General features: G+C 44.6%; 3 protein-coding genes and 1 long non-coding RNA gene across 15 annotated transcripts; 2 read left to right on the top strand and 2 right to left on the bottom strand.

Annotated features, from left to right (window-relative positions):
• Positions 1-6,423: 6,423 nt before the first annotated feature.
• Positions 6,424-27,060, bottom strand: LYVE1 (lymphatic vessel endothelial hyaluronan receptor 1). Its single transcript, XM_006113853.4, has 6 exons — positions 26,775-27,060; positions 19,808-19,970; positions 19,559-19,698; positions 9,720-10,001; positions 7,825-7,903; positions 6,424-6,954 (listed from the first exon to the last, which is right to left on the bottom strand). Exons 1-6 carry the CDS (start codon positions 26,857-26,859, stop codon positions 6,771-6,773), a joined length of 933 nt encoding a protein of 310 aa, XP_006113915.1. The 5' UTR covers positions 26,860-27,060; the 3' UTR covers positions 6,424-6,770.
• A 15,896-nt stretch (positions 27,061-42,956) lies between these two features.
• Positions 42,957-47,325, top strand: LOC142829317 (uncharacterized). Its single transcript, XM_075928788.1, has 3 exons — positions 42,957-43,003; positions 43,105-44,666; positions 47,207-47,325. The coding sequence occupies exons 2-3, from the start codon at positions 43,490-43,492 to the stop codon at positions 47,323-47,325; spliced, it is 1,296 nt and encodes a 431-aa protein (XP_075784903.1). The 5' UTR covers positions 42,957-43,003; positions 43,105-43,489.
• A 1,542-nt stretch (positions 47,326-48,867) lies between these two features.
• Positions 48,868-239,019, bottom strand: IRAG1 (inositol 1,4,5-triphosphate receptor associated 1). 11 transcript variants are annotated; one of them, XM_075927920.1, is made up of 23 exons: positions 238,820-238,854; positions 232,874-232,964; positions 194,599-194,749; positions 159,505-159,606; positions 150,745-150,931; positions 131,170-131,261; positions 126,664-126,734; positions 111,924-112,097; positions 110,487-110,564; positions 109,738-109,787; positions 105,836-106,438; positions 101,490-101,568; positions 95,837-95,957; positions 90,990-91,020; positions 88,529-88,669; positions 84,799-84,930; positions 84,096-84,237; positions 76,612-76,661; positions 73,225-73,332; positions 70,693-70,757; positions 61,746-61,862; positions 58,193-58,318; positions 48,870-52,192 (listed from the first exon to the last, which is right to left on the bottom strand). In XM_075927920.1, the coding sequence occupies exons 5-23, from the start codon at positions 150,811-150,813 to the stop codon at positions 51,952-51,954; spliced, it is 2,490 nt and encodes an 829-aa protein (XP_075784035.1). In that variant the 5' UTR covers positions 150,814-150,931; positions 159,505-159,606; positions 194,599-194,749; positions 232,874-232,964; positions 238,820-238,854; the 3' UTR covers positions 48,870-51,951. The 11 variants fall into 11 exon arrangements, with proteins under 11 accessions (XP_075784040.1, XP_075784039.1, XP_075784035.1 ...); XM_075927922.1 differs by lacking the exon at positions 232,874-232,964 and having other exon boundaries at positions 48,873-49,724; positions 51,928-52,192; positions 238,820-238,955; XM_075927924.1 differs by lacking the exon at positions 232,874-232,964 and having other exon boundaries at positions 48,869-52,192; positions 111,924-112,088; positions 238,820-238,955.
• Positions 233,066-257,906, top strand: LOC142829201 (uncharacterized). 2 transcript variants are annotated; one of them, XR_012903614.1, is made up of 5 exons: positions 233,066-233,386; positions 233,722-233,807; positions 243,915-253,991; positions 254,579-254,726; positions 256,295-257,906. It is a non-coding gene; the product is annotated as an uncharacterized LOC142829201 (long non-coding RNA). The 2 variants fall into 2 exon arrangements; XR_012903615.1 differs by lacking the exons at positions 233,066-233,386; positions 233,722-233,807 and adding an exon at positions 238,924-239,046 and having other exon boundaries at positions 253,849-253,991.
• Positions 257,907-285,796: the final 27,890 nt, after the last annotated feature.

The following is a 285,796-nucleotide window of genomic DNA, read 5'->3' as shown; positions in this document are numbered from 1 at the left end:
CATCCCTTTTCCGGAATTTGGGGCCAGTGTAGACTTAGCCATAGTGTGTGACATTAACTCAGGGGCAGAGAGGCTGGGGGTATGTCTACACTACCCCGCTAGTTCGAACTAGCGGGGTAATGTATGCATACCGCACTTCCTAATGAAGCCCAGGATTTGAATTTCCCGGGCTTCATTAGCATAAGCGGGGAGCCGCCATTTTTAAATCCCCGCTGCTTCAAACCCCGTGCAGCGCGGCTACACGGGGCTCTAACTAGGTAGTTCGGACTAGGTTCCTATTCCGAACTACCGTTACTCCTCGTGAAACGAGGTGTACCGGTAGTTCGGAATAGGAATCCTAGTCCGAACTACCTAGTTCGAGCCCCGTGTAGCCGCGCTGCATGGGGTTCGAAGCAGCGGGGATTTAAAAATGGCGGCTCCCCGCTTATGCTAATGAAGCCCGGGAAATTCAAATCCCAGGCTTCATTAGCAAGTGCGGTATGCATACATTACCCCGCTAGTTCGAACTAGCGGGGTAATGTAGACATACCCTGGGGGAAGTGTTCCCTCTAAGGCTATGTCTACACTCGTGGCTTCTTGTGCAGGTACAGCCGTTCTTGCGCAAGAACCCACAAAGCATCCACACTGCCCGCCTGCTCTTGTACAAGGAAATTTACAGTACGGCATGGTAAGAGGGCATCTTGTGCATGAGCTATGTTCTTTTCTAACAGGTGTAAGCTCTCTTGCGCAAGAGGGCAGTGTGGATGCTCATCAGGGATTTCTTGCGCAAGAAACCCCTATGGCCATTAGAGCTTTTTTGGGCAAGAGAGCTTCCACATTACCATAGATGCTCTTGTGGAAAAGCACAGCTCGCACGTGGCAGTGTTGATGTGTTCTTGCACGAGACTTTTTGCACAAAAACTCTTGTGCAAGAAAATGCCAGTGTAGACAAAGGCTAAGAGTTTCCACCCATGAGCAAAATGAATTTTGTGTTGTGCATCAGTACTGAGTTCATGTGGCTTGTTTGGATGTGCCACTGTGGCACCCAAGTTATTAATAAATATTTTTAAACCTTTACCTTTGCTCTCTGCTGCCATTTCTCCTTCCCTTGTTCCATCCGCTCCCCTGGTGCCTGCTGCCTCCCCAACTCCTCACCCTCCTCTGCTGTCCTGATTCCTGCCCTTCTCAGGGCGCCCTCAGCCCTCCTGTGACCTGCCCCCGTCCACCAGCCCTTCTCTCCCCCTTGTGCCCACTCCTCCAGTAGCCCCACTCTGATCATATGAGCTACTCCTCCTCATCCCCTCTTCTAACACCTCCCTCTACACACCTGCCCTGCCTCTCTCCTCTGGTGGGGGTCCCTCCCCTGCAAGTGTCTGCCCTTCTGCTTCACCTCCAGAATCCCCTGGCATCTGCACCTTCTCTTACTCCTTTACTCTCCTGGTGCCTCCCCCTTCCCTCACTGCCCCTGCCCTCTTTGCCCTCTTTTTCCCTGATGCCCGCCCCTTCACCATCTTCTGCCTCCATTTCCCTCATGCCCCTGTGCCCTCACACGACTTGCGCCATCCCTGCCTTCCTCATGCCCACCCCTTCTTTCAAGCCTTCTCCCAGCACCTCCTCCTCCAGCCCCCAAAGCCCTTACCCTTTCCCCTCACAGCATCATCCTGTCCCCCTCCCCTCCTGCCTTTTTCCTCATTGTCTGCACTTGCCCCCCTGGCATTTGTCTCTCCTTTATCCTGTCCCCTTGGTGCCTTCCCCTTTTCCCCCCCCTCTCCCCTCCTCCTCCGCGCAAGTCCCTTCCTCTCCCAGCTCTCACCTTCCCCTACCTTCCGCCTTCCAGTTTGTGGGGCTGGAGTCTGTGCTCTGTCCCCGGACTCCGAACCCTCAATTCAGCTGCATGGTGCAATGCAGCGCCCAGCAGTTTTAAAATCCTGGGCCATGACATTATGTCATGCCCGGGTGTCTCCCCGCCCACCAGTTTGAGCATGCTGTGCATGGCAACAGCAACCGGCCAGGGGGAGCTCAATGGAAGTTGTGCACAGCAGGGACGGGATGGGGCCAAGGCCGGGGGAGAGATGCTCTGGGGCTGGGGTGGGAGGACGTGTATGGGGGGGCAGGTTCCGCTCCAGCTCCAAATATTGGTGGAGCCTGGGCACCACGAGCCCATACAGCTCGCTGCCCATGCTGGCACCTATGTGTGGGAGATTTTCCCTTTGGGGGGTACGTCTACACTAGCCCCCTAGATCGATCTAGGGAGGCTAATGAGGGTGACCGAAATTATAAATCAAGACTGGGATTTAAATATCCCACGCTTGATTTGCATGTTCCCAGCTGGTCGCCATTTTAGAAATTGACTAGCCCAAAGTAACTGCCCGCGTCTACACGCGTAAGTGAAATGGGATTCCGATTTAAAGCCTTAACTCGAATTAGCTGGTATTCCTCCTGCAATGAGGTTTATCAGCTAATTCAATTTAGGGCTTTAAATTAGAATCCCATTTCACTGCCGCGTATAGACATGGCAGTTACTTCAGGCTAGTCAATTTCTAAAATGGTGACCGGCCAGGAACATGCAAATCAAGCCCGGGATATTTAAATCCCAGGCTTGATTTGCAATTTTGGTTGCCCTCATTAGCCTCCCTAGATCAATCTGGGGGCTAGTGTAGATGTACCCGGAGTGAATAATGATAGAATTGCTCTAAAAGCTTATATAACTCTCTAGATGTTGATCAAGCATGCTTAGCTACAAAGTGTGAGAGCTCAGGATGGTGGTGAGCCAGACTAGAATCTCTCATGACATGTGCCTGTACTTACTGAACACTGAGGGTGCATCTAGACTGACAAGATTTTGCCAGCTGTCTACACTGGCTGCTTGAATTTGCGCAAGAGCACTGACTTTGTGTAAGAAGTACTGATTTTGTACATTACAAATATTTTCACACTCCCGCTCAGGGATAAGTCCTCTTGCACAAGAATACTTGAGCAAGAGGGCCAGTGTAGACAGGCACCTTAAATTTTTGCGCAAGAAAGCCCCATGGCTAAAACGGTCATCGGAGCTTTCTTGCACAAAAGTGCATCTAGATTAGCACGGATGCTTTTGCGCAAAAGCACTTTTTGCGCAAAAGCATCGTTGCCAATCTAGATGCTCTTTTGTGGAAATACTTTTAACTGAAAAACTTTTCCATTAAAAATATTTCCACAAATTCATGCCAATCTGGACGCAGCCTGAATGACTTTGACTCTCCAATGGCAGTTGTGGCCACTCAGCACCTCAGAGGATAAGGCCTCATGTGAGGGAATTAAGAAGCTATTCTGCATGACAGCAGTGGTTTTAGGAAACACCACTCTTACCGAACTAAGATAGAAATATAGCCATGTTGCCTGGTGTAGCTGAAACAAAAAACAGGACTATGTAGCACTTTAAAGACTAACAAGATGGTTTATTAGGTGATGAGCTTTCGTGGACCAGACCCACTTCCTCAGATCAAATAGTGGAAGAAAATTGTCACAACTATATACACCAAAGGATACAATTAAAAAAATGAACACATATGAAAAAGACAAATCAAATTTCAGAACAGAAGGGAGATGGGGGGGGGGGTAAATGCCTGTGAGCTAATGATATTGGAGGTGATAATTGGGGAAGCTATCTTTGTAATGGGTAAGATAATTAGAGTCTTTATTCAAACTTAGGCGTAAAGTGTCGAATTTAAGGATGAATGACAGTTCAGAGGATTCTCTTTCAAGTGTAGTCATTCAACCCACTGACTCATACAGTTACCTACATGCTTCCAGCTCCCATTCAGAACACACCATATGATCCATCATCTATAGCCAAGCCCTTCGATACAACTGCATCTGCTCTAATCCCACTGACAGAGACCAGAAACTTCAGGATCTCTACCAAGCATTTATATTAAATTTGCTTTTTTATTTCTCCGGGTGGGTAGTTGAGGTTTTCAACTACCCACCCGGAGAAATAAAAAAGCAAATTGAAAGAGCCAGATGAATACCTAGAAACCATCTACTTCAAGACAGACCCAAGAAAACCAACAATAGAACACCACTTGTCATCACCTACATCCCCCAACTTAAACCTGTCCAACACATTATCAATAAACTACAGCCTATACTAGAACAGGATACTAAACTCTAAGAGGCTCTGGAAGACAGACCCATAGTCTCCTAAAAACAACCACCTAACTTCAAGATGACTCTTACCAACAACCACAGGACATACCACACTAATACCAACCCTGGTACCTTCCCTTGCAACAAGCCCCGTTGCCAGCTTTGTCCACATATTCACTCTGCTGATACCATTATTGGACCTAACCAAGTGAGTTATAAGATCAAGAACACATATTCCTGCGCATCCAGAAATATAATTTATGCTATCATGTGCCAAAAGTGTCAATCTGCTATGTACATCGGACAAACATCTCCGACACTTCGCCATAGGATCAATGCCCACAAAACAGATATTAGACAGGATCACAAAGAAAAAACAGTTCTTGCCATTTCAACCAGAAAGGACATTGTCTCAATGACTTGATTACCTGCATCCTGCTTCAAAGGCCTTTTAAGACTACACTTGAAAGAGAAACCTCTGAACTGTCATTCATGCTTAAATTCAACACTTTATGCCTAAGTTTGAATAAAGACTCCAATTCTTACCCATTACAAAGATAGCTTCCCCAATTATCACCTCTAATATCATTAGCTCACAGACATTTAACCCCCCCCCCCCCATCCCTCTTCTGTTCTGAAATTTGATTTGTCCTTTTCATGTGTGTTCATTTTTTTAATTGTATCCTTTGGTATATATGGTTGTGACAATTTTCTTCCACTATTTGATCTGAGGAAGTGGGTCTGGCCCACGAAAGCTCATCACCTAATAAACCATCTTGTTAGTCTTTAAAGTGCTACATTGTCCTATTTTTTGTTACCGAACTAAGTAAGCTTTCAAATACACGTATTCTCATGTATTTTATTTCAAGAGTTCTCATCTTGACCAGCCCACTGCGGATTGAACTGGGGGACATAAAAAAGCTGAAAGCATGCATTACAACAGGTGGGGCAGCGCGACTGGCCGGGAGAGATGGGGAGGTCAGGAACAGCATGGCTGACTGGAGGGGATGGGGGAGATTGGGGCGCCCCATGACTTTCAGGGGGCAGGGGCAGCTGGGCTGTTGGCATCCTGCCGCATGGTGCTGCTCCCCCCTCCTTCTTCTCTCACCGCCTTTGTCTCTGCACTGCCCAGCGCCTTCCCTTCCGTGCTCTGCTCTGCTGGCTCCACCGCCCGCACAATTGCCTTGGGCAGCCACAGGCAGATCGAATAACACAGAATGTCGGATAAAGGAAAGTCGGATAATCGAGACTCTACTGTATGTCTTTTTGCAGCGTGGGCACAGAGGGGAGAAACTAAACACTCACTAGCGGGTTATATTAGCTCATACTTCAAGTTTTGCTGTTTTTAATGTCATATCCTATCTTTCATTCTGTTAACAACCTACAACACCAGGAGGACTGATTTTTATTTTCAGACAATATGGCACTTATTTGTGTTCTGATTATAGCAATACTATGCTAAAATAGCTACCATAGCAGAAAATATTTTGTGACTTGTCTTTCAAACTAATTTGCCTACCGAAGGACTTTTTAGAGATGTAAAGCAAATGTTATCCAAGTAGAGATGATACATATGCTGTTGTTACTGCAAATTTATGTTTAGATTATGCAACTGGTATGAAATTAACATAACACCAGCTATATGTTTCTGACTTTTTTTCAAGTATAAAATTGAGACAATGGGTATTTGTTTTTTTGGTTTTTTTTTTCTGGGAGGTATTTTAAACAGTTGTAAGAAATATATCTACTTTATTTTATTTTCTTACTAAATGCTGTAAACTTTTCATGCCACTGAGTATCCTTTTGTTTTGAAAACACAGTGAAATGACATCAGAGACCTGTATGATACAGATTGTGATAGTTTTAATTGTGGTCTGTCAGTTATCTGAAGAAGGATGCAGTCTTGATTTTAAAAAATAAAATTGTAAATTAAGAAACAGTGATATTCTCAAAATACTTCATTATTGATTACATTACACTCAGTATAAATACCTTATGTCGCTTTATAGGAAATCTAAAAGTACCCTTTTTTGGGACCTTACAGTTTGTAACCCTTACCTGAGTGATCTCCACTCATGCCTACAGCCCTTTTACACTCAGCAGGACTACTTGCTTAAATACAAATTGTTCACACGAGTATGGGTTGCAGGACCAGATATGAATTGTGGAGGCTGTTACATTAATGGACAATCTCCAGGATAGAAAGAATCATGCATTTTATTTTTGATGTGTTGATCTGAATTTGATGCAAATAATTGTTCACTGTATCTCAATCAACAAGATAGTCTTAGACTTAATTACTTCTTAAGATCGAAAATATTGAATTGTGAAATGGAAGATCTTTTAATATTGATATGAATAAGCTACCACATTTTGGCAAAACAAAATTTTATATCCAAGAAGAAGTATAATGAATAGTCATAGAATTATGATTGTACAAACATTTGAACTAAAATATATCGATTCACCTTGACAGTATTTACAGTATTATAATAATACCTAGCTCTTATATAGTGTTTTCATCGGTAGATCATAAAGCACTTTACGAAGAGAGTTAGGTATCATTAGCCCCCTTTTAAGGTGGGGAAACTAAAACCATTTTTAAATGTTTTCCCAATTCTGCATTTTTCATCTTAAATCCATCAAACTTGCTGTTGTATTTAGCTTCAGACTTCTGCTTCCATACATTTTACTGTGGCCTCAGGCTTGGCTTGAGGCTCTTCTGCTTTTTTCCCATTATTCCTTGGTTCTTTCTCAGGAGCTTTGTCACATGATTTAGCTTCTTTGATGACTTTGGGCTCAGTCATTTCTCTTTGCTGCTTGTTTGAGAGTGGGAAGGTTTTCTTGTACCTTTACATAGACATATTAAAGCAAATTAGAACAGGTACACTACCAGATAGCGCATTAATCACAGAATAGATGCAGTTCAGAGCATCAAGAATTATCAACAGATCCTTCAGGTTATACTCAAGCAAAACTCTCAGTAAAGCCAAGGCAGTGCTGAATTAGCCACCCTCAAGTGGTCATTTGCGGTTTTTTAGACTTGCGTCTTAAATATTTTTACATCAAACAATATATATATATATATCAGAAATAGCAGTACATAATGATGAAACTAGATGGAATGCAATTTCTGACATGCTGCTTGTAGATCTAATTGGTTTGCATGTTTGCCTACATCGCTATATAAGCTATATCTTTCTGAAAAAAATTAAAAAATAGTCAATAGTCTAGCAGCACTTTAGAGACAACAAAACATGTAGATGGTATCATGAGCTTTCAGGGGTTACTCACGAAAGCTCATGATACCATCTACACATTTTGTTAGTCTTTAAGGTGCTGCTAGACTATTTGTTGTTTTGTAAGTTTTTCTACTTACAGACTAACTCAGCTACCCTTCTGAATCTTTCTGAAGACAACCATAATTCAAGAATAAGAACTCCTCTATCAGCACTGGAGTGGCAGAAATGTACAAGAAGAAAAACATACCAACACTACATGAAATACTTAAATGTATACAAATGATCTGACATGCAGAAATCATGCACCTGGCAAGTGACTGGTTAAGTTCCTTCTGATGACTGGCCATCAGTTACAACAGCAACAACATTTGTCTGCAGAGCTACAGATACTCACCTTTCACTCTTTTTGTCATATGTTTTAATTAAATCTATAGTATTTACAAATATTAATATTCATGAGACATAAGAAATAACTTACTTTTTGATATAGCAGACTGCAAGAACAGCAGATGCTATAAAGAAGATGAGTGCCAGTACAAGGAGAGCAATCGGTATTTCTAAAGATAAAAGAGTATTTATGTGTTTACCATGTTTTTAAAAAATATATATTTTCTTAATTCAGCCATTCTGAAAATTAATGTGCCAAAAGTCAGATTCTGCTAATGGCAGCCTTGAATAAGTGTGACCAGCCCCCATGGAAATCTCCAGTTCAAAGATCTCAACAGTGGCATCAATGACACTCACTTTCCACTGTCACCCATTCCCAGCCTCTAATATTGGTTAAGGACACCATTTCTACCCCTCCTGTCTAATAAGCATTGATGGACCTAACCTCCATGAATGTATCTAGTTCTTTGACTACCTAATTTTTTTAATGCAACCACATGCAATATACATAAATTGTCTTCCTAAAGAACAAGACAGTGTGTCATATATCTGAACAAAATCATTATAGTGGTTGTACTTCTCTAAATTCCTCTGCTTCAATAGGCAGTCAAGATTATTTTGAAATTATAATTGAAATTCAACAGTGACAAATATAATGAACAGGTCTGAAGTTGTTCCCGTTGAACTCAAAATGGGAAAACTAACTGACTTTAATGGAAAAAGTATTGGGTGTAAATGGCAAAGAGGTGTAAATTGCACTAATTTGCACTAATTTACACCTCTTTGCCAAAATAATCTTTGCAAGGCAGATCAGGAGCATTCCAATGATTTGCTCCTTTTTGTTTGTTCCCCAAACAGAGCAGCTCACTCAGCTGTCAGATACTTCCCAGAGCTTTAAAAGAGGAGGGGTGCATGCCTGCAGGGCAGCAGAGAGCATAAAGCACTGAGCACAGCCATTAGGAGAGGTATTATGGGATGTTGGTGGAAGCCAGTTCTCTTGACAAGACAAACAGCATAGTCCACACTGCCTCTTTGTCAACACATTTTTCTTTGTTGAGGAAAAAAGACAAACGTCTCTCATAGGGGTGAAAGTTTTTTGTCTGCAAAACTGGGCTTTTTTTCTTACAAAAGTCCTATTGCACTGTAAACACTCTCACAGTTCTGTCACCAAAAGGCAGTATTTGGTTACAAAACATGCCAGTGTAGACAACTTCTAAATAACATACTTGTATACATTATTCTACATAATATTTTCCAAACAGTACAGTAAAAGTTGAGAATCAGAAAGGTATAGTGGTTATTGGCATGTAAGAAAATGCCACAGTTTTGCTTTCCTTGTTTAATACTAGATATTGTGTGGCTGTTTGATTGCTCTATCCTTGCAAGTGTGAGAACCAATTAGGTTTTTCATTTGCACAAAACAGGTAGCATATGTTGGTGCAATTCCCATTAACTTCCTCTGAAGAAGGAACAGAATTTATGAGGAACAGAATTCCACTGATTCTGATTACAAAGCTAAGTGAGGTTATACTTAATACTCACAGATATACCAATAATTAATTGGTAAGGAAAGGAGTTTTTTTATGTTACTAGATTTGGCTTTGCAAATCCTTACATTTTTATTCTGCCCTCATAAATGCATTTGTGTCCTTGTTTATGGTTAGAACTGTGCACACTAACCCACTATAAAACATTATTTAATAACTACGGGTATGCCTAGTTCAAACTAGGGTGGCTAATGTAGTCATTCAAACTTGCAAATGAATGAGGAGTAACGGTAGTCCGAATTAGGGGCTTTAGTTCGAACTACCTAGCCACGGGCAGGGAGTCTGAACTACCGGGCATTTAAAAATGGCGGCGTCCGGGAACATGCAAATAAAGTTCATTTGCAAGTTTGAATTACTACATTAGCCACCCTAGTTCGAACTAGGGTGGCTAGTGTAGACATACCCTGAGGTACAGATAACAAAGACTTATAGTCTTCACCTCCAAATTCAACACTATCATTTCTAAAGGCAGCTTGGTTTCCATTAAGCAGTGTCAGCTCCTCTTGACTTTCCACAGTAGTCTGTATGGTTGGTAAAATGGTTTCTGTTACACATTTCAAGCGGAAGTTCTTCAGCGGTATTTTGGTTTTTGGTGACTCAGTAGCATTAGGTATCTCAGTGCTGCCCTGAGATGAAGCTGTTGTAGATGCATTTATTTCTGAAGGTGTTGAAGGTAACAAGGTTGTATTTGTTTCTGGTATGCATGAATTAATCCAAATATCTGCAAAGAGGAAAAGGAAAAGTAATGAGTTGCACTGGATGCTGTTGCAAAAATTAGCATATACGTGAAGCAAATTACATGTAGATCTATTGTAGTGAGTATTTTCAAAAGTTTTTCTGAAGGCATTTAGTGTGGAAATCACGTGACTTCTACTAATACCTGACACTAGAGACAGACAAGGTGGATGAGGTAATATTTTTTATTGAGCCAATTTCTGTAGGGGTACATCTAGACTCCTGAATTTTTCTGGGATACCTCTGGTATCCCAGAAAATCTCTGCCATGTCCAAGGAACGCGTCTGCTTTTCTGAAAAAAAATTCAGAAAAGCAGATGCATTTTTTTGGCATCCCTGTAAACCAGTGGTCCCCAATGCAGTGCCTGCAGGTGCCATGGTGCCCGCCAGGGCATTTATGTGCGCCCATGGAATGATCTGGGCTGGCCCTGCCCCCGGGTGTGCGGCACATGTGCAGTGCTGGCACTGGGAGCGTGGCACGTGGGAGGCCCTGGCCCCGGGCGGCCCCACCCCCCGGCGCACAGGCAGCCCCACCCCCAGGTGAGCACCACATGAGCAGTCCTGCCGTGGGTACGCGGAGTGTGGGAGGCCCTGGCCCCAGACGGCCCTGCCCCCGGCATGTGGGTGGCCCTGCTCCCGGACGCCCAGTAGCCCCGAAAGGTTGTGGACCACTGCTGTAAACCTTGTTCTACAAGGAAGAATGGATGTTCTGAAAGAGGCTTTTTTTTCTGATATTTGGCCCAGTGTAGATGGGCCAAATGTTAGAAAAGCCTCTTTGGGAAGAAAAACAGAAAAAGATACGCAAATTGCAGTACGCAATTCGTGTATCTTTTTCCAACTTTTCTTTGTAGTCTACACACAGCCTTGGTGAGGGAGAGGAACTCTCAGCCTTACACAGAGTTCTTCTTCAGGTCTCTCTGTAAGCTTCAAAGTTTTCTCTTATCAATAGAAGTTTGTCCTATAAAATACATTTTCTTGTCTCTCTAATATTGAATACTGAATACAAATATTAATATTGTTTATTATTATGTATTTATTCACAAAGGATTAGATTTACATGTCTAATTTTAAGCATAAGATTAGTTCCAGATTACTCACCTGCTTAAAATTAGGCACATGCTTAAGTACCTTGCAGAACTGGGAACACGACTATGAATAAATTCTTTTTTATAATGACATACAAAAAACAAGGTCCTTGTAACAAAAAGCTTACAATGTCCTGCATGCACATGACAAGGAAACAAAAGAAATTGCAGGGAACAGCTGAATAAGAATCATCATAGAATCCTGGGGTTGGAAGAGACGTCACGAAGTCATCGAGTCCAGCCCTCTGCCCAAAGCAGAACCAAGCCCAACTAAATTATCACACAGGGCTTTGTCAAGTCTGGACTTAACCTGTAGGGATGGAGATTCTACCACCTCCCTAGGTAACCCATTCCAGTACTTCGTCACCCTCCTAGGGAAATAGTTTTTCCTAATATCCAACCTAGACACCCCCCACTGTAACTTGAGACCATTGCTCCTTGTTCTGTCATCCATCACTACTGTGAACAGCCTTTCTCTAGCCTCTTTGGAATCTCCCTTCAGGAAGTTGAAGGCTGCTATCAAATCCCCCCTCATTCTTCTCTTCTGCAGACTAAACAAACCCAAATCCCTCACCCTCTTCTCATAGGTCATGTGCTCCAGCCCCCTAATCATTTTGGTTGCCTTCCGCTGGAACCTCTCCAATGTGTCCACAACCTTTCTGTAGTGGCAGCCCCAGAACTGGACACAATACTCCAGATGTCGCCTCATCAGTGCCAAATAAAAGGGAATAATCACTTCTCTACATCTGCTGGAAATGTTTCTCCTAATGAACCCTAATATGCCATTCGTCTTCTTGGTTACAAGGGTGCACTGTTGACTCATATCCAGCTTCTCATCCACTGTAATCCCCAGGTCCTTTTCTGGTGAACTGCTGCTTAGCCAGTTGGTCCCCAGCCTGTAACAATGCTTGGGATTCTCCCATCCCAAGTGCAGGACTGTGCACTTGTCCTTGTTGAACCTCATCAGATTTCTTTTCACCCAATCCTTCAATTTGTCTAGGTCACTCTGGACCCTATCCCTGCCCTCCAACGTATCTACCTCTTTCCCTAGCTTAAACAATGAGAAGTCCTGTGGCACGTTATAGACTAACAGATTTATTGGAGCATAAGCTTTCATGGGCAAAGACTCACTTTGTCAGATGCATCCTGTATGCGATGGCTTTAGTAATAGAATAGTGGGATAGGAAAGGGTTAATGTATCTTCTAGAAATTATTTGTACCTAATATTTCTTTTTAGAAAATATGAAAGACCCTGTGGCAAAATCATCAGTTGGGTCAGTACACAGATGGATATGTGTGACCGAGTTCCTTGTGAGCTTGTGATATCTAAATAAGGCCAGAATCTACCAGACCCAGCAAACCATCCTTTTGAATTAAAGAAGCAGGCCTTGTTGCACTTAACCACAAAACTCCCACTTTCTCCATGTCCAGGACCAAATCCAAGGTGGTAGCAGGTGGTTTTGTTCATGCATACTCAAAAGATGTCCCAATTAAGTATGTGTACCCACAAAATCTTAGGGTGTGGAACTCCAACTTTGGTGGGGGCAATAATGATGCCAAGAGAGGGAAAAAAGCTGCGGGAATAAGTAAGCTTGGGGCTCCAGACATTTCTATTTTCTACTTCAAGCCTTTCTTCCTGTAAGCTCTTAGTATTACTTTACTGATTCTTTCTAAGTTTCCTATTCCAACCTGGTGCCACAGTACCACAGGTGGAGGGAGGCTGGTCCTGCCACGTTTGTCCTTCAGGAGAAGGCGGTGTGAGTATAGGTTTTTATGTGAGGTAACTCCCTCTCTATACTTAGATAAGCATAATCTATGGACCCTGATTTGTATTAATGTTACCCACAGAAGTGGTTCAATCAATCTGTGTAATCATTGTTGAGTTCTTTGCCATTTTAATACCTGTCATAATAAAACTTGTAATTTGGTACTATCCTCATTGTAAGCTTGGGCACTATTGTGGACACCCAGACCTACTTCCAGAAGAATAACCATATGTGACCTGGGCTACGGAGGGTGAAACCTAGAACCTTCTAGTCAGATTGGCAAGCCTTACTCACAAAAATGTTATTATATCCCTTTCCCAGGCTACACTGCTGGTATTCTCACATAATTTGAAAACTATAAAGTTATCACTGTGGTAACCAGCTGAATATGTTTAAAAAATAATGGGGGGAAATGACTTATGTACAGTTCTTAATATGAGTCCCTTGTGGGAACTCTGACGCATTTTCATTCACAAAGTGAGGGGATAGATGACAGAGAGTTATATTTTTTTCCTGTGCTCTTTAAATGACTCTATACAGTGCAGCTGGAAGGAAAAAATGCAGCAAAATGAACTTTTGCCAAATACTTTTGTTGTCAGAGCACTAGCAAGTGACAATTTGGCCATTACAATAAATGATGATTCTTCATTCTCTATGTTAAATAAAAATTGCTCCCTAATACCATTTAACAGGCTTAACTTGTTCTACTAAATATGCTCTATTAATACAATGACAACAATAGTGACAATAGTGTACAATAGTGACAATTCTTTGTAGTTAAGCATGCAGAAGTAAAGAACACAGAATTAAGATGGCCACTTTGTCTTTACACAATTATCTTATTATTCATAGGTAGGGCCTTATCAAATTCACAGTCTATTTTGGTCAGTTTCACAGACAGAGGATTTGAAAACCCATTAGTTTCATGATTTCAGTTATTTAAATGTGAAATTTCACAGTACTGTAATTTTGATCTGACCCAAAAAAGGAGGGGGGGTCACAAGGTCATTGCAGGGGGAGTCTGAGGTATTGCTAGCCTTACTTCTGTGCTGCTGCTGCTGTTGGGGTGCTTTGCTTTCAGACCAGGATGCCTGACCAACAGCTGCAGCTGCCCAGCTTTGAAGGCAGCACACAAGTAGGAGTGGCAATACTGCAACATCCCTAAAATAACTTTGTGACGCTCTGCAATTCCTTTAAGAGCCAGGATGCCCAATTTGAGAAACACCGGTCTCCCTCATTAAATCTAATTTGTATAGGATAAAAGCACACAGAAGACCAGATTTCACAATCCATGTCATGTTTTTTGTAGTGAATTTGAATTTACCAGGGCTCTTTTCAATGTTTCCTCTAATTTTTTTCTTCCATGTGCAGAATAAACTTTATTATGTGCACTGAGGCATATGTGGATGTACACCACTAGCAGCACCACATGCTGCTGGCTGAGGGCACTGTGGGTGTTCTGTTAAGCAGCTAGGCGGCATTTGAATCTCTCCTGCATGGCTGCCCGAATGCTCAGCTTACACAGAACACTGGCCTTATTCATAGGTACAGTACAATGAATCCAAAACACTACCCAGATTTTTAAAAAGCTACATTGTAAAAGAACAGTTCAAGCATTCACAGATGTGGTATAGCATCTACAAAATCAGTGGCATTAGAAAAAAGGTAAAGAACACACAGTTTTAACTAACCTCTCACTTAGGTTCATAAACCCAACATGAAAGTTCTGAGCTGCAAAGAAGGATCAAGATTATCCTAATCATGTATTTTTTAACTGGACTGTTTAAATGGCTAATCCATTTCTGACACTCCTGTTCCTATGGATATGTCTGAGAGCTACCTCCATCCTGGATTTTTCTCACATCTCCAACAAGGCTACTTATGAAGGTGATTAATAAATTCCTTCTGGCCATGTCTAATAGCCTCTTCTCTAATGGCCTTATCCTCAGTGTTTCTGCCACCTCTCTCACATGAATGATCTCTGTCTGTTGTAATAGCCTCTCTTTCCAAGGGTGCTCTCCTCGCTTTTCAGCCACCGGCAGCTGTGCAGCAGGGGTGCAGAGTGGTGGTGGTCTGGGCTCCTGCTGGAGGGGCTGAATCTTGGTCAGAAAGAGCCAGGGAGGGGTGGGAGCTAGCCTCTCTGACCCTGAGTTTAACCCGACACCAAGGCCCAGAAGTGACTGGCAGTGATAGGGGATGTCAGACAGTGATCATTTAGTGACTGTAAGCATTGTGATAAAATATAAAGGTTGATAACTGTTAAAACACATTGTCAATATCTCATGTCAAAAAATACCAAGTCAATAGTCTTAAGACAAACTCTAATTAGTTCTCAAGCAGTGTTTTTCTTACTTTGCCAATCTGTTAATTTAGATGATTATTAATGGAAATATGTTTTCATTGGTTTGTGAGTCTACAAAGAAATGGATATTTATGGACATTTGCCAATAAAAATCAAATATTTCCAACCCCCTACTTATATCTAAGAGAGTCTTCAAATTATCACATGCAGTTCTTCCCTTCTTAAGACATTCCTTGAAATCTATTTGACACACAATCCAGTTCTAAGATCTGCACTACACACAGGTTTTGTGTCAGTATAACCCCTGGTGCGGACACAGTTATATTACTATGTAGGTGCTTTATACCAAGATAGCTCATTATTCTTCCCTTAAGATATATCAGTATAACTGTCCACACTCAGTGGTTGCACTGCTTCCTTATGAAGTTTTACTTTTTGTAGAGAAGCCCTAAGCTAAGAACCCTTGAGTAGGCTATTGTACATATTGCCAAGGGCTGGGTTGGGCCACGTTTGGCTCCAGAATCAGAGCTGAAAGGTGGCTTAGAATAACTTTTCTCTGTCTCACCTTGGGGTGCTCTGCTGAGTGCAATTCAGTCCAATTTAATGGTCTGACCCATTGTGCTAGGTTTCAGTGCTAATCAAATCTGAGCATTCATTGATATTTTCTATCAAATAACTTTGAATAGGGTTGGTAAGTAATTTTGCACAAGGCTTTTTCATCTGAAAACACTATTTAGTTAAATCCAATACATTTCATGGGACATGGGCAGTTTGAAGAATTTTTAGAATTAAAAAATGTTTGGAAAAAAATTAGAGTTTTCTGGTTTAAAACAATTTTTCATTTAAGCTAACTGTATTAAAATTTTAAAAGGATAAAATAAAATGATATTCTATGCTTGACAGGAACAGAATTTTATTTTCAGTTTGTGAAAAAAAAAATCAAGATTTCGACTTTTCATCCCAAATTGGGATGACAAAAATTTGTCCAAGTCTCAAAAATTTTCACAGAAGATAAAAGCTGTTTCCCCACCCATCTCTAACTTTGACTTAAAACAATGAGTGTGTTCTGTCATAATTTGTGACAAAGAGAGGGCTAAATTAACTGGATAAACCATTCATTGCATGTAGTTTTTTCCAGCTCTGTTTTCATAAATCCATGACTCTTAAGGCTAGAAGGGAACAACAGGGTTCATCTAATCTGTCCTCCTGCATAACATAGGCTGGAGAAGATCATCAGTAATTTCTGTATCAAATCCAATAACTTGTGGATGATCTGGAGCAGGGGTGACCGATCCGTTAGAGATGAAGAGCCAAAATAGCGGTGGACAGAGTGTGAAAAGCCATGTACCAGGGGGCAAAGTTGTTGAGCAACACACACTAAAAAAGCAGCCGCACTGGGGGAAAATAGGTGCCGATATGTGTGCTGTCCTAGGAAGGGGGCTCCAGGCTGGACAGTGTTGGGATCAGGTGGATGGTTGGGGTGCTGAGCAAGCTGCAGGCTTGTGGCTGTGAGGGTGCAGGAGTTTGGGCTGGGGTGCATGGGGGGCTCAGGGCAGGGAGGCTGGGAGTATGATGGGCTCAGGACACAGATTTATAGTGTGTGGATGGTGAAGGAGTGTTCTGGCAGAAGACTGGAGATGTGGGGTTGCAGAAGTTTGGGGATATGAGAGGCTCAGGTCAGGGGCTTCCAGTGTATGATAGGCTCAGGTTTGGGTTCTGAGAGGGTGCAGGAGTGTTATGATGCTGTGGCCAGATGGGGAATTGGCCCCAATTGGAGATTTGTTGGGCAGGCTTCATTTTTAAATACAATATTATGTCAAACACAAGATGTTTCAGTGTTGTCTTTCTTTATGAGAGGGCCGGGGAACCCATTTTGAGTCAGGGGTCACTGACCCACAGAAAAGTTAGTCTGAGCCACACAAGTGAGATGCAAAAAACAACCCTGCCAAAAAAAAACAAGCCTCACTAATGTGACCCCCAACTGTGCTGGTGGGGGCAGAGGACAGAGTGCTGGGGCAAGGTTCTGGTGGTTGCTGGGGCAGGTGACAGGGTGCTGGGGCAGGGGACAGGGTGCTGATGGGGCGGGGAGGGTTGGCCAAGGGGAGGTGACAGGGAGAGCTCGGCCAGTACCTGAGGTTCCCGGGTCTCAGGAAGCACACAGGCTGCTCTTCCCCTCCCCTCTGCTCCCCTAAGCAGCTAGCACACTTTCTGAAACACCGGTTCTGTTGCTTGGCCAGTGACTTCCTTCGCCCTGCTGCCTGCCTGTGCAGGGTGTGTGTGTGTGTGTGTGTGTGTGTGTGTGTAGGAGTCCCAGGAGTGTATGCCAGCTCCAACTTCTCAGAACATGCGTGCTCTTCCTCTGCTCCCCACGACAGCCGCATGCTTCCTGAGAAGTTGGAGCTGGCATGCACTCCTGGGACTCCTACACACACACACACACACACACACACACACACACACACACACACACACACACACACTGGCATGCAGTACTGGGATTCTTACTCCCTCCCCCCTGCCACTCTAACCCAATCCCCATCCCCTTCCCTCCCCCAGAGCCAGCCTCCTCCTGCTCTAACCCAATCCCCTTGTCCCCCAACCTTATGCCCAGGTCCCGGAGCCTGAGCCGATGCCACTGCGGCTACTGCCATGCACGTCTCTCTCCAAGTCTTGGGGTGTGTGCGCTGAGCGGTTGGCTTTGAACATATGCTATGTGCACCCTCCAACCCAATCTCCCTCCTCTCTCCTTCCCCTTTCTCTTCCCCTTCCCCAGAGCCAGACACCTACCCTTCCCGCTCTAACTCAGTCCTCCTTCCCCCCAACCTTATGCCCGGGTTCCAGAGCCAGAGCTGCTACCGCAGCTACTACCACACGCATCTCCCTACAGGTGCTGGATGTGTGCACTGAGCAGCCAGCTTTGAGCATGTGCTGTCTGGGACACCATGCACACCCCCCCTTCCCCAACATGATCCCCTTCTCCTCTTTTTCCCTCTCCTTCTCCCGAACAAGACATCTTCCCTTCCCCCACTCTAACCTTAGGCCCAGGTCCTGGAGCTGCCACGCTGCTGCCTGTGCTCAGCGGCCGGCTGCTAACACATGCGGGCTGGGACGCTGAGTGCAAACCCAGCCTGCATGTGCAGGATATGACGCAGTGCACTGGAGGCCGTGAGCAGAATGGCGTGGGCCGTGAGTACACATGTAGCTCAGAGCAGCCCGGCTGTGAGAGCGGCTGACCTGAGCAGTTCTGTGTTCTGTCCCAGTTCCATCAGGAGCTGCAATTTCTTTCCGTCAGGAGCTACGGTCTGGCCACTGCTGATCTAGAGCATATAATTCAGGATGACATAGACTCACAGAAATGTAGAGCAGGAATGGACCTCTAGAAATCATCAAGTCCAGCCCCTCTGATTGGGCAAGATCAAGTAAACATTGACCATCTCTGCGGCTGTGTCCAGACTGCAGGGTTTTTTCAAAAAAAGTAGCCTTTTTTCGAAAAAACTTCACCTGCATCTAGACTACAGACGTGTTCTTTTGAAATTAAATCGAAAGAACGTGGCTTTTCTTTCGACGGTGGTACTCCTCATTTCACGAGGAAGAATGCCTTTTTTCAAAAGTGCTCTTTCGAAAAAAGGCGTTCTTGAATGCAAACAAGGCTTTTTTGAAAGAGAATATCCAGACTGCCTAGGTGCTCTCTTTCAAAAAAGCGGCGTGCTTTTTCGAAAGTACTGCTTGCAGTCTTGTTGCTCTTTTTCGAAAGAGGCTTGCAGTCTAAGGCTGTGTCCAGACTGCATCCCTTTTCCGTAAAAGGGATGCAAATTAGACACATCGCAATTGCAAATGAAGCGGGGATTTAAATCCCCCCCGCTTCATTTGCATAAACATGGCTGCCGCTTTTTTCCGGCTTGGAGCTTTGCCGGAAAAAAGCGCCAGTCTAGACGGGGATCTTTCAGAAAATAAAGCCTTTTCCAAAAGATCCCTTATTCCTCTTAATAGCCTAAGAGGAGTTTATCCTGCCTATTGTTGAAGACATCCAGGGATGGGGAATCCACAGCCTCTGCTGGAAGCCTATTCCAGTGCTTAATTATCTTTACAATTAGGAAGATTTTGTCTAACATAAATTTCTCTTGCTGCAAATTAAACCCAGTAAGTTCCATGTAATGAAGAAAGTACTGTTCAAAACTTTAATTACAGCATCATTTTATTAAGGTAGGTAAATTGAATGGACCTTCTGTCTGTCTAGCATCTTGCATTTAGGAGCAACTTTTTTCCCCTCTAGAGGGAAAAAATATAATACAACATCTAAGATCAGAAAAAAAAGCACTAACAACAATTTTTAGCAAAGATTTGACATCATAGAACTAAATGTAACGACTCTAGGTAGTATGTCTACTTACCTGAAGAATTGAAGCAGTAACCATTATTCTTGTTGCTGAGATTGACTTTCCAATCTACCACTCCAGTTTTGTTCTTACCACATTTTGGATTTGGGTTTACACGAGGAATGACAAACCACTTATCAGCCACCCATCCAAAGCTAGAATAAAAAGTATCAATCTTTTAATGTTGGGTATGTTCACATGTATATCGTTGTATGTAAGGAAACAGCTGCTAAAAGCTGCCAGTTACTTACAGATTTCACATACCTGCATGTTTCAAAGCCATTGGTCCAGGCCTTCTCAACCTGGGATTTGCTTGCCAGCTGTAACCCCAGCTGTCTACATGCACTTTCTGCTTCTGAGAAATTCAGTTTTTTTGGATGAGATATTAGGGTTATGCCTGCAAATCTGCATTCCTGAATGGTCAGGTCTGTAAATTAAAAAGCAATAATCACAGTTATTACTTTAGAATAATTAAGTGCCTGTGTGGCTCACGATGCATATTATTATATATTTTTTAAGTTTTATGTGGTTAGGGCATTAGAAAAGTTGCACTGGTAGAGTTAATTTGCCTTTTGTAGCAATATAATCTATTTGCTCAACCCAATAGTCCAATAGTTCAGAGGATAAGAGGGGCTCCTCACCATGACTAGACTATAAAATATATTTGTTAACAGTGGAATTATGAATGGAAACTTTGAGACTGTGTATGAGAGGAACCATCTTGCTAACAAGAATGCCATTTGTGATACATGTGCCTGAGATGCTCATGGATGGGCTGGAGACCAGTTTTCCCACCTGATTAATACTGTCTTAAAATAATACAACCAGTGCTTATGATAAAACTCTCATGCCTTCAGCATAGTGAACCCTGGTTTACACTAGGACTTTATTCCAAAATAACCCCTCAAGTTCAAATTTATAAGTGGTGTGTTCACACTACCAAGCCTGTTATTTCAAAATAATGAGCTGTGGAATTTGAACTCTGTACTCCCTGCTTTTCACAAGGAGTACCGGTCATCTGAAGAAGTGGGCTGTGCCCACGGGAGCTCATGATCCCATCTACATGTTTTGTTAGTCTATAAAGTGCTATCAGACTATTTGTTGTTTTTTTAGTTTATTCTGTACAGACAAACTCAGCTACCCCCAGAAATTCCAAAATAGTTATTTCAAAATAACATTAGTGTGGATCGTCCAGTGCCGCTAATTCAAACTGATAGGCCTCCAGGAGGCCTCCTGCATCTCCACAGAGTGCTTCCTGGGGCCCTAAGTCCGAGGTGGCTTGCCCGCATTAATGGAGCCTGCGTCAGGCTCATTACCAGGCGTCCCTGTCATGAGGGCACACTAGTTTGAATTTGTTAAATCGAATTTAGTAATTTTGAAATAGTTTCCTACTGTAGACATGGCCTGACAGAAGTGGGTTACAGAGCCTGCTGTGGATGTCAAGCATGGATGTCAGACATGAGTTTACCTGTCAAAGGGATTTTGTCATTATTAATTATGTCACTTCCACTGTGCTGAGCTGTCACTTTTTAGATCATTACACAGATACCTCTGATATAATTTTTAAAAAATGAAACAAGGTTCAAGCATGGGCTAAATTCAGTTAGTTACTTCAATCAGTTATCTTTTAGACACCTGGGGCTAGCACCGCAGCTGTGCAGAGGCAATGCTTGGTTCAACGGAGGGGGATGGGCAACACTGCTAGCTGCTTTAAATTGCATCATGTGGACAGCCCCCGGTGGGCAGCCAACAGTTGCTGGAGCACAGTGACATTTTGGCCACACCCACTACTTCAAGAGATGGAAAGGGGGGCTTATATGAGCTCTTCACTACATGCTGATTCTCATGTGCTGGCTCCACTCCTTTCCTCCTTTCCTACCATTTACCTGTGATCCTTTCCCACCCTTCCTATGGGCTGACACAGCCTCTCCTTTTTTTCCCTAGGCTAGTCAATGGATTTGCTTGGCAGCTGTTAAAGTTTGGCTGAAGGGACCCTTTTTAAGTGTAATAGTGATGATGAAAGCTTCTTAATGACCAGTCATATTAATGACCAGCCTTAATTTTCCAATCCTCAAAAAGACATTGAGCAATACAATGCAGCATAATATACTCAACAAAAGAAATATTTTCATAAGAGAACAGCAGTCAACTAGATATTCACCCAGTGAATTGGAAGAAGGAAGATTCGGTATAAGAAAAGTGATAGAAATGTAGCTGTGTTAGTCTGGTGTAGCTGAAGCAAAATACAGGACTATTTTGCTTCGGTATAAGAAAGTGAGGGCTCAGTTGGTAGAAAGGAAAAGAAAATAGAGTAAACTGTATCTAGAGAGCAATTTTGTTACCTGAAAAACAAAACAAGAGAAAATGCAATGTGTACCTGAAATTAGAAGTAAAAAGCAAGTTCTTGGGCTATTATCAGTTTTATTGTAGACTACAACTAGTTTTACAACATAAGAAAAAGAATAGAATCTCCTAATCATCCTACCCTTTTCATGACTTTCTAAATCATTTCTCTGAATCCTGTGATGAAGCAAACTGAATTTGTGCAGGAGGCAGAATATTCCTTTAGAAACATGTTATCCTTTGGCTACACAAAATGCTTCTAGCTAGTCTGAGCTCTTCCATACTTGGTTGATCTAAAAGGAAAGTATATCTTCATCTCATACCGTATGCTGAACATTTGCATGAGAAACCTACTTCATCAGAAGAACAGTGGAAGTGATTGATTAGGAGAAAATATCTATGAATAAGACTAAGTTGGTGGATGCAGAATAGGATAAAGAGATTTTAACTATTATAAAGTGGGGGAGACAAATGTGCTTTAAAATTATTAATTCTTTGCTTAATCAAGAAACTGCTGCTTCCCCTCCGTGTTTTCCCCCAGCTCCTCAGTTCATATGACAGTGCTCTATACATGAGTTGCTGGGTGGGCTCGTATGGCTCAAATCTAATTTTCTCTGTATGGTACATTCACTAGTGGTTTCTCCTACCTTTCCTAGCCCTTACTTATGGGTTAAGAATTTTGTTGATCAAAAAGACTTTGGTGCTTTGTGAAAAATGCAGCCTGAGGGTATGTCTACACTAGCTCGTTAATTTGAGCTAGGTAGGCAAATGAGGTGACAGGAGTTGTAAATGATATTTAAATCCCGGGCTTTATTTGCTTTATTTGCATGTTCCCATCCAGTCGCCATTTTGAAATTTCACTAGCCCGAACTCATTGCCGTGCGGAGTAACAGTTAATTCAAACTAAGGACTTAGTTTGAATTAACGTTTTGTGGGAGAAAAAAGTCAAATAACTCCAATTGTGTCTAAGGGGGGACTGTGCAGGAAATCAAAACTCTCTAAAAGAAAACTGCTGTAAGGGTTAAAAGTTTTCCAGACCTCTCTCCCTGTATCAGAGTGAAATCAAATTAACTCTAATCAAGACCCTTACAATGCCTATCTCAAGTTCATGGATACTCCTAGTCTGTCACAAATTGTCATGTAAACTCTTATCTTTGTCACAGTTTGTCTTGTAAGACTACTCACGCCACATTCTCATGTGCCTTTGTTCTGTAAAACTTACTTCTAGCACTCCTGGTGTGAACAGAAACGTCTCAGAGTACTTCTGCTGAGACTTTGATATGTTAAAGAAAACAAACAACAACTAAACTGTCTGAACATACTGTATAAAGAATCCCTGAAACTGTCTCTCAAGGCTGCTGCTGCTCACTCTGGTAGCTGTCAGCCTGCATGCATGCATAATAAAGTTTTCCTTCTAGGTTTCTCTCCTGCCTCACTGCTTTGACCTCCAGCCTCGGACACTTCTGGGGGCTCTGTACCCCAGGGGAGCGAGATTTCCTCGACAGTTTCACTGCAGCGTGTAGCCACGTGGCAGTGAGTTCGGGCTAGTGAAATTTCAAAATGGCGACCAGATGGGAACATGCAAATAAAGCCCGGGATATTTAAATCCCAGGCTTCATTTGCAACTCTGGTCACCTCATTTGCCTACCTAGCTCGAATTAACGAGCTAGTGTAGACATACCCTAAGTGACTTAGAAACCTGAACCCAGTTTTCAAACCTGACACAGGCACTTAGTATATTTCATTGACAATCAAGTTTGAAAATGGAACATAGACACTTTTGAAAATTGTATCCTTTACTTTCTCCTTCCTTCTCAAGGAGTATGTCTACACTGCATTCCTTTTTCAAGAAAGGAATGCAAATGCAGCTGAGCGAAATTGCAAATTAAGCACAGATTTGAATTTCCTGCACTTCATTTGAATAATCGCGTCCAGGAACTATTTTGAAATACCCTATTTCGAAAAAAGAAATGCTGTCTAGATGCGGTTATTTCGAAAGAAAACCCATCTTTCAAAATTACCCTTACTCCTTATAAAATGAGGTTTAATGGTAATTTCGAATGAAGGGTTTTCTTTCAAAATAACTGCGTCTAGACAGCATTTCTTTTTCAAAACAGGGTATTTCGAAATGGCGCCTGGATGCAATTATGCAAATGAAGTGCAGGAAATTCAAATCTGCGCTTCATTTGTGATTTTGCTCAGTTGCATTTTCATTCCTCTCTCGAAAGAGGACTTCAGTGTAGACATACCCAAAGATATAGCTCATTTCTAACTGATTCTGCTCCTCTCCAATTTATGGATTGCACAGAGAAATAGTCTTGCACTCTTTCTTGGAATTAACAAGTTTACATGTAAACACAACAAGGAGTACAGTAACACTTCAAAGACTAACAAATTTGTCAGGGTATTTGGTGCTTCTCTTTTATTTGATACTGCAATGTTTCATAGCTTCCTCATAGTTTCTGTGTTGTCCTCAGGAGCTTTTATCCTCCACAGCGCTCTTTCTGACAGTTGCCATGTGAGTTGACTCTTATTCCACAAATTTTCTAGGTGTATCTAGGTGTGCCAGAGCCAAACAGGAAGTGAAAATATTGAACAGTAGTGTTCTGAACCAGCAATTCTGTTTTTCTCTGGTGGAAATCTGGGCTTCTTCCTCTTATTTACAGACTGAAAAAAGCCTGTAATTGATTTCTCATGACATCTGTACTGTGACTTTCAGCAGTAAGTGTAGAGATAGCAGTAATTCAAAAATTTCTCCCCCAATCTCTGTCTAAATATAAGAGAGTTGAGTGTTGAGAATATGTATAGTCATTTGTCTGTACGCAATATTTCTATAATAGAATCATAGACTACTAGAACCAGAATGGACTTTGCGAGGCCATCAGGTCCAGTCCTCTGCCCTAATGGCAGGACCAAGCACCATCTAGATCATCCCTGATAGAAGTCTAACCAGCTTGCTCTTAAATATCTCCAGAGATGAGGATTCCACAGCCTCCCTGGGCAATTTATTCCAGCGTTTAACTACCCTGACAGTTAGGAAGTTTTTCCTAATGTCCAACCTAAACCTCCCTTATTGCAATATAAGCCCATTACTTCTTGTCCTGTCATCAGAGGGCTAGCAGAACAATTTTTCTCCCTTCTCCTTGTAACACCTTCTTAGGGTATGTCTACACTGCCACCCTAGTTCGAACTAGGGTGGCTAATGTAGGCATTTGAACTTGCAAATGAAGCCCGGGATTTAAATATCCTGGGCTTCATTTGCATGTTCCCGGGCGGGTGCCATTTTTAAATGCCCATAGTTCGAACTACCTGCCCGCGGCTACACACAGCATGTTCTAGGTAGTTCGAATTAAAGCTCCTAATTCAAACTACCGTTATTCCTCCTGCAAGGATTTAAATCCCGGCTTCATTGACTATGTCGGGTAGTCTAATTTACATACCTCTGGCGACAAAGACATGTAGTCTAGACCCTGAGGGTACATCTACACTGCATGCTTGTTTCAAAATAAGCTATTCTGGAAGAAATACTCTGAAATAGCTTATTTCAAAATAGGGCATGGAAGCCTCAAAATTAGTCCAAGGCAGCCTTCCCTAATGTGAACACCCTCGATTTAGAGCCCCAGGAAGCACTGGGGAGTAGTTACTTTGAATGGCCCTGGGGAAGAGCTACTTCAAAGTAGCAGCAGTGGAACATCCACACTACAGCTATTCCAAAACAGCTGTTTCAGAATAGGTGTTATTCCTCATGGAATGAGGTTTACAGAAGTCCGAATAAGCTGTCCGTTATTTTGAATTTATTTTGAAATAACAGAATTGCTGTGTAGATGCTTGCATTCTTATTTCAGAATAACGGCAGTTATTCCAAAATAACGCTGCTGTATAGATGTGCCCTGAGAGGTTATTCGCTTGCTCCTTGGATTGACTGAACTGCGTTCTCACCTCTAATGGCAATCCCTGCCAGGGCAGGGCAGGTCATATTGGTGGAGCGGATATGCCTTTCTATTCATTGTGTTTACTTGTTTGATAGCTAAAGCTCAGCCTCCAACCTTCCTGGGTTGCAAACCATATCCCCAAGCATTTTTAGAAGAAGCATTAACAAAATATTTAATAAAATAAACAAAAATACTTAATAAAAATGATATGACAATTTGTAAATGAAGTTGTGATGCAACCATTGCATTTGAGAGCTATTTAAGATGAATGCTTCATTACTAATTTATTTGAACTACACTGTATTCCAAAAGTGGGAACTTTCTGGTGTTTGGGTAATTTTTTTTCTTCCAATAGTAACCAGAGGCAAACTTAATTACCTGTAAATTGCACTTCAAGAATCATTCCTGTGTCCCTGAGAACTTTGAGAGAGACTCAGATCCATAGTAACTATAGCTCAAAATCAAACCAAACAATTCACATTTAAAATAACATTCTTCTAAGGCCCTCAATGACAAATTTCATGCATATTCTGCTAATAGAAAACTTGCTCAAAAGCTTTTGTTGTGGCATTTTCCAAACATTTGATGTCTAGAAAAATTTTCACTAACTTACTAAAATATGTCAAAGTCTTGGGACATATTTGGACATTATTAAAAATTAATAAAATAATTAAATTGGCCGTAAATATTCAGTGAAAGATATTCAAAGCCAGTATTGTCACCAAAAATTATCTTTTGCATGTTTTTAAATACCTATAAATTATACATTTAAAATATACACGCATACAGAATTATATATAGTCACAGATATAATTATACACCTGCATATTTTATTTGCAAATGTACTGATTTAGCAGATATCTTTTCTGGCAAAAAAGGAGAGACAAATCAAATTACAACTATTTTTGGACATTGGGAAAAAGGTGCACATACTCAAATATTGTAAGAAAACATACCTTTCACATCGAAAGAGCCTTGCACTATGAATTTCATTATCCAGATTGACAACAAAACCAGGGTAAAACCAGAATAAGTTCCCATTATCAATAACACAAATAACAAATGAAAAAACCGAGGCTGGGTTGTTTCCTAGATTAAAGATAGTTGTGTATTGACAGTCCCTGTTGTGGGCTTTGTGATGACTTTCTTGACAGCTACTTAGATGCCACTGTACTGATTCACTGAAAGAATGTCAGCAAATATTTGTTGCTCAACTAAAAAGAAATCTACTCATCAAGGGCACAAACTGGAAATACATGACGTCCTCAGGACATTTCACGGATGGCTGTTTGGAAAATTCAGCTAATGCTGACTCAGAAAACATACAGCTGAGGAAGGGAGATAATGCTGTATTAGTCTCTCAGTCTTATAAACAGTTTGCAAAATGTTTTTCTCTTGCTGCTCCTTTTGTAACGCTTCCTGTTTAACTGCATATCAGTTCATCACTCATGTAGTATAGTCATTAGTTCATTAGTATATCTAATCATTAGTACAGAACATTGGCAATCTGCGTTCTTGGGTGTCGAGTAGTTCAACTTACTTTAGATCCAAGGGAAACCAGTATACTTCAGGGCTACTTAACGACTTTCTTATTTATTGCAAGCTTTAAGCAGTTAATACAGTTACAAGCCTTAAGAACAATTACTATATATTTTAAACCTTAAATACTATAAATTCTAAAGCAATTAATACAGTGCAAAGCAATGCAAAAGCAGTTACTAAAAAATCTACTATATACAATAATAAACCCTAATTCACTTACAGTTCACCCTTATGCTACCTACAGTGCCAGGCAGGAGGTTGTGGCTCTGTCTTTTCCCACCCATAGGAACGCCACTACTGATGTAGCCGGTGTGAAGGGCCTAATCACTTCTAGTTACCTGGAGCAGGATGTGTGGGTCAATCCTGCCCATGCCTCCACTAATTGTTCTTACTAAACCCAATTCATAGCAAAGAGACACTTGGTCATTCTAATATTTACCAGTTGATTATGAATTGTGTAGGATACATAAAATGCCCAATGCCCCTATTTGGGATACATCCTGCTACTCAGGATGTTGCTGCTATGTACGCAGTTAACAGTTTTATGGCTACATCTGTATTTTTTGCTCATCAGAAAAAGAAGTATCAGTACAAGGCTGCTTGTCCTGTGTTCTTGACATGGTCTCACGTACCAGGCTTAATCTGCATTGTTATGCAAAACAATTCCTGACTCTTGGGCCTTGCCTGCATATTTTGTTACACCAGACTTGAGCAGGCCAGAAATCCACACTTTGGACAAGGCAGACATCACCAGGTATTGCCAAGGCAGAGTAATGCAGGCTTCTGCACATTGGGTTATAGTCCCAGCGGTGCTACTGACCTGATATACTGACCTGGTGTACAATACTGCAGAAGTTGATTGAGACTTAGTGAAGTAAAGGACAGAGCTTGAGATGACCAACTTTGGGAGGGGAATAAGAGTGCTATGAGCATTTCTCTTGGACTGTTCCATCAAAGATGGAGGGGAATATTGAATGAGAAGTTTGGCTTCCATATAAAATCCCTCAAATGGGTTATGGAATGAAGAGGTCCTGCTGCCAAACTGCGGCAATCTTGACAAAGTCACAGCAGACAAAGGCTTTCTTGCAGGGCCTTCCTGTGTTGAATCTATATCTCTGGCAGGACCGTGACATTCCTACACTGTTTTGTGCTTCGGCCACTACTCCAGAGCACAGGCTTCCATGCTGATAACACTTCTTAACAAAATGCATTAATTAAATTTGTGATCAAACTGTTTGGGGAGGAGGGAATTGTGCATCTCCTGCTCTGAGGTTTGCTGCCATTTATTTCATGTTACGGGAGTCTGGCTGATGACTCAGCACATTATTTGTTTTAAGAACACTTTCACTGCAGATTTGACAAAACCCAAAGGCAGCAGCAATGTGAAATTGTGATAGATAGCTACAACTCTCGAGCCAAGGTTTAAATGATGAATCTTCCAAAATCTGAGCAGGCCATGGTTTGGAATGTGCTGGCAGAAATCTTAGAAGAGCAACACTCTGATGCAGAAACTACATGGGCAGTTGGTGAGGCTTCCACTTGGGGAGGCAGTAACTTCCCATCCCCAGGCCCTACCCTCTTCCCACCCCCTTTCCACTGTCTCCCTTCTCTCTCCCCTGTGCATTCTGTGTGCCGACTCTCGTGTGCTTGTCCTCTTCCAGTCAAATCCCTGACGCCAAGCAAATTATTTTTTCAAAAAACCCGTCACTTAGAATCATAGAGCTAGAAGAGACCTCAGAAGATCATCGAGTTCAGCCCCCTGCCCAAAGCAGGACCAATCCCAACTAAATCATCCCAGCCAGGGCTTTGTCAAGTGGAGACTTAAAAACCTCTAGGGATGGAGATTTCACCATCTCCCTAGGTAACCCATTCCAGTGCTTTACCACCCTCCTAGGGAAATAGACCTAGACCTCCCCCACTGTAACTTGAGACCATTGCTCCTTGTTCTGCCATCTGTCACTACTGAGAACAACCTGGCTCCATCCCCTTTGGAGCCTCCCTTCAGGAAGTTGAAGGCTGCTATCAAATCCCCCCTCACTCTTCTCTTCTGCAGACTAAATGAGCCCAAATCCCTCAGTGTCTCCTCAAAGGTCATGTGCTCCAACCCCCTAATCATTTTAGTTTGCCCTCTGCTCACAGCCTGGGGAAGGCCCCACACATGTCTGATCCCAGAGAGGGCCATTCTCCCTTTGCCAGGCACTACCCAAAGCAGGCTGGGCACAAGGGCGCACGCACAACCCCACACAGACTATGAGTGTTGCACATAGCACGTGAGAGGCACCACCTGCTGCTGCAGACAGTGCTGCCATGTGCAGGCACATGGGTGGAGGGGAAGGGGAGCAGGGAGAGCCAGGCCACTTCAGGCCCCTCTCCCACACTTGGGAACCCACTGTGGCCGGACACATCCCTGGGCTGCTTGGCCATGAGGTGGGCGTGGTCAGGATGGTCCTCTCGGCCCCTGTGAGGCCGGGGCTGCTGGCCAAGCCACACGTGGGCTTGCTGTTGGAACATCAGTGTTCCCTGTTCCAAGGACAGTTACTCGCTGCTCACAGAGGAGGGCACGCCCTCAGGGACAGTGTGCACACACGATTGGCCACCTGTCCTCCACAGCAGCACCATCCATCCCTGAGGGGTGAGCCACACCAGCCCAGCCGCCCACCCAGGTCCATGGAAGCCGCAGGTACTGGCACGTGTACCAGGACCTCATGCGCCAGCACATTGGGGTGTTACAAGAAGTGAAGGACACCATCGCTGAGAGGCCATGCGTGGAGGCCATGTGGCATAAGTGTCTGTTGGGTGAGCTAGTCCAGCAGCACACAGCATTGTGTGCCACAGTCTGGGAAGTCCCAGGTTCAGTCCCCATTGCCGTTCCTTCTGCTCACCCTGCTCCTGCCCGCACTGCCCTCCCTTATCCCCTTCCCCTTCTTCCTCCCTGCCATCCCAGACCCAGTTGAAGCTCCCCCTTCCTGCCCAGCCCTCTACTGTCCCAGGCTCCACCCAACCCCAAGTCTGTCAAGGTTCCTTGACCTGAGGTGGCAGGCAACACACTCAGCCCTGAATCCCCTCTCCCTCCGCCTCCCCACTCCTGGTTCTGAGCCCCCGTCCACCCCAGTTACATTTCTTGCAAGTGAATACACAGTTTATTTTTCAATCACAACCTGTTGTTTTTATTGAATGTCTGGGAAATGGGGGCAGGGATGGGTTATGGGGGGAAAATTATTTGGGGTCAAGGGCCAAGTCCTCTTTGGGGAGGCCCTGGTGAGAGTCATTGGGCTCTGTGATGGGGTGGATATACACCACACTAGAGAGAGGGGGGTGAAAGGCCTATGGGCAGAGGAAGCACCGCCCCTTTCAGCCATCTGGGAATGCTTCTGGTGTGGGGACTGTGTAAAAGTCGGGGGCCACTGCAAGCAGGGAGGGAGCTCAGGCTGGAACTCCTGAGACAGCCCGGTTGGCACAGCCGCCCTCTGAGCAGCAACCCCAGCAGCTGTCACTGCAGACTCTCCCCTGGAGCTGCAGTCTCAGCAGCAACCGCTGGGGAATTGTAGTCTGTGGGACTAGATTGCAGCACACAGGGTCTTCCCAGAAAATAAGCAGAGGCACCTTTAGTAAGGGGACTACATTATTAATGGACATTGCTACTGCAATGGTGTCAGCCGACGGTCAGGGCAGTGTGTCCGTGTGTGTTATACACCCGAGACTTCAACTGCTGAGACCAGGGTCCCTTGCAGCAGGCAACCTGGAGGAGGTTGACGGGCACCCCAATGAGTTTACAGGGAGAGCTTATAACACCTCAGATTTTAGCTGCTAGGATACAGAAATCCCTTTGCAGCGGGCAGCCTGGGGAGGCTGAGAAGTGCCCCAACGGATCTGTCCCCAGGAAGCGACACAATCCAAAACACCCAAGCTCTCCCTATATCTGTCCCTTATGACCGGCTGAAGTTCTTTTAAAATTGTGCTTGGTTCTGTTACAGCAACTGAAGGAGTCAGGTTAAAGCTTAAACAGTTACTATTTTATTGTTACAGGGTAAACTTAGTTGTTAAATGCTACTACTGTGTTACAGATAACACAGACACTACAAAGGACAGGACGGAAATTACACTAATAAGTCACTTATAGGTACCATGAAACCCTTTTGGTTCTCTGAGCTCTTATTAAATGCATGCAAAATAGACACCTAGCAGGTATAATTCTCACCCCTGCATTCCAGACTTGGCGTGGCCAGCGTCTTTCTCTCAATCCCTCGGGAAGAAGTAGGGCGAGGTTGGGCGTCCCACAGACCTCGGGAGACAATCAATACCTGCCAGCAGGTATAGATGATTGGAGCTCAAATGGGGTGGGTTACTAAACCCCTCTTTATACCCCTTGGGTCATGTAGGCTTCTTCCTGGTCTCAAGTGGCCAATTAGGAAAAATGGCTTTGAATGCCAAGTTTCCCACGAAGGGTGCAAAGCATAATTCACACCTGGGAAAATGCAGACAATGGGCACCTCTGGTATGTGATGGGCGAAGATTCCTCTCCTGGGACAGTGCAGGCGTGTCAATTACTGATACTAGACATCAGGGCGACGGGAGGCCCCGGGTCGTCAGCTAGCCCATTTACTGTCTGGTTTCTGTTTATGGTAGAGTCAGGGACAGGCAGCACACCTGCGTTCCCAGGGCATCAAAGGCTGACTGCCTTTCTCTTGCTCTCTGGGGGGGGGGGAAACAAATTTGGGTTCGTGTCTGGCTACAAATGGATGGTGGAACAACAACAACAGGCGGCCCAATATCAACAACAGCAGGCGCAATTGTTACAACAGCTGACCCAGCAACATCAAGCAGTAGGAGCAAAACCAGCAGCTAATACAGGAGCTGACAACCCAACATAGGTAGCAACAAGAAGGCCTGCTGCAACAGGTAACCACGATGTTGCAATCTGGGGGTGCAACCGGCACCAGGACTAGTGGGACTGGCCCAGGGGCTGCTGGGGTAGGGTTACCCATTCACCTGATGAAGATGGGACCGGATGATGACCCCGAGGCTTTCATGATCACGTTCGAGAGGGTGGCCCTGGCTGCTGGCTGGCCACAGGAACATTGGGCCACACTACTGGCACTGTATTTGATGGGAGTGGCTCAAATAGTGTACCGTAACCTAGACCCTTGGGATGCATTGGAATATATGAGGGTAAAGGCAGCCTTTCTGGACAGTGCCAGTGTTAGCCCAGAAGTGTATCAGCAAAGACTCAGGAAAGAAGGGTCTCTCAGGGGCACGACTGCGAGCTGTGGCTCAGAGAATCCAGGATTATTACTGGAGGTGACTAAACCCAGAAGGCCTGAGTGGATTGCAGGTTGCAGAATTGGTCACTCTGGAGCAGTTTATACAAATACTACCTGTCGGGGCCAAAGAGTGGGTGCAACAGCACCAACCCACTAGCCTGATGGTGGCAGTGAGCTTTGCTGAGGACTATCTGGCTACAGAAGAGACTGATACCACCATTAGATGACAGGGGAACCTCTCCCCGCAAGAAGGAACAAACCAGAAACCACCCTTTAAGGACTTGGGGAGGGGGACCCTCTGCGGACCCATCACCCCACAAGGGGAGACAAGTCAGACGGGCCGCCAGGCAATGGGGAAGCAAAGTCACCTGGGGGCAACCCAAAGAGGACTGGCATGGCCAGAGGAGATACCCAAGGAGGAGGGGCATGTTGGGATTGTGGCCAGAAGGGACACTTTCGAAAGGACTGCCCGTATATGGATTGTAATTTTGGGCAAGTCTGACTTGTGGGGTGGCAACCCTGAGAAGCCCAATGAGGAGGTTGATAATCCCGGTAACCTTAGAAGGTGTGGGGGCCACTGCTCTGGTGGACTCCGGTTGCAGCCAGACCATTATATGCAAGGGTATGGTATGAGGGCTCTAGCTGACCAGGGAGACACTTAACCTCCAGTGCATTCATGGAAACATCCGGCCTTACCTGACCACCTGGGTAGACTTTGAAGTGTGCAGCTTTAAGAAATGCTTACTGGCGGGGGTTGCACTCCAGCTAATATATCCCATGGTGTTGGGGTAGGATTGGCCCCACTTTCAAGAAGTTGTGAGGGACTGAAAATACCAACCCGACAGAAGACGACAGCCCCGGACGATAGGGTTCCCTGTGGCAGTGGATCCCCCAGAAGATGCTACAAGTCATTCAGGCCTTGCAAGAGCCCAGAACCCTGATGGAGAGGACCCCTAGCAGGGGTGGATGAGAGTGCCGTGGGGCCCAGGGCAGTGCCGCGGGGCTCTCTCTTTGTCACAGCGCTTGCGCTGTGGCGCCACGGAGCATGTGCAGGGCCTCGGGAAGTGCAGGGCCCGGGGCAGCCACCCCGCTCACCCTGCCTTAAATCCACCGCTGACCCCTGGGAAGAGATGCAGGTACAGCTAGAAAAAGACATAGACTTCTTGAGGGAGCAGAGGAAAGACCAGACCCTGAGCTAGGCATGGGAGTATGCTACAGCCCAAGATCCGGGAACAGGGGAAGGAGCCAGATGTCCACAGAGGTCCTCCTTTGGAATATGGAGAGATGGATTGTACCAAGTGGTAGTGGATCCCCTGACTCAGGACCAAGTACACCAGTTATTAGTTCCTCAGAGGCTACGACGAAGCATCCTCCACTTAGCGCACACCAACCCCTGGGCCAGGCACATAGGCCATGAGAAGACCTTCCAAAGGGTGGTCCAGCGGTTCTTTTGGCCGGGCATACACCAAGAAGTAAGAGAGTATTGTGCTTCTTGCCCAGAATGCCAGCGAATGGGGACTTAAGGGGGTACCTAAAGCCCCCCCTTGTACTCATGCTAGTCGTCAGGGTGCCTTTTGATACGATAGGGATGGACATGGTAGGCCTCCTAGAAAAAAGCAAACTGTGGAACCCGTTTATACTGATAATAGTGGATTATGCGACTAGGTACCCTGAAGCAGTGCCCGTGCGGGTTGCCACTGCGAAGAACATAGCAAAAGAGCTGGTGAAGGTATTTGCAAGGGTAGGCATCCCTAAGGAGATTCTGACTAACCAGGGTACAAATGTGTCGTCTAAGTTAATTGCCAAACTGTGTCACCTCATGCACATCAGAACCCTGTGAACGTATGTTTACCACACCCAGATGGATGGACTCATAGAACGTTTTAATGGTATCCTCAAATCAATGCTGCGAAAGTTTGTAGAAGAAGACCGGCAACGTTGGGACACCCTTCTGCTAGTCTTACTTTTCACCATATGGGAAATACCACAAGTTTCAACGGGTTTTCCCCCATCGAGCTCCTCTATGGCAGACACCCCAGAGGGATTCTGGACCTGTTAAAAGAGGAATGGGAGGCAAAAGAGACTTGGGGTGCTGGGCACCACGCATTATATTTTAAAACTCGACTTTTGGAGGGTCAACGCAGTATCCCGGTTCAATACCTATCCAATGCCCCAGATAGACGAGCTGTTGGAGCAGCTAGGAGGGGCTAGATACCTGTCTACTGTTGATTTAACAAAGAGGTACTGGCAGATACCCCTTACTCCCGACTCGAGGCCCAAGACAGCGTTCCCTACACCATTTGGGTTATACTAGTTTATTACCATGCTGTTTGGACTACATGAGGCAGCAGCCACTTTCTAGACGCTGATAAACAAGCTGCTGCTACCACACGACCAATATGCAGTGGCATTTATAGATTATATTGTTATTTATAGTGGCACCTGGGAAGACCAGCTACACCACCTGAAGGAAGTATTTCAAGCCCTACAAATGGCCGGGCTTACAGTGAATCCAGCAAAGTGCCACTAGGTTACGAAGTAGGAGGTGGAAAGTTATGCCCCATGGTTAGCAAAATAGAAACCCTGACGGAAACACCAACCTCCAAGACAAAAAGAAAAGTACGACAGTATTTAGGCCTTGCGGGTTATTATAGGCGATTCATCCTCAAATTTGAGACTGTCATGGCCTTGCTTACAGACATAACAAAAAACTCACAACCCCGGCAAGTGAAATGGATGGAATAATGTGAAAAGGCTTCCAAGAGCTTAAAGAGCGACTAAGATGAGAACCTGTCCTAGTGCATCCTGATTTCTCAAAAGAATTTATTCTCCAAAACAATGCCTCAGAAGTGGGCCTTTGGGCAGTATTATTGCAAAAGTGGACGGGGAGGAACATCCAGGGCTATTCCTCAGTAGGAAGCTTTTTTCCTAGAGAAACAAAGTACCCCACATTAGAGAAGGAGGCTTTTGCTGTAAAATTGGGCCATTGATGCACTCTGTTATTATTTGCTAGGCATGACCTTTAAATTGGTAACTGACCATGCACCCCTGCAGTGGCTTAGCAACATGAAAGAGATGAACCCCAGGATTATGCTCTGGTACCTCTCCTTGCAGCCTTATGATTTCCAAGTATTCCATCAGCTGGATAAGACCCACTCCAATGTGGATATTTTTTCTAGGGTGGGGATAAGAAAAGGAGAGAAGGGAGCCCAGACAGGTTCCCTCTTAAGCGTGGTTGTGTGTGATGGGGTAGATATACCCCACACTAGAGAGAGGGGGGGTGAAAGGCCTATGGGTAGAGGAAGCACCGCCCCTTTCAGCCATCTGGGCATGCTCCCAGTGTGGGGACTGTGTAAAAGGCCTGGGTACAGCTCAGTTGCGGGGAACTGCAAGCGGGGAGGGAGCTCAGGTTAGAGCTCCTGAGCCAGCCTGGTTGGCGCAGCCACCCTCAGAGCAGCAACCCCAGCAGCTGTCACCGCAGCTCCCGCCCCACCCCCGGAGCCGCAGCCACAGCAGCAACCGCCGCTGTCCAAGGAACAAACCCTGCCATCACTGCCCCAGCCACAGCCAGACTTGGAGCAGCCATCCTAGCCGCAGTGTTACCAGATTTGCCCAATACTCTGGGGTATGCTCATTTATCAGGGTTACCCTTATGGGACTGGGGGAAGGTTAACAGTTCTATCAGTGTGCTGTTGGTGCTTACTTGGGCTCTCATATGGAGCTGAATTCTCCCTGCTGCCAATTCCCCCTCCCACTGGAGCTCTCCTGCAGGAACTAGGTTCCTCAGGATGGGGTTCTTCCCACCTTAGCAACACACACAGACACTCACACCCACTAACAGAGCACGTCTGAGAGGACTGGGTACTCAGCACTCACAAGCTGACCCCCTCATATGTCCCTGGACTCAGCTGGCTGGGTTTCACAGCAATGCCACGCTGCACCCTCATGTGCCTTTGGAATCCGTGGGCTGGATTAAACAGCACTTTAAGCTGCTATCCTCATAAGCCCCCAGGTTCAGCACCCCCTATCCCCACTTTCACACCACAGTCATTCACAGGTAAACCACACGATGAGCAAACCCCACAGGATTTTGGGCACTACAGGTATCTTTAGCTTGGGTACAAGAAGCGTTGTTGCAGAGCGAATGGGGAAGCCAAAACAACACCCCTTAAGGAAGAGTGAGCAAAAGAGAAAGAAAGAGAGAAAAGCAACCAGCTTAACAATGAAAGTGATTTATTTCTGAGTAGCGAATAGATATCAAACAGTTACAATATTAAATCTAACAATTACATTATTAAATCTAAATTGAAGCTGATTACAAATGTTAGGTAACCATATAACAGTTTACACAGGGCAGGGTCAGGAGGCTATGCTTAGAGAGATAGTTGAGAGAGAGAAAGAGAGAGAGAAAGAGAGAGAGAGACCTCACCACTCCATGGAGCTTGCACTGATCGGGGTTCCCAGATGATGATGGTAGCCGGGGGTCCAGAGGGCAGGAGAGAAGCAGGACAGAGCCCCCAGCATGATCAGACAGGAGATGAAGAAGTCTCAATGGAACTGATGCAGTTTAACTCCAGGTATCAGAGCAGTTTTTCTTGGGGCAAGGATAGGAGTTTTTATAGGGATAGTTCAAAGAGAAAGAGGAGAGACAATAAAGACTGATCACCCCTGGTTATGGGTGATGTTCCTTGAACGAGCTCACAATGCAACTAGGCAGTTTCAGTATTTTAGATGTCAATAGGATCCATTACTAGAATTGGGCTGATAATGACCAATTTGGGTGTGAGCAGGCTTAGGTTCATTAGCATCTGGAGTAGAGATTTCCCATCAGGCAGTGCTTCTCTGCTTTCGGTGTCCCATAGTTCACTGCGGTTCCTGCCTTGGAAGAGCTGCTCTCCATTCTGTATGCTAATGAGATGTCCCTCTGTTCCATCTTTAATGTAAATGAGGCTGGGGTGTTTCCTTAATTGTATCACCCTTGTCTGAAGCAGTTTAGGTGTGTCTTCCCTGGCCTTTTCTTTGCTTTGTCTTTGATTCTAGCAGAGGCCTGAGGGAGGGGGATGGTTTTCCATGAATGTCACTCCCTGACTCCCCAAGAGCACAAGGCTGACAGGCGACCATTTTCTGGTTCCCCAAGAATCACAGAGCTGGTGGGTAACAGCAGCCACCACTGCCATGACCCCAAAGACTACCCTGTGACAGACCTGAAATGTTGGCATCACCTCCTACAGCAGCAGGGTCTGCAACCTTTTCAAACCACAGAGCCAAACTCCATCAACATTTCGTACAAGTGGTCAGCAAAGAGAAATATAAGAATGCCCATTTGCATGACTGACAATGTGCAACATAATATTACTGATAACTGGCATGATGATGAATAGCAGCATAAATGAAACGTTGGACTCTCACACTTTATTTAATGGGCCTTCAGCTGCTGCATCTTTCCGCACATTTCTTTGAAGTTTACAGCCCTGACCCCAGAGCCACCTGACCCCAGTGCCCCAGCCCCAGTCCCTAGAGCCACTGCAAATAGCTGGCTTCAGCTGTGCCACTGCCAGAGCTGAAGCCGGCTGTTGTGCAGTGGCTCAGAGGACCCCCCCCTAACTGCTGCACAGCAGCTGGCTTCAGTCCCAGAGCCACTGTGGACTGCCGGCTTCAGCTGGCCACATGCCCAGGGTAGAGCCCAGCCCCATGGGCATGGCCTGGCAATGAGCTGCGGCCCAGTAGCCAGCACTTCACAGCCTGGCACCAGTCCATGAACCAGTGGCTGGGAACCAGTCTTACATAACTCATGAGCTATGAGGAACTGGAAGCAGGATGTGAGGGGGAGTTTTGTACCTATGACGTCAGCTGACCACAGACCAGGAACTGCGGCCAGCTTCTGGAAGGTTCTGGATGGAACATCCAATTGTAAATGTGCCATGGCAAGGATCTGACATATATAATAATGGTGTGAAATCATAGATATACTAACCTATAGGAAAAGGACACCTTAGCATTGATAAGGGGAGGAAATACAAATACAGCCAGTCCCCGAGTTGCGAACGGTCGACTTATGACCGTTCGTAGTTATGCCCCAAAGTGTCGTAAATGGCAGACCCCGAGTTATGAATGTGATCCGCGCTTACAAGCAGCGCGGTCGCGTGTAACTCAATGGGGTCCGACTTACGAACAAACCAAGTTACGACCAATTGTTTGGTCCGTAACCGGTTCGTAAGTCAGAGACAGGCTATAAGGAATAAGGAAAAACCCCTATTGAATATGCATGAGACATGGTAACGTCAGCGTAACATATAAAAGTAGCACCCCAGGGCAGCAAAGGTAGAGTTGTAGACCTTAGGCGGGGCCATGGGTGAAGACAAAGAAGGTGACAGTAATGAAGCAGATAATGGCTAACATCAGATTGTTTTGCAAGGGATGGTGTAAGTATAGATGTATTTTTTGTATTATCTTTATTTACCTTGCTGAGTTACTGGGTATAACGTTAATAAATGTGTAAATAAAATATTTGTTTGTAAATATAAAAGAGTTCCCATAGTGTGAGTGTTGTACCTCTACACAATGGGATTTCTGACCAGAAAATAATTGTAACAATTCAAGTGGGCCTGATCTTGGGACAATCCTCAGAGTAATATATGGGAATCTTTGGATCAGGTTACAACGAACTTCAGGACCTTGTTTTGGAGTGCACCACCTGAAGGAGAGATTGGTGTTTCTACAGTAACAAAAGACAAAATAAAATAAGTCCAAACCCTTTACTCAACGGCTGTGTCTAGACTGGCAAGTTTTTCCGCAAAAGCAGCTGCTTTTGCGGAAAAGCTTGCCAGCTGTCTACACTGGCCACTTGAATTTCCGCAAGAACACTGACGATCTCATGTAAGAAATCAGTGCTTCTTGCGGAAATACTATGCTGCTCCCGTTCGGGCAAAAGCTCAGATTTGTTTTGCGCAAAAGCGCGTCTAGATTGGCAGACGCTTTTCCGCAAAAAATACTTTTGTGGAAAAGCGTCCGTGCCAATCTAGACGCTCTCTTCCACAAATGCTTTTAACACAAAACTTTTCTGTTAAAAGCATTTGCGGAAAATCATGCCAGTCTATACGTAACCAACTTCTCTCTCTCTGCATCACAGCTCTCCTGTGGCTTCACCCCTCAAAGGAAGTATAACAGCCCCTCACCCAGTCTTGCTTTCTCTGGGAGTCCAACTTCAATTCTCACCTAAAAATAGGCAATAGGTCTAACCCACAACTCTCTCGCCTTCCCTGCTACTTCATATAACTTTTCACTGGCTTCTTCAAAATGCCCCAAATACCCAGGTTTTCTTAGGCCCTTGGACTAGAGACCCAGACCTCTGTTTGTAAAGACACATACAATAGGTCTTGCTTCTTCCCTTGTATCACTTTCACAGAGGAAAAGGGAGCACTTTATAGCCATGCTCCTTTCATAACATACTTCGGTGCAAGGCATACATCTCTCTGCAGCCTTGGGAACTAGTCCTCCTAGAATGCCACTCAGTATGACCTGATACAGAAGAAGCAAGCAGTGGAATTTTTCAGGATTAGCTAGCCCAGTGCCAGACTTCTTTTTCAATGGGAAAAGAGTTTTTAAACTTTCTTGTGAAAAGTCTTGGGTGTTGCTGCCATTCCTGAAAATCAGGGCATGTTGAGCCTTTGAGGCAGGGCACAGGCCTGATACTACCTATTGTCATGTTCCAGACAGAATGGCTACATCTAGATTGCATCCCTTTTTCGTAAAAGGGATGCAAATTAGACGTATCGCAATTGCTAATGAAGCGGGGATTTAAATCTCCCCCGCTTCATTAGCATAAAAATGGCTGCCGCTTTTTTTCGGCACAGAGCTTTTCCGGAAAAAAGCGCCAGTCCAGATGCGGATCTTTCAGAAAATAAAGGCTTTTCTGAAAGATCCCTTATCCCTCTTAAAATAAGGGATAAGGGATCTTTCGGAAAAGGCTTTGTTTTCCGAAAGATCCGCATCTAGACTGGCACTTTTTTCCGGCAAAGCTCTGTGCCGAAAAAAGCGGCAGCCATTTTTATGCTAATGAAGCGGGGGAGATTTAAATCCCCGCTTCATTAGCAATTGCGATACGTCTAATTTGCATCCCTTTTACGAAAAAGGGATGCAATCTAGACGTAGCCATTCTGTCTGGAACATGACAATAGGTAGTATCAGGCCTGTGCCCTGCCTCAAAGGCTCAACATGCCCTGATTTTCAGGAATGGCAGCAACACCCAAGACTTTTCACAAGAAAGTTTAAAAACTCTTTTCCCATTGAAAAAGAAGTCTGGCACTGGGCTAGCTAATCCTGAAAAATTCCACTGCTTGCTTCTTCTGTATCAGGTCATACTAGAACTTGATAGTAATAAACAGAATTCAAAAGCTAGAAATTGCAGTAAACTGATACGTGAAGCAAAAGAACACAAGGCCAACTCTGTGGCTACTAGAGTTAAGGACATTGAGGTGCTTAAAATTCATTAGGAACAAAGTCCTAAAATTCTAAAAATGGCATTGGTCTATTATTGGTTGGAAACTCTTAATGGTAATTCCAAAAAGGCAGAAATATTCAATAAATGTTTCTGTATTGTATCTGATACAAACAGTTGATGAAGTTATAGTGTTGGATGATGATGTAACGGTTTCTATTCCAATCATAACTCCTCAGAAGGAGGTTAAACATCAGCAAGTCTGCATAAATTTTATCCAAGAATTATAAAAGAACTTATCAAAGAAATTGCTGTACCACTAATGTCAATTTATAATAACTCTTGGAACAATGGAGTAGTTCTAAAGGACTGCAGGAAAACTAATTATTTTAAAAAGGGCAAATGGGATGACCTGGGTATGCAGCAGAACAAATATAAACTATCAAAGAGGTGCCCGAGTATTTTTAAAAAGACTACTTTCCTCTTATTGGAGGACAAATAATAGGTTTCCTTGAGAATTCCCAACGCTCCAGAAGGACATAGATTGCTGTTATATCACTGGAATGAGATCGAGAGGGACACCAACAACTTACAGTTCTACAGTATTCAAATTACCCAGTAAGCCAAGTGGAACTAAGTGTGGAATGGAAACCTTAATTACAAGTTTACTAGGGGGCTGGCTCCCCGCTCACCTCGCTTGCCAACCTCCTCTGTCTGCCACAGACGGATCGTGGCCTCTCCTCCAACCCGAGCCAAAGCAGAGCCTTTCTGCAGCCAGATGGGGGCTGGACCGCAGGGCCTGCCGCAGGATCAGGGACAGGATGCTGCAGCCGGATGGGGGCTAAGCCTCGACTGGGGCCTTGTTGTCCAGGCTCCATTTTAAAGAAAGTAAAATATTGTGTCAAACACAAAAAGTTTCAATCTTGTCTTTATTTATGGCAGGGTGGGGAACCTTTTTGGTGTTGGGGGGGCCACTGACTCACAGAAAATCAGGTGGGGACCACACAAGTAAGAAGGAAAAAAAATTCTCCAAACCCCCCCAACCCTCCCTGATGTGGCCCCCAACTGAAACACCTCATTCTCCTGGGTAATCCAGCCCCATGGGAGGGGCAGGACTGAAGTTCAAGGCCTCAGGTCAGATTAATTCTTCTGGGCTTCTGTGGGCCCAAAAATGAGGGCTTCAGTGTGTGGGACAAGCTGTCAGTGAGTGGGCTAGGGCTGGGGGTGCATGATCTGAGCAGGAGGTGTGATGCAGGAAGGTGCGAGAGCTGGCCGGGAGAGAGGGTGCAGGATCAAGGGAGGGCAGAGGAAGAGGCTGGGGGTAGGTGTCTGGGCAGGGGAAAGAGAGCCCAGGAGCAGGCTTGGGGGCAAGGAATCTGGGAGCGAGGAAGGGGGCAGGAATGGGCTGAGTGTGCAGGGTCTCAGTAAGGGGGATATGTGAGGAGGTTGGGAGTGCAGTGCCAGGCAAAGGTGGCCTGAGCCACTCAGGTCAGAGCTGCCGGGTGCCTCCTCACCTGCCTTACAGAAGTGCCTACTGCAGTCCTGCACATGGCTAGGTGGAAGGGAGCCAATCTGGACTTGGGAGAGGGACTGAGCTTGGGTCTTCCCGGGGTGGCTCAGTGCTGGGCACAGGACGTGGCCACTTGGGGTGTGGCTGAGGAAGGGGTGGTGGACAGCTGGGGACATGGGGGCCTCGCCCTGCACCTGGCACTTCCTCTGAGCCTGCTGACCCAGCGGCCTGTGAACAACAGTGACATTGTCCTGAAGCAAGTCATAGCACCCAGGGTAGCGAGAGCCTGCCTCTGTTCCCAGCATGAGTGGGCCTCGGACCAGCCAAAGCAGCCCGTGGGCCAGGGACCAGGCCGCCTGAAAGGCCACGACCAGAGCTGAATGGGCAGGACTACCCCATGCTACTCATCCACGTGGGCACAAATGATACTGCCAGGTGTGACACTGAGCGGATCAAGTGTGACTACAGGGCTTTGGGAGTACGGGTGAAGGAGTTTGGAGCGCAGGTGGTATTCTCTTCTATCCTTCCTGTCAAAGGTAGGGGCCCGGGCAGAGAGAGGTGCATTCTGGAGGTGAATGCCTGGCTGCGACGATGGTGTCACCAGGAGGGATTCGGCTTCCTTGATCACGGGGTGCTCTTCCAGGAAGGACTGGTTGGCGGAGATGGAGTTCACCTTTCCAGGAGCGGGAAGGCCTTGTTTGGACACAGACTGGCTAACCTTGTGAGGAGGGCTTTAAACTAGGTTTGTCGGGGGCAGGTGAGCAAAGCCCACAGGTAAGTGCTGAATGTGCGGGACTGGGAGATGGGTTGGAAATAGGGGGGACTACGGCCTATAATGGCAAGGAGAAAGGAGGGTCAGGGCACAACAGGGAGGCAAGATCAAATCAGTATCTTAGATGCCTATATACAAATGCGAGAAGTATGGGTAATAAGCAGGAAGAACTGGAATTGCTAACCAATAAATACAACTATGATATCATTGGTATTACAGAAACCTGGTGGGATGGGACGCATGATTGGAATGTTGGTATGGAAGGGTACGGCTTGCTCAGGAAGGACAGACAGGGAAAAAAGGGAGGAGGGGTTGCCTTGTATATTAAAAATGTACACACTTGGACTGAAGTGGAGATGAATGTAGGAGATAGCTGTGTAGAGAGTCTCTGGGTTAAGCTAAAAGGGGTAAAAAACGAGGGTGATATCATGCTAGGAGTCTACTACAGGCCACCTAGCCAGGTGGAAGAGGTGGATGAGGCCTTTTTTAAACAATTAACAAAACTATCCAAAGCCCAAGATTTGGTGGTGATGGGGGACTTCAACTATCCAGACATATGTTGGGAAACTAACACAGCGAGGCACAGGCTATCCAATAAGTTTCTGGACTGCATTGGAGACAACTTTCTGTTTCAGAAGGTTGAAAAAGCTACCAGAGGTGAAGCTGTTCTGGATTTGGTTTTAACAAATAGGGAGGAACTAGTTGAGAACTTGAAAGTGGAAGACAGTATAGGGGACAGTGATCACGAAATAATAGAGTTCATGATCTTAAGGAAAGGTAGAAGGGAGACCAGCACAATTGAGGTAATGGATTTCAGGAAGGCAGATTTTGATAAGCTCAGAGAACTTGTAGGTAAGGTCCCATGGGAAGCAAGACTGAAGGGAAAAACAACTGAGGAGAGTTGGAAGTATTTCAAAGGGACGTTGTTAAGGGCCCAAAAGCAAACAATTCCGCTGTGTAGGAAAGATAGAAAATATGGCAAAAGACCAGCTTGGCTTAACAAGGAGATCTTGCATGATCTCAAAATAAAAAAGGAGTCTCATAAAAAATGGAAATTAGGACAAATAACAAAGGATGAATATAGGCAAGCAACACGGGAATGCAGGGGCAAGATTAGAAAGGCAAAGGCACAAAATGAGATCAAATTAGCTACAGGCATAAAGGGAAACAAGAAGACCTTTTATAAATACATTAAAAGCAAGAGGAAGACCAAGGACAGGGTAGGCCCACTGCTTAGTGAGGAGGGAGAAGCAGTAACAGGAAACTTGGAAATGGCGGAGATGCTCAATGACTTCTTTGTTTCGGTCTTCACCGAGAAGTCTGGAGGTGTGCCTAACGTAGTGAATACAAGCAGAGAGAGGGTAAGTTTAGAAGATAGGATACACAAAGAACAAGTTAAAAATCACTTAGGAAAGTTAGATGTCAGCAAGTCACCAGGTCCTGATGAAATGCATCCCAGGATACTCAAGGAGCTGATAGAGGAGGTATCTGAGCCTTTAGCTATGATCTTTGAAAAATCATGGCAGACAGGGGAGATTCCAGAAGACTGGAAAAGGGCAAATATTGTGCCCATCTATAAAAAGGGGAATAAGAACAACCCAGGAAACTATAGACCGGTCAGTTTAACGTCTGTCCCAGGGAAGATAATGGAGCAGGTAATTAAGGAAATCATATGCAAACACTTGGAAGGTAATAAAGTGATAGGGAATAGCCAGCATGGGTTTGTGAAGAACAAGTCATGCCAAACTAATCTGATAGCTTTCTTTGATAAGATAACGAGCCTTGTGGATAAGGGAGAAGCGGTGGATGTCATATACCTAGACTTTAGTAAGGCATTTGATACGGTCTCGCATGATATTCTTATTGATAAACTAGGCAAATATAACTTAGATAGGGCCACGATAAGGTGGGTGCATAATTGGCTGGATAACCGTAGTCAGAGAGTGGTTGTTAACGGTTCTAAATCCTGCTGGAAAGGGATAACAAGTGGAGTTCCTCAAGGGTCTGTTTTGGGACCCATACTGTTCAATATCTTCATCAATGATGTAGATATTGGGATAGAGAGTACGCTTATTAAGTTTGCAGATGATACCAAACTGGGTGGGGTTGCGACTTCTTTGGAGGATAGGGACATAATTCAGAATGACCTTAGCAAGTTAGAGAAATGGTCGGAGGTAAACAGGATGAGGTTTAATAGAGAGAAATGCAAAGTGCTCCACTTAGGAAGGAACAATCAGTTCCATACATACAAGATGGGAAGCGACTGTCTAGGAAGGAGCATGGCAGAAAGGGATCTAGGGGTCACAGTGGACCACAAGTTGAATATGAGTCAACAGTGTGATGCTGTTGCAAAAAAAGCAAATATGATTCTAGGTTGTATTAACAGGTGTGTTGTAAGCAAAACTCGTGAAGTCATTCTGCCGCTCTACTCTGCACTAGTTAGGCCTCAGCTGGAGTACTGTGTCCAGTTCTGGGCGCCACATTTCAAGAAAGATGTGGAGAAATTGGAAAGGGTACAGAGAAGAGCGACAAGAATGATTAAAGGTTTAGAGAACATGACCTATGAAGCCAGGCTTCATGAACTGGGCTTGTTTAGTTTGGAAAAAAGAAGATTAAGGGGGGACATGATAGCGGCTTTCAAATATCTAAAAGGGTGTCACAAGGAGGAAGGAGAAAATTTATTCCTCTTGGTTTCTGAGGACAGGACAAGGAGTAATGGGCTTAAAGTGCAGCAGGGGAGGTTTAGATTGGACATTAGGAAAAAATTCCTAACTGTCAGGGTGGTCAAATATTGGAATAAATTGCCAAGGGAGGTGGTGGAATCTCCCTCTCTGGAGATATTTAAGAACAGGTTAGATAGACATCTGTCAGGGATGGTGTAGACGGAGCTTGATCCTGCCTTGAGGGCAGGGGGCTGGACTCGATGACCTCTCGAGGTCCCTTCCAGTCCTATGATTCTATGATTCTATGATTCTATGACCCTTGGGAGATGGAATCTGCCCAGGCTGGGCTGCCAGGCAGCTTTGCCTTCCCCAAACAGAGTCTGGGCAGGGAGCCCATGAATGCAGAATGACATGTTGAGGTCACTGTCATCCCACAGGAATTTTTGTTTAAATATATAGAGATCATTAAATTGTTGCTATGGTTCCTACCAAGAACTTGGATCTGAGCAGGATTGAGCTTAACTAGTTCAGTCTTATATATGTGTGTGTCTTAAGTCTTGCGCTAGAAATGGCAAGGACTTTGAAACCATATTTTTATTTCAAAACTCAAGTATGTGATACTATACAGTACAATACTAGCACACTTGTGCAAAGTCTTACAATGTTACAAATTTAAATAATATGATACACAAACATAGTGCCCCTTTTCAATTCTTTCTACTAAAAACATCAGTGCTGTGCATGAGAAACAATAAATGTGTCTTGCTGAAGCAGAAAAATAAATATTGCACCCCCAAAAAAACTCTTTCAGTGTTAATAGTATAAATAACTGACCTACTGTTTGTAGCCTGACATGCCTTCTGACCACAGAGAAAAGAAATTTTAATTTTAGATAAAGTAAATTAAAATCAGACTGACAAAATTTGATTTTAGAATTTTTTGAGCACAACCCTAATTTTCACAAAACACAGAGTTTAATTAGATGTATTTAAAAAGCAGTTAGCCTCTGTGATGCTATTTTAAGTAGGCAGCTTAATTACAGTAGGTATAAAAATAATTCTACAATTATTTTTTTCTTTATTTTGTTTTAGTATTTTAATACCCTTTAAAATATCTTGCCCTTTCCCATCATTTCCCCCAGCCACTGCCCACCAATAACTGAAGACCCTGGAGGCTAAATTCTGCATATCTGTTCCATGTGAGAAATTCTACTCAAACCAATGGAACTCATGGGTGAAATTCACCACGAAGCAGTGAATTCCCAAAAGGCTAATACACTAACTAAGCCCATATGGGGTATCCGAACCTTTTGCAAGCAGTAGCAAATTTCACTCTGTGCTCTAGATCCACCAAAGCACTTACACACATATCTAACTTTAAACATGTGAGTGATCTTATTGAGGTCATTGGGATTCCTCATGTGCTCAAAATTAGGCCCATGTGTAAGTATTTTGTTGGATCAGGGCCTATGTGAGTAATAGCTGAGGGTACGTCTACACTACAGCGCTATTTCGAACTAACGCATCTAGAACTAAAAACTAGTTCGAATTAGCGTTTTGCTAATTCGAACTAGCAAGTCCACATTGAGTGGACCCTGAACAGGGCTTAAGGATGGCCGGAAGCAGTGCTGGCAGGGCATCAGAGGAGGACTTAGAGCATGGAGATGCTGTCTCAGGCTAGCCGAGGGCTGCGCTTAAAGGGTCCCGGCCCCCACCCCGGACAGACAGTTCTAAGGGGTGCCCCGCTTGCAAAGCAGTCCTGGCTTGGATTGCCCGGAGTACCCACACTGGGCACATCACACCACTCGGCCATCAGTCCGGCTGCACTTGCCGCAGGCTGCCATCTGGGGAGAGGGGGCAATCGGGGGGCTGCAGGAGAGCTTCCACCCCCAGAAGCCCGCAGAGCCAGCCCAGTCCTCCCCATCGGGGGCTCGTACCCCATTCCTCCCTCACCTCCTTCCACTTACCCTTCCCTAGCCCCCCTTCTTATTGATGTACAAAATAAAGATAACGTTTCTTCCAACATTGACTCTGTCTTTATTGAACAAAACTGGGGGAGACTGGGAAAAGGAGGTGGGAGAGGGGAAGAGAAAGGCTGGGAGAGGGGAGGGCAACTAACATGATCAGGGGTTGGGAACAGGTCCCAGATGAAGAGAGGCTACAGAGACTGGGACTGTTCAGCTTAGAAAAGAGGAGATGGAGCGGGGACAGGATAGAGGTCTCTAAAAGCAGGGGTTGGGTGGAGAGGATGCATTCAGAAAAGTTCTTCATGAGTTCCCATAAAGAAGGACTAGAGGACACCAAAGGAAAGGAATGGGTAGCAGGCTTGAAACTAGTAAGAGAAAGTTGTTCTTCAGAAAGCAAATAGTTAACCTGTGGTACTCCTTGCTGCAGGAGGCTGTGAAGGCTACAACTAGAACAGAGTTGAAAGGGAAGTGAGATCAAGTCATGGAGGTTGGGTCCATGGAGTAGTCTTAGCCAGGGGATAGGAGTGGTGTCCCTGCCCAAAGTTTGTGGAAGGCTGGAGAGGGATGGCACGAGACAAATGGCTTGGTCACTGTCTTCGGTCCATCCCCTCCAGGGTCCCTAGGCTTGGCCGCTGTCGGCAGACAGGCTACTGGGCTAGATGGACCTTTGGTCTGACCCAGGACGGCCATTGTAAGCTCAGGGCTCAGGGTCGGGGGTCTCAGTGGACCCCCTTGATTTTCATGCACACCTGCTCCTGGGTGGCCAGGCTGGCAGCTCTCCTGCCCTAGACGGCCACTTTCCTGTGCCTAGTGCGGAGATCGTGGACGAGGTCCACAATGTCCGCACTAGCCCAGGAAGGTGCCCGCCTCTTGCAGTCCAGGGCAAGCTCCCGGGAGCCGCCAGCCTGGTCCCGGGAAGAGGGGGTGGGCTGGGGGACATTGGGTGGGTGGCTCTGTGCCGTGCCAGGTGCAGGGTCTGCTGGCTGGGTGCTGGCAGGCTTGCACCTGGCACGGGCACCGTAGCCAGCCCGTGCCCCTTTAAGGGGTCCGGGGCCGGGAGGGGGGCATAGAGTTTCCCTGGTGTTGGCCAGAGTGGCCACCAGGGAAACCTGGGGAGGGCTATCCTCCCACTAGTTCGAATTAAGGGGCTACACACCCCTTAATTCGAACTAGCTAGTTCAAATTAGGCTTAATCCTCGTAAAATGAGATTTTCCTAGTTCGAACTAAGCGCTCCGCTAGTTCGATTCAAATTCGAACTAGCGGAGCGCTAGTGTAGCGCCTATGAATGTTAGTTCAAACTAACGTCTGTTAGTTCCAACTAACATTGTAGTGTAGACATACCCAGAGGTACTTGGCCCAGAGTGATTCCCAGGAATTACTAGTACCAATACTTTGTTTGTAAAGAGCACTTAATCACACCAATGCTCAAGTCCCCTAACATACTAATTTCATCATTTGAGTAAAGTCTGTCATTTGGAATGGAGGAATATGAATCTGTTTGGCTGCAGTGAGAAGGCCTGATAGAAAATTATTAAAAACACAATTATTTATTTTCTGATTCTTTGCTGCTTATAGTTAAAGAACAAATGGTACATTCCCTTTAGCCATATGGACCTTCCTTATTCATTTTGATGCTTTTACTCCTCCAGAGCTATTTTTCTTCTTTTTTCTAAAGATACCCAAATGATTAAATCAAGCACAATTTGTTTAGGAACAGTTGTGGCCATCTGATGTTTTCCTGTAGCAATCTCTTTCTGAAAAATGCGGTAAAAAATTGAGTTAGTTAACATAAAGAGACACATCTCTCCAGAGTTTTAGTGTTATTTTTGATGGGAAAAAATGGAGTTAAAACACTTTTGAGTCTGTTAAAAACCTTCATTCTCCCAGTTAGTTTAATTTGCTGAGAGTTTGGGGACTGTATTGAAAGAAAACAAGCTGCTACTGGCTGCAGATAAGCCAGAATTCTGTACTGCACATGGCTTCCTTATCTTTCCCAAGGGTAAACTGTCATTAGTCACTCTGAAAACTAGATTCATAGGCCTACAAAACACCGACACTTTGGGTACCCAACAATGTACCCCAGTGTCACGCCCACTTCGAACATTCAGCTGCTTCCAAGTGCATAGCAACTGAAAGACTAACTGGGAATCCCAACTCAAGTTCTGCAGGTACGTACGATATACTCTTTAAGTGCCAGACATTTTTAGTTAATCCTTCTGGGAGCTTCTAAAATTTAAAATCCTTTTTAAAAAGGATTAATCTGTAATGGCCTAATAACTTGTTGGAGATTTGAAAATCTACGAGAATAGTTAACACATTTGATTCTAAAATGAGCTGCTGACTGTGGTAATGATCTTTTTACATCAGGTCAGTAAATCAGTAAGCATTTTAAACACTCCCCGAGCTCAGTTCTCCTAGACCTATGATGGTGTGCAAAGGGAGGAGGGGGACATAGTGCAAGAAGCAGGACAGAGTCCATTCATAGTCCACCTGCTGGCCTTCACATCTGGCCTTAGTCTGCTATGGTCTGAGCCGTAGCAGTTATGTCTAATCTGCCCAGCAGCAATTATTTTGCTAGTGAGGATTGCTAGTGGGGACTGCATTGCAGTCTTGTTCAGAAGAGCAGCAAAATGAACCACACAGCGGCTGTGTCTAGACTGGCAAGTTTTTCCACAAAATCATTTGCTTTTGCGGAAAAACTTGCCAGCTGTCTACACTGGCCGCTTGAATTTCCGGAAAAGCACTGACAATCTCATGTAAGATTGTCAGTGCTTTTCCGGAAATACTATGCTGCTCCCATTCAGGCAAAAGTCTTTTTCCGAAAGACTTTTGCGCAAAAGGGCCAGTGTAAACGCACAGTACTGTTTTCCACAAAAAAGCCCCGATCGCGAAAATGGCGAAAAGCATCCTGCCAATCTAGACGTGCTTTTCCAAAAATGCTTTTAACGGAAAAGTTTTCCGTTAAAAGCATTTTCAGAAAATCATGCCAGTGTAGATGTAGCCAGCATGTTCCTTGGAGAAAGAGTTTTAGCCAGGATGGGTAGTAATGGTGTTCCTAACCTCTGTTTCTTTGGAGGTGGGTGACAGGGAAGGGATCACATGAGGATTACCTGTTGTGATCCCTCCATCTGGGGCATCTGATATTGGCCACTGTCGGCAGACAGGATAGTGGGCTGGATGAACTGTTGGTTTGACTCAGTCTGGTCACTCTTATGTTCTAAGAGGGTCTGAGATATACTGAACACTTTGTCTGTTGTGCACCCAGACCCGGATTTAGCCCTTCACAAAAGCCCTATTAAAACAATGGACCAGTTTCCCTCTTGCAATACATTCTGAAAAACAATACAAAACACACATTTAGTCAGCATTCCATTTTGCATTGTTGCATGATTATTGGGCCAACCTCTCCTCTGGTGTAACTCATGTTATGGCAACACACCAAGGATAAATTTAGCCTAGTATAATATTTTTGTCTTCAACAGGAGGTCTTCCTTCCCCTGCCTCCCCTCCCCCTGTTCTAGACATGGACACTATATGTTAAAAAATCGTATATATCTCTTCTGTGAAAATTATGACATCAAACAATAAAAGCCAGAAATGCAAAGTTAAATCAAGTGCTCTATAGCTGGTAGCGTTTATGGCCTTCCTCAAAAGTGTATGAATTAAGGTCTCAATCTTCCCTTTGAATATCCTGGCTATTGCTGGTGACTGTCACAATCTTTGCATGATTTAAATGTGACTTTATCCATAGGATGTCATATCAGTCAGATACACTTATCATGATAAAAGGAGCATTTATCTGATGATCAGTTTCACTAGGTAAAGCACAATCCATTCCCAAGCCTGATGGTGTAGAACAACTAGTGTGGCTTACTGATCACATTTGGCAACCAGAAAATGTCAAAATGCAACCTTGCTTTAACAACTATGTTTTAAAGTATGTGCTCATTGGTGTACCATAAGTAGTGTATCATTTGCTTATTATTCTGTTCCTTGCTCATGCTGAAGTCCTGAGTTCCACCAGGAGTATTGCTGGACAGCAGAACAGGTGGCTTTCCCCTTCGGTCCTTCTGATAATTCAACACAGGAGTTGTATGAATGGTAGATCCCCAACAGCGCCGCAAAAACGATTACCACAGCTGCTACAATCCAGACCGCGTTCCAGTGTTTACCCAGTTTTGGGTACAGTATATGTAAATAATGAATAACAACTTCAAGTTTGCTGTAAAATGAAAAAGAGATATAAGTGTTCTTCTATAATTATCATACACAAGTCAATTACCTTAATACTTGACTACTAATAACTTTGCAATTAGATACTATATCATTTTTGTTCAAGGACTAATACACTCTCTGCTTGATAAGAACCATATTATAATGTCCTTTTTACAAATATATACTGAAACATAGATTGACATTAAGTGAGTTACTTTTCCAGAGTCCTGCACAGGGACAGACTTGGATTCTCCTGCTTCTCTCTCTTTCAAAAGTGTAGTCCCATTACTAGAATCTGACAATAATTCAGGTGCTGTTTATATCATAATTTGCTTAATTAAATTAAATAATTTTAGAAAAGTGCCTTTCCAACTTAAGTCTCGGTTACCTGCCAATAGGAAGGCTGACCTTTGAATCAGGTATCAGCCACGTATTTTCAGAGATTTAGAAGAAGGGTGAATTACAGGACAAAATATGGTGAACCCTAGAATGAAGAGGTTTCAGATCTTTGGGTTCCTCTTAGATGTGCCTCAGCTTATGGCCAGATGTCCTACCTGCTTTAATCTCTGTTCTGTGCTTCTGTAATGTGCAAATGTCTGTTTTTAAAAATATAAGAATGTGCAATACAATCAAATAGAATGGGTACATCCTCCCAAGAACTCAGCTTACCCCCAAGAGGAGAGGGCAATAAGTCACACCAAGCTTTTTAAATTATGCATCAAAGGCTTCAGGTTAGGTGTCCATTCCTGGACTCTAAAGTCCCATTAAAGAATATTAATAATGATGTGATTTGATACTGAATGTCTTGGGTCAGTTCAACAAACCAAAATAGAACTTTTTGATTTGGAAAAATAACAATGCTCAAAAATGTCAAAAGTGTTTAGTTATTTCCCAATTGAAATTTTTGGAATATTTTGTTTTTTCAACATTGTGTCCCAATTAGGGATAAAAGCAGATGTTGATATATTAAATTTTCTCATGGCACTAAAATTCTGATTTTGGCTTAGCTGTATTAAACACACCGTAGAGCAGTGATCTCCAACCTTTTTACACCCAAGATCACTTTTTAAATGACAGACCAAGCCAAGATCTACCACCCCACTCCTTCCTTGAAGCTCCTTCCCTGAAGCTCAGCGAGGGTGCACCACACTCCACATGGGCTGGACCAGAGAAGCAGCTGCCCGGCCAGCTGGCCATGGTGCGCAGCCAGGGTGCACCAACTCCATGTAGGCAGGCGCAGAGGAGAAGCCGCCAATCAGCTGGAGCACAGGGCAGCCTCTTTCAGCTGAAAGCCACAGTCAGCTGGCTGGGGTGTTTCAGCCCTCCCGACATCCCAGCTCCCACCATTCCTCGCAGCTACTCACCTGTGTTGTTGCTCGGTGAGTAGCTGCTCCTCAAATGAGGAAATCTAATGTAAATGTACTGCGCAGGAGCGCAGTTCAGAGAGGGCTCAAGAGCTCAAGAGCTACTCTTAGAGCCCCTGAGATCTACTGGTAGATCGCGATCTACTGGTTGGTGACCACGGCCATAGAGGTTTATTTAACAGGGCTTTTCAGCCATTTTGTAGACTTGGAAGCCAAAAGGAGCTAGATTTATTTTTATTTAATTGATCTTTAAATATGTAAATAATGCAGAAGTACACATTAAAATAGATTTCTTAACTGCACATTATCTCATAGACTCATAGACATTAAGGTCAGAAGGGACCATTATGATCATCTAGTCTGACCCCCTGCACAGTGCAGGCCACAAAATCTCACCCACCTCTCCTAGAATAATCATCTGACCTATATCTCAGATATTGAAGCCTTCAAATACTACTGCTCACATCTCAATCAGTATTATCTTTTGCAGGTGTTTATATGATGCACATCTGTGAAATGTTGCTTTTATTTAAGCAAGAAACCCTTTGCTCTGTATGTAGAGCTTTCTTGGGTGGTTCTCTTAGGCTGTGTCTAGACTGGCAAGTTTTTGCGGAGAAACTTGCCAGATGTCTACACTGGCCGCTTGAATTTCCGGAAAAGCACTGACGATCTCATGTAAGATCGTCAGTGATTTTCCGGAAATACTATACTGCTCCCGTTTGGGCAAAAGTCTTTTTCCGAAAGACTTTTGCGCAAAAGGGCCAGTGTAGACAGCATAGTACTGTTTTCCACAAAAAAGCCCCGATCGCGAAAAAGGCAATCGGGGATTTTTTGCAGAAAACCGCGTCTAGATTGGCCGCGGATGCTTTTCCGCAAAAAGTGCTTTTGCGGAAAAGCATCCTGCCAATCTAGATGTGGTTTTCCGAAAATGCTTTTAATGGAAAACTTTTCCGTTAAAAGCATTTTCAGAAATTCATGCCAGTGTAGACGTAGCCTTAATGTATACATTGAGAAATACATTTTTTGTGATAGAGTCCTGCCTGCCTATGTTGGCAGGAGTATGCTTTTGTGAAGGTATTTGCATATCCCTGAAAATACTAAGGGACACATTTCTAAAGACTGTTGCCTGTAACTCTCAAGGCTGAACTATGCTTGGTTATTCAAATTCCCATGGGAGACTATAGGAACACCTAAGCAGTCAAGTAGGGGTGCAAACGAGGCAAGTCCATGCTCCCTGCCCTGCACTGTTCTGAATATAGCAGTAGGGAAATATTATCGATCACCTGACCAGGACAGTGATGGTGATGTTGAAATGCTGAGGGAGATTAGAAAGGCTATCAAAATAAAAAACTCAATTATAATGGGGGATTTCAATTATCCCCATATTGACCGGATACTTGTCACCTCAGGACAAGATGCAGAGATAAAATTTCTCGATGCCTTAAATGACTGCTTCTTGGAGCAGCTGGTACAGGAACCCACAAGGGGAGAGGCAATTCTCGATTTAGTACTGAGTGGAGCGCAGGATCTGGTCCAGAAGGTAACTATTACAGGACCGCTTGGGAATAGTGACCATAATATAATAACATTTAACATTCCTGTGGTGGGAAGAACACCTCAGCAGTCCAACATTCTGGCATTTAATTTCAAAAAGGGGAATTATGCAAAAATGAGGAGGTTAGTTAAACAGAAATTAAAAGGCACAGGGACTAGGGTAAAATCCCTGCAAGCTGCATGGAAACTTCTTAAAGCCACCATAATAGAGGCCCAACTTAAATGTATATCACAAATTAAAAAACATAGTAAGAGACCTAAAAAAAGAGCCACCATAGCTTAACCACCATGTAAAAGAAGCAGTGAGAGATAAAAAGGTATCTTTCAAAAAGCAGAAGTCTAATCCTAGTGAGGTAAATAGAAAGGAACATAAACACTGCCAAATTAAGTGTAAAAATGTAATAAGAAAAGCCAAAAAAGACTGCTAGCCAAAAACTCAAAAGGCAATAGCAAAATGTTTTTTAAGTATATTAGAAGCAGGAAACCTGCTAAAAAACCAGTGGGGCCCCTGGACGATCGCGATACAAAAGGAGCAATCAAGGATGATAAAGCCATTGTGGAGAGACTAAATGATTTCTTTGCTTCAGCCTTCATGGCTGAGGATGTAAGGAGATTCCCAAACCTGACCCATACTTTGTAACAAGTCTGAGGACTTGTCACAGATTGAAGTATCATTAGAGGAGGTTTTGGAAGTAGTTGATAAACTTAACAGTAACAAGTCACCGGGACCAGATGGCATTCACCCAAGAGTTCTGAAAGAACTCAAATGTGAAATTGCAAAACTATTAACTATGGTTTGTAACCTATCCTTTAAATCAGCTTCTGTACCCAAGGACTGGAAGACAGATAACATAACGCCAATATTTAAAAAGGGCTCTACAGGCGACCCTGGCAAACATCAGTACCAGGTAAATTAGTTGAAACAATAGTAAAGAATAAAATTGTCAGACACATAGAGAACATAATTTGTTGGGCAAAAGTCAACATGGTTTCTGTAAAGGGAAATCATGTCTTACTAAGCTATTAGAGTATGTCTACACTAGCTCGTTAGTTCAAGCTAGGTAGGCAAATGAGGGCCACCGGAGTTGCAAATGAAGCCCGGGATTTAAATATCCCGGGCTTCATTTGCATGTTCCCGGGCACCGCCATTTTTAAATCCCCCTTAGTCCAAACTCCGTGCCCGTTCCGTGAGGAGTAATGGTAGTTCGAATTAGGATCTCTAATTCAAACTACCTACTCCGTGCCACATGTAGCCGCGGGCACAGAGTTCGGACTACAGGGGATTTAAAAATGGCGGCGCCCGGGAACATTCAAATGAAGCCCGGGATATTTAAATCACGGGCTTCATATGCAACTCTGGTTGCCCTCATTTTCCTACCAGCTTGAACTAACGAGCTAGTGTAGACATACCCTTAGAGTTCTTTGAAGGAGTTAACAAACATGTGGACAAGGGAAATCCAGTAGCTATAGTCCCTTTACAAAGGCTCTTGTGTAAATTAGGCTGTCATGGGACAAGAGGGAAGATCCTTTCATGGATTGAGAACTGGTTAAAAGATATGAAACAAAGGGTAGGAATAAATGGTAAATTTTCAGAATGGAGAGGTGTAACTAATGGTGTTCCCCAAGGGTCAGTCCTAGGAGCAATCCTATTCAACTTAGTCATAAACGATATAGAGAAAGGGGTAAGCAGTGAGGTGGCAAAGTTTGCGGATGATACTAAACTGTTCAAGATAGTCAAAACCAAAGCAGACTGTGAAGAACTTCAAAAAGATCTCACCAAACTGAGTGATTGGGCAACAAAATAGCAAATGAAATTTAATGTGGATAAGTGTAAAGTAATGCACATTGGAAAAAATAACCCCAACTATACATACAATATGATGGGGGCTAATTTAGCTACAACTAATCAGGAAAGAGATCTTGGAGTTATCATGGCTAGTTCTCTGAAAACGTCCACACATTGTGCAGCAGCAGTCAAAAAAAGCAAATAGGATGCTAGGAATTATTAAAAAAGGGATAGAAAATAAGACAAAAAATATCTTACTGCCCCTATATAAAACTATAGTTCGCCCACATCTTGAATACTGCATACAGATGTTGTCTCCTCACCTCAAAAAAGATATTTTGGCATTAGAAAAGGTTCAGAAAAGAGCAACTAAAATGATTAGGGGTTTGGAATGGGTCCCATATGAGGAGAGGGTAAAGAGACTGGGACTTTTCAGTTTAGAAAAGAGGAGACTGAGGAGGGATATGATAGAGATAGATAAAATCATGAATGGTGTGGAGAGGGTGAATAAAAAAAAGTTATTTACTTATTCCCATAGTATAAGAACTAGAGCATACCAAATGAAATTAATGGGTAGTAGGTTTAAAACTAATAAAAGAAAGTTCTTCACACAGCGCACAGTCAACCTGTGGAACTCCTTGCCAGAGGAGGCTGTGAAGGCTAGGACTATAACAGAGTTTAAAAAAGAGCTAGATAAATTCATGGAGGTTAGGTCCATAAAAGGCTATTAGCCAGGGGGTAAGGAATGGTGCCCCTGGCCTCTGTTTGTCAAAGGCTGGAGAAGGATGGCAGGAGACAAATTGCTTGATCATTGTATTCGGTCCACTCCCTTTGGGGCAGCTGGCACTGGCCACTGTCAGCAGACAGGATACTGGGCTGGATGGACCTTTGGTCTGACCCAGTATGGTCATTCTTATGTTCTTATGACAGTTAAGTGTGAGCTGCACTTGGATGGGGTGCGTGTGAAAGAAGGGTTTGCACTGATACATCCCCCAGAGGCAGAATGTAGGGCTTTCTCTGCACACTTGCACCCATTTCCGTCTGCAAATTCTCATCTACTGGAGCAACTGGTACCTGCACCAACTGAACGCCTGATCTTGAGAGGAGAGGAGCATCTAAATCTTCCCAAGGCCATGGATTATCTTTCAGGACCTGCCTTTTGAGACTATTATTTAGCTGCAACCTTCAAAAAGTATTCATGGAGGGAAGCCAACAAATACTGTGAGATGTGGCTGTGAAGTATTCAGCTGTGTCTTTCAAATTAAACTGGCCTCTTGGTAGATGCACCACACTGGATTCTTACCTGTTTTTCATGTTATTTATCTCTTCATTTTCACTTTCTTCATGCCCATCAGAGGTTTCATTTATTTTCTCATCTTCCTCTTTCAGCTCATGAAGTTCTTTGGTTATCTTTAAGCCTTCCTGATAACTTTAAACACACAACATATTTGTAATCTAGACATGCCAGGTAAATGCCTCTGTCTTGTTCAGTGAAGAACTGACCATTCAGTCAACATATTGAATAAAATACAAATACTTGTGTTGTGGTGCCTGAGCAATAGGAAAATATTGGCCGAGGCCACTATCTACACTGCAGGGCAAAAGTCAAAATAAGATACGTAACTTCAGCTATGCCAATTGTGTAGCTGAAGTCAAAATAGCTTAACTTGGCTTCTGGTGCTGCCTACACAGCAGCAACTTGAAGGAAGAACACTCTTTCTTTGACTTCCCTTACTCCTCATGAAATGCAGGTTACAGGAGTCCGAGTAAGAAGTCCTCCAACTTGACATTATTTTAAAATAGCAGCTTGCTGTGTAACAAACTATGTTGTTTCGAAATAATGTCAATTATTCCGAAATAACACTGTTGTATGGATACTACCTGTTCCCACTGTCCTTTTCTCCAACATAGATTAACTTTAGTTAGAAAAAGCTTCCAGATCCCTGAGTCCATCCCCTTGCAAATATGGGTTTCAACTCACTTAGGCTACGTCTAGACTGCAGGCTTCTTTTGGAAGAAGCTTTTCCAGAAGATATCTTCCAGAAAAACTTCTTTTGAAAAAGAGCATCCACAGAGCAAAAATGCAACAAAAAAGCGATCTGCTTTTTCAGAAGACAGCATCCAAACTGATTTGGACGCTATCTCACAGTTCAGTTGTGATTACTGTGGACGGAGTGGCCACCAGGGCACCTGTGCTTTTTCCTCTTCTTTCAAAAAAACACTCTCTTCTGCATCCACACTCGCCTTTTTCAGAAAAAGGCTTTTTCTTCATAGAAAGAGGTTTACTGCTATCAGAAAAAACCCTTTCATTCTTTTGACTTTCTCTGGAAAGAATGCAATAGCAGTGTGGACATAAGTGTAGTTTTTCTGGAAAAACTCTACAGTGTAGACATACCCTTAGACACACTCTGGACTTTATTTTTGAAGTAGGACTGGAAGCAATTGCTAGATATACTATTATCATTTGCTTCTTTAGGATGAATTCAGTGCCTTTCCTGGTCCTTTACAGGGTGGTGGCGCTTTGTCTGTAGTCTGCACTTGAACACAGCTAGGACCACTGTCCATTTATTACTCTGAGCTCTTGTGAACACAGGAGCAGGTGCACAACGGGTATGAGACTTATGACTGTTTTGTGCAAAATGTGATGACAAGTCCTCAGTTTTACTCCGGCCCATATACATTCTCTGCTCAGCCTTGTGCTGGCACATAAACTCTGCTGTGCCCTTTGCAGGATCAAGGCCTGAGGGAGATGTTTTGGACTCTTCTATCATTACAACACTGATGATATTCAGCTTCACATCTCCTTTTCCCTGAGCCCAGAGTCTACAGTTGTACTACTATCCCAATTAATGTCTGAGCAAGCTTGGCATGGGAGTTAAGGGGGACTAAGTGTGGCTCAATTCAGATAAAATGGAACTGATCTGCAGGAAAACTGTCCTGTGTTCACCAACTGGGTTCATGTCCTCGGAGTTGCTATTGTAGATCTCCTGATCTTGGAAAGTTGTAAGGTCCCATAAAGTCTTTCCTCAAATAGAGACGTATAGGAGGCCGCAAACGTTTCTATATATTGCTGACTTTGCATGTTATCCAGGATCAAGTTACTTCCAGTTTGGACTAATGCAAAACATTTCATGTAGTGCTACCCTCAGAGTTCACTCAGAAACTCCAGTGCATGCTCAATACAGCCTAGGATGAGTTGCTGTGACCATGTTCACTTTAGAGATGTAAAAAGGGTTAGAAATACTAATTGTGTAACCAATTACAATTTAATTGATATTTTTTAACCCGCCAGTAGCCCTGCAAGACACTAATCCTGCCAGCAGCTGGCCCTGCTGCCCTATGGGATGCCAGATGCGGGCTCCCAGTACTGCAGGGTCTTACTGGCTGCCAGCTCCTCCAGCCCTGCAGGTTCACAGGGGCTCCCAGCCCCCTGGGCTGTCGGCCATGCAGGGTCCTAGCCCTGTGGGTTGCTGGTACTGTGGGCTCCCAGCACCCTGGGCTGGCAGTAGAAGTTTAACCTGTAACCAGAACTGATAAGCATTAGCTTATAAGTTAAACAGTTAAACTCTTACATTCCTAGTTCACCTATGGATTCCTGTTTGCTTCTGGGTGCAGATTTAAATGTTGATGATAATCTCTGCAGCTGGTTGGCCTGGGATACAGTAATTAGAGATAAAACCTTTTGCCCAGTATTCTATTGCAACAGTTAAGAAGAGTCATCCTGTGAGGTTTATTGGTTCCTAGTGAAAAATTCTTCAGGGCTGGAAGTAAGGGTTTTCTCAGTTGAGAAATCCTGCCTTGGAAATTGCTCCTTTTGAGAGTTTGTTGAAACCACAGATTAGACCAGGAGTTTCCTAACCTTTTTGAACTGTGACCCAGTGTTCCTTTTTCCTATCTGTGTGTGGAATAGATTTTGTTATGTGAACTGAGGTAAATGGGAATGTGTACCAGCAGTAGAAACACATGCTGCTGACTCTGGGCACTCTGCTAATCAGCTGGGCAGCACCTGAGTCTTGCCTGGGTAGTCACCTAACTGCTTAGCTTACAGGGAACACTGCTGTGACCCCCTTCTGACAACAAAAATTACTATACAATCCCGAGATGGGGGAGTGAAGCCTGAGCCTGATTGAGTCCCTCCATCCTGGGTGGGGAGCCAAGGCCCAAGTCTCAGGTGGGGGGGGGGGCAGTAGTCTGAGCCCCACCAGCAGGGCTGAAGCCTTGGGCTTCTGCTTCAGCCTTAGGGGGTGAAGTTCAGGTGTCAGCCCTGGGCCACAGCAAGTCTAAGTCAGCCCTGGTAACCCCATTAAAATGGGGTTGTGACCCACTCTGTGGTCCCAACCCGCTGTCTCAGAACCACTAGCTTACACTAATGAGTTTCAAGGTATGATCAATGGTAGAGCATAGCTACTTGGGTTAGCTACTGTTTTAATTGTCAATTTTTATTTAGCTTTTTTTGTTTTTATAGCTGTAATAAAATTGTGTTCCTTAGTTTCTTAAGAAAGTGCTACCTCACATGGTGCTGGGCAAGTTAGTATATAGGACAGTAAAATAAACACTAAGTATATTGGTACATTGTAGAGACATTAAAATGATTGCACATTATAAGAATTACTTTATTGTTTTTATCCTAAATTATTTATTTACACATCACACATCAACATATTGTTGATAGTAGGCTTTGTCCTTTTAGGAGAATTCAGTAAGTGTTGTTTCTATGAACCACTCATATTGAAGTATTTGACCATCAACTTCATGGAGAAGTGCATATACACTTACAGTTGCTTTATATTATTAAAGGACACACTCTAAACTGGTAAACACCTTGAGGGGAATTCAGTTAACATAAACACTCTCACCCTTTGTTATAAGCTTCCTCTTCTATCTTGGCTTTTGTCTCATGGTTGATCTCTGAACAACTCTGTGTCAAGAGCAAAGCAGACGATTCACAGTCGTGCTCCCCATTTGACTTTCCACTGATAAGATGAAAGAAAAAGAAAAAGAAAATATAGCATTGGAAAATATTGTGTTTAGAATGAGCTATTGAAGAATGCTACAGTTTCTTTCATACTAAATCTGACCCTGCTATGATAAACTCAAATCTATATTTGGGAGGATATCTGAACTCTTTCTTTTCAAATATCTTGGGGAAAAGCCTTGCAAAAGAGAAAAAAATAATGGTACCGGCAAGCTTTTAATTTCAAATATAATTATGTAAAGAGCAGTAACTGACTGGTCTCTAAGGCTATGTCTCTACTACAGCTCCAGAGCGATGCACTGGGGCCAAGGAATGTCAATTTAATGGGTCTAGTAAAGATACACCAAATTCACTGCAGATCACTCTTCAGTCAACCACAGTGCTCTACCCCAAATGAAAAGCATAAAGTCACTCAGTGAGGGTATGTCTTCACTACCACCCTAGTTTCACGAGGAGTAATGGTAGTTCGGACTAGGAAGCCTAGTCCGAGCTACCTAGTCCGTGCTGCGTGTAGCCGCGTGGCACGGAGTCCGCACTAGCGGACATTTAAAAATGGCGGTGCCCGGCTATATGCAAATGAAGCCCGGGAAATTCAAATCCCGGGCTTCATTTGCAACTCCGGTTGCCTACATTACCACCCTAGTTCGAACTAGGGTGGTAGTGTAGACATACCCTGAGAGAGTACCTCCTGTAGTGAAGACATGACAGTAAGTCGACCAAAGGTACACGGACTCCAGCAATTTTAGGTCAACTTTCTTGGTAGTGTAGACATAAAAAACTCTAAAATTTAAATGTGTTAGATTATGTCTACACTACCACAGTAACTCAACCTAAGGTACATTGACTCTAGCTTCTTGAGTCACCCTAGAATGTCTACACTACTGTAGTAAGTTGACTTGAGGAGCTGGAGTCGATGTACCTTAAGTTGACTTAGTGTGGTAGCACAGCCTTACCTTACTCTTTATACTAACTTCAAACAACTAAAACTCTTTTTATATGCCTGATCTTACTGCCATTGAAGCAAGTAGCAAATTTTCCTTTGACATCAATGGTGCAGGATCAGACCCCATTAGAGGAGAAAAGATTTGTAGTGGGCTATTGATTCACTTAAGTGAACATTTGTAGCAGCCTGCCTTCCTCCCAGTGGGTGCCAACTGGCCAATGTCCTGTGAGCTATCACCAGGGGAGGTTTCCTTATTTGCTTCCGGAAATCCAGCACTTCATTAGCCAGATATAGCAGAGGGCAAATACACATAACTCTAGTGAAGTTAACAGAGCTGAACGAGCCTACATTAGGGAGCCAGCTGGCCTCATGTCTTCTACATACTGGAATTTTCAAGAAATGCTTCTGTTACAGGATAATATTAACTTTTTCATATAATGTATTGCTGAGGAAAGGTAGATTATATTTCCAAACATTTTGTGGGATCTATTGTTGAAAAATATGGGTAAAATTTAGGCAAAACTCTATTTGGCAAGAATAGGAATTTTGCTCAACTAAAGACAGAATGAATGAACAACTGTACGGTGAAATTTTCAAGGCTTTTGTGTCATTTATGTATACTGTTTTCTCAGCTTTAGAATATTAGAGCTTTCAGTAAACCATAATGGGGATAAGACAAATCACATCTTAAGATTAAAAGCAAACTAAAAAGACAAAAGTTAACATTCTTTAACGGAATGATTACTGCATATTTTTAAAATTTTCAATTCTTCACAATGTCTAAAGCATTTTAACAAATTTTGATCTAGATTAACACCATATAATGCAAATAATTTCAACTTATTTTTAACACCGTCCAAACTAAGATTGTTAAAAATACACTATATTCTAAGCAGACTTTGTGTGTTATCTCATGTCCTTCCATAAGTTACTTGTCTTTTAATTCTGAAATGTCAGCAAGCAACTTCCTTAGAATGTGCAATGTTTCCTGAAAGAGATAAGTGTTTTGCCACGGACAGGAGCCTGTCAATATGCTGTATGCTTTCATAAACTCACGTGCACACAGTTTTTTAAGTGCAGCATATCCTGTGTACACAATTGAAAACCTTTGTCAAAATAGGCCAGAACAGTTTGGGTGTATCTTCTGTTCTCATCTTAAAGTATCACGTGTGTTTATTCCTCAGTCTGTTTCCATATCATAGCCACCTTTATCATCAAATTATTACAGATGCTTTACATTTGTCACTATGGCTACGTCTACACTACAAAGTGTTTGCGCAAGAACAACTGTTTGCCTATCGGCAAAAACATGGGTGCTCTGATGGCCATTCTGTGAGCCACAATCAGAACTTTCTTGCACAAGAACATCCATGCAATGTGGACACTCTCTTGCGCAAAAGCACATCGTTTTTGTGATGCGCTTTGAGCTCTGGACGTGCTTTTGCGCAAGAAGTTTTTGTGGAACAACTCTTCTGCAAAAGGCTTCTTGTGCAAAAACCCTGCAGTGTAGCTGAAGCCTATTTGAACAGGGAAGTTATCCAATGTAAACCACAAATGTACACAATCTTAAAAAGTGAAGGGTACAATACTGGCGGTCATAACTTCAAATTAGATGCACTAAAACTCAATGAGGTATGTAATTTAGACTACTGTGACGGGGCGGCGGGGATCACGAGCCCCAACCCCGCACCCCGCACTGGGGCACCACGGGGGACAGGTGCCGAGACACCTGAGCGGTTCTGCCGTGCCTGTTCGGCGGCGGCTGCCGGCGTAGGCGGGGGCAGGGCGGCGGGGAGTTCAAGCCCCAACCCTGAGCCCCGCGCCAGGGGTGCCGCAGGAAACTGCCGCTGGGACGCCCGAGTGGCTCTAATGCACCGGCCCAGGGACGGCTGCCGGCGCAGGCACAGGAGCTCCCCCTGATGGGCTGCCCATGCACTCGCCCAGCCCCTCCCACAGGGGGCATGCGCCGGTGTCCCTGAGCAGGGGCGCCAGGTTTAAAAGCTGGATGGCCAGGGTGCAAAGGGGAAAACGAGGGAGCTCCGGCGGGACGGAGAATGGACAACCACCACGGACGGCGGCGGGGCGGCAGGACCGACGGTGGACCCAGGACAGGCAATCGAGTGTCCCACGGCCCGAGAGGGTGAGTCACCCCTGGCATCCCGCTGAACCAGACTGAGACATACGGACCCGAAAGGGTCGGAGGAAGCAGCCCAGGACGGGGTCGGAAACCCCGGGGACCGGTGCGTTGTGGCCATAGCCCCCCCAGTCGGGCAGCGTGCCTCAGACGCACTCCCTTAGGGTCCTGGGCTGGGACCAGGAGAGGGGGCGGGCCCAGGCCCCCCTCCGCCCTGGTCGGATACCAGGGGATTATTCAAGAAGCGAGACAGTGAAAGATAATGACCCCTCTCCCCAAGATAGGGGCTGGGACCGTTACAAATGGTGGAGAATATAGGCACTAAGCCCCTAGACTAGAGGGGGTGCCCCCCCAAAAACTCAACCCCAACCAAGGCTCAAGACGGCAGAGAATCCCACAAGGGGTAGAGGGCGCCTCCCGCGGGATAAGTGGAGGAGAGCCGCCACCATGGACCCGGCACAAATTTTTGAGTGTCTCAAGGAGCAGCAGGCGCTACAGCAACAGCACCAGGTACAGTTGCTACAGCAGCTGGCCACCCAAGGCAAAGAACAGCAGCGCCAGCTAGTGAGGAAAATGACTCAACAGCAGGAGAGGTGGCTGCAGCAAGGGGTAGGCCAGGGAATCGCGGCCGGACTGGTCGGAGATAGAGATGAGGGACTCGGGGGAGCGGCCCAACTGCCGATCAGGCTGACCAAGATGGGACCGCTGGATGACCCCGAAGCGTACTTGGTAACTTTCAAAAGGGTGGCCTTAGCAGCCCGCTGGCCCGAAGACCATTGGGCCACGCTTTTGGCCCCCTACCTTACGGGACCAGCGCAATTGGCCTACAGGAGTTTAAGCCCCCAGGACGCCTTGAAATATTACAAGGTCAAAGAGGCCATATTAAACCAGATAGGGGTGACACCAGAAACCTACCAACAGAGGTTTAGGGCGGAGCGATACCCCCAGGGGGCCTGGCCGCAAGCCGTGGCGCAGAAGTTAAAAGAACTGGGCTGGCGATGGTTGGAGCCGGAGAGGCAAGATAGCACCCAGCTAGCGGACGCAGTAGCATTAGAACAGTTCTTGCAGATTCTTCCCCCAGGGGCCCAGCAGTGGGTACGCAGGCACTGTCCACCAGTCCTGACAGATGCGGTCGCCCTAATGGAGAATTACATGGCGGCCGAGACGCGCGGAGGCCCCGGAAGAGGGGACAGAGAGGGCCGGGCGGACCGACCGCTGAGGGGCCGAGCACGTCCCGAAAGGGGACAGGCACGCTGGGACCTAGGCCGAGGGGTGGCCAGGCGAGGGCCGGAGGTAGGAAAAGAGGGACCCCCAGAAAATATAGGCGTAGGGGTACATCGACCAGAGGGAGTTGGGGGAGGGGCGGTAGAAGCGACAACTCCCCGTCCCCGATGTTATGAGTGCAGACAGGAAGGGCATTTCAAGCACGAATGCCCCTTCATGGATTGCTCTTTCGGGCAAGAGGTCTCTATGGGAGTGCCCCCTTGCCCTGACCATGGAGCTAAAGTAACCACCCAAGTACTGGTGGAAGGGGTGCCGAGACAGGCTTTAGTGGACTTGGGGTGCAGACAGACGATGGTCCACCCGGAGTTAGTCCCAAGCCCCGAGCCTCCTGGCTCCACAATTTGGGTGCGGTGCATCCACGGGGATGTCCGACCCTACCCCACGGCCTGGGTGAGGCTACAGTGCCAGGGAGAGGAAGGCATTTGTCAAGTGGCCCTGGCCCCGCAGCTAGCCTACCCGGTAGTCCTAGGGCGGGACTGGCCTGGCTTCTGGAAAATTTTGCAGGCAAGGAACCTGTCGGACGCTGGCCAACAAGTCGACACAATGGAGGGGACCGAAGTCGAACCCGACTGGGTCACCGCTCATGACTTCCTTGATGAACAACAGAACGACCCATGCCTGGTACGGACCTGGGAACAGGCAAGGGGGGGCGAAGAGGATGATGAGACTAACCAACAGGAAACCCACTTCGAGGTACGGAGGGACTGTTTGTATCGGGTAATCCGGGAGGCCGAGGACCCGGGGTGGGTCCGACAGCTACTGGTACCCGGCCGCTACCGCAATAGGGTGCTAGAACTCGCTCACGCGAATTGCTGGGCTGGACACCTAGGCCAGGAAAAAACCTTGCACTGACTTACGCAACGGTTCTTTTGGCCCGGTATATACAAGGCTGTAAAGGACTTCTACGAGTCCTGCCCCACCTGCCAACACACCCACTTACGACTATGCCTGAAGGCCCCATTGGTGCCCCTCCCGGTGGTAGACGTCCCCTTCGAGCGAGTGGGGTTGGACCTGGTGGGCCCCATGGAAAAGTCCGCCTCGGGCTACCAATACCTCATGGTCTTAGTCGATTACCGAACCTGATACCCGGAGGCGGTCCCTTTAAGAAACACCACCGCGGCTACGATCGCGGGAGAGCTGGTTAAGATATTCGCCCGGGTGGGGATCCCGAAGGAAATTTTGACTGACCAAGGGACCAACCTAACATCCCGCCTAATACAAGAAGGCTACGTCTACACTGGCCCCATAAAACGGAATAGTCATGCAAAGGAGGTAAGTCAGAACAGGGAAATCTGCGGGGGATTTAAATATCCCCCGCGGATTTCAATAAACATGTCCGCCGCTTTTTTTCCGGCTTGGGGAAAAGCCGGAAAAAAGCGTCTAGACTGGCGCGATCCTCCGGAATAAAGCCCTTTTCCGGAGGATCTCTTATTCCTACTTGAAAGAACTCTTTCAGAAAAGGTGTTCTTCCTCGTAGAATGAGGTTTACCAATGTCGGAAAAACCCAAGTTCATTAAAAATTTTTTTTGAAAGAACGCGATTGCAGTGTGGATGTAGGTGACTTTTTTTTGAAAAACAGCCATTTTTCTGAAAAAACCCTGTAGTCTAGATGTACCCTTAGTAAATGTGGTACTAACTAAGGGTATGTCTACACTACCACCCTAGTTCGAACTAGGGTGGTAATGTAGGCAACCAGAGTTGCAAATGAAGCTTGGGATTTGAATTTCCCGGGTTTCATTTGCATCTTGCCGGGCGGCGCCATTTTTAAATGTCCGCTAGTGCTGACTCCGTGCCGCGCGTTACACGGGGCACGGACTAGGTAGTTCGGATTAGGCTTCCTATTCCGAACTACCGTTACTACTCAAAACGAGGAGTAATGGTAGTTCGGAATAGGAAGCCTAGTCCGAACTACCTAGTCCATGCCCCGTGTTGCCGCGCGGCACGGAGTCCGCACTAGCGGACATTTAAAAATGGCGCCGCCCGGCAAGATGCAAATGAAGCCCGGGAAATTAAAATCCCGGGCTTCATTTGCAACTCCGGTTGCCTACATTACCACCCTAGTTCGAACTAGGGTGGTAGTTTAGACATACCCTAAGGGTATGTCTACACTACAAAGTTAATTCGAACTAACAGCCATTAGTTCGAATTAACTTTGATAGGTGCTACACATACAAACCACTAGTTCGAACCAGGGGAGCGCTTAATTCGAACTAGGTAAACCTCATTCTACGAGGACTAACACCTAGTTCGAATTAAGTAGTTCAAATTAAGGGCTGTGTAGCCACTTAATTCGAACTAGTGGGAGGCTAGCCCTCCACAGCTTTCCCTGGTGGCCACTCTGGGCACCACCAGGGAAACTCATCTGCCCCCCTCCCAGCCCCGAAGCACTTAAAGGGGCACGGTCTGGCTACGGTGCCTGTGCCAGGTGCAAGCCTGCCAGCACCCAGCCAGCAGACCCTGCACCTGGCACAGCACGAGCCAGCCACCCGCTGACACCCAGCCCTCTGCCTCTTCCCAGGACCAGGTTGGTGGCTCCCAGGAGCTTGCCCGGGGCCGCAAGAGGCGGGCGCCCGCCTGGTCTAGTGTGGACATCGTGGACCTCATCCACGACCTCCGCACTAGGCACAGGAAAGTGGCCGTCTAGGGCAGGAGAGCTGCCAGCCTGGCCACCCAGGAGCAGGTCTGCATGAAAATCAAGGTGGTCCAGTGAGACCCCCGACCCTGAGCCCTGAGCTTAGAACAGCCATACTGGGTCAGACTAAATGTCCATCTAGCCCAGTAGCCTGTCTGCCAACAGCGGCCAACACCAGCTACCCCGGAGGGGATGGACCGAAGACAATGACCAAGCCATTTGTCTCGTGCCATCCATCTCCAGCCTTCCAAAACAGAGGCCAGGGACACCATTTCTATCCCCTGGCTAATAGCACTCCATGGACCTAACCTCCATGAATTTATCTAACTTCTCTTTAAACTCTTTTCTAGTTCTAGCCTTCACAGCCTCCTGCAGCAAGGAGTTCCACAGGTTGACTATTTGCTTTGTGAAGAAGAACTTTCTGTTATTAGTTTGAAGCCTGCTACCCATTCATTGCATTTGGTGTCCTCTAGTCCTTCTATTATTGGAACTAATGAAGAACTTCTCTTTATGCACCCTCTCCACACCACTCGTGCTTTTATAGAACTCTATCATATCCCCCCTCCGTCTCCTCTTTTCTAAGTTGAAAAGTCCCAGTCTCTTTAGCCTCTCTTCATATGGGACCTGTTCCAAACCCCTGATCATTTTAGTTGCCCTCCCCTCTCCCACCCTCTCTCTTCCCCTCTCCCACCTCCTTTTCCCAGTCTCCCTGAGTTTTGTTCAGTAAAGAGTGTTTCTATTTTTGAACACACATGTCCTTTATTTTGTACATCAGGAAGGGGGGCTAGGGAAGGGTAAGTGGAAGGAGGTGAGGGAGGAATGGGGTACGAGCCCCTGATGGGGAGGACTGGGGTGGCTCTGCGGGCTCCTCGGGGTGGAAGCTCTCCTGCAGCCCCCCGACTGGCTCCCCCTCCCCCCCCGGATGGCAGCCTGCAGCAAGTGCAGCCAGGCTGATGGCCGAGTGCTGTGATGTGCCGAGTGTGGGCATTCAGGGCACTCCAAGCCAGGACTGCTTTGCTGTCCCTCATCGAGTTAGACAAGTGAGCGAGGAACCCCTGAGAACTGTCTGTCCAGGGTGGGGGTCGGGTCCCTTTAAGCACAGCCCTCGGCTAGCCTGAGACAGCAGCTCCACGCTCTAAGTCCTAACCTGATGCCCTGCCGGCACTGCTTCTGGCCATCCTTAACCTTGGTTCAGGGTCCACTCAATGTGGACATGCTAGTTCGAATTAGCAAAACGCTAATTCGAACTAGTTTTTAGGTCTAGATGCACTAGTTCGAATTAGCTTAGTTCGAATTAACTAATTTGAATTGTTAGTTCGAATTAATGTTGTAGTGTAGACATACCCTAAATGATTTCTGAAATCTCACAACATACAACCATTCTATACTAATGAGTATTCTAGATGCACTGCAAAGATGAGATAAAGCCAGCAGGATTTTGAGAGTTTTGTAAACCCTCTGGAACTTTGTAAAAATGATGGGTTTCTGAAGCTTTGTAGAGTTTCATGAAACAGTTTTTTTGTGCTTTGAACCATTTATTTTTCCAGGTAAAATCCATTTTAAAAAGCAATTCCTGTAGGCCTGGATGAAACAAATGGGTGACTGCCTTCATTAAGTTACAACTTCATGCATGAAACTGTAAATGCAAATAAAACTATTCAGTATTAGAATAATAAGGTCAAATCCTCCATTGGTGTAAATCAGCATAGCTTCATTGACATCAAAGATCATAATCCTATCATTTTAGTTTCTCCACAGAAATTGTGGCAATTGTATATTGAATGCCTTCGCTATCCAGTAAATCCTAATATGAAAAATAACCTAAGAAAACTCACTCCTCCAGAAGTGCTGTCAGGAGAGGAGTAGATGTCAGACCACTTTTTCCATTAGGTGATTCAGACTGTGAATTGAAAACACGATAAATAAAATGTTAGATTCCATGCAACATTAGGTTTAATGAATTGATTTTTAATGCAACTTCAGTATGATGATAAAGTTAATGATTTATTACCTGAAGTTTTTCTTTTCACATAAAATCTCCTGAAAACTGAGCTTTCAAATTAATTTTGTAAACAGTGGAATATGAATAGCTGTTTTTGCCCCTTTTGTGTGTGTATCTCTTTGCCTTACTTCCTTCATGTATGTGTCCTGTAGTCCAGCGGTTCCCAATCGCTGGTCCACGGACCAGTGGCAAGCCGCAAACCCCTGTCTGCCACACCCACTGGGGTTCCTGATAAGGGAATTCCCTTCTGCCCACTTCATCCTGCAGCAGCAGGCTGAGTGGGGTGATGGGCAGGGCTGGAGATGGAGCCAGGGCCATGTTAAGGCTTTCCCTACTGGGGCAGCCTCACTGTGGCCCTGGTTCCAGCTCCTACAGCCTACATAGCCTGGCTAGTGGGCCATGTGGTGCTGGGGGGGGGGGGGAGGAGGAGGAGGCCACGGTTGCATGATGAGCAGCTGGGGCCTGTTCCAGTAGCTGGGGCCTGCTCTGCAGCCATGTGAGGGGAGGCTGGATCCTGCCCTAGTGGGGGTCTGGAGTCTGCCATGGCTGTGTGGTGGATGGATGAGGCCTGCTCAGGAAAGGGGAGGAGGTCTGGGGCCTGCCGCTTGACAGGGAAACTGGGACCTGCTGCATCTGCACGGTGTGGGAAGCCAAGGTCTGCTGGGGAGGGGGCTGGGTCCTGCTGTGGGGAGAAGGGCGATGGAAGATGTTGCACAGTGGAGGGCTGGGATCTGCTCCATCCGATGGGTGGCTGCTCTTGCCGCCGGGGATGAATAAAATAATATGGCAGGGGGAGGGAGAGGGTGCAGGGGTCAGGGTTACAGTCTATGAAGGGGCTGGGGTACATATTTTGGAAACAAGAAATGTTTTATTTGCATATTTGTTATTTGCACAATGAATAACAAATATGCAAATGTTGCCAGTCCACCACGTGTTTGCAAATGGATTTACCAGTTCCCAGTTTAAAATAGGTTGGGAACCACTGCTTTAGTCCCTTCCTTTATTTGTGCACTGACAACTGTATAGTATCAGAGGGGCAGCTGTGTTGGTCTAAATCTGCATAAACAACAAGAAGTCCTGTGGCACCTTATAGACTAACTGATTTATTGGAGCATAAGCTTTCGTGAGCAACTGTATAGTATGTTGTTTTCCCAACTCTTTCTTTTCTGTAAATTGTGCTTCTTCTGTTGGGTTTTCAATGAGAAATTTAACAATGATTTTTTTCACATACATTCATGTCTTTAAGCAATTCTTGTGGACACATGGTCATGCAATCATGGATTTTACATTTAATTCAATTTAAAGATAAAATTAAATTTAACTCCCCCCAGCTAAAAATATTGCCCCTTTGAAGACATTTCTATCTTACGTACTGCTCTTCAGCTGCTTGTTTGCAATAATTCCCATTATACTTTGGCCTTCCAGTAGAGAGCTTTGACTATGTAACTTTAACAGTTTTAGATTGGTCATCGTGGAGCTGTTAGTTTGTCTTTGAAATTAGGAGCATGTGGTACATTTTGCACAGGAGTAATAAGTTATGTAGCTGTTAGGTTCAAGTTTCATTTGATTCTTCTTTATTGTGCAAACACATAAGTACTACCAAATTACGCTGTTATAAACAAACAATGCAACACAGGAGTGAATAGGCTACTTAGCACAGACCTTAGTGGGAAATACAGATTTTTGTTGCCTGGGTTTTTCAGTTTGGATTTATACTGATGATTAGCTGCAGATTTTCCTTTTTTGGAAGACACTTGTGACAGCTGATTAGAATAATTTCACAGTAAATGATTGAAATCATCATCCCCTCGGTGTTCTATTGTTGAGGTTATGTTTACTTTTTATGCATAGTGCATTACCACTTACTAAACAGAAACTAGAACTCAGAATCTGATTACACTTGAGCTGCCTAGAGGCCCCAGTCAGATGACATGCTGTGTCACCAGATTCCTAACATAAGTAGCCAAGGAAGCGGATCCAGGGGGAGTAATTCCTTTATACTGCACAGCTTACATAGCCACTTTTGACTATTCTGGTCACAAAGGTTGGGTCACAGATTCTACTCAGGCTCATGTCACTGAGAAATCCCCTGGTTGTCTAAATGAAGTTCTAAACAACTAGGTAGGACTTGAGGGTCTGGGGCTTCTTAGAAGTATTTCCTCAGTCTTGGAGTCTCAGGTATTTTTGTGCTGGGAAAGGCTAAGAAGAGACTAACAGATATTTCCAATTTAAACCATATACTTCAATCACTCAAATTTTCAAAGTCAATTGGGTTCAGGTTTATCAGAAATGTTTGCTTAGTTTATATGGCATAGATTTAAGAAACAGGATAATTCTTTTAAATTATGGACTTATTTTTACTTACCAGGGATGGCATTGAAGGCATGGGTGACGTGGTAGGTGACTGGCCAGGAATGTGTAACGAGTTAAATTTAGGAACAACAGCCACACTGACTCTCCTCCGAGGCATATTCTATCAATAAACAACAAACACTATAGAAGAAGCACAACTGAAGGATAATTCCCTGTGGTTGGTAGGTATCGTAAAGAAGCAGATTCAAACAATCCACACAATGGAAATGTTCTAAATTGTACTAGCAGCAACAAGCACAATTATCTATTTTGGATAAGCCATACATAAAACAATATTAAGACAACGTTAAGATTGCTAACGTCAGGAAATGGTGGCATGTATAGCCTTAACTCTGTCTCCTTTGGGTGTATCCATCATGATGCAATCTATACATGTATGATCACATATTGCTTCTTAAATGATACAATATAGGGGTTTTTTTTCTACAAAATTAGATATCTAGTATTCTGTACTACTGTATATCACTCTGTGTATACCAGACAAAGACCAAGATTACCTTTTATAAGAAAAGTGCATAATAAATATATAACTAATTAAATTTAAAAACAACGAATAGCACCGAGTAGCACCTTAAAGACTAACAAAACATGTAGATGGTATCATGAGCTTTTGTGGGCACAACCCACTTCTTCAGATGACTGGAGTATTAGAAGTCCAGATCCAAGAATAAATAAGGAGAGAAAAGGAGAAGAAAAAAAAAGAGAAAAAAAAAAGAGACCGTGAGTAGATTGTTCAAGTAGTTACAAGAGACTGATAAGAACAATTAGCACCTCCATTATGTGGTTGGTCATTAGGATGAGGAAGGTAATGTGCTCGCTAGCCAACGTCTCTGTTCATTCTATTTGCATAAGAAATAAACTTGTAAATGAAGTTACGTTCCAACTCTTCCTTGTGCATTTGGCTTGTGCAATTGGCCTGAAACAACAGAGTTACTTTGAGATCCATTAATGAGTGTCAAGGTATATTAAAATGTTTTCCAGCAGGTTTCTGTGTATTGCCTTTATGGAGATCTGATTTGTGTCCATTAATTCTTTCCCATAGAGACTGTCTAGTTTGGCCAATATACATGGCAGTGGGGTACTGCTGGCATAGATCGCATTAGTGGATGTGGAAGTTAAATGAGCCCCTATGTAGTGACTGATGTGGTTGGGTCTAGTGATGAAATCGCTTGTGTAGATGTGTGGACAGAGTTGGCACCGGGATTGATTGCAGGGATGGGTTCCTGGATGATTTTGATGGAGGTGTGCTGTGTGGTTACTGGAAATAATTTGTTTGAGGTTAGGGGGTTGTCTGTAGGTGGGGAATGGCCTGTTCCTCAAGGCCTCTGAGAGTGAGGGGTCATTTTCAGGATAGGCTGTAGATTGTGGATAATGTGTTGGAGGGGTTTTTTAAGTTGTGGACTGTAGGTGAAGACAAGTGGAATTCTGTTGTTTCTCTTTGGCCCTGTTTTGAAGTAGTTCATATCTGGGTACTCTTTTGGCTCTGGGTCAATCTGTTTTTTCACTTTACCAGTTGAGTATTTCAGTTTTAAGAATGCTCTACATAAATCCTGTAGGTGTAGACAATCTCTGTCTGTGGGACTGGAGCAAATCCGGTTGTATCTTAGGGCTTGGTTGTATATAATAGATTGAGAAATGTGTCAGGGATGGAAGCTAGAGGCATGAAGGTAAGTGTAGTGGTCAGTTGTGTTAGTTTTTAAGGTGCTACTAGACTATTTGTTGTTTTTAAAGTTTTTCCTGTTATAGACTAATTCGGTTCCCCCTCTGAAGCAATTAAATTAAAAGAGTAATAGTGAATTTTTGCTGGTCAGGTAAATTGATAGATACATTATTTTAGTAGTTGCACCCCAGGAAAGCTGGTACTTCCTATTGGCTGAACAGTTCTGACACATGGCTGCTGACTAAGGTCCTGATTCAGAAAAAAAAATATTCAGAAAAACACTGAGTGCTTGCTTAACTCTGAAGTAAATGGGCTTTAACAGTTTTCCTGAATTTGGGGTCTAAAGTATTAAAGCATACTTCAGGAAACACTTTTAATTTTCATTGTAGTCTAATTAAATAACTTTATAGTTGATGTGGAGAGCACTCCATCTGTAGGTACAGCCAATCAGCTGTAGTTTGACTTCCTCACCCAAAAGACCCTTCCTAATTCAGATTGCTTGCACCACGCCTAAAACAAAGATCTGAGTATAATTGTGAACCCAATGCTATGAGAAAATACCTTGCAAAACATTAAAACTCTACAACTGCCCAATGATTCAGGTAACTGTAGCTACATATTTTATTTTGCTCACTCTGGACCCCCCATAGAAGAGTGCACGGACCATGCCAAAGAACACTGCTGTTGGAGAAGTGGATCTCTGAGAGCCATACTAGCTCATCTGTTTTGAGGCTGTCCCAGCATACACTCCTCATTTTTTCAGGAAGAACAGCTCTTGTGCAAGAAGGGATTTTTGTGCAAAAAGGAGCCGTCTACACAGCTCTTTATTGCGCAAAAGCCTCTTGTGCAAAAGGGATGCAAAGAGGAAATGCAAATGCGAGCGTGACATATACAAATGAGTGCTCCATTTGCATTTCCTCTTGCGGAAAAGCCTTGCAGTACAGATGTAGCCTTTCTCTTCCCACTGAGTATCTGCATCGGATTGGGAACATGCTGGACCTTAACTGTTACAAATGAAGGAATATAAATATGAAATAAAGCAGGCAGAAGTTGAATAACACCTAAAAGATCAAATTTCCTATCAGCTGAATGGATTCTCAGTTGTATTTATAAATTAGGGAATTTAGGGAGTTGCCTTCTAGCTAGGTCAAAACCTAGGGTTCTGCACATATTTAAAGCTAGCTTTGCTAAAACTATTAACAAGTCAGGCTACAATATCTAGCATGGAGAATCTCTCATTTATGAATGCCGTAACAAAACAAGAAAAAGACGATTTTCTGTGCTGACTGAATCAGTGAGTATTACAGAAATGACCTGGTTGCTAAAAATGATAATTGGACTGAGACACAGATTCTGCGACCCTTCCTTCTGCAGTCATTCTTAGTCTAATGCTCAGCTTGTATAAGTGGAATAGCACAACTGAAATCACAGCTTACTGACTGCAAAGCAGGATTGCTCTCTAAAACACTGTTATTCTGAAACAGATTAATGGGGCCCTTTATAATTTTTCAATTAATTCTAAATATTACTAATATTTATTCTTGTATATAGCTATTCGCAATTTCACCAAATTCCAAAATTTTTGAATTGGCCATCACACAAACTGCACTGCAAGACTGTAGTAGGCAATACAATTCTATATGTTTAGATAGTGACTGAACTTTTGTTATGTAAAATCTTCTCTTAATAGTTTAATTTCTGTTAATATTGTAAGAATACCTTTCCAACAGTAAGAGACATAGATCTAGCTGAACGAGGCACTCCATCTTCTGTATGGAAAACAGTAGATAAAGAACAGAGTTAGACTATATGGATAAATCCCTATAAAGAAGACTGATATATGAACTGATCTCAGTTATACCAGTGGAAATTTGTAATGACTCCACTTATTTCAACCGACTTCAGTTGCCACTGGAGATCAGAATCTGGCATCTTGGCTATAAGAATCTGGCATATTCCTATGTGTTGATTTTTCAGAAGAAAGTTTTAACACTTAAAATTCCAGTAGGCTACATAAACAATAGCAGTGAAACAAAGAAGTACTAACTTCTTCTTTTAAAATTTTGCCTCCTGAAATAAATCCCTTTTCATCGCAATTTATTTCTGAGGAAGTCCAATAGAAAACAGGAACATTTAAGCATACATATAAGTAAGCAATTAAATATAAAAATATGGCCCTACGATACTTGAATAATTTACATTTATTCTAAATGATTGTTAATCTAACAATTATAATTAAAAATATAGGATAGGAACTGCACAAAAGCCTTCATAATCTACTCTAAGGAGAACATAGTGGCTACGTCTACACTGGCATGATTTTCCAGAAATGCTTTTCGGAAAAGCGCATCTAGATTGGCAGGACTTGGCAGCACTTTTTCCAGAAAAGCGTCCGTGGCCAATCTAGACGTGCTTTTCCGCAAAAAAGCCCCGATCGTCATTTTCGCGATCGGGGCTTTTTTGCGGAAAACACTACTGTGCTGTCTACACTGGCCCTTTTCCAGAACAGTTTTCCGGAAAAAGACTTTTGCTCGAATGGGAGCAACATAGTTTTTCTGGAAAAGCACTGATGATTTTACATTAGATCATCAGTTCTTTTCCAGAAATACAAGCGGCCAGTGTAGACGGCTGGCAAGTTTTTCCAGAAAAGCGGCTAATTTTCCGGAATAACTTGCCAGTGCAGACACAGCCCACGGCTTTTCAAAGCTAATGTCTGCTGAAAGTGAACTCTAAACACATGCAAGAGGATGTGCAAATGACTATTTAAAAAACAGTCAAAATTATGATCCCAGGGACAACCATAAACATCTCTCGGTAACTCCAAGTAAATACACACAAGATATTATAAAGATGTTAAATATCCAGTGTTTTGTTTTTAAAAAGTGACTGAAGTCTTTTGGAAACTATGAAAAATGTTCCATTTAGAAATAATATTGCTTCTCTCATAGACTTTCTGTATTTCTTTTCTCGTGCTTTTTATAATGAAAATCATTTACATGAGCTATCATAAGAAAAAAAGATCCTGTTTTCATACAAATGTTCTTAGTAGTAAAGAATGCTCAAATAAAATATATAGGATAGACTGCAGAAACAAAATTGTTTCCAAACAGAATGTTTTTAAAAGTTTCACACACACATCATCAGTTGTTCTTCAAGTATTTACATTTATTTTAATGTAGTTCGTGCCTATTTATTTCTTAAACTAATTCACTTCTCATATTACATCCATTGAACCATTGTTGAAGCTAGTGTTCAGGAAGTCAATGCTAGCGAGTGAGTACTCTAGAGACAGTTTAATGGTTGTTGGTATAGAATCCTCCCACCATGTTAGCATCAATTTTCTGGACAGTATAATCAACTTCAACAATCCTAAAGACAACCATGTACAAGAAACTCACAAATCACCACAACTTTATAGATCTAGTAACTACTCCAAACACACCAAGAAACCTGTAATCCACAGGTAGATACTCAGATGCCATGGCATATACTCTTAGCACAAAGTCCTGGAAGAATATACACATTTAAACACACCTTCAAAACCTCCTTCATCAAACAATGAGACTCCACCAGAGAAGTACCGTCTTTTAGTGAATATAACCCACGAGTTATATTCATTTTTACAAACCCCGCCCCCGCCCTCAGAGGGCTATACTTGTGTGCGGGGTATATAGGGTTTTTTTTACTCAATGGAAGAGGATCCCACCCCCTTCACTACCTTTGCCGGGCTGGGGTTAGTTTCCTGCGCGATCCAGCCGGGCGCCCTTCCCTGCCTGCAGCCACCACATGCTGGACCCGCTGCACGCTCGCTTGTTGCTCCTAGGCCGGTGCCTGCCCCACCACCCCGAACCATGCCCCAGCCCAGGAGCAACAAGCGGGGCATGGTTCGGGGTGGTGGGGCAGGCGCCGGCCCGTGAGCAACAAGCGAGCGCACAGTGGGTCCGGCGTGCAGCGACAGCAGCTGCAGGCAGGGAAGGGCTCCTGGCTGGATCGTGCAGGAGCAAGGAGCAATAAGCACCATGTCCCAGCCTTGCTCCTGAGAGCCATTGCCACCTGTAGATTCCTGCCGCTGCTGCTGGCCGCCGAGCAACTTGCTCCGGGCTCCTTCCCTTTGTCAGCTTGGGCTGGGAGCCTCCCGCCTTGCACCTCTGCCCCGGCTCCGGAGCGTTCCCAGCTGATGCGCCCCTTGTAAATTTCCCTGCGTTGTTTGGTTGTGGGCTGGGAGCCTAACCCTCTGCACTGTAAATATACCCCCGCACCCTAAATATACCCCCAGCACAATCTTGTATATCCCGCAGGTTATACCCGTGCACGGGGTATACAAGATTTTTTTTACTGAAACAGCAAAAACCACGTGATATATTCGGGTGCGGGTTATATTTGGATACGGGGTATATTCACTAAAATACGGTAGATAGCATCCTGGAATGGGTCACCGAAATACCCTGAGAGAACCTGCTTCAATACAGAAATAAAACCTCCTGCAGCCACATACCCTCTAGCTGTTACCTACCATCCCACCTTGGAACCCACACTGTATCATCAAACCAATACAATCCATAATCAATGGGAACCCTGTTCTGAAAGAAATCTTTCCTGAATCCCCACCCCATTTCTGGCCTTCAAACAGCTCCCTCCATTTCCAAGCTCATCATCGGAAGCAAGCTTCCCCACAATAACTCAAAGTGGCACCAGACCCTGCCAGAACAACAGATGCAAAGCCTGAGGCCATAGCTACAATTAGCACTCCTCCCCAACACAACTCCAAAACACAGCCTTCAAGATCCATGGTCTTACACAAGTCTCACAACATGCAATACACTAACTGCTCTTTTAACAATTATGTGGTTGAAACAAGACAATTCCTGCACTCTTGAATGAACCCACATAGAAAAATGATAAATGCCAAACTCACCCTCTCACCTGTGGGAGAACACTTCCCAGAGTGATCAGTATGTCTGGGTATGTCTACACTACCCCGCTAGTTCGAACTAGGAGGGTAATGTAGGCATACCGCACTTGCAAATGAAGCCCGGGATTTGAATTTCCTGGGCTTCATTTGCATAAGCGGGGAGCCGCCATTTTTAAAACCCTGCTGGTTCGAACCCCGTGCAGCGCGGCTACACGGGGCACGAACTAGGTAGTTCGAACTAGGCTTCCTATTCCGAACTACCGGTACACCTCGTTCGGACTAGGAAGCCTAGTCCGAACTACCTAGTTCGAGCCCCGTGTAGCCGCGCTGCACGGGGTTTGAACCAGTGGGGTTTTAAAAATGGCGGCTCCCCGCTTATGCAAATGAAGCCCGGGAAATTCAAATCCCGGGCTTCATTTGCAAGTGCGGTATGCCTACATTACCCTGCTAGTTCGAACTAGGAGGGTAGTGTAGACATACCCTCTGAGGCATCGATCCTCATCCCCAAAGGAAACCTGCACACTTTCCAAAGACAAGCCGGGGAGCTTAAAATCATTACTTTACCTCCTCTGGGAGGTATCCACTGGCTCCATCAACAGCATTGAGGAGCAGCGGGCGCTGTCTGGGGTTCTCTGCTCGGTGTCCCCGTCCGGCTCCCTTGTTTTAAACCTGTGACCCGCACTCCTGACTGTGTTTTTCATTATTTGTCCCCCAGAATCAGTTGATCCCTAGATCCAGTCATCCCTCCCGCAAGGCTGGGGGAGGGGCTTTTAGGGGCTGACACTGGCCCAGCCCTGGAGTTTCAAATAGTCACCACTACAGAGGAGGGTGTGGCTACTGCTGCTCCTGATTCTCTCCCCCTTGTTCCTGCTGCTGCTGTGACTCTCACCAACTGGAGCTCTCCCTGCCCTGTCCTCCCCTGCGGCCACCTGCTTGTCTGCCTGTGGAGGCCCCTGATGGACCTGTACCCCTGAGGACTGCTGCTGCTTACCATCACCACTGCTGCCATCTGGGGTGGGCCTGCCAGCCTGCCCCCCCTCCAGAGGGAGGGTGCAGGAGACACACACCCCCGGTTGCCACTCACCCGCTGCTGCTATGTCACCATCACCAGCCCCTCGAGGAGGAAGAAGAAGAGCAGCCACTGCCTGGACTTGTGGAGGGGGGTTGCTTGGACTGAGCTTTGGACAGCTGTGCTCCTGAGGTGGTGGTGAACTGAGTTGCTGCAAGGGGGATCAGGGGAGAGGTGTGGAGCCCTCCCCCTAGTCTAGCCACCCCCCACTTCCTACTGTCACCACCCCCACCACCAACCTGTTAAACCTGGACTTTTACTTCGCCCCTCGGCGGAGCTGCTGCCTCGCCCAAAACTCTACCCAGGACTGTTTCTCTGCAGCAGCAGGCAAGGACTGAGCCCCCACAAATGCTCGTGGATGCACTCCCCTCCCCAACTCCCTTTGACTTGGCCCCCCTCCTTCAGCAACATTTGGCTGGGGGACCCCCCTTTACCTCTGCTCACCCACCCTTGCCCCCCCCACTACAGTAGCTTGCCTCCTTCCCTGCTGTCTGCCCCACTCTGCTAGCCCAGCTTGTTTCTCCTTCCCTCCCTGAGAGTTAGTTTGCTCACTTGCCCCACTCAGCCCCAGAAAGTTTGATTGTTTGTTTGCCTGCACTGCCCAACCTCCACACAGCTCCTTTGCCTGCCTCGTCCCTACCCTAGTCAGCCTTCTGAGGTGTTTGCTATGCCCTTCCAGTAACTGTTTTCCCTTGCCTTGTCCTCTGCTCTATCTCAGCATCTTTCTATCCGCCACACTTCCTTCTGCACCGTTACGGAGAACATCTGGGAGGGGCCAGGCTCAGGGTGTTGAGCTGGTGCCAAGGCATGGACAGGACCAGTTGGTTCGGCACCAGCAGTCCTGTCCATCTCTGCAGCCGTTCACCCATCCTGGCCTCCAAACCCTGCCAGTTCTCTGGCAGAGAATGAGAAAAAGGGCCGGAGGGCTTGCAGTGAGGGGGCGTAGGGTATCCCCTCTAGCAGGGCTTGCATGGGGCTCTCCACACCCAAGCCCCCCTGCATGTACTCCAGGAGATGAAGGCAGCTTTGTTGCAACCCGCTCTTGATTCTCTGGGTCTGAACACAAGGAGGGGATAGGCCAACCAGCCCCCGGGAACACAGACCATTGGAGCAAACCTCATCGGGCAGCATGGATGGACTGAGGAACCCAGCTGCTCCTACCTGGCTGAACCATTTGGATCTTGGACCCAGCTTTTCCTGCAGCCATTTGGGGCACCTACAGTGAGACTGTCCTGATATGGACTGTAACTTGGGGGGGATGTGCACCGCGGAGTCTCGGACCTGCTGACCGGGGTCACCTAAGCTGACAGAGCCTATGAAAATGGGGCCATGAGAGGTGGTTTCTCTTTTAGACTCCGTCTGTGAACAAACCTTTATCCACAAGGACATCTTATTAGTCTTTAAAGTGTCACATAGTTTTCCCTTTTGTTTTATCTTTCCCTCAGTAGTGGCTGATGAGTTACAGCTCCAGTGCATTCCCAGGGATGTCAAAGTCTATCCATGGACCTGAGTGGCTCTGACCATAAATGGAGTTATTGAGGAAATGGATAACCCCATCATTCTTGATCAAGACTGCCAAGGTTTACTGACTTAATCCGTGGAATAGGTCACTGGTCCCCAGCCGCACAGAACACCCCTGCAAACAGTCGGGCTGGCCACAGACCATTGGCTGTCTAGGGCGTGGGGCTCACCGCAGAAGGGGAAAAGGAAGCAGAGGGAATGGAAGGACATGAGGGTTTGAGCCAACCTAGTTGTTCCTCTGGGGAGAACTTGAGGCCTTCTCGCTTGGTGGACTTTCCACAGAACCAGCGAGAGGACCCGTCATTACAGTTTGCCTACAACTGTGTGGCCTGCATCAACAGGGCTGTCACCGATTCACAGACAGCCAAGCAGTGGCCCCATTTTGAGATGGTGTCTGACAGTGTATCATATGGACTGGGACCCACAGACCCGAGAAGTCCAGTCCCAATTAGTCATCCCTCACTGCCACCGGAGAGCTGTTCTGAGACTTGCACATGACATTCCCACCACCAGACACCTGGGCCAAGACAAAACTCTGGCATGGGTCCTGTCCTGGTTTTTCTGGCCAGGTGTTTACCATTATGTAAAAGACTACTGCCAGTAATGTCCTGAATGCCAGTTAGCTGCTAACCGCCGGGTTCCACGGACCCCCGGTACCTATGCCAGTAGTCGGTATCCCATTTGAACGCATGGCAATGGACCCGGTAGGCCCGCTCCAGAGGAGCGAAGCGTGGTTCAAATACATCTGGGTCTTGGTAGACTATGCAACCCGCTTCCCGGAGGCTATCCTGCTGCGGAGTACCATGGCCCATTCTATTGCCTCCGAACTGGCGAAGGTCTTTGCCAGGGTAGGCCTTCCCCAGGAGTTGCTCATGGATCAAGGGACTAATTTTACTGCCTGGTTGCTTCAGCAGGTCTGTGCACTCCTGGGCATCCACAAGCTCCAGACTTCAGTATACCACCCGCAGACGGCATAATATAGTGTTTTAATCAAACTCTAAAGGGGATGTTGCGGAAATTTCCCCCAGCCGAACTGCAGCAGTGGGACCAATTGCTTTCTCCTTTGTTATTAGACATCTGGGAGGTGCCACAGTCGTCAATTCAGTTCCCCCCTTTGAACTTCTCTATGGTTGCGAACCTCGGGGGGTGCTGAACTTAATGAGCGAGACCTGGAAAGTACCCCATCACTTTCTCAGGGGCTCCTCCAATATGTTTTCCAATTACAGGAGCAACTTGACAGGGTAAGGATTTTAGCCCGTATGAACCTCCAGGTGGCTCAAGCAAACCAAGGGTGATATTATAACCAGGAAGCCCAAGAGAGGACTTTTGATCCAGGGGACTGAGTACCTATTCCCCTCCCCTCTGAGGAATCTAAACTTCTTGCTTGGTGGCAGGGTCCCTATGAGATCACACAGCAAGTAGGCCCAGTGATGGATGAAGTACACCAGCCAGACCAGAAAAAGAAAAAGCAGTCAGAGTTACATCAGATCCTATTCCTAGCTGGATATTATTGGTGCTTTGTTCCCCGATTTGCAGCCATTGCCTGAAACCTCTTCAAGAGACTATATGGAAGTCTGTGTTGGGAGATACCTTGTAAAATCTGTTTCTGCACCTGAGCAGGTTGACAATACCTGATTTTATATGATACAGAGCACTATAAACCCATGTGACTAAAGGCAAGCCTTTAAGCACTGTTATTACCAGATGCACCATAACTTCTGCTAGAATTCTGATTGGCCAATTTCTTAAACTCCATTAGCTCAGCATGATCCTTTTCATATGTTCTCTTCAAATTCTCCACATACTGCATCATTACTTCTGTGGCCTTTGACATACGTTTCTCCTAAAATGAGAAACAGACAAAGGTAAATTCTGGATTAATGAAACAAATAATTCATCTCTATGTGTATGTCTACACTACCACCCTAGTTCGAACTAGGTTGGTTAATGTAGTCATACAGAGTTGCAAATGAAGCCCGGGATTTGAATTTCCTGGGCTTCATTTGCATAAAGCGGGGCGCCGCCATTTTTAAATGTCTGCTAGTGCGGACTCCGTGCTGCGCGGCTACATGCGGCACGGACTAGGTAGTTCGGACTAGGCTTCCTAGTCCGAACTACTGTTAAACGAGGTTTACTACCGTGAAACGAGGAGTAACGGTACGGAGTTCGCACTAGCGGACATTTAAAAATGGCGGCGCCCGGCTTTATGCAAATGAAGCCCGGGAAATTCAAATCCCAGGCTTCATTTGCAACTCCTTATGACTACATTAACCACCCTAGTTCGAACTAGGGTAGTAGTGTAGACATACCCCATGTGAGATGTTAACTTTTTCTGTAAAGATCTAAAATGTGACTGTTAACGTATCAAAATCAAGGGCCACACTGGAATTGTTAATAGTCTTACCTGACGAACCGCTCCAACCATTTCAGCACGACTGGAGAGTCTCGCAGCCAAGCGATGCAGTACAGCAATATCCTCCAGCAGCTTCTGGCAAGTTTCTCTATGTTCATAGTGATGCCATAAGGCAGCTGAAGACTGAATTGAAAACAATGCACCAAAACATCAAAGCACAGACTAAGCGCTTTAGAGGCAAATATTCAGAGGATGCACATTTGAAGTGCCATTCCCATTGAAGTCAACGGAAGTCTCACTGGTAAAGACAAATCTGTTTCCAAAACTCAAAGAATACTTAAACTTGCCAGTCTAGTAGCTGTTCAAGTCTCTTCAGCTTTTCTAATTTCCATGATAGATTCACATTTTGATAAGCTATCAACCCTAAACTTTTCAAGAACTCCGAAAGAGCAATACCAAGCAGCATGACTTTCTCTAGTATTGCCTGCAAAAGCCAGAAAACAATCCTAAGGATTGGTGAGAAATGAATCAGAAATATTTGTATATACTAACTCAAAACACTTTGGTAATTTATGCTCCAATTCAGGAATGCACATAAGTACATGACTTCAATGGGATTACTCACATAGTTAAATGTTAAGCATGTATTCATGTGCTTTGCTGAATCAGGGCCTTAGTAAAAAAACTCTTTTTCTTAATAGTGATTGTTGTTCTCTGTAATATAACAGAATAGCCCAAATCCTTCACACTTTGGGGTAGTTCAAATATTGGATTTATTTCCATGTTTTATAGCACGTTTCAATATCAAAGGTCTGCCGTAATTTCAGAAGGGACTTCTAAATCAGAAATAAACCTGGATATCTGTGATTCAGATTTTATTCATAGTTTTTGTTTGCTTGTATATTTATACCTGAAAGAAAAACCTACAGATGTTATTAATATTACATCTACACTATTGCTAACCCCAAACATAAAAAAACAATGGTCCTGTAGCACTTTAAAGACTAACAAAAATATATAAATAACATCATGAATTTTTGTGGGCACAATCCACTTCAAATGACACATAAGAAGTGGGTTGTACCCACAAAAACTCATGATACTATTTATATATTTTTGTTAGTCTCTAAGGGTATGTCTACACTACAATGTTAGTTCGAACTAACGGACGTTAGTTCGAACTAACATTCATAGCCGCTACACTAGCGCTCCGCTAGTTCGAATTTGAATCGAACTAGCGGAGCGCTTAGTTCGAACTAGGAAAACCTCATTTTACGAGGATTAAGCCTAGTTCGAACTTACTAGTTCGAATTAAGGGGTGTGTAGCCCCTTAATTCGAACTAGTGGGAGGCTAGCCCTCCCCAGGTTTCCCTGGTGGCCACTCTGGCCAACACCAGGGAAACTCTATTGCCCCCCTCCCAGCCCTGGACCCCTTAAAGGGGCACGGGCTGGCTACGGTGCCCGTGCCAGGTGCAAGCCTGCCAGCACCCAGCCAGCAGACCCTGCACCTGGCACGGCATAGAGCCACCCACCCGATGTCCCCCAGCCCACCCCCTCTTCCCGGGACCAGGCTGGGGGCTCCCAGGAGCTTGCCCTGGACCGCAAGAGGCGGGCACCTTCCTGGGCTAGTGCGGACATCGTGGACCTCGTCCACGATCTCCGCACTAGGCACAGGAAAGTGGCCGTCTAGGGCAGGAGAGCTGCCAGCCTGGCCACCCAGGAGCAGGTGTGCATGAAAATCAAGGGGGTCCACTGAGACCCCCGACCCTGAGCCCTGAGCTTACAAAACGCTAATTCGAACTAGTTTTTAGTTCTAGACGTGTTAGTTCGAATTAGCTTAGTTCGAATTAACTAATTCGAACTAAGTTAGTTCGAATTAACGTTGTAGTGTAGACGTACCCTAAGGTGCTACAGGACCATTGTTGGTTTTTAAGTATTTTTAGCTACCCCACTGAGAACCTAAAAATATCAGGAAGACAGCTCCAAAAAACATTACATCTATTTTTTAAGTTTCATGCTTTTAAACCCAAGTGTGAGGGAGTTTTTATGGTCTTTGAAATTTTAGGGTACATTCAGGTTACATTTTCAAGCTCTTTCCTGCAACCACGTGGACTAAAACCTAATTTTAAAATGAAAGTTGAGATTCTGTTATCAATTGTCTTTGAGAGTTGGGGGGCTTTAAGTAAAACATCAAATAGCCACTGCTTAGTAAAAATACAACACATCATCATAGATTATATAAAGTAGCCAGTTAGCTCCAAAATGCCATGTGAACTACAATGAGGATAGGGAAGTTAGCTGCTTTGCTCCTGTGTTGTTAACATTATTCTTACTGTATCTCTCTAGTAAATTATTCTCAACTGAAATATTTGTATTACTACAAATGACTAATAGGCTGCATTTCAAAGAGCCATTGTGTACTAGCTATAAAATATGTATATACATAAAGGATTATTATCAATAAAGACATGAAACTTAATCGATCCTCTCTGCTTACTTCAAGTTCTCTAAACAGCCAAGAATAGGGGAATAGCAGCAATACAGCCCCCCACATTTTTAGGTACAGATAATCCTAAAATGCAGCTTTCAAATTCCCAATGAAAAAATGTAAACATCACAATCCTTATTTAATTGTATCTTCCTTCAGTTTCATAACCTTTTGTGCCATACTTGTCAAATATAACGGGTGAACCTTGACTTATGCTCTTTTGATTATTTATTAACTCCAGAACAGTACATTAATTCAGTCTACCTAATGCTGTACCAACACCATGGTAACTGGATCTCTGCCACTTTAGCTGCACAAGGAAATTTGCAGTGTATTGTAACTAGGTATGTTTCAAATGTATTTGGCATTTCAATTACAAAATCCACAGAGAGCTGGAAATTTGGACACAAGAAAGGTAACTATTGATAGCTGACATTTTTTATTAGAAGCAGAAAGTAGCCAGCATGCAAGACATGGGAATAACACATGGGAAAGAATCCAGGAACTAGATATATTTTTTATCAAGGGGGCTTCATGGATCCCTGAAGGGGTTCTGTGGAAGCTCACAATTCCCTTTCCCATACCTCTTTTTAATACATCCAGTAAGGCTTTATGTCAAGTGCTTCAAGGCTTGTGAACTTCAACCTTCAACATCTATTAATATAACACTTAAACTGTCCATTAACGTTTGTTACCAAATGACAAGATTCCCTGCCTGCTCTCCAGGGATAAGTGCTCTCCAGAGAAAAGTCCCAGAAATGCTTCATTCCTACAGTGACCCCATCCACGTCAGGATTTATATTGTGCTCTGCCCCCTTCTCTCACAACAGGGTTGAGCAAAATTACAGGTCTTTTACTCCCCAAAGAGAGAGAGAGAGAGAGAGAGAGAGAGAGAGAGAGAGAGAGAGAAAGTGGGTGGGTGGGTGGAGAGGAAGAGACGAGACAGTGTAATGTTCTCCACTCTGCTGGCTCATTATGCTACACCCTCTTAAAGGGTGGCACAAAAAAAAGCTGCACTTCCTCTGCACACTGGGGAGATCCAGGAGGCATTACATTGATAAAAGCCACAGACTTGCCCCAAATCTGGTAATAATCAAGCCTAGGGATCTTTCTCCGCTACCTGCTTAAAAAACTTTGACTACTTGCCTTGTAGTGATGAAAGTAAGGAAATAAAAGTAGCAGAAAATGAAGTTTGTGAATCAAATTCATAGCTAGCATTAGCACGTGTATGTGTATGGATTTTAGTGGAGTCTTACAGGTTTAAATGAAAGAGAATTATCCCCGTTTTCTTACCATAATGGCTGTTTTAAAGTTGTCCAGTTCCTTCTCAGTGTTCTCCTCAGTGAGATTTCTATCCCTCTCAGCCTGGTTAATTCTAGATTCCAGGGTGTAACTATCATTTCTGAAGGCCAAGGAAAGTTGCACAAACACATTCTGTGGGGGACGAAGTGGAGGAAACGAAGGGCGTTTATAATAATAGTGGTTGTATACTAGAACTTGCTATTCTGGTAAAGAAATCACCAGTAAGATAGGTTTGCATAACTTCACTGGCAGTTTTGCCGAAGTAAGGACCACAGGACTAGGCTCTATGCATACAATAAAATTAGATATTACATTGTCTTTTGGAAATTATATTATTATATTTGAATTTCCTCTTTGAGGCTAGGTATACACTGCAGCTTTTTTTCAGAAAAAGCTACGCAAAATGTGCTCCTCATTTTGTGTAGCTTTTTCCCTTTTTTTTTTTTTGGAAGAGGCTTTTCTGAAATTTGGCCCATCTACACTGGGCCAAATTTCAGAAAATCACCCTCTTTCAGAAGATCCCTTCTTCCTCACGGAATGAGGAAGACAAGCCTTCTGAAAGAGCGTGTTTGCACTTTCACAAAAAAAAAACAGAAAAGCAAACGCATTCCCTGGTATCCCTGAAACCCTCTGCAGTGTAGACGTACCAGTTATTATATGTAAATGTGCTGCAAAGTCTCTTTTCCTCAGTGTGTTCTGAAATACAAGCATAGTGTGACATACATAATGAAGGAAGGACCCACCTAACAGTGTTATGTTATCAGAATCACAAGTGCCTGTTATTTATTTGGACTTTCCCCAAGTTTTTTTAAACAAGCAGTCAGTGAAAAGGAAAACCAGGGATGAACTCATAATTTACTAGAAAAGTTTCATCTAGGAGATATACACCTACTATAGAGGGCAGCAAAAATTATCAGCTGATATTTTCTTGAACATGCTTTTGAAAGCATTTCCTTCATTACAAATACATCATTGCTTACCACAAATGTAAAGCTTTTATGAAATATTTTTAAAAGAAGCCTCAAATTTTTGGATGTTTAAATTTTAGACCTGTTACAACTGATTTTGTGAAGTGCTGAGAATTCTCGCTTCCAGCTGATTGGAGTTGCAAGTGATCTCTAAGGCAGGCTAAGAGGAACTCGGAGCAGATGTTGGAACTTTTCTCTGGGATAAAAATTGTGTGGTTAGCCATCCTGCAGCGGAGGGTGCAGCAAAGAGCTGTAAAGCCCCCTTAGGTTGACAAGGCTAGGAGATATGTAAATAAGGTGGAATAATAAGGTCCCAGCAGTGGCTACACCGGGGAACAAAATGGGAAAGGGGGAGGGCTCATGGAAGCTCTCTCTTACTAGGCGTATGTTGAAATGATAATGGAATTCCCTGCACTGTACTCTTATTTGCCAGGTACTCCCAGACTGTTAATAATGAAAGTTGAGGTCTAACAAAACTATATACAGAGTCTCCTGTCCTTTCTGCATAGCAAGACAGCATCTGATCAGAGTTGTAAGGGATCTGCACCCTCTCTAAGTTACAACATTCAAAGTTAGATACTGTAAAATTGATGCATTATAAAATCAGTGGCCTCACTTGATTTGGACCTTTATATTTCATTTAGATGTGATAAGAAGCTGTTACAATGGTGGGTATTCATGTTCGTGACCATTCAAACTCATGCCCATTAAACTGAGTACAGAAATTGCTAAATTATTCTGCAACAGTCCAGCTACCCTTTTACTGCGCAAAACTGACAGCATATTACAAAAGATGCAAACCAAAGCAGAATAGAAAGCACAGTAGTTCCATGATAACTGAATTTTAAATATATAAAAAACAGAATTAAGGGCATAATCTGAATTATAAGGTACTTAAAGCATCCTCTCTTCCTCCCCCCCAGCAAGATTGATTAAACACTGGAGCAATGTATTAAATGATGTGATGAATTCTCCATCACCAGAAATGTTTTAAATTGAGATTGAATAGCTTTCTATAATGAATGTTCTTGTACAGCTAGAAATTATGGTCTGTGTTATGCAGAGGTAAGATGAGAGCAGGGGTGGGGAACTCTTTTTTGGTTGGGGGCTGCTGACCCAGAGAAAAATCTGGCGGGGGCCACATAAAAGTGAGAAGCAGAAAAAAACCTCAAACCCAACCCCCCCAAACCCTCACTGACATGGCCCCCAACTGAGGAGAAAGGCACTCCTCACATTCCTTTTGCACACCAGAGCATAGGGGGGCCCAGGCTAGAAAATTTTGTGTGCTGCAGCCCCACGGCATTGGGTGGGGGGCCAGTGGAGGGGCTAGAGAGCCAGCAAGGGCTCCCTAATGCTGGAGGGAGAGCCTTGAGGCCTAGATCCAGGCATGCCAGGGGCCGCATCCCCACCCCGGACTAGAGAATCAAGGTGGTTGCTTCTGGCCTTGACAAATCTATTAATCTTGAGTTTACTAAAACACTTACCTCAACTTCTTTTTCTGTAAGTGGAGGAGAACTGAAATAATAATAATAAAAAAGCATTTATTGCATTTGTCATAATCAAGAGTGCTGACCAGCACCCGGTGACTAAAGGGTTAACTAATGTCTCCTGTATCTAGCCAAGTATCAGGTGGTCAGACAATAACAAAGCAGGTAGGAGTTTCAAACTGGAAGAAAGGGGTTTATCTCTCCCTTCTTTGAGAGGCAGAGCAGTTTCTTCCAAGATGGAGGGAGATGGGAGACACTTCTCTCTGCAAGAATGGACTTCTTAAAATGTGTAAGTAGGGAAAAGTTTAGCTAGTCCATCAGGATTTGTTGTTTTCCTTGTTTGGGGATTTGGAAATAATGTCTGAGCTGTTAATTGTGGGTTTTTTAAATTTGTAACTAAGTTTTAGCCCAGGGGGTTTTCCTGAGTATATCAATGGGTGTCTCTTCCATCTAGCCACTTTACTATGCTTGCAACTGTAGCTTTGTTTTGATAATAAAAGTTGTTTCTTTTTTTTAATTAACCGGTATTGGTTGATTGTTGTGTCCTTAGAACTCAGCGCCTAGTTACCAGGGCAGAGTCCACTGTTGTCTATGAATTCCCTCTATTTTTCCCAACTCCAAGTAAAACGGAAGTTTGGAGAAGGGGGGAGTTTTACCTTCGGAGGAGATTTCTCAAGTGATCTCTTCCTTGGTTTTCTTGGAATTACTTGGGTCATGGCAGCGGATTCCCCAAAATCTGGGTATTAGGATTTTGGGGGGAAGTTTTTGTACCAAAAACCTGTAGAGGTAAGGTTTTGGAGTACTCTTGCAGGCCCCCACTTCTGCATTCGTCATGCTAGAGTGGGGAAAAGACTTGACAGCATTTTTTAAAAATGACTCATTTTTGGTAAAATTAAATTGTGGCTGCTTTAAATTTCAGCACAGTAGGGCTGTGTCCAGACTCAGGGGTTTTTTCGGGAAAAGTAGCCTTTTTCCGAAAAAACTTCCCCTGCGTCCAGACTCAAGCCGCGTTCTTTCGAAATTAAATCGAAAGAACGCGGCCTTTCTTTCGATGGCGGTAAACCTCATTTCACGAGGAAGAACGCCTTCTTTCGAAAGTTCCTCTTTCGAAAGAAGGCGTTCTTCAATGTAAATAGGGCTTCTTCGAAAGAGAGCATCCAGACTCACTGGATGCTTTCTTTCGAAAAAGCAAGCCGCTTTTTCGAAAGTTCAACGTGCAATCTAGACGCTCTCTTTCGAAAGAGGGTCTTTCGAAAGTATCTTTCGAAAGAGCCTCTTTTGAAAGAGGCTTGCAGTCTAGACATAGCCTAGTACTTGTGAAAGGACACAATGTATTGTAAATGAGCTGTGCTGGTGGTACAGCAACACTAAATTGCATCACCTTGTGCATGGAAGGAAAAATCAGGGAAGATGGGGACAATCAATGGTTGAATGTATTATGTCTGGTATCACTATCACCATTAATCCTCCTTCTTTTAAGTGTTCAGGCAGCACAGTAATGAACACAGAATAAAAGCTTAGACACATCAACAGGCAGATGTAGTTTCGAAGCAGAAATTGTACTGTGATCACTGGCTGACATGAGAATATATGTATGTTACAGAGTCTTTTGGAACAATGACCGTTTTTACTGTATTTCATCTGCATCCAGATTGGAACAAGAAAATGAACCAGTGCTGGGTTTGGGATATAACTTGGTAACATAAGAATGTAACAGCTGCCATACTGGGTCAGACCATGGTCCATCTTTGACAGTGGCCTGTACCATGGATTCAGGCAGCATGTACAGAACAGCAGAATTATGGAGGTTATGGAAGCCCTTTCGCTGGAGGTTTTCAAAAGATGGCTGGACAGTCATTTGTTTTAGCATACAAAACAAGGGCTTATGCTAGATAACCCTATGGCAGGGGTTAAGCTAGATAATGCTTCTAGTCCCTAGGATTGGTGCCTCATCATAACCACGAAGAGAAAGTGGAGGCATATGATCATTGTGAAACCAGCGGAAACAGGCAGGAAGAATAATGGTGCAAATATGAACATTTTGTGCAGTAAGATATCATCATAACCAGGAGAGCTGACCAGCACCTGGTGATTAAGGGGTTAACTATGTCTCCTGTACCTTGCCAGGTATTGGGTGGTCAGCCAATGACAATGCAGGTAGGCATTTCAAACTGGAAGAGAGGGGTTTTTTTCCTCTCTTCTGGGTTGAGATTTAGAATGGTTTCTTCCAAGATTGAAGGAGATGGGAGGCCCATCTCGCTCCAAGAACAGACTTCTTACAATGTGTAAGTAGGGAAAAGTTTAGATAGTAAGTCAGGATTTTGTTATTTTTCCAGGTTTGGGAATTTGGAATTAATGTCTGAGCTGGTAATGGTGTTTTCTCTCTTTTGTAACTAAAGGGGTTCCCCCTGAGTATCTAGATCAATTGGTGGCCCTTTCCATCTAGCCACTTTACTATGCTTGCAACTGTAGTTTTGTTTTGATAATAAAAGTTTTTCTTTTTCTAATTAACTGGTATTGGTTGATTTTTGTGTCCTGGAAAGTCTGTCTGTGTGTATCTGCATGCCTGACTGAGAGGTCAGAGTGGGGAACAGCCTTGACAGTTGTGAAGATACAATATGTTGTAACTGGCTAGGAGGTAAGTGCAGCACAAAGATGATGAATATCAGCATGAGAAGTAGGACATGATACCATATTTGATTCCACAAAATGCTACAGAGGAGCTGATTTAGGTAAATCTGTTAGGTGGGCATGACTAGAGGCCATGTCCACATTACCAGTGAGATACAGAATCTGTATCCTCTGCAATTGCTTTGACACTTCTGGATGCTATCCAGAGGGTTTATATAAGTGAACAAAGGAAATATCTGAAAGGAGTGGCAATACTTCTTTCACCTACAGGTTGGGATGCTAATGATGGAAGAAATGATTGGCATGCATAGTAAGTACTCTGAGGGCAATAGATTTCTCAGCACATTGGAACATTATTCTCATTTTGGACTGAGAGCTAATTTTAAAGAGAAAAGTTAATCTGTTTGGCATTTATGAACAAGAGATTTTCTCAGTGGAATGGAGCAGCATTAATATCTGCAACTGGTAGCTATTCCCAACAGGGGAAAACAGCATGTCTATCATAAGGGAAAATACATTTGCTGCTGGAGGGCATAGTGTTTATGTAAAAGGGTCTGTTATTTGAGACAGATGTCTTCTTCTTGGCAAGTTCAATTGTATTACACTCTTTGATTTGATGTAATACATACACATATAGTTCATTTATTGTTTTATCACTGTACTTTGTAAATAAGCAGAGACAGTTTCATTTTCTTTTCTGGTGTGGAGTTAATACATTTTGGAAAGAAGGAGAAAAAAGTATGAACATCTGCCAATGTTAGAGAACTGTTACAATGACCAGGAAATATCACTTCCTTAATTTGACCAGAGAGGCCCCAGCAAACATGCAGTACGGGTTCACGATCATTTATAAATTAATTCAATGGATTGGCTGTAGTTAGTGGTTAAAATATATTTTGTGAGACATATTCCTGATACTCCAAGTCAGTACAATTCTAAATAATTTTGTTCTTTGCTATTCAATTTCCTTTGCCTTTACTATGAGCTCTTGCAGTTGTATCACTTGCTACTATAGTTTCTGAGAAATACCATATGATGTTATAATTAATGACTAGTATTGGTACCTAAGCAAAGGAGATCACAATTAAGGTATTTATTTTTGCATTTGCATGCCTAAGTATTCAACTTTAAATTTTTCTTAACCTAGGACCAGGTGCCCAATAATATCAGCACACCTTTCCCCCCAACCATTGAGGAAAACATTTGGAGTTTCTCCTGCTCTTGTCCCAGAACCCATAGAGAGTTCTATGGACTTTGTGGGCAGCTCTTCTATGTAAATCTGCAGAGTGGCAAACCCCAAGCTGCTAAAGCAGGGCTACTCAACTTTGGAAGCCCTGGAAGCAATGATACAGCACATGCCACAACTTAAATGTGGTTGTGAATACATGCAAATATATATGAAAATATATGTAAATAGCTTCTTTCACACAATGCCCCAGCGATCTCAGAACCTCCTTCCTCGGGGCTAGAAATGCCGACACCCTGTATCCACCTGTTCCTGCCAGCCTGTCTGCTTGTGTCTTTCAATACTCACCCTGCTGGGGAGACACCTCGCCGTTGTGGAGCGTGTTCCTAGTGGAGGCCATGTTCAAAGGATCCCACCCGCAAACTGTGTGTTGAGCCCCACATAAACCCAAACTGTACCATGGGCTGCAATCAAATGGGCTTTGCGGCCCAATGGCCGCGTGTTGAGTAGCCCTGTGCTAAGGCAATGATTAAGGCGAAACTGGCAGAGGGGATTCCTTGCAGTTTTCCTACCCCAGGTTTTACCAGGGCAAGAAGCAATCTGGCCCTATAGTTTTGTTTGTTCATTTGTTTTTTAATGGAAGAAACACAAATATTTCTAATACCTAAGTGTGCGGCGGCATTTTGGAAAATCAGGAGTGTTCAGACTATGAACAAACTGGGAAGGAATATTTGTAGCTTGCAACTCATGCTTATAAGATATTTACAGAACTATGAATTTCAAATTATTTTTAAAATGGGTTCTCTTTTTTGTCATTTTGAGCATTTGAGAAATGCATGTATTTTATAAAGACTGCAGAGTATATTTTAAGATACAGCTTCAATCCTGCTGCCAAAAATCCTGATTCAGAAATCTCTTTACATATGGAACTTATGCGTGAGCAGAATTACATAATGCTAATCCAGCCAAATCAACTATTTCTTTGACAGAAGACTACTAGTAGATGCTGGACCTAGTTAGTTTTTACCTTCCTGGCAGAGATTTATGCACATGGAGTTTTCGTAGCAGTACATCAGGAATATTAGGCATGACATCAGAGCTATTCTTTGACTCCTCTTCTTCAACAGAACAAGGTACAGGTGAAGGCCCTGAGGACAATTTCATAAGGCATAATCAGGCCACTGTGAGAAGACATGTGTTAATACAGAAATCAACCTCCCTTAGACATTTGTGGTGGATTTTAAAAAAAATATTGGAAGTCAATAGAATTCTGCTGTTATTGAAGTCAGTGGGACTTTTACCATTGTCTTCAAGGACAGGAGAAGCAAGTGAAAAGCTGGGTCTTACTCTTTGTCTCTACAGTCTGAAATGTGTATCTTATTTATCCCAAACACCAAATTAACCCATAGGGTCATTATTATAATATTCCTTAATACAAGGAAAGAGATTGGCAATGGCAATGTTTTCTGTGGAAGGAAGAAGAGAATGAGGGAAGGAGATATTCTGGCAGGGCACATTGCCTCTGAATGTAATAGAAGAGAACAAATATCTTGTTGTGAAATGTGAGCATTTTTTTAGTTGAACCAGAATAGGTTGCTGGAACATATAGTCCAGTTCCTTTGAGCTTTGTTAGCTGATCATATCATTTGCAACGTTGCACTAGATATTTTATAAAATATAAAATAAAAAAATCTGTGATTTACAAATAATTTAAGTACTATCTGGCCAAGATTATTGCTGGTCTAGAAAGAACACTATACTACATGGGTTCACTGTTCCTCCAACTTGGGATAGATATATGATATCTAACTGCTTTGTAATACCTGCTCATTTGCTACAACTGTGACAGAAGAGTGATACAGAATTGTAATCTTATACTTCTATCGTCATCACTAGGACCAAGGTATGGATCTCAGTATATTTCAGTCACTTTTTCTCATACAAGGCTCTCGCCTTTTTCCATAGCAGAAGCCCTCTGCTATAGCATTCCCATCTAGTGTTTAGCAATATGTAAAGGACAAGGCAAATCACAATGTCCTGACAGCTTTCTGTGACCATAAGACTCATTTCTAGAGCCCAGCTGTACACTTACAAATGTAGCTAGAAAGCCTATGAAGATTCATGTCTCCTTATAGATTAATCCTCTCTATTTAACAAACTCTTGGACTTGGGAAAAATATAAGTGGTGATAAGAAAAGTCTCTGGCCATTTAAAATTGTGCATGACGGTAGTCAAAGTTGAAGAAGCTTAGTGGAGGCAGATTATTTTAATTATACAACTATATTTCCTGTTTTCTGTATTTTTTCAATACTTAAAAATTGTCCGGCCATCCACCTCAGCACTTTTGTGTTTATGCCCTTAAAAACAATAAGCTTGCATAATAACAGTGTTTCCAGTGTTCTGGGTCTGCTAATTTATTTAAAGGTCTGTAGTTTTAAAGTAGTGTTTATCCTAAGATGACCAAGACAGACAACTTGACACTGATGATAAGATAAGATGGAGCCAACTAAGTGATTCATAACAAAAGGAAACTGTTAGCACTTTGGTTATTACTATATGTTTTAGTGAAATATTACACCATTTGGAAACATTAGGTTAATTTCATTACTATGTAAGGAAGTATGAAACTCTTAAATAAGTAAACTAAGGATTCTGCTCCTTGCTGATCTTCCTGGTGAAGTAAAGGAGTTGATTTTTAAGGCCCTAGCTAGAGATTCTGATGTGTGGTTGGCTTCTAAATGTCAGTGCGGTTCCTTATACTTTGGACAACATATTGGACTTGCAGTCCTTTGTAAAACAATATGTAGAATTTCAGAATGTTTTCTTCTCAAAAGTCTAAGTCTACCAAATCTACATGAGAGCTTTGAAAGGTAGCAATTATTCTAGCCCTGCAAACTTAGGCTTGCTGAAAATGACTATTTAAAGGTCTATTAACAAAACTGAGAGACTATATGCACTAACAATATCACTACAACCAAGATCCCATTAAAATAATTATAGGGTAAGGCACGTATGTGTAGGAGGCATGTGGTATCTTTTATTCAGGATATAGTCCTATGCTGTGTTTTGCTACAATGCTACATTTCTTTAAAATGTCATAATAAAGAAATCTCTCAACTGTTTCCTGTGAAACTGAACCTTCAGGTTTTGACAGGGTCTTATTTAAGGAGTGCAAAGCAACAAAATGCATTTCACCTCTGCTGCACTGTGTCTCCTTTGCCTGTCTCTACTCTTTGTATAAGCCTATTAATACAGTCTTAGGTCTGCATGGAGAAAGGAGTAGACAGGGCAAGTCTACTTGTATTGGCCGTGGATGCATCATTCTCCTCTCCAGCATTATGGAACTTAGTGAAAAAGATAAAGCTCATGCAGGCTATATTATCTTCTCTGCAGGGCATACCCAGCCTGGGGATCCAAGGACATGGTAGTGCAACTCTGTTGGAACCATGCTGCTGGAGATCCCAATGGGTCGGGCATGGGTGGAGTGAAGTCTCTGCTCACCCAGCAGACCTCACTTCCAGCAGACCTCCGTCATACAATCTATTTGGTATATTATGCAGCATTTCTGGCAGGACAATGTAAGTGGAGCCGTGTCTGCCAGGGAATCCTTGCAGAAGTTTCCCTCCCTTGAGCCTCTTTTCCTGTTGGAAGGGATGATCTTGGCCAAAGTTTGTTTTTCTACTTGTAATGATATTTTATACTGAGTGCAGAAGTAGGGTATTTAGACACATTTCCTAACGAGGGGACTGAAGTAAGTAATTTCAGTCTTCTTTTAAAGATACTATCAGGCCCACCAGTGGCAGGAGTAACAGGGGCAAAAGGGCCTGTGGCTCCCCGCTGCCACTGCCAATACCACAACAGTGATGGCAGCTGAAACCTGGGCCCTTTTAATTGTCCCTGTAGCACGGCATGGCAAGCTGTGGGCAGCTCTGAAGGCTACCTGGGGTGGGGGCACGGTGCAGTGTGCTGAAGGCAATGCTGAGGGCTGGCTACCCCCGGCTCAGCCCTTTCTGCTATTGGTACCCTTCTGAGAGTGCAGAGACTGCCTCCCACCTTGCCCAGGGGCAGGCCACTCTCTCCCCCCCCAGCCAGGATGTAAAAAGTGGCCTGTTTTCCACAGGTGTTCAGCACCCAAAACTCCCATTCAAGTTAATGGAAATTGTGAATGCTCAGCCCCTCCGGAAACAAACAAAACAGGCCACTTTATGTGGGGGTTCAAGCATAAATTTAGGTGACTCAGGTGTGAAAGCATAGTCCTCTTCCTATCTAGTCCTGCCACAATATCAGCTTTACCCACTGGAATACGTTACAGAACATTTGTTCATTTGAATGGCAGCCCGCACAAGGCAGTCCGTCTGATCACACCAAAAATAATAATACAGGAGGTTAGCATAGGTACACTGGTTCATCTGTGCTACAAAATCCTGGTTTAGAGACAGCTTGGAAGTGGATGTCAGTAGAGATCCTGGCTCATGTCAATGGGAGACTTGCTATGGGCTCCATTTGGGCCAGAATATTATACCTCAAAAAGGATGTTGAAAAATTGGAAAGGATTCAGAAAATATCCAGAAGAATGAATTATGGTCTGGAAAATCTGTGAGAGATAAAAAACTCAATATAGTTTACCCAAGAAAATGTTAAGGCTGACTTGACAGTCTATAAATGTCTACATAGGGAACTGAAATTTGGTAATAGACATCTTAGACGTCTAGACGTCATAGACATAATAGACGTCAAGCATAACATGATCCAGGATACCTCTACACTGGCAGCTTCTTGCGCAAGAACTACACTGCCATGTGCTTTTGCGCAAGAGCATCCATGGCAGTGTGGATGCTCTCTTGAGCAAGAAAGCTCTGATGGCCATTTTAACCATAGGGGCTTCTTCTGCAAGAAATTCATTTTGCCTGTCCAGACTGCCCTCTTGTGGAAGAGCTCTTGAGCAAGAGGGCTTATTCCTTGTGGGGAGAGGAATAACTTGAGATTAGATTTGAGATTAGACGAAGGTTTCTAACCATTAGAGGAGTGAAGTTCTGGAACGGCCTTCCAAGGGAAGTAGTGGGGGCAAAAGATCTATCTGGTTTCAAGATTAAACTAGATGGGTTTATGAAGGGGGTGGTTTGATGAGATAACAGGATCTTGGTAACTAATTGACCCTTCATTATCAGTGGGAAATAGGTCAATGGAGGGATGACAGGAGTTACTATAGAGAACTTTCTGGGTGTCTGGCTGATGAGTCTTGCCCACATGCTCAGGGTTTAGCTGATCGCCATATTTGGGGTCGGGAAGGAATTTTCCTCCAGGGTAGATTGGCAGAGGCCCTGGAGGTTTTTCGCCTTCCTCTGTAGCATGGGGTACAGATCACAGCTAGAGGATTCTCTGCATCTTGGGGTCTTCAAAGTATTTGAAGGCTTCAATATCTGAGATATAGGTGAGAGGATTATTCTAGGAGGGGTAGGTGAGATTCTGTGGCCTGTACTATGCAGGGGGTCAGACTAGATGATCATAATGGTCATTTTGGCCTAAAAATCTATGGATTAATGATACCAGTAAGGATCTATTTATTTGAATGGTCTTTGGTCAGACCCCAAATAATCACGAATTAAGCTTCTCTCACCTTCACTCACATATAGATTCATCAATTATAAGATCAGAAGGAACAATTATCATTCTGGATAACAAAGGTCCTAGAGTTTCTTTACATTATTTCCTGTTGAAACTACAGCAGATCTTTAGAAAAACATCTTTTTTTTTTAAATTGCCAATGATTAGAAGCCACTACTACCCTGAGTAAATTGCTCCAGTGGTTAATTACCCTCACTGTTAAATATCTGCATCTTTTTTCTTGTCTGATTTTCTGTAGTGTCAACTTCGAGTCATTGGATCTTGTTATATCTTCCTCTGCGAGGCTGAAAAGCCGTCTTTTATCAAATTTCAGTTCCCTATGTATATGTGCTTATAGATTGTGACCAAGTCACTCCTTAATCTTCTCTTGATAAACAGATTGAGCTCGTTGGCTTCTGCCACTAAAAGGCACGTTGTCCAATCTTTTAGTCATTCTCATTGGCTCATCTTTGAATCCTTTCAAATTTTAAACCAGTGCTAAATACAGAGACAATATAACTTCCCTACTGCTACTCTCTACATCCCTGTTTATACACCCATTGATTGCACTATTGTCACAGAACCTCAGTGGAAGTTCATGTTAAACAAGTTATACATCATGATCTCAAAATCCTTTTGAGAGTCACTGCTTGCCCGAAGAGAGTCTCCCATCCCGTAAGCACAGCCTGCACTCTTTGTTCCTAGATATATGAACTGGCCATATTGAAATGCATATTGTATGCTTGTGCTCAGCTTACCAAGCATTTCAGATCACTTTGTATCAATAACCTGTCCTCTTAATTGCAGTATATTTGTGTCATCTGCAAACTTTTATCAGCAATTATATTGTATTTTCCTCAGGCCATTGATAAAAATATTAAATAGCATAGAGCCATGAACTGATCCCAGTGTGAGACCCCATCAGAAATATTCCATATTTGGTGTGTGTGATTCCATTACTGTTAGGTTTTGAGAATGTACTGACTTAGAACTGAAGACCAGTTCCTTTTACATTATTTGGATAAAAAGGTTGTGACACATAAACTAGCATTTCTTCCAGCTTAATGATATTGCACCTCTTTCCTGTTCAGCTGCTTCACTGAGGTCAGGCAGTTTAACTCCAACTAAGTTTTGATTTCGCATCAAAATATGCTCCTGTTAAAAAAAATGGAAATATTCTAAACAGAACAATTTGATGTCTCAATGTAAATATCAGAGCACTATAAGAACAAAGGTTAACATTGCATTTATGTAGGTACATATTACGTATGTGAAAGGAATTAATCATACTCATTGATTATATGATCATCAATAACTACAGTATAAAACACGTCAGGTTTCAAACCTATTTTACTTAGTAAAGACTCCAAACTAACTAATCTTCCATTTAGATTTCTGGCTACCACTGTAGTTGCTCATTGCATACGCATATTTGCAAGAGGCATTTATTACTTTCATTCATTGCAAGTCAATTTATCTGTATGTAAGTGGAGGAAAAATAATAAGTTCTAGATGTTGCTAATGCTAAAATAATTTAGCATATAACAGATCGCAGGGAGGAGAGAGGGGAAAAAGAAAAGAAAGACATTCAAGTGACCGTCACTTAGCCCACTTGTTGACTAAGAATTTTTCAAAGAAATTCTATTTTATTACTGAAATATAATATTTCTCACTGTTATTGCCGTCTCTGGTGCCACTATGCCTCCCAAACAGAGAGGGGATTACATTTTGCAAAAAATGAACTTAAATAACATTTTCCTCTTAAGTGCATTTATAATTAACACTATCATTTGCTAAAAAAGGATCCCTGTTAAGCCTAAAAAATAATCTGTTGTAACTTGAATTTTGCCACATATTGTAAGTGTTAATTTCCTGATTTCAGATACTGATTCTGTTGCATATAAATTTAATTTTAAGGAATCTCTATGGCATCCATTGTCATATAATTTGTGTACTTATTGAAAAAAACAGGTTTTCCAGTACATAATTCAACATCTTAGAGTATATAAACATGAAAAAGATCACTGTCTTATCATTTCTCAGTAGTACCGTAGAGTGAAATAACCTATTTAAAAAGTTAATGTTCTCTTTTATATCAGCACTGTGTTGATCTTGCATATAAATGACTGGAGGCTTGTAAGAAGTTATTTTATTTATGTTATTGTAATTAAGAACCAGTAAATGGTTTCTTTTGAAAGATTTATAGCTTTTTCATTCAAGGTGTATATATATATATATATATATATATATATAATTACAATGGAACTACACAGAGCATGAATTTGCCGACATTAGCAAACTGATATATATATCAGTTTGCTAATGTCGGCAAATTCATGCTCTGTGTAGTTCCATTGTAATTATATATATATATATATATATATATATATACCTTTACTGGTGTATATATATATACACATTTACATATATACACATTTACTGGTTCTTATATATATCAGTTTGCTAATGTCGGCAAATTCATGCTCTGTGTAGTTCCATTGTAATCAGAATTACACCACTAAAGAATCTGACCCAACAGATTCCCTTGTATATATTTTGTCTGGGAGACTTTTGAACTCGTAAGCTCTCAAATTGTCTGATGCATATGAGAAAGTATATTTTTTTAAAAAATAAAAGGCAAATAAACAAAAAACCCACAAATCCAAACTTTCAATATATCTTATAAGCCAAGGTTTAGCTCAAAGGCCAAACCCCTTTAAAAATGACATTTTTCTTTACAAAAACAGGACTCAAAGTGTTCAACAGAACTAAGCAAAAGTGAATGTTTTTTTAAAGGTACGTCTATAATAAAGGTAAGATACAAATAAGATATCACTGATTCCAGTGAGAGATATGTAGGTGTATTCCAGGGCAAAATCAGCCTTTAATGAAGTACAGCAATAGTGTCTAAATTTCAGTTGAACCATTAGGTTCATATAAAGTTCTCAGTTCACAAACAAGAAATTCTATTAACATGTAAAGTCAAAGAGTGTCTTGTTCTGAAGGAGAAATTCTGTAAGGTGCAGAAAAACATAGCACTGAGAAGAAAAGGAAGTGATAGCAGAAGTAACACTCCCAAATAACTTTTCTCTTCATAAGGTTTGTTGATATATCCTGAAAAAGGACAGCTTTTCAGATATAATATCTCTTTGGAGACTAAAGTAGATTATTTCACTCCCAAGTATTACTTAGAAATGACAAGGCGGTTAATCAACTTCTTCCTGTTTACATGGAATGTACTAGATCTGAAATTGGAATATCACTGTACTATACATTATGTTCACCTTTATATTATGGAGGAAAACTGCTAATGTTTCTTTTATGGCACTGTGATAATTTTTCTTCAGCCCAATTTTCTAGGAACCAAGAAATGTGTACATAAAAGCAACATGTGTGTTTGTGAAAAGAATTCTGTTTCTATGAAACTGAGAACAAGAATATACCAGAGGAAAGGAATTCCATTTCAATAAATAGAAATGGAAAAATAAAAACATAGTACTATGTTAATTTTGCTGTAATTCATCCATCATTTCAGCATGAAGCTTTCTTGTAATCATAAAAATAGTAATAAAATAAGAAAATGTCACTGTTCAATGAAGAGTACACCAACCCTAAAAGTAACAAAATGCTGCTTTTTGTAGTTTAAATTTTCTGTCCAAATGATAAACATTGTGTGCAGTGGTATGAAGACACTTTTTAGTATAACTATTTAGGAATACCATTAACAGCATTCTCAGTAAGGGTGTGTCTAGACTACATGACTCCGTCGACGGAGCCATGTAGATGGGTTTACTAGACATGATTTAAATCGCCGCTTCATTTACATCAAAATGGCCACTGCGCTGTGCCGATCAGCTGATTGTCGGCACAACGCAGTAGTCTAGACGGGGATCAGCCAACCCTTTGTCGTCAGATCCCTTTGTCGTCAGATCCTTCATGCCTCGTGCAACAAGGCTTACAGGATCTGACAACAAAGGGTGCTGGGGTCGGCTGACCCCCATCTAGACTACCGTGCTGTGCCGACAATCAGCTGATCAGCACACCGCAGCGGCCATTTTGATGTAAATGAAGCGGCAATTATTTAAATCGCCGCTTCATTTTGCTATGTCTAGTAAACTCATCTACATGGCTCCGTCGATGGAGCCATGTAGTCTAGACACACCCTAAGAGTCTGATCCAAAGACCACTGAAGTAAAGGAGATATTTAATTGACTTGCAGATAGGACTCAGTGGGCATGTCTATACTTGTTATTTCAAAAGAACAAGAAGAGCAGCCATACTATATAGGCTATGTCTACACAGCAGTGTTATTTCAGAATAACGTTAGTTATTCTGAAATAACATAATATCGAAATAATGTTGAGTTGGAGGGCTGCTTACTCTGACCCCCTGTAACCCTAACTGTACGAGGAGTAATGGAAGTCAGGGGAAGAGAGCTCTATCTTGAAATAACTGCTGTATAGACAGCGCCAAAAGTCGAAATAAGCTTGGAATAGCTTATGCATAAGCATTGCATAACTTATGTTGCATAGCTTATTTCATGTTTAGCCCTTCTGCATAGACGTGCCCTACCAAGCCTGTTATTTCAAAATAATGGGCTTGTTATTTCAAAATAATAACTTCTGCTTGTGAAGTTATAAGCTTATATCAAAATAGTTATTTTGGGAGTTATTATTTTGAAATAACCTGGTAATGTAGACACAGACCATTTTTTGAACATAATGGTTTAAGTTTTAGGTAGGCATGTTCCATTAATACTGAACTATGTTTTACATCCACCACTTTTTGTATTCAGTCAAGAACATAAATCACAGGATGCGACTAAAATGAGTTATTTCGAAATAACAATATGAATAACGAATAACAGGTGGCTTATTCAGAAATCTGCAAATCTCATTCTAGGAGGAATAATGTTTATTCCAAAATAGCTATTTTGAAATAAGGCATATGTAGATGTTCCACGGCTGCTATTTCGAAACAGCCCCACACCAGGGCCATTCTAAGTTATTCCTCTCCAGTGCCTCATGGGGCTCTGAATCAAAATAGCACATTAAGGAAGCCTGCCTGGGACTAATTTTGAGGCTTCCCTGAATTGCAGAAGTGCTATATCAAAATAAGCTATTTCGGAATAACTATTCCAGAATAGTTTATTTTGAAATAAGCATGCAGTGTAAATGTACTCACAGAGTGCTAAGAGCTCAGAATAGTAACTGCATATGCTTTTCATAAGTTTTTACTGTGAAAGACCTAGAACACTATCCAATCTCCTTAATTCCGTAATTCCAATTCTAAAAGGTACAAAATTATTTTTTGCCTAATCTACTACAAATATAGTACTTTAACAAGTACTAATTATATAGTTCTGTGATGTATGAGCACAGTGGGTTTAACTACATAAAGCTATTTATGTCCAGAAACTCACCTCTCTGAGCTTTGTCAATTTCTGCATTCGAACTGGTTGAACTTGTATTTGGAGGTCTTTGAACGCTAATGTTTTAGTCAATTGACCGTTGGATTTATTACTAATATCAAAGCTTTTCTCTTCTTCAGATAGTAATTTAAAAGATGCCTTTTCATCATGTCCAGGTTCTATGCTATCCCATGATATAGCTTGTAATAGAGGAGGGCGTGTTCCAGATAATTTAAGTTCTGTTGGACAGGTAACTTTAGGGTCCATCAGTTCTGGTACAGAACTTTTTATCTTTGAGTCCACAGTACTTAGGTCTTGGCCTTGTCGATACATTCTTAAAGGAAAGTCATTTTGTTTTGATTTCTTAAGGAATGATTTTCCATGTTCATTTTCACAACTGTTATTGCTTGTGTTAGGAGACATTTTGGCAGTCTCACTGCCTAAAGGGGAGGATTTGGGTAAATTATCCATGTGTGCAAGTGGATCAAAGTTTTCTTTTTGTGCAGAGAGTTTCTCTTTGGAGTTTTCAAAACTAGTTGAATGAGGAACCAACCTTCCGTGAGAAACCTTCCTCTGATCATTCTGCTTTCGATCGCTTAAACCTTTTGTGACATTCTGAAAGAAAAGGATATACATAAAAAAGACGTGTTAGGGGAAGCTGGATTTTACTGAATGAGACCATTTCTGCTTTCACAGCCATTTTCTTGTAAATGCTTCATGGTAGGAGGGAGGAGGGTGGATTTTCAAAGACACAGAAAGCAGGTAGGTGCTTAAAGGCACATTGATGATCACTGTGTGATGGGTGCTCCTCATTTGTGCTTTAGAAAATATCACCTCCCAGGTGCTATTTGCTGGAGATCTTTGCAAAGAGAACCTAAACAAGTTTAACCAGTTAGACCATGTCTGGAGAATTCAAGGCTTTTGGTGTATTTGTGTTGCTTTTTTATTGTAAACAATGCATGTCCCCTTGCTCCCAGACAGGCAAGACCTCTTGGAATCAGAACAATGAGTAGGGCCTTCCCAAATTCAAGACTGTGAAAAACCTGTGATAGCTGGGCTTAGCTATCCTGAATTTCACTAGATATGCTTTTAGTGCTCCTACGGTATGTTCCATAGATAACGTAATTTAATATTTGTGATCCTTAGAGAAAATTAAAGATAGCAATATTGGAGCTAAACCTCCAGTTTAAGTGATTTATTAAATAATAATTTAGTTCAGTGGTAGACTTTTAAGAGCAGACTTCTTTATATGTTTGGAAAGTGCCTACTATGCACATAAAATATAAGGAAACAAAGTTAAGAAAACAATGTGAGCAGGGTGAGGGATTAAATTGTGAAGGACTACTTTTCTTTAATTGAGTGAATGATTCCTATTATTCCCCCACCATCAAAATATGAACCTTCATACTTCCCAAGTTAAATCACATTATCTCATTTTCTCCCCATGTTTCTAATTTATCTTCTGATTTCCCTTTCTATTATTTCTTTTTTTTTACTGATAACTGTCATTCCTTCTAATACAATATCATTGGAAAATTTCATGAACACGGTGTTTACTCGCTCCTGAATGCAAAAGGCTAGACTGGGCCTTTTCTCAATACACACTAGCTGATGCATGAGAAGGAACTATTCCAGAGTCTTCCTTCCTTATTTACAGGGAAAAATGATTTACACTGCCTCTTTAATGGGTGCATATTACTTTTCCACTCTTCCCAGCACCTCTCAGCTGTGCAGCCAATACGTTGGGGTCTATCTATTCCTTATCTACATGGCTGTAGGAAAGAAAGGGTGGAAGAAATATGGGGCATGCATCCTATTCTTTCCTCACTGGGGTAAGGAACACTAATGCTGAGGTGCAGGGAACACGAATGCAGCTGTACAGGGACATGGCTCAGATAAGGACACTGTTATGTGACTTTGAAACTGAGTGAAAGTTTGTAAACCAAGTGAAATAATAAACAGCACTGGGAATCTTACTCCCTTTTATTCCCTTGCTTGGCTACATGAGGTTTAGTTACAATATGTCTCTAAATGTTAACTATGACCCTGATTCTGCAACACTTGTGTCTCATACATTCTAAATTTTCCTTGCACAAGTAGCTCAGTTAAAATCAATGGGATTATTCATGTGAGTAAACAGGAATATAAATATTTACATGATTAGACCCTAAGACTGGAAATAAAAAACAGGACTATGTAGCACTTTAAAGACTAACAAGATGGTTTATTAGGTGATGAGCTTTTGTGGGCCAGACCCACTTCCTCAGATCAAATAGTGGAAGAAAATTGTCACAACCATACATACCAAAGGATACAATTAAAAAAAATGAACACATATGAAAAGGACAAATCAAATATTTGATCTGAGGAAGTGGGTCTGGCCCACGAAAGCTCATCACCTAATAAACCATCTTGTTAGTCTTTAAAGTGCTACATAGTCCTGGTTTTTGTTTCAGCTACATCAGACTAACATGGCTACATTTCTATCACTAAGATTGGAAATGACTTTCTCCCTCCACGAACTTAAAAAATAACAAATAAATTGTCTGGTAGCACTTTAAAGACAAACAACAGGGCTGCTGTCTACACTGGCTGCTTGAATTTCCGCAAGAACACTGACTACCTACTGTCTGAAATCAGTGCTTCTTGCGGAAATGCTATGCTGCTCCCGTTCGGGCAAAAGCCCTCTTGCGCAAATGCTTTTGCGCAGGAGGGCCACTGTAGACAACGCAGTATTGTTTTGCACAAAAAAGCCCTGATCGTGAAAATGGCGATCGGGGCTTTCTTGCACAAAAACGCGTCTAGATTGGCACGGATGCTTTTCCGCAAAAAGTGCTTTTGCGGAAATGCGTCTGTGCCAATCTAGACGCTCTTTTCCACAAATGCTTTTAACGGAAAACTTTTCTATAAAGCATTTGCGGAAAATCATGCCAGTCTAGACGTAGCCCACATGTAGATGGGATCATGAGCTTTCGTGGGTATAGCCCACTTCTTCAATGCCCACAAAAGCTCATGATCCCATCTACATGTTTTGTTAGTTTTTAAGGTGTTATCAGACTACTTGTTGTTTTTTAAGTTTATCCTGTACAGACTAACTTGGCTTTTCCCTCCAGTACTGCAGTAGACCCCTATCTGGCCTCTCAGGGCAGTGCTGATTATCATTTCACTTGGATTATAAACTTTCACTCAGTTTCAAAGCCACATAATAGTATTCTTATCTGAGCCAACACAAGTTTAGTTTCAAAAGTAAGATTTTTGAGAGACGCTGTATCACATACTTACTTCTGCTTGCCATTCATCCTCTTGTATAATTTTGCTAATCTAACTAAAATGAAATATAGTAATTTGTTTTGCATTTTTTCCAGACACATGCCCCTTTAATTCTGCAGTCCTGTAGATGCTCAGGGATGATATTTAAATCTCTTAATACTGTTGCATTACTTCCCTTGAATTAGAAATTACATTTATAGACTGGTAACTGCCAAGTTACTCTTTTTTTTCTCAATCAGGAAGACATTAGATCTTTTCTAATCTTCCAGTGGCTCTCCACTTCTACATGGATGTTTCAGAAACTGTCATTATGTTGTGTTTAACTGGCCTTAGGCTTACCAGAACCTAAATAAAAGAGGGTATGTCTACACTACCCTCCTAGTTCGAACTAGGAGGGTAATGTAGGCATACCGCTCTTGCAAATGAAGTCCGGGATTTGAATTTCCCGGGCTTCATTTGCATAAGCGGGGAGCTGCCATTTTTAAAACCCCGCTGGTTCGAACCCCGTGCAGCTACACGGGGCTACACGGGGCTCGAACTAGGTAGTTCGAACTAGGATTCTTATTCTGAACGAGGTGTACCGGTAGTATAAAATGATATTATTTTAAATACCAACATACCATAGCCAGCACCTGCAGTCTTACCTGCAGTGGAGTCACTGATCCAGCACCTGTGACGGCACATACATCAGGCCCTGGAATAATGATACAACAAGAGCATATTCTGATTTGTATTTGTTGTTTATTATATTTCAACAACATCCACACCCACTTACGTGCACACAAGATAATAGAGGGGGAGCGCTTCAAAGGCACAACACTGAAAATTTATGACTTAATATCAGAATTCATAAAGTTGGATTTTAAAGATGAAACAAAAAGAAACAACAAATTCTATTCTATTCCATTCTATTGCAAGCACAGTAAAAATAGAACATTACATATTATAGCAAAGCTTCACAATTGAGGGCAATAAAATACAAGGCATATAACCTAGGAATACAATATACATAAAATAATCTTAATATATCTGTTCCATTTTATATTTAGCTGTGGCACTTTGAGTGAGTTTCTCAGACGTAAAGAAGAGCTTTGTGTAGGGTCAAAAGCTTGTCTTGCCAATAAAAGTTGGTCCAATAGAAGATATTGGAGCAACTAGAGTGACAAGGACACCGACCTTTTCTCTCTCGTATCTTGGGATTGACATGGCTACAACAGCACTGCATACATACTAATGTATTGTGGGAATTTACAAACTTCATCATTTTCTATGAGAGAGACTTGTGAATTTATGAAGCCTGGCTACTTTTCAATAGATGGAAATGTAGCCTAATGGGCATTCCCCCCCAGCTTTGTAAAATGGTTTAAATTTTAACATCTATAGATAAGTTTACCTGTTGGGACTGGAAGAGTGAGAAAGTTGCTCTGAGATGGTATAGGAGAAACTCTGGGACTAAGTGTAGGAGAAACAGCTTAATTAAAAAGAAAAAAAGAAAGCATTAGATAACTTTTTGGATTGTGATTTCTAAGCTTCCTGCTCAAATTTTAAAAAAGCCCCACAGACAGTGATAGCATATGATAATATTCATGGCCAAAGCATTTCCAAGTTTCCCCAAATGATTTCAAATTGCTAAAAACATTTTGGGAAAAATGGAAACCACTTTCTAAAAAACAACAACGATAGGGCTCATGATCCCATCTACATGTTTTGTTAGTCTTTAAAGAGCTCCCAGATTATTTGTTGTTTTTTAAATTTATCCTGAATGGGCTAAATATGCTCCCTAGATGTTGCATTTCTACTGCATTTGTGGGCCATATGCATGGGCTGTCTCATACTGCAACACAGGGAAGTGGATGTGCTGGAGTGAGGGCTTGGGAATTTCTATGCAGTCTGAATTGAAAAGGGTTAGACTACAACTGAAAGTGAGCAGTCAGCTGCCTCTGCAACTCTTATAAGGGTACATCTAGAGTGTGGTGCTATTTCAGGATACCAGAAGTATCCCAAAATAGCAACGCCACGTTTTTAAACGCACCAGGGCTGTGTCTACATTGGCACCCTTTTCCGGAAAAGGGATGCTTATGAGACAAGACAGAATTGCAAATGCCGCGGGGGATTTAAATATCCCCCGCGGAATTTGCATGAACATGGCTGCCACTTTTTTCCGGCTCGGGGCTTTGCCGAAGAAAAGCGCCAGTCTAGACAGGATCTTTCAGAAAATAAAGCCTTTTCCGGAAGATCCCTTATTCCTGATTTTAACTAGGAGGGTAATGTAGGCATACCGCACTTGCAAATGAAGCCCGGGATTTGAATTTCCCGGGCTTCATTTGCATAAGTGGGGAGCCGCCATTTTTAAATCCCCGCTTGTTCAAACCCCATGTAGCGCGGCTACACGGGGCTCAAACTAGGTAGTTTGGACTAGGATTCCTATTCCACGAGGTGTACCTGTTCCACGAGGTGTACCGGTAGTTCGGAATAGGAACCTAGTCCGAACTACCTAGTTCGAGCCCCGTGTAGCCGCGCTACACGGGGTTTGAACAAGCGGGGATTTAAAAATGGCGGCTCCCCACTTATGCAAATGAAGCCCGGGAAATTCAAATCCCGGGCTTCATTTGCAAGTGCGGTATGCCTACATTACCCTCCTAGTTCGAACTAGCGGGGTAGTGTAGACATACCCTTAGTGAGAAATATTTTCAGCGAGGTTAAAAACAACAAACTATGTGCACGCAACCACTAATTATGAATGGACTATATTGAGCACGTGCCTTGTAAAGTTGTACATCAGCAAACCTCAATTTATATATCATATGTTATTTTCACATCTTGCACTTACCTGTGGGAGATTCTGGAAGGCTGCTTCTTGATTTTCTCCCTCTGCGCATTAGGAACCTCTCACTCACTCTCTTTGCTTCTTCTAATAACTCAAGATTCTTCTTTTTATCTTCATCTGAGATTTTGACGTCTGGCAGTTGGTCATTTATCAAATCAATCACCTGACCTGTATGGTCTCAGTAGCCAAGCGTATGAGTTAGAGTTGTATAATATAACTATGTGTTTAGCTTATTTGTTGCATAATTTAAAAAAATCATATGTACCTACCATATGGTTTAAAATATACCTATAATTGTGCTATCAACTCATATTCACTAGTCATTCATATTTAACATCACTTTCCAGTAGTGCTCTTTTCCCCCCAGCACTGATGATGTCCTGTGAAATGAAGGTATCATCAGCCCCTTGAATAAATGCATTAACATAAAACTTGGTTTTCCATATCCCACCCACTCTTATTTATGTCTAAGGTTTTATTTGTGAAAATGGGTGCGGCACTAACCATATGCCAGCTGGTACTTTCAGCATTTCTGTTATAAACTATTTTTTTGTGAAAGTTTCTGCCTGTATAACTTTTCAAGCACAAAGTCCCACAAACATTCTTGGTAAAGGCAGAGCATACTTAACACTAAGCACGTGAATAGCTCTGTTGACGAATTTACAGACTGGGGTCCAGAATTTTGTGTAAAGATTAGAGACCAGTGGTAACTGGGACTATAATTTGAAACTGATAAAAAATGTGATCTATAATGTCTGCCATTTGTTTTTATTTCCTATTTAAAAACTGACTTTTCATATAGCTTCATACTAGAAGTAAAATGTTCAAAAACACCTAGTAATTTATCAACCCAAGTGCCATTTTCAAGATATCTTGGAGTTCACTTTTGGAACTCGGTGGTAACTCAACTTAGGTGTTATTGTGTATTGGGTTGTAGATATAGATCTTGTTGTTATAGTGGAAATTTCCAGAGGCAGGAATAAATATGCAGGCCAGGATCAGGCTGGAGATGATGAGGTGATCCAATCAAGGAGGATGAGGCCCACTTCTAGCAGCTGATCTGGAGGTGTGAATTCCAAGGGAACAGAAGCTGCTTTTGTAGTTAGCAAGCCATTCACAGTCTTTGTTTAATCCAGAGTTGATTGTGTCAAACTTAAAGATGAACTGTAGCTCAGCAGTTTCTCTTTGAAGTCTGGTCCTGAAGTTTTTTTGCTGCAGGATGGCTACTTTTAGATCTGCAATTGTGTGTCCAGGAAGATTGAAGTGTTCCCCTACAGGTTTTTGTATGTTGCCATTCCTAATATCAGATTTGTGTCCATTGATTCTTTTACGTAGGGACTGTCCTGTTTGGCCGATGTATATAGCAGTGGGGCATTGTTGGCACATGATGGCATATATTACGTTGGTGGATGTGCAGGAGAATGTACCAGTGACAGTATGGCTGATCTGGTTAGGTCCTGTGATGGTGTTGCTGGTGTAAATATGTGGGCAGAGTTGGCACCGAGGTTTGTTGCAAGGATTGGTTCCTGAGTTCGAGTTATTATGGTGCGGTGTGTAGTTGCTGGTGAGAATATGCTTCAGGTTGGCGGGTTGTCTGTGGGCAAGGACCGGCCTACCTCCCAAGGCCTGTGAAAGCGAGGGATTATTGTCCAGGATGGGTTGAAGATCACTAATGATGCGTTGGAGAGGTTTTAGCTGGGGACTGTAGGTGATGGCCAGTGGTGTTCTGTTGGTTTCTTTCTTGGGCTTGTCCCGTAGCAGGAGGCTTCTGGGTACACGTCTGGCTCTCTCAATCTGTCTCCTCACTTCCTCGTGTGGGTATCGCAGTTTACAGAATAGAAGTGGGCCTCATCCTCCTTGATTGGATCACCTCATCATCTCCAGCCTGATCCTGGCCTGCATATTTATTCCTGCCTCTGGAAATTTCCACTACATGCATCTGACGAAGTGGGTCTTTGCCCACGAAAGCTTATGCTCCTACACTTCAGTTAGTCTATAAGGTGCCACAGGACTCCTCGTCGCTTTTGCAGATTCAGACTAACACGGCTACCCCTCTGATACTTGTTGTTATAGTAACTGAGTTAGGTCACTGGGGTCAGCCCAGCTAGTTTGGGCTTGTTCTAGTCAGTTCTGTGCTGTCCGAGACAGAACATCAGAAATGGCTGCCCGTCGCAGGGAGCCATAGCCTGTAATACCTCTGAGGCTGGTATAGGGGGCTCTGTCTGTGAGGTGGAGTGTTTTCCATATAAGGGCATGTAAATTAATAATCTTCCCCTGCTCGCTCCACCCATTGCAGTAACAGATCAGCCAGTGGGCTGACTGGTGCTCAGGCCTGCTACTCCACCCACTGCAGCAAAAACCAACCTATGGGGTGATAAGTTCACAGGCAATAAAACAGGCAGGCAGCCCCTCTCTCACTGGGGATTCGCATTGAGTGAACGCCTGGCCTGATCACCCAGACGCCTTGCACCCCCCGCTCTTGAGTCTTACTGAGCGTACTCCGAGTTGGTCGACCCGAGTGGAGATAGTTTATGAGCATGTGACCGGTAGTTGTGTTCCTGCTGTCTCCAGAACTGGTATAACCACCCCTCCCCCCGCCATCATCCCTATCCTAATTGATTTTTTAGTTGTCCTTATTGCTTGCCAAGTGACAGTGGCTAAAAAGTTACTAAGTTAGTTTATAAATAGTTGTGGTTTAGGTTTTTTACTGTTTCCTTGTATAAAGTTGTGTAAATAGTCAGCCCTATGGATAATACCAGTGTTAATTCAACTGTTCCTAACCCCTGGGCAGTTATTAGGAATTATTGTGATTTAGAAAAGCCTCAGGGAATTGTTTTGTGTTGTCTGGCAATCTGTTTAATTTTTGTTCTGATGATTGTCTGGCGCCATCAAAATAAAATCAGTTTGTGCTTTTTGAAACCCCCAGTTGTGGTCTCATCCTTTCCGGCATCCCTTCGAACCTCGTGTATTACGGGGACTGACATGTGCTATGCAATAAAATGGACTCTTGCAACTACTCAAGCTCTCTGTATTTCCACTGATTTCTTCCTATACTGTAAAACTCCCCACAACATAACAGGTGTTTCTGAACATTTTACTCTAAGAATACATCTATGCAGCTGGGCTATTTCAGGATACCAGAAGTACCCTGAAATAGCTACCCCGAGTCTTTTGAATGCACCCGCTATTTCAAGATCGGTCTCAAAATAGTGGATGTGCTATTTTGGCATCCCTGTAACTCTTGTTCCACGAGGGTTAAGGGATGTCTCAAAATAGCGCGTTATTTCTGTGTAGATATGCCAAATTTTAACATATGCTATTTCAAAATTCAATAAAAATCAGATACGCAATTTGCATAGTGCAAATTGCGTATCTTATTTTGAGTTTAGGGTGCTGTGTAGACACACCTTAAGGGACTTGTCAAAACCCCCACCTCTATGGGCCTCATCCAAAGTTCATTATGTTAAGTGAAAAGACTCACATTGACTTCAAGTGCTTCGGATCAGGCCCTTAGTTATCTTTTAAGAAGAGCCAATGGAATAGACTTCTCCACAAACAATTCTCATTTTCTTAGTTCAGCTCTCATTTTCTCACCAAACAATGGCATGTTAGGATGTATGCATGACTTGGGTGCTGCTGCTGATCTAGCTGCTGCTAGATAAATTGTGCAGGGTTTTCCAATCCTCTTAGATCTCCAGGCATGATTAAGCTTAAATTCAGTAGTGCCATAGATTGTGTGCTCTCTCCTATCTTGGATTATTCTGCCTTTGAATGTCTTGAGCCAGCATGTACCATAGTCTGTGCTATTTTTAAAAACAGCTCAAAATATAGTTTTAGAAGAACAAATCAGCCTAAATAAATTGCTGGGATTTTTATTCATGAAATCGTACATTCATAATATAAATCTACAATACAAACTGAAAACATTAAACCAGAATCTTGACTATTAAAGTACAATAAGAATGAAATATTTCTAATGTGTTTCAATATACAATTTACATTTTACATGAACTATTTTCTGTGTTGTGTAATTGGATCTGGATTTCTGAGGTTTGTTTTTCTTTCTTTTCTTCTCTAGGTAGTGGCTCATATCTGTTTATTCTTTTATCATTTCATACTTTAGAGTAATCATTCCTATAATTCCATACAATTTATAATGACAGGTAAGGATGCTGTAGATAGAAATGGGTCTGCAGCAACAATCCAGATACATACTCACATGGGGAGAAATCCTGGTCCTATTTAAGTCAAAAGCTTCAGAGGGGCAGACAAGTTAGTCTGTAACTGGAAAAACTTAAACAACAACAAGTAGTCTGGTCGCACTTTAGAGACTAACAAAACAAATAGATGGGATCATGAGCTTTCATGGGCACAACCCACTGCTTCCCGTCATCTGGTTTTTGCCTATGAAAGCTCACGATCCCATCTACATGTTTTGTTTGTCTTTAAAGTGCTACCAGACTATTTGTTGTTTTTTAAGTTTTGCCTATTTAAGTCGGTGGGAGTTTTGACACAGACTTCAACAGGGCCAGCACTTCATCCCCGAACTGGAAAGTTTGCCAATATATGTATAGTAATGGTGAGATTCTCAGCTGGAGTAGTGAGTCAAGTTCTGGGCACCACATTTCAGGAAAGATGCGGAGAAATTGGAGAGTCCAGAGAAGAGCAACAAAAATGATGAAAGCTTATGAGGGAAGGCTGAAAGAACAGGGCTTGTTTAGTTTGGAAAAGAGAAGACTGAGAAGTGGACATGATAGCAGCTTTCAAGTACCTAACAGGGTGTTTACAAGGAGGAGGAAGAAATATTATGCTCCTTAATGTCTAATGATAAGACAAGAAGCATTGGTCTTAAATTGTAATAAGGGACGTTTAGGTTGGACATTAAGAAAAACTTCCTAACTATCAGGGTGGTTAAACACTGGAATAAATTGCCTAGTCATGTTGTGGAATCACCATCACTAGAGACATTTAACAACACATTAGACAGACATCTGTTAGGGTATGTCTACACATCACAGTTATTTTGAAATAACAGCTTTTATTTCAAAATAACTTTCCTAGCATCTACACAAGCCAACCGCTATTTCGAAATTAAATCAAAATACTGGAGGGCTTATTTCAAAATTGGTAAACTTAATTCCATGAGGAATAATGCCAATTTCAAAACTGCTATTTCGAAATAAATGCTGTGTAAACACTTATATCGAAATTGGGGGCCTCCAGCCTTTCCAGGGTGCCTTGGTGGCCACTCTGGCCTCAACCAAGAACACTCCTCTCCCTCCCCACCTCCCTAGAGCCCTTAAAGGGGAAGACTCTGGCCACAGTGCCTGTGCGAGCTCCAAGCCTGCCAGCCCAGAGTCAGCAGTCACTGCCCCTGACCCAGTGACCCCAAAACATGAGCCAGCAAGCCACCGGCAGCCAGCCCTTCACCGCTCTTAAGGAGCAGTCTGCCAGCTCCCAGGAGCCTGCTAGGGCCCAAAGAAGGCCGGCACCTTCCTGGTCCAGGGTGGAGCTCATGGACCTTATTCAGGTTTGGGGGGATGCCCCCAACATCCATGATCTCTGCACTAGACGGGGGAATGCAGCCGTCTATGGCAGGATAGCTGCCAACCTGGCCACCAAAGGCCACATGCTAACCCAGGAGCAGGTTCGCATGAAAATCAAGTTGGTCCAGTGAGATCCCCAACCCTGGGCCCTTAACTTCCCCTCCTCCTTCTTCCCCTTGCTTCCCCCTTCCAGCTCTCTCCTCCCAGGTTTCCCCTTCCCCTCTCCCACCTCCTTTCCCCAGTCTCACCAGAGTTTCATTCCCGCCCACCCAGTTTTGTTAAATAAAGAGAGTTCATGAAAAAACATGTATTTTATTTTACATCGGGAAGGGGGGTTAAGGAGGTGTATGTGGAAGGACGTGAGAGACCGTGGGGCAGACCAGGGAGGTTCTTAGTGCTCCTCGAGGTGGAAGCTCTCCCACAGGGCCTCCTGGATACTGACAGCCGCCGATGGACCTCCTGGATGGCAGCCTGTAGAAAGTGCAGCCAGGCTCGCAGCAACGCATCCAAGAGAAGCACCAGAGTGCCCAGGGGCAGCTCTGGCTCCATGTTGCAGAGTGCTGTGGTGTCCAGAGTGAGAGCAACCAGAGCATGCAGAGACAAAATGCTTTGCTGTCCCTCATCAAGGTAGGCAAGCAAGCAGGGAAACCTGAGAACCAGCTGCCCAGGGGGGTCCCTTGAAGCACAGGCCTCAGATAGCCTCAGGCAGTAGCCACACTAAGTAACTCCTGACCTGATGCCCTGCCGGACCTGGTTCTGGCCCGCCTTAAATGCGATTCAGCGTCCACTCAGTGTGGATGTGCTATTTCGAAATAGCCAAATGCTATTTTGAAATGCATTTTGTGTGTAGACACGTTATTTTGAAATATCTTATTTAGAAATAACTATTTCGAAATTAGATATTTTGAAATAATGCTGTAGTGTAGACATACCCTTAGGGAAGATCTAGATCGGGGCAGGAAAATTTGGCCCACCAAGCCAATGGAGCCTATCTGCAGGAGCCTCTGCCTGTCCTGCCCCCACATACTACTCAGAGCAGCTCTCTGAATGCTGCAAGCCTCAGGGGAGGGGAAGAAAGGCTTCATGCACTGTCCCTTTCCCCAATCTTGCAGCTCCCATTGGCCAATTTCCAGCTGATGGCAGCTGCCTGTTTGCAGGTCAGGCAGCGCACAAAGTACTACTCCCCCTCTGGGCTTGCACACTTCAGAGCTATACATGGTCCTTGCAGTCACAGCAGGGGTATGGAAGGCAAGGAACTCTAGCACCTTGGACCCTCCCTTCTTCCAACCCATTGTCTAACCCCTCCCCCCGCACTCCTACCTTTTCACAGATCCTGCGCCCCAATCCTCTGCACTCGCTCCCATGCCCCAGCTCTAGGATGCAACCTCCTCCCTGACCTTGCACCCCAACCCTCTATTCCAGTTACAACCAAGATTCCTGTACCCCCTCCTGCAATTTCACTCCAGGTCACAACCCCCTCCCAGACCCTGCACTCCTTTTGCACCCCTCCTTCAGCTCAGAAGCCTCTTTTCCACTCATGTCTCCTCCTGGACTCTGCATCCTGTTCTGCACCCCAGTCTCCTGCCTCAGGCCACAACCCTCTCCTTCATCCAAATTCCCTCCCAGATCCCACACTCTCTCCTGCACCACAATCCCTTACCAGAAGCTACACTCAGCCTCCATCCCAGACCCCACATCTCCTCCATTAATATCATGGAAGAATCATAGAATAGAATCATAGAATCATAGAACTGGAAGAGACCTCAGAAGGTCATCAAGTCCAGGCCCCTGCTCTAGGCAGGACCAATTCCAACTAAATCAACCCGGCCAGGGCTTTCTCAAGCCGAGACTTAAACACCTCTAGGGATGGAGACTCTACTACTTCCCTAGGTAACCTATTCCAGTACTTCACCACCCTCCTAGTGAAATAGTTTTTCCTAATATCCAACCTGGACCTCTCCCATCACAACTTGAGACCATTGCTCCTTGTTCTGCCATCTGACACTACTGAGAACAGCCTCTCTCCATCCTCTTTGGAACCTCCCTTCAGGAAGTTGAAGGCTGCTATCAAATCCCCCCTCACTCTTCGCTTCTGCAGACTAAACAGACCCAAGTACCTCAGCCTCTCCTCATAAGTCATATGCTCCAGCCCCCTAATCATTTTGGTTGCCCTCCGCTGGACCCTCTCCAATGCGTCCACAGCCTTTTTGTAGTGGGGGGCCCAGAACTGGACACAATACTCCAGATGCGGCCTCACCAAAGCCGAATAAAGGGGAATAATGACATCTCTGGATCTGCTGGCAATGCTCCTCTTAATGCAACCTAATATGCCATTAGCCGTGTTGGCTACAAGGGCACACTGTTGACTCATATCTAGCTTCTCATCCACTGTAACCCCCAGGTCCTTTTCTGCAGAACTACTACTTAACCGGTTGGTCCCCAGCTTGTAACTATGCTTGGGATTCTTCCGTCCCAAGTGCAGGACTCTACACTTGTCCTTGTTGAATCTCATCAGGTTTCTTGTGACCCAATCCTCCAATTTGTCTAAGTCATTCTGTACCCTATCTCTGCCCTTAAGCGTATCTACCTCTCCCCCCAGCTTAGTGTCATCCGCAAACTTGCTGAGGGTGCAATCCATCCTCTCATCCAGATCATTAATGAAGATATTGAACAAAACCGGTCCTACAACCGTACCTTGGGGCACTCCCCTAGAAACCAACCGCCATCCTGACATCGAGCCATTGATCACTACCTGCTGGGCCCAGCCTTCTAGCCATCTTTCTACCCATCTTCCCATCCATTTATCCAATCCACAATCCCTTAACTTGCTGGCAAGAATATTGTGGGAGACCGTATCAAAAGCCTTGCTAAAGTCAAGGTATATAACATCCACTGACTTCCCCATGTCCACCGAGCCAGTTACCTCATCATAGAAGCTAATCAGATTGGTCAGGTACGACTTGCCCTTTGTAAATCCATGCTGACTATTCCTGATCACTTTCCTCTCATCCAAGTGCCTCAATATGGATTCCTTAAGTATCCCTTCCATGATTTTTCCAGGAACTGAGGTAAGACTGACAGGCCTATAGTTCCCTGGATCATCCCTCTTCCCTTTTTTGAAGATGGGCACTACATTTGCCTTTTTCCAGTCATCCGGGATTTTTCCCGATCTCCACGACTTTTCAAAGATAATAGCCAAAGGCTCCACAATGACATTTGCCAACTCCCTCAGTACCCTCGGATGCACTAAGTCCAGACCCATGGATTTATGTACGTTTAGCTTTTCTAAATAGTTCCTAACCTGTTCTTTACCCACCACGGGCTGTCCATCTTCATCCCATCTTGTGTCACTTGGTGCAGAAGTCCAGGAGCCGACCTTGTCCGTGAATACAGAGGCAAAGAAAGCATTGAGTACTTCAGCTTTCCCCACATCATCTGTCACTAGGTTACCTCCTTCATCCATTAGGGGCCGCACACCCTTTCTGATCACCTTCTTCTTGTTAACATGCCGGCAGAAACCTTTCTTGTTATCCTTCACATCCTTAGCCAGTCACAATTCCATTTGCGCTTTCGCCTTCCTGATAACCTCCCGGTATTCTCGAGCTATACCTTTAAACTCCTCCCTGGTCATTTGTCCAAGTTTCCACTCTTTGTAAGCTTCCTTTTTGTGCTTAAGTTCACCAAGGATTTCCCCTGTAAGTCCGGTCTCCTACCATGTTTGCCTCTCTTGCTACACATCGGGATGGTTTCTTTCTGTGCCTTCAATAAGGCTTCTTTAAAATACTGCCAGCTCTCCTGGACTCCTTTCCCCTTCATGTTAACACCCCAGGGGATTCTGCCCATCAGATCTCGGAGGGAGTCAAAATCTGCTTTTTTGAAGTCCAAGGTGTGTATTTTACTACTCTCTTTTCTTCCTTTGGTCAGGATCCTGAAATCTACCATCTCATGATCACTGCTTCCCAGGTTGTCACCCACCTCCACTTCCCCTATTAGTTCCTCCCTGTTTGTGAGCAGAAGGTCAAGCTGCGCACAGCCCCTGGTCGGATCCTTCAGCACCTGTGTCAAGAAATTATCCCCAACATTCTCCAAAAACTTCCTGGATTGCCTGTGTACTGCCGTATTGGTTTCCCAGCAGATGTCAAGGTGATTCAAGTCGCCCACGAGAACCAGGGCCTGTGATCTGGAAGCTTCGCTCAGTTGTCCGAAGAAAGCCTCATCTACCTCATCCACCTGATTCGGTGGCCTGTAGCAAACACCAACCTCAACATCAATGCTGTTGTTTGCTCCCTTAAACTTAACCCATAGACTCTCAACAGGTTTTTCTCCTTCTTTATACTGGAGTTCAGAGCAATCGTAGTGCTCTCTTACATATAGTGCAACTCCTCCTCCTTTTCTCCCCTGCCTGTTATTCCTGAACAGTCTATAACCTTCCATGACAGCGCTCCAGTCATGCGAGTCATCCCACCAAGTCTCTGTTATCCCAATTAAATCATATTTCTTGGTCTGGGCCAGAGCCTCCAGTTCTTCCTGTTTCTTGCCCAGGCTTGTCGCATTAGTGTACAAACACTTCAGGTAACCAGTTGATTGTCCTATCTTCTCCATTCGAAACATGGGAGCTCCTTTCTTGCCCCTTCCTCTCTGCATTTCTTCCCGGTATCCGCGTTTCTCACTCCCCTCAGGGTTTTGGTCACCATCCCCCGATGAACCTAGTTTAAAGCCTTCCTCACTAGGTTTGCAAGCCTGCCCGCTAAGATGCTCCTTCCTCTCTTCGTTAGGTGGATCCCATCTCTTCCTAACAATCCTTGCGCCCGGAACAGAGCCCCATGGTCGAAGAAACCAAAGCCCTCTCTGTGACACCATCTGCGCAACCACGCATTTACGTCCTCAATTCGACAATCCCTGCCCAGTCCTTTCCCTTCAACAGGGAGGATGGAGGAGAATACCACTTGCGCTCCAAATTCTTGGATCCTTCTTCCTAGCACTACATAATCTGCAGTAACACGCTCAAGATTATTCTTGGCCGTATCATTAGTTCCCACATGGAGAAGCAGGAAGGGGTAGCGATCCGAAGGTTTGATCAGCTTGGTAAGTGTCAGGGGTTCTGTCAGGGGTCCGCACCCCAGTGTGCCTCAGTGCCCCCTGACTGTCCTCATCTAGCCCCTCGCAGGGCAAGTTACAGTCTGTATGGGATGCTCATCATAGGCATTTCGGATTATCTCCGAGGCCCTGCTTACCTAAGCCAGGCTGTGATCTGCCTCCAAGCCTGGGCCTTGCCTCCGGCCCCTCGTCAGGGGAGCCTTAGCTGGCCTTCTCCCAGTCCTTGCTGGCTATCCCCAGCGGAGTTCCCTCCTGGGAGCTCCTGCTTCCTCCACAGTCAGCCCCTCACTGGCCTCTCTCTCCCTCCTCCTGAGCAACCTGGGCTTCTCTATATATACGTGCCAGCTGCGCTCATCCTCGCCCTAATGGGTTCAGCTGGCTTCTACCAGCCACTCGTGCAGTCCTGGATCTCTGCCAGCTGGGCTCTCCCATGCCCTAATGGGTTCAGCTGGCTTCTACCAGCCACTCGTGCAGTCCAGGATCTTTGCCAGCTAGGCTCTCTCTAGTCCTAACTAGCTCCTGCTGGTCTCCTTTCTGCTAGCCCCGGCTCCGGGACGAAGTCCTGGTGTTAAAGGGCCAGTGCAGGGCAGGCGCCCTGTCACAGTAAGCCTCTCAGTGACATCCTGAATGCGAGCTCCCGGTAAGCAGCACAGCTCTCGAGATTCCAGGTCCAGACGGCAGAGGGATGGCTCAGTCCCTCTTAGGAGGGAGTCCCCGACCACCACCACCCGTCGTTTCCTTTTGGGGGTGGTGGCCGTGGAACCCCCATCCGTAGGACTACGCATCCCACTTGTTGACCACTTGTTGAATTCTTGGAGTGGTACCCTATCAAAAATTATTGCCCACTCATGATCTAGATGATGCTTGGCCCTGCTACAAGGGCAGGGGACTGGACTTTATGACCTCTCAAAGTCCCTCCCAGTTCCAGTACCTTTATTCCTACTTTGTGGTACATTATTCCATAAGTAGCCAAACTGAGGTCAATAGTACTCTTCATGGAGTAAGATACTACTCACTGTGAGGAAGAGCATCAAAATATCCTTCTAAAGAATCTGCCAATTTTCATTAAATATTTAAGTAGCTGATAACATTACTGACTTGAATATTTTGACCGATACATATTCATGACTTTTTTTAAATTCAATTTCTGATTATGCACAAGGAATTAAAAAAATTGAGCCACTGAACAGCACTTTTCAAAAACCAGGAGGTGCTAAGAAGACATATCTCCAGTCTTATAAAAAAAAAAGTAAGCTCTATTTTATGAATGTATTTCTGAGGTGCTAGAAGATACGTATTTCTATAGTTCTGCTCATGTGTATATTCTGCATTTTATTCACTACTTGTAATGCAAACATCTTAAACTCAGGGGCTCTGTCTAGACTGGCAAGTTTTTCCGCAAAATCATCTGCTTTTGCGGAAAAATTTGCCAGCTGTCTACACTGGCCGCTTGAATTTCCGCAAGAACACTGACGATCTCATGTAAGATCGTCAGTGTTCTTGCGGAAATATTGTGCTGCTCCCATTCGGGCAAAAGCCCTCTTGTGCAAATCATTTGCGCAAGAGGGCCAGTATAAACAGCACAGTACTGTTTTCCACAAAAAAACCCCGATCGCGACAATGGCGATCGGGGCTTTTTTGCAGAAAAGCGCGTCTAGATTGGCCAAGGACGCTTTTCCACAAAAAGTGCTTTTGAGGAAAAGCGTTCTGCCAATCTAGACGCGCTTTTCTGAAAATGCTTTTAACAGAAAACTTTTCCGTTAAAAGCATTTCCGGAAAATCATGCCAGTGTAGACGTAGCCAGGGTGATAATTTATCCTACTACATCATCATCAAGTACTTTCTGTGCACACATTACACTCGGGGTATGTCTACACAACAGCATTATTTCAAAATAATGGACATTATTCCAAAATAAAAAATGGTTACTTACCCGTAACTGTTGTTTTTTGAGATGTGTTGCTCATGTGCATTCGAATTAGGTGTGCGTGCGCCACGTGCATGGATTCTAGAGCCTTTTTTCTCCAGCGATATCCGTTGGGCTGGCAGGGAGCCCCTAGAGTGGCGCCGACATAATGGTGAATAAGTATCCCTGCTGGCTGTTCCCTCCCTCAGTTCCTTCTTGCCAGAAAACTCCGACGAAGAAGAGGTAGGGGGGTGTCAAACAGACATGAGCAATACATCTCGAAGAACAACAATTACAGGTTAGTAATCGATTTTTTCTTTTTCAAATGCTTGCTCATGTGCATTTGAATTAGGTGACTCCGTAGCCTAATGGAGGCGGGGTTGGAGAACAATACAGGTTAAGGCAGAATTGATTGCAGTACCACAATGCTCAGGGCTGCATCCTCCCTAGCTTGTCGGGGGATCGCATAATGTGCTGCAAACGTGTGCACTGATGACCATGTGGCTGCTCTACAGATATCCACTATAGGAACCTGCGCCAGAAAGACTGCTGAGGAGGCCTGCACCTGAGTGCAGGGAGCTGTGATGTGAGGCAGTACCTTGCCTGCCAGTTCGTAACATTCCCTGATACAGGATGTAATCCAGGAAGACAACTGCTGTGCCGATACTGGCATGCCTTTAACTCTTTCCTCTATTGAAATAAAGAGTTGAGGTGATCTGGGAAACTCTCTTGTTCTATCAATGTAAAACGCCAGCATGCGCTTTGTGTCTAGCAAGTGTAGGGCTCGCTACCTAGAGGTTGCATGGGGCTCTGGGAAGAATACTGGTAAGTAAATATCCTGCCATGTATGGAATGTGGACACCAATTTAGGGAGGAAAGCCGGATGGGGGCGCAGACACAGCCTGTCCGCTGAAAAAACCACATATGGAGGGTTGACCATTAGTGCCCTGAGTTCTGATACCCTCCTTTCTGACGTGATAGCCACAATAAAGGCCACTTTGAACAATATGGCTATGTCTACACTCGCGGCTTCTTGCGCAAGAAAATGTCCACACTGCCATGTGTGAGCTGTGCTTTTGCACAAGAGCATCCATGGCAGTGTGGACGCTCTCTTGTGCAAGAAAGCTCTGGTGGCCATTTTAGCCATAGGGCTTTCTTGCGCAAGAAATCCTTGCTGAATGTCCACACTGCCCGCTTGCGTAAGAGCTCCTGCGCAAGAGGGCTTACACCTGTTAAAAAAGAGCGTAGCTCTTGCGCAAGAAGACCTCTCTTACCACGCTGTACTGTAAATTTCCTTGTGCAAGAGCGGGCGGGCAATGTGGACGCTCTGCTGATTCTTGCGCAAGAACCGCCATACTTGCGCAAGAAGCCGCGAGTGTAAACATAGCCTAAGTGTCTAAGCTAACATGTGGCCAACGATTCGACTTGCTGGCCTGACCGATACCGCTGGAGAAAAAAGGATCTGGAATCTATGCATGTGGCACACGCACACCAAATTTGAATACACATGAGCAAGCACTCAAAGAAGAACGTTTTGTGTGTCTACACAGCAAGCCCATTATTTAAAAATAAATTCAAAATAACAGGCTTCTTACTCCAACTTCTGTAAACCTCATTGTACGAGGAGTAAGGGAAGCTGGAGGAAGAGTGCTCTATTTCGAAATAAGTGCTGTGTAGACATGCCCAAATTCAAAATAAGCCATTTAGACTTAAGCTACATAATTAGTGTAGCTCTAGTTGTGTAGCTTATTTCAAGTTTTTTTCCTGCTGTGCAGATGTATCCTGAGTGCATCTACATAGCACCCTTAGCTCAAAGTAAGCTAAGCAATTTGAGCTATGCAAATTGCATAGCTTATTTTGAGTCAATTTTGAAATAGCTTATTTTGAAATTTGGCACTGTCTACACAGCACTCATTTCAAAATGAATTCCCTTTCCAAAATGTCCCTTAATCTTCCTGTAATGAGGTTTATAGGGACGTCGGAATAGCGAGGCCTTTACAATAGCACTGCAGTGCAGGTGTAGCCTCAGTGTGCACAAGAGAGGGATTACACAGTCATTCCAATTTCTGTGGGATGGACTCTCCACTGATGTAAAACAGTCGCTCCACTTAAATCTTATTTGCACGTCAGATTTTGTTTTCAGAAAAAGATACTAACATTAATTAGCATTCACATTAGCAGAACTAGGTCTTACCAACTGAAGTCAGTGAATTGACAGAATTCCTAGTATGTCGGTTAGAATGCCTCAGATGAGGACTATGAGGTCTAAGGAAAAACAAAACAAAACGCAGCAGTAAGCAACAAGGAAGAAATTAAAATACATGATTTCATCATATATATTAATCCTAACGTAACATTTTTTTTCTAATTTCCTGGTACACCTTTTGGAAAACACAATGTAAAACTAACTAACTTTCCTTCTCTCTCCCAAATCATTATTTAATATACAATTAACTATTGTCTCAGAACATAAAATAAAAATATGCTATGCTCAAATTGATAAAGGTTTGTATTAGTTTTCCCATAAAAGTGAATTACACAAGCTTCATATTTCAGATATTTTAAGTTTTCCAAACCTGGGATAAGACAAGCAATCATCCTCTCTTCAAAGTTCTGAACTGCTTTATTGAAAAGGGTTTATATAGTTGAATCCTTTCACTAAAGAATAATCCAATTAAAATCAATGAAAACATTCCCTTTGACCTCTGTGGGAGTTGGATTAGATTTAAAATAAATGTGCTTGCTTTGCTGAGATTCCTCTGATACTTTTCTAAACAAAGGAAAAATCAAGGAAGCAGTGTACTGAAAAAAAACCCCACTCTCAACTGATAGATGTTTTGTCTTTTACTGATAACCTTATATTCCATAAATGTATCCACAATTTTTCAGCAAAGCTATACCTTTTAAGTTCAGTGTCTTGTATAATCTAAGACTGATGGAAATGTAGTTCATGGCAAGAAATATTTTTCAGTATGTGTAAACTGATAATTTGTTGCGATTATTTGTTTTTTCTGAGATAAAAAAATCAATTATTTAAAAATAGATGTTAAATCACATCAAAATGTGGAACTGGGTAGCTCAAAAAACTCATAATAGTGGCCCTGATTCAGCAGATTTAAACTTTTTCTTAACTTTAATCATATTGATAATCCTTGTTAAACAAATCATTTAAGCATATGCATAATTTTAAGATAAGATTTACATTCCATTGACTTCAATGCTTAAGTGCTTTGCTGAACAGTGATGGTATTAGAGTTTGGATCTCTCTGGTCTGGCACCCTCGGGACCTGACCATTTACAGAGGAGGGATTTTGCTGGACTAGGGGAGGTCATTTCTGGACCCCCAGCTGCCGGCCCTCCCACCCATCCTGCTAGCCTCCCGGATGGCTCCTCACCTCCTGCTGGCACCACTGTCCTGCTGACCCCACTGAGCAGCCATTGCTGCCCTAGCTCTGAGACTCACAGGGCACCCATGCGTGCAGTGCTGGGGCTCCAGGTCCCACTGGGGAGCCGTGTGTTCTGCACTGGGGCTCCAGGTCCTGCAGGCAGCTGTGTGTACTGTGTGGGGGATCCAGGTCCTGCCAGGCAGCCATATAGGGGATCCAGGACCTGCAGGGCACATGTCTCACAACCCCACTGGGCAGACCTGCTGCCACACGCTGATGGTGGGTCATTGTGGGAAGCCCACTGGCCTGCCGGCCACACAGGAATCGAGGTTTCTGAGCAAAAAGGAAACGTCCACCCTGCTTGTTTTTGCACAAAAACCCCTTGCAAAAAAACGGCTCAACTAGATTATGCAAATGAAGTGTGACAAAATGCTAATCAGCGCTTCATTTCCATACTCTCTGCCAGCAAACACCGGCAGTGTAGACAAAGCCTGAGAGACCAGTAAACAGTGGAAGTGTTGGTCATGCTGCTAGATAATATAGATCTCCTGTGGTTTGGCAAATTCCCAAGGATGCCAGACTACAGAGGTTAAACCTGTACATCTAACAGATGTCATTTACTAAATATACCAAGAGAAATCATTGAGCATTTTTAGCAATGCATGAAAACATAAAATGCAAAATATAAGAATAAAGCAAATCAAATAAAAGTATTTGCAAAGGCAGCCAGTACAACTTGTGAAGCATTTTATTTACTTGATTTCTTTGGAAATTACCTTCCATTACAGATAAGCCTTGTAACTATATTTTTCTTACACACTATAAATACAAGTTCTGCTTAAAATTTTAGTTAAGTTTTGTTGTTGAATTCTTTACTAATTTAATCTTCAAATAAATGGAATGTTCTTGATTTTTCTAAGTACAAAATATTGTGTTGATACATAGATTTTGCAAAATAGGCTATAGGGTCTATTTAATATGACTTTTAATATATATATATATATATATAAACTTTTCTGCATGATGTTAAGATACAATAGTAGCGGGCATAATTTAATACAGTATTCTTATTAGTTGGGTAACAAAAAGGGAGTAGAATAATCAGTTTCAAACTACGCAAATTGTATACACTCAGGCCAGATCTACACTATAGCTGAAGATCAGCTTAAGGTATGCAATTCCAGCTACATAAAAAACATAGCTGGAATCAACATACCTTAAGCCGAGCTTCAGTGCCAACCTCACCGAAATGCTCCCATCAACTTCCCTTACTTCTCATGGTAGGAATTCTGGTGTTGACAGGGGCAACCTCAGTGTTCAATTTGGAGGGTCTTTACTAGAGCTGCTAAATCGAATGCCAGAAGATTGATCACTGTAGTGTCAATCTTCTTCATAGTCTAGATGTAGCCTGATTAAGCTACATGAGTATGAGCTAACAAGGAGGAACAATATATGTTAAGGATTTGAATAGAAAATATATTTTCATTTTGGACCAAATCCTCCTCGCCTCACATATGCCAATATTCACTTGTGTGAGTAAAATCATCAGGATATGCCCCCTCCCAACTACAAGTAATAGGCTAAATCATAGGATTTTTCTATTGAACTGACTAGGGAGTATACTGCTCTATGAGGAGCTCATGGAAGAATTTGAGCCTGCCTCCTGAGATACGAGCCCTTCCCAAGCAGCCCAACCTATGCTCCTCCAGTGGTCATGCAGGAGGTATTGTCAAAGGGTCTGGGACACTTTGCATGGCGTAAAGTGCATGGTAGGACTAGTCTTTGCACAATCGTTACAGGTCCCCACAAGCACAGCACAAGAGCTAAGTTTTCAGGACATACCATCATATGACCAGGCCCACTGACAGCAGGGTCCAAGACAGCAGTATGCCTGGACCCCAGCAATTCTAAAGAGCCTGGGGCTCCCAGGAGCACCATGTGGCACACTCTGGACGGCTCTGAGGGCTGGCTGGAGGGAAGGGTCACAGTGTGGCATGCTCTGCGCAGTGCTGAGGGCTAGCTGCCTCAACCCCATCCCTTGTGCCCAAGGCCCTGCCCTTTTTTGAAGCACAGCAAGTCCGTTGGCCTCCCTGCACATGCCAAAGGGAGAGCAGCAGCAACCTTGACTCACAAGGCTGACTCATTCGAGTTATTCATGTGAAGAACGTCTGCTTCCATGAGGAGTAGTTGTCAAACTGGGTTGATATGATGTGAAAAGTCTATTTCCATAGGCATTTTAATCTTGTGTGTGCTTAATATTTAAATTACGTTAATTTGAAAGATTAGCAAATTTATGTAAGCAACCCTTGCTCATGTCAAACTCCTACAGACTTCATTGAGATTATTCCCAGAGTTAGGTCACAGGACTGAGTCATGTAAATATTCCTTTGATATCATAATTAATATCTCTGTAATGCCACTTCCTCGTGTTAAAAATAGGCATAGAACTATAAAGACAATATAACTAGTCTACTATAATTAGTCTACTATATATTTGAGAGAGATTGTCTGTCTGTTCGTTTAAGAATTCCTCCTAAACTATAAGAGCTAGAACCACCAAATTTGGTATTTAGCTTCCTCTTATCAGAACTTAAAGTAAGATAAGGGATTGTTTGTGCCAGGAAAATGGGATGTGCCTGGAATGGGATTGCTTCTCAGAAAACCACACAGAAAAGAAACAATCACCAGGCAGGTGAAAAGAATTAGATGGGGGTGCTTCCCCATATGGACTGCCTTAGCCCCAAACCTCCCATCATCCAGGCACCCTTTAGAGAAGGGCTGAAGCTCCCCCGCTAAATTCATACTGGAACATTGCTGGCTGTTCCCCTTTGTCAGGGAGCCGGGGGAAAGTGCACACTTTGCTGCTTTCCTCTGGCTGGGGAGCACAGGGGGCAGAATAACCTGGACCTGTCCCAGCCGGGAGACATGCACCTTTCCTTTGGTTGTGCCTGGTGAAGCTGAAGTGGCCAAGGAGACGCACTTCTCACTTGGCCCCAAGATACTGCCATGAGAGAAGACTGGGATAGTCCTCTCTGCCCGGGGTAGCCTGCATATTGAACCCCGCATCCCCAGGCTCACCCCAGAGCACTGATTTAAAGGAAGCATGTACAATTTCATTTTGTTTTTCCAAAAACAAAAATTAATTGAGTTAAGGACCTGAGCAATGCCAGGTAAATCTTCTAGTTAGAAATAAAAATGAAATGCTGATTTCTGTAAAATGATGTAAATTTCAAAACAGATTCTTTGAAATGTGTGCCTTGGAAGTATTACACTGGTTATGTATAAACTGGTAACACATGTATTATACGTAATACCTGTTGACTTCAATTTCTACATCTGGCATTACAGCATTCTCTGGAAGAACAATAGAAGGTGCACTGCATGCTGTCCCGTCAATGGTAGCATCCTGAATAGTTTGTGAGAAATAAAAATGTAGTTAAGCAAAAATTTAAAACACTGGAAAATAATGCTGCATATGGAAAATAAAATGTATTTCTCTGTCAGTTTTCCAGGAGAAAAGATGAACATAGTTCAACAATATAAGAGTTTACTCTCCTTCAAACACAGCAGGTAATGAAACATATCCTTAACTTCAACGTTGAGGAGAAATGATGGCGAGGCATTCACTTACAATTTCTTCACACCAAGAAAGCGGTTGGAGTTAGCAGTCCTTGCACAGGGTAACGTCAGTGAAAGATTGACTTTTACAAGGACTCGCAAATGCAGAGCCACTTAAGTTAGTGAGAGCTACACACAGGTAAGAAAAGGGGAAGAACTGACACTTTACAAGGGTGTGTTAAATTAGATGCAAAACTCCAGTTAGCAGCAACCGTGGTTGTTTCAGCATATTATTTTCATGTAGTTATATTGCTTGCCTCTATTTCCTTCTCTCACGTCAACATGAATTAGCAGTGTAAACAATGATAGTTTAATATTTATAGTATATTCGTATTTTACACCTGCCAGATATTTTAATAAATACAGTATGTCATTTGTAAAGGGTTACATGGCAATTTGAGTCAGTATGGTGGTGTAGTGGCACTGAATCCAGGATGGCAGAAAGACAAGGTGGGTGTGGTAACACTTTTATTGAAGTTTTTGAGTTTCTTCAGATATGGGAAAGGTACCCATGGACCTCAAAAGATATGTTGTGGGGGTTACCGGAGCAGTGGAGATACAGTTTGCATCTGTTATGGCAGATCTGATGCTATTTTGTGGGTTCCTAATCTGCAGGGAGCTTGTTATGATAATGAGCTTGGCAAGTTTAGTTGTTTGAAGGCCAGGAAGAGAAGGCTCAAGAAAAAAAATTTCAGGATATGGTCCCCATAGCTTACGAGTTGTAATTGTTTAATGATATCTTATATGGGTTCCAGTGTGGCATGATAGGGTATGTGATTGGAAGTGGGTACTTTCTAAATTGAGGCAGGTTCTCTTGATGCATTTGGATGGCCCATTTCATGATGCAATTTATTTCTTTGGTGGAGTGCCTTTGTTTGATGAAGGCAGCTAAGTGTGTTAAGGTACATATCCCAGACTTTCTCCTCATAGCATGTTCTGTGGCATTAGAATTCCTGAATAGATTTCTTGGAGTGTTTTGGATAGGTACTGGATCTATGAAGGTTAGGGTGCTGATCCATGGGTTTCTTGTCTGTGATTGTCTGTAAAGTTCTATTCAAGAAGTTGATTGTGGTGTCCAGGAAGCTGATGCTGGTGTGAGAGATTTCTAGAGACCGTCTGATGGATGGATGGTTGTTGAAGGCCAAGGTCATTATCAGAAGCCAGCTTCTCACAGGTCAGGCCACACAAACTCAAAGTGGCACCAGACCCTGCCTTACTCAGAGATGCAAACCCTGCATTCATATAACTACTGCTATCATGATAAAAACCTCCTACAAACACACCTCTCAAGATCCAGCAAGCTTGTTATTTCAAGCTGGTTATTTTGAAATCTGTACTCCTGCTTTCTGGGGGGAATAAGCTTATATTGAAATAGTTATTTTGGGAGTCATTATTTCAAAATAAGTTGTTTTGAAATAATTTCCTAGTGTAAACATGGCCTAAGGTGCTACAGGACTCCTCGTTTTTTTAAAGTTACAGACTAACAGCTACACATCTGAGAGGTGGTTAAGTCAAGCAGGGTATGTCTACACTACCCTCCTATTTCGAAATAGGAGGGTAATGTAGGCATACTGCAATTGCAAATGAAGCCCGGGATTTGAATTTCCCGGGCTTCATTTGCATAAGCGGGCGCCGCCATTTTTAAATCCCCACTGGTTCGAACCCCGTGCCGCACGGCTACACGCGGCACGAACTAGGTAGTTCGAACTAACGGGGTAGTGTAGACATACCCTAGATCACCATGCTTTGGAATTAAATCACAAAGAAAATGATAAGAGACTGACCTCTCAATCCTTATTGAAACCCTGCACACCAACACCCTCAAAAGACAATCTTTGATGTTTGAATTCATAATTTTGCTAGGCATTGAAAATCATGGTCTCGATAAACATACTGGATTTAAGGATTATTATCCCAATCTGTAACCCACTAACCCTAATTGCAGAGGTGTTAACAGACTACTTCATCTTGAATGGTCTTTTAGAATGTGTTCATTATATATGCTAACTAATCTGTTCCACCTTGTTTTTAGCTGTGACACTCTGAGTACCCTTCCCAGATCTGAAGAAGAGTAGGGCTGAAAAGCTTCTCTCTTTCACCAGCAAAAGTTGGCTCAATAGAAGATATTACCTCACCCATCTTGTCTCCACCCAATGGACAGAGCCAACCCATCCATTGGGTGGCATGAGGTGGTTGCCTCAGTCCTCACGCTTTGAGGGGGGGGGGGGGAAGGCAACACTTCAGGGAGATGTGGGGCCTGGACAGTGTAGGGGCCGGCAGCAGTGCTACCAACCACACTCTGCTCCACCTCATAGGCTCCAAGGAGGAGTCAGAGACTTTGGGAAAAGGGCAGAATGGGGAGGGGGTTTGGAGTGGTGTGGGAAGGGGTTGAGTGGGCTTTTGAGGAAAGGGATGGAGTGGGAGCAGGCCAGAGCAGGGACAGAAAGAGGCAGGTGGGGGTGGGATGGAGAAGGTGCTGTTCCAGCCCCTACATCTTACTACAGATGACCCTGCTAGTAAGTGTCAGCATTAAAGGTCATATTCTTAAAGCCTTGTACAATGTGAGAGATATGAACTAACTGCAGATGTATTGTAATTCCAACACAATCACAATCACAGTGTCCTGCATTTGGATGTAAAGAAAACGTTCTGCATGCAAATCAAGCAATTATACAGCCTCCATTTCTGAATGTACCATGGTCTGCACCTGCAAAAGTGGGTGCGCAACTAATCATTTGCAGAAAACATGCAGCCACTCACTTTTATGAGGGTGCAAACCAGCTCATTTTATGAGCTAGTCTGTAGCTGAAGAAAATTTTGCCTGGGGGGGAAAGAGTTCTTCTTTCAAATCCACACAGAAATATTTTGAATTTCACACTAAAATATTTTATAAGGAACTTCCAATTATGCGTTGTAGTATCTGCAGTTTTGAAGCAAATTCTTTAAAATTAAGGTTTTCCAAATCTAACAAATGGGGATTCTGTTGATTTATTTTTATGGATTTGGCAAGAAAATGAAAAATAGATCATAATGCTTTATTCTTCTCCACAGAAAAATAAATCCTTCCTCATTCCAATTAATCCTGTAAAAAAGGTTATGAATAGCAGTTCATTAAAAAAAAACAAAACCATGAACTAACCAAATTAGTACCATTCATTTTTTGTTCTATTACAAATTTCCATGGGTCTTGTAAATAAATACCAGCACTGACACCAGCTTCTTTATTTCCTTTACCGGTTCTTAAACATTTATATAACATCAGCTGCTTTTATAGAATATCTATGTAGACAAATCAAATAGATCAAACAGTATCTGACTACACTGGACATACGCCTCTGCTGGATAATATGCACCTGTTATGTGAATTATCAATGGTCATAAGTATGCTTGAAGACTGATACCCTATTATAATATATAGGGAAAAATCAAACCTCTCTTGGGATGTATCTATACTACAGGGATTTTTTGAAAAAAGTGGCCTTTTTTTGAAAAATCTTTACCTGCGTCTAGACTGCTGCTGCGTTATGTCAACAGTAAATCGAAGGAACGTGGTGGTTTTGTCAACTGCAGAAAACCTCGTTTTACGACAAATAATGCCTTGTTTCAAAAGTGCTCTTTCGAAAAAAGGCGCTATGTAATGCAAACTGTGCTTTTTCGAAAGAGAGCATCCAGACTGCCTGGGTGTTCTCTTTTGAAAAAACGGCTTGCTTTTTTGAAAGTACTGATTGTAGTCTAGACACTCATTTTCGAAAGAGGCTTTTTCAAAAGATACTTTCGAAAGTATCTTTCGAAAAAGCCTCTTTCAAAAAAGAGCATCTAGACTACAATCAGTACTTTTGAAAAAGCAAGCCGTTTTTTCAAAAGAGAGCACCCAGGCAGTCTGGATGATCTCTTTTGAAAAAGCCTCTTTTGAAAAAGGCATGTAGTCTAGACACAGCCTTGGTGCAATATGATTTCCTTCTGCCTGTCCACAGATTCTAGAAAACAACACTGCCCTGGTTTGCATTGTGAAATTTTCTTCACAGTCCAAAGGGCTAGATAGGCATAATTTCTAAAAATGGTGTTAGATGGCCAGGATGTCAAATCCCCAGCCCCATGACAGATTCAGATCCTGCAGAAAGATTTCATTTTCACACAAGTGATTTTATTTTAGAAAATAGGTTTTGATTCTGCTGCCCAATGGTTATGTTTTAAAGGAGCCAATTTCCAAAGAAATTGGTCGTGCAACTGCACAAGTTATTTTCATATGCATCCGGACTGGATAACTGAACTTGCAAATAACCTTCGAAAACAGTAGCAGAAATTGTGTTAGACATGCCCATCACAAGTTTTTGTTTAATATTAATTTGTTAAATAAGAACTACATTCCAACACCTTTAATCACATTGAACAGTATTTTATTGATTTCAACACTATTCCACAAGTCTCTTTCAAATGACTTCATGGGGGCAATTCCAGTTTACCTCGCTGATGCACCCCAACCGCCATATAAATGAGTGCATCTTTACTGTATAAAGGTCATATTTACCTTCAGTCATCATGTAAAATTTCCATTGTTATCTGCTGGAGATCTACTGTAAATCAAGGTAATACCTGGCCCTAACACTGTAATTTTGATTCAAGGTCAATAATTAAAAATCTAATTCAGTAATACTGGTACTATGATTTTAACACTTCTTTTAGAAAACTATGGTAAGAAAACTATTAATAGAACCTATACCCACAACTTTTGACACCTGCAAATTTCTATTGTCTTTGCCTATGATCTACACTGGAAAGCTGAGAGTAATGCCAAAAATTCAGAGGTGAATATTGAAGGAGAAGGGGCCTTTTCCAGTGTATCATATACTGGTGATGATACTGCTAGATAAAGTACAAGAAATTTATTTAGAATTAAAACCTGTGGATTTCCCATACATAGTCAAAAATAATAAGCCCTTTACCCACATTTAATTAACTGTCAATACAATAGGTTGTTACCCAAACATCATCCACATATCTTGAATAGTTATATATTTCTAAAGTTCTTTTTTCTTGTTAGAGGACAATTGAAAGATTTATTCTGTTCAATATTCAGGACAAAGGTTGTTTCAAATTAGTAAACATTTTATCAACATTTTTAGAAATGCAAAACAACCAGGCACATATGGAAAAGAATGATATTAGAATAAATATTAAATGAAAAATATATACATACAAATAGAGCCAAATACAGATGATAATGTACATAGTAACTCAGACCATATGGATGAGCATTAAAAACATGTGAATTTTAAATATAACTCCCTAGACAATCTACTTAACATCTGACTCAGTTTCTCCACCTGGAAAATTCATGTACTATCTTCCTCCATAACTGGGAGGTTACAAAAATTAAGTAATGTTTGTAAAATGCTTTGAAGTCATTATGTAAATGCTAAGTAAAGTTATATTCTATGTAAACATAAAGGCTGTGTCTACATTGGCATCCCTTTCCGGAAAAGGGATGCTAATGAGACACATCGCAATTGCAAATCCGCGGGGGATTTAAATATCCCCCGCGGCATTTGCATTTACATGGCTGCCGCTTTTTTCTGGCTTGGGGATAAGCCGAAGAAAAGCACCAGTCTAGACATGATTCTCTGGAAAATAAGCCCTTTTCCGGAGGATCTCTTATTCCTACTTTCAAAGTGTTACTTTCAAGTAGGAATAAGAGATCCTTCAGAAAAGGGCTTATTTTCTGGGGAATCACGTCTAGACTGGCGCTCTTCTCTGGCTTATCCCCAAGCCGGAAAAAAGCGGCAGCCATGTAAATGCAAATGCCACGGGGGAAATTTAAATCCCCCGCGGATTTGAAATTGCGATGTGTCTCATTAGCATCCCTTTTCCGGAAACGGATGCCAATGTAGACCCAGCCAAAGAGAAAAAAGGAAGAATTCCCTGAATATTTTAAATATTATTATAAACGAATGTTACACCTGACACTAATCAAGTTAACAAGTTTGAAAAGCCTCAAGTCACAGAAAACTATGTTAGTAAAAGAGAATGTAGGTTCATTTTAGGAGTGGCAATATGGTTTATTTCTACTGTTAGTATTTCTAATTGAAGTTCAAGTTGCCCACAAGTGAATGGTACTTTCTTTTCTCTGTTCTGAAGGAACAAATCTACCAGAGTAGCAGAATGGCTTGCTGTATCTCCACTTTTCAGTACAAGCACTCTATCATTCTAATGAGTCTTAATTTAAAGAGTTAAGAACCAAGACAATTCTAATGAAATGCTTTCTGCACCAGTTAAATTAGGATTTCTATAGCATGTACTGAGCTATACACACAATATGGCTATATAATATGTAAGCTTTATGAGAGCCAGAAATTTCCCCTAAAATAAACCCAATAGCTGAAAGCCTGAGCCAAAAGAGACTTACCACTAACTTCAATGAGCAATAGATTCAAAAGAATTTGGCTCTTAATACTTCTGAATGCTTTTAAAACAACATGTTGCTTTGTGGTATACATGCCACAAATTCACATGTGCTTTTCTATTCCATAATTTCAAATTAGCTCTGAGTGAAATGCTATATCTGTTCCAACTGTGCTCTGTGAAGTAATGTGATTTATAACAAAAGACATGTGACTATTCAGAAGATGGGTTTAAATCGGTAGAATGTAGGGTTACAATCATTTCATAAGTCCCTTTTCAAAATACATAGAAAAACCTGAAATCCTCACCCCAAAATTAGGGATGCCTGTAACAACTAGTTTTCAGGGCTAATTCTTTTTATGTGGAACTCAATGAGAAAACTACCAGTTACTTCAGTGTGAGCAGGATCAGCGCCTCTATGTGTGCACACCAATAGTGACCTTTATAAAGCTGGTATAAAAAAAGGATGAAACCTTTTGGACCATGTCAGGTCTGGAATTAAGATTTTTAAAAATAAGGCATCTAATTTTAGTCACCTAACTCCATATTTAGGAACTGAAATAAGAGGCTTGGGTTTTTTTTTTCGAAAATGCGCCCTCTGCCGCTCCCAGGCACTGCCCCCTGATGCTATGGGAATGTCAGGGAAAGCCTCCCATGAACTGCTTCACTGTACTGTTGGCTCTCCCAGCTCAGGGAGTGGCAGCATGCAGAGTCGCTTCCTCCTCCCAATACCTGGGAGCATACCATGGGTGCTCCTGGAGCAGGGACAGACAGCGTACGGAGATTCAAGTGTACTAGTACTCAAGAGCAGTCCAGGTACTCAAGTGAGGACAAACACTGTAATTGTGGTTGAACCCAGAAACTGTGACTGGACCTTATAGGGTCTTGCTGAAATACTCAAGGTCCAGCTGCCCATCAGATTTGGGGTTAAGCAGGAACTTTCCCCTGGGTAAGATTGACAGAGACTCTGGGAGTATTTTTGCCTTCTTCTGCAGTTTGGGTCACAGTCACTTTCAGATTGAAACAGTTGTAAATGGTGGATTGTCTGCAACTTGGTCTTTAAATCCTGATGTGAGGATTTGAGTAATTTAGCCAGAGGTTATGTGTCTATTACAGGAGTGGGTGAGTGATATTCTGTAGCCTGTGATGCTCAGGCAGTCAGAATAGATGATCATGGTGGCCTTTTCTGGCCTTAAATCTATGCGCATGGGGGCTGGGCGAAGCTGCTTCTTAGAAAGGCAAGCTTAAAATGTCTTTCTAAAGAAAATGGAGAATGTTTTAAACTGCATGCCAGATTGTGAAAAATCATAGACTCAAAGCTGGAAGAGACCTCAGGAGGTCATCAAGTCCAGCCCCTTGCCCAACGAAGCACCAATTCCAACTAAATCAACCCAGCCAGGGATTTGTCAAGCTGAGACTTAAAAACCTCTAGGGATGGAGATTCCACCACCTTCCTAGGTAACCCATTCCAAAACTTCACCAACAAAACTAGTGAAATAGTTTTTCCTAATATCCAACCTAGACCTCCTCCACTGTAACCTGAGACCATTGCTCCTTGTTCTGCCATCTGTCACTACTGTGAACAGCCTTTCTCCAGCCTCTTTGGAATCTCCCTTCAGGAAACTGAAGGCTGCCATCAAATCCTCCTCACTCTTCTCTTCTGCAGATTAAACAAACCCAAATCCCTCAGCCTCTCTCCATAGATCATGCGCTCCAGTCCCCTAATTATTTTGGTCGCCCTCCGCTGGACCCTCTCCAATGAGTCCACATCCTTCTTGTAGTTGGGGGCCCAGAACTGGACACAATACTCCAGAAGTGGCCTCATCAGAGCCGAATAAAGGGGAATAATCATTTCTCTAGATCTGCTGGCAATGCTCCTCTTAATGCAACCTAATATACCAATAGTCTTCTTGGCCACAAGGGCACACTGTTGACTCATATCCAGCTTCTCATCCACTGTAATCCCCAGGTCCTTTTCTGCAGAGTTGCTAATTAGCCATTCGGTCCCCAACCCGAAACAATGCTTGGGATTCTTCCATCCCAAGTGCAGGACTCTGCACTTGTCCTTGTTGAACCTCATCAGATTTCTTTTGGCCCAATCATCCAATTTGTTAGGTCACTCTGGACCCTATCCCTGCCCTCCAGTGAATTTACCTCCCCCCCTAGCTTAGTATCATCTGCAAACTTGCTGAGGGTGCAATCCATTCCCTTATCCAGGTCATTAATAAAGCTGTTGAACAAAACTGGTCCTAGAACCGATCCTTGGGGCACTCTGATTGAAACTGACTGCCAACCTGACATCGAGCTATTGATCACTACCCATTGGGCCTGACAGTCTAGCCAGCTTTCTATCAATCCTAGAGTCTATTTATCCAATCCATATTCCATTAACTTGCTGGCAAGAATAATGTGGGAGACGTATCAAAAGCTTTGCTAAAGTCAAGGTATATCACATCCACTGACTTTCCCATATCCACAGAGCCAGTTACCTCATTATAGAAGCTAATCAGATTGGTTAGGCATGACTTGCCCTTTGTGAATCCATGTTGACTATTCCTGATCACTTTACCCTCTTCCAAGTGCTTCAAAATGAATTCTCTAAAAATCCCCTCCATGATTTTTCCAGGGACTGAAGTAAGGCTGTTTATAGTTCCCTGGATTGTCTTTCTTCCCTTTTTGAAAGATGGGCACTACATTTGCCTTTTTCCAATCATCCAGGATCTCTCCTGATCTCCATGGCTGTGTCTACATTGGCAGCCTTTTCCAGAAAAGGGATGCTAATGAGACCAGTCGGAATTGCAAATGCCGCGGGGATTTAAATATCCCCCGCGGCATTTGCATGAACATGGCTGCCGCTTTTTTCCGGCTCGGGGCTTTGCCGGAGAAAAGCACCAGTCTAGACGGGATCTTGCGGAAAATAAACCCTTTTCCGCAAGATCCCTTATTCCTTGCAAGTAGGAATTTTCAAAGATAATGGCCAAAGGCTCCGCAACGACATTTGTCAACTCTTTCAGTACCCTCGGATGCATTAAATCCAGGCCCATGGATTTGTGTATGTTTAGCTTTTCTAAATAGTTCCTAACTTGTTCTTTCCCCCCCAAGGGCTGTCCACCTTCTTCCTATACTGCATTACCTAGTGCATTTGTCTGGGAGCTGACCTTGTCCGTGAAGACAGAGGCAAAGAAAGCATGACATGCAGAAGATATCTAATTAATAGCATTAAACTTGGGATAAAAGATGTCAGTTACAGGCTTTTTGATACACCCTGAAGTTTGTCAGAGGTTTATTTGCAAAAAAATTTGTAGTAAGGGTAAATCAACTGTCCTGCTAAATATAATATTAAATATTATGAAATATGTGATGCAGCTCTTCTGTGTTTGATATTTTCTTAACCAGTATTTCTAAACTGATTTTATATTTTAAATGTACTCATAAGCATTTAGAAAGTAATCATTCCTGATTTAATGCACTGAAAAAAAGACATTTTAAATTAATCAGAGAGGTTTAGTGCTCTCATAACAAAGTTAATGGATTTTAGAAAAAGAAAACATGTCTCTTTTTTGTGTGATCTTCATAACAATAGACATATTTATGAAATTTCATCATGTGTTTATGTTACAAATATGTTTCCAAAGATTTTAAGCATAATAAGGATTTTATATCTTACAAAAGGTACTGATTTTGGAGGAGGGTTCTCTTAAAACTAGTTCATCCTACAGTCAGAAGTAAAGAAAGGGAAATTCATTTGTCCAGCTATCTGGAAGAAAAATGATTGTCCTTTTAAGGGCCCTCTTCAGTGAGAGGGGGAGGGTGAAAGGAGAGCAGGGATGGACAGAAAGGACAGTAAGACTTTGAAATCAGGGTTTATACTATAGTAATTAAAATTAAAATGTGTATTTTAGATAAAGGTGGCACATGTCTATTAAATGGCTCTGTTACCACTTAATGGCTCTTTCACAGATTCAGTGTATTGCTAATAGGTCTGGCAAGCTGGAAGCATTTTCATTTTTCAGTTACTAGACCGCTCTGGAAAAAGATTCACCAGGCTGCAATAGTCTGCTTTGGGAGTGTACAGCAGGAATGGTCAGAACAAGGATAGGAAGAGGGCAGAGGCTAAGCATGAAGACCCAGGGAAGGCATTGCCTCCCCTTGTCTCTTATACGTGTCTATGAACTTTTTGAACGGTTAAAGCGGGACATTCCTGATGCCCTCTCCCTTATGCACCTGCATAAGAAATGGCTACAATTCAGCCATTACACAATAATACTCAGTATCCTAAAGTAGTCTAACAGTACACATAAAAGGGCATCGCAAACAAAACTGCACCACAAAGGATTTATGTGCTGTCAATAATCTGAGGTGCATGGTATGAATTCTCCTTTTAATCCAGAAAATTCACCCACTATTTAAAATTAAATAAAAATAAAACCAAGTAACTCCACACAATGTATGATATGAAATAAATACAGCACTAAAAGTCCAAATCAAACTTACCAAAATAAACTTTCTAGCCAGCCTCAAACTAAGAAACTGTACTGCACCTTTACAGGTTCTCTAATTCACCATGCTCTTTATGAAGTGCCCCACATATCCTCTCTCTCAGGGTATGTCTACACTACCCCGCTAGTTCGAACTAGCAGGGTAATGTAGGCATACCGCACTTGCAAATGAAGCCCGGGATTTGAAGTCGAAAAAGGCTTTCTTTCTTGGCAGATCTCCCTCTAGACTGCCGCTTTTTGCCGACAAAGTGCTGAGTTGGCAAAACGCGGTGGCCATTTTTATGCAATTTAGGCGCGGGATATTTAAACCCCTTCCTCATTTGCAATGATGACCTGCTTAATCTGCATCCCTCTGCCAACAGAGGGATGCAGTTTAGACATACCCTCAGTCATTAATGTCAGTGGGAGTTCTGGGTATGTGAGAATTAGAGGAAAATATCTAGATGACAAATATTTACTTTAATCGGTCAGATTATCCTTAAAACAAACCCATGAAGTAATTCTTATTTTTGTTAAATTGATTCTTGTTTTAAGTAACTAACAACACAAGAATTATCCCACTTTGTTTTATCTCTATTCTACAAGCTTTGGTAAATTTTGCTGCAGTCAAGGTACAACGTTCAACAATATCCCACTATGCTTTGGAAATGTAAAAACATAACTTCAAAGCAATGGCCATTGTTATTGTTGCTGAAGAATGTTCTGACCATGAAAATGTTCTTTTTCCTTTTTCTATTTGAACCCCAATACCACAAGGGCATCTAAGGCTTAATTCAACTTTGATTTCAAAGGATCTTAAGCTTATGTTTAAACATATACTTAAATGATTTGCTGAATGGGAGCATAGGAGAAAGCAGTAGGATATTGAGATTGACAGCTGTAGCTCTCTTGATGGCAAAGGAAGACAGAATTAAAATGAGGGTTTTTTTTTCTCTTTCAAAATAAAGCAGATAATCTCCAGCCATTTTTTTAAAAAAAATCAATATATAATACAATATGGGATAAGAAACAGTCAATGGAGGAATATCAAGATTTAGATGATGAAATAAAAATGGTTTAAAAGAAACTTTAAAAATGTAATGAGATAATATGTCTTCAGAATGCAGGAGAGCCAGTAAAATAAGATAATAATCAAAGAAAAGGAGGCTAATGTGGGGAATGGAAGAAAATAATACAGAAGACTTGAGACTTCCAGGTTCTAACCCCAGTTCATTCTAGGGCAGTGAATTTATGAAGGGACACGACCTCAGAGTCAGAAAAAGGTTTAAGATTTTATCCTAAGCAATTATGTTCTGTGTTCTGAATAAATGGTGATGAAGAAATGGTCTTTTAAAAAAAATCTCTTTAATGTTCTATGGAATAGGACACACACAAGACCGATCCTGCAACATTCCTATTCAATGTCAGGGATTAGCATGCATTGGAATAGTCAGGGGATGCTCTCGCTCATGAATTTTGGTGTCTATTATAACCAATCTCTATGTTGTCTATGATGTAGAGTTGCTTCACACTGCTGAGACAAGATGCAGCAGGACGAAGACAGCAGGGAGAAGAAAACAGAAAAAATATTTCTGTAGGGTATACATGCCCACAAGGAGACGGTTAGCCAACGAAGCAACGGTGTACGTGCATATGGGCAGCGTGTGGAGTAAGGTAGAATCATAGAATTATAGAGCTGGAAAAGGCCAAAGGAGGTCATCAAGTCCAGCTCCCTGCCCAACGAAGCACCAATTCCAACTAAATCAACCCAGCCAGGGATTTGTCAAGCTGAGACTTAAAAACCTCTAGGGATGGAAATTCCACCACCTCCCTAGGCAACCCATTCCAATTCTTCACCAACAAAACTAGTGAAATAGTTTTTCCTAATATCCAACCTAGACCTCCTCCACTGTAATCTGAGACTATTGCTCCTTGTTCTGCCATCCATCACTACTGTGAACAGACTTTCTCCAGCCTCTTTGGAATCTCCCTTCAGGAAACTGAAGGCTGCTATCAAATCCCCCCTCACTCTTCTCTTCTGCAGATTAAACAAACCCAAATCCCTCAGCCTCTCCTCATAGGTCATGTGCTCCAGTCCCCTAATCATTTTGGTCGCCCTCCGCTGGACCCTCTCCAATGAGTCCACATCCTTCCTGTAGTTGGGGGCCCAGAACTGGACACAATACTCCAAATGTGGCCTCACCAGAGCCGAATAAAGGGGAATAATGACATCTCTGGATCTGCTGGCAATGCTCCTCTTACTGCAACTTAATATGCCATTAGCCTTCCTGGCTAAAAGGGCACACTGTTGACTCATATCCAGCTTCTCATCCACTGTAATCCCCAGGTCTTCTTTAAAATACTGCCAGCTCTCCTGAACTCCTTTTCCTTTCATGTTAGCATTCCACGGGATTCTGCTATGAGGTCTCTGAGGGAGTCAAAGTTTGCTTTTCTGAACTCCAAGGTGTGTATTTTACTACTCTCTTTTCTTCTTTTGGTCAGGATTCTGAAATCTTCCATCTCATGATCACTGCTTCCCAGGCTGGCACCCACCTCTACTTCCCCTATTAGTTCCTCCCTGTTTATGAGCAGCAGATCAAGCTGCGCATGGCCCCTGGTCGAATCCTTCAGCACTTGTACCAAGAAGTTGTCCCCAACATACTCCAAAAACGTTCTGGATTTTCTGTGTACTGCTGTATTGGTCTCCCAACTGATATCAGGGTGATTAAAGTCCCCCATGAGAATCAGGGCCTGAGATCTTGAAGCTTCTCTCAGTTGTCTGAAGAAAGCCTCATCTACCTCACCCACCTGATCCGGCGCCCTGTAACAGACACGAACCACAACATCACTGCTGTTGTTAGACCTCTAAAACTTAACCCACAGACTCTCAACACACCTTTCTCTCTATATATACTGGAGTTCTGAGCAATCATAATGCTCTCTTACATACAGTGCAACTCCTCCTCCTTTTCTCCCCCGCCTGTTCTTCCTGAACAGTTTATACCCTTCCATCACAGCGCTCCAGTCATGCAAGTCATCCCACGAAGTCTCTGTTATCGCAATCAAATCATAGGTCTTGGACTGGGCCAAGGCCTCTAATTCTTCCTGTTTGTTACCCAGGCTTCTTGCATTTGTGTACAAACACCTTAGATAGCCAATTGTTTTCTATCCATTTGAATCAGTGGTCCTCTTTTGTTGCTTGTTCCTCTTTGCATTTCTTCCTGGTATCCGACTTTCCCACTCACCTCAGAGCTTTGGTCACTAACCTAATTTAAAGCCCTCCTCACTAGGTTTGCAAGCCTGCCTGCGAAGATGCACCTTACTCTCCTCGTTAGGTGGATCCCATCTCTTCCTAACAATCCTTGTGCCCGGAACACAGTCCCATGGTCGAAGAAACCAAAGCTCTCTCTCCAAAACCACCTGTGCAACCATCCATTTGCTTCCTCAATTTGACAATCTCTACCCAGACCTTTCCCTTCAACAGAGAGGATGGAGGAGAACACCACTTGTGCTTCAAATTCTTTGATCCTTCTAGAAATGGGGGATTCCTGAGTTGGCCTTTTTTTTCTTCTAGAAGTTACATGCTGCCAGTTCTCTTCCTTGTCCTGTATTGACCTCTCTGGCTCTTCTGCCTGCCATGTCTGCAGGATTAAACGCTGCCTTCTATCAAGTAAGTCTTCATCCTCTTTGATTGAGCGTAGGGTCGATACTTGGACCTCTAGTCCTCTAATTTTTTCTTCCAAAATGGCAATCCGCTTGCACTTAGTGCAGATGAAATCCCTTCTTTCTTCCGGGAGGAAGACAAACATGGCACAAGCCATGCAGGTAACAACAGCAGACCTATCACTATCCATACCTGCTTTCCTAGATAAAAGATTTAAAATAATGGCAAGTATACCTCATCCCCTTCTCACTCCCCTTCCAAACTCCCTCTCAAAACTCCCTGTTTGCAATCACCTGGTTGCTGACTCACTCCTTTATAAAGCCTTGGACTGCCTGATAATCTCTCTCCCTGCTAAGGCTCAGCCAATCAGCAGAGACTTCTAGATTTCAAATCTTGATTAAAAGCCAACAGCTTCCAGCTGCCAGTCACAGAACACATTTCGTGGGAGTAGAGAGGGGAAAGAGGAAAAAAAAAAACCCACCACACTCACAAACAGACACAAGCTCAGCACACAGCAAGAAAGCCACAAATACAACACACACTTCACATAGCTACTTCCCTCAAGGGTCCTGTATTTGCTTCTCCTTCACCTGGAGAACTCCCTCTCAAAACTCACTGTTTGCAATCACCTGGTCACTGACTCACTCCTTTATAAAGCCTTGGCCTGACTGATAGTCCCTCCCCCTGCTAAGGCTCAGCCAATCATCAGAGGCTTCTAGATTTCAAACCTTGATTAGAAGCCAACAGCTTCCAGTTACAGTACACACTCTGTGGCGGGGGAGGAGGGGGAAGGAGGAAGAAGATAGGGGCACAATCCTAGTATTTGACCATCCTTTTACCTAAAAACACTGAGCAGGATTTTCAAAAACCTTCAGAATTAGTTTAACTCTTCTCGCACTGAAGTCAATGGGAGCAGACTTAGGCCAACGTTGAGTGCTTTTGAAAATCTTAATCAATATGTTGATTTCACTTAGCCAAGTTGGAGACTCTGTATTGCTGAAAAACAGAGACCTGGGGCTTTTCTTAAATTTTGGAAAACTCAATGCAATTTAAATATCTTTTAAAAATGTCCTAGAAAGGGGTTCTGAATAAAAGAAGCTGATAGGGATGAGCTTCTTTCTGTAAGAGAATGAGGGCTTGCTAGAGAACATATATTACTATCCAAAAAGAGTAGGGTAGAAAATTACAAGTTGGGACATCTCTTCTCATAGCCGGTACTATTGCTGTTCTGGCAGGAAAGGATCAGAGCCAGTGTTCCCTATAAGTTGTATATTTGGGTGGCCGCCCAGGACAGATTAAAATGCTACCCAGCTGATTAGCAGAGTGGCTACAGCTGCCTACGGTTGGCAGCATGTGTCACTATTGATGGTGAACATCCACATGCACATCAGTCTACATAACAAAATGTGTTAAAAAAAGAGCTAGATAGAGGTTAAGTCCATCTATGGGTAGGAATGGTGTCCCTAGCCTCTGTCTCAAAATGGATGACAGGAGAGGGATCACGTGAGGATTACCTGTTGTGTTCCCTCCCTCTGGGGCATCTGGTATTGGCCACTGATGACAGACAGGATAGTGGGCTAGGTGGATCTTTGGTCTGACCTAGTATGGCCATTCTTATGTTCTTATTCCACACATGGATGGAAAAAAAATAGAGGAAGCATTGATCAGAGCCCCAGAAATTCCTCAGTTGATCACTAGCTTCTTCTGCTTCTTTCACTTTAGATTCCCCTTCTTGGCAAGTGCTTATATCACCAATCTGAAAAGAGGGGGAGTTGTGTTCCTTCTTACTTAAATCCCTGCTTCTATTGAAATTGGTGGGAATATTTCCTGCTAGTTATTGGCTTATTCCGCAGGTCTCAGGCTGCAGTACAGCTGTTGGGTGGTGAAAGCACATACTGGTACAACTCCTAGCCCAGACATTTGCCAGTTATAATCGTTGTTCTAAATATTTAGATAGGATCAAAAATAGCTTGTTGATTAAAATCCTTCCTCTCTTCTCTTACCCCTTGAAGTGACATTCCTCTGAAAAGCAAGTATTTTGTCTGGTAAACAAAGATTCATAATCTATCACTTACAGTACTTTATTTTAAATTTGGAATTAAAAGAGGAGGCTATGCTGTTGTATTTAACCAGTTTAGCAAAAAAATTTAGGTTAGGATGATCTTGTTTTTCAAATTAGTCCTCTTCTAGTATGCCGCATCTATCAAGCTCACAGCGAATATCTACTACACTTGGATACAATTTTCACAACAGACAAAAGCAATCTGTTTGATCCACTATATGTTCCCAACTAACATTTGCTAAACTTGCATCCAACTGGGGTGTTTATCTTAAACCAGGAAATTAAACCTTAGCAAAATGTGCAATTTATACAGAATGCATGACAAATCAATACAGGGTTCACCGCTGACAATATTTTCCAATGATGTTAAAAGAAAAGCAGCGGATGTTTTTATCCAGAGTGTAGAATACAATGTCCTAGCTCCAGTGACAGTGATAAATTTTAACTGAAATCATGCCAGATTATAAATCCTCTTTGTATTTTTACCAGGTTACATAAAACAGGATAACCTGGCTAGGCTATGATTCTTTTTGTTATATGCAAGGATGTTGTTTTGTTCAGCTAGTTAGACAATCATACTTATCTCAGGAAAGCATAGGCTTTTTATGAAAAACAACTGATTGATAAATAAATAAATCTTGAAAAGAAGATATAAAATATTTGAATGTGAAACTGCAAATTATTGGTTAGTTTATTTATCTAAGATTACAAAATTGCATTTAGACTTCCATGTAGATCACCCATCTGTACTACATGCTCAGATACCACTGTGATGAGTGAAGTGCTGATAGATAATATAGACCGAATAGATGTCCATATTTTCCCTCATATATCAACAAGATATATCTTCAGAAACAAGCTCTGAGGCATCGGTGCTTCTGGTTTTAGCTTAAAGCTCCAAAAAGACTCAGTTCTTTCCTCCACAGTTAAGTTATTGCATATTTAGTTCTGAAAATGCTATGAAATTATTCCAATTCCTTGTTACAATAAAACAAAATAGTATATGTATGTTTTTGTAATTCTTTTTCATTCCCGGTCTCAGGAAGAATGTGACTTTTTGGGCAGCTTTGGAACAAAAAGCACAAAATGTTATAACACGTAAGTAATATAACTTTCCAAAATAAACTGAAGGTACTATACTTGAAAAAGTAGAGCTCTCATCTCTTATACATAAACCATATAATGCAATGGAAGAACCCAAAGCACACCAATACTGATCAACAGGGTCAGACCAATGGCTCAGCTAGCCTGATTCTGTGTGAGCGGTTGGTGTTATATACATGAGAGGGAATGAACAGAAGAGGGCAATCTATCTAGTGATCCATCCTCAGTTATCTAGTCCCAGTTTCTGGCAGACAAAAGGTTGAGGGATACTCAGAACATGAAGTTGCATCCCTGACTATGTTGGCTAACCACCACTGATGGATCTATCTTCTAATACTTTTTTAGAACCGAGTTATACTTTGCCTTCACAACATTGCCTGGCAATGAATTCCACAGATTAAGTGAGTGTTATGTGAAGAAGTACTTCCTTATACTGGTTTAAAGCTTACAGCCTATTAATTTCAATGGGTGATCCCTGGTTTTGTGTTATGTGAAGAAGTGAATAACACTTCCCTATCTAGTTTCTCCACTCCATTTTTGACTGCCACTGCACACTGAATTAGAGTTTTCAGAAAACGTATGCATGATGACACCAAGATCTCTTTCTGGGTGATAACAGCCAATTTAGACATCATCATTTTGCATGTATTATTGGGATAATTTTTTAAGGTGAATTATTTTGCATTTATCAACACTGAATTTCATCTGTGATATTATTGTACAGTCATTCTGGTTAGTGAAATCCCTTCTTAACTCTTCACAGTCAGCTTTGAACTTAACTACCTTGAGTCATTTAATATCATCTCCATATTTTGCCACCTCACTGTTCATTTCCTCGTCCAGATCATTTATGAATAAGTTGAACAGCACAAGTACCAGACTATCTCTCTTGTGAAAACGGACCATTTTTCCTACTCTTTGTTTCCCATCTTTTAACCAAGCTATATCTACACTGCACTTCTTTTCTGGAAAAAGATAAGCAAATTGCACTCTGCAGTTTGTGTACCTTTTTCCCCATTCTTTTTTCAGAAGAGGCTTTTCTGAAATTTGGTCCATCTACATTGAGCCAAATTTCGGAAAAATCTTTTCTTTCGGAAGAGCTCGTCTTCCTTGTGAAACAAGGTGTGCAGGGCTTTCTGAAGAGTATGTCTGCTCTTCAAAAAAATTTCGGAAGAGCAGACACACTGCCTGGACACGGCAGAGTTTTTCCAGGATACTGGATGTATCTCAGAAAAACTCTGTAGTGTAGACAGAGCCCCAGTTACTGATCCATGAGAAGATTTTTCCTTTCATCCCATGGCCACCTATTTTGATCAAGAGCCTTTGGTGAGGCACCATGTCAAAAGGCTTTCCAAAAGTTTAAATATACTATATCCACCCTAGTCAACATATTAATTGACATACTCAAAGCATGCGATAGACTGTTGAGTCATGACTTTCCTTTATAATAATGTATAAAAGCCATATACAATTTTACAAACTTCAGAAGTATACAAAGTGATAGGGTTCAGCCTTAGATTTTTGCAGCATAATATCAATAGAATAGATTTTTAAGATTGCTTACTTTGACTGGAGGAGAACTGGTGCGCTGTTCATCTGGTGATTGTCCCTCGTCTTCAGGTAGGGTTGGCATGGTGAAGAGAGATACGATGGACTGCAATGTGGACTAAAAAAGACCATGCACTGCTGGGAATGTCTGTTTCAAGTTAACCTCAAGGGATAAGCACTGAGAAGCCTTGTGATCCACACGACTATAGTATATGCCAAAAATACAAATCAAATCCATTTAAAATCTATGTTCAAAAACTGGGGATCACTTTATAACAACAAACAGTAATGAAGTTTAAAATTAAAATTATATTCCTTGCATTTTGTTAACTAAAATTTCAAAGATAGATATAACACAATAAATTATTTTAAAGAACAATCTTGTTTTTTATGCTTGGTTTTTTTTCCAGTTTCTTAAGAGACCTTTCAGACTTTCAACCCCCTGTATGATTTTTAGTGGTTTGGGTTTAACAAACTGGAATCTCCAAAGAACAAGCCTCAGCCAGCTTTCTAATCCTCTAACACTCATCAGAATCACATGCTTTCTTACGTAGATGTCTCCAGAATTGTTGGGGGAAAGAAGGAGGGAGGCTGATTTGAGAAATGGAGGTTCATTGGCTTTCAAACTATGCAGACAATCAGTCCATCATCACTTAAAATTCAGGAGATCAGAATAAAGTTGATGAACACCTTGAATACTGAATACCTGGCTCAGTTCAAAAGGGTTTGAGGAAACAACGAGTAGTCCTGTAGCTCCTTAGGGTATGTCTACACTACCACCCTAGTGGTATGTCTACACTACCACCCTACTTCGCACTACGACCCTTCATTTGCATCTTGCCGGGCGCCGCCATTTTTAAATGTCCGCTAGTTCGGACTCCGTGCACGCGGCACGGACTAGGTAGTTCAGATTAGGCTTCCTATTCTGAACTACCGGTACACCTCGGCGCCCGGCAAGATGCAAATGAAGCCCGGGAAATTCAAATCCCGGGCTTCATTTGCAACTTCGGTTGCCTACATTAACCACCCTAGTTCGAACTAGGGTGGTAGTATAGACATACCCTTAGAGACTAATATATATACGTATCATGAGCTTTTGTGGGCAAAAGCTCAGATGAGGAAATAGGTTTTGCCCATAAAAGCTCATGATGATATATACAGTATATTTGTTAGTTTCTAAGGTGCTACAGGACTATTCATTGCTTTTTTAAAGTTTCAGACTAAATAGCTACCCCTCTGAGACTAGTATTAAGGGTTCTGATCTGCCTGAGATGATGTCTTTCAGTGCAGGCATAAAATAGAACTCATGATCAGATAAAGCCATTGTAAACCCCATAGCCATTTTTGCAAGAGAAATTATACTTGCTTACCTAAATTCTCCATGCAGTTTCAACTGGAGAAAATATTCTTTACTTCCTGTCTTAAACTATTGAGCAGTGTTGACGATATTTAACTCCAAAAGTAGCTGAATTTTAGAGATGGTTAACTGTAATTCTTACATAAATCATTTGTGCAGCACTTTGGATCCATTTGGATGATAGGAATTATATGGTACTCAAGATCATATATTCTAACTTCTGCTTCAATGAAAAGACTTTCTGATGGATTTAAGGCAATAGAGTCTTCACAGTCTAAGAACATATTTCAAGGGGATTCTCTTACCTGTACTTTAAGAGGGTTTTTTTCTGCTTAAGAACACTGAAAAAATGTGGGGCATGTATTTTTAGCAATTTTAGGATTTTGAAGTTTCTGTGGTAAGTTACTTAACTTCTCATAGCTAATAGATCTCTTCCTATAAATCCAGGACAATCTGTGACATATTTTCCAGTAAGACCTATGCAAAGTAAAAAAAACCCAAAACCCAAGTATGCCTAATAAAGGTTGGCGGGATTATGATGATTCTATTTGCCTGTGATATGGTGGTAGCAAGAGGGAAAGAAAGCAACTGCTACTTTATTAGAGGAACAAAGTTAAACTGCACAATACTATACTTTTAAATTGTACTATATACATTTGTTAATGTAATTAGATAGAAATCTATAATTTCTATGTACTTGCTGATAGCAAGTACAATATTTTCATTATGTACTATCTATTCTCAGGCTAAGCGCCTGGTTTATTAGTAAAACAAAAAAAAGCAGTCACGTGGCACTTTAAAGACTAACAAGATGGTTTATTAGGTGATGAGCTTTCGTGGGGCAGACCCACTTCTTCAGATCATATTCTGAAAGCACATATTACTGTGAGCACAGAGCTGGAAGCCATCAACTTCTGTGTAATAGTCCTGTCTCTGGTCAAAGTTCAAAACTTTGTGGTTTTGAACTTGGACCAAATTTTCAAAAGCTTCCACTTATTTTGGATGCCTAAATTGGAGGTGTTAGAACTATTACCTTATATTAGAAATGATGTTCAGAGATATGAAGCAGCCATAACTCCAGAGGAAATCAGTGGAAGCTGTAGGTGCACCATGTCTCTAACAAAACAAAACAAAAACCAACAACTCCCCACAACCTTCAAAAGTCCAGACCCTGATGTCTCAAATTTAATGCAGTACCTAAACACTGAGATGCCTCAGATTAGTGAATGCTTAAAAACGTTGTCCCTTAATGTCTCTGCCTTAGCTTTTTCATCAGATAGGGGATGATAATACCTATTTCACATGGATATTGTCTTGGGTTACTTAATGTTTATAAAAAGTTCAAGATGAAAAATGCTATATATATATTAATTTCAGTGCTGTTCACTGTATATTGCAGCCATAATCTAAGCACTAAAACCTTACTGTGACCCCTGGTGGTCAGTCTAAGAACATGATTAGTAAAAAACATGAGTTTAATCTACCCACTGGCTGAGTTTAATCTACCCACTTCACACACTGCCTCACACAAAGGTCCTGCTTTAGACTTCCTTCCTAGACAGAATACAGGACTACAGTGACCTCATCCCAAAAGCAAATAACTACTATTGTATTGAAAAGAGGTGCTGGCTAGAGAGAACAAAAAGCAGATGGGTTTGGCATCAGTGCATGGGGTGTATAAGTAGGCCTACACTGCAGCTGGACAACCTTCCACAACTACACCAAAATAACTTTTGGAGTTAACAATTCAGATTTTTTGATGTATGATTTAAGGATTCTCTCAAATTAGCAAAGACCAACTGCTTAGTTACTCTGTTTCCATTAAAGTAGGGCAGATATGGTTTGCATACTAACTACATTCTTATTGTTCATTTCACTATGAAACTCTAAACAAATAACAGCTTGTTGGTACACTGATGTAAGATTCTTAATTTTTCTAGTGTAAACCTCATCCAGAAATCTGACAAAACAGAAACAGTATTTACTAGGCAGATGGGTAATTAATGTTTTCTCTGTTTAATTTATCTCCCAAGGTAGCAGCTACCTATTAACATTTATGTGCTGGTGAAAATTAGAGATATATTGTGGCTTAAATGTACATGTATTGTTTTGTTGGCTCTCAATATCACTAATAGGAGGCATAAGAGAGAAGAAATGAAGAACACTGAAATAGTTATGTGTATTAATGTCCTCTCAAAACATCTTAAGTAAATCACTGAATGAGGTGATATCATAGGCAAAATTTGCTGCTCAGTTTACTATTAAGGCAAAAGTTAAATACTGTATATTCATTTTCTGGCTGGTAAACAGCAGGTATGTTATGCCTGTGAGTGTTGGGAAGAAGAATCACCACCTACAGTTGTTGGTCAATACGTATCAAAGATAAAAAAAATAAGGAATAATAAAAATGTACAGATAAGCAAAGCAATAAAAATGCTGATTGAGCACTTAGTTTGAGGTAAGGTTATTTACGTTATGTATATGAACATAGGATATTAATGAAAGGGATTGCTGTTATAGAGTTTTAACTTTTTGAATTTCAAGATCTTCTACCAATAAATATTATTAGATGATATGCTCCCTTAATCTCCCACAGCTGTGAAAATTTAAATTGATAAATAGGAAAATATTGGTATTTTCAGTCAAAATGATAATAAATATAGGATTCTGCAAAGTCTACTCATTTTTTACCCTTAGTGGCAGATGCCTTTTACATGAACAACTAATTGTAAACTGTCATTTTACTAAGCAAAAAAGTTTTGGTCTGTTTTCATGAGACAGCAGGAAGAACTTGTCCATAAACAGCTTGATTTTCCCAGGCTGGCCTTCAAAACAGTTGCTGTGCTTGCTTTGGTGAATTATACTAACACTGGTGACAGGAGTCATAGCAGCAGCTACAAGTGTGTCACAGCTCTGCTGGTGTGCTTTAATGTAGTGCTCTTTGAAACAGTTCTAGGTTTAAGCACACTTTAGTGTATGAGTACCAATTAATGCAAAACATGTTATTGTCCTTTAGAAGTCATTAGTTGTAATAATGTAATGTAAACAGTGAATGTATAATGTAAACAACTCCTTATTTTTCATTTCTGGATACATAGGTTAAAAAAAATCCTGGCATCTGAGCAACCCCAGAACTTTGTGAAAATTTGGATCCAAAACATCTTTGCAGCTTGAGCACATAACTTTCCACAAGATGGATTCAATCCGTTCTTAGGTCACAAAGGAAAATGTTTTTGATTGTTTCACCTAATTTCAGTAGACATAGAAACACATCACATGTCATTTGGCATAGCTGACAGACAGGCTACTGTTGGGTACCTGGGACTGAAATATCAGAAATTATTTCAGGCCAAGACAGACTTGCACATGCTGCACCGCTAGAAGTGAAATCTTTCCTAGTTCCAGCTACCTTCTTAACCTAATATACTTTACTTTTATGAGCATATAATTCAAATAAAAAAAAGACAATGGTGCAATAATGGCAACTATTAAACACACCAGGGGTCTATCCCTAATTTTGATTTAATGGAACAATAACAGCCAAACCCACCCACTCACCATTGCATATAACACAGAGAAACAGATTCTGTGCTGTACCTCTCAGAGAGTACAGACCAGGGGACACAGTGGAACACAGATTAATTTAAGCCACCGTAGCAGTGCCTGGATTCTAGGTGCCTAGAGTCTTGAGAGGCCACTGGATGAAATTAGAGCCTGGGGGTATGTCTACACTACAAAGTTAATTCGAACTAACAGATGTTAGTTCAAATTAACTTTGATAGGCGCTACACATACAAACCGCTAGTTCAAACTTAATTCGAACTAGCGGAGCGCTTAATTCAAACTAGGTAAACCTCATTGTACGAGGACTAACGCCTAGTTCGAATTAGCTAGTTCGAATTAAGGGCTGTGTAGCCACTTAATTTGAACTAGTGGGAGGCTAGCCCTCCCCAGCTTGCCCTGGTGGCCACTCTGGGCACCACCAGGGAAACTCGTCTGCCTCCCTCCCGGCCCCGGAGCCCTTAAAGAGTCACGGGCTGGCTACAGTGCCCGTGCCAGGTGCAAGTCTGCCACCACCCAGCCAGCAGACCCTGCACCTGGCACGGCTCGAGCCAGCCACCCGCTGCCACCCAGCCCTCCGCCTCTTCCCGGGACCAGGCTGGCGGCTCCCGGGAGCCTGCCTGGGTCCGCAAGAGGCGGGCGCCCACCTGGTCTAGTGCGGACATCGTGGACCTCATCCACGACCTCCGCACTAGGCACAGGAAAGTGGCCGTCTAGGGAAGGATAGCTGCCAGCCTGGCCACCCAGGAGCAGGTGTGCATGAAAATCAAGGTGGTCCACTGAGACCCCCAACCCTGAGCCCTGAGCTTAGAATGGCCGTACTGGGTACGACCAAAGGTCCATCTAGCCCAGTAGCATGTCTGTCAACAGCGGCCAACACTAGGGACCCTGGAGGGGATGGACTGAAGACAATGACCAAGCCATTTGTCTCGTGCCATCCATCTCCAGCCTTCCACAAACAGAGGCCAGGGACACCATTTCTACCCCCTGGCTAATACCACTCCATGGATACAACCTCCATGAATTTATCTAACTTCTCTTTAAACTCTGTTAAAGTTCTAGCCTTCACAGCCTCCTGCAGCAAGGAGTTCCACAGGTTGACTATTTGCTTTGTGAAGAAGAACTTTCTGTTGTTAGTCTGAAGCCTGCTACCCATTCATTTCATGTGGTGTCCTCTAGTCCTTCTATTATGGGAACTAATGAAGAACTTTTCTTTATGCACCCCTCTCCACACCACTCATGTTTTTATAGACCTCTATCATATCCCCTCTCCGTCTTCTCTTTTCTAAGCTGAAAAGTCCCAGTCTCTTTAGCCTCTCTTCATATGGGACCTGTTCCAAACCTCTGATCATTTTAGTTGCCCTTCCCTCTCCCACCCTCCTTCTTCCCCTCTCCCACCTCCTTTTCCCAGTCTCCCCGAGTTTTGTTCAATAAAGAGAGTTTCTATTTTTGAACACGTGTGTCCTTTATTTTGTACCTCAGGAAGGGGGGCTAGGGAGGGGTAAGTGGAAGGAGGTGAGGGAGGAATGGGGTACGAGCCCCCGATGGGGAGGACTGGGCTGGCTCTGTGGGCTCCTCAGGGTGGAAGCTCTCCTGCAGCCCCCCGATTGACCCTCCTCCCTGGATGGCAGCCTGCGGCAAGTGCAGCTGGGCTAATGGCCAACTGCTGTGATGGGCCAAGCGTGGGCACTCAGGGCGCTCTAAGCCAGGACTGCTTTGTTGTCCCTCATCGAGTTAGAAAAGCAAGCGGGGAACCCCTGAGAACTGTCTGTCCGGGGTGGGGGTTGGGTTAAGCACAGCCCTCGGCTAGCCTGAGACATTCCTGAGTCCTAACCTGATGCCCTGCCGGCACTGCTTCCAGCAATTCTTAACCCTGGTTCAGGGTCCACTCAATGTGGACATGCTAATTCGAATTAGCAAAATGCTAATTCGAACTAGTTTTAAGGTCTAGATGCACTAGTTCGAATTAGCTTAGTTAAAATTAACTAATTCGAATTAAGTTAGTTCGAATTAGTGCTGTAGTGTAGACATACCCTGTCTCAGCCTACCTATGGGTCACTTTGGAGTCAGGAGCAACCAAGAACTTTTGTATTTCTGAGCACTAAAAAAACTCCCTCTCTTGACCTTGTCCCATCTCCTCTAGCGTCCAGTCCCACGTAGTGTTTAGAATACACCAGGGATATTTTCTATACACTGCCGCAGTGTCTTAGAGAACCTAGGATCAGCCAGTATTTTAGTCAATATGAACATACATTTTCCTCTCTAGAACACATGCCTTAGCATTCCAGTTTTTTAATTAGACACCTTAAACTGTAAAATGTTTTTAAACTTATTGAGTCAGAGTCTCTGGCGGACTAAGGCAGATGCGTTATGAAAGCAACAAACTGGACTTAAACTGACTGGGGACATCCAGTAGAGAATTTGCCCTGTGTGGGGGGCATCTTTGACACTTTCTGTATCAAATAGTCCCCTCTCCTTTCCTTTGGTATAAGGAGAAAATGGGGATGTGCTGGGTCATGGGTGGGAAGGAAGAAAGGGTTGTCACACCAGATCGTTCACTGGAGGGACTTTATATTACTGGCATCAACTGGGGCTGCTTCTGGACTCATAAGCAAATCTCGGATGGAGTGGAGACTCAATCCCAGTGTCTGCAAAGAGACAATCATGAGCAATACACTATAGCAAGAATGGTAGAGTCTGATCTGTCCTCCCACAGAAAACTTGCAGGAAGAAAAATAATCACTAAAAACTCATCAAAGTTCACTGCCAATCCCCACTCAAAGTGAAGTGGCTTGAAAGGGGAGACAGGATTCAGACCTGAAACCAGGGCTCAAAACCTCCACATGGAAACCAGGTTACAGAACACTGGGTTCTAGGGTTGCAGTGCAACGTGCCAGATGCTCCCTATTCTGACATGGTTACCTTTGGATTCATGCTGCCATTAGTGCAGTACTGACAGCTTTACCCCTCCCCTACCAACACAAGTAGAGGGGAGAACCCAGCCCACAGACACAGGAAAAAATCTAAGTTAAGTATCAGAAACCTCTTAATAAACACATAGAATAAAATAAGCTTCCAAGGGATACTGTGGAATAACCATCACAGGAGATATCCAAAGCTGGACAAGGCAACCATTGACAATTTAAGAACAACAAAATTAGTGCTGCCATGTTTCATGAGGGTGCATTATGGGTCTTATCAAACATCCATTTAAGTCAGTGGAAGTATCTCCATCAACAGGCATTGGATCAGACTCTATATGACCTTCTTCCATCCCAAAGGATTCTGACATTATGTTACTATTGCTATTTTTATTAAAGCAAATAACCCAGAAAACCATTTCAAAACCAAGCATGGAGTAAGAGCAACAGCTTCAAAATCATTTGTAAATAAAAACCTCTAAACATGATTTTTTTTTAATTCAAATGCCACAAGTGGAAAAGGATGGAGAAGTAGAGCATCAGTTCAGTTGAACCACTTCGTGGACTACAAGAGAAAAGATTTAGTTGTTTTAAACAAGGTAAATATGCTATCCACCATATTCGACTTATTCTCACACTGAGTGACATGCAGTATAAATATGTTTTGTTTAGTACTTGTCTGTTGTACACCATCTGCTTAAAATAGTTAGACAAAAATGGATCCCCTTAGGGTTTAAATTTGTTGTCAGAAATAGATCAGTGGATACAGGGAACTTTCTTCTATCACTGGGTAGCTTAGAACAGCCTCCAGGAAATGATATAGGAGCTGTATTCCAAAAAAGGAAAAAGTATTCAGAAATGTTTGGCTTTCAATCTGTTCCCTCTGCAACCTATTTCATCACAGTAGAGAAAAGCAGAGTATAATCTGTAAACTTACCCTCTCTTTCTGAGTCACAGCTGAAACTGTGTTAGCAAGGATTTAGGATAAAGATGCTTTATTCCATGTCCACTGCTAGTCTGACAGGCGACCTCAAATGCTCTGTCCAATCACAGCAAATAGATAAGAAAAAGAGCAAAAATATATACAAAAAGTTTAGTAATTTTTTACTTAAGATTTCTTGGTTTATAGACTGTCCCCAGTCAAGGCAAGCAACTTTCAACAGCAGCAGTGGGAGTTCCACGTTCTCAAACATTAGTGGCGGGCCATGCTAGCTGACCAGAGCTCAAGCTGCAGGTCTATAAAATTGCATTGTAGGCATTCAGACTAGGGAGCCTCAGTCCAGTCAGTGGACAAGGGCTACCCATGAATGTTTTATTGCAATGTAGACGTACCCTGAGTGTTAAGAAGTTTAAGGACAAAGGACCCAATTCACAAATGTGCAGCACCCAATGCATTCTTTTAAATGACTGCAAAGTGAATGCAAAATGTTCCTGTACTGGAGCCTGAATGTCTATACTGAAATTTGACAGCCCTATGGTCTGAGCCCTGAAAACCCACATCAGCTGACATGGACCAATGTAGACTCACCCTAAGACTGCTTATAGCTCTATTTCATTCAGTAAAAATTAATGCAAGACAGAAATACAATTTTCCTGCCAATTCATTTGTACTGAATGATATGCCTTTCAGTCACAAATCACTATGAATTATAGTAATTACTCCACTAAGAAAAAGTGCAATTTGTTAACATTTGCTAGCAAGTTTAACATTTCTATAGCTATTGAGTTAGGTATACAGAGAAAGGTCCTGAACACTGGTATCTTATTTACTGCATTTGAATTTTTAAAAAACTGTCAAGTTAATTTTTCTCTTGAAACAATGCTTAAATTTGTAAACTATTTTAAAACTGCTTTAGCCATCATTTATCTGCATAGATAATTTACAACTTCATAGACACTATATAAGACAAATGTGTTCTGCAATAAAGTTTCATGGACCAAATTCTGCTCTCATTAACATCTATTCAACCCATTAATATTCTACTTTTGGGTAGGACTGAAAAGTTTTCTAGGCAATTACAGTGTTATTCCTCTTCACAAGATATTGAACAATACTGTTCTAGGCTAGGCAGACTGTCTGCAGCTAGGATGTTAATTTAAGATTTATTCCCTATCACATATAGGATTAAATCCTGCAAAGTCTGAGAGCACTCTCATTGGTTTGTATGATAGTTGATGGTATCCATCACACTGCAGAATTGAACTTCATATGCATATAAAGTTCAAATAATTGGGCCATGATAATATTTAACATGAATAACTTCTGCATATGTCTCTTTCTCTCATCAGAGTGACATCATCATGTCACTCTACATCACCATGTCCCCAACTCCAAGCCCACAGCCCCCAAATGGTCTCGCACCATGCCATCAGTGCTGCCGGCAGGCTTCCACGCTGTCCGGCCTCTTTGCCTACAGCCCTACCGGCTACAGCCCCTCCACGCACCACCCCTAGCCGCCTCACTCACCCTGCTCAAACACTGCCCTGCCAGTGCCATCTGCTGCCTCTCGCCACACTACCAGTGCCACCAGCAGGCTTCCTTGCTAACTGTCCTCCATGAAATGGAGGGAGGGTTGGCAGTTCCATCCCCATGGGCCCTCTGGAGCCCCGCCTCCAGCCTGTAGCCCACGTGGCTACTGTACTGCTTTGTTCTGTATGGCCTAGGCCTATCCCCAGTGTTTGGGGGCCCCACTGCAGGTCTCTCCCTGAGTGAGTGACTCCGGCATGAGCCGGTGACTCGAGGCCAGGCCCCTGGCTCAGGCACGCCCTCCAGGGCTTGCAGTGAGCTGAGCAGGTCTTGCACCCCAGTCACTGCCCCAGCTCTCTGGAGTGGCTGCTCTGCTCTCCGGGTTTCCTGGGCTCGCCACAGAGCAAAGCTGCCCCAATAGGCCCATTCAAAAAGGCTGGGCGAGGGGCGGGCTGTTGCTCCTGCTACAGTGGCTGGGGCTCTGCTACCCAGCCTGATGGTGTTCCTTGAGGGGGAGAGGCAAGCAGCTTGATGAATTCATGGGAGGGGGCAGGGTGTGTGTAGGGAGGGAGGGGAAGAGGGATATGTGGGGATGAGGATGTGGGGATGGGCAGTGCAATAAGGGCACATGGGGAGTGAGGGAGATATAGGAATAGAGGCAGGGGGATGGGCAGTGTGGAGGGGGAGGGGCTAGGGAAGGATGGGGGTGTAGGAATGGAGGTTGGAGGTGGGGGTAGGGATGGAAGGAGGGGGGTGGGTTCTGGGCCATGGAGCTCCGGGATAAGGACTAGCGAAAGTGGCCAGTCAGAGGGGGATTGGCGAGCATAGTGAGCAGGGGGAGCAGCCCCCTAGTTGACTTAACTTATGAGTCCTTTTCTATTCTCGTACCTCATTATTCCTCACAAAGACAGGGAGGTAAAAATCTAAAAAGAACCAAAAGAAGGAGACTGACTAAGCAATAGCACGCATGTGGCAAAAAAGAGAGTTCCTAGCCTCTACAGGCTTTTCAATTCCCATGTAATCTGAGGGCTATGAAACCTTTCTTAAGATCATAAGGATTGCATATGGGTACCTGTCCCCTCTCCTCCCATCATGTATGTCAGTTTACACAAACACAGAAGAGGAAATGACTCTTGTCCACTTTGTATTTTCTTCATGGCCCAAGAATATCTAAAACTCAATACTATTTAATAAAAGGTTCAAGTCTTGAAGGTACAGAGAGGCTCACAGCTGGAACAGTTATTTTGTTCACCAGGCTGTGTACAAATCAAAATATACAACTGTCTTGTTACTGAACAGAGAAAAAGAAAACTTGAAGTATTCTGATTCTCCAAAGCATCTAGAAATATCATTCTTTGGAAGTTGTACTTTCAAGAATTAGGTCAGAGCGGCCTGCACTAGTGTGAAGTATTTGTAGATATGGTGGATTGCTTGGAGGATTATATTATAGGCATTAGTACTTACAAAATTAGTCCTGATGAAAAGTTCTACATTCAATGTGTTACAAAATGGATTTCTTAATTTTTCTATCAAGTAATTACAACAGACTGTAAGTTTAATGTTCTCAAAATGATTCTCCAATCTACCTCCAATCTGATCTGCAGGGAATAACTACACCTACCATACCCCTTAGTCTGTTCTGAAATTGCCAACAATAATACCGAATAGCACCAAATACTGTGATTTTGTTCTGATGTGTATAGAAATAGTTACTAGATTAGGAGCTAAGCACTTGGCCATTTAGGCTGGAATTTTCATAACTGCCTAAGGATGCTAGGCACCCAGCTTCCCATTGAATTTCAGTAACTCAGACTCATTCTGCAGCAATGTTAAATGACCCAAATTCAATGAGAGTTAGGCATAGCATATACCTACTTAGGCACCTATAAAAATTGCAACCTTATATTTGCCCTTATCTAATGTTCCATATTGATTCTACTACACACAAAAGTAGTATTAACACAGACCCATCATATGGGGTTGTGGCTGATTAATGAATAGCAATTGTTAATCACTTCAGAATAGAAATTCTCTATAAAAAAATTGTTGGCCAGGTTCAACTCCATTTTAACACCAGTATATCAGAAGAAAACTAGATGAAAAATGTTTATACATAAGTAGAAGTGACATTAAAATTTAGGTTGTTCATTCAAGTAGCACTAAATCAGTTTGGAACCTGGTCTATAGTCTCTTCCATTAGATCTCATTTTGCTGCGACCAACAGGATTAGTAATGGTGGTGAATAATCTTAGAATTTTAGAACAATGTTCTCAGGAAAATAGATGCAGTTTTAATTTAAGGAAAGAATGTCTAAGTCTATGTGCAAAGATGTCCTTGGAAGATTTCAGTATGCCTCTGCTTTGGGTGGTAAGGAGTTAATATTGCATGACTTGACCTTTAATGAATGAGTCAGAAATCCTGGAACCAAAGTTTTCCATTTTCTGTGTTTGTATTTTATTTAGCTATACAAAGAATTTGAAAGAGATTAGGTTACTATTAATGTCAAGAGCATATTCCTCTACTAATGACTATAGGAATTTCGGGTATGATTTTGCATAAATCATTTTGATAGCAGTTTGCTACATTTCTATTAATTCTGCCTAGTCTTTTTGACTAATCAGTTGACAACAAAGAGCTAGCAAGGTATTTTATCATTAAGAACTGACATGTCCAAACACTGGACCAAATTTTGAGATCCTTATTCAAGGTATGATCATACTCATATGGGGAGAAACTGGCCTAAAGGGAATTACAAGAAGGGAAATGTTTGCAAGGTTCTTCTTGCAGAGACTTCTTAATCATTCTAAAATCAGGGAGTTTAGGGTCTTGTCTCCTGCTTATCATGGGCTCAACAATAAATACAGTAGATTCTGGGTATTAGAAGGAGACTGGTGTCTTCACAATGACTGTGGATCCCCAGTGACTGCTTCTTTCTGCCCATATTCACAGGACTGCTAAACTGGCAGCCATCCAAAGGACTTTAAGGCAGGATACCGTCAATAGATGGTTGCTCTGGAACTAACATAGCAACAAGCTCCACTCGGCAAGACAGGGGACACACTTTTACACCCTCTCCAATGCCCTCCAAAGACCGCTGCAGATTGTTTATCCTAACAGTCTAAGGAAACAGAAGGGGAAGGTATATTGTCATGGAGCCAAGTAAGAAGAAAGTGATCATGCATAAGGAGATCCCCATTTAGATTTGGGGGCAAAACTCTTAATTATTACTTCGACATTACTCAAGCAAACTCATATTAGCTTCAGTGGAAGTTTGCCTAAGAATTGACCGAGTCAATTAAAGACATCAAGATTTGGGCACTCTAGATGTAACGTTTACAACATGAACAATTGTACTTTCTTTCTTACAGCCACCACAATAGACTTGTGTCACATGTGAGCAAAAGATCATGCAAGTACTTCCACTGCAGGATTAGGATCTTAGATTGCTGCTATGTCATAGCCTAATAGAGCATGCAGTCAGGAAGCTCTTTCAGATATTAATGCAGATTTTTTCTCCTTTTAATTTCAACCTTTCCAAGTCATATGTCATCGGTTCGTCTTCCTGCTTCATGTGTTACACCCTATGTAGATGTTGCGTGCTCATATGCGCTTTTATCATTATGTGACCATTAATTCATTTATGCTTGACTCATCTTTTATTTCCCTTGTCTTTTCCCTGCAAATATTAATGGATTTTTTTTTAATTCTTCTTTGATCTGGTAGCATTCCAGTCCTAAGAAACAGACCTTGGACAAACAGTGTCATCAAGTGCCATTTAGGAGAGAGGCTTATGAGGAATCTAGATCTAAGAGTGATCATAAGAAAACATCCCCACTAGAAAGATATTGTCTTGCAGCAAATGCAGCTCATCTGTGTGCATGTTGAAAAAATAGAGACCCTTGCAAAGGACCAATAAGTAAAGAGATATTGGTTCCTCCCTTTTTCTAGGTAGCATATTTTGTACAGAGATACAAGGTAGGAGACATAATATCTTTTATTGAAGCAGTGTCTGTGGGTGAACTGTAGAAACTTCATGAACATAAAAGCTTTTCTCTTTCACCAACAAATTTGATACAATAACAGATATTACCTCACCGACCTTATGTCACTAATGTTCCAGGACCAACAGAGCTACAACAACATTGCAAACATAGTTTGTATAGAAACCGGCTAATTTAGGTAGAAGGCCAGTTCAGTCTTTGCTCCTTCGACAAATCGAGAATAATCACAAAATGCAAAATAAAAAACAAATATTCTTAATGCTCTCAAAAATTAAACAGATTTCTTCCATGTTACATATCTGTCTGGTATGGATGACCTTGAGCTGAACTCCCCCATCCCTCCAGAAGTCTTTAGAAGTCTGGATGTCTTTATGAGAAGAGAACCTATTAATTCGAGTACAATTAAGAAATGCTTCAGTATGATGCTGAATTATGACAGAAGAATTCAATGGATAGAAAACTGCTTGTGAAAATGCATGTACCCACTTATATGCTTTGAAAAGAATTTCAATAGGTGCCCAATAGTTCAGTTCACTACTGTTTTCCAAAGTGGACTGATAATACATGTCATTATAACAGTGTTGGCACCTGTGTTCCCTCTAATGCAAGAGGCAGATGCCAACCCGGCAGCACAGCTTCACATAATCAGCCCCTGCCCCGTGCACTGAGTCCTGAGCCCCTGACGGGGCAGGGCTGATTAATCACCTGTGAAGCTGTGCTGCCAGGTTGGCACCTGCCTCTTGCAAGTGTACCATCCCCCTGAGCCAATGTACTCTTGGTGGGTTTTCAGTCACTCAGGCCTCTACACATCAGGCCTCTACTCCCTTCAAGGGTATATGGCCCATGTTCTTTCTTAGCCCTGGTATAGTGCAAAAGCTCCTGCTTGAATCTATGGTTCAGTAGCTTCTTCCATGAGTCTTTGCCTTCATCAACCATGCAGGCGTTGCCCTGGGCTCAGTCTAAACAGAGCAGTAGGGCCCATCTTGGTATCTTGTACAGTCTGGCCAAGTTCTGTGCTCAGTAATCCCCTGGGCTCAGTCTTCCCACACTGAACTTTTCAAGGACCTGCTTCTCATCCTACCAGCCAGGCACCAAGTCTTTAGTTCTCAAGTCCCATGCAGCAACTAACTACTGCTTTATTCTGCAGCTCCTGTTATATGGCCTTCCTGGGTCCCAACTGGCTGCTTCCCCTGCAGAAACTCTAACCCAGTGCTTCTTAAACTTTTTAACACTGAGGAACACCAAATAGTAATTTTTTTATGAGGAACACCAAGGATTTTTTGTTGAGAAAAAGAAAAAGAATGGGGGGGGGGGGGGGGAGGGGAGAGGTTTGGAGGAAAGTTATTGAGAAAAAAAAACAAACAAAAAAGGTCGCCTGCCCCTTTAAGGGCAGCCATTTTTTATTCTGTTGTTCTCCAAGGCACACTTCCGACTGCCTCACAGCACACCGGTGTACCACGGTGCACAGTTTAAGAAACACTGCTCTAGCCTGCTTGGAGGCCTCTATGCTCCTCCTTTACTACAATCGGTGTGCCAGAACCCTGTGGTCTCCAGCAGGGGGTCTTTGGGACTAGTTCACCCCATCACAATCACTTTAAAATATCATGAACAAACACCTCTTAGCATCAACATCATTGTGTTCTAATGCAAAGATTTTGTATACATACTCGTGCTATCTTCAAGCAAGCATGAGTATAAACAGTAGTGTAGCTATGGTAATATGGATAGTGAAAGCAGAGGCATTGCCAAGCTGTCTGAAACTCGTGGGTATATGTTCAGTTTCACTAAGCAGTGCCTCTGCTTCTGGTAACTGTGCTTACACGGTTATTTATTCTTGTGTTAGATTTATGAGTGCTGGCATGATTAGTTGTTCACGAACATCAAAATCACATCCTTAGCTCATAGGGCTGATGTAGCCTTAGTCTGTAAGATCACTGGAATAAGGGCTATGTTTTTATTATGTATTTATATGTGCCAAGCACAATGGAGCCCTGATCTATGACTAAGCCCCTGCATTTTACTATAAGATACTCCATAGAATCCTAGAATCCTAGGACTGGAAGAGTCTTCAGGAGGTCATTGAGTCCAACCCCCTGCTCAAGGCAGGCCAAATCCCAAATAAATCAACCAAGCCTAGGACTTTGTCAAGCTGGGACTTAAAAACCTCTAGGGATGGAGATTCCACCACCTCCCTAGGTAACCCATTCCAGTGCTTCGCTACCCTTCTAGTGAAATAGTTTTTCCTAATATCCAATCTAGACGTCCCCCACTATAATTTGAGACCATTGCTCCTTTTTCTGCAATCTGTCACTACTAAAAACAGCCTCTCTCCATCTTCTTTCGAACTTCCCTTCAGGAAGTTGAAGGCTGCTCTCAAATCCTCCCTCACTCTTCTCTTTTGCAGACTAAATGTAAGGGGACTGTTAGCCCCTTACTAAAACTCTGTGGGAGTTTTTGGTTCTCCAGCTCCCAGAATCAAAGGGGAAGGGTCCATGAGAAATCAGGGCCCTGAGACTGACAGACCCCAAAGACAATGGAAAGCAGCCAACACTCCAGCTCAGCCTGATTGATAGGTTGGACAGGCCAGTGAGGAAAGTAAGAGGCCAGGCCCCATCCTCCCTGTAAGCTTGGATTTTTCTGGGTCTCTCTGGGCAAGGAAAGAGCTGCGAGACAGCTAAAAGGAGTGCAAGCTGTGCTAAGGGGCAGTCCTGCAGCAACAGAGGCAGGCACACACAGTCCAAGGAGCGCTGACCCTGTGTTGAGCAGCAGACTGGCAGTGCTTAGAGAGCTAAAAGGGACAGAGAAGCAACGCAAGGAGCTAGAGACTGGCAAAGCGTCACAGCCTGCAGATGGGTGTGGTGAGCAGCTGGGACCAGCAAAGTGGGGGGAGAGGCTCTGGGCAGGGAGATATCACCAGCCAAGAGGCCCAGCAGGACAGACTGCGAGAGGGGTCTGGCTACCTAGAGCTTGAGGCTGTGTGGTAACTGCCAGAGCAAGCGTGTCCAGCCTGCAGCCCCCTGCAGCACATCCAGGCCCTCTAAGGGGCCTATAAGGAAGAGAGTGTGAACTGTCCTTACACTCTGCAGACTGCTGTTTGTGATGTCCCCATGCCACAGAGCAGGACTGTGTGTTCTCATTTAACCTTTCTCATTTTCTCTTATTCTTTTCTCTCTAATCAGCTGATGTTTAATAAATTGTATTTACTTTGAACTTTATGGAATGATCACTGGACCAAGAAAGCATGCAGTGTGACGAGAGCACCCCGGAGTGGGAACACGCTAGCCCCTACCCCAAGTGACTACAATGTCGGGGATTAAGCCCCAGGATACCTGGGCCCAACCTTCTTGGGGTTTCAAGAGCTCTGCTACTCAGGAGAGTGGAGGGGGAGCCCTCAGGATCAGGGAGGCCATGGAGTAAAGGAAGTAGGAGTGGGGACTCATATCCTTTCATTGGTCCATTTCACCCGGGTGGTATAGAACTCAAGAAAGTTCCCCACAATAGCGGGACCATTCCACCGCTTACATAAATAAGCTCAAATCCCTCAGCCTCTTCTTGTAGGTCATGTGCTCCAGCCCCCTAATCATTTTGGTTGCTGTCTGCTGGACCCTCAGCCAGTGGGGGGCCCAGAACTGGACGCAATACTCCAGATGTGGCCTCACAACAGCTGAATAAAGGGGAATAATCACTTCTATAGATTTGCCAGCAATGCTTCTCCAAAAGCACCCTATTATTCCATTAGCCTTCTTGGCTACAAGGGCACACTGTTGACTCAAATCCAGCTTCTCATCCACTGTAATCCCCAGGTCCTTTTCTGCCAAACTGGTGCTTAGCCAGTCGGTCCCCAATCTGTTTCAATGCTTGGGATTCTTCCTTCCTAAGTGCAGGACTCTTGTTGAACCTCATCAGATTTCTTTTGGCCCAATCCTCCAATTTGTCTAGGTCACTCTGGACCCTCTCCCTGCCCTCCAGCATATCTACCTCTCCCCCTAGTTTAGTGTCATCCACAAATTTGCTGAGGGGGCAATCCATCCCCTCATCCAGGTCATTAACAAAGATGTTGAACAAAACCGGCCCTAGAACCGATCCTGAGGGCACTCCTCTAGAAACCGACCGCCAACCTGACCGTTGATCACTACCCATTGGGCCTGAAAATCTAGCCAGTTTTCTATCCACCTTAGAGTCCATTCATCCAATTCATGCTTCCTTAACTTGCTGGCAAGAATATTGTGGGAGACTGTATCAAAAGCTTTGCTAAAGTCAAGGTACATACATCCACTGACTTCTCCATGTCTCCAGAGTCATTACCTCATCGTAGAAGCTAATCAGGTTTGTCAGGCATGACTTGCCCTTGGTGAATCCAAGCTGATTATTCCTGATTTCCTTCCCCTCTTCCAAATGCCTCAAAATGGTTTCCTTGGGGATCCCTTCCATGATTTTTCCAAGGACTGAGGTAATGCTGACAAGTCTATAGTTCCCTGGATTGTCCTTCTTCCCTTTCATAAAGATGATGGTGTGATGGGGTGGAGCAACCCCGTCACCAGCCGCAGGCGGAAGGACTGTCCATGGCTGCAGGAGCCGCTGGGTCTGTGGCGGCAGCCCCGGGGAACCCACCTCTGGACTGCCCCCGAGACGGGCGGGGGCCGGGGAAGACTGTGACTGGCTGGCCCGAGGGTGGGGAAGATGGCGCGCAGCAGTGCTCGGAGATGACGCCAGCTGACGTCACCGACGCGACGGGCAAAATGGCCGCCGGGAACCCGGAAATGGGGAAAAACGGCCGAGGGGAGGATAAAAGGGGCCGGATGGGCCAGCAAGAGGGAGGAGGGAAGCAGGAGGGGAACGGAGGAGCAGGTACCGGGGCTGGGGAGGAACCAGCGGGCTGGGAGCCCGAGTTGCTTATGCCAGGGTGGAGCGGGGAGAGTTGAGCCCGCCACCGGCGGGGTCGTGAGGCCCAGGGAGGGTCACAAAGCCCGTGAGCAGGCGAGTTTAGGGGCAAGCCCCCGCCTGCTTCCACTGGAAGTCAAGCTCCTAGTGTTAGGGCCCTGGGCCGGGGTTCGGGAGCGAGGGAGGGCCCAGACCCCACCCCGCCGGCAGTGGTCGACGCCTTACCCCCAAAGCCTTCCTTGTTTTGTTTTTGTTGACAATACAGTTGGGACCAGCAGGTGGACCGTGACAGATGGGCACTAAATTTGCCTTTTTCCAATTGTCCAGGACCTCTCCTGATCTCCACAAATTTTCAAAGATAATAGCCACAGGCTCTGCAATGACATTTCCCAACTCCCTCAGTACCCTTGGATGCATTAAATCTGGACCCCTGGATTTTTGTATGTGTAACTTTTCTAAATAGTTCTTAACCTGTTCTTTCTCCACCGAGGGCTGCCCACCTCCTTCCCATACTGCATTGCCTAGTGAGTAGTCTGGGAGCTGACCTCGTCTGTGAAGACAGAGGCAAAAAAAGCTTCCCACATCATCTGTCACCTCATCCAGTAAAGGCCGCACACCCTCTCTGATCACCCTCTTATTGCTAACATGCCCATAGAAACCTTTCTTGTTATCCTTCACATCCCTTCCTAGTTGCAATTCCGATTGTGCTTTCGCCTTCCTGATAACTCCCCTACATTCTTGAGCAATATATTTATACTGCTCTCTAGTCATCTGTCCAAATTTTCACTTTTTGTAAGCTTCCTTTTTGTGTTTAAACTCGCCAAGGATTTCCCTCTAAGCTACACGGCTACCTCTCTATTACCAGTGTTTTCAACATTTTTCGTCTCTGACAGGAGAAACCTAGATGTTACTACTCTCAAAATTAGGCATAATTCAAATTACAGCTTTACTTTAGTCTAGGCTGTAGGCTGAGTTAGGAAAATCAGTGGACATGAGTTCTGAAATGGGTCTCTGACAAATTTCTTAGCAAAGGTAAAGGAGCAAATTGACATTTTCTTTGGGAAAAAATATCCCATGTCCTTTGATGTCAGTTCATTCCAAGTTGGTGAATCATTTAAAGTTATGCTACATGGAGCTATAATTTCAAATGTCTTATAAAAAAAGATCACATAAGCATCAGTTGAACTGGAAAACATATTATATAATTTGGAAAAAATATTAGCAAATACCTAATTTGACAACATTAAGTAAGTTGAAGACAACTAGGGCAGAACACAATTGTTTAGTGACCCAATAAGCTAAACACGGCTTGTTCTTATTCAAGCAAAGTCTACCACATGAAGAAATAGATGGAACAAAATTTCTTTCTGACCTTATTTTAAAATAGTGATTCCAAAGAATATATCCTCTTGATTAAAACAACCATAAACAGGCTACTTTGGGATGGTAAGAGGTGTTCGCAGTCTTTTAGGCAACACAGATTACATTAAATTCTCCAGCTCATCTAAGCAAGTGGCAAATGTAGCCAGTTAAGTTTTGCATTGCCAGAATGCAAACACAGAGAAATGATTAGTAATGTGCAAAGAGATTACTCTCATGAGTCAGGTAGTTTTTGTTGAAAGATTTCAGAAAGCCTGTTGCAGCAAACAAAATCAACTACTTCATGACCTAACTGGCAATCCAAAGTGAGGTTCCACTCCGAAAAGTGACTACATAAAAAAGCACCCTTACTCAGCATATCTGATCACTGTGGATATTCAGAGTGATCTGCTTGCTTTAGTGATGATTTATATTACTGTGTTTTATTTTTTTTAGCATGGCAGAGTCAACGGAGGGAAGAAGGAGAGAACTGGTTTCTTGCCATGCTTCTGAATCCCAGTGAATGTTGCTTTACACTAAAAATAGCATTTTCTCTAGCAATCTGCTTGCAGTTAGGATTCAGCACTAATATATTACTTTATTGAAAGTTAAAACTAATTTTTACTCCTGCTGCAGATGGCATTGGCTCTGCAGATCTATGTTCCGTTTGGAACATTGTGTTGTTGCATGAATCAGAAAAACCATAACTGTACTTCCAGGTCAAGTTTGCCGGGTTAGCAGTTTGAAGGAAAACCTGCACCATCTTTTTATTTGTAACTATGATCCAGAAGCCAGACTTAAAATAAACATGAAGCCCCATTGTACCATATTTCAGTCAGAGCAGGAAAACATTGCAAGCAAAGATCAACATTACTTTGCCATACAAACTTCTGGCTTCCTAAACAATTAACACTATCGCATCACCTTTGTGTGTGTGTATTATTATGGTAGGAGGAAGGATGCTCACTGTCCCCTCTGTTAATCCAAACAGGTCCTGACACAGGCATTGATTCATTGCACGATAGGTGCCAAAAGCACTGCTCCTTCTCCCATTAATGTCAACAGCAGAACCCTCATTAATTTCATTGAGCTAAATTGTTTGCAAAGTAGACTTTCTAAGCAAGTTTTTTGCTTGCAAAGCACAGAGACCCAATTGTTTCACAGGAGTTCCATTAATCCTAACTGTGAAAGCAAGACTCTCAAAAGCTTTAGTAATACTTCAGTCTCACCTAACTTCATTTCAATATTGGAAAGAAAGGATTCTTACATTAAAATGCTTCCCTTATTTTTTCCTAGTCAAATATTTTGTCTATGAAGGTCTATTGTGAGGCGGCAGATCCTTTATTATGTACTAACTGAACCTTTTCATGCTGCTGTCCACATCTTTACATCCTGTTATTTCCAGTGCATAAAACTTTTAACCATTTGATTCAGAAAGACTCTTCAATGTGTTGAATCTGTTTGAGACCTCAATCAAAGAGGACAGAGTTGAGACCATAATAGGAAGTCATGCAACTCTTTGTAGTTTATCCCTTTGAAATAATTGGAGATAACTTTTTTACTTGGATTTAAAAACAAAAGATCTTCTCTGCCATCTATGGGCAGGAAGGCCATCCCATTTCTTCTGTGTCTTGCCAAGAAATTCAACAGGAATCTCACTGGTCAAGATAGCAATGATTTGGCTGCCTCTCAAATGAGCCTGCGTATTAGCTGAGATTGTGATGAATGCCTCATAGCACAGTTTATATTTAAAGAATTTTTCTCAACAGAGGCAATGATGCAATTTCAAGGTAAACCACTCAAGAGTATTTGATTTGAAAAACAAGGTCCAAAACTGTGCTACTGCGCCCAGGATAAAATAGGTAAAATCAATCATCCTAATTGAATACATCTTCTAAACCTGTTATACTAATAACAAAATCACTTTTCCATGAAAGATCTGACAACAGATGCTCCATTCCCCCAGCACACAGTTGCAAACTTCAAGGCACTTTCTTGCGCAAAAAGATATGCAAATGAGGCATGACAATGAATATTGCCACATCTCATTTGCATACCTAATGAGCTTCCATTTTGCACAAGGGGCTTTTGTGCAAGAAGGAGCTGTGTACACTCCCCTTTTGTGCAGGAGCCATTCTGCAACTTATTTTCCTTGCGCAAAAATGGTGGCTCATTAGGTATGCAAATAAGACACTGCTATATTCACCCTCATGCCTCATTTGCATATCTTCTTATGCAAGAATGCACAGTGTAGATGTAGTCCAAAAGGATGACTCCACAAAAGACCAGAATACTGGTGCAAACCCCAATGTGATCCAGGAAAATGGTCATGTGTGCCCATTACTTGAGATTCAGAAGGTAAGTAAGCCCACCAACACAGAGGGAGGCTTTCTTGTCTAGTTTTAAGATATGCACTGGGGGAGCTATATCAGTGCCTGAAAACTAGAAAAAAATCCAATTCTAAGGCATATAGGGCCTTAACTGAAAACAGGGAAGTCACAGGGATGTTGGCTATAATTCAAATGCCTAACAGAATGGGTAGTTATTATGATAATACAACTCTCCTATTATAAAGTAAGAGGCTCTAAATCAAGCAGCCTTACCTAAGATGGAGGGCTGCCTACTGTTTCCACAGCCACCCTCAAAAGATGGGGGGGAGAAAAGGAAGTAGTATGGGACTGGGGAGGGACAACCACAACAAGCCACCTTACAAAGGAAGTAATTTCCCATATTTGCATTTGGTTAAGGTTGGCAAGCAGGCAACACTGATTCAGGGAAAAGTAATCAAACTCTCTTTAATACAAGTGAAGATTGGTAGGTCTGCAAGAGGGGGAAATCAGCACATTGTAAGTTGAGAAAATCAGGAAGAAAATTGGTTTTCTGGCCAGCAGAAAAGCCAGGACAAATAGAAAATGCGGCTGAGTGGTTAATAATTCACTTTTCACCGTTAGTAACAAAAACATCTTACATTAAATACACTCAGGAAAGGAAAAGAGGCCTCCCAATTCCACATTTTCTGAGAGCTCTGCTCTTATGGCTTCACCAGGATTCGTACAACAATGAAGACAAGAAAAAGTATCTTTTCTCCTTAGCATTACAATACAAAAATTAAATCTCCAGATTTTCTCTCCCATGAAATCAATATCCTTCCCTCATATCCCAGGACCAGGACAATGACAATCATCTGGTTCAATGTTTTATTTTGTAGGCAACTTTGGAAGATTAAGAACCTCTTATGGATCAGCCTCCCCATTCAGTAGCCCAGTTCTCCTACACTGCTTGGCCCTAAAAGTATGTAAAGATGAGGACTCCACAAAGAACTCCATATAATACTGGTGGTCCTGAGACCACAGTCTGAGAGCCACAGATCTAATGTAAGCATATACACAAAGGTCAATATTTTTTAAATTGAGTACTTTAAGTTAAGCTCCTAAAACCATTTTTAGGTACCTAAACAAATGTTTCCTGATTTTTAAAATCAATTAAATTTGAGAGTGCTCAGCATTTCTTTAAAAAAAATCAAGCCATTTTATTTAGGTGTCTAAATATGGATTTAGGAGCCTATGTTTTTTACACGCTAGTTTGGAAGTTTTGTTCTGAAAGCCTGAGATTTTGGGTAAATGGAACGGGGATAAAAATGAGTAAGGAAGACTTTTGCTCTTCTTTATGAAGCAGATAACTAAGAAACTCAACAAGTTTTTGTGAACAGATGGTTTGTTAACTTACTCCCTGTGTTGCCCAAAAGATTGTCCTCCAAAAATAGAACCAAGGCGGATGGCAGTGAGATAAAAATCCATGCAGAGTAAGAAAAAGGAAACTGCAGATTGAATGGCTTTATGTACAGTGAAAAATCTTCCTTCTTTATTTTTCTCTTTAATTTGATTGGGCCTAGATTGTTATTTTGAAGCAGCGTGAGTGTGGATGCTCAGCTGCTGCTATTTTGAAACAATTGGCCTCCAGAGGCCTCTCATAGCTGCACTTGTGGCTGCTCTGGCCACATACCTGACAATTCTGATGCTCCTTTTCTCCTGCAGAGCTTAAAGCTGCAGACAGAATGGAAAGGCCTTGTGGCACCAGAACAGCCTTGCTAGCCCCAGGCTACACAGCGCCCTTCGTGAGAGCCATGGCCGACTCCAGCACTTACTCTGCCATGGTTGCCATCACTCCCACTGCTAGCTGTCTGTCTATCTAGACTATATATATACACACACACATACTATAGATATACTATATAAAGAGTATATCTTTTAGAGAGACATCCAAATTTGACTTAAAAATTGTCATTGATGGAGAATTGAGCACGACTCTCACTATTAACAATTTACACCTTATTTTTAGTCTGAATATTGATAAATTAAATGTTGTCAAAATACGTACTTGCTTACTTTAAAATGCTAGAAATTATGGGTGAACTAGATAGTGCAGCATTAAATGAGGTTTTGATATAATAGGCATCATGGAAACTAGATGGAATGAGAATAGTCAATGGGACATGGTAATAGCAAGTTGCCCAATATACAGTAAGAAGTGCTGGTGGATGAGTTGCACTATATGTGAAAGAAAGCACAAAGTCAAATAAAAAAAAAATCTTAATGAATCAAGCTGTACCATAGAATCAAGAATACAGCAATAGGTCAACCAATTGGCAATGCAAAGACAAAAGAACTGAAGGCCAGGATTCCCTAGGATGCTTACATGAAAGGGAAAGGAGTCCAGGAGACCTGGCAATACTTTAAAGAAGCCTTATTGAAGGCACAGGGACAAACCATCCCGATGCGTAGTAAGAAAAGTAAATATGGTAGGCAACTAAATTGGCTTACCGGGGACATCCTGGTGAGCTTAAACACAAAAAGGAAACTTACAAGAAGTGGAAACTTGGACAGATGACCAGGGAGGAGTATAAATATATTGCTCAAGAATGCAGGGGAGTTATCAGGAAGGCGAAAGTGCAATTGGAATTACATCTAGTAAAGGATGTGAAGGGTAACAAGAAAGCTTTATACAGGCATGTTAGCAATAAGAGGGTGATCAGAGAGGGAGGTAACTGGACAAGGGAGGTAACCTAGTGACAGATGATGTGGGAAAAGCTGAAGTACTCAATGCTTTCTTTGCCTCTATCTTCACAGTCAAACTGGCTAGATTTTCAGGCCCAATGGGTAGTGATCAACAGTCAGGTTGGCAGTCGGTTTCTAGAGGAGTGCCCTCAGGATCGGTTCTAGGGCCGGTTTTGTTCAACATCTTCGTTAATCACCTCGGTGAGGGGATGGATTGCCCCCTCAGCAAATTTGTGGATGACACTAAGCTAGGGGGAGAGGTAGATATGCTGGAGGGCAGGGAGGGGGTCCAGAGTGACCTAGACAAATTGGAGGATTGGGCCAAAAGAAATCTGATGAGGTTCAACAAGGACAAGTGCAGAATCCTGCACTTGGGACGGAATAATCCCAATCCTGAGGTCTCCTCCAGCCCTAGGATTCTATGAAAATCTGAGAGGCCACAAAGATGAAATAGGGTACGTCTACACTACAGCGCTAATTCGAACTAAGCTAATTCGAACTAGCGCATCTAGAACTAAAAACTAGTTCGAATTAGCGTTTTGCTAATTCGAACTAGCGCGTCCACACTGATTGGACGCAGGGGGGCATTTAAGGGCAGCTGAAACCGGTTCTGGCAGGGCATCAGGTCAGTAGTTGCTTTGTGTGGCTGCTGTCTGAGGCTATCTGAGGCTCGAGCTTAAAGGGACCCCCCTGGACAGCCGGTTCTCAGCTTTTCCTGCTTGCTTGCCAACCTCGCCGAGGGGCAGCAAAGCGTTGGTCTCTGTGCCCGTCTGTGTCGGTGCTTCCCTTCGGGGGGGCCGCTGCAGGTGGCAACATGGAGCCACGGCTCGCCCTGCACCTTCTGGTGCACGTTCTGGACTTGCTGCTGCAAGCCTGCCAGCAATGGCTCGAGGCTGCCTGGCACCACCTGGTGAACGTCAGCCCCCTGCCTCTCCGCCTGGCCGCCCTGGGGGCCGTGGAGGAGCCGCGGCGGCGCCCCAGCACTGGCGTGCCCCGCCGCGTCTGGCGTCTGGACACCAGCACCGACTGGTGGGACCGCATCGTCCTGGAGCGCTGGGAGGACCGACAGTGGACCCAGAACTTCAGGATGAGGAGGGACACCTTCCTGGAGCTCTGCGAGTGGCTCGCCCCTGCCCTGCAAAGAAGGGACACTCGCATGAGACCCGCCATCCCCCTCCAGAAGCGGGTGGCCATCGCCCTCTGGAAGCTCTCCACGCTGGACAGCTACCGATCCATCGGGAACCAGTTCGGCATGGGGAGATCCACCGTCGGAGCGGTGCTCATGCAGGTATGGCACTCGTCGGCCACCGAGCCGGGGGGGAGGGGAGCTGCAAGGAGGGGATGGGCCGCCCCAGGGACAAAGGGAGGGCGGGAGGAGGCGAAAGCACCCCGCACCGGAGGGGTCGGGCTGTCCCGGCCGTACTACACGCTGCCAGGGGGGTTGCTTCCGGGAGTGGGGCGCGGGGCACTGCCAGGGCACGCACGCTCCCAGCCACCCGGGCGCCCCACTGATTGGCGCTTTGCTGTGTCTCTCTCCGCAGGTGGTCAAGGCCATCAACCGGGTGCTGCTCCGCAGGGTGGTCCGCCTCGCCGACCTGGACGCCGTCATCTGGGGCTTCGGCGCCCTCGGCTTCTCCAACTGCGGGGGGGCCATCGACGGGACGCACATCCCCATCCGTGCCCCGGAACACCAGGCGTCCCGGTACGTCAACAGAAAGGGGTACTTCTCCGTGATCCTGCAGGCCGTGTGTGACCACCGGGGCCAGTTCACGGACATTAATGTGGGCTGGTCCGGCAAAGCACACGACGCCCGGGTGTACCACAACTCCTCCGTGTGCCAGCGGCTGCAGGACGGGTCCTTCTTCCCCGACCACCACATCAGGGTCGGGGACGTGGACATGCCCGTGTGCCTGGTGGGGGATGCCGCCTACCCACTGCAGCCGTGGCTGATGAAGCCCTACACGGGGCACCTCAATCCCTCCCGCCAGGCCTTCAATGCCAGGCTGATCAAGGCCCGCATCGTGGTGGAGGGGGCCTTCGGGCGACTGAAAGCCCGCTTTCGATGCCTCCTCACCCGTCTGGACCTGGCCGAGCACAACATCCCTCTCGTGGTGGCGACATGTTGTGTGCTCCACAATTTGTGTGAGCGAAAGGGGGAGGTTTTCCTGCCAGCCTGGATGGCTGAGGCTGACCACATGGCTGGACACTACAGTCAGTCCCGCACCACCGCCATCCGGGAAGCCCAGCGGGGGGCCGTCCGGATCCGGGAAGCCCTGCGGGAGAGCTTCCTGGTGGAGGAGGAGGAGGACTGACCTCTCCCTGCATGCCCCACTGGGGCCTTCTTCCACCCTACCCCCCTTCCCCTTTCCCCTCTCTATCTACTGTAAAATAAAGACACCTGTTTTTGAAACAAAAACGTCTGTTTATTTAACATAACTGGGTGCGGGAAGGGAGGAATGAGGGTTGGAGAGGGGAGGGGGAAACCTGGGACGAGGGAGCTGGAAGGGGAGGGAAGGGAGGAAGGGAAAGGAAAGCTCAGGGGTGGGAGTCCGGCTGCCTCTCCCGTCTCGCCACACTGTGGGTCCGGGCGCGTCGGTGGGAAATGGTTGTGGAGGGGGGGCCAGGAGGGACAGGGGGTGTGGAGGAAGCAGGAGCGGAAGCAGGAGCGGGAGCAGGAGGGGGAGCAGGAGGAGTGGGGGGAGCAGGGGGAGCAGGGGGTGCAGCAGGAGGAGGAAATGGGAAGCGGTCGAGCAGGCTCTGGAGGTGGCCTCGCAGGGCACGGCCCTGCTCCTCCAGGGCCTCCAGACTCCTCTGGCGCAGCCTCAGGTCCTCCTGGACACAGTGGTCCTGGAGACGGAGCTGTTGATCCAGGAACCGGAGGTGCCGCCTCTGGTACTCCTCCTGGTTCCTGGCTGTCCTGCTTGCCCGGGCGCGGGTGGCTGCTGCAGGCGGGGTGGTGTGCCCTGCAGTCCCAGGTGCTGCGGCTGTGGTGCAACAAGACCAGCGGTCAATTTCCCCAGGGGCCCAGGTGTGTGAAACCCAGCTCCCCTCTGCAAGGCCAGGGCCCCTGCAGGATCCCCAGCTGCTGCTCCTTGGTGGGCAAGGCCCAGGCGCACGGTCCCGGGGCTCCCTCTCGCCCCAGCTCCCCGTACACATAAGGGGAACATGAGGGTACTCACAGGTGGACGCCTCCCCGGCCTCAGACGACACAGGTGAGCGGCTCTGTGGGGTGCCTCGGGGGTCCTGGGTCCTGGGCAGGCTGGTGGCAGGCTCCTGGCTCTCAGAGCCCTCTTCCTCCTCCTCCGTCTCCAGGAGCGGTCCCTCTGCCCCGGGGTCAATCACGTCCCGGGGGGCAGGGACGGCATGAGCCCCCAGGAGGTGGTCCAGGGCGTGGAAGTGGGGGCAGGCCTCCGGGTCGGCCCCTGGCTGGCAGGCCCGGGAGTAGGACTGCCGCAAGTCCTTAATTTTGCAGCGGACCTGCTCCCGGCTGCGCTGGTGGCCCCTGGCGGCCAGGCTGGCAGCCATGCGGCCGTAGACGGCCGCGTTCCGGTGGCTAGTGCGGAGATCATGGACATTGGAGGCTTCCCCCCAAACCTCGATGAGGTCCACGATCTCCGCACTTGACCAGGCGGGTGCCCGCCCTTTGCGCCCCCGGGCAGGCTCCTGGGAGCGGCCAGGCTGGTCCTGGGGAGCAGTGGAGGGCTGGAAGCCCTCGGATGGCTGGCTCATCCTGTGGCAGGTGCAGGCTGTGCTGGCACGGCTGCTGGCAGCCTTGCAACTGGCACAAACTGTGTAGCCAGCCCGTGGCCCTTTAAGGGCTCCGGGGCCGGGAGGGGGGCAATAGAGTTTCCCTGGTGTTGGCCAGAGTGGCCACCAGGGAAACCTGGGGAGGGCTAGCCTCCCACTAGTTCGAATTAAGGGTCTACACAGCCCTTAATTCGAACCAACTAGTTTGAACTAGGCTTAATCCTCGTAAAATGAGGTTTACCTAGTTCGAACTAAGCGCTCCGTTAGTTCGAATTAAGTTCGAACTAACGGAGCGCTAGTGTAGCGCCTAGGAAAGTTAGTTCGAACTAACGTCCGTTAGTTCGAACTAACTTTGTAGTGTAGACATACCCATACATACTAATAATGGGGGATTTCAACTATCTTCTGAGTGGCATATGTGTCTCAGAAAATGATGCAGAGAGAAAATTTCTAGACACCATAAATGACTGCTTTCCTGGAACACACAATTGAGAGGCAATTTATTAATTCTATCCTAAACAAACAGAGCACAGATTCTGGTCCAAGAGGCAACCATAACAATTAAATTAAACAACCTTGTAGGGGAAAATGCCAAAGAAACCCATCAAAATAGTATTTAACTTCAAAAAGGGGAACTACACAAAAATGAGGAAGCTAGTTAAACAAATTGCAAGGAACAGTCATATGGGTGAACTGCCTGCAAACCACACAGAGACTTTTTTAAAAGACCATAATAGAGGCTCTAACTGAATATATACCACCCAAATTTAAAAAAAAAGTAAGAACAAAAAACGGCATCAGGGCTAAACAACAGGATACAAGAGGCAGTTAGAGGTAAAGAGACACCCTTTAAAAATTGGAAGTCAGATCCTATTTGGGAAAATAGAAAGGAACATAAACCTTGATAACTAAAGAATAATAAGGCAGAGTGTGACGGGGCGAGGCAGCCCCGCACTGAACTTGCAGGGCCCAGCCAGGGTTACCTGGCTGCAGAGGCCCCTCCCCCACAGCCCTACCGAGCATACCCGGGCTGTAGCTGTGCTATAAAAGCCTGGGGAAGGACTCAGTCAGGGGAGACAGCTGGAGGAGAAGGACCTGTGCAGGGAGCTCTCACTCAGCTGTTGCTGGGGACTCCAGGAGAGGCCAGAAGGGACATGGAGGTGAGTTGGAGTAACCCAGGGACTGCCTGCTGAGGGGACGCCAGCACAGAGCTTGCAGCAAGCTGGGCAAGTACAGGGGAAGGAACCACGGGGACCAGGTAGGAAGCAGCCCAGGGCAGGAGCAGGAGCTGCCTCTCCCGCCCGGAGACCCTCGGTTCCTTTTCGGCCGGATTGCCCCGCCAAAGGAGCAACCCATTACCCGGTCGCTCGCAGGGCCCTGGGCTGGGACCCGGTGGAGTAGGGTGGGCCCGGGTCCCCCTACCTGGGGTGCGTCCCTGCTACAACCCTGAACTACATTGTGGACTCAGGCCGTAGGGCCTTGGCCTTGCTTAAAGGGCCAGCTATAAACTGCATTGCGATGGTGTTGTGGACTTAGGCCGGAGGGCCTTGGACTTGCTTAAAGGGCCAGTTATAAGGCTGCATTGTGGACTCGGGCCTTGGACTCAAGAGGGCAGGCGGGAGGGGCCCGCCACACGTGGTGGAGAATGTGGGTAGTTTCTTCCCCTGCAACGAGGGGAAGGTAGGGAAACCCACTTAAAGAGGAGAAAAAAAATGGGAGAATAAGAGATGAGGCAGTTTAGAAAGAGGAAGCGCCCCCAGAACTGTAACTATGGGCAGGTGTTGATGGCCGGCCAGAGGGCCCAGAGGTGGGACAAGGCCAAAATTATAGTACCCGTGCGGGTGAATGGAACCCCCACCACTGCCCTGGTGGACTCTGGCTGTAGCCAAACCATTGTCCAGATGGGGGTGGCCGTACGAATGGACCAGCTGGGACCCCCCCCGTACAAATGATGTGTGTTCATAGAGATGTATGGTCCTACGACACAGCCTGGGTGAGGTTGGAAGATGGGCAGCGTGGGGCACACAGGCTAGTGGTGGTGGCCCCGAAGTCGCCCTACCCGGTGATCTTGGGGCGGGACTGGCCTAGGTTTAATTATCTACTACAAGAGGGGAGTGGTCTAAGGGCAAATATTGTCCGGGCACGGCAAGCTTGCTGGGCCCCGCTAAGCCCGCCCCTCAAGGTAGCGGTGGGGGAAGGGGCCTCACAGCACGCTACGCCCGGAGCCCCAGCGGCAAGAACGGGCGGCGCCCCTACAGGTTCTCCACCCCCCCGACCTAGAGCTAGATGGGGACTTACTGGAAGAGCAACGGAACGACCCCATGCTCAGCTGGGCCTGGGAGCAAGCGGTTACATGCCCGGAAGGGGAGGAGCTGGCTTCAGGTCAACCCCAAGGGCCCCGCTTTGAGGTACAGCAGGACCTTCTCTACCGCCTAGTACAGGACCCTCAGACCCAGGATGAGATGCACCAGCTGTTAGTCCCACGCCGTTTCCGCCGGGGCCTGTTACAGTTGGCACACGCAAACCCTTGGGCGGGCCATTTGGGCCGAGAGAAGACCCTGCAGCGAGTGGCGTGATGGTTCTTCTGGCCGGGAATCCACCATGAAGTGTGAGAGTACTGTGCCTCATGCCCCGAGTGCCAGAAGGCTAACCCTGCCAACATTCCCCGGGCCCCGCTGGTGCCGCTACCTATAGTGGGGACACCCTTCGAGCGCATCGGCCTAGACTTGGTGGGGCCATTGGAAAGGAGCCAGACGGGGCATAAGTATATCCTAGTCGTGGTGGACTATGCTACGCGGTATCCGGAGGCCATCCCACTGCGGACAACTACCGCCTGCGTCATTGCTGGCAAGTTGCTGGAAATATTCTCCCAGGTGGGTCTACCCTGGGAGATCCTCACAGACCAGGGGACAAACTTGACGTCGCGACTCATGGCAGAGCTGTGTCGGCTGCTGAACATCCGTGCACTCCAGACCTCTGTCTACCACCCACAGACGGACGGGTTGGTGGAGCGCTTCAACCGCACCTTGAAGTCAATGCTGCGCAAGTTTGTGGAGGATGACGCCTGTCATTGGGATAAGATGCTCCCAGCGCTGATGTTTGCAGTGTGAGAGGTGCCTCAGGCCTCTACAGGGTTCTCGCCCTTCGAGCTCCTGTATGGATGACAACCCAGAAGGGTCCTAGACCTCATCCGAGAGACCTGGGAAGAACAAGAGACCCCCGCCCGAGGCTCCGTACACTACATCCTGCGCTTGCGGGATCGGCTCCGGGAGCTAGGGCATTTGGCCCAAGAGAATCTACGCCGAGCCCAGGAGACCCAGACCACTCGTTACACCTGGGGATCCAGGGCCTGGGCCTTCCAGCCAGGAGACCGGGTACTACTGTTGCTCTGTTCCTCAGAATCCAAGCTGTTAGCAAAATGGCAAGGCCCATTTGAGGTGGTGAGATGGGTGGGTCCAGTGGACTATGCAGTGCGGCTGCCAGGGCGGAGGAAAGAAGTGCAGATATATCATGTAAACCTGCTCAAGGGGTGGAAGGAGTGAGAGGCCCTGATGATCACCCCATACCCTATGGAACCGGAGTTGGGACCATCCGCAGAGGAGGGTCCCACATCCGCACACCTGGACATCAGTCCTGACCTTGAGACCGGACAGCAGGAACAGCTCCGCCGGCTGCTGAGCGGCTTTCCCCAGGTCCTGTCATCAAAACCTGGCCAGACGAACCTGGCGAGCCACCATATAGCCACCCCCCCCCACCTCCCGGGGCAGAGGGTGCGTGACCATCATCGCCTGCTGCCCAGGAAGTTGTGGGACACGGTGTGAAGGGAATTGGACCAGATGCTAGCTCTGGGCATGGTAGAAGAGTCCCGAAGTGACTGGAGGAGCCCCATAGTACTGGTGCCAAAAGCAGATGGGTTGGTCCAGTTTTGTGTGGACTTCAGGAAGGTAAATTCCATCTCCCGCTTCGATGCCTACCCAATGCCACGGGTGGACGAGCTGTTGGAGCGATTAGGGCATGCCAGAGTCCTATCCACCCTTGATTTAACTAAGGGCAACTGGCAAATCCCCCTGACACCAGCATCTCAAGAGAAAACGGCCTTCCCAACCCTGTTTAGACTCTTCCAATTTGCCTTTTGGCCTCCACGGGGCGGCAGCCACTTTCCAGAGGCTCATGAATAAAGTACTGAAGCCACATAATGACTACGCAGCGGCGTATATTGATGATATTATAGTATACAGCCGGAGCTGGACAGAACATCTCCAACATCTGTCCCAAGTGCTGCAGGCGTTAGGGGAGGCTGGCCTCACTGCCAACTCGGCCAAGTGCCACTGGGGATATCCGGAGGTGAGCTATCTCGGCTTTACGGTGGGGAAGGGGCAGCTCTGACCCTTGATAGACAAAGTCCAGGCTCTACAGGAGAGCCCTACGCCTACCACGAAAAGGCAAGTACGACAGTTCCTGGGGCTGGCAGGATACTACCGCCGCTTTATACCCAACTTTGCGACCATCGCAGCACCCCTTACAGACCTCACGAAGAACCCCCGAGAGCACCGTATAGAGTGCGAAGCTGCCTTCCAGACCTTGAAGAAGCAGCTAGCTCAGGGGCCGGTGCTCGTTCAGCCAGACTTCAACAAGCCGTTCCTTTTGCAGACAGATGCCTCCCGAGTAGGACTAGGAGCGGTATTATCCCAGGTGATAGAGGGGGAGGAGCACCCTATCCTATACCTTAGCCGCAAGCTGTTCCCGCGAGAGACTAGGTATTCGACATAGAGCAGGAGGCCCTTGCGGCGAAATGGGCCATAGAGTCCCTAAGGTATTACCTATTGGGGAGCCCATTCACTTTAGTAACTGACCATGCCCCCCAGAGATGGCTCCATGCCATGAAAGACTCAACTGCGCGGGTCATGCGTTGGTACTTATCATTACAACCATTTGCGTTTCAGGTAGTGCATCGGCCTGGAAAAGCCCATACTAACGCAGACTTTTTTTCAAGGACAAGTGAAGATGGGTCGGCCGAGACCCCGTCGCCGACCCTCCTAAGCGGGAGGGTGTGTGACGGGGCAAGGCAGCCCCGCACTGAACCTGCAGGGCCCAGCCAGGGTTACCTGGCTGCAGAGGCCCCTCCCCCACAGCCCTACCGAGCATGCCCGGGCTGTAAAAGCCCGGGGAAGGACTCAGTCAGGGGAGACAGCCGGAGGAGAAGGACCGGTGCAGGGAGCTCCCACTCAGCTGTTGCTGGGGACTCCAGGAGAGGCCGGAAGGGACGTGGAGGCGAGTTGGAGTAGCCCAAGGACTGCCTGCTGAGGGGACGCCAGCACGGAGCTCACAGCAAGCTGGGCAAGTACAGGGGAAGGAACCACAGGGGACCAGGTAGGAAGCAGCCCAGGGCAGGAGCAGGAGCCGCCTCTCCCGCCCAGAGAACCTCGGCGCGTTTCGGCCAGATTGCCCCGCCAAGGGAGTGACCTATTACCCGGTTGCTCGCAGGGCCCTGGGCTGGGACCCGGTGGAGTAGGGTGGGCCCGGGTCCCCCTACCTGGGGTGCGTCCCCGCTACAACCCTGAACTACATTGTGGACTCAGGCCAGAGGGCCTTGGCCTTGCTTAAAGGGCCAGCTATAAGGCTGCATTGTGGACTCGGGCCTTGGACTCAAGACAGCAGGTGGGAGGGGCCCGCCACACAAAGCAAGAAAGAATGTAAAGAGAAATTAGCAAAAGACAGAAAAACTAACCAAAAATTTTCATTAAAAACACTAGAAGCAGGAAGCCTGCCAAGCAATCAGTGCGGGGTACTGGACACTCACGGTGTTATAGGAACACTCAAGGGAAAAGGCTATTGCAGAGAAGCAAGGGAATTCTTTGCTTTGATTGTCATTGCAGAGGACACAGGGGAAGCAGACCATCAACAAGCAAAAACAAAGGCAGAAGTTACCTGGAGCCCAGTGATTCAAAGGCAATGGCAGTGGTGGTGGCTGGGAGCCCTGGACCCTTTAAATCACTGCCAGAGCATTGCCTCATACACTCTGGGAGCACTAGGAGTTGGGCAGAAGGGGATGGGCCAGGGTAGCCAAGGCCCTATACCTTCCAGGACCACAGAGCCGCCCTGCCCCCACAACTTGCCAAGGGTACCACAGATGCTGTCGGTGCACATGAGGGGAATCCAAATACTCAAGACAGTCATTCTAACTGACAAATCAAAAGAACTGTTAGAGTGAGGTATCGATAGAGGAAGTGGGAACAAACTGTTAAATTAAACAGGAATAAGTCACCAGGACCTGATAGTATTCTGAAAGAACTCAAATATGAAACTGCAAAACAGCTAACTATGGCTATCTATGTTTCAGTCATTTGGTACAGAATATAATGTGAGGTTTTTTTAAGAAGGCTCCTGGCAATTATAGGTTGGTAAGTGTAACTTCAATACCAAGCAAACTTGTTGAAACTAAAACTATGAACAAAAAAGCACACAAACAATATAGAATCAAAGAAGATTAGGGATTAAAGAGGCATCAGGAGGTCATCTAGGCCAGTGTTTCTCAACCAGTGGTACGAGAACCCTCAGGGTTACTCGAGAGAAGTCTGGGGGGGTACATCAGCACAACTGAAATTTGGAAAAAACTGAATTTTTGTTTTAAGTTTGACAGCACGTTATTATTTCTGTACCTTTTACACCCAAAAATGTAATTGCCCACCAAGCTATAATTAAGTTATTTAAACAAATGTGTTGCAATGGTAGAAAAAAAACTGTGTCTGAACTCTGTAGGTACTGGGGGTACTTACAATTTTTTAAAGGGGTACTTTATTTAAGAAACACTGTTCTAGGCTAGCCCCCTGCTAGAAGTAGCACCAACCACAACTAAATCATCCCAGCCAGGGCTTTGTCAAGCCAGACCTTAATGTTGGTGAAGAGTCAACATGGCTTTTATAAAGGAAAACTGTAACTCGCCAATCTTAGAAAGCTTTGAGGATCTCAATAAATATGTGGACAAAGGTAATCCACTGTGTATTATGTTCTTGGACTTTCAGAAAGCGTTTGAAAAGGTCCCTAACCAAAGATCCTTAAGCCAAGTAAATAGGCATGGGATAAGAGAGATCATGGATCAGTAACCATTTCAAAAGATAGGAATAGAATAAGGGTAAGAATAAAAGATCATTTTTACAATGGAAATAGGTAAATCGCAAAAATTAATAGAGAAAAAGAGATGAACAGTGTGATGGCAAAATTCAGATGATACTAAATTATTAAAATTAGTTAAGTCCAAAGCTGACTGTGAAAGTTATGAAGGGATCTCACTAACTTGGGTGACTGGGCAACAAAATGGCAGATGAAATTCAATATTTATAAATGCAAAGTAATGTACATTGGAATAAATAATCTTAACCACACATACACATGGATAGGGTTTAAATTAGCTGTTACCATTCAAGAGATAAAAAACAGGACTGTGTAGCACTTTAAAGACTAACAAATGGTTTAATAGGTGATGAGTTTTCGTGGGCCAGACCCACTTCCTCAGATCAAATAGTGGAAGAAAGTAGTCACAACCATATATACCAAAGGATACAATTAAAAAAAATGAACACATATGAAAAAGACAAATCACATTTCAGAACAGAAGGGGGAAGGGAGGGAGGTAAATATCTGTGAGCTAATGATATTAGAGGTGATAATTGGGGAATCTATTTCTCCCACTCAAGAGATAGAATCATAGAACTGGAAGGGACCTCAAGAGGTCCTCACGGCAGTACCAAGCACTGTCTAGATCATCCCTGACAGGTGTCTGTCTAACCTACTCTTAAATATCTCCTGGGATGGAGGTTCTATGACCCCCTTCCTCACTCCCCCAGGGAATTTATTCCAGTGTTTAACCACCCTGACAGGAAGTTTTTCCTAATGTCCAACCTAAACCTCCACTGCTGCAATTTAAGCCCCTTTCTTCTTGCCCTATCCTCAGAGGCCAAGGAGAACAATTTTCCTCCCTCCTCCTTGTAACACCTTTGTAGATATTTAAAAACTATCATGTCCCCTCTCAGTCTTCTCTATTCTAAACTAAACAAGCCCAATTATTTCAACCTTCCCCCAGAGGTCATGTTTTCTAGATCTTTAATCATTGTGTTGCCCTTCTCTGGACCCTCTCCAATTTCTCCACGTCATTCTTGAAATGTGGTACCCAGATCTGGACTCAATACTCCAATCAGCAGAGTAGAGCAGAAGAATGACTTCTCATGTCTTGCTCACAACACTCCTGTTAATGCATCCCAGACTCACGTTTGGTTTTGTATTTTTTTTTGCAACTGTGTCATACTGTTTAACTTGTCGTCCACTATGATCCCTAGATCCCAATCACTTCCAATTCTGTATATGTGAAACTGATTGTTCCTTCCTAAGTGGAGTACTTTGCATTTGTCCTTATTAAATGTAACCCCCTTTTTCCTCCCCGGGTTACTTGGGAGCAGGTCACACACATAGGTGTGCCTGGGCGTCTGATGGTTTTAACCCCAGCGGTGATGTTGTTTAGTTGGGGAAACCCTATCTACCCCCTTGCTGCTGTCCCTTACTCATAAAGAACATATAATGGCGGTGCCTCCACCTGACTGGCCCTGTAACACACTTAGGGTATGTCTACACTACAGCGCTAATTCGAACTAACTTAGTTCGAATTAGTTAATTCAAACTAAGCTAATTCGAACTAACGCATCTAGAACTAAAAACTAGTTCAAATTAGAGTTTTGCTAATTCGAACTAGCGCGTCCACATTAAGTGGACCCTGAAGCGGGGTTAAGGATGGCCGGAAGCAGTGCTGGCAGGGCATCAAAGGAGGACTTAGAGCATGGAGATGCTGTCTCAGGCTAGCCGAGGGCTGTGCTTAAAGGGTCCCGACCCCCACCCCGGACAGACAGTTCTCAGGACTTGCAAAGCAGTCCTGGCTTGGAGTGCCCGGAGTACCCACACTGGGCACATCACAGCACTCGGACATCAGACCAGCTGCACTTGCCACAGACTGCCATCTGAGGAGAGGAGGCAATTGGGGGGCTGCAGGAGAGCTTCCACCCCCAGAAGCCCGCAGAACCAGCCCAGGCCTCCCCATTGGGGGTTCGTGCCCCATTCCTTCCTCACCTCCTTCCACTTACCCTTCCCTAGCCCCTCTTCTTGATGTACAAAATAAAGATAACGTGTCTTCCAAAATGGAATCTGTCTTTATTGAACAAAACTGGGGGAGACTGGGAAAAGGAGGTGGGAGAGGGGAAGAGAGAGGCTGGGAGAGGGGAGGGCAACTAAAATGATCAGGAGTTGGGAACAGGTCCCATATGAAGAGAGGCTAAAGAGACTGGGACTTTTCAGCTTAGAAAAGAGGAGACGGAGGGGGGACAAGATAGAGGTCTCTAAAAGCAGGAGTTGGGTGGAGAGGGTGCATACAGAAAAGTTCTTCATTAGTTCCCGTAATGAAGGACTAGAGAACACCAAAGGAAAGGAATGGGTAGCAGGCTTCAAACTAGTAAGAGAAAGTTCTTCTTCACAAAGCAAAGAGTCAACCTGTGGAACTCCTTGCTGCAGGAGGCTGTGATGGCTAGAACTGGAACAGAGTTTAAAGGGAAGTGAGATCAAGTCATGGAGGTTGGATCCATGGAGTGCTATTAGCCAGGGGGTAGGAGTGGTGTCCCTGCCCAAGGTTTGTGGAAGGCTGGAGAGGGATGGCATGAGACAAATGGCTTGGTCACTGTCTTCAGTCCATCCCCTCCATGGTCCCTAGGGTTGGCCACTGTCGGCAGACAGGCTACTGGCTAGATGGACCCTTGGTCTGACCCAGGACGGCCATTGTAAGCTCAGGGCTCAGGGTCGGGGGTCTCAGTGGACCCCTTTGATTCTCTTGCACACCTGCTCCTGGGTGGCCAGGCTGGCAGCTATCCTGCCCAAGCCGGCCACTTTCCTGTGCCTAGTGCGGAGATCATGGACGAGATCCACGATGTCCACACTAGCCCAGGTGGGTACCCACCTCTTGCGGTCCCGGGCAAGCTCCTGGGAGCTGCCAGCCTGGTCCCGGGAAGAGGGGGAGGGCTGGGGGGGCATTAGGTGGGTAGCTCGATCCGTGCCAGGTGCAGGGTCTGCTGGCTGGGTACTGGCAGGCTTGCACCTGGCACGGGCACCGTAGCCAGCCCGTGCCCCTTTAAGGGCTCCGGGGCCGGGAGGGGGGCAGACGAGTTTCCCTGGTGTTGGCCAGAGTGGCCACCAGGGAAACCTGGGGAGGGCTAGCCTCCCACTAGTCGAATTAAGGAGCTACACACCCCTTAATTCTAACTAGCTAGTTCGAACTAGGCTTAATCCTCATGGAATGAGGATTACCTAGTTCGAACTAAGCGCTCCGTTAGTTCGAATTAAATTCAAACTAACAGAGCACTAGTGTAGCGCCTATGAAAGTTAGTTCGAACTAACGTCTGTTAGTTCGAACTAACTTTGTAGTGTAGACATACTCTTACTGGTGTGCCTTGAGAACCACCAGAAATAAACATATTCCAACAATAAACTGGATCTAACTCCAGAAGAACAATTACAAATAATAAATAATATACATCTAATAGATTGCATTAGAATGAACAACCTTTACTTAACTTAAAGAAACAGGATTTAACAAATTAACAGTGAATAACATCAATTAACAAAGTACACAGAAGTAAAAGTACACCCCTGGACTCAGAGTCCCAGACTCTTGCTTGCATGGGCGCGCTTGCAGAGCTACAGCTATAATGGAGATTCTCTGTAGAAAGTGTGTATGAGGGTCCAAGATAGGCAGCAGCTCTGTCCCAGACAGCACTTGCCCAAAAAGGCCCAATTACTTACAGTCTCATGATGTGCCTACCAGAAGCAGCCTGCTAGATCCCAGTTCCAAAGGCACCCAGTCCCAGTCTATAGCTGCACTCTAACAGATCCTGGACTGGATCAAACTCCTCCACAGCAGCCCGGCTCCCCTTCTGTTCCAAATTCCAAGGGCAGAGTCCCAGACTGCTTGGCCTCTCTTTTCATGAACATGGAGAGACTCCGATCTCTCACACAAGAGTCACTTCCTTCCTGTTTTTCCCAAAGGCTCATGGGAATTGTAGTCTGTGAGGCTAGGTTGCAGCACACAGGGTCTTCCCAGAAAATAAGAAGAGGCACCTTAGTAAGGGGACTACATAAACTTCACCCTGTTTACCACAGACCATTTCTCCAGTTTGTCCAGATCAATTTGAAGTTTGACCCTAACCTCCAAAGCAGTGGTTCCCAACTTTTTTTATACCAGGGGCCAGCGAACTCACTAATAAATATTTGGTGGACCAGATGACACATTTGCATATTCATGATGGTAAATAATGAATTTGCATATTTGCATATTCATTATGGCTATTAATTTTAAGCTGTCGTGTTATTTTGCCCCCCATCTGTCATGAGGATCCTCCAGTCCAAAGCAGCCTCCAGCCCAAAGCATCCACTCGCCCGCCTGCCATGTGATTCCTCCAGTCCCCGACCAACCACAGTAGCTGCCCCCTACCCTCCCACCAGCCACGCAGTTCCTCTGGCCTAGAGCAGCCACTCACCGCCCAGCCATGCAGTTCCTCCAGTGCCAGCCAGGCTTAGTAGCCACTCCCCCCCACCCGCCCACGAGCCACATAGCTCCTCCAGCCCCAGCCAGCCAGAGCAGCCGACCGCCTGCCAGCCAGCCAGCCACGCGGTTCCTCTGGCTGCAGCAGCCCGAGGGTGCCTCCCGCCACACTGCCACGCAGCTTTGCTTAGGAGGTGGGCAGGATAGAAATTTCCTCTGCACACACAAGCATGTAGCTTAGAAAGAACTCTGGCGCCTAGCACGTGGCCCTGCACTGTCACTTGCCAGCCTGGGCGGCTGGGTGCTCTGAGCCCCACTGGAAGGGGAAGTGGAAGAGCAGCTTGTTGCCATGGTTTCCTGAGCTCACCAGGATCGCTGTTGGGGCTGGTGCTTTTGCCAACCCCCCCTCTTCCCTGCAGGCAGAGGTGCCATCACCACAACCACTCCCCCTTGACTCTCAGCTCCCCTCATGAGCTGCAGCCATGGGCCATAGAGATGACTCCACTTATGGGCCTAGAAGGGCCCTTAAGAAGCAAAGACTGGCAGACTTCCTGTTCCATGCATGTGCTCTATGGCTGGATAGTGCTGCTGCTCTGGATCTCCCGAAGCAGCCTGTGCTATGGTTGGGCAGTGTCTTCCCCAGGACTGTGAGGCATAAGACACACCCCTCCCGCCCTCTGTAATTCCCTGCACCCCACACTGCTTATTCCTGCACACACCCAGAGGCCCAGCACAGACCCCTGGAGAACCTGCTTGCTACTCTACTCACCTCGCACTTCTCCAATGGGCAGGGCCAAGGCAGCAGGGCATGGCCTGACAGCGTGCCGCAGTCCAGCAAACAGCACTTAGCAGCCCACTACTGGTCCACAGATGGGCGGTTGGGAACTGCTGCTCCAAAGCACATGCTCCAGCATGGAATTTCCTCAGAACCTGGGGACTCTTCAGCTGACCCCGGGTTCTGCGGAAATGCTGCATGAAGCCTAGGGTCAGCTATGGAGTCCCCAGCTGATCTTGGGCCCCACACGGTACTGCCACTTTGAAACACTGCAGTAGTGTTTCAAAGGGGCAGCACCGCACAGCTGATACAGGGCTCTGTGCGACGCTGCCCCTTTGTAACACTGCCATGGCATTTCAAAGGAGCAGCACGGCACAGAGCCCAGGATCAGCTGTGCGGTGCTGCTGCTTTGAAGTACCCTCTCTTCTCTGCCACCACACCTTTGCTGTCTCTATATTATAATATTATATTCTAGAGGCAGCAAGGGGGGGGAAATCAATTAGTGGACTCAACTATCTGATAAGCATTTGCTTATCGGATAGTTGACTAGTCCTTAACATCCTTAATCTGACTCAATGTGGGCACTCTTCTATTCAAGATAGTAAAAACATCCCAGGCTGGAGAATGCCTGGAATCTCCTTGCTCTGTCAGTTTGGATTTTTCAGTGTGGACAACGTTAAATATTTTTGTGGATGTACATAAGCAAGGCTATCAGATACATTCCTGGTACTGAAAAAGAATGTTTGGTAGGTAAAGGACACTGAAGCAAAACTTTGATCTTTACTGCCAAATAAAAAATTGGGTTCTAGATTTCTTTTAGTCTCCATCTTAGAGAAGAGGCTATCCCCAGTTTTACAGCCTCCATAATGAAATCCACGTGATTAGTTTATTCAACAGAAAATGGCTGAAGGGAATCTCTTTTTGAGCCCCTGCAATGCATATTCTCTCCCACCTCAGCCAAGGGGATAGCTGCTGCTCTCTACTTGTTTGGAGACCAGTGACTGGGTATGGAAATCAAATTACATTCTTGCCCCTTCCATTACCAGACTTAATTATGATCTTCCTTTCTCTAATCCTCTGAGGTCTCTTTCTCCTTTTTCTGTCTATCAATCTTTTGAATCTCTGATCTGTCACTTCACTCATGCTCAACTGCATAATCATCCTTCCATCCTTTCTTGTCGTGCATGCACACAGATACACACACGTACCCTCCCCATACTTGGGATTGAGTAACTTAAGTTATTCACAGAACTGGCACAACTTTCGAAAATTAACAGTACAAAATGATAGTGGGATGTTTGAGACACGCAAGTTCATTGACATTTCCCACTGGCTCTGCTCCCCCAAGACCCACAATGTCATTGTGCTGTGAAAGAGATCACTATCTCTGACTTAGGTGGTGAAAGAGTTTATCCTATATTTAAGTTTCATTTCCTCAGCTCATTGATGTGTACTACCGATGAGTTCATCAGGCACAGATTGTCAAACAGACATGAGTAGAGGCTGAAATAAAAAAAAGATATTGGTCTGACATGATAAATAGCCTTATTTCCTAAGGCTAATCAAGTTCTGAAATCAACGATCATTTAGAGCAGGGGTGGGCCAACAGTCCTCTGCGGGCCGGACCCAGCCCACCAAGCAAGTTGATCTGGCCCAAGGAAGCCCTGCCATTCCCCCCAGTCAGGACCTGAGGACAGAGGGAAGTGCACAAAGTCTCTTCCCACCCTGCGAGGGGCACAGCTCTTCTAAGCACCACACACTCCTTGCAGGATGGGGACAGGCTGGGATGAGACTCTGCACACTCCCATCATACCCAGGCCTATGCAACACCAAATTTTGAAATAGAGCACTGTTCTGAAATGTCTCTCACTGCTCGTAGAATGATATTTACAGGGATATCAGAATAGCGAGCCCATTATATTTCATAATATCAGGCTTGCTCTAAAGATATGGAATAACTATTTTGGGATATATGAAATAGCACTGTAGTGTAAACGTACCCTAATTGCTTTAGTCAGAATTATTGGTTACCTTGAACAATGCTCCAGTGAAAGCTTTATCTTTTTTTGACTTTTATGTTAAAGAGTTTTAGAAATAGTTTCAACTTTTGACTTTACAAATAATGAATTATTAAGAGGTTCATCATAAATGGCAACAAAAATACATTCACTTTACCTTTTCTGAGTTTCCTCATATTCTGTTTTACAGTCATGTTTTTTCTTATTTAAAAGATTCTCTTCTGATCCTTGTCTCTGAAGGAAAAGTGGTTTACAAAATATTTGCCGTCTTCTTTCTAGAGTCCAAGTATATTCTCAGTTCAAAGTGTCTGTGATTCAAAACACAATATATGATCATAAAAAGCTTTGGAATTAAGACTATATTTCATGTCATTCTGTAAATGTTCTTTTTAAATCAAGATTAAAACTATAATGAATAACACAGGATATGTCTAGACTACAAAGATAATTCGAACTAACAGCCGTTAGTTCGAATTAACTTTGATAGGCACTACACATACAAACCGCTAGTTCAAACTTAATTCGAACTAGCAGAGCGCTTAATTCGAACTAGGTAAACCTCATTCTACGAGGACTAACGCCTAGTTCGAATTAAGTAGTTCGAATTAAGGGCTGTGTAGCCACTTAATTCGAACTAGTGGGAGGCTAGCCCACTCTGGGCACCACCAGGGAAACTCTTCTGCCCCCCTCCCGGCCCCGGGCACGGGCTGGCTATGGTGCCCGTGCCAGGTGCAAGCCTGCCAGCACCCAGCCAGCAGACCCTGCACCTGGCACAGCATGAGCCAGCCACCCGCTGACACCCAGCCCTCCGCCTCTTCCCAGGACCAGGCTGGCGGCTCCCAGGAGCCTGCCCAGGTCCGCAAGAGGCGGGCGCCCACCTGGTCTAGTGTGGAGATCGTGGACCTCATCCATGACCTCCGCACTAGGCACAGGAAAGTGGCCATCTAGGGCAGGATAGCTGCCAGCCTGGCCACCCAGGAGCAAGTTTGCATGAAAATCAAGGTGGTCCAGTAAGACCCCGAGCCCTGAGCTTAGAATGGCCGTACTGGGTCAGACCAAAGATCCATCTAGCCCAGTAGCCTGTCTGCCGACAGCGGCCAACACCAGCTACCCCAGAGGGGATGGACCGAAGACAAACGGGAGTTTGGCTGCACTGCGCTGCGGGAGGGGAGGGGAGGGGAAGACTTGGCTTGGCTTGGCTTGGCTTGGCTTGGCTTGGCTTGGCTTGTCTGGGCCGGGCCGGGCCGGGCCGGGCCGGTGTGCACCACGGGAAGGGGGTTTGGCTCCGGGGCAGGCGCCTGCAGGGGTTGACCGCGCTGCGGGAGGGGGGGGCTTGGCCACTGGGCAGGCTCCCACAGGGGTTTGGCCCTGCCACAGGAGAGGGTGTTTGGCCCAGGGACAAGCTCCCACAGGGGTTTGGCCCCGGGGCAGGCACCTGCAGGAGTTTGGCCCTGCCGCGGGGGGGGGAGGGGGGTTGGCCCTGGGGCAGGCGCCTGCAGAGGTTTGGCTGCACTGCGGGAGAAACACGCTGGCTTCCCTCAGGGGCGTGGGGGGGAGAATCCTGGGAGAACTCCTGCACTCCCCTTTACCCCAGACCCTACATCTCAGCCAATCCTGGGAGAACTCCTGCACTCCCCTTTACCCCAGACCCTACATCTCAGCCTATCATACACCGGAACCCCCTGCCCTGAGTCCCTCACATACCCCAACCCAAATTCCTGAACCCTCACATTCAGAAGTCTGTGGCTTACTTAGTACCCTAACCCTACATCTGACCCCAACACTGGGGAACTTCCTAGGAACTTACTCCCCAAGCCAGCATTCTCTTATCCACTTCCTCCTGCATCCAGAATAGTGATAGAAATGTAGCCGTGTTAGTCTGGGGTAGCTGAAGCAAAATGCAGGACAATGTAGCACTTTAAAGACTAACAAGATGGTTTATTAGGTGATGAGCTTTCGTGGGCCAGACCCACTTCCTCAGATCAAATAGTGGAAGAAAGTAGTCACAACCATATATACCAAAGGATACAATTAAAAAAATGAACAAATATGAAAAGGACAATAGATTTCCTCCCAGAGCTTGCACCTCTCACCCCTTGCTGTACACAAATCCCTCATTCCCACCCCAGAGCCTACACATCCTGTCTCAACCCAGTGAGGGTACAGCTAGACTGCAAGAGTTTTTCAGGATTCTGGAGATACTCTTCCAGAAAAACTCTTCTGCATCCAGGGATGCATTTGTTCTTCCACTTCTTTTAGTGGAAGAGCAAACATGATCTTTCGGTCACCCCTATATTCCTCTTTCCATGAGGAATAAGGGGGCTTCCAAAAGAAGGGGTTTTTCTGACATTTGGTCAAGTCTAGACAGGCCAAGTGTTGGAAAAACTTCTTCCTACAGAAGAATTGGGGGGGGGGGGGAAGCAGCAGTGTAAGGGTTGGAGATAGCAAGTGATGGAGAGGAGGTGAACAGAGAGGGCGGGGCTTCAAGGAAGGGGCAGGGCAGTAGATCTTGGCTTGTTCTGTCATTTAAAAAGTGATCTTGGGAGTAAAAAGGTTGGAGACCACTGTGCTAGGTGATACAGAAAGGCAGTAACAATGTGTATATGTCCTTGTTTATTTTTATTTTATTTTGCTTTTCTATGATTTATAAAAAAGGCAGGAAAAGACTTGAAATAAGTTAAGGTGCTTACAATTTTCATTGCATTTAATTTCAGAAATTTAGTTCTTGTCATCCCCTTTTTTCCAATGGAAAACTCTTGACATTTACCACACTGATCCCTTGCTCTGGTTTAGCTGTTTCAATGTCCAAGGGGACTGTACCATACTTAAATTATTTTCCCTACCAATTTAGTTAAATTGGAGCAAGCCTCATTATGGTCAATGTAAGAAATAATATTATGACATAAGAGATATTATCATGCAAAGGAAATCTGATAAACTGAGAAGGAAAATTATTTTGACTTAGAATTATTTAAAACATGTGGGTTTTGTTGAATAAGCAATTGGCAGAAGAGCTGTCTTTGTCAAAATGTCAGCCTTCCCTAACCCATTCATTTAGCTTCTAATGCTCATCTGAAGCTTCTAACGCTCATCTCACAAATGTCTCTAGCAAAACCACACTTTATATTCCCAACATTTCCAAGGTAAAGAAGAAGCAGTATGGAAAACCCCTATTTTTTCCTGTTTCAAGTCATCTTTTTTAAAAAAAAGGTGTTTACTTAAGTTATCATCATAAACTGTACACCTACCATACATTAAGTAAATAACGGTAAATCCTGAAAACCTGAGTGTGATTGAATAAATGAGTTAGGACTTTGAGATCTGTCCCATTAACAGTTTAATTTTTATTTTTCCTTTCATCCAAAGATCTCAAAGCACTTTGCAAATGTTAAACATCAAAATCACCCATATTATCTCAGTTTTTCAGATGGCAAACTAAGGCACAAAGAAATAATAGCCTAAATTTTAAAAAGTGGTCTCTGGTTTTGGAAGTGTAAAACACCCAACAATTGATTTTGAGAGATGTAGTTGCTCCCTAACCCCAGAAAAAAATCACTGGGAACTGTAAGTGCCTTTGAAAGTCTTGTCCTAAATGAATTACATCAAACAACCAAAAAGTGAGTTACCTGAAATCACTAGAAACCTCAGAAAAAAAATTAGGTATATTTGACTTTTGTTAGGGCCACTCTGTTAATTAGTGCCGAGGAGAAGATAAAAACCAGATCCCATTTTTCCTGTCCCTTTCCTCCATCCATTAGACATCCTTCCTCCCAATCTTCTCTTTCCTTTTGACATTTTCCTCCAAGGATTAACTTGAATGAACTGGAATTTCAGCCAAACAATTACAGTCTGATCCAGTTATAAGCAACCAAAAATTAGGTCTTATAATAGGAAGTGTAGGGCAACCTTAATATGTGGTCATAACAACCCAATCATAATAGATATAAACACCTCCTTTTATGCCATCCAGTTATAGTTGTGTCACACTACAAAGTAGCTGGATTCTCAGGAATGAAGGAACTCTTTAGATGTGTTGGAAAAAATCTCAGAAACACATTCAACAACTTTAAAAAAAATCCTAAATAGAACAAATGTTTATTTTAGTTGCTATGGCATTTAATGGTAACATGCAAATTCATTTTAAAGGGTTTTTTTATTCTAATGTGTTTTCTGTTTTTCTCTTAAACAGAAAAGTACATTTTATTATATAAAAGGATAAAGTAACTTACTGAATATACTAATTTTTTCTTTTTATTATAGGAAATATTTTTACTTAAAAGCTAGCTCTGACTCTAATGTTTCCTCCAAATTCCTTGTAGTCAATTAATTCAAAGAAAAATAGCTTCAATTCTTGATCAGAGAAGCCAGAAACTTGGTTGGTGAACAAAAGACTGGGGCACTAAAATTCTTGCTATATCAAGTCAGTTTTGCATTTGCTAAATCTGAGTAACACTGAATTCTGCTATTGCCAGCTCTAAGAATAAGAGTACTTTGTAGTCGAGGTGTGCATGGCAACGCTTTTGTATTGAGAAGAGCCAAAGAAGAAGTAGCAATTAAGAAGCTCATTTTATATTACAACTGACAATTTTAATGGAAAAGTGTGCTATCGCATCTCATGAATATTCAAAGACAGTACACACTTTTGCATAATGTAACTGGTTTAAGTATTAAGGATTACATTTTCTCCTGCATTTTTGCAGCAGGGAGGCATCTCAAATTTGAGTGAAGGTCTCCCAAACAATCTCACTGGGATGGTTTCAGAGGGCCAAACTCATCCTTCATTTATACCCACACAACCTTACCAAACAAAATTCACCACAGGCACCTTTTGCTGCAAAGCCATTTGTAGTCAAAGGAGTTGCACATGCTCACACCAGCAACAGTTTAGTCTCAATTACTTCATTAAGACTACATAAATGTAACTAAGAGCAAAAATTGTTTTAAAGGGTTTTAATATTCCTTAGGCAAAAGTTTGCATTTTCAAAGTGATAACGAAGGTGTTATGAGAAGGCATTGTCTAATTTACATCCCTGGACAGACAGTTCTCAGGGGTGCCCCGCTTGCAAAGCAGTCCTGGCTTGGAGTGCCCGGAGTACCCACACTGGGAACATCACACCACTCGGCCATCAGCCCGGCTGCACTTGCCGCAGGCTGCCATCTGGGGAGAGGAGGCAATTGGGGGGCTGCAGGAGAGCTTCCACCCCCAGAAGCCCACAGAGCCAGCCCAGTCCTCCCCATCGGGGGCTCGTACCCCATTCCTCCCTCACCTCCTTCCACTTACCCTTCCCTAGCCCCTCTTCTTGATGTACAAAATAAAGATAACGTGTCTTCCAAAATGGAATCTGTCTTTATTGAACAAAACTGGGGGAGACTGGGAAAAGGAGGTGGGAGAGGGGAAGACAGAGGCTGGTAGAGGGGGGCAACTAAAATGATCAGGGGTTTGGAACAGGTCCCATATGAAGAGAGGCTAAAGAGACTGGGACTTTTCAGTTTAGAAAAGAGGAGACTGAGGGGGGACAGGATAGAGGTCTCTAAAAGCAGGAGTTGGGTGGAGAGGGTGCATACAGAAAAGTTCTTCATTAGTTCCCATAAAGAAGGACTAGAGGACACCAAAGGAAAGGAATGGGTAGCAGGCTTCAAACTAGTAAGAGAAAGTTCTTCTTCACAAAGCAAAGAGTCAACCTGTGGAACTCCTTGCTGCAGGAGGCTGTGAAGGCTACAACTGGAACAGAGTTTAAAGGGAAGTGAGATCAAGTCATGGAGGTTGGGTCCATGGACTGCTATTAGCCAGGGGGTAGGAGTGGTGTCCCTGCCCAAGGTTTGTGGAAGGCTGGAGAGGGATGGCATGAGACAAATGGCTTGGTCACTGTCTTCGGTCCATCCCCTCCAGGGTCCCTAGTGTTGGCTGCTGTCGGCAGACAGGCTACTGGGCTAGATCTACCTTTGGTCTGACCCAGTACGGACATTCTAAGCTCAGGGCTCAGGGTCGGGGGGTCTCAGTGGACCCCCTTGATTTTCATGCACACCTGCTCCCGGGTGGCCAGGCTGGCAGCTCTCCTGCCCTAGCTGGCCACTTTCCTGTGCCTAGTGCGGAGGTCGTGGACGAGGTCCACGATGTCCGCACTAGCCCAGGCGGGTGTCCGCCTCTTGCGGTCCTGGGCAAACTCCCGGGAGCGCCAGCCTGGTCCCGGGAAGAGGGGGAGGGCTGGGGGGCATCGGGTGGGTGGCTCGATCTGTGCCAGGTGCAGGGTCTGCTGGCTGGGTGCTGGCAGGCTTGCACCTGGCACGGGCACCGTAGCCAGCCCGTGCCCCTTTAAGGGCTCCGGGGCCGGGAGGGGGGCAGACGAGTTTCCCTGGTGTTGGCCAGAGTGGCCACCAGGGAAACCTGGGGAGGGCTAGCCTCCCACTAGTTCGAATTAAGGGTCTACACAGCCCTTAATTCGAACTAGTAAGTTCGAACTAGGCTTAATCCTCGTAAAATGAGGATTACCTAGTTCGAACTAAGCGCTCCGTTAGCGCCTATGAAAGTTAGTTCAAACTAACATCCGTTAATTCGAACTAACTTTGTAGTGTAGACATACCCTATGAGTGTAGAGACTGCATTACTCATGTCAACACTAAGAGTCCTTCCGCTGTCTCACAATGCCTGGCACTTATTGCTCTGGTCACATTTATGAATACCAGCACCCAGGGTCATGGAGACCGGAACCCCAGGGATTTTTGAAATACATTTTCCACATTGCACACTTTGGTGAGCACACCTAGCAGCTCTCCAAATGTGTGCAACTGCCCAGCCAATCTTGCAGGGAACGTGCTGCAGACACATTGTGACTTGGAGTAGTCAAGGGATATTAGTTTTTCTGGGCATATGGGGAGAAGAGGCTGTGCAGAAACATGGACATCTGTGAGCAGATTGCGCAGAGAATGCAAGAGAAGAGCTAGGGATCAGCAGCCATGCCACATGAAAGTAAAAGGCACTGTGGCAGGCATTCCAGAAGGCCACAGACATCAACAGTCAATGTGGTGCCAGGACACAGACTTGCCACATTTGCTTTGCAGAGACACCACCACCATTCCACAGACTTCTGGTTACACTGCTTTGCATTCCCTTGGGGTATGTCTACACTACAAAGTTAGTTCGAACTAACAGGCGTTAGTTCGAACTAACTTTCATAGGCGCTTCACTAGCGCTCCGTTAGTTCGAACTTAATTCGAACTAACGGAGCGCTTTGTTCGAACTAGGTAAACCTCATTTTACGAGAATTAAGCCTAGTTCGAACTTACTAGTTCGAATTAAGGGCTGTGTAGACCCTTCATTCGAACTAGTGGGAGGCTAGCCCTCCCCAGGTTTCCCTGGTGGCCACTCTGGGCACAACCAGGAAAACTCTTCTCCTCTCCTCCAGCCCCGGGTCCTTAAAGGGGTAGACTCTGGCCAGACAGCACTGGAGTCAGCCAGCCCTGCCAGCAGTGTCTACCCCTGAGCCAATGGCCCCACCATGAGCCAGGCAGCAAGCGGCAGTGAGCCATCCCCTGCCCAGTTCCCGAGCACCCAGGGGCCAGCCAGGGGCCGTAGACAGTGCGCGGCCCCTTGGACTAGTGCGGAGGTCATGGACCTCATTGAGATTTGGGGGCAGGCCCCCAATCTCCAAGATCTCTGCACTAGGAGGAGGAACGCGGCCGCATAGCAGTCGCCATGGCCAGCAGGGGACACAGGCGCACCCAAGAGCAGGTGCGAATTAAGCTGAAACAGCTGCGGCAGGGGTACGCCAGAGCCACAAGGGGCGGCGCCGCTGCAGGGGATGATACCTGCCCCTACTTCCCCACCCTCCACCAACTCTTGCGGGGCGGGGCGGTCCGTGCCAGCCCGGGGGACAGCGAGCCGGAACCAGAGGGCCCTGACCTGGGCGCACTGGAGGGGCCACCGCCAGCTGTTCCAGCAGGGTCGTCCAGGGAGACCGTACCGGGTAAGTAGTTTGAATTAAGTAGTTCGGGGGGGGGGGGGAGGTGGGAGGGAGACCAGGGACCGCGCGCGTGGGCCATGCCTTCCAAGGATCATGCAGACACCTGTGCATGTGTGAGCACGTGCCATGCCACCCTTGGGCAGGTGGCTCCAGCTGCGTGACACCCAGGGGCCATTGCCCAATAGGCACATGCTTGTGCAAAGAGACATGACATGCTCCCGACCCCGGGGCAGGACCCAGCAGGATGATTTCCCTTCACATGTCTCCTTTACACGGAGGCAGGGGACATCTGCCCCTCCCCCCCACCGCCCCGGCCACACTATACATGGCACAGGGACATGGGTGCGGTCTTGGGGCAGCTCCCAGTCCCGGGGAGAGCCAGACATCCTGACCATGGCCTCTGTACAAGCACAGCGGCTGTGACGGGGCAGGACATGGTCACCCTCACGTTGCGGGATGGGGGAGGGGGCTGGGCATCATCCTCTGCGTCCCCAGGGAGAACTGACCACTTCTCTTCTTTCTCTACAGCTGCACCAGCTGCTCGTGCAGGGCGCACCACCCCGCCCGGGACATGCTCCCGCACCCGCGGCCTGCTCCGGACCACCAGCACGGAGCAGGAGTACCGGGACCAGCACCTGGAGGCCCTGTGAGCCGTACACCGCACACTGCAGGCCTGGATGCGGGAAGACCTGCAGCTCCGCCACAAGCTGCTAGCTGAGGTCCGAGGGCTGAGCACCAACCTGCAACTCCTGCTGCAGAGCATGGTGCCCCATGCTGGTCCTGCGCCTGCTGCCCCCCCAACTGCTGTACTTCCTCCCACTCCTGCCCCCCTCCCACCTCTTCCTCCTCAATCCCCACAACCTCTTCCTCAATGTCCACACCCCCCACCTCAACCTCCGCACCCTCCACCCCATCCCCCCGGGGATGCCGAGGCCCCCTCCCTCGCCATGCTGGGAGGCGGTTGGCCTGGCGAGACCCCCACCCCTGATCCTTCAGTTTCCCCATCCCCTCCTTTCCTTTGATTCCCCCTTTCAGCTCCCTCCTCCCAGTTTTCCCCCTCCCCTCTCCCACCCTCTCTCTTCCCCTCTCCCACCTCCTTTTCCCAGTTTCCCCGAGTTTTGTTAAATAAACAGAGTTTCTAGTTTTGACCACACGTTATCTTTATTTTGTACATCAAGAAGAGGGGCTAGGGAAGGGTAAGTGGAAGGAGGTGAGGGAGGAATGGGGTACGAGCCCCTGATGGGGAGGACTGGGCTGGCTCTGCGGGCTTCTGGGGGTGGAAGCTCTCCTGCAGCCCCCCAATTGCCCCCTCTCCCCAGATGGCAGCCTGCAGCAAGTGCAGCCGGGCTGATGGCCGAGTGGTGTGATGTGCCCAGTGTGGGTAGTCCGGGCACTCCAAGCCAGGCAACCCTGAGAACTGTGTGTCTGGGATAGGGGTCGGGTCCCTTTAAGCGCAGCCCTGGGCTAGCCTGAGGCAGCATCTCCACGCTCTAAGTCCTCCTCTGATGCCCTGCTGGCACTGCTTCCGGCCATCCTTAAGCCCGCTTCAGGGTCCACTTAATGTGGACATGCTAGTTCGAATTAGCAACACGCTAATTCGAACTAGTTTTTTAGTCTGGATCCGTTAGTTCGAATTAGCTTAGTTCGAATTAACTAATTCAAACTAAGTTCGAATTAATGTTGTAGTGTAGACGTACCCTTGTAGTGTTAGGCAGGGAAGGAGGTACCGGAACAGGTTGCTTATGTAGAAAGAGACGTCCCCTGGAGGTACTTTGTGATCCTTTCCTAAAGATTTCTATTGATAGCAGCTTTATTTCTGCCTCCTTGTAGGACACTTTCCCACACCAGCCCACTATGACTTCAGCAGGAATCAATGCAGCAAACAGAGTGGTGGCATATGGGTCCTGATAACCTTTGGGATGCCAGCAGTAGTTCTGCTCTGAGTGTCTTTGTTACTGTCAAGAGTAAGGTATCAGCTAAAAGAGCCATAGTCCATGGAAAATGATGCCAATTTTCAGTGCCATTACCCAGTATTCATCGTTTTACTTAACTGAGCTATTCCTTCCTCAATTCCCTCATTCCTGGTGGTCCATGCTCACCATGGGCTGGTGATGTGCACAAGCACTTTGAAGCAGAAGTCTCAGTCATGTCATGTTTAAAATTTCAGAGTGGCAAGAGAAAGGAGTTCTGAAACTTATATTTTGCTATCTGTTATGACTGTACTGTCTGTGTATTTCATCTGTAGCTGCTGCCATTGTAATGCTGAAGGGTTCCACCTCTATGCACACATAATACCCAAGTCAGATAAGAAGGAAAAAGAAGAGGACTCAGGATGACATGTTTCATGAGACCCTAAAAGCCAGTGCTGCATACAAGAAGTGGGCCTGCAAGGTGACTATTTCTGACTACATGGCAAGGGAAAGAACTAACCGGAGACAGGCTCAGGAATCCCAACAGGAAAAAGAGAGGGAAATGCACTGAGACAAAATGAGACTGCTCCAGCAACAAACATAAATGCTGTAGATTCTTGTGGACCTACAGGTTCAACAATCCTTCACTTACCTTTGCAGTCATGGTAAACATCAGGACAGCACTTCCCCACACCCTGCCCTTAATATTCCACAAGGCATCAGGGGCTGCTGTACTATTCCTAGCACACCACACCAGGAGATATTAAAGACAACTGAAGCTTCAGATACAGTGACCTGAGAGAGCCACAGTTACTGTATGTGTAGCCAACACAGACCTAAATGTTCCTTTCCCTTGTTTTGTCCCATTAATTTAATAAAGTTTTTGATGTATTTGCTTTTAAATTGCACAGAAAATTTTGGACTGGTTTTGTTAACCAAACATTCTATTAATCAGTGTTAGTTCCCAACACACGCTGTGGAACGCCTAGAGGTACTGGAAAAACCCACCTGTTACTGTACTGTGTACCAGAACTCAAAGGAGCAGTGAGAGCATAGAACCATAAATGTAAAAGAAGTGTCACACAAGTCACAGGCACATTGACGGTGTTATATTCGTAAGAGTACAGCAAGCACCACACAGTTCCTAACAAGCCTCAAAAGTACCTGGTCAGGGAGAGCACAGCCCTCCACAATGCACTGCTGTGGCTCATGCTTCAAGTGACTTATAACTTTCCTGGCCAATGAGCACAGATGTTAAAGAAGCATTCCCAGGGATCCACAAAGGGTTCCCTAAAGGATAGAAAATCTGCTGATGCATGCTGGGACAGAGTGGGATGCTGCCAGGATAGGGATGTATGGGCCATGTATTGCTTCTGAGAGGGAGTTCTCCAGGTAAAGGAGGAGCAAATATGGGACCCTTGAGGTAAGTGTCTGTCTGTAGTGTGTGTTTGTGTGTTTGGGGGTTACTTGCTGTATGTTGAGCTTGTGTTTGTCTGTTTGTTTTGTTTGTTTGTGGCCAGCAGTTGGAAGCTGTGAGCTTCTAAAGGTTTGAAATCTAGAAGCCTCTGTTAATTGGCTGAGCCTTAGTCAGAGGGTGGGCAATGAGGAAGGCCAGGACTTTATAAAGCAGTGAGTCAGTGACCAAGGAGCTTTGTGAACAGGAGCAGCAAACAGGGAGTTTTGAGAGGGAGCTGGGAAGGGGAGTGGGAAAGGGCCAAGGTACACTTGCCAGTCTTTATAGGTTTAAAGGTTTCAAAACTTCCTGATTTAACTAGAAACCCTATCAATAACCTAGGTATCTTGTACAAGAGAATGCAGGCAGAAGACCAGCAGCAGAGTGGGGGGCTATCCTGTTTATTGCACTCAGTGTAGCATGTATGATTACCTGCCCTATGGGCAGGTGGCATACATGTGCATTCGGTGCAAGAAGCTCCTGGCCCTCAGAGACTGCGTAGGGGCTTTGGAGGCCAGGGTGGCTGCAATGGAGGAGCTGAGGGAGGCAGAGAAGTATGTTGATGAAGCTTTCTGGGACACTGTAGAATTGTCTCACCTCCAGTCAGACAGCCCCTGTGTTGTTAAGGAGGATGAAAGGCTCAGGGAAGGAGAGCAGTCAACGGGAGCAGAGGAAAACCTTCCCATAGTTGGGACCCTCCTTCCAGATGTTGGGGTATTCTCTCACACTGAGGTTATCTCTCCCGGGGAGGGAACTCCAGTCAGTAGGAAAAAACAGTTGCTAGTAATGGGAGAGTCGATCATTAGAAATGTAGATAGCTAGGTTTGCAATGACCGGGAGAACCGTATAGTGACTTGACTGCCTTATGCGAAGGTTGCGGATCTCAACGCGTGGATGAGACGGTGGTGTAGGGAGGAGGGGATTAGCTTTATAAGGAACTGGGGAAACTTTGGGGATAGGGGTAGCCTATAAAGGAAGGATGGGCTCCACATAAACCAAAGTGGATCCAGACTGCTGGCACTTAACATTAAAAAGATTGCAGAGCAGTTTTTAAACTGAGAGATAGGGGAAAGCCGATTGGTGCAGAGGAACATGTGGATTGGACAGAGACGTCTCTTATAGGAGAGTCTATTGATAGAGATTCTCTAGGTTTTAGTTAGGAAAAGAGGATGGAAGAGGATAAAGTATGGGCCAGATTGGACAAAAAACATTCACATAAAAAAGAATCTGACACTTCAGAAAGGGCAGACAAATAAACAGTGACAAGTTTTTAAAGTGCTTGTACACAAATACTAGAAGTCTAAAAAAATAAAATGGATGAACTAGAGTGCCACGTGTTAAAGGGGGATACTGATATAATAGGCATCACAGAAGCCTGGTAAAGTGAGGACAACCAATGTGACACAATCATTCCGGGGTACAAAATATATCAGCAGGACAGAACAGGTTGTGCGGGTGGGGGAGTGACACTACATGTGAAAGAAAATTTAGAATCAAATGAAGTAAAAATCTTAAATGAATCAACATATTCCATAGAATCATTATGGATAGTAATTCCATTCTCTAATAAGAATATAAGAGTAGGGATCTATTATCGACCACCTGACCAGGACAGTAATAGTGACTATGAAATGCTAAGGGAGATTAGAGAAGCTATCATAATAAAGAACTCAATAATAGTGGGGGATTTCAAATATCCCCATATTGACTGGGTACATGTCACCTTAGGACGAGATGCAGAGACAAAATTTCTTGATACCTTAAATGACTGCTTCTTGGAGCAGCTGGTACAAGAACCCACAAGGGGAGAGGCAATTCTCGATTTAGTCCTGAGTGGCGCGCAGGCTCTGGTCCAAGAGGACCGCTTGGAAATAGTGACCATAATATAATAACATTTAACATTCCTGTGGTGGGAAGAACACCTCAGCAGCCCAACACTGTGGCATTTAATTTCAAAATGGGAAACTATGCAAAAATGAGGAGGTTAGTTAAACAGAAATTAAAAGGTACAGTGACTAAAGTAAAATCCCTGCAAGCTGCATGGACACTTTTCAAAGATACCATAATAGAGGCCCAACTTCAATGTATACCCCAAATTAAAAAAACATAGTGGAAAAACTAAAAAAGAGCCACCATGGCTTAACAACCATGTAAAAGAAGCAGTGAGAGATAAAAAGACATCTTTTAAAAAGTGGAAGTCAAATCCTAGTGATATAAATAGAAAGGAGCATAAACACTGCCAAATTAAGTGTAAAAATGTAATAAGAAAAGCCAAAAAGGAATTTGAAGAACAGCTAGCCCCAAGCTCAAAAGGCAATAACAAAATGTTTTTTAAGTACATCAGAAGCAGGAAACCTGCTAAACAACCAATGGGGCCCCTGGACGATCGAGATACAAAAGGAGCACTTAAAGACAATAAAGTCATTGCGGAGAAATTAAATTAATTCTTTGCTTCAGTCTTCATGGCTGAGGATGTAGGGAGATTCCCAAACCTGACCCATCCTTTGTAGGTGACAAGTCTGAGGACTTGTCACAGATTGAAGTATCATTAGAGGAGGTTTTGGAAGTAATTGATCAACTTAACAGTAACAAGTCACCGGGACCAGATGGCATTCACCCAAGAGTTCTGAAAGAACTCAAATGTGAAATTACGGAACTATTAACTATGGTTTGTAACCTATCCTTTAAATCAGCTTCTGTACCCAATGACTGGAAGATAGCTAACGTAATGCCAATATTTTTAAAGGGCTCTAGAGGCGACCCTGGCAATTACAGACCGGTAAGTCTAATGTCAGTATCGGATAAACTAGTTGAAACAATAGTAAAGAATAAAATTGTCAGACACATAGAAGAACTTAATTTGTTGGGCAAAAGTCAACATGGTTTCTGTAAAGGGAAATCATGTCTTACTAATCTAGTAGGGTATGACTACACTACCACCCTAGTTCGAACTAGGGTGGTTAATGTAGTCATTTGAAGTTGCAAATGAAGCCTGGGATTTAAATATCCCGGGCTTCATTTGCATCTTGCCGGGCGCCGCCATTTTTAAATCCCCGTTAGTGCGGACACCGTGCCCGCGGCTACACGCGGCATGGAGTAGGTAGTTCGAATTATGCTAATTCAAACTACCGGTACAATTTGTTCCATGAGGAGTAATGGTAGTTCGAATTAGAAAGCCTAATTCGAACTACCTACTCCATGCCGCGTGTAGCCGCGGGCACGGAGTCCACACTAACAGGGATTTAAAAATGGCAGCGCCCGGCAAGATGCAAATGAAGCCCGGGATATTTAAATCCCGGGCTTCATTTGCAACTTCAAATGACTACATTAACCACCCTAGTTCAAACTAGGGTGGTAGTGTAGACATACCCTTAGAGTTCTTTGAAGGGGTCAACAAACATGTGGACAAGTGAGATTCAGTAGATATAGTGTACTTAGATTTCCAGAAAGCCTTTGACAAGGTCCCTCACCATGAGCTCTTACATAAATTAAGTTGTCATGGGATAAGAGGGAAGATCCTTTCATAGACTGAGAACTGGTTAAAAGACAGGAAACAAAGGGTAGGAATAAATGGTAAATTTTCAGAATGGAGAGGGGTAACTAGTGGTGTTCCCCAAGGGTCAGTCTTAGGACCAATTCTATTCAACTTATTCATAAATGATCTGGAGAAAGGGGTAAATAGTGAGGTGGCAACGTTTGCAGATGATACTCAACTGCTCAAGGTAGTTAAGACCAAAGCAGACTGTGAAGAACTTAAAAAAGATCTCACCAAACTAAGTGACTGGGCAACAAAATGGCAAATGAAATTTAATGTGGATAAATGTAAAGTAATGCACATTGGAAAAAATAACCCCAACTATACATATAATATGATGGGGGCTGATTTAGCTACAACTAATCAAGACAGAGATCTTGGAGTTATCTTGGATAGTTCTCTGAAGACATCCACGCAGTGTGCAGTGGCAGTCAAAAAAAGCAAACGGGATGTTAGGAATCATTAAAAAAGGGATAGAGAATAATATGGAGAATACCCTATTGCCCTTCTATTAATCCATGGTACGCCCACATCTTGAATACTGCATACAGATGTGGTCTCCTCATATAAAAAAATATATACTGGCATTAGAAAAGGTTCAGAGAAGGGCAACTAAAATGATTAGGGGTTTGGAACAGGTCCAATATGAGGAGAGATTAAAGAGACTGGGACTTTTCAGCTTGGAAAAGAGGAGACTAAGGGGGGATATGATAGAGGCCTATAAAATCATGAGTGGTGTGGAGAAAGTGAATAAGGAAAAGTTATTTACTTATTCTCATAATATAAGAACTAGGGGCCACCAAATTAAACTAATGGGCAGCAGGTTTAAAACAAATAAAAGGAAGTTCTTCTTCACACAGAGCACAGTCAATCTGTGGAACTTCTTGCCTGAGGATGTTGTGAAGGCTAGGACTATAACAGGGTTTAAAAGAGAACTAGATAAATTAATGGAGGTTAAGTCCATAAATGTCTATTAGCCAGTATGGGTAAGGAATGGTGTCCCTGGCCTCTGTTTGTCAGAGGGTGGAGATGGATGGCAGGAGAAAGATTGCTTGATCATAACCTGTTTGATTCATTCCCTCTGGGACACCTGGCATTGGCCACTGTCGGCAGACAGAGTACTGGGCTGAATGGACCTTTGGTCTGACCCAGTATGGCCGTTCTTATGTACTTATGTTATTATGTGTGGGCCATCTATTGCTTCTCTAGGGTATGTCTACACTACAGCACTAATTTGAACTAACTTAATTCGAATTAGTTAATTCAAACTAAGCTAATTCGAACTAGTGCATCTAGACCTAAAAACTAGTTCGAATTAGCATTTTGCTAATTCGAGCTAGCATGTCCACATTGAGTGGACCCTGAACCGAGGTTAAGGATGGCTGGAAGCAGTGCCAGCAGGGCATCAGATTAGGACTTAGAGTGTGGAGCTGCTGTCTCAGGCTAGCCGAGGGCTGTGCTTAAAGGGACCCGACCCCCACCCTGGACAGACAGTTTTAAGGGGTTCCCCGCTCACTTGTCTAACTCGATGAGGGACAGCAAAGCAGTCCTGGCTTGGAGTGCCCTGAATGCCCACGCTTGGCACATCAGAGCACTCGGCCATCAGCCCGGCTGCACTTGCCGCAGGCTGGCATCTGGGGGGAGGGGTGTCAATCGGGGGGCTGCAGGAGAGCTTCCACCCCGAGGAGCCCGCAGAGCCACCCCAGTCCTCTCCATCGGGGGCTCGTACCCCATTCCTCCCTCACATCCTTCCATTTACCCCTCCCTAGCCCCCCTTCCTGATATACAAAATAAAGGACACGTGTGTTCAAAAATAGAAACTCTCTTTATTGAACAAAACTCGGGAAGACTGGGAAAAGGAGGTGGGAGAGGGGAAGAAAGAGGGTGGGAGAGGGGAGGAGGAAACCTGGGAGAAGGGAGCTGGAAGGGGGAAACCAGGGGAAGAAGGAGGAGGGGAAGTATCAAACTATGGTACCCCATATCTTTAGTACTGTGTACTGATGTGATCTCCTCACCCCAGAAAAGATATTTTGGCCTTGGAAAAGGTTCAGAAAAGGGCAACTAAAATGATCAGGGGTTTGGAACAGGTCCTATATGAAGAGAGGCTAAAGAGACTGGGACTTTTCAGCTTAGAAAAGAGGAGACTGAGGGGGGATATGATAGAGGTCTATAAAATCATGAGTGGTGTGGAGAGGGTGCATAAAGAAAAGTTCTTCATTAGTTCCCATAATAGAAGGACTAGAGGACACCAAAGGAAATGAATGGGTAGCAGGCTTCAAACTAATAACAGAAAGTTGTTCTTCACAAAGCAAAGAGTCAACCTGTGGAACTCCTTGCTGCAGGAGGCTGTGAAGGCTACAACTAGAACAGAGTTTAAAGAGAAGTTAGATAAAGTCATGGAGGTTGGGTCCATGGAGTGGTACTAGCCAGGGCATAGAAATGGTATCCCTGGCCTCTGTTTGTGGAAGGCTGGAGATGGATGGCACGAGACAAATGGCTTGGCCATTGTCTTCGGTCCATCCCCTCCAGGGTACCTACTGTTGGCCACTGTCAGCAGACAGGCTACTGGGCTAGATGGACCTTTGGTCTGACCCAGTACGGCCATTCTTATGTTTTTATGTTCTAAGCTCAGGGCTCAGGGTCGGGGTCTCGCTCAACCACCTTGATTTTCATGCAAATCTGCTCCTGTGTGGCCAGGCTGGCAGCTATCCTGCCCTACATGGCCACTTTCCTGTGCCTAGTGCAGAGGTCGTGGACATTGGAGGCTTCCCCCCAAACCTTGATGAGGTCCACGATGTTCGCACTAGACTAGGCGGGCGCCCACCTCTTGCGGCTCCGGGCAGGCTCCTGGGAGCCGCCAGCCTGGTCCCGGGAAGAGGCGGAGGGCTGGGTGGCAGCGGGTGGCTGGCTCATGCAGGTTCATGGGATTTTAAAGGTGTGAAATTATGGGATACGAATGATATTGCTGGATGGAGAAGCTGCATGTTTGGAACTTGAGTTCTAGCTTTCAGGCACCCTTGTTGGATTCATTTCTACACCACCTTGCACTAGCAAAACTTTGTAAAAGATAGTGAGCTGGACAGTAGTGAGTTGCACACTGGGATAACTTCTTGCACTGTGCAAGAAACAAAGTGTACTTGTGTTCAAGCTTTTATGTAGATGTAACTTGTGTAGCTCTTTTCAGTTTCCTTTCTCCATGAACCACATACTGGGTCAGTGCCCAGTTGCATGCTAAGATATATAGGTCAATGAGTGTCAATTTAAATACATTTATTAAGTATGGAAGAGACACAATAAATCCAAAGAATAATCTGAAGGGATGTGTAAGCTAGCAAGCTTCACTGTGGTTGGACACTGAATAACACCAACGGAAAATTTTAAATATTTATCACAAATGTATTGTTTATTATTAGGGTATCAAATTCTAAATCAGGGCTACTCAACACGCAGTCCATGGTCTGCATGCAGCCCACAGCCTGCTGTGCAGTTTTAATTTATATAGGGCTTAACACGCGGCCCATGGGTCAGAGCCAAAACAAAAAAGTAGTCAATATAATGGTCTTCTGTTAATATGTGTTTTAGTAGTTAAATTCCTGGACTGTCATTGCTCATTAGAAGTGCTGTCATGTGGGTGGAAATCCGATAAATATTGCATTTTATTAATATCAGCAGAACTGACTTAAATGGGGCCTGCATGCTGTGTAGTCTTGCCTTAATCTTTGTATTCATGCCCATCAGTGTGAAAGAAGCGATTTGCATATATATTAGCATGTATATGCAACCTCACTTAAGTTGCAGCCCTCAGCATGTGCTTTGAGTATCATTGTGGCCCCCAGGGTTTCCAAAATTGAGTAGCCCTGTTCTAGATCATCCAAGAGTTCAGTGTGATCAAAATCCAGCCTGGTTATCCAATATCTAAGAATAAGGCTACTTGCAAGATAGTTGCCAACTTCCCCCTACACAAAAGAACTTCAGGTTCAGAAGAAAAGTAAACAAGAAATCCATGGAAAGGGTAAAGAATAATAATTTTGTTTTCATGCCCACATAACATGGCCAACATTACTGCATCACATAATGAAGATACATGTTAATTTCTCAATTATTATTTGGGCCCAGGAACCAGTCCACCTTAGTCTATCTTACTCTGTCCCTGAGACATATAAGGGTATGTCTGTATAGCAACATTATTTCAAAATAACTTAGTTCGCATCTGCACAGCAGGCAGTTATTTTGAAATAATGTTAGAATACTGTCAAGCTGGAGGACTTTTTACTCCGATTCCTGTAACCCTCATTGCACAAGGAAGAAGGGAAGTCGGAGGAAGAGTGCTCTACTTCTAAATAAGTGCTGTGTAAACGTCCCTATTTCGAAATAAGCTACGCAGTTGACGTAACTCAATTTGCATAGCTTATTTTGAGTTAAGCCCTGCTGTGTGGATGCACCCTTCTTGTTTAGTCTGCTATGGACTGCAGTACTTTGTTTGCCTAATTTCAATTGTTGGGTTGAATGTGAAAGTGATAGGAGGTGTTGGTGCCCTACAATATGTAGAAGGTCAGAGCAGGTATGAGGTGGTCTCTTTTGGCCTTTAGCTCTATATTTTTTGTGAAACATATCTAGAGATAGCCAAGAGATACTAGGAAAGCTCACAGTTTACTGCATAACAGACTTAATGATTCTAATTATAATGTATAAAGTATCTCTAAATTACTGACATAAGTTAAGGGTACCATTAGTACCTACTTTTTATCCATATAATTTTGATACCCCCCTCTCCCCATTGAGTAAATCTATACACATTATATTGGATTCAGGCTTACCTTACATCAATTTTACTAAATTCTTCAAATGTATATTGAGGCCCTCCAACCAGGAGGGCACAAAAGGTAACTACTCTGATCCCAGCGATTCAGAAGGGTAGCAGCAGCTGGAACCCCAGGGCCTTGAAATCACTGCCAGAATGCCCCTTTCACCCTAAGCTCCTTCCCTTCTGGGAGCACAGAGCTGGCCATTCCTCACCTTGCCCAGGGGCATGGCAAGTCTGTTGACCCTCCTGTGTACATACATAGATTTGTAGTCTCCAGCTGTGTTGTAATAACTGGATCTTAATGGCAAGCTCAATTGTAAGTCATGAGTAGAAGTTCATAAGACATCAACAATAACTTCTCAGAACAAATGGTGATAGAAAAAGGCTCAAAAGAGGGCTGACTAGTTCGAGGACTGACAGGCCTAATGATATAGTTTGAGGACTGTTTCAAGATCTTTCTTGGTAAATAACAAAACCATGAAACCAGAATATAAGGAACTAAAATTGGCATGTTGAAAATCAGGCCTCACTGGTGAACAAAATAATGAGTGGCTGAGTTATTCCATCCACCACTCCCTTTTTCTATTCCTTAAAATAAAATAGAGTTGGGGAGAAAAACTGGTTACGGAAAAAGCCTCACTATCATGGCTGCCATGTCCCCCCATAGTCTCCTGAGATCCTAGGCCTTCTTAGTCCTAATCCCAAGAAATGTCCTGATCAGACTGGGCCAGAGAGGGGGATCCAGATGACATCACCACTTCTGCCAGCTCTGGATAAATCCAAACCCTCACTTAGAGGTGAAACTTTGTCACACACGTATATTCACGTATTTGTTTCCTTCCCCACCTTATTTCTTCTCTTTTCTATCACTCTCTCCTTTTTCTTTCAGTCTAGGGCTCTAGCCAACTAAGGCTACGTCTAGACTACATGCCTCTGTCGCCAGAGGCATGTAGATTAGGCTACCAGGCATAGGAAAATGAAGCGGCGATTTAAATAATCGCCGCTTCATTTAAATTTACATGGCTGCCTCGTTGAGCCGATCAGCTGTTTGTCGGCTCAGCGCGGTAGTCTGGACGCGCGGGTGTTGACATCAAAGGCATTTGTCGACCACCCAGGTATGCATCCTGGAATGAGGTTTATCTGGGTGGTCAACAAATGACTTTGATGTCGACACCCGCGCGTCCAGACTACCGCGCTGAGCCGACAAACAGCTGATCGGCTCAACGCGGCAGCCATGTAAATTTAAATGAAGCAGCGATTATTTAAATCGCCGCTTCATTTTCCTATGCCTGGTAGCCTAATCTACATGCCTCTGGCGACAGAGGCATGTAGTCTAGACGTAGCCTAAGACAGTACATTCTGCGATAATGCTGTAAACCTGTGATCAGAGAAGCAGCTAATTGCGATACCCATACCAGCCTGATGCTGGTACAAGTTTGCCAGGTCTTGGCATGGCTGATACAACACAGACCCAGCACAATGTTTCGAGCACTGAGGCTGCAAATGAAAGTCAACATTAGAGACAAAAGCTGAGTTTTCTGCCTTCGCTGTTCTTTTGCTCTTGCGTGTGTGCTTGATTTATATGGGTCCTCTAGGAAATAGAAATGAACTTAAATAACAACTCCAGCCCACCTGAACTAACTTCTTTTCTCTCCCACCTCCCTCCAAAGGACAATTACCACCCTTAACATATCCTAAAATAATTTCAAATAAACTTGTTTTCTTTCTGAAAAATCTCTTCAGCTAAAAAGAAGGGGGAGGAAGGGCTGATGTTTAAGTAAAGATTTTACTCCGGGCTCCATGCTCTGCAGCTGATTTGAAATGCCAGGCAGAGCCGGGGTCAGCTGGGGACTCCACAGCTGATCCCGGACTCCAGACAGCATTTCAGCGGAACCCCGGGATCAGCTGGGGAGTCCCCAGCTGACCCTGGGCTCCATGCTAGGCAGTAGGCATTGCTGCACAGCTGATCCCCGGCTCAGCTGTGCAGCACCGCCACTTTGAAGTACCCCTTTATCCCCCTTTGCTACCTCTATCTGATAGAGGCAGCAAGGGGGGAGGGGAGAAATCAACTAGTCAACTAGACAACTGACTATCCAATAAGCATTTGCTTGTCAACTAGTCCTTAACATCCCTACACTACAGTTCCCAGTATAAAGCTTAGGATTTGCATGCTTAATTCCTCATGCATCACAAAGAGTCCCCATAACTCTCCCATGAGAAATAGGCTTTCCTGCCCTCCTCAGAAGCAGCTGCAAGTTCAGACTCCCAAACCCACAGACTTTGAGGCATCCACAACCTTCACCTCCCTCCCTCCCTCCCTTCCTTTCATAGAATGGTAACTGCTGCTGGTGTGCAGAAAGGGGCACTACAGACCACTAGCTGCTCTGGAGCTCCACTGTTAAGAGTGTTCCATGGGGCAGGCAAGGAACCCACACAGGTAACTTGAAAAATATGTGCCGCGAATTGTCCTATTTTGTTGCATGAGAGAAATTGCGGTGAGCAGCTGACATCTCTAGCCCTTCCCTAGTTATATAAATCCTGAGAAAGGGTTTACATTAAATCAGGAAAGAGACAAATGCTCCATTCCTCTCCATGTCTCCTGTCCAGCTAAGGCTTGTGGGTTTAGATTGTCTTTTTGCTTACCACAGAATGGAGCATGGGGCACCTGAAACTATAATAAGGGAGCTCTGTTCTAATTCATTGACTGCTTTCATCAACTCAGTCCAGCATGTTTCCCTGTCCCAGAAAGGACTGGCAATGAGCTGTGTCAATTCTTACATCATTTTGAGAATGTTATTACTATAGCAACTGTGTGTAGGCATTTAAACATGGCAACAGACTTTTTATAGAGCTTTCTTGGTTGTCAAAATGACATGTTCTTTTATTTTCTTAGCAGATGCTCACGGGATAAATATAAAAAGATGATTGTACAGTATCTTACAGGGAAAAAATACTTTTGTAAGCTTTGAATCATAAACTGGCAATGTACATTGTGAATTTCCATACATTTTTATAAATCATTGGAACAGATATTAAAAGGAAGGGGTGGATGAGTACTGTATCTATAGTTACAAGTTACGGTGTCAAGGTTAATAAAGGCAAAGGTTGTTAAGCTTAAAGGTCCAGTAACGATGAATTTTAGAAAGAGGAAGGAAACTATGAACTTTTACATTTACTTATGAAATAGTAGGAGTCTTCCTCCTTGATAAGGTTGACTACTTTAATATGTTTTTGGGAAGATGGCTTTACCCTTCTTTCTCAGTGCCAATTAAAATTTATAAGGGCAGACCCTTAGCTGATGTAAATTGGCATAGATCTACTGGTTTCTATGAAGCTACATGGATGTACATGATTTGCCCTACTATATCTTGAGAATCAAACTGCTTCTCATCATTTACCCATTTACAATTAAAAAGTTATTTTTCTTAGATATGATATCTTTTCTTTCAGATTCTCAGTGCCATTTCTACAACTGGTAAGTGAAAAGTACTAATCAATTTAATATAATGCAACTTCTGAACCTATTCCAACATGCAGAAATATCAAAAAGCATAATTACACATTTCCTGAGCAATCCTGTGGTATTATTCACCTCTCTATTATGATTTTATGTCAGCCTTGTATAGACTGGGGTGGTTGATGTTTGCCATTTTACTGACAAACACCATGCTGATCCATTAAACAGGAAATGTAAAAGGCTTTTTTTTAAAGTCAAATTCAACAGGAAATGTCAAAAGCTTCTTACAAGTGCAAGATTTTTAATGTTTCAGCAAGTCCTTCCCATTGGTGTACAGTGTGTGAATTTCCGAACTAAAAAGTGCAGGGCTGTATTCAAAAAGTTCCAAACACTTCAAAAAAGTCTAGTCCAGAGGTGCAATATGTATTTTACCATAATACATCCTACTACATCTCTGATAAGCATATCACCCACTGATTACTCTTTTGTTACAACACTTACTTATTACTGCTGGAAATAGGTACAATATCAGTGGTTTGTGATTGAGACAGTACATGTTCCAAAGCTCCCAGCGTGCCATACTGAACGTAGTCTATATCTAAGTGTAAGCAGGGTCTGAACCACTGATTCCAATGCAGTCAGCTGAAAGGGGAGAGGAGTCCTGGGGACAGGAGAGTGGGGACAGAGTTCGGGGAGTGGGGAACAGAATTCTGTGGTTGGGGACAGGAGAGTGGGGACAGAGTTCGGGGAGTGGGGACAGTGGAGTGGGGACAGAGTTTGGGGAGTGGGGACAGGAGAGTGGGTACAGAATTCTGTGGCTGGGGAGTGGGGGCTGTGGAGTGGGGTGCCAGTGAAGGCAGAGAGTCCCCTGTATCTGCCTCTCCCAGGATTCCCCCGCCCCCAGAGGAAAACCAGTGCGTGCCTGCCCCAGGGCTGACCCACCTGCGGCACAGGGAATGCGCGCATGCCTGCCCCGGGGCCGCCCCCCCCCCCCCCCCCCGGTGCAGGAAAACCTTGCACGCGCCTGCCCAGGGGGCCGACCCACTCATGGTGCAGGGAAGCCCCGCGCGCGCACGCCTGCCCCGGGGCCGACCCCCCCCCCAGCGCAGGGAAACCCTGCACGTGCCTGCCCCAGGGCTGACCCCCCCCCAGCGCAGGGAAACCCCACGCCTCCCCCGGGGCTGACTCACCCCTCCCATGCGGTGCAGGGAGCCGATGTTTCCTCCTGCAGTAAACCCAGCAGAGCAGCTAGCGCTACTTCCAGAATCGCCGGAAGTGGTGCTAAGCTGCGGGACTTCTGTCCATCCCCGGGAAGCCTACACTACCTCCATTTTCATGGGAGGTAGGTAGTGGGGCTTCTTGGGGGTGGGAGGGAAATGGGGGCGGGGCGGACAGGACGCCTCGTGATCAACTGGTCGAGGCCTCGATCGACCTGTTGGTGACCACGGCCCTAGGGGCATGTCTAGACTACATAGTTTTTTTGAAAAAATTGCCTTTTTTCAAAAAAATGTCACCTGCATACAGCAATCACATTCTTTCAAAATTAAATCGAAAGAACATGGCACTTCTTTTGAAATTGGTAAACCTCAAATTACAAGGAAGAACACCTTTTTCGAAAGAGCTCTTTCAAAAAAAGGCATGTATGGACGCGGAAGAGGCAGTTCCTTTGAAAAAAAAAAGGCCTCCAGGAAAAAGCGCAGGTGCCCTGGGATAGTCTGTCTACACTAATCACTGCTCTATAGTTCCTGTCTCCAGCCCATGTCTTAAAGCCGCAGGCACCCGGTACAAGCCTTGTGGCAGGAAGCTGGCCTCACAGTAGGACCCTGACCTGACTTGCCACACAGACAAGGAGCCATGTGCGAGCCACAAGCTTCCTGAGACCCTCCATGACTCTTCCAGGGAGCCATCCCAAGACCCACCCAGAGTCACAAAACACCGGGCTCCATCCTGGTTAGGGGCTGAGGTCCTGAAACTTTTGGAGCTGTGATCAGAGGAGGAGTCCTTGCACGCCCTCCAGTCATGCCACAGGAATGCGGACATTTATGGCCACATGGCCAATAGTCTGGCCAAAAGAGGCCACCACCCCCACACCCTAGACCAAGTGAGGAGCAAAGTGAAGGAATTGTGGTAGGGTTATGCCAGGGCCCGTGAGTGCAGCTCTGTCACATTGCTGGATCTTGAGGGGAGCAGCCAGATCACTGATGCACCCATAGGTGGGGGTGTTGGCCCCAAAAATGGTATAGGAGGGGGCCATGTGAGGTATTGAATAGAAGCTTATTATCTGATAATCCTATGTATGCTGTTCTTGTGTTTGTATAATGTCTGTGTGTGCAATTATGAGAATGTACTTGTATGGACACTGAAGATTTCCCTGCATGTGGTTAAGCATTGGGCAGGGCCGGGCCTGTGGACATGCTAATTACTGAGGCCCTGTGGAACAATGGCTCTCAATGGGCTATGGACACACCCAAAGAATGGGGGCTGTCACCTGAGAGCAGCCAGCAGGGAACATAGAGATTGGCCTCTGACCAGGTGACCTGCTGCATACAAGAAGAGGCCAGGAAGGAGGTATAAAGAGGCCATGTGGTCGATGCCATTTGGTTCTCAGCTCAGCACTTCATCCCAGAGGCAGCATTGCAGGGATCAAAGAGCCTGGAAGACCTGTGAACCCATCCTGATGATAGGATGTGCAATAAGAACTCTTAAACCGGCAGCTGTAACATCTCTGCTAGAGCCTGCATCGAGGACTGGGAGATTCAGTGCATGTAAAGTACTGTACTTTAATAACCTTACTCTCATGCTTTTCTTTCTTGTGTTAATAAACCTTTAGTTGTTAGATGCTAAAGGATTGGCCCAGCGTGGTTTGTGGGTAAGATCCAGAGGGTAAATTGGCCAGGGATCTGTGGCTGGTTTCCTGGAACCGGACAGAACTTGTTCGGGGTAGGTGGGATTGGGTGCTAGGACCCCCCACCTGTGTATGAGGTCTGGGGCCATCTGAGGCACGGTTATTGCTGGGGTGTCAGAGGGGTTTTGCTCGTGAGGCTTCAGGCAGGCTGCTGAAGCGCTCTGTGGGACTGGTTTGTGGCCTATTTGGAGAGGTCACCAGTCTGGGGGCTGTAAGGAGCCCTGGATTTGAGCAATTCGCCCTGAGCAGATGCCCTCAGCTATGCCCAGACACGGCCCGGTCCGTCACAAGCTCCCACTCCAGGGAATGCTCCTCACTACTGCCCCTACTGTGAGGAGCTGGACAGATTCCTGGGGGGTGGAAAACCCCTGTCTCCACGGGTGCTCTTGGAGTCAGGGATGGAGATACCCATTCAGAACCAGCTGGAGCTCCAGAACGACGATGACCCTGATGACCACAGCTGCAGGAGAAGGACTCATAGACTCCAAGGTCAGAAGGGACCATTATCATCATCTAGTCTGACCCCCTGCACAGTGCAGGCCACAGAATCTCACCCACCCCTCCTAGAATAATCCTCTCACCTATATCTCAGATATTGAAGCCTTCAAATACTTTGAAGACCCCAAGATGCAGAGAATCCTCCAGCTGTGATCTGTCCCCCATGCTACAGAGGAAGGCGAAAAACCTCCAGGGCCTCTGCCAATCTACCCTGGAGGAAAATTCCTTCCCAACCCCAAATATGGCGATCAGCTAAACCCTGAGCATGTGGGCAAGACTCAACAGCCAGACACCCAGAAAGTTCTCTACAGTAACTCCTATCATCCCTCCATTGACCTATTTTCCACTGATAATGAATGGTCAATTAGTTACCAAGATCATGTTATCTCATCAAAACATCCCCTTCATAAACCCATCTAGTTTAATCTTGAAACCAGATAGATCTTTTGCCCCCCCTACTTCCCTTGGAAGGCCGTTCCAGAACCTGACTCCTCTAATGGTTAGAAACCTTCGTCTAATCTCAAGTCTAAACTTCCTACTAGCCAGCTTATATCCATTTGTTCTTGTGTCCACATTGATATTAAGCTTAAATAATTCCTCTCCCTCCCTGATATTTATCTCTTTAATATATTTAAAGAGTGCAATCATGTCCCCCCTCAGCCTTCTTTTGGTTAAGGTAAACAAGCCAAGCTCCTTGAGTCTCCTTTCATAAGACAGGTTTTCCATTCCTCGGATCATCCTAGTGGCCCTTCTTTGTACCTGTTCCAGTTTGAATTCGTCCTTCTTAAACATGGGAGACCAGAACCGCACACAGTATTCCAAATGGGGTCTCACCAATGCCTTGTATAATGGCACTAACACCTCCTTATCCCTACTGGAAATACCTCGCCTAATACATCCCAAGACCGTATTAGCCTTTTTCACGGCCATGTCACAATAGCGGCTCATAGTAATCCTATAATCAACCAGGACTCTGACGTCCTTCTCCTCCTCCGTTACTTCCAACTGATGTGTCCCCAGCTTATAACTAAAATTCTTGTTATTAATTCCTAAACGAATAACCTTATACTTCTCACTATTAAATTTCATCCTATTGCTATCACTCCAATTTACAAGATCATCCAGATCTTCCTGTATGATATCCTTTTCTGAATTGGCAAGAAATTCCCAACTTTGTGTCATCCGCAGATTTTATCAGGACACTTCCACTTTTGGTGCCAAGGTCAGCGATAAAAAGATTAAATAAAATTGGCCCCAAAACTGGTCCCCGAGGAACTCTGCTAGTAACCTTCCTCCAACCTAACAGTTCACCTTTCAATATGACCCGCTCTAGTCTCCCCTTTAACTAGTTGCTTATCCTTCTCTCAACTTTCATATTGATCCCTATCTTTTCCAATTTAACCAATAATTTCCCATGTGATACTGTATCAAATGACTTACTAAAGTCAAGGTAGATTAGATCCACTGCATTTCCTTTATCTAAAAAATCTGTTACTTTCTCAAAAAAGGAGATCAGGTTGGTTTGGCACGATCTACCTTTTGTAAAACCATGTTGTAATTTGTCCCAATTGCCATTAGCCTCAATGTCTCTAACTACTTTCTCCTTCAACATTTTTTCCAAGATCTTGCATACTACAGATGTCAAACTAACAGGCCTATGGTTACCCTGGTCTCTTTTTTACCCTTTCTTAAAAATAGGAACTATATTAGCAATTCTGCAGTCAAATGGTACAACCCCTGAGTTTAGAGATTTATTAAAAAAATTTGCTAATGGACTTGCAAGTTCATGTGCCAGTTCCTTTAATATTCTTGGATGAAAATTATCTGGGCCCCCCGATTTACTCCCATTAATCTGTTCAAGTTTGACTTTTACCACAGATATGGTAATATCTACCTCCATATCCTTAGTCCCATTTGTTATGTTACCATTATCCCTAAGCTCTTCATTAGCCTCATTAAAGACTCAGGGTATGTCTACACTACCCCGCTAGTTCGAACTAGCGGGGTAATGTATGCATACCGCACTTGCTAATGAAGCCCGGGATTTGAATTTCCCGGGCTTCATTAGCATAAGCGGGGAGCCGCCATTTTTAAATCCCCGCTGCTTCGAACCCCGTGTAGCGCGGCTACACGGGGCTCGAACTAGGTAGTTCGGACTAGGGTCCTATTCCGAACTACCGTTACTCCTCGTGAAACGAGGTGTACCGGTAGTTCGGAATAGGCACCCTAGTCCGAACTACCTAGTTCGAGCCCCGTGTAGCCGCGCTACACGGGGTTCGAAGCAGCGGGGATTTAAAAATGGCGGCTCCCCGCTTATGCTAATGAAGCCCGGGAAATTCAAATCCCGGGCTTCATTAGCAAGTGCGGTATGCATACATTACCCTCCTAGTTCGAACTAGGAGGGTAGTGTAGACATACCCTCATGTATTAAAGACTAAAGCAAAGTATTTGTTTAGATATTGGGCCATTCCTAGATTATCCTTAACCTCCACTCCATCCTTAGTAATTAGCGGTCCTACTTCTTCTTTTTTTGTTTTTTGTTTTCCTATTTATATGGCTATAAAACCTTTTACTGTTGGTTTTAATTCCCTTTGCAAGGTCCAACTCTACCTGACTTTTAGCCTTTCTCACTTTGTCCCTACATGCTCTTACCTTAATAAGGGTATGTCTACACTACAGCGCTAATTCGAACTAACTTAGTTCGAATTAGTTAATTCGAACTAAGCTAATTCGAACTAACGCGTCTAGAACTAAGATAATTCGAACTAACACGTCTAGAGTGTGGGCACTCAGGGCACTCCAAGCCAGGACTGCTTTGCAAGCAGGGCACCCCTGAGAACTGTCTGTCCGGGGTGGGGGTCGGGACCCTTTAAGCACAGCCCTCGGCTAGCCTGAGGCAGCATCTCCACGCTCTAAGTCCTTCTCTGATGCCCTGCCGGCAATGTTTCCGGCCATCCTTAAGCCCTGTTCAGGGTCCACTTAATGTGGACATGCTTGTTCGAATTAGCAAAACGCTAATTCGAACTAGTTTTTAGTTCTAGATGCGTTAGTTCGAATTAGCTTAGTTCGAATTAGCGCTGTAGTGTAGACATACCCTGAGATGCTTGCTCATCCAGCTTGGTCTAACACACCTGCCTATACATTTTTTCCCTTTTCTTGGGATACAGGCTTCCGACAGCTTCTACAACTTTAACTTAAAATAATTCCAGGCCTCCTCCACCTCAGGATCCATAATTTCTTTAGTCCAATCAACTTCCCTAACTAATTTCCTTAATTTATTAAAGTTAGCCCTTTGAAATCAAAAAAAGGAGAAGGCATACCAGAGTGGTCGACAAAGGCTTTCCTTGTTGACCGTGCCGCATCTAGACTGCCACGCTGTGCCAAATCAGATGATCGTCGACACAGCGTGGCAGCCATTTTTATTTTAATGAAGCGGGGATTATTATTATAATTATAATTATAATCCCCGCTTCTTTGACTATGCCAAATGAACTATTGTACATGGCTCCATTGATGGAGCCATGTAGTCTAGACGTAGCCCGGGAGTGGTCTGACCCTCTCCCTGGAGATGGTCCCCCAGACCCAGATGACCTCCCAGACATCTTCAGACACCAGGGAGGGTGCATCAGGTGAGTGCTGTGAGGTTGCCACATGCACAGGGCGGAGGAGGCGGGAGCACAGGGGATGGTGCGCAATTGTCACTCATCATGCTTGGCCTGGACAGCATGCAGCTGTTCGTGCACGTGCAAGCATGTGCAGAGGCAGTGTGTGACACATGGTGCCAGGAGCCAGTCCCAGAGCACACCCAGGCTGCTGCTCACAGCCTGGGGAGGGTCCCACACATGTCTGACCCCAGGGAGGACTGTCCTCCCCCCACCAGGCACTACCCAATGCGGCTGAGCACAAAGGTGCATGCACGACCCCACACAGAGCGACGAGTGTCGCACATAGTACATGGCCCAAATGTGCACGCACGAGGCACCACCCAATGCTGCAGACAGTGCTGCCACTCCTACCACCCGCTGCTGCAGACGGGCCGCTCCATGCCCCTCTTCAACACCTGGGAACCCACTGTGGCGGGACACTTCCCTGGGCTTCTTGGCCATTGGTGGGGGGAAGGGGAATGCAGGATGGTCCCCTGGGCACCTCGAGGCCCCTGTGAGGCCGGGGCTGCTGGCCAAAGCACACGTGGGCTTGCTTTCAGAACATCAGCATTCTCTGTTCCAAGGACAGTTACTCGCTGCTCACAGAGGAGGGCACGCCCTCAGGGACAGTGTGCACACACGATTGGCCACCTGTCCCTCTTGTCCTCCACAGCAGCACCATCCATCCCTGAGGGGTGAGCCACACCAGCCCAGCCGCCCACCTGCATCCGTGGAAGCCGCAGACACTGGCACATGTACCAAAATCTCATGCGCCAGTATATCGGGGTGCTCCAAGAAATTAAGAACACCATTGCAGAGAGAATAAGCACAGAGGCTTTGTGGCACAAGTGCCTATTGGTCAAGCTGGTCCAGCAGTGCATTGTGTTGTGTGCCACAATCTGAGAGGTCATGGCCTTCCCAGGTCCTGTCCCCATCGCTGCTTTTCCTTCCCCCTGTCCCTCCCTGCTCCCTGTCCCCCTGCCATCCCAGATCCAACTGAAGCCCCCACTCCTGCCCAGCCCCCTACTGTCCCAGGCCCCACCCAAAACCGAGTCTGTCAAGGTCCCTGGATCCAAGGCGGCAGGAGCTTGTGGTCCAGGTGACACCCTCAGCCCTGAGCCTCCTCTGTCTCTCTCCTCCAGGTTCTGAGCCCCCCTCCAGGTTCTGAGCCCCCCTCCATCCCAGTTAATTACATTTATTCCAAGTGAATACAAAGTTTATTTTTCAATCAAAACTTGTTGTCTTTATTGAATGTCCGGGAAGTGGGGGCAGGGATGAGTAGTGGTGGGAAAGGTATTGGGGGGCCAGGGCCAAGCCCCCATTGGGGAAGCCCTGGGGAGAGTCATTGGGCTCCTTCAGAGAATCTCTCCCTCAGGGCCTCCCAGTGGGCTTGGTGGATGGCAGCTGTCTGGGGCTGCTCAAACTGCATCCCCTCACCAACAGCCACTGTCACCCACTCTGGGAAGAAGGCCTCCCCTTTGCTCTATATAAGATTATGGAGCATGCAACATTCAGACACCACCTTGGGGATGTTCAATGTCGAGGCGAGTGAGCAGGCACCTGAACCACCTCTTTAGATGCCTGAAGGCGCATTCTACCTCAATCTGAGCCTGGTTCAGGTTCACAGGGGGATGATGGGCCACAAGTGGGTGTCCTGTCATTGGACGGCAGGGGTGAGCCAGGCAAACAGCTCCAGTAATGTGGCCTTCCCCATGCAGAAGTTTTGGAGCCACTGCTGGTTGTTCCACCGCTCCAGGATGAAGTGGCCCCACCAGTCAGAACTGGTGTCCAGCCTCTAAAATTCCCTCTCGGACAGGAGTACTGGGGGCAAGGGCATTGGTCCTGCATCCAGGTCGAGGGTCTCAAGGCTGAGGTCTGAGTCCAGCTGGAGCATCATAATGGTATGGTGGAAGTGCTGCAGAAACTGCAGCATGACAGTGTGGGGCCATCACCTGCCCAGGGTCAGCTCCGGCTCCATAGCAAAAATAAATTTAAAAAAATAGAAAAACAAACACAAAACCAAAATGCTGTGGCATCCAAGAAAGCTGGGCAACTAGAGCACACACCGCAAAAGCTTTTCTGTCCCTCAGTGAGGTAGGCAAGCAAGTAGCAGAAGCAGAGAAATGGCTGTCTAGGGGGTCCCTTTAAGCACGTTTCTGTGAGCCTCATGCAGCAGCACCCAGAACTAAATGCTGCCCTCATGACCTGTCAGAAGTGGTTTCAGGTGCCCTTTTTGCTAGAGAGCATCTTAGCAGTCTGGATCCTCTCTTTCAAAAATCAGATTGTTTTTTCGATCCGCTCTTGAAGTGTGGACACTCTCTTTTGAAAGAAGCTTTATCAAAAGATTTCTTTAGAAAAGTGTCTTTTGAAAAAAGCTCACAGTCTAGACATAGCCTAGATGTAGGAGTTGTAAACTGTGACTACCAGTGCTTGCAGAAGGGACACTGTCATTGAGAAGAGTCTCGGATGGACAAGCCTTCCCTCTCCACTCAAGTGGATTGGATTGGGGTGAAAGGAGCTTGAACCAGCAGGCTACATACCAGTGGTCCCCAACACGGTGCCCGCAGGCGCCATGGCACCCGCTGGGGCATTTATGTGCGCCCGCCAACACATCTGGGCTGGCCCCACCCCCGGTGCACGGCACATGCGTGGTGCTGGCCCTGGGTGCATGGCACGTGGGTGGCCCCTGCCCCAGGTGCGCGGCACATGCTCGGTGCCGGTGCAGGGTGCGTGGGCAGCCCCTGCCCCAGGCGTGCAGCACATGCACGGTGCTGGCCCTGTGTGCAGGGTGTGTGGGTGGCCCCGCCCCTGGGCACGTGGCACATGAGCGGCCCCGCCCCTGGCCGCCCGGCGCTTGAGCAGCCGCACCCCCGGATGCCATGAAAGGTTGGGGACCACTGCTACATACTTTCCAGGCATGAGCTGTAAGACTGGTTCAACCTGTCTCCCTCTCCCTCACCCCCCACTCCGTTCTAAGGATAGACTTAAAACAGACTCCATAAGGAGTCTCTTTGTTATTTTGAAATATTATCCCAGTAGGAGCTGGAATCTTTTGACAAGCCTGTGTGGTAGGGCAAGAAATGAAATCCCTGAAAAACTGACAAAGAGCTGAAATCACTAGGTTTGGCCCAGAGCCAGACCCATTGTGGAAGCAGCAGCTGGCAGGAGCAGGCGGCCAGCTGGGCAGCTGGCAGGAGTGGCTGGCAGGCAGCCAGTAGGAACAGCAGTGGGCAGCTGCCGGGAGCGGCCGGTGGATGGCCGGTAGGAATAGCGGCAGGCAACTAGCAGGGAGGCTGGCAGGAGTGGCTGGTGGCCAGCTGGTAAGAGCAGTAGCAGGTGGCCAGCGGGGTGGCTGGCAGGAGCAGCAGTTAGTGGCCAATGCAGTGGGTGAGATGACTCCTATCCCCACCCCCCAAAGGGTGGGAGGTGAGCTCTGAAAATCACCCCTGAGCTCTGGTCTGCCTTGATCAAGGGCAGAAACTGTGAGGGGGGTGTGGAGAAAGGTTGGGCATGTGAATGGAACACTTACATTGCTGGACTTGTGAGCATGAGAGGCAAAGGACATTGCTCAATCCGCTTGAGGTGGGACGATCACTCGTGGGTTAGTTATGAATTCTGTTTCTGGTGTTTTCCCAAGTTAATGACACGTTACTTCTCTCCCTCTTTCATTAAAAGTTTCTTTTCTACGCTCAGACTCTGTGCGTTTGAGTAGGGAAGCATTGCCTCTCAGAGGCGCCCAGGGGTATGTGAATTTCCCAGGCTACTGGCTGGGAGCTTGAGCCAGTTCTATGTGAGATGGATGAAAAGGAACCCCTAGATATTGAACCTGGCCCTGGCCATGGCTGCTGCCAGCGCTACCTGGCAGAAGGGTTACATAAGGATTAGCATTTGACAAATCAAGATATGCAAATTCTCCTCATTCTGCTTTTTTGACCACTGTTATTTGTAACTCTTACTCCATCTAAAACAGCTGGCGAATCAAATATGACAACTCTCATTCCAGAGAGCAAGATATGCAGGAAGTTTGTTAAAATATCAACCTGTTCAGAAGTGTCAAGATGACAGGCATTAGCAGAGCTACTACATGGGGAAGCATTTATCCCAGTGCAGACAACTGGCACAAGAAAGGTCTTATGTCCCACTTAAAACCATAACATGGCGTTAAGCATTGTATAGACCTTGTGTAGCCCCTTCGCAGTAATATAAACTTCACCATCTATATGTATTGCAACTAGAGTTAGCTGCAACCAGTCACATCATGCCATTTTCATGATTACTGAAGTTAACTACATTAATTCACCTTTGGAAAAGAAAAATAAGAGCAGCACAGTGGCTAAAATGTCTTCAGCTCTTGTCAAAATAGTCAAGATCGTGTGTGTATTTTTATACTTTGTTAAAATGTTTCCCTTCTTCCTCCTCAATTTTTCCTTTGAGTTATAGTTGGACATTTTATTTTTAATTTCTGTGTACAGCAGTTAGGGCATAGTTCACTGTTACTGAACATGCTGATACATCTCCCAAACAGGAAATGTTAATAATTTATGCCTCTCATTTTATGCTACCCAGCTGAGAACACACCACAAGTCAAAAGAAACTGCAAGAACACTTTTAAAAGGGAACAAGTTTGTTTTTTCATTGCAGTGTTCATTTTATCAAATTTGAAACAGATGTCACTTTACATTCCCTGCTATTCATTGGTGCAAGGCCACAAAGCAAGATGAGTGAAAATCTCTCTTTGTTCTTGACCATATTCACATAGATTTCAGACTCTTAATTCCTTTGAACTGTCATAACCTTCTTCTTTACTATATTCACTAAAGACTTCAGCCGCTCCATCAAAGTCAAATCACAAGTTTTGCTGTTGAAATCAATTGTACAGGATTGGAGCCACAGACTCCATTTATAATGTCAGTACTGCAGAATATTTGCATCATCAAATGAACACTAACAACTTTATTTTTAAGACAAGCCCTTGGCACAAAGCATACACAGTTGTCCTAAACACAGGAGTATAAAACACACTGTGCCTGCATATTTCAGTATACTAGCTCTGCAATCAGTGACACTGTGGGTGTGTTTAGACTACATGGCTCTGTCGACGGAGCCATGTAAAGTAGTTTACTCGACATAGTCAGTGAAGCGGGGATTTAAATAATCCTCTCTTCATTAAAATAAAAATGGCCGCCATGCTGTGCTGACAATCAGCTGATCTGGCACAGTGCGGCAGTCTAGACGCGGCCCAGTCGACAAGGGAAGCCTTTGTCAACCGCTCCGGTATGCCTCATGATACTTGAAAACCACTATCTCTTTTCTAAACTAAACTAAACTAAACAAACCCAGATCTTTCAGTCTTCCCTCATAGCTCAGGTTTTCTAGACCTTTAATCATTCTTGTTGCTCATCTCTGGACCTTCTCCAATTTCTCCACATCTTTCCTGAAATGGAACTGGACACAATACTCCAATTGAGGCCTAATCAGCGCAGAGTAGAGCGGAAGAATGACTTCTCGTGTCTTGCTCACAACTCTCCTGTTAATGCATCCCAGAATCATGTTTGCTTTTTTTTGCAAAAGAGACACACTGTTGACTCATGTTTAACTTGTCATCCACTATGACCCCTAAATCTCTTTCTGCAGTACTCCTTCCTAGACAGTCACATCCCATTTTATATGTGTGAAACTGATTGTTCCTTTCTAAGTGGAGTATTTTGCATTTGTTCTTATTAAATTTCATCCTGTTTACCTCAGAAACATTTCTCTAGTTTGTCCAGATCATTTTGAATTATGACCCTATCCTCCAAAGCACTTGCAACCCCTCCCAGCTTGGTATCATCTGCAAACTTAATAATTATACTCTAAGCCATCATCTAAATCATTGATTAACATATTGACCAGAACCAGCCCCTAAACAGACCTCTGCAGAACCCCACTTCTTGTACCCCTCCTGCATGATTGTGAACTGTTAATAATAGATACTCTCTGAGATTGGTTATCCAGCCAGTTATGCACCCACCTTGTAGTAGCCCCATCTATATTGTATTTCCCTAATTTATTGATAAGATTGTGAGACCATGTCAAATGCCTTACTAAAGGCTAAGTATACTACGTCCACCGCTTCTCCCTTATCCATAAGACTTGTTATCCTATCAAAAAAGCTATCAGATTGTTTTGACATGTTTGTTCTTTACAAATCCATGCTGGCTGTTACCCATCACTGTATTTTCTTCCAGATGTTTGCAGATAAATTCCTTAATTACTTGCTCCATTATCTTCCCCGACACAGAGGTTAAACTGACTGGTCTGTAGTTTCCTGGGTTGTTCTTATTTCCCTTTTTATAGATGGGCACTAGATTTGCCCTTTTCCAGACTTCTGGAATCTCTCCCTACTTCCATGACTTTTCAAAGATGATAGCTAAAGGCTCAGATATCTCGTTGATCAGCTCCTTGAGTATTCTAGGATGCATTTCATCAGGCCCTGGTGATTTGCAGACATCTAATGAAGCGGACATCTAATGAACACAATATTTAACTTGTTCTTTTATTTTAACTTCTAAACCTACCCCATTTCCACTAGCATTCACCATGTTAGGCATTCCATCACTATCCATCTTCTTGATGAAAACCAAAACAAAGATGTCATTAAGCACCTCTGCCATTTCCAAGTTTCCTGTTATTGTTTCTCCCTCTTCACTGAGCAATCGGCCCACCCTGAGCTTGGTCTTCCTCTTGCTCCTAATATCCTTGTAGAACATCTTCTTGTTATCCTTGATGCCTCTAACTAGATTTAGCTCATTTTATGCCTTTGCCTTTCTAATCTTGTCCCTCTATACCTGTGGGCTGTCTCTACACTGGCATGAATTTCCGGAACTGCTTAAAACGGAATACTATTCCGTTTTCAGTTTTTCCGGAAAAGGAGCGTCTACATTGGCAGGCTGCTTTTCCGGAAAAGCCCTTTTTCCGGAAAAGTGTCTGTGGCCAATGTAGACGCGCTTTTCCGGAAAAGAGCCCCGATCACCATTTTCGCGATCATGGCTTTTTTCCAGAAAAGACTAATGGGCTGTCCACACTGGCCCTTTTCCGGAACAGTGTTCCAGAATAAGGACTTATGCCCAAGCGGGAGCAGAATAGTTTTTCCGGAGTAGCGGCTGATTTTGTACAGTAGAGCGTCGTTGCTTTTCCGGAAATTCAAGGGCCAGTGTAGACAGCTCGCAGCTTATTCCGGAAAAGCGGCTGATTTTCTGGAATAAGTGGCCCAGTGTAGACACAGCCGTGTTGTTTGCTTATATTCATCTTTTGTAATTAGACCTAGATTCCACTTTTTATACGACTGCTTTTTTTATTTTTAGATCATGTAAGATCTCCTGGTGGTCTCCTGTCAGACTTTTCCTACACAGTGGGATAGTTTGCTTTTGGGCCCTTAATAATGTCCCTTTAAAAAACTGCCAACTTTCTGCCATTGTTTTTCCTTAGTCTTACTTCCCATGGGACCTTACCAACCAGCTCTCTGTGTTTACTAAAATCTGCCTTCCTGAAACCCATTGTCTCTATTTTGCTGTTGCCCCTTCTATCATACCTTAAAATCATGAACTCTATGATTTCCTGGTCACTTTTTCCCAAGCTGCCTTCCATTTTCAAATTCTCAACCAGTTCCTCCCTATTGGTTAAAATCAAATCTAGAACAGCTTCCCCCAACTAGCTTTCTTAACCTTCTGAAATAAAAAAAATGTCTCCAATGAAATCCAAGAACTCGTTGAATAATCTGTGCTCTGCTGTGTTAGTTTCCCAACATATGTCTGGATAGATGAAGTCACCACCAAATCCTACACTTTGGATGATTTTGTTGTTTAAAAAAGCCTCATCCACCTCTTCTGCCTTGGTAGGTGATCTGTAGTAGACCCCCTAGCATGACATCACCCTTGTTTTTTACCCCCTTTTAATCTAACCCAGAGACTCTCAACAAGTCTGTCTCCTATGTTCATCTCCATCTCAGACCAAGTGTGTACATTTTTAATATACAAGGCAACCCTTTCTCCCTTTTCCCCTGCTTATCCTTCCTGAGCAAGCTGTACCCTTCTATAGCAATATTCCTGTCATGTGTATTATTCCACCAAGTCTCTGTGATACAAACTATGTTATAATTGTTTATATATAGGCATCTAAGATGCTGGTTTGATTTTGCCCCCCAGTTCTGCCTTTATCTCTGCTATTATAGCCCATTCTCCCTTCCATTTCCAACTCATCTCCCAGGTCTCCATGTTTTTCACTTACCCATGGACTTTGATCACCTACCCCTGTCGAACCTAGTTTAAAGACTTCCTCGATAGGTTAGCCAGTCTTTGGACCTTCTGTCAACAGCCCCCTGAAAAATGCACCAATAGCTCACTGACACATGTACCAGTATGCTATATTCAGCTTATTACATGGTAAATTTTATTTTTTTAATAAATGCCAGAATCTTTTTGGGGGGTAGGGTGTTATAAAATTTATCATTATACAATGCAAAGATTTCACAGAAGAAGGGTAAGATAAATCAGTAGAGAAAGAATCCTATCTGCCTCACTCTATTGCAGGAGCAGATTTTGTCTCTTTATGGGCCTGGCTTAACCAAACTATATCCTGTCAGACCTCTGCTCCTCTCCTCCTCCCCTCCTCCCCCATTACATCCTTTCCGTGACAGTCGCTTATTCCCATCTGTACTGGACAGTTCTCTTCTCAATTTCCTCCTCCTCCATAGAACTGAATGCTGCTGCTCAGGAGCAGACTGGAATGGAAGCAACCAAGGTAAGTTTTCAAAGTTCTGCCTTCATAATCATAGTTTTTCTTAATTTATCAAATGTACACAATTAATATAATTAAAACACACATACTATCACTGGTTCCTGGACTGTTCCCCATTCATAACCCCCATCACTGACTCCTATGTCAACTCTGTCACTGACATCTCATTTCCAAACAGTCTCTCTCTGACCCACTTTCACAAAGTGACAGAGGTGCAGACACAGCAGGAGTTCCTTACTCCCAATCATGGGTGGCCCGTGACTATCGGCAAACTCGGCAGCTGCTTAGGGCACAAAGTTAAATGGGGTGCCAAATTTCCTGCCACTTCCCCTTCCTAGCGTCGGCCCTGGAGGAAGGCTTCCCTGCGCCACAGGAGGAGTGAGTCAGCCCAGAGGAGGAGCGCGAGGAGTTGGCCCTGGGTGAGGTACATGCCGGCTTCCCCTGCGCTGCGGGAGCGGGGGTCGGCCCTGGGGGAGGAGGCACGTAGGGGCTCCCTGCGCATGAGGGGGGGTTGGTCCCTGGGGGGGGTTGGCCCTGGAGGAGGCACACACTGGCTTCCTAGGCGCCGCAGAAGGGGGGGTTGGCCCTGGGAGAGGCGTGCATGGGGGTTCCCTGTGCTGCGGGGGGGGGGGAGAGTTGGCCCCAGGAGAGGCGCATGCTGGTTTCCCTCGGGGGGGGGGGGAATCCTGGGAGGAGGTGGGTGCAGGGTTCTCTCTACCCCCACTGGCACCCTGTTCCCTCTCCCCTGTCCCCAGCCACAGAACTCCATCCCAGCCCCCCTGTTCCCAGCGATGTGGTGGTAATGGCAGTTAAAGCAGGAGAGCATAATGGACTATTTTGGATTTGTAATAATAAAAATTATAATTAACATTTGTAATGCATTTTTATTTGAAATTGTACTGAAATATTGTCTAGCTGTCGTGTACAAATCTATTCTGAAAATTTTGTTTCTCTATTTTAATCTGATCTCGGAAACACTGGTGGATGGACAAACTGAATAATTATGCCTGTTTAAATAAATAGGCGTAAAACACATTAAATGGAAAATAGGGGCAAAATGTTTCCCAGTTTACCAAAAACCTCAGCCTATATCTGCCCTTAGGGTGGGCGAGGGGTGCCAATTGCATGGTTTGCCTAGGGTGCCAGTTGCTGGCAGCTAGTCTAGGGCCGCCCCTGCTCCCAATCCCCATGGAGGGCCTGTAGGTGAGAACGGAGGAAGAGCGCTGTGACACTCCTCTCTTTCTGTCTCACAAACCTAAGGAAGAGGATGTCAGCCAAGTAGGGGTAAGTCTACACAGCAGGAAGTCAAAGGAAGAACACTCTTCCTTCTACTTCCCTTACTCTTCATGAAATTAGGGTTGCCATGAGTTGGAGTAAGAAGTCCTCCAGCTCGACATTATTTTGAAATAAAGGCTTGCAGTATAGAACAACTCTTTGTTATTACAGAATAACATCAATTTTTCTGAAATAATGCTGCTGTGTAGATGTACCCTAGGTGGCTAGTCTTTTTCTCCCTTCAAAAAGGCTATGGATGTACTTTCCTTAGCCTGGAACTGCAATGGGTTCTCTTTCTTTTTCACATGCCTGGAACCAGGCAGAGAGCAGTTATGCAAAGTGGTCCCAGCCCTTGACTATCCAAACCAACTGATCAGGGCCCAGCTTGCTCTGCTTGACAAAGCAGTCTGATACTATAGTGGTGAACAGCATAAAAGTACCTAGATAGATAAATATAGTGAAGTTACAGTGGAAAGGCAGTATAAGATCTATTTTTATACTGAATTTTCTCAGTCACTCAACCCCAGCTCTGTCAGCAACTACTGGGTTATAGAGGTACCTTCCCTGGAAATCTGGGGCTAATGGGGTACCAGACAACCTTCATATGTAGAGGACATGACCCTAGAAAGTTGATGCTATCACATCTCTGGACCACCTTTCTCCACCAGCTCCCTTAGGGTATGTCTACACTACCCCCCTAGTTCGAACTCGGGGGGGGGGGGTAATGTAGTCATACGGAGTTGCAAATGAAGCCCGGGATTTGAATTTCCCGGGCTTCATTTGCATAAAGCCGGCCGGCGCCATTTTTAAATGCCGGCTAGTTCGGACCCCGTGTCGCGCGGCTACACGCGGCACGGACTAGCTAGTTCGGATTAGGGTTTGGATTAGGAACATGGTGTACAGCTAGTTCAGATTAGGAAGCCTAATCCGAACTAGCTAGTCCGTGCCGCGTGTAGCCGCACGGCACGGGGTCCAAACTACCCGGCATTTAAAAATGGTGCCGGCCGGCTTTATGCAAATGAAGCCCGGGAAATTCAAATCCCAGGCTTCATTTGCAACTCCGTATGACTACATTACCCCCCCTAGTTCGAACTAGGGGGGTAGTGTAGACATACCCTTATTCCCATTCATAGTAGCTGTCAGATAGTTCAGTTGTTTTGTAGTATTAGATGAAAAGTGACTAGTACTAGCAAAAACTAAAACCAACAAATAGTCTTGCAGCACCTTAAAGACTAACAAAACATGTAGATGGCACAACCCACTTTGTAAAGGGGCAGAGAGTCTAGTGACTCCAACCCTGGGCACCAGCAGCCTCCTGCTGTGGCCATGTACTGGACCACTGTCACCCCCCCCCCCCAAATCTTTAGACCTATGTATCCAGCCACTGAGTAGCCATTAGTCCCCTCTCTGCTTGGTGCCTGGATCCATGGAACCATGGCCTGGGATTTGTGAGATCACTGACCCTTGAAAAAATAGACTAAGTGAAAAGTGCATCCAGATACCACAGAGGTCTAGGAAATATCAGTGCATGAGAGCTACCTGCATTTGTATATAAAGTATGAGTGTTTTTAATTAAGGAATTATAACAACTATCATTCTGAGTGTTACATTCTTTCTTGATTTACAATGTATAATGTCTGATAAAACACTAACTGGCAAATTGTAGGCCCACAAATGAGGGGGGTGAGCTGAGAGGGCAAAAAAGACAAGTGCACAAGGGCCCAGCAATTCAAAAGATCCTGGGGCTGCCACTGTAGCAGTGGCAGGAGTCCCAGGCCCTTTAAATCACTGCTGAAGAGCCACATGACACACTCCAGGAGTGCTGGGGACTGCCTTGGATAGGTGCAGCGCACTGTGGGCAGCACTGAAGGCTGCCTAGGGAAGATAAACCCCAAACCTGCTCCTTTTGGATGAGGATCTGCTCCTTCTGTGACACACACACCCCCACCACCAACACCCATACACACACACACACACACAAATGCCCAACGAGTCTGTTGGCCCCACTGGCAAGTTGCTATAAAATGTGATATTAACAAAAAATACCGCTCTAGCTCTGCACTAGGGCTACGTCTACATTGGCAAGATTTTGCGCAAAAGCTCCCACTTTTGCACAAAAACATGCTGCCTGTCTACACTGGCGGGGAGTTCTTGCGCAAGAACACTGATGTTCTAATGTGTGAAATCAGGGCTTCTTGCACAAGAACTATGATGCTCTCGCTCAGGAAAAAGCCCTCTTGTGCAACTGTTCTTTCGCAAGAGGCCAGTGTAGACAGGCAACATGAATTTCTTGCGCAAGAAAGCCCGATGGCTAAAATGGCCTTGGAGCTTCTTGCACAAGAGAGCATCTTCACTGGCATGGATGCTTTTGCACAAAAGCGCATCTCTTGCGCAAAAGCACATGCCAGTGTAGACGCTGTCTTGCACAAATACTTTAACACAAAAACTCTTGCGTTAAAAGTATTTGCGCAAAATCTTGCCAATGTAGATGTAGCGTAGGTGTAAGCATAACAACTTGTTTAAAACTGAAAAGCAGATATTAGTCCAGTCCCCATATGAAGTTATTAATAAACAATGATCCAAATGATCCAAAGCTACGTATGACTGACAAATGTGAATCATCATACACACTGAAATCACATCCATGTGGCCCACAAATGAAGATACATATAAGTCTAAGAGATCAGAATAAGGCCCTTAGTCACTGGAATGTTTTGAAAAATGAAGTTCCCTATATATAGTACAGCATTTTCTTTGTCTAATGTATTGGATTGTTTCTGACTGTGTCACCCACAATATTCATCTGCATTTTGCAGGCTGCATTTTGTTATTTCCTTTCATCCAAGTAGCCTAATTATAAAACCTAATAAATATATTCATTTACATTTCCTGGAGATTTATTTTTAGGATACCAGTAGATGCAAGTCAACATTATGAATGATTTAAAGTATGATGAACTAGTGGAAAAATAGCCGCTAATGAAAGACTCAAATTTCAGAGAAAAATAACAGTGAAGTAAATAATAATATTTGTAACTGGCTCTGAATGTTAAAGCAATTAAGAAACATGTGCTATATTATCTTGAAACTGGATGTAATGAATTTTCACATAAGGTGTATACAACACGTACCAGTGTCAAAAAGAAATGTAGCAGCTCTTTGCAGGAACTCTGTCTCTAATCAGAACAAAAATGCTTTTTCTAAATAACATGCAGCAGAAGCTAATGTAGGTATCTGTTCTCATCATGTGTACTTCGTTGCACAGGAATTTTTCACCAGGTGAAATCAGGCTATTTTTTAGAAGCTTGAAATCTAATTCACTAAGGAGCACTTATATTATTAATATGACTGGCCTGAACAGTCATGACCCTGATTTGAATTCTTATTTACTTATTTCTTTCTGAAAAAATTCTTAACATACATATTTTTAAATCACAAGAAGTATATATTTTTTTAATTTACCAAATAAAGGAAATGTAACTATCAACAGCTTCAGTACAGACTTAAACAAATTTAAAAATATCAGAAACCTATAATACTGTGATTTTTTAAAAAAAACTTAGAATTTTAAGATACTTAAATTTGCAAAGTAGGGGGTTATTTTCTATGGATAATGAAGAATTTAAAAAGTTGAGTTAGTTATAAATTATCAGCATTTGTTTATTCTTATTGGTATTTAAAAGCAAACATGTACTATAGAAAGAAATGTCTCAAGAAACATCTCTGGAACCTGTCTTTTAGGAGACAGCTAGGTAACCCATCAAAATGAGCAACTCTGGTGCCTACACTGTTAAAAGAGTGCATGCAAGGAAACCGATCATACAACTGTATTTTAAACAAAAAGAATTAATAATTTACTACCCTTAAATGTTTATAGACAAATGTTTAAAATTATCTCAAACAGCACAGTATAGTTACCAATTATTCTGAATCAGGGTTACATTTCATTACTGATTAACCTACCTTTCTTTAGCAAACTTCTATCTAACCAGAACAGGCTTTTCTTTAGCATACTTGTCTCTCCCCAAAAGAGTATGCAAGAAAAACCAGATTTTGTTAAGTACAATGTCTTGCTACACCCATTTTTTGACACACAGTCAATTTAATGGTGGGGGGGAAGCTACCCAAGAAAGTGCGGTATCATAACAATGAGGTACTATACCTTTAAGGAATAAACTGGTTCCGTTCTGTTTCACAGCTGAAGGAGACAGTTTATTCTTGGTTTCATAGATTACTTACCTAAAACTGAGTTATTCCTCTTTTTCCCCTCAGGCGGGCCTCACTCTCACAGCTTTTACCATTTAAGGTCAATATTACAGCTGGCTCTATTAACTGAGCTGAAGCAGTTTCGAACTCAGAGACCCAAGACAGTCAGCAGACTAACAGTGGGTGAGTTTCAATTGAAACTAATGCTTCAGAATATGCCTTTCTTCTGACTCCACAGAATGGTGGAATAAAAGGCTTTCTCTATTCTGGCATAAGCCTCTGAGAGCAAAAGACAGAGACACCACATTAGCATTTTCTGAGCTCTCTGTGCCTGAGCTTCTATTACTCATTTCTGAATAACTGATTAAAATAGGCAAGTAGGAAGAACTGATGAAATATGATTTTCATCTTAATGTGTTAACCCTTACTATGAAGTTTTACAAGAATAAATGTAATTTGAAGAAGTTTTTCCTTTGGTTGGTCAGAGGCTGCCTAAATAAGATGACCCACTAAAAAGGCATGTGAGCTTGTAAAGAACATTGGCCTCTTTCCAATAATGACCCCTATATTCACCTCACAGAAGCTGAGTAACTCTCATTAAAGTGGGGGGAGGGCTGTTCACATCTTGCAGGGGGGAAGATTGTGCCCCTACAACATAGTAAATTGTTTTCTTTTCAGTGTTTTATAGAGAGAGAAAGAAAGGAATAAAGCAGTAATTTTACAGATGCTAACTCTGGGATAGCACACAGGTTTTCCTCCAATTGTTGGACTACTGATTATTTATTTAATATTACAGCAGTACTCAGTTGAGGATCCCAAGCAGGATCAGAGCCCTATTATATGAAATGCAAGAAGCATAGAATGCAGCAGAAGAGCAGGTGGTGGGCGGGGAGATACTTGTGACAGAATTAAAAATACAAAATTGTACATGCTAGCTAGGTGTAAAATTTAGAGACTGCATAATGGGAGTCAATTTAAGTGAACAAGAAATAATGAATCACTATTAGTTCATCTTCGTAGCCAGTATCATGCAACATCTGACCATGCGTATCATGGAAGAAGTGGGTCAGATAGAAAGGATTTTAAGGAGGAACATGGAACTCTGTAAATGTACTTGGAAAACATGTTCCACGTGAAAAGGATAATATAAAAGAAGACATGAAGATGCTTGTGGGTGAGATGAACAATGGTGGCCAGATCATAATGTAGCATAGCTGGTGGAGTGAATGGAATAGATTGTGACTCAGTGACATTAAGGACTGGATGAATAAGAAGACACTAAATTATAAAGCACTTTTTCTCAGAGGTAAAAGACAATTTAACTGAATAATTCTTAAAGAAACTAAATCTGTGTTCAGACAGCATAAAAAAGTGCCATGTTAGTAACAGAAGAGGGAGCTAACTTCTAAATTCTCCTATCTTCTATGTTCCTTTGTGATTTTCCCCCATGCTGTCCTCTAGATTTTTTGATCATGTCCATAACCAAAGCCTCTACAAATATCACACTACAAATCCAGTAGGTCATCCAGTCCATCCTGTGCTGGTGTGTGTGTCTTTTGGTACAGTGGTTTTCAAACTTCGCCAGACTGAGACTCCCTATCTATGCAGGAACCTTGTCCCATTTAGTAATATGGGGAGGAATATGTGGTCATGAGCCCCTGACACTTTTGGTCAATCACCCCCAGGATGAAAACACATGACAGAACATTCTATGGCTACGTCTACATTGGCCCCTATTACGGAATAGGCATGCAAATGTAGCACTTTGGAAGAGGCAATTCCGCGGAGGATTTAAATATCCCCACGGCATTTGCATTTTCATGGCCGCCGCTTTTTTCCGGCTTGGAGATAAGCCGGAGAAAAGCGTCCAGACTGGCGCGATCCTCCGGAATAAAGCCCTATTCCGGAGGATCTCTTATTCCTACTTGCAAGTAGGAATAAGAGATCCTCCGGAATAGGGCTTTATTCCGGAGGATCGCGCCAGTCTGGACGCTTTTCTCCAGGTTATCTCCAAGCCGGAAAAAAGCGGCGGCCATGAAAATGCAAATGCCGCGGGGATATTTAAATCCTCCGCGGATTTGCCTCTTCCAAAGTGCTACATTTGCATGCCTATTCCGTAATAGGCGGCCAGTGTAGACACAGCCTCTATAAGTTTTCTAAATTAGTCAAATGATATGAAATGTAAATGATGGAAACCACTTCAAGCCAAGGAGTGCCGTTGTATCCCAGCACCCTTAGTCCCAGCACCCCTGTTGCCTGCAACTTTTGAGAGAGACTATTCTATAGTATTTAGCCTAAATTTACAATTGCTTAATTTCATGACACTCCACTGCTGTCCTCAGAATAAAATCACCCTATAAATACAAAATACTGTTATTGCTCCTAATTACATTCCCCCAGCAATACGAAATTATTTCTTTACCTCTTTGCTGCTGACATCTTTTAATCACTCAATTTTTTAAATATTCAAAAACATATTCCTTGGAATAAAAACTATCTATTCCTACTTTGTGCCATTTTCAGTGAGCATTCTATTTTTCTGTATCCCAAAGACATTTTCTAGTTGACATTTTCTCTGTTGATTTAGGGTAAAATTTCTATTCTGCTCAATAGTGCTCTGACAGACATAAAACCTGTCTGGCTATTATATAAAACTGTTCTAGCTCTGGTCTCTGGCTAAGCCTGACCCAAAATTCATTGAAGTTAATAGGAGTTTTTCACCCAAGGTCTTTACTTCTTGGAAGCAACTCTAGGCACAAATTATTTTCTGACCAACAATGACTCTAATTTGGCATAGACTGAATCTTAATTTGGAATCTGCTATTTGAAAAAATTAACTTCCTGGGAGACGAGAAGAAGAAAATAATGATTAAATTCATCTGAACATTTGATTTATTTGTGTAAAGATGAAAATTCCTCAGTAATGTCTGAAAGAAGCAGTTCTTAGTAAAATTACAAATAAATTCCTGTACTATTTTCAGGAGTTTAAGAATAAAGACGCTAGGCATAGTATGAAGTATTAATTATTCTACTTGTTACCATTTGGCTCTACCTTCTTTCTGAAACTTTTTCTCTGTAATGCAATGGTAAAAACACAGAGAAATTGTTTACATCTTGTGAAAGACTAGATCCTATCTTTTGCAAGCACAGAACCAAGAATAGAGAAATCTTTCTACTGCAAAAACCCTCCAGTTGCGCAGTAGTGTAACATTCTGATATTAAATTAGGATTCTATTAAATGAATTTTAGAATTTGATGTTTAAAAATAACATCTCCAGAGAGCAGTTGTAAAGTTCTAGGACCTTTGCCCTACAATGGATACTTCCATGCTCTTGGGCATGAAAAAATACTCTGGGTGTATTCCTGTAGTTTTGGGTCCACTGGTCCCATTTTTACACCTTCTCAATGAGACTGTCAATCATCATTAGTATTTAGCTACTGGAACTGCTATAAAAATTGTTCTATTCTTGTATTTTCTAAGTTATTCTTTCTTGTTAGGAGTTCGCTTTTTTTTTTTTTTTTTTTTTTTTTTTTTGCCTTACTTGGCTGTAACAAATATCAGGATAGCTCAGAGCTAGTCATACCAAACAATACTAATGACCTAGTAGTAAAAAATTGAACCAGAACTTTACTGAAGTACACACTGGAGCCCACACCTAAAACCACATAGAGGAGATGCAAAAATTGTGTGTCTATTGGAAGCCATACAGAGGCCTTTCAGGAGTCAGAGATAATATCACTCACTTCTTAATAACTGTAGCACATCCACGTATATCAAATGGGGAGAGAGTCTGTAAATGCCAATGTAAAACAAAGCAGTCAGAAAACAGCTGAAAAAGCCATGAGCAACACAGAGACAACATGGAGAAAAGCAAGGGATAAATCAGGCTTAGGAAGCACAAAAAGGGCAGAGATTGTTCAAAGGGCATAAGGAGTATAAAGGAGAAGGGAAGAACATTTTATGGGTTCAGAAAGCAAGGATAGTAAACTCAGGAAGAGAACAAAAAGTTAGAACATCATGGAGAAAGGCCAGGGACAGTCAATGACCCAGACTGTGTAAGAGTGTCAGCTGCAGCCCACAAAGACACAATCAATGGAGAGAAGAGCCAAGCACAGTGTGAAGAGTCATTCAAAAGAACAGACTGAGATAGCCAGAAAGTACATCATCCATCAGTTCAAAAAGACTCCATACGTTCTTCCTCAAAAAAATCCAGCCCCCTAACAAAAACTCTGTCCCTTAATCTACTGATGAATTAAATAAACAGTACATGAACAGAGATTCATATATTTTCCTAAACCAAGTTTTAAACTGTGAAAAGCTAAAAATCAACATTAAATTAAATCAATCCCTTGTGCTACAGAAGGCTTCATCTTTGGGTTGTTTATTTTTAAGTTTTGTGCAGTACAAGCATCTTCACTCTAAACAGATAATTTACTTGAACCACAAGCAATCATTTCTATTAAACAAAAAGCTATGGAAATTTATATTCTCCTTAATAACAATGTGACTGTCAACCTCATTTTGGCAGTCAGCCCTGAGACTTAGTTGTGAGGAGTTTTGATCAGAAAACATTTCACACATACGTGGTTTTTTTTAAGTGTTAAGCAATGAAAGTGTGATAACCATCATGACTAATTTTCTAGGTAAGTAACTCAGTTCTAATTAGAAAAGTGGCTTCAAAACTGGCATAACCGAGAGCCACATTTACCATCTCCCCCAGACAAATATATTCATTTACAAGAAATTTTTATTTTGTTTTAAAGTTACTGCCAGATTTGTATCAGCCTGGAATGTGCATTTTTGTTTGTTTGTTTGTTTTTTATTCTGGTTTGGACACCATCATCATTACTATGGCCTCACTACTGTGTGGATCTCATTTTTCCATGCAGCTCTTAAAAACTAGAACATAAGAACGGCCATAGTGGGTCATACCAAAGGTCCATCTAGCCCAGTATGCTGTCTGCCGATAGTGGCCAATGCCAAATGCCCCAGAGGGAGTGAACAAAACAGGTAATCCTCACATGGTCCTTCTCCTGTTTTCCATTTCTAGACAAACAGAGGCTAAGGACACCATTCCTGCCTATCCTGGCTAATAGCCATTGATGGACCTAACCTCGATGAATTTATCTAGCTCTTTTTGAACCCTGTTAAAGTCCTAGTCTTCACAACATCCTCTGGCAAGGAGTTCCACAGGTTGACTATGCACTGCATGAAGAAAAACTTCCTTTTGTTTGTTTTAAGCCTGCTGCCTATTAATTTCATTTGATGACCCCTGGTTCTTATATTGTGGGAACAAGTAAATAACTTTTTCCTTATTCACTTTTTCCACACCAGTCATGATTTTATAGACCTCTATCACCTCCCCCCCCCCAGTCTCCTGTTTTCTAAGATGAAAAGTCCAAGTCTTTTTCATCTCTCTTCACATGGGAGCCATTCCAAACTCCTATAATTTGTGTTGCCCTTCTCTGAATCTTTTCCAGTGCCAATATATCTTTTTGTGATGAGGTGACCACATCTGTATGCAGTTGTCAAGGCTCCTTCCCCACTTTGGCACAATGAATGCAGGAGTGGAGACCCACAAAAGTACCCCAAAACCTTATCTCTCCAGGCTTTGGTATAAAGCTTCCCCCCAAAATCTTAAAAACTTAGATTTTGGGGATAAAAATCTGCTGCCACCACCCAAGTAATGGTAAGAAAAACCAGGGAAGAGATCACTTGGGAAATCTCAGCCCTAAAGTAAAACCAGGACATAAAAGTTAACCAATACCAGGTTAATAAAAAAGAAAGAACTTTTATTATCACCACAATACTCCTGTTACAAGCATAATGACTAGATGGAAAATTCACAAATTAATATACTTATGGGGGACCCCCATGGTCCAAAAGCTAAGTTACAAAGGAGAGGAAAACCCATTTTTAAATGCACAGAAATCAGATTCCCATTCCCAAACAATAAAACCTAACGGATTTATCTAAACTTTATCCTACTTACAGATAATGAAGAGTCTTTTCTTGGAGAGAGAGACATGTCTGTCTCCATCACTATCTGGAGAGAAAATGCCCAGAGACAAAGGAGGGAAAAAACAAAAATTCCTTTGTCTCAGTTTGAAATCCCTATTTGTATTTCTATTGGCTAACTGCTACCTGGCTAGGTACAGTTAACCTCTCAGTCCCCAGGCTGCTGGCCATCCCTCATAACCATGACAGCAGTATTCAAGATGTGGGTGTACCATGGTTTTGTATAGATGTAGCTGAAGTTGTATATCTTAATTCGACTTTTGCCCTCCAGTGTAGATGTGCCCTAAGGGACCAAAGACTCTGAACTGTCTTGTTCAGACAAACTCAGGCATGGTACAGAATCAAACCCTCTGGTATTTGAAGATGTAAAAAAATACAAAGATAGCTAGATAATAAATCTTCCCCATTTGAAACTTAGCAAGTCTGTGGCTGATGTGTAATACATCTCACTCACCAATAGGACTACATCTACATTGGCATGATTTTGCACAAATACTTTTAACGCAAGAGTTTTTGTGTTAGCGTATTTGCGCAAGAGAGTGTCGATATTGGTCCAGGGCTCTCCTTAAGAACGATGTGCTTTTGCGTAAAAGCGCGTCTACATTGGCGGGACACTTTTGAACAAAAGCAGAAACCCGGAACCACTTTGAAGAGGGCAAAAGGGCACCAGCCCTTTCCGGGGGCGGGGCTGGAGCTCCTTTGAGACACGTGCTTTAAGGGATCTCCCCGGACAGCCGTTTCTCTCCTGCTGTGTGATATAGGACCTCTTGAAGGGACTGACAGCCGTAGCAGTTCTATTTGTGGTTGCCCTCTGCCTTCTTGGATACCACTGCCTTGTGCATTTTAGTGCCTTTGGCTGATTTTTTTTATCTCAGCTTGTTTCTTATGCCATGGAGCCAGGGGTGGCCTTGTGCCTACTCTGGCCCCTTCCAAACATTTTGGAGTGCCTGCAGCTGCTGCTCCAGGCTACTGCGCTCCTCATCCAGGACCTCGAGGCGCAGGTCGCTCTGGACTCCCTCACCAGAGAGGCCATGGCGTCCCTGTGCCATCCCCACCCCACCATGCAGAGGTCTTTGTGGAGACTGGACAACAGTACCAACTGGTGGGACTGGCTGGTCCTGGGGCAATGGGATGACCAGCAATGGCTCTGGTACTTTTGCATGCAAAAGCAGACATTCCTGGAGCTATGTGCCTGGCTCACCCCTGCGCTCCAGAGAACCACTACCCAACTACGGGCACCCATCCCAGATGAGAAGAGGATCGCCATCGCACTATGGAAGCTGGCCACCTCGGACACACACATGCACCAGGGCCCCCTTGCTCCACGGGCACCTCCCCTCCTCACCAGCGTGGCCGCTTCCTGGACATTTATGCTGGTCCAGCAGGGCACATGACGCCCGCATCCTACACAATTCCGGCCTGTTTCGCAGGCTGGAGGCGGGCACTTACTTCCCCTGGCAGGAATTTACTGTCAGGGACGTGCCCATGCCCACATGTTTTGTGGGGGACGCGGCCTACCCCCTGCTGCCCTGACTAATGCAGCCCTACACGGGGCAGCCGGACCACAACTGGGCCTGGTTCAATGACCGCCTCAACCGGGCCCGCAACCAAGTCGAGTGTGCCTTTGGGCGTCTGAAAGCCCGGTTCCGTTGTTTGCTCACCCATCTGGAGATGGGTGAGTGGAATGTCCCGGAGGTAGTGGCTGTGAGCTGTGTGCTCCACAATCTCATGGAGTGGAGGGGAGAGGCCTTCCTCCCAGCATGGATGGCAGGCGAGGGACAGGCCTTCGAACAGCCCCACACAGCTGCCATCCGCCAGGCACACCACGATGGGGTGCGCATCCAGGAGGCCCTGACGGAGATGTTCTCCCAGGCCCCATAGTAGGGTCGCCTCTGTCTCCCTTGACATCTCCCTCCTATCCCCAACCCTTCCCTCCTCCCCTCTCCTTACCTCCCAATAAACAACCAACACAATTTTTTTTGGAATACAACGTTTGAACTTTTTATTTACAATGGGGAGAGGGGAGATGTAGGGTGGGAAGGGGAGGAGACTCTCAACTGGGAGGGAGGAGCAGCCCCTGCAATTGCTTCGGTGGGGGCGGACCTGCACATGGGGGTCTGGCCGCGTCAGGGCAGGCAGCATGGGGAGGTTGGCAGGAGGGGCAGGAACAGGAGGGGGCAGGGGCATGAGGCAATGCCATGCCATAATGTATGGCATGGCCAATGTGTGTGGTGAGGGTGGAGATGGCATCTGCCATGCGCACACACTGGGCTAGAAGGGGCCCCAGGCCTCCTGGCACCATTGCAGGTCCGCCTCCACCCAGCATGTGACGGCTGCCTCCACCCGTTCGATGGCCTGCTCATGCCGCCGAAGGAGCTGGTCCCGCTGCTGGACTCGCTGACTTGGTGGTTGGGCAGCTGGGGGTGCTGCTGCTGCCACAGGGCTGGAGGGTCCCCCGCTCCTGCTCGGTCCCGCTGCAGGGAACAGAAGAAAGGATGGGTCAGTCAGACAGCCTGGCCACTGTCCCCACACCTCATGCCCTCCATCCCTGAGCCCAGGTAACACCACAGTACTGTGGCTTGGGCCCACTCGGTTACCCCCCTCCCCACGTGTTGTATGTTTGCATACAGAACCACCCCTGGAGTAGGGTCCTCCTCCATGTATTGTAACCACTGGTCTGTGTCCTGGCCCCTTGGAGGGTAGGAGGGTGCTTGTGTTGTGTTAACCTGTGGAACTCCCTGCCTGTGGAGGCTGTGAGGCTTTGGGCTAATCCATGGTGTTTGAGCAGGTGGTGCCTCAAGCATGCAGGCATGCCTGTTGTATGCTGTGTGCGGCACTCCTTGTTCTATGGGGGTGTGTGGGCGCCCTTGTCCCCAGCCTTCTTCCAGCAATGGCTGGTGGTGGGAGGGTGTCCCCCCAGGCATCCCCAGTCAGAAGTTTGTCTGGCCTCTCAGGAGCCTGTGAGCAGGAGCCCAGGGTTGCTCTGGCGCTGCCTCCTGGGGCTGCGTGGTGCAGACTGGCACTGCATAGGCATCCACGTGAGGGCCAGCAATGATCGCACCATAGATCCTCGGTGCCCACCATCCCCGTCCTGTGTGTGTAAAAAACTAAGAGCACTCACCTGCTGATCCCTCCCTGGCCTCCGCAGATGCCTGGGACATATCCAGGCCCTGGGGAAAGAGAGGGTACCAGCTCCAGGGTGATTGTGGTGATGGTGCTGCCTGTGTCTTCCTCCTCCACCAGCTCCTCGTCTTCCTCCTCCTGGGCTGGGACCCCCGGCCGGGTGATGACAAGTGTCTCCAGCACTGGGTCCACCACTAGGGGTAGGGAAGGGCTGCACTGCCCCCTAGGATGAGAAGTAGTTCATTGTAGTAGGAGCAGGAGTGGCGTCCTGCCCCAGAGCAAGAGCTGTGCTCCGTGGCCCTGGCGTAGTCCTGCCAGAGCACCTTCACTTTATTCTGGACCTGCTCCAGAGTCGTGTGGTGGCCCCTCATGGCCAGGCTGTCGGTCATCCAGCTGTAAATTTTGGCATTCCAGCATCTGGAGCAGAGATCCTGGGGGGGTCTCCTCCTCCTTTCTTGCGGCCCCGGCAGGCTCCTGGGAGCCCTGTGTATGCTCCCTGGGAAGACCAGTGGGCTCTTGGAGGGCTTGTGCCTGGGACATAGTGCCTAGATGTGCGGCAGTGGCAGCCACACAGTGTCTGAAAGCACACGGGGCCAGCTTCCTGCCACAAGCCTGTCCCAGGTGTCTGCAGCTTTAAGAGCTGCCGGGAGACAGGAACTATAGAGTTGTGATGAGTGTGGAGCAGGGCACCTCTGTTACTTCCTGGAGGCCTCTTTTTTTTGACAGAACTCCTTCTTTTGCATCCACACATGCCTTTTTCCAAAAAAGTGTTATTCCTCATAGAATAAGGTTTACTGCCATCAGAAAAACTCCTCTGTTATTTCAACTTTTTGTCTAAATAACACTCTTGCAGTGGATGCAAGTACTGTTTTTCCTGGGATAACAGCTGTTAATCCAGAAAAAAGCTGCAGTGTAAACGTATCCAGAGTGAAGTAATGACCTTACTCTCTCATCCCACAGGATCAGTCTGTTTAAACTCAAAGAGAGGGAAAAGACGTTATCCACACATCTGTGCTGCTGTATTGGGGCCTGCCTTTTTGCCTGACTCCAAAATTCTGCTTCTCTGACTTGCCCCTGATTCCTGCTTTCCTGACACATTCCTTGCTTTGTCCCTGATCCTGGCCATTGGTCTCCAACTCCAGCTCTGACTCTTGGTCTTAATCTAGGATTACAGCTCTAGTCCTTTGCTTGACTCCCAACTCTGACTCCAGCTCTAATCACAAGACTTGTCTATGTCCCAGCCCTAAGAATAACAAAATGTTATTCATGGGTTTGATTAGATGATCCTGTAAGCTGCTTCATGCTGTGTGGACAGACATTTATGTAAAATTGAGGCCTAAATGTTCTGGTTCTGGACAGAACATTTTTAAATTTAAATCCTTACTTTAATGGGTTCAAAAAGTTAAGAAGTGCTTCTGCCTTTGCAAAATTAGGCATTTTTAACTTGAAGTTTGTATGAAGCATGAGAATGAGTAGCTCTGTACGACACACAAAAATAAAAACAAACCCTGCAAAAGGACTCAGGTTTCAGTGTTTGCAAATATAATATTTCAGTTTGGTACAGCATAATGTTTCTGAAGAAATTTTTTTGGCAGATCTTTTCCGGAAAAGCTTATTCCAAATGAAGTCTAGACATAGCCTAAATCACTGGATCCTAAAAGGACCAAGGAACAAAACCATCTCTGTCTCTGCAGAGATGCTCCATGGAGAGCAATACTTTCCGGGCCAATGTGCAGCCTTGCTATTTATATTAATCTGTTAACTCTTGGTAGCCTGCTGTCAACTTCCTCAGATGTTCCTTCCCTTCTTCCCAGGCTCAGTGAATCCACTGCACTAGATCTGAGGTGGCTAGATTGGGAGAGGACATGGGCAGTTGTGGATGGAACTGGAAGTAGTTGATATATTTAGTAGAGGGCTTTGATGCTTGGTCTTTTTTGTTATATGTAAATTTCACTACGGTGAGAAGCCAGGATAAATCATTCTGGGGATGACAGTGCTTGAGAACTTGGTTGAATCTTTTCAGTCCAGTCATCACTAGGAATTATGATGGGTACATCACAGTCAGGACACAATCTTTGGATTTATTAGCTGCTAACCTGTATAAACTGTAATTTTTCAGCAGTTTATAATTTGACAATTTGGGCAATTTTCACAAAAGTAGCAAGAAGCACATTCTTAACAAAGACCTTTACCCATATCAAGTCCCTGCTCCAAATCATGGGAGCGCCAGACCTTCACAAAGAAAAGGTCACCAGATTTTTTGTTTTGTTTTGTTACTGTGGCCAAAGAATTAATTTTTTTCCTAAACTTGCTCTCAGAAATGGACAAATTCTTTCGTCTAGAACTTTCCAAAATAATTCTATTTGAGATACCTGCTATGGAGGACTTCAGCCCAAATTCTTACAGTTTGGCAAAGTCATAAGGCTAGAAAACAGGATATTATGATGGGGAATGTTGGTCAATCTTTAGAAGTTATTATTAACCTTAACATAATTTATAATACTTAAAATATTAAATAGTAACCCACAGAAAAGCATTCAAAGGAGTCTGCCAAAATTATAAAAGGAAGAAAGTTACAGTTTAAATTTCTCTCTCATTTCATCTGATTGTGCTTAACAAGGCAGCATGTGAACTTATGCTAGGTGGATGTATTACCAAGGGACAGCTTGTCCCTGATTGTTGCATGCAGAGAGGTACACAAAGGCCTGGGAGAATCAGTCCCAGAGTTCAAAAGAGTGAAATGATTGTGTGTCACAGGGCATAAACTTGCTCTACATGCGTAGTCAGGAAATAGCAATGGCTTCTCCACCCTTATTTTTATATAGCTCCACAAGCCAGGGAAGAAAAAGGAGGTCAACATTACCAAGAATCATATCCTGTACTGAGATGCTTGTAATTGGACAGTCCAGGAAAAAAGGCCCCTCCCACCCACTTTTAACTTCTCAAAAATCCAGTGTGTCTAAGAATCCATACATTGCAGACTTTCCCAGACCAGCCAATGTTTATGTCAGTAAATCACTTGCTGTGATACACTGAGGCCTGTATAACCATAGAGAAACATCTCATTTTGTTTATACATTCAGAGGCTTGGTAGATTGCACAGAATGGGGCATGCATCTCATTTGTCACCTCAGGAGTTCTAAAAACCCACGTGAGTGAATTCATTGTTTCCTGCCCATTGCCTAACCTCAAACAGAATAGCAGGGCACACTTCAATGACAACCCCCTTTCCCCCCATAGACTTTCCAATGCCATTTTGATTCCTTACCTACCAATAACAATCTGGTGCTGCAAGCATACTGCATTCACCACTCACTTCTCTACCAATTGGGCAGCTCTCAGTTAAATATTTCTTCCTTGCAGGACTGAGCTAAATTTGGCACCAACTCTAAGAATATGGCTGTAACGGGGTGACATTCACCTCATGTAAGTGCCCCCATCTGGCTGAGTGCAGGGTTGTGCACTGCCTGATACCTAAAGCCTCTTCGGCAACTCAGGCCTCAAGCTGAGTCACACCCTGTGCAGTACAAACCCCTTCTGAGGTACACCTCTAATAGGGGCCCATCCCAGCGCCTTCAGCAGAGTGTCTGAGTCTCTCAGTTTGTTTCCCCATTCAGGAGAGAGCTGCCTCTTCTCCTGAAGACAGTTTCTTGCCCCTAGCTCAGGGCTTTTTCTCAGTTCATCATAATCTCATACTAGCTCCCCGCACAGAGCTCCTCATGGTGCTGCTACTCCCTTAGCCAGCAAACTCTTCACGGCTTCAATAACACTGAACTGACTCTGGTTCTGTGACTCCTTTTATGGGGCTTTTTGGCCCCTGATTGGTCAGTTCCTCCACAGCCATTCTAGCCTACTGGAGGACTTGTCTATGGCCCTTTTCTGGGTTGGGGTGTGGCAGGACCACAGGGCCTCTGGCAAGGGGCTTAGGGCCTGGTTCACCCCATCACAGTGCCCTTCTGTATTTGCAAGATCCAGAATGACTACTGATCTCTCTAGATCTGTAGGACTAGACAGACGTACCACTCAGTGCTCATTGGACAGGCCCAAGACCACTTCTCCACTGTGTGCAGCTGTTCCATGATTAGCTGTAACAGTGTAGCTGTTGCAGTCACTGTCAAGTCAACTTCAGTTGACTGGGCACTGCATACTTGCAAATGCTGTCACAGGCTAGTAGCATTTTAGACTCCTCTCCGAACTTCCTTCCTCAGAGAGAGGCCTCTTGCCTTCATGTGTCATGGGGTGACATCCTGGGGTTCTCCCACTCAAACTGGGTCTCAAGGCCACAGCTCCCAGCAGCAGGGAATATGCCTCCCAGCCCTGGCAGAGAGACACATGCGAGCTTTGATCAAACTCCTGCACTAAAAATAGCAGGGTGGATGTTGTAGCATAGGCCAGCTGCCCAAACACAAGCCTGCCTGACACATGAACCCACACTGTTGCCTACGCCATCATCACCCATACTGCCACATTCACACTTCAAGCTCAACCAGAGGTGGGGAGTTTCTGTCTACATGGTTGGGGGCCCTGCTCTAATCTTTCCCATTCAAGGAGGGTGTCACCTTTTTCAGTCTAGCCAAGTCATTCAATTGTTCTCTGTCTCTTGAATCTGATTAAACTCGTTTGGGCAAGTCACCCAGTGTTGGAGATAAACTTCAAAGTGGTTGGTTTTCTGCCTTGTCTCAGGCATTGCTAGAGCAGCTGTTATCAGGTCCTTTCATACAGCAACCCTTTCTTGAATCAGATGCAACATATATGCATCAAATATTATAGGCAATTCCCATATCCCTCACAAATACAAGAGGATGGTATGCCCAGACCTTACAATAAATAAGAATGCTGTGTTCCACCACTAGAAATTTGGGTGCAGCATGATGAATTCAAAAATAACTTATCATGACAGCTGTAGATAAGAAGATAGAATAGGAGGGAATTGTGGACATTTGACCCCTGATTTCAACAGTTCCCTGAGTGGTGTGCAGATATCCCATATTACATAGAGCAACTACTCACCAATACGCAGTGACAGTTTCCCATGGTAGTGTACCTGACAGAATGTGCATGACACTGAGACGCTATCCACACACCATGCAATACAACTTTTGCAGACATATCTTGATATTTTGTGTACACAATGTATTAGCAGAAGCGGCCAACCGTGAAGAAAGAGTTACTCACCTTGTGCAGTAATGGTGGTTCTTTGAGATGTGTCCCCGTGGGTGCTCAACTCTGGGTGCTGGTGTGTCCTCGCACCGGTGACCGGAGACTTTTCTAGCAGTTTCTGCCATGCCACGCAGGTGCAGTAGCATCCTCTAGTGTTGTTGGAAATCTTGGGTGCGTGTGCGGCGCAGCCCCTCCATTCCTTCTCTACCCGCTAGAGTACAAGGCTTCAAAGCGGAGGAAGGAGGGAGGATAGTGGAGCACCCATGGGGACACATCTCGAAGAACCACCGTTACTGCACAAGGTGAGTAACTCTTTCTTCTCCTTCGAGTGGTCCCTGTGGGTGCTCCACTCTGGGTGACTACAGAGCAGTTGTTGGCTTGTGGAGGTGGGTTTGGAGCCGTGTGGTAGTCATGGTATACTGCATGTCCCACTGCCATAGAAGATGCAATAGAGGAAAAGAGAGCATAGTGCTGCACAAAAATGTGGTCAGATGACCAGGTGGCGGCGTTGCAAATGTCTTGGAGTGTAACATTATGAAGGAAGGTGGTTGTGGCAGCTACCGCCCTGGAGGAGTGAGTCATGACATTTTCAGGTAAGTGTTTGTCATACAAGGTATAACCCGTTTGAATATAGGAAGTAATCCATTTCAAGATTCTCTGAGATGAGACTGCTTGTCCCCTAGATCTTTCAGCGTAGGAGATGAAAGCCTAGGTGAGGCTTGCCAGGGCTTCGTGCAGTCAACATAAAATGCCAGTGCTTGTTGGACGTTGAGAGTGTGCCATGCGGCCTGCACAAGGCTGACATGAGGCTTCAGAAAGAAGGCAGGTAAGTGTATGGGTTCATTCATGTGGAAGGGGGAGGGTACTTTGGGGAGGAACTTCGGGTAGGGTCGGAGGATCACTCTGTCCTTTGTAAATACAGTGTATGGGAGATCGGCCATCAAGGCCGCAAGCTCACTCATCCTTCTACTGGAGGTAATAGCACTGAGGAAGGATACCTTCATAGATAAATATGACCAAGAGCAGGTGGCTAAAGGTTTGAATGGTGGCTTTGTCAAGCTTTTTAGAACATGGTTCAAGTCCCAGATGGGGACCGGTGGATGGACAGGAGGAAAGGTATTCTGTAGGCCCTTAAAGAAGCATTTAGTCAATGGGTTAGCGAGGAAAGAAACGCCATCCGTGGGATGATGAAAAGCAGCTATGGCTGCGGCGTGGACCTTGATACTGCTGAGTGCTTGACCCAAATGTTTTAGAGATAGTTAGTCCAATAAGGTAGGAAGAGGAGCGAGCTCTGGAGGAGTTGCATGTGTTCGACCACACCAGTGAGAGAATCGATTCCATTTGTATAAGTAAGTCCTTGTAGTGGAATGTCTTCTACTGTTAATCAGTATGTCCTTCACCTGTTCCGAGCAGGTAATCTCGGCATCCTGGAGCCATGAAGGAACCAGGCATGGAGGTGGAGCTTAAGAACGTCTGGATGGAGAGTCCGACCGTAGTTCTGCGACAGAAGGTCGTGGTGAAGAGGGAAGGGATATGGGTCCATCACCACCATCTTGAGGAGGTAAGGATACCATGTCTGTCTGGGTCACGCAGGTGTCATTAATATCACCCGCGCCTGGTCTGTCCTGATCTTGTTGAGGACTCTGTGTAGGAGCGGGAAGGTGGGAAATGCGTAAAGGAGAGGGGCGTCCCATGTGATCGAAAAGGCATCTCCGAGGGAATGTTTTCCCAGGGTTCCTCTGGAGCAATAAAGGTAACATTTCCTGTTGTTTTTTGTGGTGAAGAGATCTACATCTGGTTGGCCCCAGCGAAGGAAGAGTGGAGTGTTGGTCCTAGAATGTACGACTTAGGGCGTCCGCTGTGACGTTGAGTATGCCCGGAAGATAAATGGCTAAAGGGGTGACCCTGTGTGTCAGGCACCAATTCCAGAGCTTGATAGCCTCTGAACACAGGGAAGGGGACCAAGCTCCCCCTTGTCAGTTGATATAGTACATGCAGGTGGTATTGTCCATCATGATGGTAATGGACTTGTGTGCTATGTACTGACTGAAATGTTGGCATGCATGTCTGACTTCCTGTAACCTGAGGAGGTTGATATGGAAGGTTTGCTCCGTGAATGACCATTTGCCTTGGGCTGTGACGTTCCCTAAGTGGGCCCCCCATCCCATGAGTGAAGCATCTATTATAACTGTAAGAGTAGAAGGAGGATGCTGGAAGGGAACGCCCTGTAGCATGTTTTGTGGAATTGTCCACCAAAGCAGGGAGTTGATGCATGGTGGAATGGCCACGAGTTTGGAAAGTTGGTCTCTGGAAGACTTGTAAACCGTCATTAGCCAGGACTGGAGCAGTCTCATGTGGAGTCTAGCCAATTTGATGATGTAGGTCGTGGAGGCCATGTGCCCGAGGAACTTGAGGCAGTCGTGGACTGTGACAGTCGGAACCGCCTTTGCCGCACAGACATTGGTCACGTATGGTAGTGAACCTGTGCTCAGGAATCGTAGCTCTCACTGTGATAGTGTTGATGAGGGAGCCTATGAACTCTAGCCTCTGCGTTGGGAGTAGGGTGGATTTTGTGTAATTTATGTGAAACTTGAGGCTGAGTAGAAGGGCTGTTGTGGTGTCTGTCATGGCCTTGGTCTCGTCGAAGGACATGTCTTTTATGAGGCAATCGTCTAAATACAGGAATATTATGATCCCTTGATGTCGAAGTGAGGCCATTATGATTGCCAGGGTTTTGGAAAACACCCTAGGGGCCATGGAGAGGCCAAACAGGAGCACCCGGTATTGATAGTGCTGGGTGCCTACCGTAAACCATAAAAAAAATCTGTGAGCAGGATGAACCATAATGTGAAAGTAGACATCCTGGAGGGTGAGAGCTGAAAACCAATCACATTGATTGAGCATGGGAATGATTGTTGTGAGAGTGACCATCTTGAAACGGTGGTATGCAATGTATTTGTTGAGGCACCATTTAAAGCCCGGAGAACTGGGCATGAGGGGTTGGGGAAAAGCAGCGAGCCACAATGAGAATTTTTTTTTAAACTTGACAGGGGAGGAGAATAGGGCTAAAAAACTTGGATGATGAGGAAACTAAGGATTAAAACCGGGTATTTAACTATTTTTTGACAGAAATGAGGAGAAGTCAGCTCCGTCTACTGACAAGGATGGTAGAGAAGGAACTGAGGGGCCATGCCACACATGCGCCCAAGATTTCTGATGACACTAGAGGGTGCTACAGTGCCTGTGCAGCGTGGCAGAAACTGCTAGAAAAGTCTCCGGTCACTGGCGCGAGGACGCACCAGCATCCAGAGTGGAGCAGCCATGGGGACCACTCACATAGACAAGCTCTTAGGCACACTCACTGCAGTGTCACCAACATAGGCCAGATTGCAACTTCAATACCTCTCCCTGAGCATCTGCATCCCCCTTGAATACCAATTAAAAAGAGAGAGAGAGAGAGAGAGAGCGATACTTGCCACGTATTGGTCTGCCCTGCTTGTTTTCCCCCGTACCTGTCTCTCTTCCTTCTCTCTATGGTTCCCTCCCGGTTTTCCCAGTCATCTCTCGTGTTTATTTAAATAATTGAAGATTTAAATCAAATGTTTATTTACCTGTTGGTAGTTCTTTATTTTTATCCCATTTATAGTCATACATTGTTACAGTAAATATTTAGTATTTGTTTCTTAAATTCTATTAACAGGAAAAAAATTAAAAGATTATATCTAGAAAGTTTTATGAATCTTCTTAGCCCCCCCCCAAAAAAAACCAACCCAACAACAACAACAAACACCACAAAAACAAACAAACAATCAAAAAAACACCCTAAAAAGTTTTCAACTAAACCACAGACATCCATCAGAGTTTGTCACTGTCTGGAGCACAAATTTTACTTCAAGCTGCACTTAGATGGTTTTTAATATCCTACCCATGAGTACATAACTGTGAGCTTTAGCCTAAGTTCTGGCCCTTATTTCAAAATTTTGGCCTGTGTGTATTAAAAAAGTTCAGACTAAACAAAGTTAAGTTTTTATTGCTAAAACTGAAACTTAAGAGAAAAGTTGTTTATTACAGTTTTAATCCCTGGTGTTGCGAATACTTACGCACATACTTTACTTTAGACATGGAGTAGCCTCAATAGAAACGACTGTTCATGTGGATGAAATTATGCACTTGCTTAAATATTTGCAGGCTCAGAGTATTAATTTTCAGTATTCTGTTCTTTACCTACAGTAGTTTTGTAGAGTTCAAATAAAATCAGATTTAATTCAGTCTGTTCACTTGGCTTTTCTCAATTACTATCTTTTACCAGGGACCAGCAGGCAACTCTAGAAAGAGAAGAAATATGTAGCAGTACCCATCTGGAGGTAGAGAACAAATAGGTTCCTGCTATTGGCTAGCAGCTCCTTATACACTTGAGAGGTATGAGTTTAGTGAAATTGAGAGCAGTGTTTAGCAAAACTCTCCCAAGACTAACAAAAATACATTATCATAATAAAACAAACCTGAGTATGCTATTGCAGTAAAGATTAATTAAAGAAACTAATGGGCTACATCTGCATAGATTCCATAATTGTGTCCACAGTATTAAGAATCACACCCATGTGTACAAACACAAACTCAAATTTGCATGTGTTAGCTAGGTAAATGCAGATTTTCATACAAATAAGTTATCAGTTATTATGTGTATGCGTGTATTTCTATATGTCATTCAGGCACACTGATTCACAAGTATACAAGTGTTACAGACACAATTAATAAAATCTGTTGAAAATATGTTGTTAAAATGTAATTTTAAAGAATGAATTCTTGTAGTCTGATAAATCTTTGGGTTTGAACTTTCATTGAATTATTTTACACAAATTGGTGAGAAAACATGAGAACTCAAATGAAAATACCTTTACTTTTCTGATTCACAAATATCAATAGTAATTTCTTACTGCAAAAGAAAGTTGGGGAATATTACAACGTATGCAGAGTTAAATATAACCCATTGGTTTTAAAAAAAAAGCTACATACACAAAACCAAGAGCTAACATCATTATAAAGCTAAACAATATTGTCTTTTTTGAAATCTCATCTTCTTTAGAACCCATGCAATTAAATTTTTACAAGACACAATTATCTCACAAGGTGAAAAAAAAGACATTTTTTAAAATCAGTATTAAAAACTAAGGGTTTTTCCCCATAGAATTGGTGTGGGGAAAGTCTCAAACATTCAGGCTATGTCTACATTGCAGGCTTCTTGCGCACAAAGCCTTTTGCACAAGAGTTTTTCGCAAAAACTTGCACAAGAGCACGTCCACACCTCAAAGCGCATCACAAAAGAGACAGAGTCCACGCTACACGGACACTCTTGTGCAAGAAAGCTCTGATGGCCATCAGAGCACCTGTCCTTTTTCCCGTAGGGGTTTTTTGTGCAAGAAACCTCTGGAGCATCCACACTTGCCTTTTTGCGCAATAGCTGTAGCACAAAAGGGAGTTATGCCTCGTAGGAGGATGTTTACCTTCAATGGCAAAAGCCCTGTCTTCTGCCATTTTACTGCTGATTGACTTACTCAAAACCACATTTGAGGTGTGAATGCTCCACAGGTTTTGCACAAAACTGGCCATTTTTGCACAAAAACTTTGCAGTGTAGACATAGCCACATAGTCCACCCTTCTGTCTTTAAACTTATAATGACCAATACTGTTCTAAAAGGCCTGGAATACTGACTTCGGGAGGATAAATGGGCAGTTTTGTTCAAAAGGCAGCAAGCAAGCATGCTCAGACATGGGCATGCAATTTATCACACTTTATGGTGTGATTACCTCACCCCCTTATTTGACTCCCTTGTAAGGAAATGCACTATTGACCCATGCTTTATATCGGAACTTGGATAGCAAATCCTCTGCTTTCGGTTTGAGAAAAAATGGTTGCAAAAGATAAGGCACTTCACTGTTTCTTATGGGCAGTGTGCTGATGCTAACCCAGGGAGATAAATCTCTATTCTGCCCAACTCAAAAGGGGATTGAGTCTGAGCCCTTGAATGCATATATCTCCCACTGACAAAACTGAGAACTTTGTATGTGCAACAGTTCTCCACTGGTGTAATCTGGAGCAGCTCCACTGAAATCAATAGAACTGCAAAAATTTAACCAAAAGAGCTTTGCCTTAAATGTTTAAACATTGTCCTTATAAATAAAAATGCTTCTACATATAGTACGCATTACTCACATAATACAAATGATTTCTTTAAACTAGAAAACTCTAGATTAAATCTGAAGTTCTAATAAATACCACTATACCTAAAAATTACTGCTAAAATAGTATAACTGCTCAGGAACCTTTTTTTCTGCTGTTTATTTGTACCATTCAGCTGAAGAAGTGGGTTCTGCCCACAAAAACTCATGATATTATTTGTATGTTTTGTTCATCTCTATTAGGTGCTGCAGGAACATTCATTGTTTTTTAAGTTTGTTCAGGAACCTTCACAGCAACCGCAAGATAGAGTTTCAGCCCAAACTCAGAGGACCAAATCTGTATCTAGTGGTAAATCTGACTTTTGGCATCACTTGGATGTTGCGTGCATTAGCTACACTATTGCAAATGATAAATGTGGACAAGGAAAGAGCCATGATTCAAACCAGTGGTGCTTATTTCATTTTTAATCAGGGTGCTGTTTTTCTTGTCTGTCCTTGGGGTTTGTACCAGTGCAGCCACATCAGTGGATGGTTATCAAATGCTGGAATTAATAGACAAGGTCTCAGAGCAGCCAAGCTACTGCTCCAGTTTAGAACAGTGAGTGGAGTCCTGAAGGGTGTAGCCCAAAAGTGAGGCATCACAAGCACGCATCATGAAGCCATATCCTTTGCCTGCACAGAAAGGTTTTCTATGCTGGGAAAGGCAGCATGCAATGTAGACCTGATTACAATTGATTTATGTCACTGAAGAATTTCTCTACATCAGTGTTTCCCAATTGGTGCTCCAGGGAACCCTGGGGTTCCACGGAGCAAAACTAGGGGTTCTGCAAGTAGCTGGCACTCCCCCGCCCCCTCTGAAAAAGAGAGAGAGAGCCGGCTAGCCAGCAGAGGCATGGGCGGCGAGTTGTGTGGACTCGTGGTGCCCATGCTCCAGCAATATTTGGAGCTGGAGCGGGTCCCGACTTCCCCCCCCCCCGCGCATCCTCCCACCCCAGCCCCAGAGCATCTCTCCCCCATCCCGGTCCCAGTCCCATCTCTGGCGTGCGCAACCTTCTCTGAGCTCCCCCTTGCTGGCTCCTGCTGCCCTGCACAGCGTGCTCAAACCAGTGGGTGGGGAGATGCCCGGACGTGGCGTAACATCACGGCCCGGGATTTTAAACCTGCTGGGTGTTGTGTTGCTCCACATGGCTGGGTTGCGGGTTCAGAGTCCGGAGACAGAGCACAGACTCCGGCCCCGCAAAGTGGAAGGCAGAAGGTATGGGAGAGGGAGAGGAAAAGAGAGAGGGAAGGAAGGGGCTTATGCAGAGGGGAAGGGCTGGGAGAGGAAGGTACTTGTGCGGAGGCGAAGGGGAAGGCACCAAAGGGATGGGGTGGAGGAGAGACAAATGGCAGGGGGCCAAGTGCAGACAATGAGGAAAAAGGCAGGAGGGGAGGTGTCAGTGGGAGGGGGGACAGGGTGATGCTGGGAGAGGAGAGGGTAAGGGCATTGGGGGGCTAGAGGGATGAGGGGAAGTGTTGGTAGAAGGCTTGAAAGAAAGGGTGAGCATGAGGAAGGCCGGGATGGAGCAAGTCATGTGAGAGGGCACAGTGGCATGAGGAGAATGGGGGCAGAGGGTGGTGAGGGGTGGGCATCAGGGGAAAAGGGGGCAAAGGGGGCAGGGGAAGTGAGGGAAGAGGGAGGCACCAAGAGTGTGCAGGGGTAAGAGAAGGTGAGGTGCCAGGGGATTCTGCAGGTGAAGCAGAAGGGCAGACACTTGCAGGGGAGGGACCAACATCGGAGGAGAGATGCAGGGCAGGTTTGTAGAGGGAGGTGTTAGAAGAGGGGATGGGGAGGGGTAGCTCACATGATCAGAGTGGGGCTACTGGAGGAGTGGGCACAGGGAAGAGAGAAGGGCTGGTGGAGGGGGGCAGTTTGCAGGAGGGCTGAGGACAATGAGAAGAGCAGGAGTCAGGACAGCAGAGGAGGGTGAGGAGTGGGGGGGCAGCAGGCACCAGGAGAGCTGATGGAGCAAGGGGAGGAGACGTTTATGCATTAAGACTTTTTGAAGGCAAGACACAACTGGATTAAATTGTAGTTTACTTGTATTCTGGATTGAAGGAACATGATGAACAGACTATGATCAGTTGTAAATTTTAGTCTATATCCAAGTTATAATTCCTATACAGATTGAACTTCTCTAGTCCAGTACCCTTCATACCTGACCAGAGAATTTGCCAAACTAAGGAAGGTCAATATTTTATAGCAGCATTGGCAACACTTCCACTGCTTATAGGGCTCTTAAAAGACATTTAGAGATAAATTAGGTGTAAATAACAGCACAGAACACTGAGAGCCAGGACTAGTGGCTATAAATACATTTTATGGGACTGCTAGAAACTTGGCCACACCCATGGTAAGTGGACATCTGACTAAATAAAATCATGCCGGACCACGAATGTTGCTAGACCAAAGAATGCCAGACTAGAGAGGTTCATCATGTACTTGCCTATTAAGAGCCTAACGTTTGCTCTCAAGTGTACACAACATTAGTATCAAATGGAAACGTGTGGTAACCTGAGAACAGAACATAAAGATAAAGCCTTTCAAGCAATAAATCAAGAAGCAGCTCATCTAAATACCTAGGCTACATCTACACTGGCATGATTTTGCGCATACTTTTAATGCAAGAGTTTTTGGATTACAGTATTTGCACAAGAGAGCGTCTACACTGGCATGTGCCTTTGCACAAGAGATGTGCTTTTGCGCAAAAGTATCAGTGCCAGTGTAGACACTCTCTTGTGCAAGAAAGCTCTGATGGCCATTTTAGCCACCGGTCTTTCTTGCGTAAGAAATTAATGTTGCCTGTCTACACTGGCCTCTTGTGCAAGAACAGTTGCGCAAGAGGGCTTATCCCTGAGCGGGAGCGTCAGAATATTTGCACAAGAAGCACTGATTTCCTACATTAGAATGTCAGTGTTCTTGCACAAGTACTCATGGCCAGTGTAGACAGGTGCAGCCGCTTTTGCGCAAAATCTTGCCAGTGGAGAGACAGCTCTATTGTATGCTGAGAGATTCACACATTTCAACTTCATATCAGATTTTTTCTGTTCTTTTCCAAAATGAAAATGGCATGAGTGTGCTTCAACACAAGGCTAGAGAGAAACTAGAACAAACATGTAAATATTAAAAAAGATTCACTTACAATCAATCAGAATGCTAGATTTTGCTGTCTATAGCAAAAAAGGCACCATCATGTGCCAACAGTGTCTGTCTGCTATGTATATTGGACAAACTTCTCAGACCCTTCGCCAAAGAATCAATGCACACAAAACAGACATCAGACAGTTTCACAAAGAAAAAACAGTTTCTTGCCATTTCAATCAGCCTGGGCATTGTCTCAAAGACTTTACTACCTGCATCCTGCTTCAAAGAGGCTTAACACAAGACTTCAAAGAGAAGCCTCTGAACTGTCATTCATGTTTACATTTGACAATTTACGAATGGGCCTTAACAAAGATGCTAATTATCTCACCCATTACAAAGATAGCTTCCCCAATTATCACTTCTAATATTATTACCTCATAGACATTAACCTCCCCCCCCATCCCCTCTCTGTTCTAAAATCTGATTTGTCTATTTTATATGTGTTCACTTTTTTTTTTATTGTATCCCTTTGGTATATATGGTTGTGCCAATTTTCTTCCACAATTTGATCTGAGGAAGTGGGTCTGGCCCATGAAAGCTCATCACCTAATAAACCATCTTGTTAGTTTTTAAAGTGCTATATAGTCCTGTCTTTTGTTTCAGCAAGACCAGACTAACACGGCTACATCTCTACTACTGTTGTTTTTTAAGTTTTTCATGTCTTGTCATATTTGCAGGAGCCAGAAACCTCATTAAAAATTATGGAGCAATTTACTTTGGAATTTGAACAAGTATCAGATTTCAAAATAAACTATGACAGATCTGAAGTTTTAGCAATTAAGGATCAAAACAAACTATCATCAGCTACATGAATTTGAATTTAAATGTAAATGGGTAAAAGAATACTTAAAATATATTGTGAAGAAATATGCAAACCTCTTACAGACAAATTACTCTCCAATGTAGAATAAAAGAGGAATGGAACAAACCTTGGTTAAGTTACTACTGTTTCATTGCATCCTTGCTGGTAAACTTAACATGACAGCAATTAAAAACATGGCAAGATGTGCTATGAAAATTAACATAGAAATCTAAAAGACAAAATGAACCCCGTTTCCCAGATACACTGCAAAGAATGTGTTTACACTCAGTGTGCTTCATTGAAGTTTACAGCTCACAAGCCTATGCAGGGTACAATCTAACTATAAAATGAGCTCTGGAATGTAATCACATACTGGAAGGACACAGTATAAACAATTCTTGTTTTGGATCTGTCCCGAAGAATTCTAATTTTAAACAAAACTGCCTGGTAGTGACAGATGTTATTCTTAGCCAATTCATGGAAACCTGGGGATGACTCTTCTGTTCATTAGCAGAAAGTTACTCTTCACAGAAAAAAAAGATAGGTTATTGCAAAAGAATGTTAAGTAGAAGTTGTTCCAAAGTAAAGGCCCATCAAAGTTTTTTCCCCTTTCTTTTAAACATCTGACCTTAAAGAAGTATGTAATCATGGTATTTTTGTTTGAATAAGGAATTGAAAATTGATTGCCTGATTAAGTTTTGTACATGTTGGTATCATGTTGAAACAGTGAAATGAACTAATGGAGGATTAATGAGCTTTGAAAAATAAAAAAAAGATTCCCGGAATTAAATAAGTTTGAAGATTTGGAGGGTAGGGAATAGGCTTGGAGAAACCAAACTTCTGGGTCAGAAACAAACCAGGAACATCCTAAACCAACCTGCCAAAAATAACTCAGAGCATGTTGAGGACATATTTTTATTCTCTCTTCTTCTCCATCAACTAAATGATATTAAAACAACAAAAATCTGTTCCAAAGAAAATCAGAATTAAGTTTGACACACTGACCTGAAGAGTCCTGCATGAATACGAAAATGTGTATCTGCCTTTGAGCTGTGATCTGCAAAAATGGGCCATAGATATGCATAGATGCAAATGCAGATATCTGCACATTGGGTAGCAGATTTAAAACTAATAAGTGAAAGTTCTTCATATAGCGCATAGTCAACCTGTGGAACCCTTTTCCAGAGAAGGCTGTGAAGGTTAGAAATATAACAGAGTTTAAAGAGAAGCTAGATAAATTCATGGAGGTTAGGTCCATAAAAGGCTATTAGCCAGGGGATAGGAATGGTGTCCCTGGTCTCTGTTTGTCAGAGACTGGAGATGGATGGCATGAGACAAATCGCTTGATCATTGTCTTCGGTCCACCCCCTCCGGGGCACATGGTGTTGGCCACTGTCAGCAGACAGGCTACTGGGCTAGATAGACCTTCGGTCTGACCCAGTATGGCCATTCTTATGTTCTTATATGAAGCAGATATCCATGGATTTGCAAAGCTCTACTGATATGTAATTTGTGATGTCTTTACCGGAGTTTATTGAATTTCCCTCAGAGCCCTAAAAAGTGTGCTATCTTATCTACCCCATGTGCTACATAGTACAAGAATCTTAAATTCCCACTTGTCTTTTAGAAAGGAATCTGCTTTTGCAAGAAGTTATACATCTTATTCAGTAAAAATGGTTCTTTGTGATGTGGGTCTCTGGGTATGCTCCACTTCACATGCTGGTGTGACTTAATGCTGGTGATTGGAGATTTTTCCTAGCAGTGCCCTACTGCGCCACACATTCATGGTGACACATCCTGGTATCATTAGTGTCCGTTGACTGCATGTGACACAGCCCATGAGTTCCTTCTCTACCATGAAAAAAACCCCTTTAAGGATTCCAAAGAAGGGGAGGAGGGAGGGTAGAGGAGCGTCCACATCTCAAAGAACCATTGTTACTGCACAAGGTGAGTAACTTGGAGTGCTGTCCCCGTGGGTACTCCACTTCAGATGTCTGAAGAGCAGTGTCCGGTTTGAGGAGGTGGGCTTTGGAGCTATGTCCTGGACACAGTAGAGAGTGTCACAAGGCTGACTGTGGTGGTAGGGATTGGCCCAGTAGCTATAGTGTAATGACAGGCGAAGGTGTACTTGGAGGACCAAGTGGCTGCTTGGCAGATACTGACAAGTGGAATGTTGTTGAGGAAGGCTGTGGTTGTGGCTACAGATCTGGTGGAATGAGCCAGTTTGTGGTAGTTATTTATTTATTCAATAGCTTGTGGTAGTTATTTATTGTGGGTATGAATGCAGGAGGAGATCTATCTGGATAGATATTGGGAGGATACAGCCTCACCTTTGGATCATTCTGTGATGTAAAGGAAAGTGTCATGGATTTTCTCTATAGTCTAATCCTGTCAAGGTAGAAGGCAACGGCTCTTTGAACATCGAGTATGTGGAGGGACAGTTGGAGGGCATTCTTGTGCAGCTTAGGGAAGAAAGTAGGTAAGCGAATGGGCTCATTGATATGAAAAGAGATCAGTACTTTAGGAAAAAATGTGGGGTGAGGTCTCAGTTGCCTTGTCTTTAGTGAAGACAGTGTAAGGTGGGCCAGCCATAAGGGTGGCTAATTCCCTAACACATCTGCCAGATGTTACTACCATGAGGAAAGCTACTTTCATTGATAGATAGAAAAGCAAGCATGTGGCTCAAAGGCTCTTGAGCACATGGTTGAGGTCCCCCTGTGGGAAAAGTATTGTGAAAACCTATGATGAAGCATTTGGTAATGGGGGCAAAAAGGGTATGTCTACATTACAAAGTTAATTCGAATGAACAGCTCTTAGTTCGAATTAACTTTAATAGCAGCTATACATACAAACCGCTAGTTCGAATTTAAATCGAACTAGTAGAGCGCTTAATTCGAAATAGGTAAACATCATTCTACGAGGAGTAACGCCTAGTTCGAATTAAGTAGTTCAAATTAAGGGCTGTGTAGCCACTTAATTCGAACTAGTTGGAGGCTAGCCCTTCCCAGGTTGCCACTCTGGGCCAAACCAAAGAAACTCTTCTGCCCCTTAAAGGGGCACGGTCTGGCTACAGTGCTTGTGCCAGTTGCAAGCCTGCCAGCACCTAGCCAGCAGACCCTGCACCTGGCACAGCATGAGCCAGCCACCTGCTGCCACCCAGCCCTCCGCCTCTTCCCAGCACCAGGCTGGCAGCTCACAGGAGCCTGCCCAGGGCCACAAGAGGCGGGTGCTCACCTGGTCTAGTGCGGAGATCGTGGACCTCATCCAGGTTTGGGGAGAGGCCTCCAACGTCCACGACTTCTGCGGTAGGCACAGGAATTCAGCTGTCTAGGGCAGGATAGCTGCCAGCCTGGCCACCAAAGGCCACATGCAAACCCAGGAGCAGGTTTGCATGAAAATCAAGTTGGTCCAGTGAGACCCCCGACCCTGAGCCCTGAGCTTAGAACATAAGAATGGCCGTACTGGGTCAGACCAAAGGTCCATCTAGCCCAGTAGCCTGTCTGCCGACAGCGGCCACCACTAGCTGCCCCGGAGGGGATAGACCGAAGACAATGACCAAGCGATTTGTCTCGTGCCATCCATCTCCAGCCTTCCACAAACAAAGGCCAGGGACACCATTCCTACCCCCTGGCTAATAGCACTCCATGGACCCAACCTCCATGACTTTGTCTAACTTCTCTTTAAACTCTGTTATAGTTCTAGCCTTCACAGCCTCCTGTGGCCAGGAGTACCACAGGTTGACTATGTGCTGTGTGAAGAAGAACTTTCTTTTATTAGTTTTAAACCTGCTGTCCATTCATTTCATTTGGTGTCCTCTAGTCCTTATATTATGGAAACTAATGAAGAACTTTTCTTTATTCACCCTCTCCACACCTCTCATGATTTTATATACTTCTATCATATCCCCCCTCAGTCTCCTCTTTTCTAAGCTGAAAAGTCCCAGGCTCTTTAGCCTCTCTTCATCTGGGACCTGTTCCAAAACCCTAATCATTTTAGTTGCCCTTTTCTGAACCCTTTCCAAGGCCAAAATATCTTTTTTTGAGGTGAGGAGACCACATCTGTACATAGTACTGAAGATATGGCGTACCATAGTTTTATACTTCCCGTCCTCCTTCTTCCCCTGGCTTCCCCCTTCCAGCTCCCTCCTCCCAGGTTTCCCCCTCCCCTCTCCCACTCTCTCTCTTCCCCTCTCCCACCTCCCTTTCCCAGTCTCCCCAGAGGTTAATCCCCTCCCACACTCCAGTTTTGTTAAATAAAGACAGTTTCTATTTTTGAACACGTGTCCTTTATTTTTTACATCAGAAAGGGAGGCTAGGGAAGGGTAAGAGAAGGAGGTGAGGGAGTAATGGGGCACAAGCCCCGACGGGGAGGACTGGGGTGGCTCTGCAGGCTCCTCAGGGTGGAAGCTCTCCTGCAGGGCCTCCTGGATCCTGACAGCCCCCCAATTGACCCCCCCCCCCCCCGGATGGCAGCCTGCGGCAAGTGCAGCCGGGCTGATGGCCGAGTGCTGTGATGTTCCAAGTGCGGGCACTCAGAGCACTTCAAGACAGGACTGCTTTGCTGTCCCTCATCGAGTTAAACAAGCAAGCGGGGAACCCTGAGAACTGTCTGTCCGGGGTGGGAGTCATGTCCCTTTAAGCACAGCCCTCGGCTAGCCTGAGGTAGCAGTTCCACACCCTAAGTCCTAACCTGATGCCCTGTCGGCACTGGTTCCGGCCAGCCTTAACTTCGGTTCAGGGTCCACTCAATAAGGTCATGCTATTTCGAATTAGCAAAATGCTAATTTGAATTAGTTTTTAGGTCTAGATGCACTAATTCGAATTAGCTTATTTTGAATTAACTAATTCGAATTAAGTTAGCTCAAATTAGTGCTGTAGTGTAGACATACCCAAAGAGAGATAATCCATCTATGAGGTCATGGATCACTGTGATTGCAGCTAAGTGGACTTCTATTAAACTAAGAGATAAACCTGATTCTTTTAGACCCAGTAGGAAGTCCAGTATGTCAGAAAGAGAACTGTGGCAGGTGAAATGTTGTGCCTGCATTGGGACCATAAAGAGAACCTTTTTCTGTTTTTAGATATAAGTATTTCTGGAAGTGGGTCATTGGCTGTATTAATATTTGCTTTATTTTGTCTGAGCAGATGGTTCTGGTACCATGGAGCCATGGATTAGCCACATCTTGAGTTGAGTTGTTGTTGGATCTAGGTGTAGCGTGCAGCCACAATCTTGGGATAGTATATCATGGCATCATGGGAACATATGAGGATTGCAGACAGCTAATCAGTTGAGGTAGGGGAACCAAGTCTGTCTCAACCAGGAAAGGTACTATCATGTGGGCTTGGTCCTGTCGAATTTTCTGAATGACCCATGAGATGAGGAGTATTTGTGGGTATGTGTAAAGGAGAGGTGAGGTGAGGAGAAAGGTGGAAGGAAGGTGTGGCCAAGGGATCCTTTCCCTAGGCCTGCTCTGAAGCATGACAAAACAGGTGGGGTTGCAAAGAGATCAACATGGGGTAGTGCCACCTATGGAACACAGTGTGGAGATCTCCCATTTGTGTTGCTCAGAAAAAATACTGCTGAGATTATCTGCCATGATGTTGAGGGCACTGGGTAGGTATATTGCCATAAGTGTGATGCAATGCCGGATGCACTAGTTCCATAACTTGAGTGCTTTGGTTGAAAGGGAGTTGGATATGGTCTCTCCCTGGTGGGTGATGTAATACGTACATGCTGTGTTGTCTGTAAGAATGTGGATCCTTTCATTCTGAATATGTGGGAGAAAACACTGGCAAGCAGAGCAGAATGCTGAGTTCCAGGAGGTTGATATGCAGTTTGGCCTCTTGAGGAGACCACTGGCGGTGTGGGTGTCCAGATGTGCTTCCAAACCATAAAGGAGTTATCCATAGTTATAGTTGATGTTGGAACTGGTTGTTGGAAGAGGATTCCCATAAGCATATTGTAGGGTTGGGTCCACCAGTGTAAGTAGGAGAAGATATGGTGAGGGAGACAGATATTTCTGTTTAGAGTGTCTCTGGAAGGGATATATATGATGGCTAGCCTTACCTGAAGGCATCTCATGTGAAGTCTTGGGAGCATGAGCATGTAAATTGTGGCAGCCATATGGCCCAGGATTTGGAGACAGGTGCATATTGTGAAAGATGAATTGCGTCGATGAGAGTGGTCAGTGTGTTGAGTCTGTGTTGGGGCAATGTCGCTCTGGTCATTGTCAAATGTAGTTGGGCCCCAATGAACTTCAAGTATCTGTATTGGTTGCAGTGTTGATTTCTAGTAGTTTATATGGAACCCAAGATGCTGGAGTAGTGTATGTACCCTGCATTGTGCATCCTGGTATGCAGTACCTTTGATGAGGCAGTCATCTAAATATGGAAATATTATTACCCGTAGATGGCAGAGTTGTGCTATGACTACTGAGAGCATTTTGGAGAAGCCCCTTGGCACTGTTGAAAGCCGAATGGCAGGACTCGATATTGGTAGTGCTAGGTGCCCACTGGATAGTTATATGAAAATAAGTTTCTTGAAGGTCGAGGGCTAAGAACCAGTCTTCATTCTCTAATGTTGTTATGATTATTGTGAGTGTCACCATTTTGAGCCCTCAACTGCATACGTGCTTGTTCAGTTTCCTGAGATCAAGTCTAGGCCTCCATACTCCTGTTTTTTCCTATGTAAGGAAATATTTGGAATAAAACCCTCTTCCTTGGTATGGAGATGGAGCAGCCCACTTCAGTGATCTCTAGAACTCATTAATCTGATGTTATTTTGGTACAGTGGAGGTAAAAAGGCCATAAGCGATGGGAAAGTTGTGCAGCATGACTTGTAGTGTTAGAGAGATGATGCTTAGGCCCCTAACCAAGCCTTCAAAATTGCTGTTTGGAAGTCGCTGGCTGATTCACTGAAGCTTATTGTTGTGGCCTGCATCTCTGTTTATGTCTGTAGTCAAAAGCTGTTTGGTTCTGTATGAAAATCTCTCAGTCTCTGTCATTTGTTTGGGGGAGTGTACATGCCGAGGGTTCTAAGAGTAGTGCAGGAGTCTTTCATAGTATGTAAGACTTCATCTGTCTTACTGGCAAAAAGTTTGTGTGGGGGGAATCTATCAAAAGGAAAGTCCTCCATCTTCATTTGAAGTTCCTTAGGGATTTTAGAGGCCTGTAAACATGAGGTTCCTCACATGACTAAAGCAGTTGTTATGCTACAGGCTGCAGTGTCTGCCACATGTGGCACAGGCACAGCATTTGAAGAAGAATTCAGTTTTATTCAATAGAATTTATTATGCAGAGTAAGAAAAGGACATGTGAAATGTTAAAGCTCCAAGACTTAAGGCTCATAATAAAGTGGTAGGAGGATGAAATTTCAGTATGGATCCTGAATTTTCCTGCTCATATGAGTTCCTCAGATTTTCAAAATATTCTATAAAATTGGGGGATTTAATGGAAGAGCATGTTCGTTCTATTGTTAGAGTGTGTAGATTTAGAATTAACATTCACTATGTATATATCCACCTATTTAGAGAAAATAAGTGTTTATACTTTCAGCCTCTTACCTTGCTGGGTTTTCCTTATTTCCTTTAATCTAAGATGAATGCTTCATATGCAGAGTAATTTTTTCAAATATATTTCAAATATTGTAGAAACCATGATTATCAAACAGTATATTTGATCCAGAAATATATGAAAAATGCTGGAACAAAAAAAAGAGTGTTATCCATACACATTTCATCATATATCTGCATTGCCTTTATATATAGCTCAGGCAATAATTAAATTTTACCGGAAGAAATACGGGCAATTAAAATGATTAGACTTAGCAACAATTTATTTTTGTCTTCCTACTCAATAGGCCAAATATAATCAGAGAAATGATGCTCAAGGAAGTGCTGCATGCAGTTAAGTAATGAAGTTGTCTTATTCCATACTGACTAAATCATCCCTCATTTAGAGATCTTTATTTTTCTTTACAATTACAACTTATTTTCTTTTATAATAGCTTCTTAATGAAAACTTTAAAGCTGCCCTTAAAAGTTTGGGATATGGAATATAGCGAAGTTACTCCCCTTAGTGCAGTAACTGTCGTTCTTCGAGATGGTCCCCATGGTGCTCCACTGTAGGTGCTGGGCTTGCCCCAGCGCCGCAGGACGGAGATTTTTGCAGTAGTAGTCTAGCCGGACCGCACATGCGCGGGGAGTGCCTCATGGCTTTCACGTTCTTTTGTGCTGCTCGGTCCAGTCTGAGCCAGTTCCTCATACCCGCCTCAGTATCTGTAACACAATAAAAGGAACACAGACTCTGAAGCGGGGAGGAGGGCGGGTAGTGGAGTACCCACGAGGACCATCTCAAAGAACAACAGTTACTGCACCAAGGTGAATAACTTCACTTTCTTCTTCGAGGAGTCCCCGTGGGTGCTCCACTGTATGTGTCTGCACAGCAGTGTCCCACTCCCTGTGAATAAGAAGGTAGGTGGGATTCGGAGCTTAACGATTAGCTGATGAAAGGACTGTGGCTGTAACGGATTTATCAGGCAGCCATCTGTGCTGTACAGCATAATGTTCTATAAAGATGCGGTAGGATGCCCACGTGGCTGACCTACAAATTTCCGAAAGTGGAACGCCTCTAAGAAAGGCAGTGGAAGCTGAAATTGCCCTTGTGGAGTGTGCCCTGGGACGCTCGGGAAGGGGTATTCCCTGAATAGAGTAACATTGAGAGATGCAGGAGACAATTAAGTTAGCTACTCTTTGGGCAGAAATGGGCTCTCCCTTGGAATGCTCAGCTAATGAGAGGAGAAGTCTGTCGGTTTTTCTAAAGGACTTAGTACAGTCAATATAAAAGGCTAGCGCCCTATGCACATCTAATGTGTGAAAAGTGGCCTCCTTAGGTGAAGTATGTGGTTTAGGGGAAAACACGGGTAATATTATAGGCTCGTTAATATGGTATTCTGAACAGACTTTAGGTATGAAGGCTGGGCGGTGTCTGAGGATGACACAATCCTTCTGGAAGATGGTGTATAGAGGTATGGGCATCAATGCCAAAAGATCGCTGACTCTTCGAGCTGAGGTAATCGCAAGCAGGAACACCAATTTTTGGGTCAGAAGTTGCAGAGGTGTCGTAGCCAATGGTTCAAATGGTGGGGCCGTAAGGGTCAACAGTACTAAATCCAAATCCCACAAAGGCGGTGGTGTGCGTACAGGTGGGTGCACATTTGTTAACCCCTTGAGGAATCTTTTCGCGAAGGGGTGTGCAAACACAGAAGAGCTGTCTACGGACTGTCGGAAAGCTGCTCCCTCGCCACAAGATGTACTTTCAAGGATGGTATAGCGAGACCTGCTTGGTGAAGGCCCATTATGTAGTCAAGGATGGTATGGATAAGAATCAATATTGGATCAATCTGGTGGTCTGAACACCAGATAGTAAATCTTGACCACTTTGCAAGGTACGTGGTTCTTGTGTTATGTCATCTGCTCTGTATAAGGATGTTTTTCATGACATCGGAACATAGGGCCTCAGTAGCGCTTAGCCAGCTAGGTACCACACTGCGAGATGCATTGTGTGAAATTGTGGGTGGAGTAGACAGCCGTTGTTCTGGGTGAGTAGTGTTGGAGATAGTGGCAGGTGATAATGTGGCTGATGGGATAGTTGCAACAACAGGGGAAACCAATGCTGTCTGGCCCAGGAAGGGGCTATCAATATTACTATGGCTCGATTGGTCCTGATCTTTTGCAATACCCTCGGGATTAGGGGTATGGGAGGGAAGGCATACATCAGTGGGCCTGTCCAACTGATAAGGAACGCATCGCCCAGAGAGTGGGGGCCGAGACCTGCCCTGGAGCAATACTGGAGACACTTCTTGTTGCTGTATGTTGCGAATAGGTCTATGAGCGGGGTGCCCCATTTGCGAAATAGGAAATGGAGGGGTTTGTGGTGAAACTCCCATTAGTGGTTTGGCGTGAAATTCCTGCTGAGCGAGTCCGCTGTTGCGTTGCTTATGCCAGGTAAGTATGATGCCACAAGAGTGATGCTGTTGGTGATGCACCAATTCCAGAGTCGGACCACCTCTGCACATAGGGATCGTGAGCGTGCTCCGCCCTGACGATTGATGTAGAACATCATAGCCACGTTGTCTGTGAGAATTTTTACTGTGGAATTGTGAATGTGATCCCGGAAATGTCTGCAGGCATTGAAGACGGCACTGAGCTCCAGTAGATTTATATGGAGCAATGTCTCTTGGTGTGTCCAGTGGCCTTGCACGGACATGCCGCTCATGTGGGCACCCCATCCCAGGAGGGAAGCGTCTGTAGTAATTTGGTGTGTTGGTGGTGGTTGTTGGAAAGGCACCCCAGATAGTAGGTTCCTTTGTGCAGTCCACCAATGAAGTGACCTGATAACGTCGGGTGGGATCGCTACTGTCTTGTGTACGTCTGGAGTGATGTGATTGTGCACGGTGGCCAGCCAGTGTTGAAGGGCACGAAAATGTAGCCTTGCATGCGGAACTATGAAGGTAGTCGCAGCCATGTGCCCCATAAGCTGGAGGGCTAAAAGGACCTGAATTCTTGAGCTGGCTCGGCAGGTATCTATTATAGATTGTATAGTGTCGAACCTGGCTAGAGGAAGAAATGCTCTGGCTGCTGTAGAGTCCAATATCGCCCCAATGAACTCTAGGTTTTGGGTTGGGGATAAGGTTGATTTGTCTTTGTTTATTAGTAATCCCAGATAGTGGAAGGTTCGTTCAGTGATGGTCAACATCCTGGCGACCTGTGTAGATGAATGGCCTTTTATGAGGCAATCGTCGAGATAGGGAAATATGTGTACGCCGTTGCGATGGAGATGAGCTGCAACCACAGAGAGTACCTTTGTGAAAACTCTGGGAACTGATGAGAGTCTGAATGGGAGGCCTCAGTATTGATAGTGATTGCGTCCTACCATGAATCTGAGAAATCTTCTGTGGGAGGAGTGAATTGTAATGTGGAAGTAAGCGTCCTGTAGGTTGAGAGCAACAAACCAGTCGTTTTGATCTAAAGCCGGGATAATAGATGCGAGTGTTACCATCCTGAAATGCTGTTTTCGAAGGAACTTGTTTAGTCGTCTGAAGTCCAAGATTGGTCTCCAACCCCCTGTTTTCTTCTGAACTAGGAAACAGTGGGAATAAAACCCTTTCTCCCTGAATTCTTGCGGAACTGCTTCGACTGCTCTGATATGCAGAAGATGACGGATCTCCGACTTGAGCAAATGCTCGTGAGAGGGGTCCCTGAAAGGGACAGGATTGGGGGGTTGAAGGTGAGATGGACAGGAAGGGGATAGAGTAGCCAGTTCTTATTATTTCTAGAACCCATCTTTCATTGGTGGTGTGTGCCCAGTGGTTGTAAAATGGGCGTAGACAATGTAGAAACAGCGAGATGGTGAGGAATGAGACTGGTTGAGTTCTCCCGACCAAGAAGTAAAACCTGCTGCCTGGTGTTAGGCTGGGCTTGTGGATGATTATTCTGGTTGTGACATCTTGGGAGTCGTTGGCGTTGTCGGGAATTGTCTAATGGTCTTTGTTGTTGTTGCTGATGCCATGGTTGTGTCTGATGAAAATAGTCATAACGCCTCTGGAATGGTGTATATCGACGCTGCTTGAATGACGGAGTATACATCCCCAGAGTCCGTAACGTGGATCTGGTGTCTTTACTGGAATGCAACAAGCTTTCAGTTTTCTCTGCAAACAAATTGTCCTTTTCAAAAGGCAGATCCTCCACCTTTGATTGCAGTTCTTTAGGAACTGCTGCTGCCTGTAGGAATGAGGCTCTTCTCATGACCACTGCCATAGCAGTGGCCCTAGCTGCAGTGTCTGCCACATCAGCCACTATTTGTAGGCTGGTTCTTGTGGAGGCATATCCTTCCTGCACCAATGCCTTCAGGATTGGTCTCTTAGATTCAGGCAATCATTCCATGAGGGTTGATAATTTAGAATAATTGTCAAAATTGTGATTTGACAAATGAGCCAAATAGTTGGCTATGCGAAGGAGGAGTGTTGCTGATGTATACACTTTCCTCCCAAAGAGATCCAGTCTTTTTCAGTCCTTATCCGAGGGCTGGCTCCTGTACTGTGGAGCACGTGCTCGTTGTCTGGCTGCATCAACCACCAAGGAGTTGGGCAACGGATGTGTAAAAAGGAACTCTGAGCCTTTGGGCGGCACAAAGTATTTCTTGTCTGCCTTCTTATTTGTGGGTGGAACCGATGCAGGGGTAGCCCAGAGCTCATTGGTGACTTCCAAAATTGCCTCATCAAGGGGAATGGCCAATTTAGGAGGTTGAGAAGTTTCCAAATTCTTGAAAAGCTTATGATGCTTACCCTGAATCTCAGTGAGCTGGATGTTCTGAGATAGGGCGACCCTTTTAAATAATTCTTGAAATTGTCTAATGTCATCTGGTGGCTAGATGTCTCCTGGTATCACCGCCTCGTCCGGTGAAGAGGATGAAGGGTCCACCGGCGACTCTTGGGGTTGGTATGATTGCTGAAAGCATTGGTTTTCCTCAGTACGGGAAGGGGGAGGTAATGGCGAATGGGGACTATGTGAAGCTGGTGGATTGGTAGCTGGTGAGTAATGTTGAGATGAGTCACCCGTCCTAGGCCTAGTAGGTGACCTGGAAGATCGGTGGTATGCACGACTATATGGTGAATGTGATCTATAGTAAGTGTGCTTGTCGTATGGGTCCCTGTAGTAGTATGAAGATCGTGATGGCGAGCGGTCATAATGATACAACCTGCTATATGATCTCCTGTATGAGTAGCCATGAGACAATGGAGGTGAGTAAGACCTTCGGCTTAACGGAGATGGAGATGCCGAAAAACGGTGGTGCTGAGAGTATTGGGTCGCTCTGTGCCCGTGGTCTCCTGAAGGAGTCAAGAAGGGCGATGGCAGGCATTCCGTAGTAGGGAACCTCCTTGGTGGTGACCTCCTTGGTGACTGAAATGGGGGAAGTGAGGAGGGTTCAGAAGAAAACGCTGGGGATGGGGAGCGCAGGGATGGGCTCCTTAAGTGTCTTGTCTTAGTCATAGCCTTTCTGGGCTGTGGCCGTGTTGGTGCCGGTATCGGCACTAGGTCCTCCGGTCTATGGGGAGGTGTGGAGTCCAGTGCTGTCAGTGGTGCTCTTAGCGGTGCCGGCGGCAGCGGCACCTCAATCGGTGCACGATCGGCATGGCGCCGCTTGATTGTCGGTGCCGGCTGGCGGTGGTCTCACCGGTGCCGGCGGTGTCAGCTGTGAAGTTGTTGGTGCAGACGGTGCCAGTGCGGTATGCGCAGACATTGGTGGTGCTGTAGACCTCAGTGCCGTTGAATGACTGAGTTTTGGCACAGAAGGTCCGGATTTTGCTGCTTTAGAAGGGGATGGCCACGACTTAGGCAAGCCAGAAGTGCCCAGTTTGGAGCTGACGCTTGATCTGCTGTGCGAAGTGGCAGCAGAGAGTGAGTTGGAGACGGCTTGGTCTTTTTAGGAGGCACAGCAATAGGAGAAGAAGCCCTGCGCTTTTGCGGCTCCGGTGAGGGCTGTGTCGTAGAGGCGGGGCCCTGAGGCTGTAAAGCCTTATCAAAAAGCATCATCCTGAGCCTCATTTCCCTATCACATCTAGCTCTTGAAGTAAGCTTGGTGCAGTGAGGGCATCTTTGTGGGAGATGCCCCTCCCCTAAACATCGAATGCAGGAGGAGTGACCATCGGAGGCAGGCATGGCCTCTTGGCAAGCCTCACATTTTTTAAACCCCGGGGGACCGGGCATTGCTGTATTCAGTCAGTTGTGCAGTTAAAAATAAAAAACAGATTTTTTTTTTAAAAGGGGGAGGATTCAACTGGGAGAAAAAATTCCAACTAGAATTTAAGGTAAGAACAAGAACTGTAGTGCTTAAACTGAAGAGTTATGAAGAAAAAAAGTACTTTTTTTTTTAAATAGAAGAACTCGAACGGGGGAGATAAACGAGAGAGCGAGAGGTCAAGTTTTAACTATTAACAAGCCTGAATTTGTCGCATTTTCAAGAGAACCAGGGAGAAGCTCGTTGTTCCATCTGCAGCCTGCGGTGGTTAAAGAGGAACTGGCTCAGACCAGACCGAGCAGTGTGAAAGGGTGCAAAAGCCGCGAGACGCTCCCCGTGCATGCGTGGTCTGGCCGGACTACTGCTGCAAAAATCTCCATCCTGTGGCACCGGGACAAGCCCAGAACCTACAGTGGAGCACCCACGGGGACACCTCAAAGAAGAACGTTTAGCTATGAACCACTCAATATAGTAGGGTGGATTAATATTTTACCAATAATCCCGTTATGTTATATATTTTGAGGAATAAAGGCTGAGAAGCTTAAATTCATTGTGGAAGTAAATTCCTTGATGCATTAGTGTACTTTACCATGTCCACTTTCTCAAAAATATTTTACTAAATTCTAAATGTCATTAGTCAAATATTTGGCTTCTGCATTTTAGTACTGTGCAGTCTAATCCTAATTTAGGAGGTATAAACATCTCTTAGAGCAAGCTATGGAACATCAGTTCAGCAAATGAGGCATAGTAGGGGACTTCAAGTTTTTAGTCCTCTAAAGCATGGAAACTGGGCTGTGAAGCTAGGCAGTAACCCTGACGCTCAAGATGCTGAATGAAAAAATGTTGATACTGATCAATATACCCCTAAACAAAATAAGGAGGTGCCATGGATCTACACCATCTTATATTTCCCAGTGATACTTGCTGCAATGAAATGCAAGACATGTCTGTAAGGGTGCATCTACACAGCAACATTATTTTGAAATAAATGTTGAAATACTGTTAGGCCGGAGGACTTCTTACTCTGACTCCTGTAACCCTCATTGTATGAAGAGGAAGGGAAGTCAGAGGAAGAGTGCCCCATTTTGAAATAAGTGCTGTGTAGACACTCCCAATTTTGAAATAAGCTACTCAGTTGATGTAGCTCAATTTCCGTAGCTTATTTCGAGTTAAGCGCTGCTGTGTAGATGACCCTAAAGCTTGGCAGCATTATTCAAACTTAAGGCAAAAGTGGGGAGCTAATTAAATTAAATTAAATTAAACAGCAAACTACCAGGATTTCTGGTCACTAGGGGTATGTCTACATCAGAGAGCTATTTTGGAATACCAGAAGTTTGCCGAAATATCTATTCTGCATCTACTGAAGCAGCCTGTTATTTCAAAATCTATTTCAAATTAACAGGAGGCTTATTCCAACATACTGATAACCCTCGTTCCACGAGAGTTAAGGGGAATTTTGGAATAATGACTTACTTCAAAATTTGGTGCTGTGTAGACAGCGCCAAATTATGAATAAGCTATTTTGAAATAGCATCAAAACAAGCTATGCAATATGTGCAATGTAAATTGTGTAGCTTATTTTGAGCTCAGGGTGCTGTGTAGATGCATCCAGCGGTCCTCGGCATTAGCGTAACCCATAATGTTAGCCGCATTAGACACTGTATTAGCCATTGAGGGGATGCTGTACTAAAGGCTTCAGTGCTCCTGGCTGCTACTGGGGGGTCCTGGTAGAAGTGATATTCAGTACACTGAATATCAACTAGAAAGCAAATTAAGTCCCTCCAGCCATGAGATTCAGGTATAGCAGGTATTCAGGTGTAAATTAGAGATTATAGGCTTGCAAAGAGCTAATTTCTTTAACTTTCCATATGAAATGTACCAGATTCTTGAACGTGCTTTCTGCTGCTTATAGCTGTATTCCTGCCATGCTGCCTTTCTCCCTGTTACCCCAGCAAAAGGTTGGGGAAGAGATGAGAGAGATAGAGGCTGCTAGGTGGGTAACAAGAGATGATTTCTGATCCATGGTTCTGAATCTGGGATGTAGGTTGCTGGGCTGCAAGGGAAGGGTTCTGAGCCTGGGGGGAAAATCTGAACCCAAAGATTTGGGGTTTGAGCCTGTGGGGTGATCTGGAACAAGAAAAGGAGAGTTACTGGGAAGGGTTCAGTGCATTGACAGGTTCTCAATTTGGTTCTCAAATGAATGGGATTGGAGGAAGAAGCTGAGAACTGGTGTGAGCTCTGAGTTGGCAACAAGATCAAAAGTTATGAGTGCCTGTTTGCAGGAGAGAAGATGGTAGGGATGTAAGTGGAATAATCATAGAATCATAGAATACTAGGACTGGAAGTGACCTCAATAGGTCATTGAGTCCAGTCCCCTGCCCTCATGGAAGGACCAAATACTGTCTAGATCATACCTGCTAGACATTTATCTAACCTACTCTTAAATATCTCCAGAGATGGAGATTTCACAACCTTCCTGGGCAATTTATTCCAGTGTTCGACTACCCTGACAGTTAGGAACTTTTTCCTAATGTCCAACCTAAACCTCCCTTGCTGCAGTTTAAGCCCATTGCTTCTTGTTCTATCCCCAGAGGCCAAGATGAACAAGTTTTCTCCCTCCTCCTTATGACACCATTTTAGATATCTGAAAACTGCTATCATGTCCCCCCTCAATCTTCTCTTTTCTAAACTAAACAAACCCAGTTCCTTCAGTCTTCCCTCATAGGTCATGTTCTCTAGACCTTTAATCATTCTCGTTGCTCTTCTCTGGACCCTCTCCAATTTCTCCACATCTTTCTTGAAATATGGTACCCAGAACAGGACACAATACTCCAAGTGAGGCCTAACCAGCGCAGAGTAGAGTGGAAGAATGACTTCTCGTGTCTTGCTCACAACACACCTGTTAATGCATCCCAGAATCACGTTTGCTTTCTTTGCAACAGAATCACACTGCTGACTCATATTCAACTTGTGGTCCACTATAATCCCTAGATCCCTTTCTGCCATACTCCTTCCCAGACAGTCGCTTCCCATTCTGTATGTATGAAACTGATTGTTCCTTTCTAAGTGGAGCACTTTGCATTTGTCTTCATCCTATTTACCTCAGACCATTTCTCCAATTTGTCCAGGTCATTTTGAATTATGACCCTATCCTCCAGATTAGTCGCAACCCCTCCCAGCTTGATATCATCTGCAAATTTAATAAGCGTACATTCTATGCCAATATCTAAATCATTGATGAAGATATTGAACAGAGCCGGTCCCAAAACAGACCCCTGCAGAACCCCACTTGTTATGCCTTTCCAGCAGGATTATGAACGATTAATAACTACTCTCTGAAAGTATGTCTACGCTACAACGTTAATTCAAACTAACTTAGTTTGAATTAGTTAATTCGAACTAAGCTAATTCGAACTAACGGATCCAGACTAAAAAACTAGTTCGAATTAGCGTTTTGCTAATTTGAACTAGCATGTCCACATTAAGTGGACCCTGAACCGAGCTTAAGGATGGCTGGAAGCAGTGCCGGCAGGGCCTCAGAGGAGGACTTAGAGCGAGGAGATGCTGTCTCAGGCTAGCCGAGGGCTGTGCTAAAAGGGTCCTGACCCCCACCCCGGACAGACAGTTCTCAGGGGTGCCCCGCTTGCAAAGCAGTCCTGGCTTAGAGTGCCCAGACTACCCACACTGGGCACATCACACCACTCAGCCATCATCCTGGCTGCACTTGCCGCAGGCCGCCATCTGGGGAGAGGGGCAATTGGGGGGCTGCAGGAGAGCTTCCACCCCCAGAAGCCCGCAGAGCCAGCCCAGTCCTCCCCATCGGGGGCTCGTGCCCCATTCCTCCCTCTCCTCCTTCCTCTTACCCTTCCCTAGCCCCTTTTCTTGATGTACAAAATAAAGATAACGTGTCTTCCAAAATGGAATCTGTCTTTATTGAACAAAACTGGGGGAGACTGGGAAAAGGAGGTGGGAGAGGGGAAGAGAGAGGCTGGGAGAGGGGAGGTTTACAGATGATTTCCTTAATTACTTGCTCCATTATCTTCCCTAGCACAGAAGTTAAACTAACTGGTCTGTAGTTTCCTGGGTTGTTCTTATTTCCCTTTTTATAGATGGGCACTATATTTGCCCTTTACCAGTCCTCTGGAATCTCTCCTGTCTCCCATGATTTTCCAAAGATGATAGCTAGAGGCTCAGATACCTCCTCTATCAGCTCCTTGAGTATTCTAGGATGCATTTCATCAGGCCCTGGTGACTTGAAGGCATCTAACTTTTCTAGGTGATTTTTAACTTGTTCTTTTTTTATTTTACCTTCTAAAATTACCCCCTTTCCACTAGCATTCACTATGTTAGGCATTCCTACAGACTTCTTGGTGAAGACCGAAACAAAGAAGTCATTGAGTATCTCTGCCATTTCCAAGTTTCCTGTTACTGTTTCTCCCTCCTCACTGACCAGTGGGCCTACCCTCTCCTTGGTCTTCCTCTTGCTTCTAATGTATTTATAAAATGTCTTCTTGTTTCCCTTTATTCCCGTAGCTAGTTTGAGCTCATTCTGTGCCTTTGCCTTTCTAATCTTGCCCCTGCATTCATGTGCTGTTTGCCTATATTCATCCTTTGTAATTTGTCCTACTTTCCATTTTTTATATGACTCCTTTTTTATTTTTAGATCATTCAAGATCTCGTGGTTAAGCCAAGGTGGTCCTTTGCTGTATTTTCTATCTTTCCGACACATCAGAATAGCTTGCTTTTGGGCCCTTAACAATGTCCCTTTGAAAAACTGCCAACTCTCCTCAGTTGTTTTTCCCCTCAGTCTCGATTCCTATGGGACCTTACCTACTAGCTTACCAAAATCTGCCTTCCTGAAATCCATTGTCTCTATTTTGCTGTTCTCCCTTCTACCCTTCCTTAGAATCATGAACTCTATGATTTCATGATCACTTTCACCCAAGCTGCCTTCCACTTTCAAATTCTCAACCAGTTCCTCCCTATTTGTTAGGATCAAATCTAGAACAGCTTCCCCCCCGGTAGCTTTTTCAACCTTCTGAAACAAAAAGTTGTCTCCAATGCAGTCCAAGAACTTATTGGATAGTCTGTGCCTTGCAGTGTTATTTTCCCAACATATGTCCGGATAGTTGAAGTCCACCATCACCACCAAATCTTGGGCTTTGGCTGATTTTGTTAATTGTTTAAAAAAGCCTCATCCACTTCTTCCACCTGAGTAGGTGGCCTGTAGTAGACTCCTAGCATGGCATCACCTTTGTTTTTAATCCCTTTTAGTCTTTTAACCCAGAGACTCTCAACACCTCTGTCTCCTATGTCCATCTCCACCTCACTCCAAGTATGTTCATTTTTAATGTAGAAGGCAACACCTCCTCCCTTTTTTCCCCTGTCTATCCTTCCTGAGTGAACTGTACCCTTCCATACAAGCATTCCAATCGTGTGTATTATCCCACCAAGTTTCTGTGATGCCAACAATGTCATAATTGTACTTATTTATTAGCACTTCCAGTTCTTCCTGCTTATTTCCCATACTTCTCGCATTTGTATATAGGCATCTAAGATTCTGATTTGACCTTGCCTCCCAGTTTTACCCTGACCCTTCTTTCTCTCTGCCATTGTAGCCCATGCTCCCTCCCATTTCTGACCCATCTCCCAGGTCTCCATGTTCTCCACTTACCCATGGGCTTTGCTCACCTGTCCCCGTTGAACCTAGTTTAAAGCCCTCCTCACTAGGTTAGCCAGTCTGTGTCCAAATAGGGTCTTCCCTCTCCTCGAAAGGTGGATACCATCCCTGCTTAACAGTCCTTCCTGGAATAGCATCCCATAGTCAAGGAAGTCAAAGCCCTCCTGGTGACACCGTCTTTGCAGCCAGGCATTCACCTCCAGGATGCACCTGTCTCTGCCCGGGATCCTATCTTTGACAGGAAGGATCGAAGAGAATACCACCTGCACTCCAAACTCTTTCACTTGTACACCCAGAGCCCTGTAGTCAGTCTTGATCCGCTCAGTGTCACACCTCACAGTATCATGTATGAATGAAGGTGTGAGCTGGGGTAAACTAGTGCTATGAGTGAGAATGGGTGTATATTTTGGAATGGGCAGAAGACAGTAGGAATATATGAGAGAAGTGGCATAGACAGAAGAAACTGACACAGAGAATAGAGTGAAGTGATCACATAAAGGCTGTAGTGGGGCGCTATTGTCAATACACTTCTAAAAGCCCCTCCTCCAGCCTTGCGGGAGGGATGACTGGACCTGGGGCTCAACAGATTACTTGGGACAACTAATACAAAACAGGGTCAAGGAGTGCAGGTCAAAGGTTTAGAACAAGGTAACTGGATAGGGACATCAAACAGAGCACCCACTGCTCCTCAAAGCTGTTGATGGAGCCAGTGGATGCTGCTCAGAGGAACTCTGCCCAGATACATGAAACAAGGGAAGAATGGAAATAGGCCCCACAGTTGCAGAGAAACCCCTCGTCCAGCATCCTCCTCCTAGTATTGTATATAGTAGCTCTTGCCAGGACCAGGAAGAGGTTGACTAGGAGGTCTCATGACTTTGTGGGGCCATGGATAGGGTGTGTATAAATAAGAAGGTGAAGGGAAAAGTGCAGCCAGAACCTCAATAAGAGGAGCTGGAATAGGTGCTGCAACCTGGTGCACTCTAGATTGTGTGCCAGATTTTCCCTCATGCCAGAGACGGGGCAGACGTTTGGGATGGGGGTGAAGCAAGTACACACCCATGTTCACAGCTCCGTGAAGGAGTTGCCAACTGATGTCCCCAATGGGCTGTGGGATCAAGGTGGAGTACACACTGGCCCATCGGGGTTCTCCACCCTCTACAGGTCTTAGATAGTCCTGCCACTTGGTGTCAGGGCAGGACATGAGGATGAGGAAACGTATCGTATGGAGCACGAGCATGTACAGGTGTTCTCTTGGCATGGTTCAGAAACAGACCAGCTGCAAATCTGGCAGCCAGCTGGGGGTCCAATGATGGGGAAGCAGGGGAGGAGGTCTGCAGAAGAGGGGCCCAAGAAAAATGGATGGAGGATTTTCAGGAAGGGAAGGGCAGGGCATACTCTCTCGCAGGGCTCACTGCAGGAGATTGAGATCGGGCCATGGCAAAGCAGCCTTTACTTCCTGGAGTAGGCACAGGGAGATTTGAGGGGTAGAGAGTCCTATGCGCTAAGTGAGCGCTCGGGGATCCACCCAGTCCCCCCGTCGTAGTCCAGGAGTGGTTTCTGCCAGGATCAGCTTCCAACACACCAAGGGAGACTCTGCCACCTGCACGCACAAGGCTGGATTGTGGAGCAGGGGCTCCATGAGGAGATCTGCTCCCTCAGTGGCCACAACAGACCTGGTCACTGAGAACACCTTCCAGGTCTGAAGGAGTTCCTGGTAGAATTCCAGCTCATGGAAGACCCCCTCGGGTGGAAAAAAAAGAGCTACTGGTCGCATCAGAGCCCTCGGAGGCAGCAGAGGAAGACACGCGCAAAGGTGCTCCATGCCGGACTACCTGTATCATAGAGGAGTCTCTGCAGGGCCTGGAGGTGGAAGGTCCGGACCTGGCTGCGCACACATATCAGGCCCTGGCCCCCCTCCTCCAGGGAAAGAGACAAAACCCCTGTAGGGACCCAGTGCAGTCCTGGCCAAAAGAACTCCAGGGCTGTCCTCTGGAGCTTGGCCAGGATCTCCGGGGCCAGGCTCAGGGTGTTGAGCCGGTGCCAGAGCATGGACAGGACCAGCTGATTTAACACAAGTGCCCTCTTCCAAAGAGAGAGACACTGGAGCAGTCTTGTCCATCTCTGCAGCCGCTCACCCATCCTGGCCTCCAAACCTTGCTAGTTCTCTGGCAGAGAAGGATGCGTGGCAGATAGAAAAACGCCCAAATAGAGCAGTGGATCCGTGCTCCACCTGATGGCTTGAAACGCACGTGGGAGGGAGCCTGCCCTCCACCCATCCCTGACCACCAGGCCAGAGCTCTTGACCCAATTGACCCGGGCAGAGGAGGCCACAGAGTAGACCATTTGGCAGGCCTTCACCCGTGCCAGGTCACCCGGGGCCTGGACCATGAGGAGCATGTCATCAGCATACGCTGACAGAACTAAGTGCAGCTCCAACTCTCGGAGCACCAACCCTGTCATCCTCCGATGCAGGAGACAGAGAAAGGGCTCAATCACCAGAGCATACAGATGGCCCAACAGTGGACACCCCTGACCTACTCCCCGCCTGAAGCTGACCGGCTCAGTCAGGGTCCAGTTTAGCGTACTCCGTGAGGGCATACAGCACCCAGAGAAAACCCACAAAACGGGGCCCAAAGCCAAAGGCCTGCAGAGCACCCAGCAGATACCCGTGGTCCACCCTGTCAAACTCCTGGTCCAGGGATAGGAGGGAGAATGACAAACTGTCCCTATACCTAAGCTCCAAGAGATCCTGGACCAAGTACAGATTATCGAAGATACTACGGCCTGGGACGGTGTAGGTCTGGTTGGGTTGGATCATGTCTGCTAGCATGGACCGCAGTTGCAGCAAAATGGCTTTTGCTGCGACCTTGTAGTCCATGCTGAGGAGCAGGACAGGACGCCAGTTCCGCAGGTCATGGAGGTCTCCCCTCTTCGGCAGTAAGACGAGCACAGCTCGCCTGCATGACAGAGGGAGGACCCCGTTCTCCAA

The sequence above is a fragment of the Pelodiscus sinensis genome, chromosome 4, assembly GCF_049634645.1.
Source record: "Pelodiscus sinensis isolate JC-2024 chromosome 4, ASM4963464v1, whole genome shotgun sequence".
Taxonomy (NCBI): domain Eukaryota; kingdom Metazoa; phylum Chordata; order Testudines; family Trionychidae; genus Pelodiscus; species Pelodiscus sinensis.
This window is presented reverse-complemented; position numbering and strand designations above follow the sequence as displayed.

What these genes read in the sequence shown, in the direction of transcription:
- LYVE1 (XM_006113853.4), bottom strand. Translation starts at nt 26,859, where the DNA reads ATGGGAACTTATTCTGGTTTTACCCTGGTTTTGTTGTCAATCTGGATA. An exon ending in AGGCTCTTTCGATGTGAAAG is followed by an intron (nt 19,971 to 26,774) that starts GTATGTTTTCTT and finishes TTTAATTTACAG; the next exon opens with ACCTGACCATTCAGGAATGC. An exon ending in AATGGCTTTGAAACATGCAG is followed by an intron (nt 19,699 to 19,807) that starts GTATGTGAAATC and finishes TTTTTATTCTAG; the next exon opens with CTTTGGATGGGTGGCTGATA.
- LOC142829317 (XM_075928788.1), top strand. Translation starts at nt 43,490, where the DNA reads ATGGGTAATAAGCAGGAAGAACTGGAATTGCTAACCAATAAATACAAC. An exon ending in CTTCACCGAGAAGTCTGGAG is followed by an intron (nt 44,667 to 47,206) that starts GTGTGCCTAACG and finishes GTTCCATGTGAG; the next exon opens with AAATTCTACTCAAACCAATG.
- IRAG1 (XM_075927919.1), bottom strand. Translation starts at nt 150,813, where the DNA reads ATGCCAACCCTACCTGAAGACGAGGGACAATCACCAGATGAACAGCGC. An exon ending in CAATTCACTGACTTCAGTTG is followed by an intron (nt 112,098 to 126,663) that starts GTAAGACCTAGT and finishes TTGGCTACTGAG; the next exon opens with ACCATACAGGTCAGGTGATT. An exon ending in CCTTCCAGAATCTCCCACAG is followed by an intron (nt 110,565 to 111,923) that starts GTAAGTGCAAGA and finishes TTTTTAATTAAG; the next exon opens with CTGTTTCTCCTACACTTAGT.